This window comes from Antechinus flavipes, chromosome 5 (genome assembly GCF_016432865.1).
Source record: "Antechinus flavipes isolate AdamAnt ecotype Samford, QLD, Australia chromosome 5, AdamAnt_v2, whole genome shotgun sequence".
Taxonomy (NCBI): domain Eukaryota; kingdom Metazoa; phylum Chordata; class Mammalia; order Dasyuromorphia; family Dasyuridae; genus Antechinus; species Antechinus flavipes.
Genome location: NC_067402.1, coordinates 195,796,222 through 196,053,979, shown reverse-complemented (window position 1 = coordinate 196,053,979; position 257,758 = coordinate 195,796,222). Strand labels below are relative to the sequence as shown.

At 37.7% G+C, this 257,758-nt stretch overlaps 2 protein-coding genes across 5 annotated transcripts; one reads left to right on the top strand and one right to left on the bottom strand.

The window, feature by feature from the left end:
* Positions 1-411: 411 nt before the first annotated feature.
* Positions 412-40,120, top strand: SLC6A12 (solute carrier family 6 member 12). Its single transcript, XM_052001040.1, has 15 exons — positions 412-1,257; positions 2,163-2,420; positions 6,085-6,219; positions 10,510-10,650; positions 11,748-11,835; positions 12,299-12,431; positions 19,546-19,680; positions 25,974-26,077; positions 26,721-26,845; positions 27,197-27,309; positions 30,309-30,446; positions 30,810-30,912; positions 34,287-34,387; positions 38,707-38,877; positions 39,373-40,120. The coding sequence occupies exons 2-15, from the start codon at positions 2,213-2,215 to the stop codon at positions 39,508-39,510; spliced, it is 1,833 nt and encodes a 610-aa protein (XP_051857000.1). The 5' UTR covers positions 412-1,257; positions 2,163-2,212; the 3' UTR covers positions 39,511-40,120.
* Positions 40,121-64,768: 24,648 nt separating this feature from the next.
* IQSEC3 (IQ motif and Sec7 domain ArfGEF 3) lies at positions 64,769-224,467 on the bottom strand. Of its 4 annotated transcripts, none has more exons than XM_052000637.1 (15): positions 223,793-224,467; positions 169,875-169,958; positions 144,610-144,850; positions 118,024-119,132; positions 113,159-113,320; positions 88,739-88,861; positions 86,668-86,834; positions 85,468-85,607; positions 84,043-84,168; positions 83,022-83,121; positions 82,645-82,806; positions 78,958-79,050; positions 75,147-75,193; positions 74,977-75,056; positions 70,615-70,703 (listed from the first exon to the last, which is right to left on the bottom strand). In XM_052000637.1, exons 1-14 carry the CDS (start codon positions 224,371-224,373, stop codon positions 74,982-74,984), a joined length of 3,210 nt encoding a protein of 1,069 aa, XP_051856597.1. In that variant the 5' UTR covers positions 224,374-224,467; the 3' UTR covers positions 70,615-70,703; positions 74,977-74,981. The 4 variants fall into 4 exon arrangements, with proteins under 4 accessions (XP_051856594.1, XP_051856595.1, XP_051856597.1 ...); XM_052000636.1 differs by having other exon boundaries at positions 70,625-70,720; XM_052000634.1 differs by lacking the exon at positions 74,977-75,056 and having other exon boundaries at positions 64,769-70,720.
* Between the last annotated feature and the right edge of the window lie 33,291 nt (positions 224,468-257,758).

The window sequence follows — 257,758 nt, the reverse complement described above, 5'->3', positions numbered from 1 at the left end:
ACTTGGGCTGTTGCCTGGGCTAAAGAGACCGACAAACAAGCAGATTCTTCCCTAATAAAAAGAATCCCTTGTATTTACTAGTCCAGAGCCTTAGAGAAGCACAGACCATTTTATAGACATGCTCTCTTTGATTTTTCTACCACCCCCAGATGGTTGTGGAGGGGAGGGTGCAACAAAAAGAAAAAGTAGGAATTGTTCTCCCTTCTCTTTGGTTGGAAGGAGGATAGCAGGAATAACTGAAGGATAGAAGTTTATGTATGTGTGTGTGTATATATATATGTATGTATATATATATATATACACACATACATATACATATATACATACATATATGTATGTATGTATTAATAGATACAGATAGATCTAAATATAGATGTAAGTATACATCTATATTAATATCTATCTGTATCTCTATATATGTATATATTTATATTTATATCTATGTGTATCTATCTCTACTTGGTAAAGATTTCCTTTTGCTTAGACTGAGAAATTGAATTTTAGGCACAAAATTATGACACTTTAACAAAAGCCTCTCACCCCACTTTAAGTGCTCCATGATCTGATGGAGCAATGTCAATGATAACAATTATAACTTCACCTTTCTTTGGTGGTTTTGGATTTATGAAATGTTTTTCTTGCAAGAACCTTGTGAAATTATAGAGCAAGTATAATTATTTCCATTTTACAGACAAGACACTAAGGCTTAGATAGATTCAGTAATTTGCCCATATCACTCTGAAGACCAGGACCTGAATTCAGGAATTCTGGTTGCAGAAGCAGGGTATTTTTCACCATGATGCAGCAGAATGATATGACTCTAGAGATTTGTGGGCAATTATTCTTGAGGCTCAGGCAGATAACATGCTTACTCTAAGAAGAAAGGGAAAGGGAGCAGCAATGACCCCAAAGACCCCCCTGGAAAACTGCATGGTATTTGGGTGATTTGTTCTTCTTGCTGTGGGTAGGTGGTCCTGTCCTGCGGGCCAGTCACATCATAGTAGGATGCCCTTCTGGGTGAAGACTTCCACTCTGCCCCCCAACTTTCTTCCCCTTCTCCAACACAGTGGGGGGACCGGGGAAGGCACAGGGATGGGTGAAACAGAACGTGACATTTCTTCGAAAGCCATCTTTCTCCCTCCTGAGATTCATCAGGACAAAACAAGTTTAACCCCTCTTCCACAAGACTGTGGGGTTCTTCAAGTGGAGGCTGGCGGACCATTTGTCTGGCATGCTGTAGAGGGGACTCTCGCTCAGGTAGGGTTGGACTGGAGGACTTCTCAGATCCCTTTTACCCCTTATGTTCCCTGATTCTTTGATGGCTTCATCCTAATTCTTCACCTCTCCCCTTCCCCCAACCTTCTCTTCTGGCTTTGTCTATGGGCTCCACCTTCTTCTCTCCTCCCAATCAGATGCCCAGACTAAGATGGCTCCCCTGTTTACCCTGTGAAAAATCGTTAACCTTGGCATGAGAATGAGCACACGGCTGGTGGGGGTGGAGGGGTGTAGTCACCTCTGCCCTTCCTGCTCTTTGACCTCTCATCACCCACGGAATCATTTGATCCTTTTTCCAGCCAGGGAGCTAAGCAAGGGAAAGCTAGTGTTGGTGAAAGGTGTTGGCAGAAATCAGAGTCCATGGTTGAGAATGGAGAGCCTTACTTCCTAATCCTTATCTGTCCTTGATATGCTGTGTGACATGAGCAAGCTGCTCTCTGGACCTCAACTTCTCCTTCCGGAAAGTGGGAACAGTGCTGGCCCCTTACTGATCCCCCTCGGATAGTAAGAGTCAACTATGGCAGTAATTACTAGATGCTTTGGATGCTTGAGGATAAAAGTTCTGTAGAACCTCCCAAGATAGGAACAGAGCAAATGCTGTTGAGGGGGAGAGTTGAAGCTAGTTACTTAAATTCAACAGATAGTTATTATAGAATCCCAGAACATATGTGCTGGAAGGGACATTAGAGATGACTTAATCCAACCCCCTCATCTTACAGATGAGAAAACTGAGGTCCCCAGAGAAGGGAAAAGTCACATTCAAGGTCACACAGTGAGTTATAACCTCTATATGGAAATCACAATCCTAGATGCTGGGGATACAGACAAAATGGCATAGATTCTATCCTCAAAAAAAATTTAAAATTGTCTTTTCTTTCTCCTCTCAGGCTTTGTAGCTTCTTCCTCTCTCCTATTTCCTCGGCATTGTTCTAGTGCAATGGATGGTAAAGTGGTGATCCAGGAGGATGGTCCCCCAGTGGTTTCTTGGGGCCCTGAAGGAGAAGAGAAAGAGGAGGAGGAGGAGAATATCGGAGATCGTGGCCAATGGACTAATAAGATGGAATTTGTGTTGTCGGTGGCTGGAGAGATCATTGGCTTAGGCAATGTTTGGAGGTTCCCATATCTTTGCTATAAGAATGGAGGTGGTGAGTTCACTGTGAGGTAGGCGAGGTGAGGGTGGGAAATCCATGAGAAATGTTGTTTTGAAAACCTGATGTGACTTCCCTGATGTCCTCCTCTCACAGCTAAGTGACCCTCTGTACCTACTTGACTCTTGATGCCTCTAAAAAAGTAAAAATGGAAATACAAAGTAGGGTCAGAGATTTGGAGGTAGAGATAGTGGTAGGAGGTGACAGAATTTGAATCACCAAACCATTCCCAAAAGAAATCCCAGAAGGAAAGTCTATTTTCTCTTGAAGAACTACAAGGAGGAGTAACTTTTGTTGGACATCAGCTATTATGTTATATATCAGGCTAAGCTTAAAGACCCACCTATGAGAGACATTGTATCCGCCCGAGAAGGGGAAGTTGAGAACACCATGAGGAGAGAAAGATCAGTGGAGTAACAAGATGTAAATTGCCTTAGCTTCATGTTTCCTTGTGCCCATTCTTCCCACTGATGCTGTATTTGTGAAAACATGCACTCTTACTTTATGAGTTTTGTAACACTGTTGTTCCTACTTCATTTTAGTAAATACTTTTGCTTTGAAAAACATATATATCCCCATCAAGACCACATGAGAGGGGAGACAGAGATTAAGAAAATGGGATCAGAGGTCAAAAAGAATGGAGACTTTCTTGAATTAATAGATTCATAAATTGATTTAACACGGAAAAGAACCATAGGAATAATCTGGATTCAGAATTAGAGGTCTTAAATTCAAATCCTCTCTATTATTTATTTCTTGTTCAGTCATTTCAATTGAATCTGACTCTCTGTAACCCCATTTAAATTTTACTTGCAAAGATACTGAAGTTGTTTGCCATTTCCTTTTCTAGCTCATTTTACAGATAAGGAAACTGAGGCAAACTGGGTTAAATGGCTTGCCCTGATGCTAGTAAGTATCTGAGGCCAGACATTTAAAAAAATAACATTTTATTCCCCCCCCTCAATTACATGTAAAAATAATTTTCAACCTTTGCTTTTTAAACTAAAGTCAGATTTGAACTCAGAAAGTTTTCCTGACTTCAGATTTTGCATTCTATCCACTATGCTAGTCAGGTGCTCCTGATCCTTACTATCCATGTTATACTAGGCAAATTACTGAATAGCCTTTGGTTTGCTCATCTGAAAAGAGAGGACTATACCAAATAATGTCTGAAGTCCCTTCCAGTTCTAAGCCTTATGAGTTCACCTAGGACCCTAATTTATAGAAAAGATAAGGAAACAGACCCAGATAAGTGAAACTACTTGCTCAATGTTATGAAGAAGTCAAGGTTTCTTAGCCTTTTTAGAGCATTTTCACTAAACTATAATTACTCCTATCTTTCACTTTTCTTATATTTCCTATTTTTTTTGGGGGGGAGGGGAGTAGAAAAGGAAGAAGAATGTGGAAGAGGGGGAGGTAAAGGAAGAGAAAGCTTCTGATTGCCCAGGGTGTTACTGTTGCAGTGAAGAGTGCATGGTAGAGGGAATCAACCAGTGAACCAATCAATGATTTATTAAGTGTCTGCCCTCTGCTAGGAACTGTGTTGGGTATTGGGGATACAAGTATAAAATATGAAACAATCTCTTCCCATATGGAACTTATATTCAATTGAGGGAGATTAGTTCACATATATTAAATCTGTGCACTAAAAATATGAAGTAATAAATACAAGCCTACTTAAAGTAGTTAGCTATAATATGGTTTAGAAGAGAGAACACTAGCTATTGGGAGAGAAGGAAATACTTGATGGATAAGTCGATGCCTGAGGAATAAGAGGGATCCTGTGATAAAAGCAAGGAAGGAGGTCATTCCAGGCATGTGTGATGGCCATTACAAAGATACAGAAGCTGAGAGGTGGGGTGCTTGAGGAATAAAGAGGTTAATCCATGGTATCACAGAGTGCAGGAGAAACTAGCATCCACTGAGGCTGGAAAGATAGATTGTAGCCCAGATTGCAAAGAGTTCCAGAAGCTCAACAGAGAAATTTCTGTTTTATCCTAGAAGTAATGAGAAGCTCCTGGAGTTGGTTCAGTAGAATCAAATGGCTATATTTTCATATTTGTGCTTAAGGGGAGAGAGAGAGAGAGAGAGAGAGAGAGAGAGAGAGAGAGAGAGAGAGAGAGAGAGAGAGAGAGACAGACAGACACAGAGAGAGAGAGACAGAGAAGGAGGGAGAGAGAGATAGAGACAGAGACAGAGAGACAGAGAAAGAGAATGAGAGAGAGAGAAAGAGAATGAATAGTGTCCTTGTGCCAACCTTAGTACTCCCACCTAATCTATACACATCTTTCCCCTATACACATCTGCCTATCCAAAACCCTCTCCCAACTTTCGACTTTTCGTCCTGCTCATTGCCTCTGTACATGAAAGGAGAGGTTTATTGAACGTCCACAATGCTCTTAGGTACAGTTCCTGCTCCCCTTCTTCTCATACTCAGCCTAAATGTCTCCCTGGAGCTTTGATGGGCTAGTTAATGGAGTCTGCAAGAAATCTGGCCATATTCTCTTCCTTAAACTCTCTGCTTGAAGAGCAGATGAGTTTTATTTAAAAAAAAATCCAAAAAACAACTCTCAACTTATGTTCCACAGTCTGTCAGAGGTAGTTATAGCTGTCTCACCTACCTCTAAATATCTATCTAGGCAAATGTCTAAATGCCTGTCTTCGGGGGATCCGGTCTTTGCTGTATTTAAAAGTATAAAACTTATAAGTTATTTTGCAGGGCACCCATCCTTTGGGGTGGGTGAGTGGTGGAGAGGAGATGGACACTGTCTTCTACCCTCCTGGGTCTTACAAACTCTCTTACCTTAAAGCTATTTAAATTTCCTTAACCTGATGGTTTTATTAGCATTATGTTTACTTTAAAATAATTCATCTTATCTTTGTGGAAAACAAAAACAGTGGTCTAAAGAAAGTCTTAGTCTTGTTTAGATCAATTCTGGTGCCTAGAATGCTCAGAAATCTCATTAATAGATGTGGGTCCTGTTCATTCAGTGCTTAAGATTGATCTAAAATCTCAGTTCTTAATCCATCTCCTGAAATGGTGATTTATCCCACCCCTGAAATGTACTCTTTCCTTATGCTTGCCTCTTAGAATCCCTAAGACTCAGCTCAAGGACTATCTCCACAGGAAGCCTCTCCTCCAGCTGCAAGGCAGTAACCTTTTCCCTAAATTGTCTTGTATCAATTTTGTAGATACTTTTCTATAATTACACCGGTAGATTATAAACTCCTTCGGGGAGGGATTAGTTCACTTTTGTCTTTGTGTCTCTGTTACCTAATGTAGTGCCTTGAACATAGAAAATGATTAATAAGTTCTTGTTAATAGACTAATTAATATTTGCCCGATGTTTCTTTGGTCTAGCTTTATGATGATTGATTTGATGGTTTGGATTTACAAGCCTATACCAAATTCATGCCTACTTGAAGTCCATGGTACTCCAGGATTTCTTCCCATGAGCAGAAAATCCTTTCTAAGGGGACCTCTGTCTCAATGATTAATACAGACGAGGGCTGGTGGCTTATGTGTATGGGGGAGGAGGAAGAGCAAGAGCAAGATGGGAAGGTATTGATATGGAAAAAAGACATGAGGGAAGGAGAGGGGTGAAAAAAAGCTATAGAAGGCAATATTGCCCGAACTTTTGGCTCTTTTTTCCTTCCACAGGTGCCTTTTTTATCCCTTATTTCATCTTCTTCTTCACTTGTGGTATCCCAGTTTTCTTCCTGGAGACAGCATTGGGTCAATATACCAGCCAGGGCAGCATAACAGCCTGGAAAAAGATCTGTCCTCTATTTGAGGGTGAGTACCAGCTTCTCCTGCTACTTTACCACCTTTCTTCTCATCTCTTCTTTAGTTCTTCTGTCCTCTCTTTTTACAGTTTCCCCCATTCTCTTTCGACCTTTCGTCCTGCTCACTGCTCAATATACATGAAAGGATAGGTTTACTGAATGTCCACCACGCTTTAAGATGTGGTCCCTGCTCCCCTTCTTCTCATACTCTGCCTAAATGTCTCCCTGGGATCATGATGGGTCAATTAATGGAGTCTGAAAGAAATCTGGCCATATTCTCTTTCTTAAACAATCTGCCTGAAGAGCAGGTGGATTTTATTTTTAAAAAATATTGTTATCACTTGTTTTTATACCAGCCATATTTCCAAATATATCTCTTCTTTCTTGAACAAAGATAAAGAGAAAGTAGGAAAACAAATAATTCTGCAAAACAAACCAGTGCATCCAAGAAATCTGATAATACATATGTACATACATACTTATACACATGCTTGCATAGATGTATGTATATATGTATATACACATATCCTTTGAAAAGAAAGGAGAGAGATGTATTATTTTCTTTGGGGCTTTTGTTCTTTCAAAGTGGAGAAGGGTTTCTCCAAGTGGCAGTGCTTGGGATACAAATTTGACCGTGGCTGAGTGACCCTGACTAAGCCTTTTCCTCTTATTTGCCTCAGTTTCCTCATCTGTAAAGTAAGCTGGAGAAGGAAATGGCAAATGTCTTGTGGGGCATTCCAACCCTGCTTTTCTAGCCTTAATGTGCCCACCATAGAGACAATGAGAGTTTCAATTAAGGATATGTAAGATAAGCAGATGTCCAGGGTGCAATAAAATCCCCAAGAGGATTTAGAGTGAGAAAGTGCAAAACCAGGCTTGGAATCCAAATCTTCTTTCTACTATAACATGCTGTCTCCATAACATACAAAATGGAACAAAGGGGTATTTTTTTCTCAGTAGTATTTTATTTTTCCAATTATATGTAAAGTAATTGTCAACATTCATTTTTTGTAAGATTTTGAATTTCAAAATTCCTTCCTCTTTCTTTTATCTTTCTTCTTCCCAAGGCAGTAAGCAATCTGATATGGATTATAGGTGTACAATCATTTTAAACATATTTCCATATTTGCCATGTTATGAAAGAAAAATCAGATCAAAAAGGGAAAAAACCAAGAGAAAGAAAAATCAAAGAAACAAACAAAAAGGTGAAAATAGTGTGCTTTAATCTGCATTCACTTCCATAATTTTCCATCCAAATGCTGATGGCAGTTTCCACCCATATTGGTATTGTTTTAGACCACCACATTGCTGAGAAGAGCTAAGCTGATCCTCACATAATCTTGCTGTTGCTAGATACAGTGGTCTCCTGTTTCTGTTCATTTCACTTAGCATCAGTTCATGATAGTCTTTCCAGGCTTTTCTGAAATCAGCCTGCTCATCAGGTCACATAATTAGAACAATAGTATCCCATCATATTCATATACCATAACTTATTCAGCCATTCCCCAATTGATGGGCATCCACTCATTTTCCTGTTCTTTGCTGCTTCAAACATTTTTGCACATATGGATCCTTTCCCATCTTTTATGATCTCTTTGGGATACAGATCCAGTAGTGACACTGATGGATCAAAGGGTATGCACAATTTTATAGCCCACAAAGGAACATTTTAATGACTTATCATAAATGCAACTATCTCTAGTGCCAGAAAATTATGTTCTCCATTGAATGAATAAAAAAGCATTTATTAAATTTCCACTGTGTGTAAAAAGCACTATGTAAGCACTAGAAATAGAGATGAAAAAAACCCCAACAGTTTCTGCTTTTAAGGAGCTCACATTCTAATGGAGAAGAAGACCATACATACAAGGTGTTCCAAAAGTCTTAATTCAGTTTTAAATGACAGATCTCCCTGCCTTAGCACCTATAGAAGGTAGGTACTATTGCTATCCTCAGTTAATAAATAAAGCAACTGAGGCAGATAGGTGTCAAGGGGCTTGCTCAAGGTCATACATCTAGGTCAGATTTGAGCTTAGATCTTGACTCCACGTCCAATACGCCTAGATGCCTCTAAAATTTCTACAATGTTGTAGAAATTATAGAAGTGAGAATAAATAAATAGGAATCACCTAGTATAGGAGACTTTTTTTTTCTTCAAAAGGTATACCTGATAAAAAGACTAGAGATAAAGGACAAAAACCAGGGATGGTAGGATCAAATAAAGACTTCTTAAGTAAGGGGGAAGGGTGCCATGAATAGAATACCAGTCTGGAAGTGAGGAGGGCCTGAGTTCAAATGTGACCTCAGACCTTTAGGAGCTGTGTGACCCTGAGCAAATCTTTTAACCCTACGTGCTTCAATTTCCTCATCTGTAAAATGAACTGCAGAAGGAAATGGCAAATTGTCCCAATATCTTTGCCAAGAAAGCCCCAAATGGCGTCATGGAGAGTTGGACATGAATGAAATGACTCAACAACCACACAGATTAGGTGGCTTAGGCTTGTTTGCAGGCAGCCAGGAAGGAAAGCACTAGTCAACAGGGAAAGATTGAAGATAGAAAGAGAAGTGATGACATACTTTTGCTTCTCAAGTGTCTCAAAGATACAGATGCACCTCTCATCCTCATCCCTTCACACAAACATCTTCAGCGTCCCTTCAAATACTCAGTCCAGCCCTTTCCTCCCTCCCTTCTAAGCAGGCAGGGAAAAAACCCAGGTGAATACTTCCCTCTCATGTTCTGTTTACAGGGTTGATATCCTGCCAAGGGCACTAATGTCCATAGTGAGGGTTCAGAAGTACACAACCATGGACGGACACACACAGAAGCTCATAGCTTTGCTCACACTCACTTCCCCCCCCACCCCCTTTTACTCCCTTTGTTTGATCAAATTCTGAATGCCTCAGAACAGGATGTTCCTAAGGGTGAGCATGTATCCAAGAGGATAAAAAGATTTTTGTCCATAGGTGTACATGTATGCATGTGCATTGAAAATCTTTTTAGCCTGGGATACCTTCACTTTCCCCATGGACCACCCAGACTTCAGCCATCCATTCTCTCTTTTTCCATGATTCCAATTTTCTTCAAGTCTCTTTTCTCCCACTTCATATGTGGTCAATCTTGGGTCAAAACTCACCTGGTCCCTCTGATGTAAATGGTATTTGCATCTTATTTGTATTAATAGGCCCCAGTTTCACCAGAGGACCAGAAGTCCAATTTAAAGCAGAATTCAAGAAAAGTCTTTCTTCTTGAAGGGAGGGAATCCAGGTCAATCAGAAAAGATAGTCAGGGAGTTGAAAATGGAATAACCTCTCAAGTACATGTTTACTTTTACTTTTGTGTAAGAACAAACATTAAACAATCCCTTGAGTTAATATTCACTCCTGATGCCATAATTAAAGTTTCCAGGAAACCTATGCTGATTGCTCTAAAAGTACTGGATTGTCCACATGAGTTATGGTCATGGTAAGGGAGTACACTTTATAGTCTCACCTACAAACTGAGTTTCACTCAAGTCTTCTTCACCTTCCTCTATGGGAACAATGTTCTTTGTTTTATGCTTTGATACTGTTGTGAAACCAAGGAAGCACTTTATATCCTAGAATTAAACATTGGTTGAAATAAATAAAATGTGAATACTTACATGATCTATTTGCATATTTGTTAATGTCATTTGCAAATGGTTACCATGTAACAATGGACTTGGATTCAGGAGATCTGATTTTGAATTCTACCTCCAATCTTAATTTCCTTATCTATAAAATGGGTATAATATTAGTAATATTTACTTTCACAGAATTGTGAGATTCAAGGAGTTAATTTGGTAAAGCACTTTGTATGGAGTTAATTTTTGCAAAATTCAATATACATGTCAATGATTATTGTTAATTTTTTTTTGTTTCAACCTCATCTGTGGTCATATATTGTTTATTTGGGATTGTAAGTTCATAACTTATTTAAAGGCAGGGGCTATGGCAAGCCATGTGTTATAATGGAAAGAATATTGGTTTTAAATTCAAGGAACCTGGATTTGACTCTATGGCTTCCTTTTCCTAGGTTAATTCCCCTATCTGAGCCTCAGTTTTCTCCTTTTTTTTTTTTAATACAGATGATATTTTTGCATAAAGTACGGAGTAAAACTTAAATAGAAATGCGATTTGCCAATATTGTATCTGTCTTTTTTTTTTTTTTTTTGATTCCTACTAGTATTCTGCTATACAGAGAAGGGAGATATGTTTATATATTTCCTGACAATGATGGGTATCTCTCTACTCTTCCTCCCCAATTCCCTGATTGTGGCAGGTATTGGTGTTGCTTCTGTAGTCATTGAAGCCTATCTAAATGTCTACTACATCATTATCCTTGCCTGGGCTCTCTTCTACCTGTTCAGCTCTTTCACCTCACAGCTGCCTTGGACAACTTGTACCAATTTCTGGAATACAGGTATGTATTAGGCCATCTTGGAGAAGGCTGTATTCTTTGTATTGAGCCTCTGGATCCCAAACGTAGGACAGTCTTGGGAAATCTAGGGTACAGGAGTTGGGTATCTCTTAGTCCTTTAAGATGCTAGTGGAATGACATGGCATGATGGAGAGGTTATTAGGAGTGGAGCCAGAAGAACTTTGTTATGGTCCTGGTTCTATTGACTGGTTCATTATTATTTGGTGTTTCTGAGCCTCAATCTTATCACTTGTAAAATAGGACTAGTGACCCTTCCCTTCTTCACCCAGTGTAGAATGATCAAGTTTGCTGAAGTTCAGAAGTTGGGAGAATGGGGAGACAACATTTTAGAAGACTAGACTATAATTATGTATTGTATCGATGAGTTGAAAAAATAAGTGGTCACAAAAATAACAGTACTGGAAAGGGAAACACAGGTCATTCAGTCCAAATTCTAACTGAAAAAGAATGCCTTCTATAACATCCCCAACAAGGGGTAATCCAATTTCTGCCTGTGGATCTTTGCCTTCTAAGACAACCCATTCCATTTTAGGGAAGCTCTAATAATTAATTAAGAAGTTTGCTTATTCCCCCTTCTTGTCTCCCTCCTCCACCTAACTAAGTCTAAATGGCCTTTTTGCAACCTGTACCCATTGCTTCTATCTCTGCCTTCTAGAGTCAAGCAAAACAAGCCTAAAACCTCTTCCACATGAAAGATCTTTCAAATATTTAAAGAAAATAATAAGCCAAGAGGTTCCCCAAGGACAGGCCTGAAGCAGATCACAGGAGAGGTCAAACAGACTCCATTGACATAATCTAGGAAGCCAAGATTAGGTGCTTTAAGAAATAGTAGGCTTGGATGTTATTCCTGGGCTGATTTCTGTTGGAGGACTTGAGAGTGGGGACTCAAAGGTACTAGAGCAATAATGAGAGGCAGGAGGAAATATTTGCCCCATCTCATCCTTAGCTAAGAGATCTCTACAAAGATAAGTTTTCCCTTCTATAAAATGGGGTTGGACTAGCTAATCTCTAAAATCTTTTTTTCAGGTTCAATTTAATGATTATGTAACTATATCATTTACATTTTTTGTCTTTTGCAGAACACTGTGTGGATTTTCTGAATTGTTCAGGCTCAAGTAATCCAGAGTTATCTGACAATAGCACCTCTCCAGTCATCGAGTTCTGGGAGTAGGTAGTTTGGGACCTTCTCTCCATATGTCACTCAAAGAATCCAGATGTTTGTTCTGGGAGGTAGAAAAGGGGAAGAGGGGGAAGTTAAAGAATTCTTGTGCCTTTTTCTTGACACGTGTTCACACCTCTTCTCCCCCATTCACACACTCCACCCCATTCCCTCCACTCCAGACTGAACAGGCAGTATATGGTGTGATTGAAAGTACCAGACAAGAACTTAGGACCTGGGTCTCTGATATTATGTATTGTATGACTTTAGGTTAGTCACTCACTAGGCTTTGGTGTTCTCATCCATCCAATAAGGTGGCAGGAATGAAAGATCTCTTAGGTCCCTTAATGCCCAGAATGACTGTGGGAGGGTGGGAGGGTACCAGAGCTGGGGGGGTCTGCCATAAAAGTCAGAGGTCAGGTAGACAGAATCACTTTCACCTTTCCCAATTTTTTTTCTGATGGCTGTTAGGAAGAGAGTTCTGGGCATCACCACGGGCATCCATGACCTAGGGGCCCTGCGATGGGAGCTGGCCCTGTGCCTCCTGCTTGCATGGATTGTGTGCTATTTCTGCATCTGGAAGGGAATTAAGACCACAGGAAAGGTAAGAAACCATGATCTTTACTCCTTTCTCCCTGCCACCATTCACTCTTCTCTTATTGGCAGGATGTTAAAAAAAACAAGTATTGAAAAGAAGGGACACCTACACAGAAAATGGGGTCATTCTCAGAGGCTTTTAAAATTTAGAACTAAACAAGGAATAGAATGAAGAAATAGCATCACATTAATGTTTTTGTGAGGAGTGCATATGCAAAATGTAATATATATATATATATATATATATAACAATAAGAAATTAGGATTTTCTATGGCATCCTTCCCCATATCTTTATCTTCCTCCCACAACAAAAGACAAAGAATTGAGGGAGGAGTAAAAACTGTTTTAAGTCAGGATCTCCTTCCTCCCATAGATAGAACACTGAATCTGGAGTTAGGAAATCCTGAGTTCAAATCCATCCTCAGATATTTACTAGCTGTGTAACTAAAACAAGTCAATTAACCATTTGCCTCAGTTTCTTCAACTTTAAGTGGAGCTAATAATAGGACTTACTCTAAACATTATTGTGAGGATGCAATGAAATAGGAAAAACAGCTGCTCCCCATCCCCAGCCCTTCTGTGTTTTCAGAACTGAATCAGGAGCAGTATGCACCCACATGGGCAAAGCCTTAGGATGACAGACCACTAGACAGCTTCCAGAGGCTCAGGCCACCAATGTTGCCTCCCTGCCAGCCCTGGAAAAGTACAGAAAGTGAAAATACCCTCACAGCTCACTGGGCAAATGCCTGATCTGTTTCTGGGAAAGTCCCAGCCTAATCAGGGGCATCTTGGGAACAGCTGAGCTAGAAAGAGTGGTGATATTAGAGTGTTAAAAGCAGGCATTGAAGCGTTTGATGATGGAGATTCTCTTTACCTACCAACTGCCAGAGCCTTACCTTGGCAGCTATGATCCAGAGAATGAGATTCCCTGAAATGGATGAGAAAAAATCCCATATGTCTAGTGCTGCTCACATGTCTTTAAGATATATCAGAATGGGTTTCACCTGCAAAGAATGGGTGGGACCAGGTCTGCCTGAGAATCAGAATAGTAGGGGAGTCAGAATGTTTTGGTAATGCTACAATAATGAAATTAAATTAAATCAGAAGATCTAGATTCAAATTTTGGGCTGGTTTCTTGGAGTTAAATGAGCCTGAACAAGCTTTTCAGGAGTTAAAGCCTCAAGTTCACAAAACTTAGAGCTGGAAGAGACTTAGAGAATCTGTAGTCTAGGATTCTTAACATTTTTTTGGTAGCAGCAAAGTGAAAGGCTGGACTATGTAATTTCTCAGGTCTCATTCAGCTCTTACATTGTGATTACTTTTTCAATATTCCATTGAGTATGAGATCTATGAATTAATGTGAACATCACCTCTATTTGTTCAGTTGTGTCCAATTCTTTGTGACTCAATATTAGGTTTTTTTTGGCAAAGATGCTGAAATAGTTTGTCATTTCCTTCTCTACTTCATTTTGTAGATGAGGAAACTGAGGCAAGAAACATTAAGTGACTTGCCCAGATTTACACAGCTAATAAGTGCCCAAGACCACATTTGAACTCACAAAGATAAGTCTTCCTGACTCTAGGCACAATACTCTAACCACAGTACCACTTAGCTTTCCATTCACTTCACTGGTCTAGCTCAAAACTCATCCATAATTTTTTATTCCTTGTGATCTTTGCCTATATTCTCCCATAGATATCACGCAGAAGATGTACTGAGAGTAATAAAGGTCTTCCTCAAAAAAATGCAATAATATGAACATACCCACATATATATGCACACATATAATATATTATATATCTGCGTTTATAGATATATAATATGTGTGTGTCTCTCTTTCTTTCTTTCTTTCTTTCTTTCTTTCTTTCTTTCTTTCTTTCTTTCTTCTTTCTTTCTTTCTTTTTCTTTCTTTCTTTCTTTCTTTTCTTTCTTTCTTTCTTTCTTTCTTTCTTTCTTTCTTTCTTCTTTCTTTCTTTCTTTCTTTCTTTCTTTCTTTCTTTTCTTTATCATGACTACCAGTGAAACAATCTTCTGTTCATCTGTCCCTTACTTTTGCTAAGTGGCTATCCCAATGGTTTTTCTAATCATTCATTTCTCCAGTGATAGCCATTCTAGCTCTTCTTGAATGTAGATCATCATTGAAATGTGCTAAAATCTATTTGTGTCCACCATGTCTCTGGGTAACCTATAGGTCTGATTCTTGGGAGGATGTGGTATTGCAAGATCTGTCCAAGATTATGGAGAAAACATTTGCACTAAAGAACATTGCAAAAAAAAATCATTTTAATGGACAGGAAATAGTTACTAAAGTGAGAATCATATCAGCTATCTGGACATTGTTAGATCATCAATTAAGGAAGCGTGGTACAGCAGAAAGAACTTTGGCTTTAGAGCCATAGGATATGGATTCAAGTCTTGCCTCTGATGCTACTACCAATAATAGCTATCATTTCTGTAGTATTTACGTAGCATCTACTATGTCAGCCATTATGCTAAGAATTTTACAAATATTATCTCATTTGATTCTTATTAAAATCCTATGAGATTGGTGCTATTATTATCCTCATTTGAAGTTGAAGAAACTGAGGTAAACAAGTTAATTGTCTCACCCAAGCATTTGATGATGAAGATTCTCTTTACCTACCAACTGCCAGAGCCTTACCTTGGCAGCTGTGATCCATAGAATGAGATTCACTGAAATGGGTGAGAAAAAATCCCATATGTCTAGTGCTGCTCACATGTCTTTAAGATATATCAATCAGAATGGGTTTCACCTGCAAAGAATGGGTGGGACCAGGTCTTCCTGAGAATCAGAATAGTAGGGGAGTCAGAATGTTTTGGTAATGCTACAATAATGGAATTAAATTAAATCAGAAGATCTAGATTCAAATTTTGGGCTGGTTTCTTGGAGTTAAATGAGCCTGAACAAGCTTTTCAAGAGTTAAAGCCTCAAGTGCTAAGGCTGGATTTGAACTGGAGACTTTCTTATTCTAAACCCAGTGCTCTACCCACGATGCTTTCTAACTGTGAGACTGGGCAAGTCACTTAAGTTCCTGGTCTTCAGTTTTCTTATCTGTAAAATAAAGGGGTTGAACTAGATAGCATCTAAGAATCCTTCTGGCTTTCTACCTCTGACTCTGTGATTACATTAAACATAAATTAATATGTAAAAATCATCATGAAATTAGAATAAAAGATGAGAAAATGAATACAACTCCGGAAGTTTCAGCCTGACCTATTCAAAGAAGCTATCAATGCCCAAAGTACAAAATTAAAAAAAAAAAGACAAATATATTGACCTTGATTAGCATCACTTCCAGCAAAAGATTAATCAGGATAAAGAGATGACTTATAATAAGGAGACAGAAAGAGTCTGGAAACTTCATGTTCCCCCCACCTTAAGCAAAGGGAGTGATGGCAGCCAAAGCCAATAAGTGCCCAAGACCACATTTGAACTCACAAAGATAAGTCTTCCTGACTCTAGGCACAATACTCTAACCACAGTACCACTTAGCTTTCCATTCACTTCACTGGTCTAGCTCAAAACTCATCCATAATTTTTTATTCCTTGTGATCTTTGCCTATATTCTCCCATAGATATCACGCAGAAGATGTACTGAGAGTAATAAAGGTCTTCCTCAAAAAAATGCAATAATATGAACATACCCACATATATATGCACACATATAATATATTATATATCTGCGTTTATAGATATATAATATGTGTGTGTCTCTCTTTCTTTCTTTCTTTCTTTCTTTCTTTCTTTCTTTCTTTCTTTCTTTCTTCTTTCTTTCTTTCTTTTTCTTTCTTTCTTTCTTTCTTTTCTTTCTTTCTTTCTTTCTTTCTTTCTTTCTTTCTTTCTTCTTTCTTTCTTTCTTTCTTTCTTTCTTTCTTTCTTTTCTTTATCATGACTACCAGTGAAACAATCTTCTGTTCATCTGTCCCTTACTTTTGCTAAGTGGCTATCCCAATGGTTTTTCTAATCATTCATTTCTCCAGTGATAGCCATTCTAGCTCTTCTTGAATGTAGATCATCATTGAAATGTGCTAAAATCTATTTGTGTCCACCATGTCTCTGGGTAACCTATAGGTCTGATTCTTGGGAGGATGTGGTATTGCAAGATCTGTCCAAGATTATGGAGAAAACATTTGCACTAAAGAACATTGCAAAAAAAAATCATTTTAATGGACAGGAAATAGTTACTAAAGTGAGAATCATATCAGCTATCTGGACATTGTTAGATCATCAATTAAGGAAGCGTGGTACAGCAGAAAGAACTTTGGCTTTAGAGCCATAGGATATGGATTCAAGTCTTGCCTCTGATGCTACTACCAATAATAGCTATCATTTCTGTAGTATTTACGTAGCATCTACTATGTCAGCCATTATGCTAAGAATTTTACAAATATTATCTCATTTGATTCTTATTAAAATCCTATGAGATTGGTGCTATTATTATCCTCATTTGAAGTTGAAGAAACTGAGGTAAACAAGTTAATTGTCTCACCCAAGCATTTGATGATGAAGATTCTCTTTACCTACCAACTGCCAGAGCCTTACCTTGGCAGCTGTGATCCATAGAATGAGATTCACTGAAATGGGTGAGAAAAAATCCCATATGTCTAGTGCTGCTCACATGTCTTTAAGATATATCAATCAGAATGGGTTTCACCTGCAAAGAATGGGTGGGACCAGGTCTTCCTGAGAATCAGAATAGTAGGGGAGTCAGAATGTTTTGGTAATGCTACAATAATGGAATTAAATTAAATCAGAAGATCTAGATTCAAATTTTGGGCTGGTTTCTTGGAGTTAAATGAGCCTGAACAAGCTTTTCAAGAGTTAAAGCCTCAAGTGCTAAGGCTGGATTTGAACTGGAGACTTTCTTATTCTAAACCCAGTGCTCTACCCACGATGCTTTCTAACTGTGAGACTGGGCAAGTCACTTAAGTTCCTGGTCTTCAGTTTTCTTATCTGTAAAATAAAGGGGTTGAACTAGATAGCATCTAAGAATCCTTCTGGCTTTCTACCTCTGACTCTGTGATTACATTAAACATAAATTAATATGTAAAAATCATCATGAAATTAGAATAAAAGATGAGAAAATGAATACAACTCCGGAAGTTTCAGCCTGACCTATTCAAAGAAGCTATCAATGCCCAAAGTACAAAATTAAAAAAAAAGACAAATATATTGACCTTGATTAGCATCACTTCCAGCAAAAGATTAATCAGGATAAAGAGATGACTTATAATAAGGAGACAGAAAGAGTCTGGAAACTTCATGTTCCCCCCACCTTAAGCAAAGGGAGTGATGGCAGCCAAAGCCAATACCAACTTAGAATCCAAATTCATTTGTAAAAACCTACAGAGGATGACAGTGGAAGATTACAAGCATGATTGCCTTGTAAAATATTTAAAAAGCACCAGGGGTGAAATGAGCTCATAGAAACCTTGACATGAGACCTAAATAAGCCACATCCTTCTAAGAGCATTCACAGATGAAGCTGGCAGGAGGTCAACAAAGAGACAGAAGATAGACCAGATTTATCCATGTTTCTATGATGATCTATTTTAAGCTCTCATAGGACTGTAACTAGCAATTTTGGCACCCAAACCAGACTTCACAGAATTCCCTTTTTCCATATAAGCCACATAAAATACACCTTTAAAAAGATAAATTTATCATTTATTTTTAACATTCACTTAACTTTTTTTTGAGTTGCAATGAAATAGGCCTTTAAATTCACTTTTCAAGGCAAATTCAGTTGTAACTGGAGAGTCCTGGGATACTATGAGGACATTTCTAGGGAGATCTCAGCCAGGTTTAGGAAGGTAGGAACTGGGTTGTACTAAATTGCAGGATGAGGCTAGATGAAAGAGATCCACAGGGAAGCTTCTCATTTTGCAGAATTTTTGCTCTATTTGCTGAATTATTCTTGCTAACTATGCTAAGATCCATTGTTTCTATGAATCACCAGTGCCCAATTCTCTAAATGGGACAAAGCTCCAGTTTCCCCAACTTAGTTATTATGGATTACCAATGGTGTTGGATATTAGTTATAGTATACAGTAATAGCAACTCATGCTACTATAGCATTTTATGTTTTGCAAAGGATATAACCTGTTGTGAAATAGGGCAAGTATTATTTTTTCAAATATATGGATATGGAAATTGAGGCTCAGTGAAAAATGATATATTTAAACACCAAGTGATAGAGCTAAAACTTAAATCTAGCTCTCCTGATTCCAAGTTGGCATTCTTTCTAGCACATTTCTAGCAGTTAGGCAAGGGTGTACTTGCTTAATATTTAATAAATGGCTTTCCAGCAAGGGGGGGGGGAAGTGCACATTTTATATTTTAAAGTTTCATTTACATTAATATTTTCTCTATTATTTTTAAATCTAGACAATCAGCAAAATGATAAACCAAGCCCTGATTTGAAGTGTTTCACAATTTCTTCCCCCAATATATTTTTGTTTCATTAAAATTTCTCTGTTATATCTAAACACAATTTTTAAAAACATTCTTTTAAAAAAGTTTTGAGTTTCAAATTCTCTTCCTCTCTCCTCTCTTAAGAATGCAAGTAATTTGATATAGGTTATGCATGTGCAGTTATGCAAAACATATTTTCATATTAGCCATGTTGAAAAAGAAAACACAAAAACCCTAAGAAAAATCTGCATTCAGACTCCAATCAGTTCTTTTTTCAGGAGGTAGAAAGCATTTTTCATTATATCCTTCAGAATCATCTTGTATCATTTTATTGATCATAATAGCTAAAGCATTCACAGATGACTATCATACAATGTTGCTCTTACTAGGTATAATATTCTGATTCTGCTCACTTCAATTTGCACCAGTTCATTCTTATAGCACAAGAATATTCCATCACAATTATATATCACAATTCGGTCAGGTATTACCAAATTGATGGCCATCCCCTTGATTTCCAATTTTTTTTCCACCACAAAAAAAACCCTCTACAAGTATTTTTGTGTTTGTCAATTTTTGACTTTGAGTAAACAAAATGGCCTCAGAAAAGATACTACCAGTTCTAGAATTCTGTGAACCTGTGACCCAGATCAAGGAATGATCATTTCCTCCTTCCTCTCCAGGTGGTTTATTTCACAGCCACATTCCCCTATTTGATGTTGATCATTTTGCTAATTCGAGGGGTCACCCTTCCTGGGGCCTATGAAGGGATCATTTATTACCTGAAACCAGACTTGTTTCGCCTCAAGGATCCCCAGGTAGGTATCATAAAAAGGACAACTTTCTAGCATCCTTCACTATATCTTTCCTTTGTGTCAGAGCTTGTGGCAGAAATTCTAAAATCCTCTATAATCTCAATTAGTCTAAGGCAGCTGGGACATTTCAATGACCAGGAAAGTAAAAAGCATCAACCAAAGTATAGCTTGAAATTACAATAGGAGAAATTTAGGCTTAAAATTACACTTGGAAGAATTTAGGCAACATTAATGGAAAAAAGCGAAGACATAACAGACTGGATCATTACCTTCATATATTTGAAGGGTGATCACTGGAAGAAGGAATTAGAATTCTTCTGCTTTGTCCCAAAGGGCAGTACTAGAAATGATAAATGGGAGATAGAGGAGAGCAGGTTTCAATGTAACTAAAGAAAAACTTTGTAACAATAAATTGTGTTTTAAAACAAAACAGGCTGTTCTATATCCATCATGGAGGCATGTAGGTGGCATAGCATTGAGTATTGGACTTGTAGTCAAGGAAACCTGAGTTCAAATCCAGCATGGTCAAGTCATTCTGTCTCTGTTTGCCTCCGTTTCCTCAATTATAAAATGGGAATAATAGCAGCACCTACTTTGTAAAGTTGTGAGGATTAAATGAGATTAATATTTGTAAAGAGTTGGTGGAGGATTCTGAGAAAATGGCTGTAAATTTCAAGCTTTCCAGATTTCCCTCACAAACAGAACAAATTTGCACTTCAGAGTGAAGATGAACTGGTGAAAAATCAAAAAGATTTAGGATAGGACAGGGATCCTCTTGGTACAACCCAAGGAGATCTGAAGAAAGCCCCCAGGACAGGGGGCTTGTGAAGTGCAAACTAATCTGGCCTGTAAAGTCCAGATTAGCTTCCCAGAAACACCAAATGGGGACTCTTGGGGCTAATGGGGTTTGGCTGGAGCCTCAGCAGGAACCACAGAAATTTTCACTCCCGGACAATGTGTGGAGTCTGAGATGTGAGTCTGGGAAAACTGAGGAACCTGAGTTGATTAGGAATGCCAGGTCCAGTTGTGGTGCTGGGACATGAACCTGAGTGAGAAGGAACTAGTAAACCCAGTGAGTCCAGAAGCAGTGGGTTAGGTATGCTGCTTTCTGTGGACTCTTGTAGGAGGACAGAGCTCTTGGTTTGGGGTTCCAGGTCAGAGGGGAAAAGCTAGAAGCACCATCTAATTCCAAAATTAGAGGAACTTACACTAATACTTCTCATAAAAAAATAAACTGACAAAGAAGAAAGAACCCAACCATAGAAACTTACTATGGAAACAGGGAAGACTGGAGTTCATCTTCAGTGGAAAACACTGAAGTAAAAAAAAGCTTCTTCTACCCCAAAGAGTGATGTTAAATGACTTCTTGCCCAGAGAGAATTTATAGAACTCAAAAAAGATTTTAAGAATCAAACGAGAGACACTGAGGGAAAACTAAAAACTAAATTAAAATAAATAAAAACCATTCGAGAAAAACAAGAGATTATGGAGGGAAAAGTTAACCAATTAGAAAAGGAGATATAGTTTTAAAGATGAAAATAACTCTTTGAAAATTTCAACTGGACAAGGGACAACCAGTGAAGCTATAAGGGACCAAGAAATAATGAAACGGAATATAAAGAGTGAAAAAAAAAAAAGAACAGAATGTCAAACATCTTATAAGAAAAACAACAGATTTGGAAAACATTTCCAGAAGAGAAAATAAAAAAATAATTAGATATCTGAAAGCTTTAATTTTAAAAAAGAACTCTGACACAGCAATGCAAGAAATGATCCAGAAGAAAATTGTCCCAGAATGATAAAACAGGAGAGGAAAATAGAAACAGAAAAAAATCCACCGATCACCACCACCTCTGAGAGATCCTTTGTGGGAAACACATAGGAATATTATTGTCAAATTTCACAACCTCCAGATTGAACAGAAAATTCTGCAAGAAACAAGGAAAAAAAGCTTTTAAAATATATTAGAGCTACAATTAGAATTGTACAGGACTTAGCAGCAGCCACAATAAAAGAGTGGCAATCAAAAGAATTACCAGGCTGTGGCCAAAAATATCATATTCAGCAAAATTGTCCATAATGTGGAATAAAAAATAATGGACATTCAATGAACTTGCAGATTTTCAGAACTTTCTTTCAACTCAATTCAAACTCAAAAGAAGATTTAAGATATAAGAGCCAATATCAAAGATCAATTTCAAGAAATTTAACATGGACAAATTGTTTGTTTTTTACATGGAAATGTATACTATATGTTTAAGATTGACACCAGCAATTGGGAAACTCAAAAGAAAGATCGGGGTAGAGTTGAGTATGATCTGAATCTAAAAAGCAAAACCATCTAGAAAAAAAGTAAAAATTGTAATTATGTTATACAAATGAGGTGCAGAGGGAGAATGCAGAGGCATTGTGGGGGAGAGGGCTTGTACTCACATCGAGAATATGTTAAATAGGCAACACAATGTATACCATGAAGGACATAATACTTTCCAAAATTTATAAAGAAATAAAGGGGTAATGGGTGGAGGAGAAAGCAAAGGGTGGTAGAAAAAGATAAGGGAGCAATCCACGAATGGGAGGAAGTTAAGTAATTGTAAGATATGTTAAGGAACCGAATTAAAGCTGAAGAATTAATAGGCACAGGAAAGAAGAGATATACACAAACATTACAAAAGAAGTAGAATTTATTAGAAAAAAAATATGGCTAATAATCATTGACCTTAAACAAAGTCAAACTTAAAGATTCAATAGCAAAATCTATATTATATATCAGCCATTGCTAATATTGTTTTAGATGCATGTTTATATATAGGTATTATATATAGAGATACACATACATATATATGTATATATATATGTGTGTGTGTATGTCTGAGTATATGTAGATATGTATGCAGATTGTTATATGTATATCTATATATAGATAGATGTAAATATGAATGGCTGTGTGGGTGGATGTGAATATATATGTGTATATCTATGTTTGTGTGTGTATATACATATGTATATGCATATATCTATATATTTATATAACATATATCTGTGTTAATAGCCTGCTTGAAGGAGGTGAGGAGGCAAAAAGGGAAAAAAGAACAAAGTTTTAAAAAGTACATAGCAGAAAACAAAAGAATAACCTAAGCAAAGGTTATTATAAGAAGCAAAGAAAAAGTGGACACTCGTGAATATAATTTCTTCTACTCTTATATATATTTTCTTGAACTAGTAATTTATTGATATACATTTTGAATACTCCCTGATGATCTGGTGGGTACTTGACGATGTTCTTGTTTTGTTTTGTTTTGTTTCTCTTTTCTCTTTTTTTAAAAATTCTGTTTTTTTATAAAATAAATTAATTTTTTTTTGGTCCTAACATTCTTTTTTATATATATATAGCTTTTTATTTACAAGATATACATATGGGTAATTTTTCAGCATTGACAATTGCCAAACTTTTTGTTCCAATTTTTCCCCTCCTTCCCCTCACCCCCTCCCCCAGATGGCAGGTTGACCAATATATATGTTAAATATGTTACAGTATATGTTAAATACAATAAATGTATATATGTCCATACAGTTATTTTGCTGTACAAAAAGAATCAGACTTTGAAATAGTGTATAATTAACCTGTAAAGGAAATAAAAAATGCAAATGGACAAAAATAGATGGATTGGGAATTCTATGTAGTAGTTCATACTCATAAGAAATTAATTTAAAAAAAAAGAATTGGCACAGTATCTGGAATGTAAACTCTTATTGCTTTCATTTTCTCTTCCCATTTCTTTGGAGCTTCAATCAGTGGCTATATCCCAGCCCTGGATAGGAAATGGACTATATCTATATCTATATATGTGTGTGTGTGTGTAGTTATGTATGCAAATTTCTCTATGTATGTCTATATATAGATATATGTATATATGAATGGCTCTGTGGGTGAGTGTAAATGTATGTGTGTATATGTGTGTATGTGTGTGTGTGATCTCTGGACATGATCTCTGGAGCCCCTTCAAATACTAAGATTCTATGATTCTAAATTTCTGTGAAATGCTTAGAATGAGGCTATTGCATTTCCTTCTCTGCAGACCTTTAAGAGAAAAATCACAGGACCTTTCTTGTTTTCAGTGTCCTGCCCTGAGAATCCTACATGCTAGCAAATAGCTGGAATGACCTCAGACCTTTCTAGCCCCATGTTTCTCCTTGATAGTTTTTCTCAGTGAGCCATTGTATTAAAGCAGATGTTCTTAACTAGTTGATCAGAATTTATAACTAAATCTCACTTAACATTCTCTTCAAGCTGGCTGGCTGCTGTAGACATGTATTCCTCTTTAACACAATCTGTTTTCTGCAGTAAGCTGGGTTGGGACTCCCAAAGTAGGGAAATGAAGGCCCATATTTTGCATAGTAGCCCCTCCCTTGCTTCAGGATTTAATGATTCTTTCTCTCAGCTCAAGGACTTGGGATCTGGGGGCTCCTTCTAGCCTTAGAGAGCATTTGATATATTAAGGATAGAAACATGAATGCTCAGTTAGTAAAGTTGTTTGCTCATCTTGCAGCAAGTTCGTGACAAAGCCAGAATTTTAACCCAGAGCTTCTGATTAGAAGTCTATTGTTCTTTCAATTATACCACGCATTCTCATTTATCTTCCTTCCTCACTCCTTCTTTACCCCACCTCACTTTTCTGAAGGTCTCAAAGCTTCAAAAAAAGAAAACATTCCTCACCAGAAAATCAGGGACATCTCTACTCAAGGAACATCTGAGTTAATGAACCATAGGTTATGAGATGGGTGGGGATCCATCTTTCTATCTTTGCTATATATGCTGTGACATGGGTCTGTTTTTGTTTGGTTTAAACCACAAAACCCAACATTATTTGTAGCATGTGATGTTGTCCCTTGGAAATGGGGAGCTGCCTGTGGCCAAGAGAGTAAAAAAATGATTGACTCTATTTGAAGGCTTGGCTATAATTATATTTCTGTCTGGGGATTGCTAAACATACATAACCTTTGATGGAGAATTAAAAGAAATGCCCTTTGAAAACTGAAGTCTGAGTATAATGGAACCATTCTCTTCACCTTGATCTTGATAACTAGTTTCAGTTTCATTACTGATAGAGTATACAAGAGTCTCTTTAGATATACTTAGTATCTTTGAGATGTCTTCATCTCTAAAGGAATTTTGATTTGAGAGGCAGTCGTGTAATGGAAAGAGCACTGAATTTGGAGGTAAAAGATGAACATTTGGATCTGTGTGACCTTGAGCAAATTATTTCTTCTCTGTAAAATAAAAGCCCATTTTCCTAAGATAATTACACAAATGTTCTGTGGTTATACAATAACCAAATTGGCTTCTTTTTTATTGCCGGTCCAAGAAAGTCCACATTTCACCTTTTTACAAGTTGTTTCCCATACCCGGAATGTTCTCTTCATTTCTATCTCTTGGAATCTCTAGCCTCCTTCAAGGTTCATCACAAGCATTGCTTCCTTCAGGAGACCTTATTCCTCCATTGTTAATGCTTCTCCCTCTCATCATGTGTTTAAAGAAGATGTAGTAATATTCTGTACTTATCTATGGACATATTATATTCCTTAGTAGAATATAAGTTTCTTGAGGACAGTCACTGTCTCATTTTTGAATTTGTATATCTAATATATATACAATAATGCTTAATACATGCTTGCTGATTAATTGGGGGAAGAGGTCAGATTAGATGCCAGTTTCTTGAACTGTGGTTTGTGATCCCATATGGGGTCTCATAACTGAATGTTGTGAAATTGTGATTTATCATCAGTAAATGTTTGATTTGTATATCTACTTTTCATATTTATATTCCTGGGGTCATGGGAAAATTTCTCTGGTGAAAAGGGATTGTAAGTTTAAAAACCCAGACTAAATGATCTCAAAGATCCCTTTGAGCTTTTAATAGCATGATCTTGTTATTCTTCTGAGCCGGGTACAGGGAAAGATGGTTGTCAACTCTTGTTGACATTGGGCAGAACTGGCATCCAGCAGACTCAAAAAGCAGAGAGAGGTCATAGCAGTAGCAACTAGCTTGATTACACCTGAAAAAATCATTTTGCATGTCATAGGCTGCCAACTTAGGAAGTCCTGGTCTCTCTTATTTCAAGTTCAAGGAAAGGAAAACTGCTCCAAAGATCATCTAGAACCTCAGCAGTCGAGCTGGGACTAGAAACTAGAATCCTGATGTCTAATCATTGATGTCTTTGGTCTTTCCCCTTGATGTAGCTCTGGACGCTTATCTCTCCCCCAACTGACTACATGCTTTTTGGACTGATTGCAGGTGTGGATGGATGCAGGCACTCAGATCTTCTTCTCCTTTGCCATCTGTCAGGGTTGCCTCACAGCCCTGGGCAGCTACAACAAATATCACAACAACTGTTACAAGTAGGAACCTGTTTATTCTTTGGCTTTCTTAGCTATTCCTCCAAGTTCTAGGATCCTCAGAACAAACAAGAGCAAAGTGCCAATGGAATTTATGACTTAAGAGTCCATTTCATCCAGGAATCATCTACCCAAGTAAAGGATGGAGAAGACATGGCTAGACAATGGTGCATGTGAATAAAATATCATGGTTTTAGTGGACCAAAGATTCAATAAGAATTAACAAAATGACTAAGCAGACAGAAAGCCTGTGAGAATTTAGATTATATTAAGACAGATATAATGAATGAATTAGTAATTCCTCTTAAATCTGTCCTGATTGAATCATATCTATAATATTGTGTTCTATTTTGAATGTCACCTTTTGGAAAGGACATTGACAAATATTTTGAGTCTAGTATAGTGCATGGACTAGTCATATGTATAACTTTAATGGTTAGCCTGAAGAAAAATTAAGGAGAACATGATGGCAAAGAAGACATAGGGAGATTTCATGATGTAATGAAAGAATCCTAAAATTAAGAGAGATTGACCTCATCTATTTCTTTTTCTTCTGTTCTCCCTTCCTATTTTTCTTCCCTTCATCTTTGTCTTTCCTTATTTCCCTTTTCCTCTTCTCTATTTTTTTGTGCTCTTCTCTTCCCAGGGATTGCATCGCCCTCTGCTTTCTGAATAGTGCAACCAGCTTTGTAGCTGGCTTTGTTGTTTTCTCCATCTTGGGCTTCATGGCTCAGGAGCAGGGGATACCCATTTCTGAGGTAGCAGAATCAGGTATGTTCTCTCTCTCTCACACACACACAAAACCCTCATCTGGAGATTGAATCAAGGAGAAATAATATAAGCATTTTAAGGAGGGGTGTGAATGAGAATATGGGCCCTGAATCATCTCCCATGAGCACTTATTCAGAGCTTCAGGTGTGATAAAAGCTGCAGAGGGGGTTCCTACAATACACATCTTGCTTGTGGGGGATGTGCTAATGAGCTAATTTCTCATTTCTTAGTTCTGTCCAAAGATCCTGTTATGGAATCCACTTATTCACAGTTGGAAAAAGGGATCTTAGGGTGTAGGGTAAAAGTGAGAAGTTCCTTGCTGCTCACTGGTTGTTGTGGCTTGTTTCACAGGTCCTGGGCTAGCTTTCATTGCATTCCCTAAGGCAGTAACCATGATGCCCTTATCTCAACTCTGGTCATGTCTCTTCTTCATTATGCTGATATTCCTGGGACTGGATAGCCAGGTAAGGGTATCAGAGACATACACTTACTTCTCCCTCCCCCTACTTTTCATCTCCTTCCTTTGACAGATGTAATATGACAAACTCCCACCATATTGGACCTTCACACTTCACTGTAGCACCTGTTTCCTATTTGCTAGGTGTTGCCATTTAAATAGATTTTGGAACTGGGAGGATTTTATAGTCCAACTTCTGCATTTTATAACTAAATTAAAGGGAGATGAAGAGTCCTAAATTCACGAAATAATAATTAGCAGAACCAAGATTGGTTCTAGATACTCTGACTCCAAATCAAAAATTCTATCTCATACATAAAGCTAGTATGATTATCTTTCTGTCTCTTGGACCTTTGGCATCAGATGTTCTACTGATTGAACTCTTCTAAATTTGTATTAAGCCTAGTTCCCCTCTTCCTCTAGATAAGTAGCATACTTTCTTTGCTCTCCTCCTGAGCTCCTTTTGACACCTGATTCTCCTTATGGGCTCTCCTATCTTGTCCCTTTAATTTGGATTTGGCAAAATAGTATTGACCTAACAAAAGAACACAGGAAGGAAGGGTAAGTAGCTGTTAAGATATATACCCCTCTATATTTCTATAAATAATATAGCCCAGAAAGAAGGTACCACCTCTCACCAAAGAACCCCGACTCTAGGAGGAGCCTCACCTCTAAAGAATAAAAATCAGGTTTTTTTCATGCTTTCTGGTTCATTACACCCTCTCCTCTGAGTCATAAGAAAAATTTCTTAAAGTTTACATATAGATTATCAAAAAGGATAATCAGGGTTATATAATAGAAAGATAATGTACAAGGTAGATTAGATATTAGATTGTTATTTATTTCTTGCACCACTAAAGAAATGCTTGAAACCCAAAAGACTCATGATAAATACTTAAAACATAATCAAATAATTCACCACCACTGTAATATTTCCTTGAGAGGTAAATACTTAAAACAGTAGAACCATGGAGTACTTTGTGGGATTGCTGATAGACATTTCAACTTTCATCTCAGCTCTATACTGTCCTAGAAATTAATTCAAGATCTCTATCTTCTGGCAAGCCAGGGAGTAGTTTGGGCTCATTCTCTTGATAGTGGTCATCTTCTCTTCTGAGAAATTGTTTCAGTGGTTACCTCTTCCTGGGCAATCAGCACCCAAACACTTTTTGAACTCATGAGATTGCTGTCAAGGCATGAAATAGCCCTCTCAATATCACCATTCAACCACGTTAGTTCAGAATAAGGAACACAGATCAGGAGAGGCAGCCAGGGGCTTGAGGTGCAATCTCACGTTTATCTAAGCCAGCATATGCTCTCACTGCCAGGTGTGAGCTACCACCATCACTTCCAAAGGCCAAAGGAAAAATATCTTCTTCCTGTTCGATCCCAATGTAAGTCTGAGGTGAATGAAACTCAGAGAGACTCCCTCATGCTTGACAGATAGGAAGAAAGAGGGGATAGTAGAAGTTGCTTCTCCATAAAGTCTTCTTTTTGAGTAAGAGAGAATGAGCAGCTCTTCTTACTCAGTGACTAATCATCCTTGATGAAAACCATCAATGACATCTTACTGCTATCATGGGAACCAGGGACCAATAAGATGACTATTTCATTATCACAGATCCAAATCCTTCAGCACTAAGCTTGAACACATCTGTCTGGAAGTGGCTCAGGATCCAACAGATCAGAGAGCTCCCATTTACTCCCATCCCATTACTCTATTACTGACCTCAGTTCTTGCCTAGGCTGGCCCACATATCCATCCATCCTTCCTTCCTTCCTTCCTTCCTTCCTTCCTTCCTTCCTTCCTTCCTTCCTTCCTTCCTTCCTTCCTTCCTTCCTTCCTTCCTTCCTTCTTTCCTTTTCCTTCCTTCCTTCCTTCCTTCCTTCCTTCCTTCCTTCCTTCCTTCCTTCCTTCCTTCCTTCCTTCCTTCCTTCCTTCCTTCCTTCCTTTCTTCCCTCCTACTTTTCTTCCTTCCTTCCATCCATCCTTCCTTCTATCCATCTTTTCTTCCTTCCATCCTTTCCTCCCTATCTTCCTTCCTTCCTTCTTCCTTCCCTCTCTTTCTTTCCTTTTTTTTTTATTAGTATAAGGGAATTAAAATTAGGTTTTTCAAAAGGACTTAGGAAATTTTAAGTTGCAGAGCACAGCAATCATATCCTAAAACATCCCTAATCTAGTTAAATAAGTTGGCACAAACTTCCTTGTGGGTTATCTAGCCAAGGCTCTCATGATGTTTTTCTCTTTCAATCACTTCCCATTTTCTTCTTGTCTTCTTTTGTCTTCCTATCTCTTTTTGGGCCAGTACTTCCAGCCATCTGAGTAGCCACTTTAGAATGGATCCATCATTCTGGGGATGCACAATTCTCCTCAGCCAGGCTTAGATTAGTATAGATTCCAAATCTGCAGTCATACTTATTTCCATATTCTAAAGATTTGTGATTTGATTTCATGCTCTTGTGCCCTTCCCTCTCCTGATACAGGTAGCAAGCTATTCACAACTTAGAGATAGATTCATGATTAACTGTGACAAAAAAAATAACAAAACCATAACAAAGCCCATACAGACCAAGCTTCTGATGATGAGCCATTATGAACTGAGCCAACTTGGGCCTGAGATAAGAGGCTATCATACCTGAAGCTTTTCCAGCTTGGGACCATGACATGACCTCTGGGCCTTTGAGACTTCAGGGCTGTCTCTGTGTCACATTAAGACCACATAGGATGATGTTAGCTCTACCTGCACATTTTTCTCCCCACTAGTACCTGAATGACCACTTTCTCATAATTTACTTTATCCCTGATGTCTCTTTCCTTACTGCTCAGCATCTCCCCATTCTGCCCCCAATTTCCTCCCATATTTCAGAATGTATATATCCTGAGGGAAAGAAGAAGCAGCAGTAGAGGGTCTTCCCTGGGGGAGAAGGACAAGGGGAGGAGGGGGAATAGCCTGCCCTCACCTTTCCCTCTCCCCTCCCAACCTCCTCCCCCTCCCCCACCCACAGTTTGTCTGTGTGGAGTGCCTGGTGACGGCCTCCATGGACATGTTCCCCAGGCAGCTACGGAAGTCAGGGAGGCGAGAGTTCCTCATCCTTTTTATTGCTGTCGTGTGCTACTTGATTGGACTGCTTCTTGTCACCGAGGTAAGTAAACAAGCATATTGGATCCCAAGCTTCAAAAGGGCACTAAAGGAGCCTCCTCCTATCTATTTGTAGTCTAGCCCATGAGGGAATGGGACCCTATGCAGTTGTACCTTCTGTTCATGGATTAACTCAGCCCCATGGGAAGGCCTGGAAGGGGAGGAAGGGTGGATCCTCAAGGGCTCACCCCAATTTAGTATGAAGAAAAACCTCACAAGAGCCAATTGAAACGTCTTCTGTCCCTAAGTTGCCTAGATATTTTTAGTTATTAAAAACTCTTTTCTATGAGTGACTCCTGGTGAATTTACCTGTCCCAGGCCCCAGATATTCTCCCCTAAGAGCTCAGCTTTTCTATTTCTTCCACAGGGTGGGATGTACATATTTCAACTATTTGATTATTATGCCTCCAGTGGAATGTGCTTACTCTTCCTTTCATTTTTCGAGGTGATCTGCATTAGCTGGGTATATGGTAAGCATAAGGAATGAAGGGAGGGAGAAGAAGATGGGGGAAAGATGGGGTATGATATGAAGAATATTTGAAACCCAGATTAGACCAGAACCATGACAGGGAAAGGATGGGGTATGACATGAAGAATATTTGAAACCCAGACTAGACCAGAGCCATGACAAGTTGGAATCTGGCTCCTCTGGTCTAAAGGATTATCATCTAGCAATTTGTAACTGTTATGATGACATTTCTCTCATATTTCAAAAGCTTCATGATTTCACTGACGTTGGTACCTCTTCCACTCAAACAATTTCTCCTTTCCTTGGTAGAAACTAATAAATAAGCTTCTTTGGGAAAAAAGAAAATTATCATCTAGTGGTTAACCCTCTATTGATGCTTCTTTTTGAAAGTAGCCAGGATGATACTTGAATACCTGGCATCCAGTCTCTTATACAACCCTTGCAAAATCCTGCTAGATATTTTGTTCTGCTAGCACAACCTTGTGTGGCTCAAAGTCACAAACATAGTGCTAAAGTCATTATTTACTTTGCCAGGAAAGTTGGAAGGAAATTTGGAGATTACCTATTTTAGCTTCCTCCAGTGAAGGACCATCCCTTTCAACAGTGATGTCAGCCTCAAATAAAAATGGGGACAGGGGGCAGGTGTGTGCTACCCTCCAGGTAGCAGACTGACTTACCAAAACACATTAGCATTATTTATGTTAGTATATACCGTGCTAGAATATTCTGTCTCTCTTAGTACTTCCTCAGTTTCTTTTAAATTTGATTATTTTCTTTAAAAGGAAGACTTATTAGATGTTAGATAAGAATGCAGGAAAAAAAGAATTTCACTGTGTGAAATTATCTCCATATGATTTTAATTATGTACATATAAGGTTTGGGGTGGGACACTTAGGGAGCACAGTGGATAGAGTGCCAAAACTGGAATCAGGGACACTAATCTTACCTGTAGGATCCTGGGCAAGTTACTTCACCCTCTTTTTCCTCAATTTCCTCATCAGTAAAATGAGCTACAGAAGGAAATGACAAAGTACTCCAGTATCTTTGTCAAGAAAATCCCAAATAGGGTCATGAAGAGTTGGATACAACTGAAAAATGATTGAATGACAAGGTTTGGGAACCAAGGACTTTAGCTAAGGAAAAGGAATTAATATTATATAGTAATACCTAGGGCAATACATGTAAGTATTCAATCTTAATAGCTCATAATTTTTATAGCACTCTAAAATGCTTATTTTTCTTCCCTTCCTATTGAAATGTAAGCTGGATATGGATAAGCACTATTGCTTTTGTCTTTGGATCTCTAGCATACTACCTGACAGATATTAATAGCTTAATAAATTTGCAATTTATTGATTGATATAGCTAGAATGACTGAAGCCATTAGAATATTCTGTGGTAAAATTAATCAGTTTAAATGCGAAAATTCACATGGCCAAATTTAGTTGGCTACTTGCCACTTAAGTTACATTTTAATTAAAATAAATAGTAAAATAGAAATTAGCTTGCTCTAAATTTTCATTGCATAGCAGAATCTATCCAGTTTCCTCTACTTCCTTGCTATAACTTTTAAGATTGAAGCATCATTTTCTTAGAAATTACTCATCATTTACTCCCTCAGCATTCAATTATATATAATGAAATAAATGTAGATTAGCAGTTGCATATTCTCCCTTTTGAACTATATTATAAAATATATGAAGTTGTGCATATGGAAGTATATTTTTATACATATTTTAAATAAACACAGTATTGGTACTTTTTTCTCCTTTTGTAAGCTGTAGATTTATGATATTGTCTAAAGTAGTCTAATTAGACCATAAACTGAAATACTTCATATTTTTAATTACTTATTTCTAAAATAGCCTAAAGTACTTTAAATTCTTATTTTACTGCTGAACATTCAAAACAGGATGAAAAAAAAAACTTAATTCAAAGCTTACTTTGAATTCATTTTAACCTTCTCTGAACTACATTTATCTTTTTTTCCTACGAGCTTCTTGAAGGCCAACACAAGTAGAGTAAATACTGGGACTAAAAGAAATGTCATCTTGTCTAATGTTAAAAAAAAAAGTAGAAAATGTTTATTATGCAACAAAATTGACCTTTCTAACATACCTACTTTTGTTTGTCCTGTTTAACAGGACAAAAGAAAATATGATTATCATGAAAAATATTTTTATTCATTTTGGTAAATATTCTCCAATTACATTTTAATCTAGTTCAAGCCATACTCTAAGTGCCCATCTGACATCTTTGCCCTACACTATTCCTGAGAAATGGACATCAAGCCTCTCCTTGGACATAACCATGAGAACTTACTGTGTCTCTAGGCAGATCGCATATCACATTATTGTTATTCCTGCTCATTCCTAATGCTACTAGCAGCTGACTTTATATAGCATGTTGCAGTTTGCAAAGCTCCTTATGTGAGCTATTTCATATAAGTCTAATGACGACCTTGTTAGGTAAGGACTACAGATGTTATTCTCATTTTATGGATGAAGAAAATGAAATTCAGGGAGATTAAATTACTCAGGATCACATAGTTCCCAAAGCCTAGAAGAGTGTCTGGAATATAGTAAGTTTTTTCAAAGGCTTGTTAAAATGAATTGAGAAGTGAGATTTGAATTTTTTGTCTTCTTAACTCCAAGTGTAGTACTTTCTGCTTTCTTCTAATTTTTTTTATTGAATGTATACTTGACTTTCACACTATTATAATGACTTAAGATGAGATTCAACTGAGAATATAAGAATCCCAAGCACTTTTAAAGAACTTCTATAACAATTATCATCTTGGTTCTTTTGGAACCAACCCCATAAAGCTAAATTAGTAAAGGCTTCTTCCTGCTATACCCATATGTGGTAACTAATACCCAAAAATAGTCACTTGGTCATGCCCTTACTTGATATCAGAGCTGTGAATACACTTCCAATTCTTTTGATTTTCATTCTATGACAAACCTACAGATCTCTAAAAATAATAGTGATATTTATTCAGGGCTTTAAAGTTTGCAAGGTACTTTTTAAATACACATTGTATCTCTTTGACTTTCACCTTTTTATGAATGAGGAAGCCAAGACTATGGGGTTACAGGACTTTTCCCTGGTTTCATAGATAGTTAGTATCAGAGGTAAAATTTAAACTCACATCCTCCCTGATTCCAGATTTTTATGCATACTGATTTGCTCTCACTTTGATAGACCTCCATACCCTCTCCATCTCTTTATCTCTCAATGATAATTTTGAGAAGCGTCTTCCCATCTCCAAATGGGGGGAACAGTAAATCACCATGACAATTCCTTTCTAGCATGGGATAACATCATTCTCTCGTTCCTATTCCATCTCTACTCCTGCTATTTCCCTTGTTCCAGGAGCTGACCGTTTCTATGATAATATTGAAGATATGATTGGCTACCGGCCATGGCCACTGGTGAAGATCTGCTGGCTCTTCCTAACTCCAGGACTTTGCCTGGTATGTTATGCTTCAATCCAGCTACTTTTCTCTCAAACTAGAACTCTTAGGGAAGCAGGGAAAAGGAAATCTAAGTTATATATTTTATTTTTTGTCTAGTATGTATTGCTTTTGTCTTTATGTCATTTTTGGTTTTGCCTTTGTATCATTTGTGCTCGCACAGGACTATGTATATGATAGGTGCTTAATTCATGTTTATTTAAGTTAATTGATGATTCTCTTCAGTAATTGTTCTAACAGTCCTGTATATCTTCTTAGTATCTCTTCTTAGATATATTCTAGCCCAATTTTACTATCTTTTCTCTACTTATCAATGTAGCTAATTGTGTGTATTTTTCTTTTCTTTTATCTATATGCTTCGAGGTCTGTTCTTCTGTGTCCATCTTTCCCATCATTTTTAAGGTTTTTTTTCTTTCTTCTTCCTTTGTATTCTGTGTGGAAGGGAAAATTTAGATATTCTGTGTTTCTTGATTTCAAATCTGTCAGAGATTCTCTCAGTGTCTCTCTGTCTCTATTTCTTTCTCTCTCCCCCTACCCTTCCATATACATACACATATATACAGATATACATATATACATATATTATATACAGTCTTAACATGCATACATTGCAATATGTGCATATTAACACACATGTATGATATATGTAAATATTACCTGCACAAATGAACATATGTGTATAACCTAACATACTTGTATTAAAAAGCATATTTTATACAAAAAATTTATATATTAATAAACTTTACTGTGTAGAGGGAGGATTCATTGAGTTTCTTTTGTTTATTGAAATTCTTCTTGTCTAGGTGAAGTCTTCATATATTTTATAGTATTCAGAAACAAAATCAATATTTTGTAGAGATAAGCCTACAACAGAAAGTTCAATTTATAGTTTTTGATTCATCAAACAAAACAATAGTGAAGTTGGGAGATTCTTCCTTGGAGATGATCTCTTTTTAGAAAACCAAGATCTTGTCCAGAGTATAACCTAAATCAAGGAAACTTTGTTTGATTAATAAAAGGAACTTTCTCTCTATCTTTTCTTAGTTTCATGTATTTTTCAGTTTGTTCCTAAACCTGTTTTTTTTTTTTTTTTAAGGAAGATTAGTTAAATATTTAGTCAGAATGGAGGAAAAAGAATTTCAGCATGTGAAATTGTTTCCATGGGATTTATATTAAATATACATAAGGTTTGAGGACTTTAACTCACAACACTAAATTGATATTATATAAAACACACAATATCATATAGTTATTAATACACAATATTAATATAATAATTAATATAATGATATAATTAATATATTATATGTTAATATAATATTATATGTGATATTTAGGAATGGGGTAGGAGAGAGATTTAGTATGCTTCTATGTAGTCAATATTAATAACTCACATTTTTATAGCACTTTTAAGATTTTTAAAGCAAATTCCTCACAAATATAATTCACATTTTTAGATAAGGACAGTTGCCAAAGTCCACATAACTAGTAAACACTGGAGCTAATATGTTCCTGACTCTTAGCATAGCATTCTTTCCCATATGTCCCACTATTAGCTCTCCTTCCTATCTCCTCCATTCCATATCTCTGTCCCTAAAATAAATAAAGGACTTTCCGAGTCTTTTACTTTGCTCTCTGATCCCTACCCTGCTACAAAGGAGATTTACTCCTTCCAATCCCTGTTGGACTTGCTATCTGTTTCCAGTTATGTCCAGAAGCACCCTCCATCTGACATGTGTTGACTCTTCACATGCCTTAATAAAGGTCACTTTGGGGGATAACAACATTAATATCCTTGATGCTAGACTGTGATTAGGTGCATACCAGCTTGCAAGTAGCAGGATAGACTAAAAACCTTCATAAATAATGTTTAGAAATTCAACATTTCTGAATTTATTTATTTTTTTACATTTTGAAGACAACTCCTGACTTATTCCCATACTCAGGCTCTATCCCTCTATATTTCCAAGGTTCCTTGTATTTTAATCTTTGCCATATCTTAGTGACACAAAAAAGTAGAGGACTGGAAGAGGGGGGATTGTAAATAACCAAGAACCTTCCAAGATTTATCAAAATGGATGACAAATATTATGTTTCATGTGGACAAAAATGGCATCACCTGAAGAACCCATAATGTATTGCCACTGATTATGAAGTCTTGAGCATGAAACTAAAGGTTGTGTTTTCTTCACTCTTGCCCATTGAAACTGAGGAATGCAGAAAGAAAAAAAATTAATTTGGGAAGTGAACAGCTGATGGTATCTGAGAAAGCCATTTGGAATTCTGGACCCCAGCCTACAAGACTGAGAGATTTCTGGTTAAAGATGGAGTATACCTAACACAAGCTATTGAGAATGTATTTGTCTTATAAATCTAATCAAAAGGGCCTTAACCAAAAAAGTTAGGAAAATGAGAAGACTGACTATATATATTCCTAAAAGTTAGATATTATAGAGAAATTCACAAGGGATAAGAAATCAAGAAGAACCATTAGTAGTAGAACTCTATATTCTCAAATGCTTATACAAAAATGCCCCCATTTTTAGACAACATGTAAGAATGACTAGATGTCCCAACATAAGGTAAGAAATTTGTTCTCATAGATATCACTTCATCCTTAGTGAGATGAAACTAATGACTGATCCTTAGCTTTTGATAGATAAGCCTTATTCAAAAATAATTAGGATAAATTAAGAGAAGGAAAAAGAGAATATAAGAGGATACTTTTGTACAGAAGATGGAAAAAATATCAGGTAAAACAATAAATATGAATGTGGCCTGATCCAGTTGTTTCAGTAAGGCTAAAACTAAGGATGAATTGAGGGGAGAAAACAACAAGTATTTTAGGGTATGTGGAGGGAGGGACAAGGAATAAAAATGGGTTAGGACCCTTGATGGGAATGAAAGGGACAGCTCTAACTGACAACTGAAGGGGGAAGAAAAAACAGAGCTGCATAATTCTTGCTTTCTTCTTTCTCTGAAAAGGAGAATGACTTTGCATGGAAAATAAGAGATCAAAATGACTAATATTCAAGATAAGTAAGGAGACAGTAAGAGACCACTTAGTAGCCCTTGATGAATTCAGTATTTCCCTCTGGATTTCATTTTGGGAGGTTTTATGTATTTTTTAAAAAATGCTTTAATTTCTTTCTCTTTTTTTGGTAACCTATTTTTTAATTTTCCTCTCTCTCTTCACCAAAGAAATAAGATACAATACTTGAAACCAATAAGTATAATAAAGCAAAACAAATTTACATACTTCCATGCCCCCAGATATTTGTCTCATTTACCACCTATTTTAATATGATAGAGATAATGTACTTCATGATTGGTTCTTTGGAATTGAGATTGATTATGTTAGCACATTTTTTATTAAGTATGTAATATTCTTTTTATGTAGGAAAATAGTAGGAAAATAGAGAGATCTAGATTAGAAGCTAATACAACCAGATGGATTCAAAACTGGTTGGATGGGCTGTAGGTGTTAATATCATAGTTGTTAATGATTCAGCATCAACGTGACAGGAGGTTGCTATTGAGTATCCCAGGGATCTGTACTTGGTCCCATGTTCTTTAATATTTTTATCAATGATTTGTAGTCCTAACATACTCATTATATTTGCAGATGAAACAGAGCTGAGAAAGATAGCTAACATATGAGATGACAGAATCAGGCTCCAAAAGGATCTCAACAGACTATGTATTAGGCTGAATCTAATAAGTCAAAATTCAATAGGGATAAGTGCAAAGACTTGCACTTGGGTATGAAAAGATCAACACTGCAAATATAAGATGTGAGAGCATGGATATAGAGCAGCTGTTCTAGGTTTTTTAGTGGGCTGTAAGCTCAATATATGATTTAGCTACTAAAAAAATCCAATGTAATCTTGGGCTGCATGAAGAGGAGCATAGCTTTTAGGGAAAGGGAAGTGATCATTCCATGGTAATCTGTCTTCATCACACCACATCAAGAGCAGTACATTAAGTGCTGGCACTATGCCTCTAGAAAGACATTGATAAACTAGAGAATACACAGATAAGGGCAAGCAAGGCTACGAATGGCTTGTCCATGATATATGGGAATTGGTTGCAAGGAATAAACATGTTTAGCCTGGAGAAGAGAAAACTCAGGGGAAGACATGATAACTGATTTTAAATTTTTGAGGACCTAGCATATGAAAAGAGATATGTTATCATGAGGAGTCCTTTTGTGTATGAATTGGTCTAGATGGCCATTGAAGTCCATCTCTCAAATGAATGTGAATGGTTTATCATGGGCTGTCCTCCTACTCATCACTATCCCTTCTTCTTTTACCCAGGCCACATTTCTGTTCTCTTTGATCAAGTACACACCACTCAAATATAATAACGTCTACACGTACCCACCATGGGGATACTCAATTGGTTGGATGCTGGCACTCTCTTCCATGGTCTGTGTTCCACTCTTCTTCATTATAGCCTTACTGAAGATGCAAGGCTCTTTCAAGAAGGTAAGAGGATAGGAGAAGGCGGGAGATGGAAAGGGTGGTAGAAAAGGACTGCAGGGAACAAAATCTGAAGCCTGAGAGTTCACATGAAAGTCACACTAAAAGTATTGATTACCTGGGGAGGCTATCATGCTGTAACACTAAAGGGTATCCTCTGGCATTTTCCATGTTATGAGTGTGATTCTATTAGAATGCATTTCATAAGTAGGAGAAAAAATCCCATTGGAGCCACTGTGGTATGAATGCTTTTGTGTGCCTTTGTACTCATGTGCAAAAGAGGTTCATTGGAATGCACAATATAATAAGGATGAAGACAATTTTCTTTGGATTGTTCCATAAAATGAATGGAAATTTGGCAATGGCTTAATCTTCACTGATCCAGCAAATTATAGGAAGAGAAAGGAGGTCCTATTGATCCATTGGATTTTACACCACACTGGTTGATTTTAAGAATGGTTCTCTCTTTAGCCTCCTTCATTTTGTCTCTTCTCTCCACAGCGCTTTCAACAACTTATCTCTCCAGCCTTGGATCTGCCACAGCCCAAGCAGTGTTCTGATGGTGTTCATAGCCTGGGTTATTCACCTTCTCCAGCTAAAGAGGGACTGATGACCTTGGAGAAGGAGACTCACCTGTAGACCATGATGGGAGCCTGGGGAGATTTTTAGACCAGAAACTTGAGACTCCCCATTCCCTTCTTATCACCATCCCCTTGTCCTAATTCTGCCAAGCAAAAAATGGGAATGCAAGCGGTTTCCCTTAGAGCAAGGGTCAAATTCCTATCCTTTCCTCAAGTGATGCAGCTATATTCCTAACTGCTTCTTCTTGGATGGGTAAAAATGATTTGGATAAAGATACCACCATTGGTACATGCCATGTTATGAAGGGATGTCTTGTTGGAACATACTATCTTATGAGAGGAAAAGACTCATTTTGCAATTCAGTATATTGTGAAAATTAGAGGGAGGTCAGAGAGGGGGTTATCTGGAGTATATTATACAATGAGGGACTTTTCAATAGTCATACCCCATGAAGTGTGGGTTGTATATAGGAAAGGGATCCTTGTTGGAACATATCTCTGGTGAGAGGATTATAAATGGATCGCACCATGTGTGTAAGGGAATTTTAGGTGAAAAATACCGTGTGCTGATGTGGGGGTTCCCTTGAGACATGCAGTCATGGGAACAACATTACAAATGTGTCCGTTGTGTTTCAGAACTTCCATTAAAATTGGTTAGTGGACAATCACATCTTGAACTTTGTCCTGGAAACTCTCTTCCCCAGGAACAGGGGCAATAGCAAGGGGAGGAAGAGGAAATAATCTAGAACTTAGTGGTTTAATCCTAAAGCTTAAGGGAAATTCTTACTTCTAAGTAAAGAGAACTAACCAAATGAAGGTTTTTGCCTTGCTACTATTGACTCCCAGTTCTGGCTCTTTATAAGTAATGATTTCTCATTAGTGGTCCCATAATTTCATGTTCTCATTCGCACAAAAACAGTGGCATCAAGAGGTGGAACAGGGAGAGTATTGCCATAGAAGAAACTGGACACACAGTTTTTCCTTTTTCCTCTGCCCTTGCCCCATTCCTTCATTGTCTTTTTTTTACCCCCTGACCTGGACTTGTAATGTTCTTATTGGTTTTCTGGAGGTCTTGGGGCAGCCTTCTTTTCAGTCGGAGTAATCACTACAAGAATAGCCAAGTGTTAAAGTCCAAAAGTCTTTATTGTCTCCTTTGCCTGGTGCTCAGCTAGCTTTCTCGTGGCCTTCAGATGGGACTTGGTTTCAGTGGAGAAAATGCTGGAAACCAGACCAACGACCACAAGGCTGATGAAGATGGAAATGAATTTCTCTCTGTGTGCCGCCTGACTTATATCCTCTATTCTAAGTATAAACCAATCATTATATCACTAGGAAACCATTATTTGTTGTAAGATTAAATCAATAATACTGAACTTGGAGAGCTATTACCTGCCATGCTAAACTAGATAACCATTGCCTCATCAATTCCACTGACTTAACATCTTGTAAGAATCCTTGTTTCAGAGTTCTGGCCCATAAAATCTCCTGCTTTCTTTTGTTTTGGAACATAGGTGGTCATGCCCTCCCTGACTTCTCAAGGAGGTGAGAACCCCCAAAAGGAGATGATCATGCCTTCCCTGACTCCTCAAAAAAGGGGTGAAACACCAAAAAAGGAGGTGATTACACTCTCCCTAATGTCTCAGGAAGGGAGATGAAAACCAAAGGAAAATGGGGAATCAAACCAGATTTGCAGTTTTCTGAAGGGTCTCACTTGTTTCAAGTCCAGAATTCTGGCCCATAACATGGACTCATACAAATTATTTGACTTTAAAGAAAAGTTTAAAGCAGGACGTAGAAATAAATTTGTTAAGTTCTTAGAGCCAGCTGGAGAGAGTGGCGGGGGAGAGACATTCTTATTAACTTCATGATAGTTTCTTGAAGCTAGGGAGAGAAAAAAAAAGCCCAAAGTCAGGGAACTTAGAAAAAAGGCTCTGATAACCTAATTCAGCACTTCTCAATATCAGGAAGATATTGGTCACATTGCTGTGATCTGGCTAGGTGGCTTTTTCTTAAAATGTGACAGAGTATGTTATGTCCTTTGAAATCAGACCAACTTCAGTGAACCCCTTGGAAGTAGAATCAAGGTGCTAGGACTCCTGTTTTCTTATACTCAACCTTTGACTCCCTTTGGATGGTTTAGGACCTCACTTCCCACTCTCTTACTCTTTTGAAACTTGTTAGTGGTAGAGAAGGGAAATCTGTGTACCTGCTCATGGCCATACCTTTGGCAATATGGTTTGAGAGATTTTTCGAAGAAAGTTCAAGAAAGAAGAGCTAGAAAAAAGAATGGCTCTTTGCTTTCCGCTCATGAGGATTATCAGCATGTAAGGAAACTTTCCTTACTACCATTTACCAGAACTATAATTAGTAGAAGGATATTTGGGACTTTCTTTCTTTTCCTCAACAACTGGAGTGTGGAGCATCCTTGCTTTCCAAAATCAACTGTGGCCCCCAAGAGGACAATGAGGGAAATGCTGAAGAAAAAAAACACACCTTGCTCGATATTGGTATTCTAAAGGGACAAACCATGTGGTCTCTGGCTTTAGCTTCATCTGGGTCATCTTCCTCTTCTGCCTGCCTGCCATGACCACCACCATTCATGATGTCATTCTTATTACACGCTTCTCCAAATCTCTCTAATCGGACAATTTGCTTGCGTTCTACCAGGTTTTAGGACGCATATCATGTCCAGAATTAGTGACATTATCAGTGGGATCATGATTTCTATATCCTAGCTAGACACTGAGTTAGGAAATTACAATGAATAGTCCTTCTATTTTGCCCTAAGATTTTCCAGTTTAACAATCTGATTTCCGAAAATTGAACACTTCTTGTAATTTAGCCTCTTCTTCCATGTTTCCAAACATCCTAAAGATGTGTAGGACACCCATTTTCTCATTATTTTCCAACATTGGTGTATCTTATAAATCTTTATATTTTTATCTCCAGAGTCTTGAATATAATGGAGATTTCAAATGTAGATGTCAGAAATGCTTATGATCTAGGACAATTATTCTTAGTCTCTGTCTAAGGCCAAGGCTTGGCAGAATAAGTATAAAGGAAGAGAGAGGGAAGAAGAGAGAGAGGAGAGTGCTAACTTATCCCAATCTTATTGGAGACTAATTTTGGGGATGTAAGAGTCAAGGAACTAGAGCCTACCTATCCAGAGTTCATTCATTGGACCCAAATTGTATCCTAAGGGCAAAAAAAGTAAGTTTGCCTTAGAATCATTTAATTTCAGTATTAAAAGAAACCTTGTAGAACCAAGGATTTTAACACTGTCTATAATATCTTTAGCAAGTGCTCTTCCAGTCTTTAGTTCAAGGGACAGATAGTCTCCATTTCCTATAGTAAGTAACCCATTCTAGTTAGAAATGTTTTTCCTTATATTAAATCAAAATTTTGACATGGTGAACACTGCAAAACATAATAAAAGAAAATAAGTTGACCATATATTAACAAATAAGAAATTACTAGTTACTTATAAATCATTTCTGAATCATCTTATTTATTATGTACACCAAATTAAAGGGAAAACTAAAGATGAGATGGTCAATGTATAGTCAATAATTTCCAAACTGACGTGATATAAGCAAGCAGTTAACTCTGAAAGATAGGATTATCACCATTTCTAAGAGAAGATTAAATAATGGAAAGCAGTGGCCACAAAAGGAAGGCCATTGGAGCACAGAAAACGCCTCAACCAGCAAATGTTCATTCTATTTGCTAAGTGGATAGACATGGCAGGAAGCCAAGAGAAATCCCTACTTAAGAGTTGCAAGCTCATTTGAAAGCCACCTTATAGAGAGGTGGTTTTTGTCATCTCTTAAGTTACAGCTCTTTTTAAAAAGTCAGACTGTGACACACCCAGTCATCTCACTAGGAAAACTTTTTAGGGGCTTTTTTCTTCTCATAAGAGGAATCTGGCTACTCTTGGAGTCTATGAGATTAAAAGAAGAGGAACAGACAAAAGGAAATTCTGTGCTTTAGATTTTAAGCTCGAGATACATGAGGCTTTGTCTTGTTTCTTAACCTCCGTTTCTGCTCCTCAGGGCTCTATCTGAAGTCAGTGCCTAACTTAAGGCAGGACTTCGAAATCTCTCCTGCCTAAATTGCAAACATCCATTGTCATCTTAAAGGATGTCCTTTCAACAAATTGCCAACATTTCCCAGGGTCTGAACTGTCTCTCCTTTCCAGTTGTTTCTCTTCCCCCCTTTCCCATCCCTAAATCCAGATTCATTGATCTCCCAAATCATGGGAGATACATACAATATACATACAATACCTACAAATGAAAATGAGGGAAGAAAACAAAGAATAAAATCCAAGTAAAGTTAGCTAGGTAATGCAGTGCATAGAATGCTGGGCCTGGTCAAGAAGAGCCAAGTACCTGAGTTCAAATTTGGCCTCAGACATTTATTGGCTATGTGACCTTTGGCATGTCATTTAACCTGTTTGCCTCAGTTTCTTCATTTGTAAAATGAGCTGAAGAAGGAAATGACAGATTCCTCCAGTGTCTTTGCCAAGAAAACCCCAAATCGGGTCATGAAGAGTCAAATGAAAAATGATTGAATAGCAAAAATCTCTTAAGTGGAGATACTTTGTGAAGCCTTTGCTTGCTACCCCTCCACATTCTTGTCTTTGTTATATATAAATATTTAACCTTAAAACATTGCAGAAGCAGTTACACCCAAAGAAAGAACACTGGGAAACGAATGTGAACTATCTGCATTTTTGTTTTTCTTCCTGGGTTATTTATACCTTCTGAATCCAATTCTCCCTATGCAACAAGAGAACTGTTCGGTTCTGCAAACATATATTGTATCTAGGATATACTGCAACATATCCAACATATAAAGGACTGCTTGCCATCTAGGGGAGGGGGTGGAGGGAGGGAGGGAAAAAAAATTGGAACAGAAACGAGTGTCAATATAAAGTAATTATTAAATAAAAATTAAAAAACAAACAAACAAACAAAAAACATTGCAGATTTTGAGTTCCACCTCATACTTTCCTTCCAGCAAACATTTTGCAGTCCAAGTGTATCATGGGCAAACCTCCAAGATATTTGTGAACATATAACATAGTTGAACATATCTATTACAGAATTATAGAAATCATCGTCACAGTTTTCATAATTACTATGGTTACTCTTGTTAGCCTGACTATCAAAGTCAACATACTTAACACAATTTTGCTATCATTAGCCATACTACAGTGTACATAAAGAAACCTAATTTCCTTTACACAATAGTTATATGCAGCTTTGCCATAGAATATTCAATAAATGCAATCTGTTATACATAATCATAGTGTAAATATGTCTTATGAAATACTTGACACAGAGCATATATAACAATTGTATACTATAACCAAATATATGCAGGAACATGACATATATGCATATATCAATGGCCCAAGTTCATACATTGAAAACTGGAAGCAACTTTAGAAGTCACTTACTTCAGCCCCTTCATTTTACAGACAAGGAAATAAGATTAGAGGGAAAGTGCTCCTAGTTACTGCTTACAGATAGCAAGTAGCAGAGTGAGGATTTGAACTTAGGCTCTTTTACTACAAAGCTAAGACTTTTTCTACTATACCATATGTTGCACATTAAAATACACACTAAAGAAACATATAGCAATAGCCTATATATAGTATCGTGTAATTGCATATATCAACAAAATCAGGATTTCTTAACCTTTTTCTACTTATGATCCCTTTTCACTTGAGAAATTTTTACATAACTCTGAGTATATGGATATATAAAATAGGTATACAAATCAAACATTTACTCATAATAAGTCATAAAAGAAATTTATTTTAAAACAATTCTTTAGTATACATATGATTTTACCATTCACTAAAGATGAAAGCAAATTTGCATACTAATGAGATGGACTATTTCTTGTTTATTTTTAACTAAATCTTGGCAGAATATTTGATACCTTTTACTGTTGCTCCCACATTCAGTTATGGGAGCCCATATGGCATCATGACCCACAGTTTAAGAAATTTTGAACTAGATAGCCACAAAGCATAATACAATATTAGCACACTGTGTGGTAAAACACACTACATATTACACAGAACAACATGTAGCAATCACATAGAAATCATTTGTCATAAATATTCCAGGAATATGCTTTGTTTTGTCATGAATAAAATTCTAAGAGATCAAGTCCTGGGTATTAAAATCAATTTATTAATTAGACACATAATAATCAATAAAGTGATGATCTATGTTCACTTTCAGTGATCAAAGACAAAATCTGTTTCTTTTCTGGCAGGGAGTTCCCTTGACAAGTGAATGACAACCCTGATTGGTGGATATTTAATGAGGAGGTAGGCTAAGATAGCACTCAGCTCCTCCTACTTACTTTATCATTGGGGTTTGAGAGAAAGTCAATTGAGGAATAGCTGAAGATATTCAGCAGCCTCCAGCAGTCTGGGCAGGTAGAACTACTTTATTTTGCCTTATTTTCTCCTTTGTGAGCTGATCGCTCCAAACTCTAATAAATGGAATAAGATCATTTGAATATTCTTGGTAGTATTGACCAGCTTAGTTTAATTTCTGAGAAGGGGGTATTACAAGTTAATATCAAACATTCAAATATTTTTGTTGTTGAGTCATTTCAGTCATATCCAACTCAATGGAATTTTCTTGGCAAAGATATTGGAATGGTTTGCCATTTTCTTCTCCAATTTATTTTACAAATGAGGAAACTGAGGCAAATGGGATTATGTAACTTGACCAGGATCACACAGCTAAATAAGTATCTGAAGCCAGATTTGAATTCATGAAGATGAGTCTTCCTGATTCCAAACCCAGAGCTCTATCTACAGTACTATCTAGCTGTCCAATCAAATGATACAGCATTAAAATTAATTTTCCTCAGTTCAGCTACATGAATATTTTTCCTGAAGCATCATAATTAAGTTTGATAATTATCCTAATAGCTCATATGAGAAAAAAAAAGCCCACCACTGGAGCTAACTCCTTCAGAGACTTGTTTGTTTTCTATAACTTAACACTTCTGCCCTGGGTGTGGATCCAACCAAAATGGAGAGGACAGGATTTTTTTATTCCCATCAGTGGTTCCTCCACTAACATCCTTGGTTGTGCTATGTTGCTCCTTTCCTGGGAACACTCAGACACACTTTTCACCATCATTCTTTTTTTTAAAGGCTTGGGGGGGGATATGACAGCTATCATCAAGAATATAAAAATTTTCAGATATATGAAAAAATGTTTAAACTTGTTCTTTTTAGTTGCAGAGGACAGAAACTAGGAGATACAGATAAGTTTCAAAGTTAGATTTATACTTGACATAAGGAAATATACCCTAACAATTAAGAGTTATCTAAAAGTGGAGTGGGATATCTGGGGAAATATTGGGTTTCTTTTTAATTGAGTTCATAAAGTAAAGGCAAGATGGATTCTCTTTTGAAGGCTTATGTGGCAGGATTAAGAGAGGGGCATTTTTGATCACATTCAAAAGAGTTAGAAATGAGAAAAATGTAGAACATGCAGACACCATTACTACTTTTGTATTACCTTCTTCACTAGAAAGCAATTTTGCTAACTTTCTAAGAATCAAATAAAGATTGATTTGTCTGATTTTTTTCTGGCTAATTCATTCATCAGCAGGCACAGGTTGGGACTGGTTAGCTCAGTGGAGGGGATTCAGCCCAATCAGGAAGTGAGAATTGAGGTCAGTATTCTACAGGCAGTTAATTTTGAAAAGAGAAATAAAAGATTGAATTTCATGAAAGGGAGAAAAATAAAATAGGGAACAGAACTTGAATAAATATATACAATGACCCTGAAAAATTAACCCTATGTAATTTTTTTCTTCTCATAAAAAAATTCTAATCTCTTTATTTCAGATTCTAATTTGAATCCTCTTATTTTAAAATCTAATCTTAGTACCAATGAAAAGCTTCATTGTTTGAGATTTTTAAAATTTCACTTGGTTGTCAGCTTTTTCTCAAATATTCTTTTCTTTGGCTTTCTATTTGGTTCACAATGGGTATGTGTGTGTGTGTGTGTGTGTGTGTGTGTGTGTGTGTGTGTGTGTGTTTTATGAATTCAGGATTTTTTTTTAAGTTTGTGAGTCCAGGTTAATCAAGATTTAATTATATCTCCATTGCTGTGAAAGTTTCCATGAAGATGCTATGGAGAACTAGGTCACGTAGGGGGTCATTCTGAGAAGCTGCATGGCTTATTAGAAAGAGCACTGAATTTAGGAGATCTGCAGTTCAGTTGCAGCTCTGTCTTGTAGGATTCATAGGAATTAGAACTGAAATGGACCTCAGAAGCTATTTAGTCTAATCCCCCTCATTTTACAGATGATGAAGCTGAAGCCCCAAGAGATCCATGGATAAATGGCCACACTTAACTGTCTGAGCTTCATTTGTTCCCTTATCTATAAAATGGGAGATTTGGATGAGGTAATCTCCAAAGTCCCTGCCAGCCCTAAGACCAATGATTTCCTAGACACCCCCCCTCTGGTTCCCTAACAGTTTGTGGGTCTATATGACCTTGAAGGGGCAAGAGACATTACAAAAGGGAAATAGACCCACGAATAAGTTCAATTTATAAATATGTGCTGAGCAATAGCAGGAGGCACTGAACAGAGTTGGTCATGGTTAGGGAGAAGGTAGAACAAGTAAGGATAATTAGGTGATATAGTGGATAGAGCTTGGAATCAGAGATACTCATCTTCATGAGTTCAGATCCAGCCTCAGATACGTAACTGTGTCACTCTGAGCAAGTAACTTAGCCCTGTTTGCCTCAGTTTCCTCATCTGTAAAATAAACTAGAAAAAGAAACAGCAAACCAATCCAGAACTTTTGCCAAGAAAATCACAAATGAGGTTGCAAAGAGTTGAACAAAACAGAAAACAATTGAACAACAGAGCAGGTAGTTGTCCATGAAGCATGTTTGAGGGGATGCTTGGCATCTTTACCCTAAAATATCTCTCCATCAGCTTGCCACACTGCTCTAAGTTCTCCTACTGAATATTCGTTCCTTGTAGTTTCCCCCCCAAACTTGGAGGAATTCACCTATTAAAATCCTAATATCCCTGGAGAGAGAATTCCTTCGCCCAGGTAGTGATTTGTAATAGAAGGTAGGTAGGTTCAGAGGAAGTCAAAAAAGCTCCATATGAACTCCTGATCCCATTCTAATTTGGGCAAGAACCTTTATTTCTCTTGGCCAGTTTTCTTATTTTTATATGAAGAAGTTGGTTGAACATGACCCCTAAGCCAAAGCTTATAAAACGTGTTCTTCATCTTTACATTGAGGTCCAATCTCTCCACTGCTCAGTTCTCTACCCCTCTCCCTTCTCATCTCAACTCTTCAGTAAATCAGTTCAACTGTACACCATACCCAACACTTACATCTCTTTCCCTCTTATCCTACTGATGACTCAAGCCTCCAACTTCCTTTTCCTATTCTCTCAGCTGAGGATTTGAGCTAGCCTCTGGGCCCTGAGACATTCAAGTCTCCACTGAGTTTTGAAGCCATCTAATAATCAATGTCTCAAGTAGTAACTTTCATGATCTAGATCAGCAGAAGCTGAGATGAGTAAAAGTCACATTTAAATATGAATTTGGTGGGATGGATTTAACATAGAAACTATAATAATCTGAAGCTATTCTCCTTATAGACTTAAATAGCATAAGGGAGACTATATCCTCAAAGTATGTGGAGGAAATGTTTGTTCTTTTGTTCAAAGTAAATATGCCTCTGTAAAAGCTAATTGATGTTAATTGGCTAAATGGGAACTAGGGTGCTAGACTTTAGTGTTTACAACAGAGGTGAAATGCTCAGAATGGGAACTCAAGCATTAGAGAAGAGGCATCCCAGCCCCTCAGAGATACCCCTTGGACTCTGGAGGGAAGATAAAGCTGACTTGACTCTGGGATAATGAAATGAAGAGTACTTGCTAAATTATATTCTTAGTGCTTAGCACAGTGCAAGGCTTAGTTAACTAACTTACTGTCTTAGCCACTAGTTGATTGTTCACTGAGAGCAAAGGTGGGGAGAGTTAAAGACAAGAGGTGGGGAGAAAGCACTGAAAGGGAAGGACAGAGGGAGAGTGGCCAGAATGACTTAGGGAGGATGTTTCATTTTGCCAATTACTTGAAGTAAGGTAGGAAAGCTAGAAAAGAAGGAGTGCAGTACTTGTCCTATGTCAGTGGTAAGCCTTCTCTGATTGCCAAGGCTATGCACCTAGAAATGCCTTGTAAATGAAGATGGAGATTTGTTAGCCTCTGTTTGGATTCCCTATTAGGAGATGTGGGGTTCCCCTAAAACAAGAGCTCTTAACTTTTTTTGCAATCTAGAGAAACCTATGAACTCCTTTTTAGAAAAAAATGTTATTAAAAGCATAAAACAAAACACATAGACTTGCAAAGGAAAGCAATTGTATCAAAATATAGTTATTAAAATATTAAAAAAAACCAAATTCATGGACCTCTGTTAAGAACCCTTGCCTTAAGAGGAGAAGAGATTACCTAGGTAATTTGAAAAAAAATAGGAGGACCAGAAAAGTTATGGAAAAATTTTGAGAGCTGGGGTGCAGGGCAAGATTGGGTCTTCCTGGGATATTTCCATTTTTCTTCAGGTTAGTCGATTCCCAGAGGATTTCCAGAGCCAGGATTGAGATCATTGGGTTCACTGGGTCATGGGAACTGAGAACACTGAGATATAGTGCTAGTGGGTGGAAAGACTCAAAAGGTCAGGATATCTATTTCCCTAGAGAAAAAAAGCATCTCAGGCTTGAGAGAGACTGAGAGGAAAAGGTGGGCAGGTCATCTTTTCATATCTCTGTCACTCCTTGCTGGGATCCTGTTCTTTTAACTTCCATCCTTCATCTTACTTCCCTTTTCAACCAAATTTTCCCAGAATGGCTACTTCACACTGTGTTCTCAACTTTCCCATTCCTTGGATCCCTCTGCCCTCTCATTGCCTCCCAAAAAATAAGACTGTTCTCTCAGTGGTAGTCTCTTCCATGCTGAAGTCACCTGAGGATACTAGTCTTCTGTACCAGGTCCTGAAATCTCCTGGGCCCAAGCCAGAGATTGCTGCAATGGAACCATGTATCTCTGAAAACAGCCATAGTTGCTAGTCGTCTAAGAGTTCTTACTCTTTCATTTGGTCTTCACTCTTGAAATGTGGGAATCGCCTATTTTGCCCAATCATTTTTCCTCTCCCATTTGACCTGACCCATCCCTGAGTCATTATCCTTGGCTCCATCCTTACAGAGGGATATCTCTGACCATGAATGGCTGAAATAATGAGAAGGACCGCATGATTCAATATCTCAGCCCAGCCACCATCAAAAAGCCAAACTGCTTTCCATTGGCAATTTGCTCAAGGAGAAACTCTTGATTCATTCATTTCTTTACTCTTCTTTAGGAAGTTGACAAAATATGACAGTCAGTAAAATTTTTTCACTTAGTAGATGCCAGCAGTTTAAAAACACACAAAAAAGCCTTGAAACAAGGAGGGTCCATGTTCTTGGGCTCCTCCATCTTGCCATATGCCAGCTGCTGTTCTTTCTCATGCAACTCCTTATTCACAAATAATGAAGCATGCAAGCTGAAGCAGTTATGATTAATAGCATCTTTAAGCCAGCATTCCTACTATTAAAACAGAAATTGGGAACAAAATGTAAAGGAGTTTTTTTAAAGGTTGGGTTTAACATGTGCTCTCTTAGTGATAGGAAAGAGATAGATGTCTCTTCTCTTGAATAGGAAGTTAGCAAGCACTGGTAGCTGAGACACACTTTCCTCCGCATTTCACACTGTCCCATTGAGATTTGGGGGTAGCTCCCCCCAGGTCACATCACCCACATCAAGACTCCCAGTTTCTGGTCTCCCACAATCTCTCTACTTATTTCCTAAATCAAATCCTATGCTCACTGCCTTGCTTCAGCCTTTTATTTTTGCTCCTAAGATTTTCTTTTTCCAGGGTGAGAGAAAAAATAAAACTTGTCCTTTTAAGATTCACTCACTCCCAGAGACTTCTATAGCCAAGCCCTGAAGACTTTTCTTTTGATTCATGGCTATTCCAAAACCCATTACTTTTTGGGGGTGAAGGTAGTGGAGAAAAGGATTGGGGGATAAGCAAGAATTCAACCTGAAATGTTATTGGCTACTTGCTACTGAGTTGTGACTCTCTGTAATTCTCTTACTCTGTCATTTTCTGCCAGACCATACATATTCTAAGCCTGGGGGTGTAAGAGAAAGTCCCTCCAGAGCTCCAAACCTAGTCTTCAGAAACAGAATGACACTGAGATTTTTCCCTCTCCATTCTATGCTTTTCTGGTATGAGACAATGGATGAAATATGTCTCCAGGAGCTTTATTATTCTATATTTCTCTGAGTCCTGATTAGATATGACCAAACTTCATGTGAACCTAGTTGTCATTCTCTAGGTTCAAATGCTTACCCTTTGTGGAATAGAGAAAAAGTAGATTAGAGGGGAAATGAATAGAAAGGGAATAGAGGTGAGACTTTTTATAAAAGTAGACATATGGGAAGTATGAAGTCGGGAGAGCCATACTTTCTACCACCTCGTTCTCAGTCCTTCTGTGACCCAGAGCCATAACTAACAATTTGGTGCCCTGGGAAATCAGCACCAAGTGGTAGGGTCAAAGCATCCCTTGTTACTATATGAGACCTCAGTACCTTATCACTGTGAGGAGAGCCCTAAGATGCTGTCAGGCTTCTGTGAGAGAGTTATCACTCAAGGAGCAGCAGAGAGGGAATGACAGAGGGAAAAGGCACCCTGACAATCCCTCTTCATACCATAAACCCTCCTTGCCTCTGTTACTGCAGATTTAGGAAGAAACCCATGATAAGTCATGTGAAATTAGCAATAAAAGAGACTTTATCCAATTATTCAGTGATGAAGAGAACCATCTACACTCAGAGAGAGGACCATGGGAAATGAGTGTGGACCACAACATAGCATTCTCACTCTCTCTGTTGTTGTTTGCTTGCATTTTGTTTTCTTTTTCAGTTTTTTTTCCTTCTTGATCCAATTTTTCTTGTACAGCAAGATAACTGTATAAAAATGTACACATATATTGGATTTAACAGATATCTTAACATATTTAACATATATTGTATTACCTGCCATCTAGGGAAGGGGTGGTGGGAAGGAGGGGAAAATTTGGAACAGAAGGTTTGGCAAGGGTCAATGTTGAAAAATTACCCATGCATATGTTTTGTAAATAAAAAGCTTTAATAAAAAAAGAATTAAAAGCTTTTAAAAAGAAAAAAAAGTTTGTATTTAATGCTGGTTAAACAAATGATGACAGTGCTTATGATCTCTGGCTCTCTCTATTCTAAGATATAAAAGGAGATTTAGAAATTATCTATGCTTATACATAGGGAAAAATATGTGTTGGTGTATCTTCATGTATATGCATAAACCTGTTCATTTAAATGTATGTATATATATATATGTAATATATGTATATAGCATGTCTCTATGCTATTTAAAATTGTATTTAATGGGTGTGGCCAATTACAATGATTTTGGCGTAAGCCAATTAAATGCACAGTTTGGAACTGAGAGAATAGAAGACCCAAAGGGAATTCCAAATTCCAAAGTTCCAAACTGTGCATTCTCTCAAAGGGGAGAAGAGATTTTTCTTAACTCAGACTAATATGGCTGTTGTTCAGTCATTTCAATCACATCTGACTCCTTGTGACCCCATTTAGAGTTTTGTTGGCAAAGATACTAGAGTAACATTGCCATTTCATTTTCTAGCTCATTTTACAGATGAGAAAACTGAGGAAAACAGGGATAAGTGGCTTGCCACATTAGCCACAACTAATGTGTGAGGCCAGATTTGAACTCAGATTTGTGTTGACTCCATATTCAATACTTACACCACCTAGCTGTCTCTGAGACTAATGTGGAAATAAGCCAAATAAAGAGAATTTCTTTGATTTTAGTCATCTCTGAGATAGTCATACCCTGCTCTAGAACTCGAGAAATTTAGTAAGAAAATAAGCCAATAGTAATAAGAATTAGAAATTGATACATTTTTGGCACACAATTTATAATTAATGTCCCACCTAGCTATAGGGATTTGGCGGCTTTCTTTATATGGTTATTAATAACTTAGAATTCTTTCTTAGAAAACAGACTCTTTATATCATTTTAACTTATAATTCATATCATTTTACCATATAATTTTAACATTTTAACCCTTTATAATCTGATACCAGGCTACTTTTCTGGGCCTTTCACATATTACTCTATGTATTCATCACTGACTTTTGCAATAATCTAGTAGTGATGTGATGAAGGTCTATGCTAGAGTGATGGCTGTATAAGTGGAGAAAAGGGGAGGTATATGAGTGATGTCATGAAGGTAGACCCAACAGAACTTGGCAACATATTGGTTATGTGAAGTGAATGAAGGAAAAATGAAGGATGACATTGAGATTTCTTATTTGTATGATTAGGATGATGATGATGGTACCCTTGACTGTATCAAGAACATTTTAAAAATGGGAGTGGTCAGGGGGCAGCTAGGTGATGCAGTGGATAGAGCACCAGCCCTGAAGTCAGGAGGAACTGAGTTCAAATCTGGTCTCAGACAATTAACACTTTCTAACTGTGTAACCCTGGGCAACTCATTTAATCCCAATTGCCACAGGAAAAAAAGGGGAAAGATTAAGGACAAAACAATGAATTATCTTATGAGCATGTTGTATGAGATATGTATGGGACATACAAAACGTTTAGTAATATGAAATTGGAGCTCGGGAAATATGATCAGGCTAACTATATATTCCTAGATATGGGAATAATCTGCATAGAAATGATAAGTTTATCCCTGACAGCTGATAAGGTCCTCAAATGCAATAATATAGAAGGAGAGAAGGATCCAAGACAGAACCTTGGGGGAACCATAATTATAGGAGTTACTAGATGAAGATAGGCAGACAACAAGCAGGATACTTTGGCTGGAACGTTGAATACATAGAGTAATATGTGAAAAGCCCAAAAAAGTAGTCTGGAATCAGATTGTAAAGGGTCATTACAAGTCAAAATGATATGAAGAGTCTGTTTTCTAAGGAAGAAATCTAAGTTATTAATAACTATATAAAGAAATCCTCCAAATCTTTAATAATTAAAAAAATGCTAAGTAGAGCAACTCTGGGATTTTACTTCATATCCACCACATTAGCTAAGATGATGAAAAAAATCAGAAGTGACAAATACTGGAAGGGCTGGAGGGGAAAACAGCCACTCTAATGTACTGTTAGTGGGGTTGTGAATTGGTCTGGTCATTCTGAAAAGCAATTTAGAATTAAGTCTACCAAATTATCAAACTGAGCCTACTCTAATGCTCCAGGGAGAGTACTATTAGTGATATGTCCCAAAGAAATCAAAGAAATAGGAAAAGAACAGCAAAGACCTGGAAACTAAACGAGTGCCCATCAATTGGGGAATTGTTGAACAAATTATGTTATATGAATGTAATGGAATAATATTGTCTTAAAAGAAATAAGGGAAGAAATAGGTCCAAAGAAATTTAGGAAGACTTGTACAAATTGATGGGGTGAAATGGACAGAACCAAAAGACCATTTATACCATAACATTATAAAGATAAAGAATTTTCAGACTTAAGAATTCTGATTAATGCAATAATCAACTGTGATCCTAGATGAATGGTAATGAACCCTGGTACTCACTTCCTGATTGAGAGGGGATGAACTAAGGATGCAAAAAGAGACTTGTATTTTTTGGATATGGTAATGTGTGAGTTTGTTTTGCCTGACTATGTATATTTTTTACAAGGATTTTGTTTTTATTATCTCTCTTCCCCTTAGAGGTAAGTAGGAGGAAGGAAAAAAAAAACATTTTTGTTGGGAAAAAATTAAGTTAAAAAAAGCCCAATAAAGATTTGCAAATTCATCTAGAGATAAGAGAAAGCTACTGGATCTTTTTTTTTTTTTTTTTTTTTGATTAGGGAAGTAAATTGTGCTTTAGTAATATCAGTTTGGTTAACTGTGTACAAAATGGTTAAAAGAAAGGAAAGATTAGCAGCTAAGAGAAAGGAAAGATGATTGCAAGAGGAAGGAAATAAGTATCTATTAAGCACCTATTATTTATCAGGCACTGTGCTAAATGCTTTACAAATATTATCTCATATGATTCTTATAACAACCTTATGAGGTAAATTCTCTTATTATCCTCATTTTACTGTTGGGGAAACTGAGGCAAAGAGAGGGTAAATGTCTTACCTGGGACCACATGAATAGTAAGTGTCTGAAGCTAAATTTGAACTCAGGTCTTTGTGATACCAAGCCTAGTGCTCTATTCACGACACCACCTAACGAGCTTTGTATTACTTCCAAGATAAAATATAAATTCTTTTTGTTTCATTCTTAGGTGCTTGAAGGTCTTTGTAACCTGGCCTTTCCAATTTTCCAGTCTTCTCATACTATATTATCTTTTACTCCAGCTATACTGGTTTACTTGCTGCTCTTTACACATGACCTGCCATCTTTTTTTCCTGTAAATTTGCACTAGCTATTGCCCATGCTTGAAATACTCTTTTCTCTTACTTCCATCTCTTAGAATCCCTGTATTGATTAGAGAAAGTTATTTGAAAACAACTTTGAGATATCGTTTTACACCTACCAGATTGGCTAAAATGATAGAAGGGGAAAGTGAAAAATATTGGAGGGCATATGGAAAAATAAGAACACTAATTCATTGTTGGTGGAACTGTGAACTGATCCAACCATTTGGAGAGCAATCTGAAATCATGTCCAAATTGTTAATTAACTACCGATATTCTTTGACTCAGAAATACCACTGCTTAGTCTATTTCCAAAGGTAAATAGGGAAAAAGGAAAAATTATCTATATGTTCTAAGATGTTTATAAAAGCTCTTTGTGGTGGCAAAGAACTGGAAATTTCAGGGATATTCATCAACTGGGGAATGACTGAACAAGTTGTGGTATATGATTGTGACAAAATACTACAATGCTGTAAGAAATGATAAGTCCAATGATTTTAGAAAAATATAAAAAGACTTGCATGAAATAGTGAAGAGCAAAAATGAGCAGAAACAAGAGAACATTGTATGCAGTAATAGCAATATTGTTTCAAGAACAACTTTGAGCAAATAAGTTATTTTAACTGTTATAAATACCCAAACTAATCATAGAGGACATATGAAAAAAGATGTTATCTGCATCCGGAGGAAAAAAAACTGATAAATAGAAATATGTATAGAATAATTTTACATATATATACACTTATTTCTATCTAATGATAGCTATCTTGGAGGGGATTCGGGGAGAGAAAAGGAAAAAAAGAAATTTACATGATAATTTTGTTTATATTTGAAAGCAATAGCAAATTATGCATAGTAGATTTGCAGTTTCATTTGCATTTTTATCTTTTTTTATTGTACTATGTTATGGAAATGCTTGTTTTATTCCATAAATTAAAAATTAAATAAAAAAAGAACCCTGGCTTTCTTTAAGACTCAGCTGAAATACTACTTCTTGTAAGCTTCTCCACTGCTAAAGCCTTCCCCACTAAGGTAACCTTCTAATTACTCCTTTTGTATTTTGTATATACATATTTATAAACATATTATCTCTCCCATTAGAAGGTTAGCTCCTTGAGGGCAAGAACTTACTGATTAATTGATTATTGATTGAACTGTGGTGATGTCTTTGTGTGCAGTGTAAATGGGATGAATATAAAATGTGGACCTAGAAACTGGTCCACTGGATGGATGTAAAAGGTATGAGAGAGAAGAGTAGAAGATGTACAAACCTGAATGACTGGAAAGATGATGGTACCTTCATCAGAAATAAGGAAATTAGAAAGAGGGGTGGGTTTGAGGGTAACATGATAGATTTTTTGGTAATATGTTAAGTTTGAGGTGTCTATGGGATATCCATTTGGTGATACCCTAGTCCCATAGAACTATGGCTGTTTAGGTACATTTGGCATCATTTGCATAATTGAACTCATGGAAGTTAATAAAGACAAAGCATAGAGGGGGATAGAAAAAAGTCAGAAACCTGTATTTGCTTAAAAGACTATTTTACAGAGAACAAACACAAGTCAAGTGCTCACAAGGAGTCAGAAAAAGAGACACAAGGATACTTTCAAGGTTTCTCTGAAGAATTTTAGAATTGATAGCATGACCTGGGAGAAACTGGCAAAGGACTACCCAGCATGGTGTGCTGTGTTCTCTGAGTGAAGCAGAATTGCAGTAGCTCAAAAGAAATGTGAGACATGCAAATTTAGAGATGACTCCACTTCAAATATTCATAGGGACTATTTGTGCCCAATTTGTGGTAGAGCCTTCAGAGTTCATATTGGTCTGATCAGCCACAGCTGGACACACTGTACCTTGACTCCAGCAAAGTAATGCTCCTTTGATCCTTTTTGAGAACAAAGGACAACAAACATAGAGGGAATAGAGAAAAAGGCCCAGGGCCCAGCCCTAAAATATACTCCAATGTAGGGAGTAGGGCAAGAATGGTTATTCATTAACAGAAACAGGGGTGATCTTCTCAGATGGAGTGGATAGGTAGGAGGAGGTATAGGAGAAGGCAATGTCCCCCAAAACTCAGAGAGGATGTATAACAATGGTGTCGAATGCTGAGGAGAAGTCAGGAAAGAGAGAAGACCCAATAATTTATTAAGCATTGATTTGAAAGATGTGGTAGATTCAAAGTAATATTTCTGACATGTACTGTACATATCCATTAATCAATCCTAGCCAAATCACTTGCCAAATGATTGGATATGTGCCCTCAGCAATGCTCTCTAAGATTCCAAATTGCAAAACAGTTGCAGATCTGTGTTGGCAAATGGAATTTCTTCATCAGAATTCTCTAAACAGATGAAATTCCAAGTCTAGAACAAACAAGCAAAAAGATCATTAGGGCCTTTGATATTATGGTTTCAACTGAATAATGAAATTAAAAGACAGATAAGGTCTGAGAAGTGAATGGAGGGCAGCTAGATGGTGAAGTGGGCCTAGAGTCAGCAGGATCTGAATTCAAATCCAGTCTCAGACACTTGACACTCACTAGCTGTATGACCCTGGGCAAGTCACAACCATTTTTTGCACAGAGAGAGAGAGAGAGAGAGAGAGAGAGAGAGACAGAGAGAGACAGACAGAGAGAGAGAGAGACAGAGAGAGAGAAGGAAGGAGGGAGAGAGGGAAGAAAAGAGGGAAAGAGACAGACAGACAAACAGAGACATACATAGAGAGAGACAGAAACTATGAGAGAGAGACAGAGAGAGAGAGACAGAGACAACGAGAGACAGAAAGAGACAAAGAGACAGACACACACAGAGAAAGAGAGGGACAGAGAGGGACAAAGAGACAATGAGAGACAGATATGGGGGGGGAGAAAGTGAATGAATGTGAGGTGAGAAAGTGGAGACAATGAGTATAAAAAGCTTTTTTAATAACCAAAACTGGATATTTTCTTTTCCTTATAGATCTGCATCACTCCTGCAATATGTATTTTTACTTAATCATTATAGGAATTATTTGGAAACTTCTAATCCTCTCTCTACAAAGAGCTCTGAATTCTATAAAGCGCTCCATAACCCAATTTGTTCTGAAGACCTGGAGGATGAAACTTCCACTGGGACTAAGAAACATAGCAGGTCTTGGCAGAACTTAGGCATCCTGCAACTCAGGTCAGCAGTTTCTTCTCCAGATCTTTTTCTACCCTTCCCGTTTCAACCTCCCCAAGGGGAAAGAGATGCTTTTGTTCTAGTAAGTAAGTTTTTCTTGGTAAGACATTGGACAGAGGAATGAGGGGGAAATAAGACAGAAGGACAGGGTGGGCATAACATCCCTAAACCAAACCATAATTCACTGACTGCTCCTATAGATTCAAAGAGCAGAGCCAAGGTGGCACAATTCAGACATTTATCCATCCCTGGGGTTTTAGAAAATAGGGAGACCAAAATAGAATCTGCATCTCAGGGAGTGGTCTCTATACTTATAGTTTTGTTGACCTACTCAAACTCACTTCATATTCTTTCTCCCTGTCTTTTTCCTCCTTCAGTTGCTCCATCTCTCTATCTGTCTTCTATGACATTGTCTCTGCCTTTCTCATTCCCCATCAGGGTCATTTCTAAGAAGGGAAAAATGGGGCTGATCAAACTATCCATCGTATAGTGACTTAGAAAACTCTGCTATGGTGGAGTGGAAAGGGCTCTGGACTAGTTATCAGAAAACCCGGGTTTTAGTGGTGGCTCATTTCCTCTCCATGTGTTTCTAATTGTTTATTTCTTCTTTACGTAGAAGTAAAAACAACAGAATTTTGTTCTGTCTGACATTCATTACAATGTCAAAAAATTCTTGGCTCCTTCTAGTTCTGTCTTCATATCCTCATACCCAGGAGGATGAGATGAGGATAGCAGCCAAGTACCCTTCAATAATTTCAATAACTATTCAATAGCCTCCAGTGGAACCTTCAGGTCAAAAGGACAATTGTATATTGGGCATGGGAAGGAAAAATATTTTGCCAAATCTGTAGATTTAGAGAAAGTGTTGATATAATTGAAAGGTATGTCATTCAATGGGGAATAAAGTTCTTGATACTGTGAAATCTCTGATTCATTCTAAAGTGGGAATAGAAATCCATTTAATTCACTTGGATGCCATATATATATCACTTTGACTACCAGCAGAAATTGGAATTCTTAGGCATGTTATTGACAGGTAGGAATTGATGTGTAGCAAGGGACTGATAATGTACATGGAGCACCTCTGATTTTATTCCCCAAGTGAAGGACGTTGGGCAGCCTATTTCTAGGAGAGTTGCTCTGAGATGTAATGGAAATGCCTTGGAGAAACTTGCATGTACAAATATTCTATATCTGGCTCTGGACTGTTAATCCTGTGGTAAATGTGGCCAATGAATCTGAATCCATCTTTTGGTTCTGAAGTACCTTCAGAAGGCATGAAGTGATTGGAACCTCAGCCCTTCTTTTAATAAGCTACTTTCTCCATAAATCTTTGCTAGCATTTGACTCCATTCAAGGCATCCATTAAGAGTCAGTGATGAAAAAGTGAGCGATTTGAGGCTCTCTCCTTCTGAGACTGACATATGGGTCTTGTGAAAATAATCCTTGGTTCTTTGCCTCCTCATTGATATTTCTTGTTTTAGGTATAAAATAATAATCTAGAGACTCTGATTTTGTGAGTTTCCAGTGGTAAGAAATCTGTGAATTCAGGATTCTTGGAGTCCAAATCTGTACTGGGTTTTGCAGCCAACCCAGGATCTATGCCCATAAGGGGTGACTATGCAAGAAGTGATCTTCAGAAGTTAGTCCAACAATAGGAAGACAAGGATGCATCTGAAGCAATGTCATATTTGGGCTCAATGCTATGCAGAAATGGCTGGTTCTGAACCAAAATATTTGTATTTTTATTCTTGTTATATGGTCTAAGTAAAAGTTCTTTTGTAAAAGCTAATTGATGTTAAGTGGTTAAATGGATTTCAGTGTTAATTGCTGTTCAAAAACAGTAGGAGAACATAACCAGTGAGGCCTGGAGTTAATGGCAATAGAGAAGGATACTCTCAAACTTCAAAGTATCCTTCTATCCCAAGGGAAAGACAATATAGCCTATCTCTGGGATAGTGAGCCCAGAGCACATTCACTATATGTGGGGTCTCCTGTGGGGTAAAATTGGGCCTTTTGCATTTATGACAACTCTTGGAGAGATCCTCTATTCTATGCTTTTGTTAATTGTATATTTTAATGTGGGAGATCCTAGAGAAATTGGAAATTTTTGTTTTCAGCTCTATTTATGTAGTCTCTTCCTTTTAGAATATAAGCTCCTTAAGAGATGGGACAGTTTTTGCTTTTAATTTATATCCCCAGTACAATGCCTGACATAATAAATGCTTGTTAATTGACTGATGCCTTGATTAAGTATTTAATGTGATTCTGATTACTGAGAATGCTTTCAGAAAAGCCAGATGCTGGCAGATCTGTAATGTAAGAGAGAAATATAGAGTGGGATGTGTTTTGTTTGATACCGCATTAAGAATAAGTTTTCCTTTTTTCTTTAACTCTCTATTCCTGTCATCAACCACAAAGCAACAATTCTATTCCTTCTTACTTTTCTTCCCCTCCAACTTAGTTAACAAAGTCCTTTTAGCTATCCTTAGTATTCTTCACAAATCTCAGCTCATCCTGAGCTTAAGTAATAACACCAACAGTTAACATGTATATAGAATTTGCTATGTGTTAGGCACAAAGCTTGTGCTAAGCACTTTGCAATTATTATCTCATTAGTATTCCTAATATTATTTTATAGGACCTTGCCTACATTACTTAATTTCTTTTTTCTGTTCTCCATTCCTAATGTCTCTCAGATATTCTTATGGTTTTGGTCACTCTTATAAATGGAAGGGAAAACTTCCTTCTTCTAGAGTTTTAGCATTGTTCTAATATTTTACTATTGATGAAAATAGCTTTTCTTTGGTAAAGTTGTAATGGTAGAGTTGTGGAAAATAATTTTCTGGGAGGACCACTGAGCAATGAGTCCTCAGAAGTAGGGAGAACTGCTAACCTAAAGATAATAAGGTAAATCAATATCTCAAGCATGCTTTGGTCTTAGGACATATTGTTTATCTGACCTTCAGATGATCTGAAAGCTGGACACTTATCTTTCAGACAAGAAATGGGAAGTTAGCTAGAGGTCCAGCAGTGAACATGGACTTTGAAAAAGCCAGAGAGCTTGGTTTTCCTTGAGATGGAAGGAACTTGACACTTTGAACACAAGATCACTTATTGCTCATTTAGGACAGTAAGTGAGAAAGGGAGCTTTTGCTGGGGGATTGAACCAATTTTAACATCTGGCAAGTGAATTCAGCAAACTGATTTTCATGAGGAGAAGTCAGTTCTTTATGGGGCAAGGAGCTTCACAAACATTCAGAAGGAATGTAAAAAGAGACTGCTCAGCACACAGGACAATGTGAACTCATATCTAATAGGCATTTTCTGAACTCTGGATGATAATATTTTTTTTAGCTCCCGACTCTCCACCCAATATTTGATTCTTGACTCCCAATCTGGCTTCAACACATTGCAAAAATCTATGGTACCTGTATATGTCTTAATTTTGGACCTCATTCCAGATTCCCCAGCTGTACCATAATTACTGAAATCTAGGGGTATCTTGAGGTCTGCTTTCTCCAGTTACTCCTTTTTTTCTCCACTCCACTTCTATGAATTGTGCTGTATACTAACTCTAGCTTCTGGATTTGTAACAAATCCCTAGATTAAAAAAATTTATTATACAATTGAAGCCGAAATTGGTTCTATGTCTCCATAGAGTATCAAGGGGAGCCCCAAGCATCTGAGAGTAATACTTCTCTTGGGCTCATTAAAGATAAACCTTACTGTGATGGTTCAAGGGCAGGATATGGACCAAGCGACCTCAGATGCCCTAAGATTTGGCACCAATACAGAACAAAGGTTGATAGCATTTGTCTTCTTGTCCCCGCAGATTCACTCCAGCTCAGGATCTCTCTTTTCAGGTCATTCTCTCAGGCCTTTCAGAGAACTCCATTTCTGTTCAACCTGGGCCAAATTATGTGACCTCAGGGATAGTTCAGTGGAGACACGAACTCAATTCTTAGGTCACTTAATCCTCAAGAAGAAGCTATGCTTTCCCCAAGGCCTCTCCTGACATTTCTAATTTCCTAGGAAGGAGGTATGCTAATTCTGCCATTTCAAAGCCGATTCTGGATTGGCATAGGGATTGATGTATGAATTCATACATGATCGTGTGCACATTATATGGGTTGTCGGGTGATATGTCCTGGCTTAAAGTATCTATTGCCTTATGGCAAAATCCTGAAATGATCTTGATTGTCCCAAAGCTGCCTTCTGTCACAGTTAGGGGATCAGCACAGTTGGTCTACTGATGGTAGGAAAGTAAAATATCCTGCAAATGGGACTATCAGTCCATTTCTTTTTGAGGCTGCCAGTAAGCTTCAGATAAATGTAAAGAGTCTATACTGTTGTTCACCTGATTTTTTAATATACTGTGTAAGCAGAACTGTGTGTGGGTTGATAGGAGAAAGAAGAAAGAAAGAGAAATAGGAGGCACAGTTAATAAAGTGCCAGATCTGGAGTCAGAAAGATCTGAGTTCAAAGGAGGCCTCAGACAGTAGTTTTGTGACCCTTGGCAAGTCGCTTAAATTTGCCTGCCTCAGTTTCCTCAACTATAAAACAGGGATAATAATAATATTAGCACTTAACTTTCAGGGTTGTTATGAGGATCAACTGAGACAATATTTGTAAAGTCCTGATAGCAGGACTGGCACTCAGTAGGCAATTAAATTCTTGTTCTCCTTTCTCCCTCTTTATGAGAGAAATATATGGTTTTGAGAGTATGATATCCTTGTGTGGCTTTCTCTTTGTGTGTGTGTGTGTGTGTGTGTGTGTGTGTGTATTTCCCCTTATCCTGGAGAAGTTTTATGCATTGGACTTTGCTATAAATCTCCTCAGGTGTCAGGCATAGAATATATTAAAGAGACAATGATGTGACTGGTGACAGCTTGACAGCCCCTTCTAAGCTCTTCCTTATTCTCTCGGTAATATGATGCCCTTATTGTGAGTGGTATGAGACCCTTATAGTCAGTGGTTACAGTCTCCCAACACTTATTCCTTCCTGACCTTTTATTTATATCTTCTCACCCACCCCTACCTCCCTTCCCCCAACACCTTGGTCCCTGTGACAACTGAGCAAAAATTGACAATTTTTATATTTTCAAAGCCATGTATTCTATTTTTGATTCTACTTTATGGGAACAATGTCTATATCTGTTATATTTCTTTTTTCCCTTTGGTTGAGGGAATGGGGGGAATAGCATTAGAGAGTCAAGGATTATATGACTCAAAAATCTACTATGTTCCCAATAACTAATTGGACAAGAATGAACCTGGGATTATAAATGAATGAGTGAATTATTCAGGAGGCTGTACGATTCTTGACAAAGACTTCCGTTTTGTATGTTCAGTGCCACACGGTGGGTGCAACAATAAATAATACTTGAACTGCATTGAATTGCCATCCAGAGCATTCGGGTAGGCAAATTACAAGCTGTTAGAGGTGATCTTGAATGAGCGATACCAATTTCTCCTGGGATCAGAAAGGATCTGGATTTCATGACATGGAGCTTCCAAACTTGAGATTATGGAGTTAAATGAGAATCAAAGAATCATAGATCAACATAGAATAACTTAGAAAGTCTAGGCAGAAATGATTTTCTTTTATTTGTGTCTTATTCTGATAGCTTTTTTTCTAAAGGTATATATTGTCTTTTCTTTGTAGATAAAACAAAGAGGCATGATGTTGTAGCATAGGTGGGGGGCAGTAGGCAGCCCCACCAAGCATGTAATTTGTTTTATAGCTATTACTAGACTATAAGTTCCACAAAGGCAAAAATCTTCTATCAAAAGAATCTCCTCCATTGCTCTGTACAAAGTACTAGGTAAAAGTTGATTCATTTAAATTTAGTATTTGCTTTGGCCTTCTAGCCCCTCTAGCCTTGACCGCTGACACTTCTTCATACTCAGTTTCCATCAATCATGTGGAAAACTGGCCTTCTTTCCTTCCCACCCATTCTATCCCCGTTAAGGAGAGTTGCGTTCCCCACGGTTGAGGAGAAAGGAAGAAGACAAGAAAACATGGTTTGCGCAAGTGACATATCTCAATATAATTTCTAAAACTCTATGATTTGAACAGCTAAAATACCTCTGGGCTATTTTGTTACAAAATATTTGCCATTTGGATTCTTTAATGGTGTTGTCACCCTGCCTTTCCCCAGAGAGGCTTCTCTCTTTGGGGGTGAAGGGTGGCAAGGACATATATGTACAGCAGGACACAGAGACGGGCGGATGCCTACACCTAGGCTGCTGGGTTCTGTTGGCTATAGAGAAACATTCAGATGGGTTGTGCAAAAGCAGGGTCAAGAGTTGCTGTGGTAGGGAGGACTCTAAGGGCATGGTAAAGTTAGGAGAGAGACAAACTGATGTCCGGCTCAGACTTCACCTCCCTGCGTCTCTCTTTCCTCCTCTGTAAAATCTGGGGTGGGATGGTTTCCAGGATCCTTACAGCTCTAATTCCTACATCCCTGTGATTGTCAGAGTCCTGCCTGGTAATGGAGGAGTGAGGGTGAATGGGAAGGATAGCCTGGGCATTTCCCTGGTGGAAACTGATTTTCAGTTTTTACTCTAGCATTGGTGTTGGGCTTGACTGATTCACATGTGATTGTGAGCACATTAGGTGGGTTATGGAGCAGCAAAGCTGCTTTTCTTCTCTAGAATCAGAAACAGATAAGGACAAGTAAGGGTGATGAGAGTGGTACTATTCTTGCTTAGTATCCCATAGTTAAACAACACTTATCTCTTTTAGATGAAGCGGATCAAGAACGCTGTGTGAATCTTGGTGTTTGGTCAAGGATTCGAGGTGCATGTGACTCTGGGGGTAGGGCAGGAGGGGAGGAAGATCTACTTGGAAGGATATTTTAAGAGCCATCCCTGAATGAGTGCTCCTGGAAGTATTCTGCACTAGCCCTGCCTCAGGTACAAAGTTGGTGCTCTTGTAGAGCTTCTAGCATGGGGGAGGAACAACCCGAGTCCAATGCTGCAGGATGGATCAGATCTCAGGGAACTCAGCTATGGGCAGTTGGTGACAATGGTGTAGATGTGGTAGGATGTAGGATGTTCACTGTTGTGGGCAGAGGGGGAGGGAAATCATAGAGTTTTACATAAAGATGCTGTCTGTCTACCTTTCAAGAGTGTAAATGAAGAGGGTTACTTTGTGTAGGATGTAGACATTGCCAGCAGCTCACAGTTGGCCTGTGGTCCAGATTTCTGGTGACGTTCAGCTTTTTGCCTTTTGTGATTCTTGAATACTATTCTCACTTTGGAGATTTTCTACATGACTTGGGACTACCCATATGCCTTAAAATGGGATATCCATTCATGTAGAAAAGAACTCTGGGGACAGTGAGCTGAATGGAAACCATGCCATACAGCATCAGTTCAAGTCTAGGAATACTTAGTCTGGAAAAAAAGAGATTTGGAGTGAAAGGAGAAATGGGGACAGGATAACTGTCTTCAAGTATTTAAATCTCAGAGGGCAAGAATAGAGGTAATGGGTGAAAGTTGCCAGGAGGCAGTAAGAAACTCAACAATTAGTGCTGTCCAAAAGTGGAAGGAGCTTCCTCAAGAAGTGATGAGTTCTCTCCTCGCTGGAGGTCTTCATGTGGCTACTGAAGGAGTACTTGACAAGGAAACTATAAAAGGGAGTTTCCATCAGATATGGGACTAGAGAGCCTCTAAAGTTCCTTCCAAATTTTAGATTTTGTGATTTCTTTTTTATGTAGTGGGAAAAAAAGCAGTGAGAGGTAGTGTGCTACTTAGAAAAGGGCAGGAGTTTTGAAATTGGAAAACCAGGGTTCATATCTCACATCAGCCACTTATTGTTTGTATGATGTTTCACAAATATCTTATGTCCTCCAAGGATCTCCATTTTCCCCACTGATAAAATTAGGGCATTGGAATTGTTGAACTCTTAAAGTTTCTTCCAGTTTAAAACTTAAGAACATTATATTTTGGGGTCAGAAATCTTAGATTCTAGCTTCTCCACTTTATAGTTATGTGATGTGAGGTAAGTCAGTCCATCACTCTACACCTCAATGACAAGGGTTTCCCACCCTTACCAAGGGCCATTTGATTATTTATAATATCATTCATGGGCCATATAAAATTATCAACTTATAGAACTCAAGCCATGGGAGCTTGTTATGTTGCTAGTTTCATCTCAACATTGTCTATGGTTGCCTCGACAGGGCAAGACCAACTGATCTCACAGTTCTTATAAGGCCCAGAGGCTGGACATTTCCCATCTCTGATCTATGACATGGAGTAGGATGAGATGGCCTCTGAACTCCTTTCAGCACTCAAGATCTATGTGGCTATGATTTTTTTTTTCCTAGAGAGAGGAAATGAGGAAGAGTGGAGAAAGAAAGAACCTTTAGGAATTCAAAACTGCCAGAAAATTTAGAGGCTATTGGAGAGCTTCAGTGTCATGAATCTAGGGAGGAGGAGAAGACACTATAGATGGTCACTTTGATTCCTTAAAGTATTAGAAAAACCAGGATTTGGTCAAAGACGAAGGGGAGAGAGAATAAACACCTGTATTAATCTTCCAGTCTCTGTCCCTTAAACATGATTCCACATGATACTTTGCTGTTCTCTAGTGCATTTATAAATCTTTCTAAATTCCAGTCGGATCAAAGAATTTATTTCTCTATACTCTATCTGATCAGGGGTCATTCAGCCTTTTCTTGAAAGAGGAACCGAAACTCCTCCCAAAGAAACTTGTTTCACTTTTGGATAAGTCTATGTGTTTTCTAACAGTTCCAGATTTTCCTATTTGCAACTTCTACCTATTATTCTTAGTTTTGTCCTCTGGTGCTCAACATAGTAAATAAAATTCTTTACGCACATATAACCCTTCAATAGTTTTCATGTATCACTTATCTTTTTTTCCAGGATAAAAGTTCCCAGTTCCTTCAACTAATCCTCATATAACATATTCTTGAGGCCCTCTGCCTCAAGTTGTCTTCCTTGGGACATTCCAGACTGCTTATTCCCTTGTTAAATATGGCAGCTATAATTGAACACAGTATTTTTGCTATTATATGTCTAGGGGAGAGTACATTATCTTCTTCCCATCCCAAGATCCCAAACTTCTTTTCACAAAGCCTAAAATTATTATAGCTTTTTGGGGGGAGGTGTTCACATTAAAATTGCAATTCAGGAACCTCCTTAATTGTCGTTTTTAATATAAATGGCTATCTGGCTAAACCCACATCTTGTACTTGTGAGGTTCATTTTTTTAAAAATTTGATTCAATATGGCCCAATATTTTAGGCTATAATCTTTTTTTCATGACTCCACTCATATGTCCTAATTCTAATTGATCCCCTATTTATTACTCTTTTGCATTAGCCATTGCCCCAACTCATCTTCCCTCCACCCTTCTGGTTCTGCTTCCCATTTATAATTCTTTCACATTATCCCATTGTTCCTTGGTAAAACTATCCCCTCTCCATCCCAATGTGGACATCTAAATTTCCACCCTTTAAAAGTGATTCCTGCCTTGCTGCTCCATCAGTGGATGGAGTAATCCATACTTAAACTGAAGAATAATTTTCGAAGGATTGAGGTAGGAAGAGGGAAAGAAGAACTTCTCTTTACAGAGCCCTATACTGGGATAGGTTGGGATTCATAAGAAATGAAAGACAGGGTCAGATAAAAGAGGAAGGGAATTAGGGCAAAGGAATCAGAAACAGATTTGGCTGAATGTTATAGAAACAGGGATGATGACATCAGGGCCAGAAGCAACTAGGTAGAATCAGTGGCATCTAGGCTGTTCATAATAGAACTATGTCATCTGGATGGAAGTTATTCAGTCTTACTCTAAACCTCTGTTGCTTTGGCCCTGATCCAGTCCCAGTACAGTGGGAGCTGGGATTTTGGAAGAAACTAATGGGAGAGGGCTCCCATCTACTAGCTATAGGTAGGATCATCTTACCCCACAAGTCACTTTTCTATTGAGTCTCAAAGATGGAGGTGGGGTGAGACAGATTTTTTTATGATTTAGTAGAAAACACATTGATTTTAGATTCAAGGGACCTGGATGTATGTCCTGACACTAGCTATGTGCCTATGGCAATGCAATTAATTAAGCTCCCTGAGCCTCAAATTCTTCACCTGTAAAATGGGGACAAAGCTTACATTTCTAAATTGACAGGTTTTCAAGAGGAAAAACACTTTGTAAACCATAGAGTGCCATAGAGATGGGAGCTCTTACTATTATTCTACAAAGGACAATTTTTCTCTAAGGGAATCACAACTTGGAAGAGCGTACTGGTCTAGAGTAATGACCAAAGAAAGCTATGAAGTGTTTTCTGAAGGGTCTCATAAATTTGTATCTATTACGTGTAGTTTTGCCTGAAGGCAGAGGGGTAGACTAGCTGTGTCTTAAGAGGTCCTGTCTAGCTCTGTGGTCCTATGAGCTAATTTTGGTTAATCATGTGAAGTATAGAGGGGCTGATTCTCTAAGGGGAGGAGGGACACCCCAACAGCACAGTTATGCTTACTCCCGTAAGTGCCCTACCAAGGAAGCCTTCGGTCATGAGCCATGTCTGGGTCTCCCCCCTCACTTGCCTGCCCCAACTAAAGTCAGAGAACAATGACTCCAGTCCCACCCATCCTTCACCTTTTGCAGAGGGAGAAGGGAAGGGGAGGGTGAGAAATGGAAAAACTGACTTTTTCCTCCATTTGAATTCCTGGTTGGGAGTAAACTTGATGTCCAAATTGCGATTTGGGGGGGAGCAGAAAGAGAAAACTGGTGGAGGAAAAAGGGACCTTCCATTCATGACTAGGATATAAGGAGACAGGGAAGAGTGACACCTGAGGTGGGTTTCCCAGGTATTCTCAGCAGAGGCAGTAGGTTTGAGGGGAGAAGTGGGATTGGGAGACCGAGGTACCATTGATCTTTTTTTTCTTTAAAAAGTTACTGTGGTCATTAGTCAGGAACTAAGCATATCTGTTGGGATGGGGAGCCATCGGGGAGAGGGGCTCCCAGGAGAGGTGGGGGAGCACAGGGGGAAGTAACTTTGTGCTGTGGGGGAGAGCCAGGTTTCCAAGTGGGCGGCGGATGAGGGGAAGGGGAAGAGCAGTGGTTACACCAGGCTTCTGGAACCACTGGAATACCTCCTTTGCTGGAGCAGAGAGCCTGGAGGGCAGTACTGGTGTGGATGGTTGTAAGGGGGAGGCGGTGGGGGCAAGGGGGGCTGGTGGATGATCTTGACGGGGGTGGCAGGGCCCCGAAGGGGAGTGGAGCTGCAGGAGTCAGAGGAGGAGGCGTAACAGGTGAGCGCCTGGCTCAGGAGGGGCTCCATGCGGGCCAGGCACGGCTTGTCCAGGACAATGACTTTGACAATCTGCTGGCACTGCACCAGGGTCCCTGGGGGGGTGGGTGGCGGTGGCGGCAGCAGGTCCCTTGGGGAATTAGGAGGCAGGCCTGGCGACGATGGCGGCGGCGGTGGCGGCAGCGGCACTCCCCTCTCGGGCCCCAGCCTGGAGTTGTGCTGATACGTTTGAAGCCTGTTGTGAATTGACACCTAGTTTAGAAACAGCCAGAGAAGCATGACATGTTACATGACCAATTCCCAGCTGCTAGGACTGGCTACCCTAAGCCTCCCCCCTTGCCCACTCCCCCAGCCCCATCCCGCCGCTTCTGCCCCACCATTTCCCCGCTGCCCTTGGAGTCAGAAGATTTCAGTTTAAGGACAGGTTTTGCTTCTTACTAACTGACTGAGCTTCATCAAGTCTCTTCTCTCAAGATCTCATTTTCCCCACTGTAAAAACTGGGGGTTGGACCAGAATTCTAGAGTCTCCTCCAACTTGGAAACCCTACCTATGATCCTCCCTTCCTTGTTCCTTTACTGGTAGGCTGGCTAGAGATCAAAGTTCTAATCCTGATTTTCCCATAGAAAGTCACTGTAGTATAATTCCCCCCCCCAAAAAAAAGCCCTGTCCTGGAAGTCAGGGGGCTTAGCTGCAGTCTCAGCTCTGCCCCTTTAAAAGGCTCTAAAGCTCTGGGCAAAACTCTCCCCACTCAGAATCTCACTTCTTTATCTGTGAAATAAGAGGACTGGACTAGAGCCTTTCCAAAGTCGTTTTAAGCTGTAAATCCTAACACCTTGTCATATGGTCTTGGCCAAATGACTGAACCTCTTAAAATCAATTTCTCTCCCCATCTTTGCCTCCCCCCAAAGGGCTAGTCCTTGCAGCCTCCCATCCAGTCTCACAAAGGTGTTAGGATGAAAAAGGAGGTCAGATGGATCGACAGTGTTTGAGCCTGTCAAAGTTCCCCTGTGTTTGGGCCAAGAAGGACCTACAAATCACTGCGTGCCTGACACCCCAGATTTAATTAACTTATTTAGCACCCTCCCTACATACACACTCCTCTCACACTCATCAGGAACAAGAAAGATTAATTCCCAAAGCAGAGTCTGATTTGTGATTTTTAAAAATTCAAATAGAGCACTCTCATTTAAGGCTCAATTGATCCTGGACTGATTTGTTTAATTAGATGATGGGTTACTGAGGGAAAAAAAAAAAGCTGAGTCTCCCAGAGGTAGTGAAAAGAGTACTAATATTAGGAGATCCAAGTTTCAGCTTCAGCTCTTTTGCTGATCTTGGGCAATTCATTTAATAACTGGATTTAATATAATATTTTAAAGTTTGCAAAACCATTAATTTTTCTCATAAAAATCTCAAAATAATCCTTTGGGTTAAGTATTATAAGGATTTTTATTCCCATTTTATAGATGAGGAAACTGAGGTTTAACAAGGTTAAATAACTTACCCGTAGTCTGAACCTCAGTTGCCTTATTTGTGAAATGAGCATGTTGTATCATATTATCTACAATTTTAAGATTCTAAGCAAATTAATGAAAGGGAATTATCTACATTTTTAAGATTCTAAGCAAATTAATGAAGGGAAAATTTCCATTATCTGTAGGTTAGATGGTCCAGTTTATAGTCTTCCTCCAGATAGACAAGGTGGATTAAAAGTTGAAGAGAGAGAAAAGGGAGAAAATTGGCCAATGGGAAATTCTGAGATTTCCTGTGAACTACAGTTTCATGCTGTCTCCAAAAAGGTCAACTTGATTAAGCGCCCTTACATCTCTGACACCTGATATCTTGATTCAACTCATGTCTCAGGTACATTTCTTAGTAAGATTTCCTCTAGGTGCTTGGCTGTCCTGCATGAGCACAGCAGCTCCAAGATAGGGGTGGAAGAAGGTGTCCCTGATTTTATTGAGAAGTTAGGCTCATGATGTACCTATCCCAGGCTCTGAGCCTTAACCCATAGGTTCCCAGCCTCTGTACCTTTTGGCAGTAGATGTCTATCACCTCCCACTAGAGGTCTTCCTCTCTCCTCTATCTCCAATGAATATTTTTTGTCACTTTCTTTTCTACATAAATAACCTCTAACTTCTATCCAATCTCTCATTCTTGTTTTTTTATATCCAGTCCTTTTCCTCCAGCAGCATTTTCTGACTTTGAGACTTGCTCCAAATGGCAGGGAAGTTTACTGGAAAAATATCATGGTTAAGAAGTCAAGCCTTCTTTGTGCTGCAGAACTTTTAAGATTCTCATTGCTTAGAGAATTATTTTTAATCACTACCACTGTTGGAGGAGGATAACAAACCTTTTGTCTCTTCTTTCCCTATTGGAAACACCTTCCAGGATGAGACAACATCTATGAAGAAAAGTGGATAAATCCCTCTGATGCTGGGGTAGAGCTTCAGGAAGCTTAAGTCCTTGCTATTCCTCCCCAGATTTCTCACCTGAATGCTCACACTAAGAAAAATTTAAGAGGACTCTGGTGCAGTCCTGCCCTGCCCTCTTTCTCCATCTCCCTTTTACTCATAGATCTTCCTCATCCTTTCCTTTCCTTGCATTTCCTGAACATCTTACCTCCCCTAATATTACTCTTTCCTGATTTGTCTTCTCTTTACTCTTTCTAAACTCTTATGATCCCTCCATTGCTCCTCTTTCCATCTTTTCTTAGATTTCAAGAATGCACCCTCAAGTAAGGTTGACATGACTTCTCAGAGAAGCAATCACCATCTATTCACCAGTACCCTACCCAGTCATTTCATCCATTTTTGATAGTTGGTAAATGGAAGGCAAGATGACTCGTCCATTAAAAGCAAAACTCCTTAAGAGACCTCATTGACTCAACTACCCTCCACCCAACATTCTCCCCTCCTCACTTCCCTGATGATAAAAGAAAAAAAAAAAGAAAGAAAGTCAAGATGAAACATGGGTAGCAGGTAAGAATAGCTCAGAGAAGATGGAGAAGCGCCTGCCAGAGGGAATCGGCCAGGTAATGAGAAGGGAGGGCAGAGGAGGAGGGAGTTTGGTGGTGGTGGGGGACCAACTGACAGGCCATGGGGGTAGCAAGGGCAAGACTCTGCATAGGAAGAAAGAGGCTAGCAGGGGTCCTGGAGCTGGCTGAGGGAGATGGGCAGCCTTGCAGATAGTCACATGGCCCTTTAGGGCAGACCTAGGGGGTAAGAATGAAGTACCTGTTTGATTTTTCTCTCTGGGCAGGTCAGACTCTATGTGGGACTGACAGAACAGAGGGTGGAATTGGGAACTTGTGTTTATCTGCAAGGCTAGGGGATGGGCAGCTGCAGAGATGCAAGGGGTAGATGGAATACCCACTCTGGGAGGGGGAGAGCTTGTCAGCAGCTGGGGCTGGAAGCTCCTCTTGGATAAAGGTGCCTCCTTCAGAAAAAGGTATTGGGAGGGGTCAGAAAGAGGCATGTGGCAGGCTGGGGGTCAGGAACCAGAAAGGTAGCCATACTCTCCTGGGACATCCCAGAGATGAGGCAGGTTCAGGCAATATATCCTCCCACATATCGTGGAGAGACAGAGCATCTCCCAGTCTGTTTGGAATAGCAGGGGAGGAGCGATTGTTTGGGGACAGGAATCTTTTGATTGTTGGCTTTGGAATGAATGCAAATCTCTTCTGATAAAAAGAGATGGAGGGTGGGCAGCTTTCCATAGTAGGGGCATGGGGCTATGGACCAGCAAGTTGGGAGAAGTCTTGGATGCTAGACCCCAAGCTAGAATTTCTAGAGCCAATACTTCAGGACCGATGTACCCTGAAAGAGTATTATTGGGACAAGGCAATGGCCAGATGCTAATGCTTCCCTGTATCTCTCTACCCTCCCGCCTCCCAAGAAAATACACATTTCTCCACTAACCACTTCCTTTATCCTCCAGGAGAGTACTTCCTTGGAGAAGGGACTATCCACGGTGGGAAGAATAGCAAAACATCCAGGTGAGAAACTTCCAGATAAAAACAAGTTTTCTTTCAGTGGGAACCTCCAACTTGGTCCCTGGCCTTTGCCTTCCTCGGGGTGAATAGTTACTAACTTGGCAAAGTCCAACCCTTAAGAAACTGGCCCAGGGAGGCTAATCTACTTTCTTTCTGGAGGTGATTGCTCATGGATGAGCACAGACTCCCTTTTCTGGAGATGGGAGGAAGGAGGAGGGATCACCTAGAAGTGTCTGGAAAGTCAGGCAGGAGGAGAGTTTGAGAGAAGGACCTTTGGGGTTCTGTGGGAAGAGAAACATTCTGGGGTGGGAGGAGAGCAGCAGTGGGGATGAAGTCTGCCTGCTAGGGAGTCAGGCTTGGTGGGAAGCATCCTCATGGGAGAGCCTAGCAGCTCCATTTCCATGGGGTTAATCTGGGAGCTCAGCCCCGAGTGTCACATGTCTCGGGGGGAGGAAAAGGACAAAAACAGGTGGAAGATGCTTGTGGCTTAATTTAGCGTGGCAATAATAGCATTACCCATGCTAGCAGTAACTTTTAATTGTATCTCTCGAAATTGGTAAAATGGTCAGTCGGGCTGGGGAGGCATTGATTAATACCTGAGAAGAGAAACAACAGAGAAGGTGAGAAGAACGGGATGGGGAGGGGGCGAGAGAATTACTCACCTCAGCAACGAGGCCTCTACTTACCTCCACTGTGCTGTCCACTGCTTTCTCAGGGGCTTCCTTTCTGGGGGCTTTGAGAAGAAGGACCACAGGGCTGAGTTTTTATCTGATGCCGTAACCCCCAGACCCCCCCTTCCTTCCAAATACACTTGCCCCATGGCGTGTAAGAACCCATAAATCACCATGGCTCTAGGGAGGCTGTGCTGGGGACCCATTATCCCTCAGAGTGAGCTGCGGGACAGAGGAGGACAGCTCCTGGTTTTGACTGGGGATGGGCAGGTGGACAAATGACATCAGAAGCCTGTCATCAAAGAACTGACCTAAATGGGGTGTATCACCCAGAAAGCTGGGCTCAAGGTCTGAGGGAGAGAAGGGTTGAGATCTGCTTGTATAAATAGATGGATGAAACCCTGGTCTTCTGAAATACTGGTATAAGTACTATCACAACAAAATTAGTATATGATTCACAATCTATATAGGCAATCTATCTATCTATATATGTGTGTGTGTAGAAGAATTGAGATCTGTTTATGTAAAGAGAAGGGATTACCCACGTGGATGAAGTCCTGGGTCTTCTGAAATACTGATATAAGTAAAAGACTATCATAATAAAACTAGTACATGATATACAGTCTATATAGGCAGCCTATAGATATAGATATGTGTATGTATATAGTCCATAAAAGTGGGTTTTAAATTCCCACCTCTGAACACCAGGTTTTGTATATCTATGTATTTCTGAACATATATGTATATATAAACATCCATCTATCCATCCACGAATGCACCTGTCTATCTACTTATAAATCTATCAGGTTAAAAGCTCACTGAAGAAAGAAACTGTACTTTTTATTCTATCTCACAAGGACCCACTACTACATTTTTATGACCCTGCTGGCCCCATATGTTTTGCTTATTTTCTAATCCAATATTCCAGACATGGGACTACTGACCACCAGTGAGAGAACAGAAGACCTCCTAGGGGATAAGACAGCTGAGTCTCTTGACCTTTTAACCACTCAAATGACCAATTTCCTCTCTTTGCCTCTGTTCTTTTTTCCCCTCCAAAGAAGCATAAAGAACTATTCTGCTATGGGGTGAAGCACAAAGGAAAATTCCATTTCTAGGCAGGGGTTTGGAAAATGAATGAAAAGCCATTCTATATGCCAGAACCACTAGACTCTTATTTTTACTCTTCTATTGATAGCAACAAAACCCCATTTGGGTGAGTCAGTACTTTAGGGCTGCTAGGGCTGCTTTCCCTTCAGTAAGATGAAAATGTTCTTTTCCCCTTCCTGTGAACTTTGAGCTACTCATTAGAAAAGAAGGGTGAAGGGACTTGAGATCCTTCAAGTCCTTGAAGAACTGATGAAAAGGCATTCCGTTGCCTAGAATAAAGAAGCTAGCAAATCAAAGATGGAGGCAAGCTAGGGTGGGTTGGATGGTGTCTGTCTCTGCGAGAACACATTTCAATTTTAGTACGGAAATAGCTATGCAGACACTGAACCATGTACCTGCCACACAAAGAAATCCTACTAAAAACCATGCTGTGGGCTTAATAAGAAATTATTCTCAAGTCAAACTCAGTTACATCCAATGCATTGACATGAGAGTCTTTTTTTACCTTTTCAACCTTCAGGTTGATCCATGTATTAGCAATAGTTGAGTAAATTGTTATGACCTTATGGTGACCATCTGCCTGGGTCAATCTTCCACACCGTATTCCAGACTAGAGCCTACTGACCATTGTGGGAGAACAAAGGAAATCCAGAGGACCAGGCCACAGAATCGCCTGACCTTTTAAACTCAAGAATGGCCACTCTCTTCTTTTTGATTCTTGTCTTTTTTCTCTTCATGTCCACCCCACCATTTTTTAGCTAAATTACTCTTCAATCCAATCTAATCCAATAAGTATTTATACTTCACTTCTCTGAAGTTTGTCTGTATAATGGAACTAATAAAACTCGAACCACGTACATTACAAAATCATTGGAACAAAAAGTGCTTTGCAAATTTTAAATCTCACTATAAATGTCAGATATTATTATAGAAGAATTATTGATAATTATTATAGTTATCTCAAGAGATTTTAAGCCTGTTTCTCTTCCCTATTCTCTTTTTGTTTGAAGCAAGTGAAGAGCAGAGGAAAACTGTGTACTCTGAGGTACCACTTCATGCCTCTCAGATTGGCTAAGATGATAGGAAAGATGAGAAATATTGAAGAAAATGTGGGAAAACTGAGATGCTAACATTGTTAGTGGAGTTTGAGCTGATTTAATCATTCTGGAGAGCAATTTGGAACTATGCCCAAAGGCTATTAAACTGTGCACACTCTTTGATCCAGCAGTGCTTCTACTGGGTTTGTATCCTAAAGAGATCATAAAAGAGGGAAAGGGACACACATGCAAAAAACTGTTTGTGGCAGCCCTTTTCATAGTGGCCAGAAACTGGAAATTAAGTGGATGACCATCAGTTGGATAATGGCTAAATAAATTATGGTATATGAATACTATGGAATATTATTGTTCTGTAAGAAATGATGAGCAGGATGATTTCAGAGAAACCTGGAGAGACTTACACGAACTGATGCTGAGTGAAATGAGCAGAACCAGAAAAACATTGTACATGCAACAACAAGATTATGTTATGTCATGATCAACTCTGAAGGACTTGACTTTTTCCAACAATGAGGTGATTCAGGCCAATTTCAATAGATTTGTGATGATGAGAGCCATTTACATCCAGAAAGAGGACCATGGGGACTGAATATAGATCACAACACAGTAATTTCACCTTTTTTGTTGTTATTTGCTTCCCTTTTCACTTTTTTCCTTTTTGATCTCATTTTTCTTGTGCAGCATGATAAATGTGGAAATATGTATAGAAGAATTGCATATGTTTAATATATATTGTATTACTTGTTGTCTAGGAGAGGGAGTGGGAGGAAGGGAGGGGAAAATTTGGAACACAAGGTATGAAAGATGAAAGTTGAAAACTATCTTTGCATGTATTTTGAAAAATAAAAAGCCATTATCATTTAAAGAAAAAGAAAGAAAAACTATGTTGGCTGCTGGCTTTTGATGGGTAGTCTGAGGGCAAAAGGGACATATGTACAAAAACAATACAAAATCTGCACTGACTTGAATTTGTGGGACTGAATAATTTGAGAAAACATTTTTGAAAATGCATTAAAGGATAATCTAGAAAGAATGGTGCAAATGTACTAAAATGTAGAAGTGGCAAATCTGCCTGAACTCTTTTTTTCTTTTGCCTCTCTACAGAAGAGTGACTTATACTATGGTATTTTAGCTTATGAGAGAATGTATAGCTGGGACACTTAAAAATAATGGAAGATTAGGACATTTCTCTCATTCTTGTTTCCTTTCCTTAAGCCACCAAAATATATATTCTCCTGAGGTTTCTAAAAGAAGGTTTTATGAATAACTGAATAACATTATCAATCCTCTATGGCACTGCTGTTTTTCAGAAAGTTCTAAAAATCTCACCTTTGGTGACGACAATTGGGCCTTTTTTTGGCCTCCATGGACTGGTAATAAAACCTCATTGAAATGAATAGCATTTGGGGGTCTTATTTTTCCCTTTAATGGGAATTTCCTCCCTCCTCTTTCTGTGAACTTGGAGCTCTTAATTAGAAAAGGGAAAGGAGAATCTGGAAACTGCTTTTTTCAAAATAATGTCCCAGAAAACCAAAGCTATTGCTCTTGATGAGGTTCCTCATAGAGTTTAAAATTCTGACATTTTTCTGTAGTTGGGTAGGAGACAAGTGTTCGGAGGGTCTGGCCTTGGATGGCCAAGACATGGAGCAGCTGCTTACCTATAGGAGATCCTTGCTTTGATTGTGGGTCAGGTTGAGTTCCACTGGACTTAAATGAAAGCGTCTTGGTTCCCTGCTGCTTCTCCAGCTCCCCTGAGTGATGAGAACAAAGTGAAAAGAAAGCAAGCACGAGATGGAAGTTGGAAAGAGATGCAAAGAGAAAATATAATGGGAAGAAGGAGGAGGAAGAGGAAGAGTGCCCAATAGAGCTAGAAGAAGCAAAAACTGAGCCCAGGGCTGGTGTTCAGACTTTCTAAACCTGAATCTGCAGCCGGAGCTGAACCAAACACATCTCAACTTGTTGAGAATTTGATCCCCAGGACTAGCATTGCCAAAAGCAAACAAATTACCTCTAATCCACAGGGAATTAAAAGCTACTAAGATCAATTATGGTACTTTTGAATTTCTCCCTGACTCCAAATAAATGCATTTTTAAATGAAGTTGTTTTTTTTTCCCCAAAGAGTCAGTTTAGTCACTTTTCTGTTGTCTAACTCTTTGTCACACTGTTTAGGATTTTCTTGGCACTGGGTACTGGAATGGTTTGCCATTTCCTTCTTCAGATTCTTTTTCAGATGAGGAAACTGAGGCAGATTAGCTTGCCTGCATCACACAGCTAATCAGTGTCAGAGTCTGAATTTGAACTTAGGAAAATGAGACTTCTTGACTCCAGATCTGGTGCTCTATCCACTGGTACCACATAGCTGCCCCCTTTTCAAAGAATTGTTCTTTTTGAATCCAAGACATTTTTTCCTAATTATCTCCTTTTTCATCTCTCTTTCCTTCCTTCTTTCTTATCTTTTTCTTTTAACTTTTCTTGTCTTTTTTTTTTTTACTCTTCTCTTATCTTCCCTGTTACTGCTAAACACTTTCTTGACTCATTTGCTCTTTGCACTATCTGAATAAGATGATCAGCACCTTACAAACAGATTCTAACAATATTTGTGCATTCATATTTTCTAAAGAAATTTTGCTACTGATTAGGAAAGGGAAGGGGAGCTAGAGCTCCACCAAAGACTACTTTAATGCATCATCATGATGGGTGTCATTATAATATAAGCTTTTAGATGCTACACAGCAAAAAAAGCCCAGTGCAAGACTGTGTGTCGGTTATCCAAGGCCCAGCCGAATTAAGTAGAGTTTTAGGATGAGGAGATGAGCCACTGGGCAACAAATAAATGTTTGTGGTCTGAGATAGACAGACATACACACACAAATGTGTGTACAAAAGTATTTTGTGTGTGTATGAACATACTTTTTTTTTGGCAGAAACTTATGCAACTACACACAAATTTATACACAATTGTACACCTACACAAGGATACAACTCATGAGAATTGCTTATTAAGTTTGTTAGAAGAGAGATTGTGATGTCTATTAGTCAAGGGAGAATACATTCTGATTAAATCATTGACTTTTGAAGTGCTGAAATAAATATTTGCTTCTCAGTACTTTCCTAAATAATATTGGTTGCTTTTAGCACTATCAGGTCTAGAAAATTTTGGGCAGGGGACATTTAAATAGTTTATTAGATCAGAACAGAACCTGAGAAGAGGTAGTATTCCTGCCCATCTATTCTTCTCAGGGGAAGAATATCTGAAAAGAACATATTATTGTTTTTCTGGGTAAAATTGTAGAAAAGAATACTAGAAAGGAAATTCTAAAGAATACATTTCAGAAACAAAAATCAAAGAAAATGATAAATTTTATTTTCATGTATTTTAGTTTTCTCTTAATTTTTTTTACTTTACTATTATTTGACAGATTTTCTAGAATAAAAAAATGTATCCATCTATAGTGAATGTCAGATAAACTATGCAGGAGAAAACCAGACCACAGAGTCAGAGAAGCAGGGCAATAGGTATTACCCCTAAAGAAGTAACATAGTTAAAGGGGAACAAGGTTTTTCACTTTTCAAAAATGTTGTCTTTATTAATTTAGAAAATTTTCCATTCAGTTGTCTATATCACTGAAAAGAAGTATTTTTTATCTGTAGCAGTCATTCATGTTTCTTTTACTTAATTAATTTATCTTTAGTTATCTTTTTTCCCTTAAGAGACATATGTAATATATTATGATACTATAAAATTTAACAAATGGACATTCATGCCTCGCTGGTTGTGTTTATGTTTCTTAAATAAAAAATAATTAGTGAATCACTTTCAACTAGGAACTAAACATAACTTTCACATCAAACTGGAATTTAAAAATATCATGCCAGCTGCACCAGAATCAAATGAATACTTTATTTGGTTGGGGTTCCTTGCTTAAAATTGGGTTAAAGTCCTTGCTCTGTTTCTTATTTGTTGTGTGATCTTGAGTAATTTATTTAAGCTCTCTGAAGTTCATTTTTCTCACAGGGACTACCTTAAAGGGTTGTGGTCATATAATGTATATGAAAGCTTTTAATGACAAGGTATATAAATATCATTATTCATTAAGTATGTATATACATGTACACACTTGAGAAAGGAAGAAATAAATAGTATAATTTTTTTGTCCACCACTTCCTACTTTCTAGACTTCTTTTTTGATGTGGGAAGCAAAGCGGGATGCAAAGAAAAAGGGAAGCATATGGGGTCATGTGTGCGTGTGTGTGTGTGTGCGCACGCGTGTGCAAAATTAAAGGTGCCAAAAGAACAAACGTTCCCGCTCTCCTAGAATATCTTTCTGTCTGTCTCCCCCTCTGTCTCTGTCTCTGTCTCTGAATTCTGTTTGTCTGTCTCTTCCTTCTTTGTTTTTGTCTCTTTGTGTCTATCTATCTCTTCCCCTTTTATTTTCGTCTCTCTGTGTCTGTCTGTCTCTCCCCCTCTGTCTCTCTCTGTGAATTCTCTCTTTCTCTTTCCCCCTGCTTCTGTATGCCTGTCTCTTCCCCTTTGTCTCTGTCTCTTTCTGAATTCTGTTTGTCTATCTCTCTCCTCTTTTGTTTTTGTCTCTCTGTGTCTGTCTGTCTGTCTCTTCTCCCCTCTCTCTCCCTCTGTTTTTGTCTCTCTGCATCTGTCTGTTTCTCTCCCTCAGTCTCTGTCTCTCCCTGAATTCTCTCTCTTTCTCTTTCTCCGTATTTCTGTATGTCTGTCTCTTCCCCTTTGTCTCTGTCTCTTTCTGAATTCTGTTTGTCTGTCTCTCTCCCCTTTTGCTTTTGTCTCTCTGTGTCTGTCTGTCTGTCTCTTCTCCCCTCTCTCTCCCTCTGTTTTTGTCTCTCTGCATCTGTCTGTCTGTCTGTCTTTTCCCCTCTCTTTCCCCCTGTTTTTGTGTTTCTGTCTATCTGTTTCTCTCCCTCTGTTTCTGTCTCTCTCTGAATTCTCTCTCTTTTTCTTTCTCTGTGTTTCTATATGTCTGTCTCTCCCCCTTTGTCTCTGTCTTTCTCTGAATTCTGTTTGTCTCTCTCCCTCTGTTTTAGTCTTTCTGCATCTGTCTGTCTGTCTATCTCTTCCCCCCTCTCTCTCTCCCTCTGTTTTTGTCTTTCTGCATCTGTCTGTCTGTCTATCTCTTCCCCTCTCTCTCTCCCTCTGTTTTTGTCTCTCTGCATCTGTCTGTCTGTCTGTCTCTTCCCCTCTCTTTCCCTCTCTGTTTTTGTGTTTCTGTCTATCTATTTCTCTCCCTCTGTCTCTCTCTCTCTCTGAATTATTTCTCTCTTTCTCTCTCTCCCCCTCCACCTGTGCAGTCAGGGAATACATTGGCAGCCTTACATTCAATTCGGATCTGCTCCAGCTCTGTGACCTCAGCGATGGATTCTTTCAAGTCTTCCACAAACTTCTGCATCTCCTCTGAACCCAGGGCACAGAAATGCAATACCTGCTTCTTTTCTGAACCTGACACTGGAGTCACCAGTGTGATGCCATGGGAATGATCTGGAAAATGAATACAGGGACACGCACATGCAGTGAGAAAGGAAAACAGGTAGCGTTAGCCTGGGGTGGAGAGTAAGAATAGGCTTTTTTGCAGGACTCATCCTCTGACCCTTTAAAGTAGTCTCATAAACCACCTTCCCTTCCTCATCCCCTATACATCCCCTGAAATGAATGACTACCCATTGTCATCATTTCTGGCTCTGAGACAGACTTACACTCGTTTTCAAAAAGGTGGAACTGCATCCCTAGCAGGCCCACTGACTTGCAGAAAGTATACGTGGAGGAAGTCTTCTTCTTTGGGCAAAGCTTGAGGATCTGCCCGAGAAAGAGAGTCAGATAGACACACACACACACACACACACACACACACACATACACACACACAGAGACATCCACAACAAAGCATATAAATATGCATGCAGATGTTTATATACATATATAAAACAAGTAGACACAGACAGACATATAGAGAGATATCAAAGTTAGGCAGTCAGCCTTTCCCTAAGACCTGAACCATCTTTCCAGCTCCTCTGTTTATTATGATGGGAGACCTTTAGCATGCTTCTTTCCCCTTCCATGTTTAAATTTTTTTTTAATTCTTTATTGATAATAATGGTTGGGACACTTTCACCAACTGAAAAGAAGAACAGGGCTGGCAAATCAGCATGAGAGCAAATTCCTCCTTTTAACCGGAGAAACGGATCTCCATTGGCCCCTTGGAGGCCTCCTTTTCCCAACTATGATATGACCTCTTATCCCAGATTTCCCAAATTTCAGAGTTGGAAGAGATCTTATAGTTCGTTTAATCTAATGTCTGGCATGGGGGTCTCAGAAGAATTATCTGTTACTTTGGGTCTTCAATTGGCATGTGGATGACCATGTGGATGGAGAGGCAGAGGGGAAGTGGGAAGGAAAGAGGGAAAGGAGAAGAGGAAGAGAAAGACAGAAGGGGAAAGAAGAAGGGGAGGAAAGAAGAAAAAGATAGAGGGAAAAGAAGAGAAGAAAAGAAAAAAAGAGGAAAGGAGAGAGCAGAGAAAGAGGGGGAAAGGGAGAGAGAAAGAGAAGGGAAGAAGGAAGGAGGGATAAAGACAGAGAGAGAGAGAGAGACAGAAAAGGAGAAGAAGAAGAATGGAGGAGAGAGAAAGAAAGGGAGAGAAAGAGAGATAGAGCGAGAACACTTGCTCTATAGCCCACTGAGTGATGGCCTAGCCCTCCCAGGCGCCCAGGCCTTCTCACCACCAGCAGGTCATTGAAGAGGAACACCTCCCTTTGGTGGGCTGCTTGCTTCTGTAACTTGTTCACATCAGTCACTTCAAAGAGACGGCTGCAGCAGACCAGGCGTCGGTGTGGGACTGACAGCACCTGGGCAAACAGAGGGATAGCAGATGATGGAAGAGAAGAGGGGGAAGAAACGAGCCCTGACCACAGACCAGACTCACAGAATATTAGAGCTAAAAGGGACCTTTAGATCTTTTTGTCCAACTCTCATTTTAAAGATGGGGAAATTGAGTCCAGAAAGGTGGAATGATGTGTCCTTATAGAGAGCCCTAACTCTTTTGACTCCAAGACAGGATTCTTCCTGCTGTGCCATATTCAATCCTTTGGAAGCTCCACTGTGGAGCTTGGGGTGAAGAATTTCCTGAGGGAAGTCAGCCTCGGTGAAAGAGGAACTTTACAATGGAGAGAATAGAGCAGAGAAGGAAAGCAAAGCTTTTTCCTTGATCTCCACACCACAGAAGATGGACTCACAGAATATTAGAGGTAAAAAGATCTTGCAGATCACGTGTTTTGATCTCTTCATTTGATAGATGAAGACACTGAGACAAAGTGACTTGCTCAAGCGCACATTAGTGGTAAAGCTGGGATTAAAATTCACACCAGTGACCTCCCCACTACAGTAAATGGAGAATCACAGGATTATAGGATTTTAGAACTAGAGAGAACCCAATAGATCTTCTAATATAACTCATTTAATAGCCTCTTAATCCCTGAGTGCCATGATTTCTGCAACTGGAAAATGGGGATTTTAACAGCACCCACTTCCCAGGTTTGTGGTGAAGAATAAATGAGTTAATGTCTGTAATGTTACTTAGCATAGTGCCTGGCAATAGCAGGCACTTAACAAATCCTTGTTCCTTCCTCTAGTTGAAAAAACTGAGATCCAGACAAATTAGATGACTTTCCCCCATGTCATACAAGTAGTAATGATAGTATTAGGGTTTGAACACAAGCCCAGTGATGGCAAAGACAGAACTCCAGTAAAGCATTTTTTTATTCTACCACAGAGCTTCCAATCTCAAGGAAACTCAGAGCTATTAGGATTTGCTGCCCAGGATGAAGGTTTTCTTCCTAGTCCCCCAGATACACAAAACCATCTGAGAACATCAACAATTCATCCTGTCCTGAGGAAGACGATTCCAAGAGCTCTCAGTGATGCAACCCCGTGGACCACCCAGAACCATTTCATCTCAACTTTAGGGTCCAGCAAAAGGGTGAGAGAGAATGACAGCAGAGAATGGACAAGAGAAGGAAAGACAAAGCAAAAGGAAGAGATTAGGAGTCAATCAGGAGAGAAGAATTGAGACCCGAGGGAAGAAGAGAACAGTCCCTTGTGCAAAGCAGATACTTCCTATGTGGTCTAGTCTGATGCTTCTGACTTACTGTTTTCATGCCCACGATGGACTTCTCCACCTTGGTGACATAGGTGACATGGTCCTCATTGGATTTCAGTTCCTTCTGTTGAATCCTTTCATAGATGCCCACCACCAGCTCTCGGGGTATGTCGGCTCCATCATCCACACCTAGGAGAACAAGATGTATATATAATATACATTATATACACACATACACAATATACATACATGATACACACATATATACATATGACATAGGTATATATACATATGTGTGTGTATGTGTATGTATATATATGTTGACAAACTAAGCAAAAGAGGAAACTTTTGATAAAATTATTTTCTCTTCAAAGGGGGCAAGGGACTTTGATGTGATGGAAAGCAGAGAAGGTCACTGAATTCCCAGAAAGTATGAAAGACAATAGCATCATTTCTCCTATAAGACAGCTCTGCGCCTTTTGAGACAGCACACCTTTGGTACCCCTTCCTCCCACAAAATCTTCTTCCATGTTTCCTTCAACTCAAATATGATGTTTCTAAAGTTAGCCGAATAAACAGGCTTTGTCCTTGTCCTTGACCTGAAAAAAAGGCTTTGAGCAGGGAAGAAAGAAGGAAAGTGAATGAATACACACCCCAATTCTAGGATTCTTTTGGTAGGCTTCCTTTGTTCCCCATCATTGGTTCTGTGGTTCGAGGGCAGCTGAGAAAAGTTAGAGCTGGTAGAGCTCATAAAATGATCTTTTAGATGGCTTAAATGAGATGGGACTGGGATTTGATGGCAGAATATTGGAAGGAGAAGGGAACTTCAGAGATTCTAATTCAATTCCTTTATTCTAAAGATGAGGAAAGAGGAACCGAGTAAGGTAGAATGATTTATCCCAAATCACAAATACAGGGGAGAATTGGGCATTCTTGGTCTGTGCTGACAAAGGTGAGCTGGAATGCAGGGAATGGAAAGGGTGGGGGACATTTGTCTAAGGTCTATAGGGGGAAGCACTATATGGTCAGGAAGATGATCATGGAAGTTCTGACTAAGGATCTGGCAGCTTCATGGATGTAGACTCAGTATTTCTGAGTGGAAGGGGAAGAAGCAAGGAGACACAATACCTGTACCACTAAGGGGAGGTCACACTCAAGACATTCCGCCTGTACTTCCCCATTCCCTTGGAGTTAACAGTTCTAGCACTTATAGAACAGGATTAAAAAAAAATAACTACTATCTTTGTACCTCTTAGGTTCCGGATGAAATCCTCCAGCATCATCTTTCGGTCAGGCTTGATATTGGGACTATACATGTCCGTGTTGAGGAGGATGATGGCAAAGGCGAGGATGAAGATGGTGTCAGGGTTGTGAAACTGCTGGACTACTTCGGGATTGCACATGCAGTAGCGCTGGCTTGGGGAAACATATAGAACATGTCACTGAGACCTCCTGTCCTTTCTCCTTAAGCTACAGTAGTACATGTATAAGAACTTCCCAAAAGGGAGATAGCAGCATGGACGGCACAGGAGCCTGGGATCTTTAGATATATGGCCAATTTTTGTATAAGAACTTCCCAAAAGGGAGATAGCAGCATGGACGGCACAGGAGCCTGGGATCTTTAGATATATGGCCGATTTTTGTATAAGAACTTCCCAAAAGAGAGATAGCAGCATGGACGGCACAGGAGCCTGGGATCTTTAGATATATGGCCAATTTTTGTATAAAACTTCCCAAAAGGGAGATAGCAGCATGGACGGCACAGGAGCCTGGGATCTTTAGATATATGGCCAATTTTTGTATAAAACTTCCCAAAAGGGAGATAGCAGCATGGACGGCACAGGAGCCTGGGATCTTTAGATATATGGCCGATTTTTGTATAAGAACTTCCCAAAAGTGAGATAGCAGCATGGACGGCACAGGAGCCTGGGATCTTTAGATATATGGCCGATTTTTGTATAAGAACTTCCCAAAAGGGAGATAGCAGCATGGACGGCACAGGAGCCTGGGATCTTTAGATATATGGCCGATTTTCATTTTGTTCTAGCATACTTACTCTTTGTAACATTCACAGACACTTATGTGCATGTTTATACACACATGTGTATAGTACATGATATATTATGACATATATGTATACATAGTGCATTTGTGTATTATCTGTTGTGTGGTGTGTATGACTGTTTATATTATATTATATGTAATATATAATAATATATTATATGTATTGCATGCATATGCATGTGTACATGTGTCAGTATCCATATGTATATGTGTGTGATATAAATATGCGTCTGTAGATAGATTATTTGCTTGACTGTTCATAGCTTATCATCCTTTCTTATGTTACTTTTGTTTCCCTAACTAGACTATATTCTCCAGGATGGAGGGACCATTTCTTATATTCCTTCACATACCCCACAGTGCTCTCAAGCCTTTGTGACTTGGCTCCTCCAGTTCTCTAGGTGTGGAATGACATTCTTGCTCTTCTCCCGCTGAATCCCTAACCATTTATTAAAGCCCAATTTAAATAAATGGCACTTCCTCCAGAAACATTCCCTGGATTATTCTAGTTGATAGAAATGGTGGATCTATGTTTGTATCTCTGTAATGCACTTCCTAGTGTCATATTTATGCCGATGTAGGGGTTTGTGTTGGTACTTTATCTCCCTACTAGGCTTTTTGTTGTTTCCAGTCATTTCAGTCCTGTCTGACTTTTTATGACCCTATTTGGGATTTTCTTGGCAAGACACTAGAGTGGTTTGCCATTTCCCTCTCCACCTCACTTTACAGATGAGGAAACTGAGGCAAACACCGACTTCCCCAGGGTCACACAGCTACTATGTAGCCAGATTTGAACTCAGGTTTTCTTGACTCCAGGTCTGACATTCTGTCCACTGTGCTCCCGAGCTGAACTATACTAGATTATAAACTCCATGAGGTCAGAAATCTCATTCTATCCAAACTTTTTCTTACCCTCAGACCCCAACACAATACTCTGCATGGAGTTAATGTTTTGATAAACAATTGCTGTTTCAGCCTTGCTCCAATAGGCAAAGACTTGATGACTGACTGATTAGTTGACATGGTTGCCTGAGGGACGGGGAGTAGAGAAAGTCTTCATGATGCTCCCCTCTTCCCCCATTCCCAAATGTTATGGATATTGATCTTTTCCCACTTCCTTCCTACTGTCACCAAATGCTGGCTATTTTCCCACAATCTGAGGCGCTTCCTTTTCTTCCCCCTCCCCCAGAATTTTCTTTCCCAAAGATTCTGGGATTTAGACGGGATTTGGGGTCAGATCCCAAGGACACTCCTACCTGAAAGCTTCGATGAGCCGCTCCACCTTCTGGGCCTCCCCTTGGACCCGGATGTGGGCCTGGAATTTCCTCAAGGCCTCGTCTAGTTCCATGTTGGAAAAGTCCATTTCATCCACCACACAGCTTGGGGGAATGGGTAGGGGGCAGAGACAGGATAGGAAAGGGAGATGGTCAGAACAGGTTCCATCATGTAAAACTTCTCCACATCAAAGGGAAGTTCCAGCCATATGGAATACAGATCAACCTCTCCTTCACTCTGTGGAAACCCCATTCCATTTCATAGGCGGTAGCTTTTATAGCCTATGGATAGTGGGTGGGAGAATGAAAAAGAAGGAAGAAGATGACCCCATCATTCTTTCCAGTTGTTATTCCAAAGCCAAACAGAAATTAGGCAATAAGTGTGAAGACATTGTACTAAGCCTTCAAAAAATTAAACAAGAAACAAGCACTTATTAAGTGCCTATATTCAATATATATATATTGACAATGAGCATATAGAGAGAAACCAGTCCTAGAATCACTAACTGCCTTAGCCAGAAATGCCATAATTTAAACTCAAAGTTGAATGACCAGGATTTAAATTTCAGCTGTTCCATTTATTGGGATATGATTATAGCCAAGTTACTCAATTGCTCTGTCTTGAAGTCTTTCACTTCTGAAAATGTCTCCCACAATGCCTTCATGTTTTTGAGAGGATTGAGTCTGATAATGTATAATGCATATTTTTTATACTTTGTTAATAGCTATGACATTTAACCTCTCTGCCTCACTTTCTATATCCCTAAAATGGGGGTAATACTAGCATCTCTTTCCCAGGATTGTTATGAGGATCAAATGAGTTAATATTTGTAAAGTACTTTGCAAACCTTAAACAGCATTTATGTAAATGCTAGCTATTATTATTATTATTAATTCCCCATCACACTTTGTGTTATTTTGATCTGCTATAATTTTCCTCTGGTTTGGATTTGGATTTCCCTTTTAAGCCTTTACTCACATACATTGCACACATTAGGTACATCTGAGAACCAAAATCAGATCTTCACCCACACATTCATTCCTCAGGCTTCTTGATAATACAGAAGGAATTCTTTCCCCTTACCCAGAGGGATTCTGGCAGGGCAGCCCTGGGCAGAGTTGTAAAAATAAGTATGTCTTCAGGAATTTTCTTATATATTCCATTTTCCTGGCATGATGTTTTCTTTTTAATCCCTTTAAATTACCTTTTTTTTTCTCCCCTTTCCACCAAACACATACACATATATGTACATATACATATACATGAAAAAAGATAGAATTCTCAGTTTTTTTCTCAGATTTCTCTTCCAGTTTTAAATCCTTTCATCCTGTGATCTCTAACCCTTCTTGCAATTGCTTCAGAGTTCAAGTTCTTCCAGGGCAGGTTCTTTCTACCAGCTCACAGTTTATTCACCAAGAATGAAAAAGCTAAGTCCCAAGAAGCAAGATGAGCTATCCATGGAGAATTGTTTGTTTGCCTGCCTGATTTCCCTTTTCCTTCAACCTGAAGTTTATCACAGGAGCCATTAAAGGTAGTTTATGGAGCTGAAGAAGCTTTCAGAGCTGTGTGGTTTTCTCCCCACCCTTAGCTTTCCCTCTCTCACCCCAGCCTGCTTTCCCCTTCAATCTTCTTTCCTTTGGTTATTTTTATAGTCCCACATGATTGCCAGAGGCTCTGTCAAGCTACACTGAGCTCACTGGTTTGACAAGAAGATATGGCTCTATGCCAGTCTCACCTGTCCTCCATTCCCTGGAATTCACAGGATAACAAAATTGAGTGCTAGAAGGTGCCCTAGAATGCATCCTAACCCTTTCATTTTACAGATGTGTAAACTAAATCCTTAAAAGGTCAAGAGACTTGGCCAGCATCATAGGCAGTGTCAGAGCTGTTTTCTGTTTGAGTCCCTGTTTCTGACTCAAAAATCCATTGTTCTTTTCACAAGACTTTTCCCCCTCTTTTTCCATGTCTAGCACACACAGCCCTTCCTTTTTAACCTTGGTCTTTGTCTTTTTCCAGGAGAGAATGAAAGAATATATCAGAGGCTTGTCAAGTAGACTAGAATTTTGCAGGATTCATAGATTTAGAATTTTAAGGGACCTTAGTGATTATCCAGTCCAATTCCTTCATTTATGAATCAAGAAATAGAGAAGTTCAGTAAGGCTGAGACTGACATTTATCTCTTCATTTTGTCTGTAACTTCTCCTAAATAAATATATTTTTGACAAAAACAAACAAACAAATGAGTGAATGAATAAATAAATAGATTAGCAAGGGAATGAATGGCTAAATGAAGAAAGAAAGAAAGAAAGAAAGAAAGAAAGAAAGAAAGAAAGAGAAAGAAAGAAAGAAAGAAAGAAGAAAGAAAGAAAGAAAGAAAGAAGGAAGGAAGAAGAAGAAAGAAGAAAGAAAGGAAGGAAGGAAGAAAGAAAGAAAGAAAGGAAGGAAGGAAGGAAGGAAGGAAGGAAGGAAGGAAGAAAGAAAGAAAGAAAGAAAGAAGAAAGGAAGGAAGAAAGAAAGAAAGAAAGAAAGAAAGAAGAAAGGAAGGAAGGAAGGAAGGAAGGAAGAAAGGAAGAAAGAAAGAAAGAAAGAAAGAAAGAAAGAAAAAAGAAGGAAAGAAAGAAAGAAAGAAAAAGAAAAAGCCTAGTCAGAAGCAGAGATCCTCCATTCTCAGGCTCTACTTCTCCAAGCTCTCCTTATCCCAGATCAAATCTTGAATAATTTGCTTCCTTTACTTTCATGAACCTCGGTTATAGATGTGTGTTGAAGAAAGGGTCAGAATAGAGATCAGATAATGACAAAGGTCTGCAAAATACAGATAGCATTATTTTCTTTAAAATGTTTCCTATTGTGTAATTTGTATTTCTATTGTAATATTAACATCATTATCATCATCAATAGTATTTATATAATACTTGAGGTCTGCAAAGGATTTACAGATATTATCCTGTTTGATCCTCACAACAAGTCTAGGAGGTAGATGCTATTATTATCTTCATGTTACAGTTCAGGAAACTGAGGCAGACAAAAGTTTAGTGACTGGTCCAGCATCACACAACTAGTAAGAGACTGAGGTTGGGATTAGAGCTCAGAGCTTTGTGATTCCAGCCCTAGCACTTTTTTCCATTTTGCCCCCTACCTACCTCTACATGAGAAGAGGAGGGATGATCAATTTCCTATGTTGGAATCACTAGTAATTGCTCTGTTTTTCTCTATCTTTTTATGGTCCTCATCCTCTCCACAAAGAGATAAAGACTATGAGTCAGTTTAGTCCAGAGAGAATCTTACAGAAGGGGTTTGTGTGAGGTGAGAGGGAATGATTGGTGGCAAGCAGCCAAAGAGTTAGATTTGACCCAGAGCTCCCCTCCTTTCTGAGGTCTGCCCAGTCAAGAGTTAAGACCTTGATGGCTCTCTTGGACAGAGTGTTAGTGTCTTGGAATCACTGCCTGTAAAGGGCTGTAGCTAAAACAAAGACATTTTCTATTCTCCCTCAGAGTGGTGGGGACCAGAATTTTGTTCAGTTATAAAAACTGATGACTTATCTAGGCATTTGATCTGGAAAAATGGACAGTAAAAGATTCTGATTACAACCAAGAAAAGAAGTAGAAACAGTTGAGGTTTACTCAGGATATTGATAGAGATGGAATTATGATGACAGGAAAGAAATTAAAGGAAATGATGATAGGGAGAGGACTTGATCTACAAATGGTAGGCAGAGGAGCAGAGCTGAAGCACCATGAAGTAAAACTCTAAAATCCCCACATAGGTAGATAATTTTTTTTTCATGACAAGATTGCTGACTGGAAGGGAACCTAAACGAAGAGAGAATGAATCAGAGAGGGGAATGTGTAGTTGTCTCATCCTCAAGTCCATAGTGAACAGCAAAGCAATGCTAATTCTATAGTCTTTCAGCGAGAAGAAGGGGGCATCCATCTGGGGGAGGGGGTGAGGAGGAGGAAGGAGGAGAAAAGTTGGAATAGAAAGTTTTGCAAAGGTCAATGCTGAAAAATCACCCATGCTTATGTCTTGTAAATAAAAAGCTATAATAAAAAAAAAGAAGAAGAAGGGGGCATCTTCTTTCATGACGAGAGTTATATCTTCATGGATAATATCCTGCCTCAAGAGAAGGGACATTTGAAAATTTGAACTCCTATTGGTAAATGGTACCCAGAAGGCTTGTAAGAGGTACACAGGGACCCAGAGATAGAAGGGCACAGTGAATAGAAGGAGATTGAATGAGAGAGAGAAGGGGCAGAATGGAAATCATATGATTTATGTAATTTTTACCTTGGAAGACATTTTGAATCTATTAAAATGATGTTCAATAGGCATAATTTAGGTTCAAAAATCAGACTGTCTGAAAAAGATCTGGAGGCTTCAGTGGGCTTCATTAACTTTTGTGGCTGCCATATCACTCCATTGATTCATACTAAGCTGGCAGCTCACTGAGTGCCATTTGCCAACTGGCATTCAAATTTCTCTTTTCTTGAGGCAGGATATTGTCTATGGAGATATCTAACACCCATGATGAGACAAGTTGGTCTTTTGCCCTCTTTCTTCTTGCTTAAAGACTATAGAATTAACATTGCTTTGTTGTTCACCTGTTACCTCCATAATGGAGTCACCACACATTCTTCTCATTTATGAACCCTTCATTGAATTGTAAAAACAAAAGAAAATGAAAACAAAAAACTTATGTTTAACCACGCTTTTCCTATCTTGCACTGGAAAAGCTGATTTTTAAAATTCAAATTATGCCAAATTATTTTTCGATTTAGCCCTATGTACTAAACTCTTTGGACCCCAATTCTGCCATTTAGTATGTTAGAGATTTCCTCCAACTGAGAAAAAAGATCCACTTCCTTGGTCTCTTGGGGACAGAACCTAAGACCTACATACACTAACATTAGAAGGGACTTGAGAGAAAACCTAATTTTTACATATGAGAAAACTGGTACTTAGAAACAAGAAGCAGTGGATAGAGTCAGAAAGACCTGAGTTCAAATGTAGCCTCAGAAACTATAACTTTGTGACCCTGGATATCACTTAACTTCTATTTGCCTCAGTTTCCCCATCTGTAAACTAGACATAGTAATAGCCCCTACATCCCAGAGATGGTGTGAGGATCCCATAGGATGCCTGGCATATAGTGGGTGCTATATAAATGCTAGCTATTACTATTATAATTAAGAAATAACTTGTCTAAGGTCACACGAGATAGTAGTGTCAAGATCCAAACTGGGTCCCCTTGCACTAAATTTAAAGCCTTTTTCACTAACTATCTCATGATCCTATCAGCAGAGTTCAAACACAGGTCCCCGGGCCATGATCTCCTCCGGATGCACTCTCCTTCTCTCTCAGCCTTTTTGTTCACGGATACATTAAATATCTTCCCTTTCCTTGTGCAGGACGGCATCCATCCCTAGTTCATGGTAGCAATGGTGGCGAGGGTACTGGGGCAGATTGCAGTGAAGGAGGAGGCAGGAAGCAGCTGCACAATTTAGGATCTGCAGGGTGGGGGGAGAGGAAAGGGGGGGCACGGTGGATGGAAGTGCAGAGGTGGAGAGAAGTGAGGAAGATGTACTCACTGGAGCACAATGGCCTATTTCCCAGCTCCTCCGCTCAGGTGACAATGCAGCAAGCCTGGGGCTGCAGCTAAAAGCTTCAGTAATGAGGCAAGAGGCCACGTGTGGAAGGGCCTTGGGATCTGGGAAGCACAGTCAGGTGGAAATTCTCCCCAATCCACTAGACACATTGCATACCAGACCTCTAGGAAAGGACTTTAGGCAAGAGCCAAGGAGAGGGAACTGGACTGGATGGAGCTGTTCTGGGAGGACAAAGTTGGTGCCGGGGGCAGGATCCTGGACCCAGGTGGGAAGATAAGATTTGGGGAGTGTGGGAAGAAGTGAATCCAGATGTTTTCAGGGACCTTGCATGCTTAGCTGTAAGCTGCAAGAGCTTTAGATCTGGAGATATTATCTCAAATCCCAGGCCTGCCACTTTCTAACTGTGTGACTGTGGACAACTCCCCTCCCCTCTCTGGAAATTTTGGTATAATTGATTTCTTCTGCAATCTTCTGTTTTATGTATTTAAAAACATTTTTTTCCTAAAAAAGGGTCTATAAATTCCCAGAGGCCCACAATACAAAAGTTTAAGAACCTCTCTCCTAGCTGAAAGTTAACTTTCTCTCCTCACATTTTCTCATAGCATTTTATTTCTGGATTACTTCCTGTCTCCCTCAGACAGTATCTTCCTTGAGAGCAGGGAATATGATTTTTTTTATCCTTATGTCCAGCTAACACAGTGCCTTGCACATAATATGTGCTTAACAAAACTGAATTGACTTGAAAAGGTCTAACCCTAAGAAGGATTTTCAGACCAAATGGTTCTCCTCAAGAAAAAAAAAAATTATATATTTTTTATATTATAAACATATATTTTATACATATTTCTATAAAGAAAACCCACTGGCTCCCAGGCAGACCCACAGAAACATGCCCCCATTTCTCTGCTCTGGCTAAGACCCTGACCCTGACATGAGAGCATATAGGAGAGCTTGCCCTCCTGCAAGTGGATTGCACATTTACCAGTGCATTATCAACCAATTCTCCTGCCATTTTGTTCTCTGTTTCTCGGTGACTGCCATTAGAGCATTAATGGAAGCTGTTCTTTCCCAAGACTTTGCAATAGGGACTTAGAAGAGGGCATCTGTGATATAGCCAGAAAGGTGCTTCATATTGTGCTTGTGAAAGGAAAGGTTCTCAGCTAAGACAGTCTTATATGATCACTCCTGTGACCCATGGCCTGGTCTGGAAATTTCTTGGTCTCTGACTAAATGGTCTCTTCCTCCTCCTCCTCCTCCTCCTTCTCCTTCTCCTTCTCCTTCTCCTCCTCTTCCTTTTCCTCCTCCTCCTCCTGTTTCTCTTCCTCCTTTTTTTTTTTTTTTTTGGCTGAGGCAGTTGGGGTTAAGTGATTTGCCCAGGGTCACACAGCCAGGACATGCTAAGTGTCTGAGGCCAGATTTGAGCTCAGGTCCTCCTGACTTCAGGGCTGGTGCTCTATCCACTGCACCATCTAACTGCCCCCTAAATGGGAGATTCCTCTGACTCTGTGGTCCAGATCTAATCACCACTCAGCCCTGACCGATGCTTCATCCCAGCCCTTGGGTTCTCTGGCAGGTGGGCCATAGAGCATTTGCTCTTCGGTCTGTGGGAGAATCTTCTCCCTCAGCATTTTTCAAGAAGGAGGCAGCTGCCTCTGCCTCTTGAATGCCCAGTAATCTCCAGCCCTGCCATCATTCCAAGTTTGGCCCACCCCGAGCCGTTCCTGACATCAGGACCCAGGTACCACCAAGATGGCACAAGAAATCCTGTAGTTTAAGAGAATGCAAGAAACAGGAGGAAGAGTACCAGAAGTCCTGAGTTCAAGACCTGGTCTTCTGACATCTGGTTGTGTGACAATGGGCAAATCACTCTCCTCTCTGGACTGATTTCCTCATTTCATAAAACAAGGCGCTTAGAAGAAATGTTCTCGGAGGTCTCTTCCAGATCAAATAGTCTCTGTTTTATGTGACACAGCTTGTATATATACCACATTTGCCTTCAGATGGATATGCAAATGAGACAATTGAGGAGAACTAATTAGACTGCTTCAGACAGAGCATGTCAGAGACTGTCTCCTGAGTTTGATTTGATTTGTGTATGAATTATTAGTAGCTCAGGTTAGGGTGAGGACTCCCCTTTAGGTGTTTCTTTCCTATGTGCTTATGCAAGGGGGTTTATGCAAAAATCCCACAAGGGCTTGGGAAACATAAGCACAGATGTTTCCCGTATTAATACAAACAGGTATAGTCTTGCATAAAATTGCTTGTTAACAGTGATCTGTGTGCAGAGTCAGTCTGTGCTGCAGGTAAATGAAGCATCACTCCTGACTTTGTTCGATAATAATTCTATCATCTCATTTTTTTTTCTTTTATGGGGGCAAGCCAGGATCTAGCTCACAGAGGAAGGATCACAGATTTGAAAGGGATTTTAAAGGCCCCATAACAGTCTAATGATGAAGCTGATGTTCAGAAGTTAAGGGAATTCTATGGTCACAAAGGTGGTAGGTAACAGAGTCTATTGGAATCTTAGTAGTCATACTAAGGACTGGTACCTAAGACTGAAAAAGATCAAGAGAGAAAAGATGTACAACTTGCATCCATGTTGAAGCTGGGGAAGAGGAGTTAGCCAGAAATATCTTATCATTTGCATAAGACTATTAAAATATTAAATTTTAGAAATGCCAGCATTAGAATGAAAGCCTCATTTATTTACTGCCCCAAGAGGCAGAAGCCACAATCTTGTTCTTGGTTCACACAATTCAGTATAAAATATGCTATTCTGTTGTTGTTCAGTTGTTTTTTGGTCATGTCTGATTCTTCATGACCCCATTTGGGATTTTCTTGGCAAAGATGCTGGAGTGATTTGCCATTTTTTTTCTTCAGCTCATTTTACAGACGAGGAAACTGAGGCAGATAGAGTAAAGTGACTTAGCCAGAGTCACACAGTTAAGTGCCTGAGATCATATTTGAACTCAGGGAGATGAATGAGTCTTTCTGACTCCAAGACCATCCTACCTTGTGGCCCCCAAATGCTCTAAAGTTTCCAAAAAGTGAAATGTGGCCAAAGAATCAGGGCCAGTAGAAAACCACTCTGGAGAGGCTGCCTGCTTGTATGCAGAATGATAAGAGCAGAGGGAAGATCTCTCAGGAGAAAATTTTATTTGAGGAAAAGGAGTTTTTGAGGGTTTGCTTGTTTTTTGGAGGGGGAAGACAAGGCAAAATTCATTCTTCCTTCACTGGTAAAAATCTTGCTGAAAATTTCCAGAATTACCTACAAAATTTAGGATCCAAAAGAAAATACCAAATAATGATCAGAAGTTATCCGGCTTTTCCTTTATGTGGCAGGGTCATGAGAATTCAATTGTTGCAGATGTGACTAGAATGCAGGACTTGCCTTACACACAGGTATAATAAATAATTACCCAGGGGGCTGCAATTGGTGGAGGGATAGTATTAGCTAAATGTCCCCTCCTCAATCTGCCCTTTTGCCTCATACAATCACTAAAGATGGACAGATTCTAGCTCTATTCCAGTTTTCTTTTAAAATGCAAATTGCCTTGGATGTGAAACATCTGCTCTGAGTAACACAGGTAAAGGAATTAGCGGTAGAGAAAGGCTTTCTGACCAGTTGGGCATTTTGTAAATCTTAAAACACTACATAAATGTGATTTATTCTTGTTATTATTACACTATACTGCCAAGGATGCTAAAAATGGCAACTATCCATAATGTTCAAGGATATACTGAGATGAGAGAAGCAATTTGGTATGATAGAAAAAAGGCCAGGATTTGGGTCTGATTCTCTCTACGCCACTGACTAGCTGTGAATTTCACCTGCTCATCTCACTAGGTTTTGTCTGTGAAATGGGGATAATCATTCTTACACTGAGTTACCTTACAATAGCTGTAAGGAAAATGCTTTGTCACTCATGAAATGCTATAGAGATGTGAGCTAATATTATAGCGGAGAGAATGAATCAAGGGAAAGGTCTCATATTTGATCTTATCCTCTTTGAGGCTCTGGGCAAAGAGTAAGAAGGCTACCCCGGAGGCATATGGTCCACAGGCTATATCCCAGCCCATCATTGCTGGAACACAGGTCAACCTATCTCCACCCACCTTTCCTTAGCCTCTCCCCTCCCCAGCCCAATCACATACACACATCCTGTGCTCCCCACCTGGAAGTTCTCATTTCTCAAGGGATTCTATCTAACAGCTTATTCTAGCAAAACCTGAAACATCATAAGAGTAGCTTCTGTAAATCAGGACTGAGACCTGAGTAATAGAAATGTAATTGGGTTGTAGGTATGCTAATGTTTATGCTAATTTTTGTAATGAGAAGATAATGAGATTTGAAAACGTGGAGGTAACTTCCTGAGGGGGATGTTCAGACTATACAAAAGTGAAGCAATTTAGTAGTTGTTTTAGAAAAAGGAAAGATAAATTATACAAAGGATGAGGAGGAGGAATGGGAGGTACTGAATAGAGGAAAGAAGTCTCTCTTGGAGATATGTTCTGAGTGTTGAGGGAGGAAGAAGAAAAGCTAATCAGTGAAATTCAGGGAAGCTACTGAGATGAGGTTCTGGTTGCTGTGGAGAGAACAATTCTGACTTGAAGTGGAGGTGGGTGTACAGCCCAGGAGAAAGCACTTTGCTTCCTTGGGGTTCAATGTTCTTGGGATTAGAGAGAAATAATAATGAATAAAGTAAAGGTTATATCTCATTATTATTTATTGCTACTCTAGTAAATCTGTATTCTTTTTCCTATTGAAATATTGTAAATACTGATTTGTGGCTTTGTTTTCTTATTTGTTACACAATTAAGAATTTTCATAGCCAGCTTCTGTCTGCACAATGAATGGGAGCAGAAGAGTCCAGCTTCTGTGGGGGTACTCCATCAAGGATCAAAAAGACAGTGCCATATGGGGGGGGGGGGAACTACTGAAGGTGCTTTTACCAGCCCAGGTTCACACAAAACAAATAACCAGAAGCATAAGTCACCTTGGAAGGAATACAATTAGAAAAGAGTAAGTCAGGCAGTGAAATAGGCAGAAGACTTATAGTACGTGGACTGAGAGGAAGCTGAGGGATATTTGGAACTATGGCCTCAAACAAACAGGTTAGTTACAAGGTCTACTCAAATTCCTTGAAGAAATGATGCAAGAGTTTAAAAATGATACTGTAAATGAAATAAAAAGCTGTAAAAGAAAGAAGAAGGAGGAAAATGAACAACATAACATAAGATAGGATTAACTTTAGCTAAGTAATTTTCAGAATTGCTTGAAAATTAGAATGGATCATATAGAAACCAGTGACTCCACAAGCAGACAAAAATAATGGGAATAGGAAAATGGAAGTATAGATGAGAGTGAGCCAGAAATATTTGGGAGTTGGCAACTGTATTTTAGTCAGAACAGAAGCTCCCTCAAAAATCATTATTATATTTCCCTAGAAACTATCCTCCTTCAGGATCAGTCTGACCCTGTTCTAGGATTGGGAATTAGTCGACTTTAGAAACACTAGGTCAGTGATTAGATTGGACCCTGGAGCTCTGAAAATTTATAACTAGCTAAACTAAACTAACTCCTTGGAACATAGGATCAGTACCTGATCATTGTAGAAAAACCAATGATCAGGAGGGCAGCTATATGGAATCGTAAATAGAGTGCCGACCTGGAATTAAAGACTCATCTTTCTGATTTAAATATGATCTCAAACACCAACTATCTGTGTAACCCTAAACAAGTCACTTTACCCTGTTTTTCTTAGTTTCCTCATCTGTAAAATAAGCTGAAGAAGAAAATCCTTTGCCAAGAAAACTCCAGCATCTTTACCAAGAAAACCCCAAATGGGATCACAAAGCATTAGACATAACTGAAAATGACTGGCTGACAAAATTGATCAGGATGAAGCAAGGCCTTACTATTATTTCTAGAAGTGTTCAGAGCCTGGACTTGACATAAAATTTCAATTCAAGAAGGTTGGAAATATGAGTGAAAAGAAGAAAATATTGACAATGAAGAACTTTTATGAACTCGGGGAAATCCAAGATCAAAACCCAGGCAAAGATAATTCCACAACAATAAGCAGAATTTCAAACAGGTTAGCTACAAAATCAACTCAGATTCTGGGAAGAAATAATGCAAGAGTTAAGATATGATGTTGTAAATGAAATAAAAGCCACAAAAGAAAGCATAAGAAGAAAAATGAACAACATAGTATGAGATATGGCAAACTTTAGCTAGGTAATTTCCAAGATTGCTTGAAAATTAGAATGGACCATACAGAAAATAGTGACTTAATGAGAAAATGGAAATAAAGGAACAACATTTTTTTAAACTGAAAAAAGAAGAAAATGTTAGGTATCTACTATTTTTAAAAAACTGATCCATAGAGAACATGTAAAGGAAAAATAATTTAAGGATCATTGGACTACATTTTTTTTAGAAATACTATATTTCAAGAGTTAAAGAAAAATTGTCAAGATATATTAGAATCTGCGAATACATAACAGATATAAGAAATCCACTGGTTACCATCTAAAATAAACTGAAAAATTCTAGGAATGTTATAACCAAAATCCAGACCTTCTAAAAAGAAAAAAAATACTGAAATTACCAAAAAGAAAGAGGTCAAGAAACAAGGAACCAAAATCAGGATCACATAAGACCAAGCAGTTATCATTATAAAGGAGAGAAAAGATTGAAACATATTATTTTCACAGATAAAAGATAAAGGTCTACAATCAATAATAATACCTTGCAAAGCTGAATACAATATTATATCAAAGAAAGAAGGAAAGGACCCATATGTACAAAAAATATTTTAGCAGCTCTTTTCATAGAGGCAAATCATTGGAACCTTAGGATATATTTATCAATTGGGGGAAAGGTTGAACAAATTATGGTAAAGAATATGTTATTGGAGCACTATTAGAGCACAGGAAATGATGAAGGGGACAGTTTTAAAGAAACCTGAGAAAATTAAAGTGAGCTAAATCAGGAGGCAAATTTATATTAAAACATTGTAGAGGTGAATGAATTAAAGGCAAGAAAACGATGCATTAAAACAGCAACATTATAAAGATGAACAACCTTGAAAGGCTTAAGAATTGTGATCAATGCTTTGACTAATCAGGATTTCAGAGCACTGATGATGAAGAATGCTACTTATCTCCTGACAGGAAAAAAATGGACAAAACATACACAATAAAACATACATTTATGGATATGACAAGCCTGAGATCTTTTCCCTCTTGACTATGCATATTTTCTACAAAAGTGATTTGCTTCTTTTTTCTCCTTAATGAGGGAAGAAGATGGGAGGAAGATAAACTATATAGCAAATATCCTTAATGAATATTAGTGCAAAAATATTATCAAAGATGCTACAACCATATATTAAAAGAACAGTTAACACTATGAAGAATTTGTATCAAGAATTACAGTTGGTCTAAGATAAGAAAAGCTATAAAAATAACAAGCCATATTAAAAATAACAAAAAGCAAAAAAATCACATGATCATATCAATAGATAAAGAAAAAGTCTTTGGCAAGCTGCAACAACCATTTTAAAAATATTAAAACAAAAAAGAATAAATATACATTCCTTTAGTATGGTAAATAGTGGCTTTTTTAAACCTAGAGACAACATTATATGTACTAAAGAAATGCTAAAGGCCTTTCCAATAGGATGAGGCAAAAAATAAAAAATGTCTATTTTCACTATTATTTGATGTTATACTAGGAATGATAACTATAACAATAATATAAGAAAAAAAAAAGAAGAATAAGCATAGGCAAAAAGGAAACAAAAGTATTGATTTTTGCAGTCAATGTGAAGGTCTAGTTAAATAACCCTAAAGATTTAACTACAAATTCTTTGAAGTAATCAATAATTTCAGCAAAGTGGTAGAATATAAAATAAGTGCACAAACACCATCAGTTTTTCTGTATACTACCAAAAAACTCTAGCAGAAAGAGACAAAAAGAGAAATTCTATTCAGTAATTACAGAATATTTAAAATATATGAGAGTCTATATATCAAGATCCTGATAGGAATTATATAGCTATGATTATAAAACACTCTTTTCAGAAATACATATTTAAATAATTGAAGAACTATCAAAGCTTATGGCTACTCTACCTCAAAAGTACAAAAAATATAATAAATTCAAACTTCTTCAATGCCAAAAGCAATCAAACAACAAAGGATTATTTTAGAATACTAGGAAAAATAACATTAAAATTCATTTGGAGAAAAATAAATGTCAAGAAACTCAAGGGAAACATTTTTTTAAGTGGGAAGGAAGGGTTTCTGGTAGTACCAGATCTCTATACTTCAAAGAAGTAGTCATTAAAACTATGAAAGGTCAATCGATGGAATAGATTAGATATGCAAGACACAAAAATGAATGAACATAGTACTTGCAGTGTTCACTTAAACCAAGAACTTTGTTAATAGGGTAAAAAAATTGTTGGGAAACCAGGAAAGCACCCTAGCAGAATTAGATTTAGACCAGTATCTCACATTATATACCAGAAAGTACTCCAATTGGAGTGTGTGTGTGTGTGTGTGTGTGTGTGTGTGTGTGTGTAGGGGAAAAATTCTTCACTAAAAAAGGAATAGAAAGGGTTTTAGAAGAAAAAGTATTTCATTTTGATCATACAAAATGTGGGTAAATATAACCAATAAAGTTAAAATTAGAAGAGAAATAACTATAAGAAAATATTTGCAATAAATTTCTTTGATAAAGGTTTAATAGTCAAAATATGTGGGGAACTAATCCAAACACCTAAGACTAAGAGCATTCCTCAATAAATAAATAGTCAAAAAATATTTACAGAGAATTCTCAAGGAAGAAACCAAGGTGTTAATCATGATACAAAAAATATTTGAAACTATAAATAACAGATAAATGACAAAACAACTCTAAAGTTCTACCACACACTCATCAGATTGATAAAGTGACAAAAAAAATTAGTTTTTGAAGAGAACTTAAATGAAGAGGGCCCAATAATACAATGCTGATTGAAATCTGAAAATGGACAAACCCAATTTGGAATTACATAACCAAAGTCACTAAAGTGTGAATTTGATCCAGCAATAGCACTATTGGGCTTATAGCCCCATTAGATTACATTGTGAGCTTCTCAAGAGCAGTGTTTTTTTTTTTTTTTTTTTTTTTGTATCCTAGTGCTTAGCAAGTGCCTGGTACAAAAGAGGTGCTTAATAAATGTTTATTGACCAACTGATTGACTAAGAGATCAAAGACAAAGGAAAAAGATACATGCAAAACCAAAATATTTACAGTAGCACTTTTGTGATAGCAAAGAATTATAAAATAAAGGTTGAACCCTCAATGGGGAAGGATTGAACAATTTATGATACATGAATATAATGCTATTGTGTCGCAAGATATTATAAAAAGAATGAATTCAGAGAAATATGGGAAGATTTGTATAAATTGATGCAGAGTGGGATGAGAAAAATTTATAGCTTGATTCCTTCAGGACCATACTCCAATAGTTATGCTTCCTCCATACTGGTTCCTTTTCACCTCACTATTAATATGTCCAAATCTTTTCAATAACCTTCCATTGGCACTTCTGCCACATCCAGTAATCCCCTTAGCCTCTCCTCATCACATCTTGCAAAAGATGACTGCATTTAATGACTATTTCCTTACCACAATCCTGTCCCCAACACTTGTAATATGCTTTCTGACTCTATCACTCTATTGAAATTCTCTCAGAGGTCATTGAATTGCCAAATCCAATTATTTTTATTAGTCCACATCCTTTCTGCAATATCTGATTGCCCATTCTAATTCTACTTCTCCTATTTACTATCTATGTGGTTTTAGACAAGCTTTAGCTTTCTCACCTACATGATGAGGGGGGTGGACTAGATGATCTCTGCCATCTCTTCTTGCTCTACATCTATGAACCTTCAAATTTTCCTGTCCAGAAATTGTTCAACCCATCCTTTCCCTTTGGTACATAAAATAAACCATGACTATCCATATGGCAAATAAAGCAGGATATGCACAAAATATTTTTTCCTTCAATAAAAAGACTAGCATTTTCCATCATCTTAGGTTTGACAGATAGCCTGTCTTTAACCATAAAAGAAAAAAAAGTCCCCAAAGAAGAACAAATCTGTTACACTCTGATCAACACATTTCCATGGAAATGAAATAGTGAAATGTGATGGAAACTTCACACTTGAAATAATGTCACTGTATTTTACAAAAGAGGCATTGGGCATCTTTGAAAATGGGGGTAGGGAATGAAATCATCAGGGTCTATTCCTGTGTCAGTTCATCAAGACAAGAAACTGTTCTTGACGCATTTTCATGAAAATGATAGTTACCCTCCATGCGTATATAATTTGGACATGAAAAAATAACACAGATTGGAGAGAGAATGTTCAAAGAGGCCTAGAAGCTACCTTCAACGGCTGGCCTTCAAATGTACTGAACCGAAAATTTCAGAAGGGAAATAGAGCAGAGCCAAATCTATGTTTCTAAGTAAGAGCTTCTAAGTATTACATATACAACAACAGGAAGAAGTAGCCCATTCACCTCCACCCTAGCTGTGACTGATTCCATTTTTTTCTCTCTAGGATTAAGATAGATCAGAATGGCCCAAGAGCTTTTATGGGGAAGCACGTTCTGAACCCTTCCTTAAGCTGTTGCTTCTAGAGCAGAAATAATTCACTGAACGAGACCAGAGAAGCACAAAGATTCATTTCCCAGAACTGGTAAAGGGGGAGGAATGATGAGATCATAGGATCAAAAATTTAAACCTGAAAGGATTTTAGGAGTCTATTAGCAGATGAAGAAATTAAGGCTCACAAAAGTTACTCAGTAACAGAAATGAAATTTGAGTCCAGGTCCTCTAACATCAAATTCAGTGCTTCCTCTCCTAGGGAAATTTTCCATGACCAGTATTGTAGACGACAATGTGGTCAGTGTATACTTTCAGAAGAATTTGGAACATTGGTTTTTCTTTGGTAAAAATCCTTCCAGATATTAATGCAGGGAATCAGAAGAAATTCATGTGGGCTTCTGACTAAAGTCATGGTTGAATGTACTCTCCATTTTTCCTTTTGAATAGAGATGAGAGATGATAATGAAGAATATATGTGATATAGGGAAAAGATGTCCAGATTTAAAGCCACAAGTTCTGGGTTCAAATTTCAGATCTTTGAATCAGCTTGGATTTAATTTGACAAATTCCTTTGTCTCTGTAGGCTGTTTCATCATCTGTAAAATCCAAATTTAAATTCTATGATACTGACAATAATTTGTCAGGAGGGTTGCTGACAAACCCAAGGGCTGTGCCCTCTATAGTTTTAGAGATTAATGTCCCCTTTTGGGAGAGAGTGCACTAAAAAAAGGTTTTGGGAGAGGGGGAGGTTGCCATTTACACATTCTATTCCACAAAAAAACCCAGAAGCCTCTCTGCTAGTTTATCTCATATCAGTCCTATTCTGGGATGGTTTTTAAAAGATTATGTTGGTGGCCTGGTGGCTGTCTCCTGGGATGAGATGATTTATTTCCTTTTATTTGGGAAAAGGCTTTGCAGAAAGTGAATACGACTCACTGAATGTCATCAAGCAGGGGAGGGGAAGCCGAGTGGAATCCCAATGAATCCCTCTGGAGAGAGGAAAACAGGACATGGGAGGAGCAGCTGTTGTCATGGGGAAGGACTGTGGGGAGGGGGAAGGAAGTCAGATTTGGAAGATTCTATCTATGGCAGCCAAGAGAAGCAGGTGTGGGGCAGAGAACCCAGGTGTCCTGATTCTCAGCTCAGTATGCTTCCCACCACCTCTTTATCCCTTTGTTGGGTACCTTCATCATCATCAACAAGTATTCATTAAGTAGCTATTTGTATATGAAAAGACTTCCACAGACTTGATTCCTGCCTTTTCACTGCTTCTAGCTTGTAGCACATCCACATTTATCAAACTATAGGGACACCTGACACTCAGTAAGTGGTCACCTGGCTGATATTGCCACTCTCCAAATGTTGAGGAGGGGGTTCTCACATAAAAATTATTTAGGACTGCCTGGAAGTGCTTAGGAGTTTTTCCCCTTTTCACTTTGATTGAGTGAAATTTTTTATTAAATAATTTATGAAATAACTACCTTATGCAGGGTACCATAAGTGATGGAGATAGAAGGTTGCTATAGGACAAAGCTTGACTTCTACTGGTACAATGAATAGAGCACTGGGCTTAGAATCAGGAAGATTCATCTCCACAAGTTCAAATCTAGTATCAGACTCTTTCTAGCTGTGTGTAAGTCCCTTAACCCTGTTTGTCTCAGTTCCTCATATATAAAATGGGCTGGAGAAGGAAACCATTTTAGTATCCTTCCAAGAAAGTCTCAAAAATAGTTGAAATGACTGAATAAAATCAACATGTGAATGGTCCTTGCTCTCTGTCTGAGTGGTAACAATGTAGTTTGGGGAGAAGACACATACCAAGAATACTATTGTATATAATTCACAATAAAAGCATCAAAGATCTAGGATTAGAAGGGACCTTGGGGTCATTAAGTACAACCTCCTTATTACAAAGTTGAGGAAACTGAGGCAGGCAGAGATTAAATGACCTACTCACAGAGCTGGTAAGTGTTTGAGGTGGGATTTAAATTGAGGTCTTCTAGACTATAATCCCAGGGATCTATCCACCACACCATGTACATTAGAGAGTCTAGAGAAAGCATTGTAGGAGATCTAAGAAGCATAGGGTCATTACCCATTGAAAAGGCTTTCATCATTATCCTCCCCATTGAGACCTTCTCCCTCTTTGCTTAATTCCAATATGAGAGTCACTTTAGCCTTAAAATCCAACAGGTTTAAAAATGTGATCACTAGCCATAGAAAGGTTTCATGGCAGGATAACAGGGTGTGAACATACTTGATATCCCTGACTTAGTTCAAATATAGATGTATAAGGCTTCCTAAATATCTGGGGGAAACTTTTGATGATAGAGGAAAAGTGTAGCAGTACATTTAAGTGAATGAAAGATTTATACATTCTCAGACTCAGAAAGAAATTTAGAAATCATTTTTTTTGCAACCCTCTCATTTTACAGATGAGGAAATTAGGATCTAGAAATGTGAAGTGACTTGTTTATGATCACTGGAAGATAGGATTGCTTTGCTACTGTCAGTGATCTTTGAAAGAACTCTAGGACTGGAGGCTATCAAGTGTCACAATTTTCAAAAATCTGCAGATTATAAACTAAAAACTTTGATTCCAATTCCTGGTGAAATTTTTAGATGTGTATTTTTAAAATGGCTAGTGGACATCCAGAAACAGATGTAGTGCTGTCATGGCTTCATTAAAAACGGGTCATGTTGAACAAATCCTACTTCTTATTTGGACAGTGTTTCTAGACTAGTAGATGAAGGATACAGTTGAAAATATAAATGAGATAGTTTAACTATCCATGTATTTTAGAAGAATATAGTTGAAGATATACTTTATATATATATATATATGTATATATTTGCAAAGCATTTGACAGATTATCTTGAGTTAACTTTGTACACAAGATGAAGAGCTATGATCTAGATCAGTGGAATAAAATTCAAACAGAAATAGGGGGCCATCATCTATACATAAAAATCCCTTTGAGTAGCATATTGACTTGGTTTTTAAAATGTGGTACTGAACATGTTTTATTATATTTTTATTTATTTGTCAAAATTTCCCAATTATATTTTAATCAGGTTCCAGATTATGAGCACTCAAAGTCTTGTGGATCACATGTGGTCTTGGGGTGGGGATGGGGGAATTTTGTACCTCTGGTCTAGAGGGTTGTAGATTTAGATGGTTTTGACAGTATCTGACTGACAAGGCTGAAAATTTAGCCATTAAACATTTTATGTCAACTTGGAATCGCTAGGGGATTATCTCATGGATGTGTTGTTCAACAATTTGGTCAGCAATGTAAATGAAGACATAAAGGACATTTTATATCAAATCTATCTACATATGACCCATAATGGGAAAGGATAGGGAACACACTAAATGAAAATCAGAATTCAAAAAATCTGAATAGAATAGAATATGGCATAAGGTGTGATTTATAGCAAGAGACAAAAAATCCAATACTGGGAATAAAAACCAAACAAATAACTGCACCAGTACAGACCGGGAGAGGTACAGCTATATAGTATATAAAAAAGATCTCAGGATTTTAATAAACTGCAAGCTTAGAGTGTATCCACAATACAATATGGCAGTTACCAAAACTAATGCTTTTAAAGAAAAATTGAGTCCAGAATGAAGTATCATAGAATTATTACACTATGTGCTACTTTGGGCTTATCAGAGATATTTTATTCACTTCTGGGTTCTACCCTTATTGACAAACTGGAGAGTATCTAGAAAAGAGTAACAAAGATGGTGGAGATACTCCAAATTATTGTCATATGAAGACAAATTGAAGCAACTGAGGAGATTTAGTTTAAAGAAAAGACATGTTGATTATCTTAAATATATCAAGAACTGTTGGATGTAGAGGAATAAGACTCACTCTGCTTGGCTCTGGAGGACAAAATAAGGAATAAGAAGTGGGAGCTGTAGAAAGGAAGACTTAATCTTCACATGAAGAGAGTCTCAATAATCAAAGGTATCATAATTGGAATGGACTGCTTTGGGAAGAAGTGAGTTTACCATCATTGGAGACCATAGGATCATAGATTTAAAGCTAGAAGAAACAGTTCTTATTGTTGGGTTATTTCAATTGCATCTGAGGATAGATTTGAACTGAGAAAGATGAGCCTTGGGAACAAGAAACATTACAGCCCCTGTAGTCAAAACCTTTTATTTTAAAGATTAGGGAAATTGAGACTCAGAGTGACTTGCCCAGAGTTACATAGGTGACAAGGGAACAATGCCCGTATTTGAATCCAGATCTTCTGGATCCAAATATAATATTTCATCCAGCGTGACTAGATTACAGAGGCTAAGAGGAGAAAATAACTTGGAAAAAAAAGGTTAAAAAGGTAGATGGCAGTCAAAATTGAGGAGAGCTTTAAACTCCAAGTATCTTAAAGGCACTTAAGATTTTTGAAGAAGGAAGAAACATGTTCATACTTGTATTTTAGAAAGATAATTTTGACAGTCATGTGGAAGATAGAATGGAGAAACTGAGAGTGAGGAAGCTGCTTGTAAAGTAGTGTGAAACCTGGAGTCATCTTCCTGAGGCCATCAAATCTGGTCTCAGACACCGGTTGTATGACCCTGCACAAATCATTTAACCTTCAGTTTCCCCATTTGTAAAATGAGCTGGAGAAAGACATGGGAAACCACTCTGGTATCTTTGTCAAAAAAACATTAAATGGGTTTGTACACAACCGAACAACAGTCATCAAAGTCTAGTACCAGAACAAAACTTAAGGTTTGGTTAACTTAAGATTAAGGGACTAGCAATAGCCCACAACTTGATATCAGGAGATGAAGATATAAACTAAGGTGCTGGCTTTGTGGATAGAGAATAGGAGGTTAATGAAAAATACCATAGAGGTATAATTAACACATCTTGGCAACTCATGTTATATGAAGGGTGAAGGATAAAAAAGAGTCCCTGGGAGAATGATGCTGTCCTCAAAAGAAACAGGGAGATTTGAAGGTAGGGCAGGTTATGGGGAAAAGATAATGAGTCTATTTTGTAAATGTTGAGTTTGAGATGCTTACAAGCTATCTAGGGAGAGATATGCAGAAGGCTATGGAGCATGACAGAAATAATGGAGTTAAGAACTCGCTAGATTTCTTCCATCAAGGCTATTTCCAGGGGATTCCTGCTCAGGCCTGGATTGGGAGAGATAACCTTCCAACTCTGAGATTCTGAGATTTTGTGAAGTAGTAATGCTCTTCTAAGAATTTGGGGTTTTCCCAAAACTCAGTACTCTTCCCATCACACTGTGCAGCCTCTTTAAGAATTCTAAAAGAGGGGTTCCAATTCAGGAATTTGACTACCCAGACCAATCTTTGCTGGTTCTCTGCCTGGCCCCTTGCCATGGCTGCTATAACAGCCTACCTTCCTTAGCAGAAGGCTTCACTTGAGATGAAGTGAACTTTTTGCCTGAGTGTTCAGCCCCTACAAACAGCCTCAAAGGGAGGCAATTTGTTTTCATTATGTTGCTCAGTAGGATTATGGTTGTAGGAATAAACATTAAAAACCAAAACATGTGTTCCCCCAAACACCAAATCAGTAAGAAGGAAGGAAGGAAGAAAGGAAGAAAGAGGGAAGGAAGGAAGGAAGGAAAAAAGGAAGGAAGGAAGGAAGGAAGAAAAGAAGGAAGGAAGGAAGGAAGGAAAGAAGGAAGAAAGAAAGGAGGGAAGGAGAGAGGAAGGAAAGAAAGAAAGAAAGAAAGGGAGAGAGGAAGGAAAAAGGGAGGGAGAGCGGGAGGGAGAGAAGGAGGAAAAGAGAGAAAGAGGGAAGGAAAAAGGGAGGGAGAGAGGGAGGGAAGAAGGAGGAAAAAAGGAAGGGAGAGAGGAAGGGAGGGAAGAAGGAAGAAAGGAAGTAAGGAAGGAAACAAGGAAGGAAGAAAAAAGCAAGGAAGGAAGGAAGGAAGGAAAGTAGGTAGGAAAGAAGGAATGAAAGAAAAAAGAAAGAAAAAGAAAGAGAGAGAGAGGGACAGAGGGAAAGAAGGAAACAAAACAAAACCAAAACCCAAGAGAGGCAGATGGTCTGAAAAACACAATGGGGCATGTAGGGTAGAAGTGGACACATATTAAATAGACAGGAAATGAGAAGAGAGGCATAAGTGTCAAAGGCAAGGACAGATGGGACAGAAAGAGATTGAGACCATAGAGATATCATATTAGGGGAAAGAAAGAAGGCAAAAAAAATTGAAGAGATAGATTTTATTACCTATTCCTTCTGGATTTTCCTCCCAGAAAATGAAAAAAGAGAAAAATAAAGGAAAGGAAGAAGAGGGAAATAGAAGGTTAGAGAATAAGGGGGGGGGGAGAAGAAGTTTGTAATATTAAATGCCTTTTTTAATAGCACTTTCTATAGAACTCCACACAGTGAAAGCTTTCAATAAATGCAATGGACTGAAGAAAAAGAGAATTAATGGAAGGAGAAGAAAGGAATAAGAAAAAGAAATACAAAGTACTCTCTGTCTGGTTTTCCCCAAGACACTCACTGCTTTATGGATAAAACATAATAGAGCATTTCAATAGAGATGGATGCCAAGTAGAGAAATGGAAACTAAAAAGATGTAGCAGGCAAGGCATGATGAGAATATAATAGGTGTGAATTCTTCCAAAGAATATTAGGAAAATGGTCCTGTTCACTGGTGACTGGACCTAGTGTGACCTAGAAAAGAAAGAGTCTGACAGAATGGCAAAGAGGTGGCTCGTGGGAAAAAAAAACTAAGAAACTGAAGACTAGACATAATTTGGGAAAACTGAGGAGAGTTTCCATGGACAGACTTCAACCTATTCTCCTTGCCTTAATCCTTTCCCTTCCCTGAGGTTGCTCCTGCTATCTCAGCTCTCCCCAGCTTATGGGAAATGGCTCCTCTAATGATCAGATTCTCTTCAGTTAATGTGGACTTTCAGTCCAGCTGTTTAAGATTAGATTCTAAGACAAATATTTATCACATTTCCATTCTTCCTACCTTTTCTTCACTGTATAACACTAGAAAGGGAGAGTGTGTGTTTGATTAACACCACAGCATTCTAAATAAACCCCATTGTTCACACCACTGGTCACCAGTGAACCTTCCATTATTACTATTATTTTTAAATATTGGCTTTGGAATGATTTGTTGCTGTTGTTTTTGGAAGATTTCACACCATTGGATTGGAGGTCATTCTGGTCCTCATTTTTCTCCATTATCCTTTGCTTTGGCTGACATAAAAATAAGTTCATATGTTCCGACTCAAAATTGACTGATGGTGAGCCAAAGGATAGCTTGAAGGCAAGAAATCAAGAATCTACTCATGAAGAATTGAAAACTGTTTAAAAGATACCTTGTCTGCAAAAGTCCCTATTCCCTTCCAAAGTCCTTTGCTGAATGTCCCTAAGATCAGGTGTTAGAAGGGAGCTTGGACATCTTTTGGTTTTATCCCACTTGCTTTTTATAGATAAAAAAATAGAGATCATGAAAGGTAGAAATGGCTTGCCTTTGGCACATGAAATGAAGTCAGCCCTCCTAACTCTTTCCAATGTATTATTCAGTTTCCTTTTTTTTGGTAACATGTCAGAGGTGAAAACCCTGATGCTCTATAACTTGAAGTCTATGATCCCATCATTTTATCCTTAGGGGATGGTTGAACAGGGTATTTATTATTCTCTCCATTTTATACAAAAAGAAATTGAATGACAGTTGCCCAAGGCTATTTAAGTATCCCAGGGATTAGGCTTTTGGGAGGTTAAAAAATAATTTAAAAAATGCTCTAAGATCCCCTTCTTGATTGTCAAAGTCTTCTTTCTACTATTGAGGTACTCCCATGCTTGACCTCAGTTTTATGAAGATCATAGGACAATATACTGATTCTAGTCCAACTCCCTCATATCACAGATGAGTAAACTGAGGCTCAGGGAGTTTGTGTGACTCAAGGTCACACAAGTCTTAAATAGTAGAACCAGAATTATAGATCAGGTACTTTGACTCCAAATTCCCCACTGTTTCTACTGTTTCAATCCATGGAAAAGGAGAAAGGGAGAGAGGAAGAGAACAAGGAGAAAGAGGTGACCAAGGAGAGCAGAGGAGAGTAGCTACCGAGATAACGGGTTGTCCAAGGAGGGTTAGAATCACTTACTCCAATACATCCCGGTTGAACTGCTTCTTGCTGTTTCCCAGGAATTCTCCAATCATTTGTCGACTAAGTCCCTTTCGCTGCAGGAGGAAATGGGCCACACCAATGGGAGTATCGGGGATGAAGCCACGAGAGATCAGGAACTGGATACCTTTATCTGGGTTTCTGGAAATAGAGAAAGGGGATCAGGGGAACAGTAAGTGAATGTTACCACTACTCAGGTTACATTCACTCTTTTCCAAATCTAATAAGTTCTCTTCTATCTCAGAAACACAGAATCTCAGAAGACAGAAAAAGTCTCAAAGGACATTTTGTCCAACTCCTATCTAAACAAGAATCTCCTCTGCTTCCAATGTCTCTGAATGTGGCCCATAATTACATTAGCTTTTGTGATTGCTGAATCACACTATTGTTGTGTGTATATTGAAATTATTGTACAAATGACTCTCCACATATCTCTTCAGACCAATTGCTGTCTAACTATGTCTCTCTCAACTTGTATTTGTAAAATTTACATTTTGGATCCAAGTATCAGATATTATATTTATCCCCATTAAACTTAACACATTAGATTTGATTCAGTGTTCTATTCTGTAAAGTTATGTTTGGAACCTGATGAATATTTGATCTTAGCTATCCATTTTAGCTTCATTTCACCCGTAAATCTGATAAACTTGCCATTACCATACTGACTTGGTCAAGTTTTTGACAGTACATTAAACAGCATGATGTCAAAGACAGGTCCCTAAGATAACATATCAGAAACCTTCTTCCAAATTGACAAAGAACCTATCCTATTATCTAGTCTTTATCTAGGGGTATGCTAATAAATGTTTAAGAAACAGCTCATCAGAAAAATGTGTTCCTGGCATCCTTTTAAGTTTAATCTATTTTTGTCAGCATTTTTTCTATTACTTTTAAAAATCTAGACAACCAATAAAACAATAAACCAAGCCCTAATATGTAGTAGCATTTGCCAATTTCAAATATATAAATGGTCTAGTTGAAATTCTAACCATCAATCTTTGAAAACTGATTCCAGCACACTCCTGCCCTCATTTCTCCATTTTGTGTAGAATGGCATCAGAGATTACTTCAAAAGTTTTGCTAAAATCAAGCTAAGTGATAATCTGCAGTATTTCCCTAATCTACCCACACATATTTTAACAGCTGAAAAGGAACAAGTCTAGTAATCCTGTCTGAAAAAAAGGAAATGAGGTTAGTATGGTAGGATTTAGCATGCCAGTAATTAATACAGTATCTTATATAGAGTCAGAGCTTAATAAATGCATGGTGATTGATGACTTGTTTTTGATGAAGTTATACTGGTTTGTGATCATCCTCTCCTTTTATAGATGCTACCTAACATCCATTAAAGAATAAATTCAAGAATTCTGTAGGGAATTTAAGTTAAGTTCATTAGTGTATAGTTTGAAGATTCCATTCGCTTACCATGACCCTTTTTAAAATTAGGCAATATTCACCCTTCTCCAATGGCACCTTTCCTCTTGTCTAGTCCAAAGATCACAGTGATTCCAGCTCAGCAATTCCATCTGCCACTTCTTTCGGTACTCTAGAATAAAATTCTTCTGGCCCTGGTGACCCCCCCCCCCCCCACCAATCCTTTGCAATTCACAGTCAGGATCCCCTTCTGGTTTCTATAAACCCTCCTGGAATATTCGGAGTCTAATCCCTATTACCCCAACCATTTCTGAATACTATCAATTTTTTCTTCTTGTTTTACTTACTATCTCTGGAAAAACTTGTTTTCCCATATCTTTCTTCTCTCTCCCACCCAATTTCTGAATCATCACCCCTCCTACCAAGAAATCCTTTCCTTTGAGATACATTTCCTTTCAGTCAAACTGTAAGAAACATGAACGGGGAAACCTATTCATTTCCTGTCTCTCTTACCACAAAGTGATGGGAAACCCTGTGTAATATTTCAGAAATTTGATAGGTTTCTAGAAGGATAATCTTCTCCCTCAGCATTTGTGATCAAAGTCCCTCCTTTCCTCTATTAGCTCCAATCTCTCTTCAACAGGCAGTTATCACTTCAGCTACTCTGAGGCCTTGTATTAATAAGAAGAAACAGAAGGGAGAGAAGGTGGGCCAGCAGGGAAAATAAGGAATAAGGAGGAAAAGTGTCATCTCCCTTGGCTTCTACCATCTATCCCTTTAAGACCTACTTTAATCCTTTCATCTAGAAGATGGGGAAACTGAGGTTCCATCAGAAGAGTTCAAAATAAGGCTTTTATCATTCTGTGCATGACAGCAGAGAGAAGAGAAATGAAGCTGTGCCCAGGATTATTTCAAGTATCTGATTTCATGCATAAGAGAAGGAGATATCTGATTACAGTTTTATATTTATATGAAAAGGGATAAGGTTTTTTGGTTTTGTTTTGTTTTGTTTTAAAGAGAACCACAAGCAAAATATTTTTTCAGATAGGAGGTCTGGCCTCCTCGATAAATTCCAGGGACTCACTACTACTTCCAGGATAAAATATAAAATCTTCTCTTTAGCATTTAAAGCCCTTTATAACCTGGTCTTTTCCTATTTACCTCTATGATACACCCAAATTATTCTGTTTGTTATTCTTCCCTGGTATTCTACCTCTCTTCTGTCCTTAGGCACAGATTGTCCTAGAAGGCCCTTTTTTTACCTTTGTCTCAAGATTTTCTTCAAGACTCATTTTTATTTTACTCTATTAGAAAGTAAGCTCCTTGAGAGCAGTCTTCATTTTTGCTTTTGTTATATCCCCGGTGGTTGGTGTGGTATTTGCACATAGTACTGTTTTTAATAAATCTTTTCTGATAGATTCAATTTTCCTCTGAGTTCCAATTCCATTTTAAAAATATACATGCAAATGTTTTATTTATGCTTAAAAATACACAAAAATTGCTATCACTTCATAAATCCCATTCTCTCTTCCTGTTCACTCCCCTTATCATCATATCTCCAATAATTCTCCTTTATATAAAAAAGTAATTAAAACAAATCAACACATTTGTCATGCCTGGCATTGGACAGCCAATTGATTGACTACCTCTTTGAAGGTGAAGCTTTCTGACTGGCTGAATATATGCATATGGCAGCTTTGTACTTCACAAGTCCCATTCTCTCTCCCTGCTCACTCCACCACCCTCCCTCCCCACAAAAAACTCTTCTTTATATAAAAAAGTAATCAAAACAAATCAACACATTTGTCTTGCTTGGCAATGGACAGCCAACTGATTTACTACTTCTTTGAAGGTAAAGCTTTCTGACTGGCTAAACATATGCATATGGCAGCACTGTATTCTAGCATGCAGTTGGATATATAATAGATTTATGCACATTTGACCTCTACCTCCCCATTCTCTTTCTCTTCCCCCTCAGGTTCTTCTTGTTCCCCTGGCCCCCTCTCCCCTTAGTCCATTTCTTTCTTCCCTACCCTTTCATTCCTTCTCACCAAATGTCCCCTACATGTCATTTCACTCATCCAGTCTTTCTCTGTTCTCTCTACCAAATCTCTTCCCTCCCCTCTCTTCTCCCCACCTCCCCAATTTTAAAAATTAAGAACTTACAACTACCAGATAAGAGCACTTCCATATACATGCTAGGACAGAAAGAGTTGTACATGAGTTGTACAGGTGGTTTTTCTTTAAACTATGTATTAAAATTCAACATGTCACTTTTGAAACTATCCTACATGTCTGTGATTTCTTGGTTTTTCTTCTTTTCTCTTCTATTCAGTTAAAATATGTTTCTGTGACCCTCCTTTCTTTCTTTTTGGTTTTGGTAAACCTAACCCCAAACTCTTTCCCAATTGCCCTCTCCTACATTGAGAAAAAAAGAAAACCAAAACCTTTGCACCAAATCTGAAGAGTTAAGCAAAGCAAATTCTGTAAAATGTACACATTCAGAAAATATTTTTCTTGCATCTTGAGTATGTCAGATCTCTATCTAAAGGGACTTATCATGTTTCATCATTAGTCCCCTCTGATCACCTTTCTCTCTCTCTCTCTCTCTCTCTCTCTCTCTCTCTCTCTCTCTCTCTCTGTCTCTATCTCTCTTTCTCTCTCTTTGTCTCTCTGTCTCTGTCTCTCTATGTCTGTCTCTCTGTCTGTCTCTCTGTCTCTCTCCTCTCTTTGTCTCTCTGTCTCTCTCACTCTGTCTCTCTGTCTCTGTGTGTCTCTCTCTGTCTCTCTGTCTCGGTGTCTCTCTCTCTCTCTTTGTCTCTCTGTGTCTCTCTGTCTCTGTCTCTCTCCTCTCTCTGACTTTCTATCTCTCTCTGTCTCTCTTTGTCTCCTCTGTCTCTCTGTCTCTGTCTCTCTCCTCTCTCTGTCTCTCTATCTCTCTCTCTGTCTTCTCTGTCTCTCTGTCTCTCTCTGTCTCTCTGTCTCTGTTTCTCTCTGTCTCTCCTCTCTCTGTCTCTGTCTCTCTCTCATTCCTCTCTCTCTCTCTCTCTCTCCTCTCTCTCTCTCTCTCTCTCTCTCTCTCTCTCTCTCTCTCCCCTAGCACTTCTACCTCTCTACCTCTCTTTCTTTACTATCTCCTCTTCCTATTTATCCCTCTCATATAATTATCAACTTCTAAAGCTAGAAGGAGCTATAGCATCATGAAGAAACATAAAGGTGAAGGGGCTGATCCATAGTTACTCAGTTTGACTGTATTCGAATTTGAACTTGGGTCTTTTGGCTTCTAGTCTAGCATTCTTTCCACTATGGCTTGCTTTCTTTCCCCTATCTCCTTTCTTCCTGTTTGTATTCTATGTTCCTAGCCCTCACTCCTTCCTACTTCTCTTGCCCCCATCTAAGGAGAAGTCCAGGGGATGGGTAGGGCCTGGAAATAGGACTTGGAAGAGTGGGGTGGGCCTGAGACTCACATGTTGAAGAGGTTGAGACCAATGCGGTAGAGCCTCTTTCGAAGGGTGTCAGTAGAGAGTGTGGGGGACTTGCAGCTGGCCGGGTTCTCGCAGTGGTAACGGGGCAGGCTCAGTATCATAGCCTGGAGGGCTTCCTTTGAGGCTGACACCTCTGAGCTTGACTTGGCAGATTTTGTGGAGGTGCTGCTGCTGCTCAGTTGCTCTGAGTTATCACCAGTCTCCATCTCACCCCCTTTGATTGACTCTCCTGCCTCCTCTTCTTCCTCTTCTTCCTCACCCATCGCCCCCTCAGCCGCCTGCCCATTAGTATTCACGTCCCCGACAGCCCCAACGTCGGTCCATGTGTGCCCAGTGGTTGAAGCAGATGAAGTCACAACCGGAGAGGTCAAAGCTGCAGCCCCCCCTGCCTCTTCTGTCTCCCCTTTGCCTGCCGCTGGGACTAATCCAACCTGAGTCTCTTGCCCTCCCAGGCAGTTGGCCACAGAAACAGCTGTGGAGGAGGAGACAGAGATGTTCTTACTGGCGATCTGCACTGTGACATCCCGGAAAGCCATCATGAGGGTGCTCCTGCTTTTGGGCAGCCCACCCCCTGACCCACTGCCCTCTTCCTCCTCCTCCAGGCTCAGTTCTCCAGCTTCCTCCTGCTCCTTCAGTTCTGTCTCCAGACCTGGGGGCCCCATCCCTCCAGCATGGAAGGTCTCATGGAACTCATAGGAGCCCCCTTCCTGGAGGGAGCACATAGTCTTCAGGCTCCAGGTGCTGAGAGCATCATCTATGGACTTGGCCAGGGATTGGACTTGCTCCGTGAAGGAATCCTCCAGCTCCGTGAGCGTTCCTGTGATGGTGGCTGGCAGGGATGGAGAGCGGACCAGGGGCAGTCCCATTAGCCCATAGCCCTCCATCAAAGCCTTCTCTGCTGCAAAAGTCTCTGGATTGGGGACCCGCACCTTGCGCAGGGAAATACGCCGAGGGAATCGGCTTTCAAGCAGCGAGTTGCGTATCTTCTCGAAGTTCTTGCTAAGCTGATATTGGCGGAAGGCTGTCTGAATGGTGCAAGCTGCTCGCCGGGACACCAAATGGCCTCCGTATTTGTGTTCTAGCATTTCAATCTGCAACACAACACAAAAGAGAAGAAAGGGATTGGCATGGCATGGGAGGATGGGGGCATCCCCAGAAGCATCTACCCCCTGAGGCTAGCTAGCTATGTAGAGTCCCAGGAGCAATTATCCCTGAGGTGAAACGTCTCGCCTGAACTTTGACCAAGTCCGGGCAATGCCAACTGGGATTTTCAGGGAGAAAATCTGCAACCTCCGCACAGTAGGAAAAACAAAGGCCCATAATGCAATGGGGTAGGCAGAGTTCTTGAGATGGTAGAACCAATAGCAGTAAAGATTTTAAGGGCTGATAATGTGTGCTCTTAGACGGGGGTGGGAATCTATAGATAGCAGATGGGAAGGAAAGGGACCTTATTAGGCTTTGAGCAATTGCTGCTGTCCATGTTTATTGGCCCCATCCTGGAAATTGCTGGTTCCCTCATTGGCCACCTAGCAAGTGACTGATTGCCCTCTGGAGCAGCATAATCCAGGCTAAATCTTGTTTCTCCGAGAAAGCTAAGATTTATTCAGAGGGACAACTAAGAGTTATTGCTGGGAAGAGGTCCTTTGGGGTGCCGAGGAAACAAGGTTAAGGAGAAAGGTTTGGGCTGGGGGAGGGAGATAGCAACATCCCTGAGATGTATTAACCTCCGTCAAAATTACGCTGTAAGTGAGTTTGTCTTCAATGCCTTTCTGACCTCCATTTTTGTCCACTTTACAACCGCAGAAGCTCAGTTTCTATGGAATATCTGTGTTAGAAAAGGATCACTCATTCACATTAAAAAGTTAATAGCAGATAAGTTTTAAATATGTTTTTGGAATCACAGAATTGTATAGCTGGAGGTGACCTGAGAGGTCATCTGGTTAAGGAATGCTTAAGCATAGGTCCATGGACCACAGAGATTTCAGAGGGTCTTGAACTTGGATAGAAAAAAAAATGACATCTTTATTTTCACTAACCTCTAACTAAAATTCAGGAGTTCCTTTAATTATGAATGGAAGCATTAAAACATTCTTCTGAGAAGGAGTTGATAGATTTCGCCAGACTGCCAAAGGTAGTAAATGATAGAAAAGAAACTAGTTCCATTTTATCAATAAGAAAATTGGACCCAGAGAGGGAAAGGGCAATAATAATGCAGCTAATAAATGGCTAGGCAGGAATGCTAACCCAGGCCTCCTGGCTCTAAATTCAGTCCTCTTTCTAATTTACTACAATGTCACTCCTCTCAGGGGTAATTACCTTTAAATTGGAGGACAATTCTTAAGTCAAATGCCTGAATTTCACATTTTAGGCTACAGCCATAGGCCTTGGAGGAGATTGGGAGGGATTATAAGGATAGAGGAAAGGGGGAGGGGAAAAACTAATCAATTTGATGAGATCACAGGGCACAGGCCTTTGTTAGAAGGGCAACCTTCTCATGTAGAACAATCAATCAACAAATGTTTATTAAGCATCTGTTGTGGCAATGGATTGTGACAGCATATGCCCTGGCACCTTGCTAGGGAATTCCTCTATTTGACTCCCAGTAATTGGGACTGCCTCTAAGATGATTGGCAACAGAGAGTTCAGGGGACCTCCCCCATTACCCTCCATACATAAGTGAGCTGGAAAATAGCTCAGTCCTCTCTTTTTTGGAGGCTCAGTGACTCTCCTCCTTGAACTTCCAGACCAAAATGCAGCTAAAGGGGATGGGAAATGTCTTCCTTTGCAACTTCTACCAGCGCTATTGGTGACTCATAGGTGACACATGGCAGTGCTACTTCTATACAGTCAGAAAAAAAGAGTTGAAAGATATTGTAACCAAACCTTAGTCTCTCATGTAGAGAATGAAAGTGGAATGCTCTTGGCTTTCTTTGTTGTTCAGTTGTTATTATCTGTGACTTTTGGGGGGATTTTCTTGGCCAAGATATTAGAGAGGTTTGCTATTTCCTTCTGCAGGTCATTTCCAGACAAGACAAACAGGATTAAGTGATGTGGCCCTCCGCTAGTAAGTGTCTGAAGCCAGATTTCAACTCAGGAAGATGAGCCTTCCTGACTCCAGTTCCAGCACTCTATCCACTATACCACCTACCTATCTTTTCTAGATTCCCAGAATCTAGCTTCATGGTAAGGGGAGTAAGAACATTTTTTCTTGCAGCATCATTTTTTAGAGTTGCTTCAAAATGGGTAAACTCAATTTAAGAGCTTCTGAATACAAGAATTTAGTCTGGATCATTATATATTAGTCTGAATTGTCTAGGAGAGAAGATTTCTTCAGTGACGAGAAATAAGAGGGTTCGCATAGTTCCTCCAAAGTGATCTAATTGAAGAACAAAGCCAAGGAGATATTAGGGCAACGAAGAAAGGAGATTCCTTGTTCAGCAGCTGCCAAAATGGCTTTTGCTCCTGGGGCAAAAGTCTAAACCATGGAGTGGTATCAGGAATCTTTGGAGAGGTCCTGTGGGACCCTGGAAAAGAGGGCTTTTTTAGAATGACAAAGTTGCCTGATAACTCCCAATCAGTGCTCAGCAAATCCCCTGTCTCTGTCTAGGTTGTATTCTAAGATCATGCTTCCTGAAAGAATTCAGTTATATCAGGCAATCAGTATCCTGCACATGGATGTGAATGGCTAACCCTGACATGAAGAAAACTATTGGATGTATTAGTATTAAAATAAGATTCTGAATTCTAGAGCTGAAAAGGACAGTAAGAAGTTCCCAAAAGAAAGAGTGCATGGAGAAGAGTAAGTTGATAGAACACAGGAACTCCAGTTAGTCCTGAGTTCAAATCCCCATATATTAGCTGTTTACTTAAGTTTTCTCATCTATACAATGGGGATAATAATAGCACTTATCTCTCAGAGTTGTTGTATAGATCAAATGAAATAATATTTGTAAAGACTATAGTATAGTGCCTAGTATGTAGCAGTCACTATACAAATATTAGCTATTATTGTTATGCATCTTTCATCCCGATAGCTCTTGAGGACTCTCTTAACTTTTAAATCCCTTGGTACTCTACAATATATTGTATTTTTTTTAGTGCATACACTCAATTGGTAGCAGTGGCAGAAATGTCCATGTATTGAAGGGAGGTTTCCACAATACTCAATATCCTCAATACCCAGTTGCTACCAGCCCGTTTTCCAAGGGCAGGTCTGGAATGGATGTTTGCATACCTCATTCTCCAAGAGAAACCCTCTTCTTGCTTTATCTCCTTCCTAATATTAAAAACTTATTTTTTAAGAAAAGAATTGATAAAATACCTACCAACTTTAATAGTTTGTAACATAATCACAAAATGTCATGTTTAGAGGAGGTGGTGCAAGACAGGTGTTAGAGATTACTTAGTCCTTCCTCATCCTTACAGATGAGGAAATTGTGGCCCCTGGCCTTACTTAGCTAAGATTATATAGCTAGTTCATGAAAATTAAAAATCCAGATTTTCTGATTCTACTCTAGCAACTGAAAATACTTAATATGTGGTTCCCTTTTCTTATTATCTGCCTATCAAATATTATTCTTTAAAAAGAAAAAATTTTAACACAAAGAAATAAAGTTCTAATGGTAAAATTTTAGATTTTAAGAAATTGAGTAAGAAGTTATTTTGAAGGGTTTGGAACATTATAATCACATTCCATCTATAGCCATACTCTGCCTATTAGGCCAATTTGAATAGCCAACTCTAAATACCAAGGAGATCCACGGATACACGAATATTCCTTTTAATGGCAACCTTGCCATCTCCCCTCATCCACCTTTGCAGAAACCATGTACCCAAATGAAGAAAACCTTGGAAAGTAGGGTCAATCCTCTCAACTATGCACTGAGATTTTTCCAGGGATCAGTAAAAGGTTTTGACTTTTGTCCATGCATTGGTTAGGAAAGCAAGGGCAACTGAAAAATACACCTACTTTCTCTACATCTCTCCATCCAAACTCTCCCAGCCTAACTTCTCTACTGTCTTTCTATTATTACTACCTTGCTTTTCCAGTCCCTTAAGAAACTCTGCAGCCAAAAGATATCCTTACTAGGTTTTAAATAATGAGGAAGGCTGTGAAATATCCCTTGTTGTTTGGGTTTTAATTAGAAGAGAGATGCCCATCCAGGGAATATTTGGGATTCCCTATCTGGAATTAAGGAGATGAAGAAATTAAGCCTTCATTTGGGATTTAATGGATGTAAGATCTGTTTCTCCCAGGCTCTTGACCCTCTGGCCAATTCCAAATCAGGGACAATGGGCAACTTTTGCCATCCATAGATAGAATTGGATCTTGTAAATTGTTTGATCCACTTCCATTAAGAGAAGAGGGTAAAAAGAATAAAGTAAAAAAAAAAATACACAGCAGATAACAAAAGAATAATCTACAAGGAAGCAAAGAAAAGATAGACACTCATGAATATAGTTTTTTTTCTATTCTTATATATTCTTTCTTGAACTGGAAATTGTTACATATTTTTAATTCTCCCTGATGTTCTGCTGGGCACATTACAATATTCTGTTCTATTCTGTTTTGTTTTCCTTTTTTGTCTTTCTTTTTTTATGCTGTTTTTTTTAAATAAACAGAAAATTTTAAAAAGACAGAGAAAAAAGTATCTGGGATGAGCCAAGATCTGGAACCTAAATATATTGCTTTGACTTTGACCTTTCCTACTTATTGCCTCTGTGATTTAGGGCAAGTCGGCTCATACCTTTCAGGGGCTCAGGCTTCCTCTCTGTAAAATGAGGGCATGATATTGGCTGATTTTTAAGGTCCGTTTCATCTTTAAATCATACTGTTCTAAATCCAGATCCCTCAATTTGAACCTCACCACTGAGATGTTCCATAAACATATCAAGCTCAAAATGTCCAAAATGGAACTCATGAAAGCTCTCCCCAAGCCCATTTCTTCTCAATATGTTCTCATTTCAGCTAAAGTTATATATATTCCCAATCACACAGCTCAGAAACCTCAGAGTTATACTTAATTCTTCTCTCTAATTCCTCTTCTCCCTTCTACCCCACCAGTACCATCCCATATCTCTCACAGTTGCTGATTGAATCATGTGGATTATACCTTTACAATATTTCTTGCTCATGCCCATCAGTTGGAGAATGGCTGAATAAGTTATGGTATATAGGAAATAATCAACGAGATGATTTCAGAGAGGCCTAGAAAGACTTACATGAACTGATGCTAAGTGAAATGAGCAGAACCAAGAGAACATTGTACACAGCAACAACAAGATGATACAATGATCAATTCTGATGGACATGGCTCTTCTCAAAATGACATGATTCAGGCCAGTTCCAATGATCTTAAGATGAAGAGAGCCATTTGCTCTCTGTAGAACTGTAGGAACTGAGTGTGGACCAGAACATAGTATTTTCACATTTTTGTTGTTGTTTGCTTGCATTTTGTTTTCTTTCTCATTTTTTCTTTTTGACATGATATTTTTTGTGCAGCATGATAATTGTGGAAATATGTATAAAAGAATTGCACGTTTGACATATATTGAATTACTTGCCATGTAGGGGAGGGGTGGAGGAAGGGAGGGAAAAATTTAAAACATAAGGTTTTGCAAGGGTGAATGTTGAAAATTATCCATGCACATGTTTTGAAAATAAAAAGCTTTAATAAAAAAACACTATTTCCTGCTCTCACCTTCTCTCCATTCATAGAAGCAAAGAAGGAAGAAAGAAACCAAGCATTTATTAAGCACCTACTATATGCCAGGGAGCGTGCTGTGTTTTACAAATCTTATTTCATTTGGTCTTCATATTAACCTCAGATGGAAGTACTATTACTATCTCCATTTTGAGTTGAGGAAACTGAGAAAAATAGACCCATTAAGTGACTTGCCCAGGTGATACAGCTGGTTAAGTATCTGAGGTTGGATTTGAAATGGATTTTGGGATTTGGTTCTTAAGTTGTCAAGTTTTCCTGACTCCAGGTTCAGCATTTTATTCCCTTCATCACCTAGCTGCCTCTAATAGTATATAACTATTACCCTAAATCAGATCATTATCACTTCTTGCTTCTTGCTATTACGATACCACCACCACTTATTTATTCTCCCTAATTCCATTCTTTTCCCTTTCTTGTCCATCTTCATATAGCTGCTAGATTGGTATCTCTATAAACCACATCTGCCCTTATTGCCCCACTTTTTCCCTTACTTCCTTTCTTCCCTCAACTCAAAAATCTTCTGCGGATCTCTCTTTTTGCTGAGGTAAAATACAAACTCCTCAACTGGACACTTAAATCCCTCCCTGAGGCTTTGACTTCTTTTCCAGATTTCTCCTCCCTTATTCCCCCCCCCTTCATGTATCCTTCCTTATGGATAAATTGGTCTGTTAGCTATTTCCCAAACTTGACATTCTATTTCTTATTTCCATGACTTTGTGCAGGCTGGCCCTCAGGCCTGGAATGCATTCCCTCCTGATCTCTACTTATTTTTTGCCAATCTACAATTGTTTGTTAAGTGATAACTATTTAATAAATACTGGAGTAGGCAGCGGGGATATAAAGAAAGGTTAAAAAATATGGTCCCTGCCTTCAAAGGTGACATACCAACAGTATGTGTACAAGAGTATATAGGGTCAATAGAAGGTGATCTCAGAGGAAAGGCATGAAAATTGGTTGGCTGAGAAGGTGAAGTGGAAAGAGAGACTAGGAAAAGTTTCTGAAGAAGGTGGGATTTAAACTGAGTCTTGAAGGAAACCAAGGAATCCAAGGAAGACAGGAATAAAAAGCAAGAATATTCTGGTCATGGAGGACATCAGTGAAAAGGCAGCTAGAGGACATTAGGTACAAAGAATAAAAAGAAGGCAAGTGTTACTGGATTGTAGAGTACAATGGTGGGAGTAAATTGTAGGAAGACTGGAAAAGTAGTAAGGGATAAGTCTGTGAATGGCTTTAAATGCTAAGCAGAGTTTTTTATATTTGATCCTGAAGATAATAGGAAGCCACAGGATTTGGAGAGGACGTGGTAGGTGATATGGTCAGATCTGTATTTTATGAAAATTATTTGGCAGCTGAATGTAGAATGAATTGACATGAAGTCAGACTAGTGACTAGGAGACCAACCAGAAAGCTATTGAAGAAATCCATGAGGAAATGAGTACTCATACTAGCATGACAGTTGTAAGAGAGAAGAGAAGGGGACGTATAGGAAAGAAGTGATGATAGAAACAATAAGATTTAACAACAGATTAGATATGTGGACTAAATCAAAACTAGAAATAAAAAAAATAATCCTAAACTGCAAGCCTCGGTGACTGAGAAGATGATGATGCCCTCAAAAATAAGAGGAAAGTTGAAGAGAAGGAAGGGTTGGTTGGGAAGAGGTGAGTTAATGAGTTTATGTTGAGTTTAAGATGTCTGTGTGACATCTAGTTTGAGATGGTCAAAATATGGTTGGTCATGTAAGACTGGAGCTCAGGGAAGAGATTAGCTGCATAAATAGATTTACAAATCTATAATTTGAAAAAGTAGAAATCACCTTGCAGCATTCATGGTAACTGATATGATCACCAAGTGAGATAGTAAAGAGGGAAAAGAGATGAAGGCTGAGGAAAGAATATTGGATTACACCCACAGTAAGTGGGATTGAACTGGAGGAAGATCCATTTAAGGAATTAGTCAGATGTGTAGGAGGAAGCGATGTCATGAAAAGCTAGAGGACAGAGGATCCAGAAGACAGTTATCTATAGTAATTATTAAAGACTGCAGAGAGGTCAAGGAAAATGAAGACTGAAAAAAAAGCCATTAAAACTTGAAATTAAGAGATCACTGGCAAAAAAGGGGAGGCAACAAGTGGGGATTGTTTTCTTAAGGAGTTTAGCAACAAAAGGGAGGACACATATAAGAATTGCAAAGTTTATGAACAGGTAAGTGGAACATATGGATGATATCAAGGAGATCAAGGGGATGACTAAGTCTGTAAAGCTAAGATGTAGTGGAGTTCATAGGAAATAAGTAAGTAGAGAAACTGGGAAGTAAGGTTGTTTGAGGGAGTGTCAATAATACTCTAATAATACTGCTTCTAAAAATGAGAGGGATGGAGAGAAGGATTTTAAACAAGTCATTGAACTCATTGAGAAAGGAAGAAGAGTATCTTTGGAGTCAATAGATAGCAACTACCAGAATTTTGATTGGATGATAAATCAAGATTGAATGAATCTCAAAGGAAAAGTTACTTTGTAAATTGTAATAGAAGGAGAATCTGAAAATAGCAATGGGGAAGGAGGAGTATTCTAACCTCCCTACCGTGATCAGAGATGATAAGGGATATGACTGAAAGTATAATGAGTAGTAGAAAGTGGTGGCTAAAGGCACAATGTCATCAGGACAGGGTCAGGTCTCAGTGAGAGTTAGAAGATGGAGAGATTGAAAGGAAAAGTTTTAAAATGAAAGCAAGGTTGCAAATTGTAAAGCAGTCATAAAAGGAGTGGGTAGTCCTGGAGTGGAACGTTTTGGGATAGGATTAAAAGTATGGAAGTAAGGAAGCAGGTAGTCTAGAATAGAAAATGGGCATTGTGTAGCAACTGCTAGATGAAAAACAGGATCTAACAGGTCAAAATGGATCCAGAGAAAGCCACTATAGCAAAGATGGAGACCCTAATATGGGGCTGGTACAAATGCTTCCTTCAAGTTTTAGCTCAGGGACCACTTCCTGTTTAAACTCTTTCCTTATCCTCCCCATTGTTGTGAATTGTTTCTCCTCAAATTATCTTAAATTTGCTTTTCTGCAAAAAGAAATTTTGTTCTAAGAAGAATGTAAATTTCTTTCTTTCTTTCTTTCTTTTCTTTTTTGTTTTTGCTAAGGCAATTGGGGTTAAGTGACTTGCCCAAGGTCATACAGCTAGGCAGTGGATCTGAACTCAGGTCCTCCGGAGTTCAGGGCTGGTGCTCTAGCCACTATGCCATCTAGCTGCCCCTCAGAATGTAAATTTCTTGAGACATAAAACATTTCTTATCCACATAAGTTCCAGGGATAACAAATATAAGCAAACAAGATGATCCCTATCCTTAAAAAACTTATATTATAAACAGAAATACACACAATACGAAGAAGAGTTGGAAAGGGAATAGAGAGGATTACTATGCTCTGCTGATAAGGTGGTGAAATGAGGAAAGTGAATTAGGTCGGGAACATGGAGAGCAGGGATTGTTTGACTTTTGTTTTCACCATTTCAGCATTTAGCATGGTGCCTGGTATGTGAGTGCCATTGCACTTGATAATTGCTGGGGCATTGTCAATCATCTTGACTTTTGTTTTGCCATTGGACTCCCAGGACTCTGGAGGAGAGAATGGAGCTGATGACTTTGCATAGCTCTGCAACATCACCCTCATGATGTCATTGATCATCTTCAAGCACAAAGGAAGAACAACAATTTAATAATTGCTTGTTGGATTAAATAGAGTGACATTTCAAGGCACTCTTTGGAATCTGGAGCATGGAGATGGACATAGAAGTAATGTCCCTTTTGTTTATTAGTTCCACTTTAAATATATATATATACACACACACACACACACACACACACACACACACACACACACATATACATATATATAGACAAAAGCAAAATGTTATTTATTAATTTGTATATTTATTTGATTGTTTTTGATTAAATGAGAAAATGTGTGAAATGCTTTGTCAGCCTTAAAGGTCTTTACAAATACTTGTTAATAAGTGGTAGCTGTTATTCTTCATAGTTATTAAGCTTGCCTGTCCATCTTTCTGCTTTTTTCCAACTCAATCCCTCTTTGCAAGGTAATCTAGGTAGCCCATTGCTAGATATAGAGTAAAAAAAGTCATCTTCCTGAGTTCAAATCTATCCTCAGACACTTATTAGCTGTGTGACCTCAGGTAAATCACTTAATCCTAATTGCCTCAGTTTCCTCATCTGTCAAAAGAGCTGAAGGAGAGAGTGTCTTTGCCAAGAAAACTCAAAATGAGTCACTAAGAATTGGACATGATTGAAACAATTGAACAACCACAATAACAACATATTCCTATGCTTCCTCATCACCCAACCTTCTTCAATCTATCTCATTCCCACCATGTCACTGAGATTTTTCTCCTAACAAGATTCCTTAAAGGAAAGAAATGTTATTTTTCATCTTCGTATTCCCAGGCTCTTAGCAATTTGCTTTGAACATAATGGGTGCTTAAAGTTTGTTATTGACATTGTTATTGACTACCAATAATTTCCTAAATGCCAAATCCAAAGATTTTTTGTTGGTGCTCCTCCTCAAGCTTTTTGTAGTTTCTAATATTATTAAATACGTTCTAGTCTCTTTGTCTCTGTGAAACAAAACTCTTTTTCTTTCTTTCTCTATAATAAATCCTGTCTTTTTTAGTGGATTTTTTCATCTCCGCAGCCCCTTAAAGATATTGTTTCTAAAAACTTTGCTCTTTATCTTCTCTCTGTTCCTTTCTCTCTCTATGTCTGTCTCTGTATCTGCCTCTCTCTCTCTGTGTCTCTGTCTCCTTCCCCCTCTTTCCCTTTCCCCTCCTTCCCTTTCTTTTTCTCCCTCCCTCCCTCTTTCTCTCTCATTCTCTCCCTCCTTTTCTTCCCCTCCCTCCTTTCCTTCCTTTCTCTTCCTTCCTCCCCCTCTCCCCTTCCCTCCCTCCTTCTCTCTCCTCTCTCTCTCCCTTTCCCTCTCCCTCTCCCTCCTTCTCTTTCATTCCCTCTTTCACTCCCTCTTTCTCTCTCCCTCCCTTCATCTTTCTCCCTCCCTCCTTCTCTCTCCTCTCTCTCTCCCTTTCCCTCTCCCTCTCCCTCCTTCTCTTTCATTCCCTCTTTCACTCCCTCTTTCTCCTCCCTTCTCTATTCTACTTCCCTCGCTCCATTTTCCTCCTTCTCTCTCTCCCTCCCTTCTGTCTCTCTCTGTCTCTATCTCTGCCTCTCTGTCTCTGTCTGTCTCTGTCTCTCTCTCTCTCTCTCTCTCTCTCTCTCTCTCTCTCTCTCTCTCTCTCTTCTCTCTCTCTCTCTCTCTCTCTCTCTCTCTCTCTCTCTCTCTCTCTCTCTCTCTCTCTCTCTGTCTCTCTCTCTCTCTCTTTTCCCTCTACTACTGATCATCTACTGATGATCTTATTCAAATGACTTTCAAAACTATCTCCTGTCTATCCTTCTTTAAAACTTTAGACCAACATTCTACATTTCAAGTTTCCAATAGAACATCTATCTCTGGATGTCCTACAACCCACAAATCTGCTCTCTCTATTTCAATCAGATGCATCATCATCCTGTTACTTCTGTCTAAAATTTTACTTAAAATTCTTTTCTGTCTTCATGACCACTTATATCCAATTTGTTAATAATTATAAAGAATTCACATTTATACTCAAGCATAGCAATTGGAGATTTAGCCTCAAAGTAAGGAAGTCTTGGGTTTTCAAGTGCTGTCTACTTTAACATATATTGGCTATGTGACCTTGGGCAAGTGATTTAAACTCTTCCTAAGTGACCAAGTAGCTCTCTAAAGCTGAATACTACAAAAAAGTGACTAATCTGAATTTGCAGTGGGAGTATGCACACTAGGGTTTCTCTACACCAGTAAAATTGCCGGTCTGAATATATACAGTAGTTCTCTACATGTGTCCAAATGTAACTGCTAGATATAATTAATCAATAAGCATTTACTGAGTAACTACAATGTATCAGGTACTGTGCTAGATGCTAAGGATACAAATATGAAAAAAGTGAAACAATTCGTACTCTCAAAAAGCATAAACAAAGATGTTTCCATATAAAGAGATAGATGTCTAAATAGTGTTACTATTGAAATTAAGGTAAACCGAAGCAACAAAGTTCCAAGCACATTCAATTTATTTTTAAGACCAGTAAAGGTTAGTAAAAGTTACCAATATTTACTAGATACAGGGTCTTTAGCTTCTCAGCAAGTCAAAAGACCTTAAAATGAAGGCTAATGGATAATTTTTATAGACAAAAAAAGGGCAGCCAAAAACAATAAATGACAGCATCATAGATGAGGAAACCAATATGATTGGTTACAAAACCTGAAACATCATAGGCACAGGGACAATAAAATTGGATGTAAATTAGAAATGAGGGCAAGCAACTTCTCCTTCCATCCTGTCACTAGAAAATTCTGATTGATTTAGTCCATCTTCAAGAATAACTGATGGCATATAAAAAAACAGATGTCTTCTAATTGGTCAAAGACATTTAGTGGTAAATATATAATAGGTTAGTTTTAATTAATTTTATTAATGGGAAAACTCAACTTTTAAACTTAATTCAGAGAAAAAGATTGAATTTCCAAACTTCGAGACAAAGAAATGTGAAGTAGGCAGTTATACAAAGTGTCAATGGTAATACAGAATGGGATCAATTATAAAAATGAATACAATGTCAATTTGATTTTCTCAATAACTAGATAGATCTTCCAGGTTTGTAAAGCATGTTTGAGTCATGAAAAGTCAGATATGAGTAAAATGACTGAACAATACCACCATCCAAATATCCTCACAATAGTCATGTGACATGAATAGGACAAATATTATTATTCTCCAAATGAAGTTTTGTTATTCCTATGTTATAGGAATAGAGCAAGAAACTGAGTTAAAATTCGCCAAGTCTATAATTTTGTCCAATATTCAAGTCCTCTAGTTTCTTCCTATACAACATCTCTTACATGTATCACCTCTTCTATTGTTATTGTTGCTACTTTATTCCAAGTCCTCATTATTACTTGCCAACAATATTGCAAAAAACTCCTTACTGGTCTTCTTGCCCTCTCATTTTGCCTCTTCTTCATCCTTCATATCAGATAATTCTGCTAAACATTTTTGATTGGTCTGTTATTGACTATTACATAAAATTAAAAATCCTTTGCCTGGCATTCAAAGCCTATTTTTACAATCAGGTACAGAGATTCAAAGTAAGGAAGCCCTTCTATATGTGCTAAACTACAAAAAACAAAACAAAAAAAAAACCAGTTTATTTGTCTTTTGCTAGATACATCCTATTGTATCCGACTTTCTTTTTTGTTGTTGTTGTTCATCCTTTCTACTTGGAATTCCATGCTAGCTCTGCAAAAACAACCAGCAGGAGCCCTGAGGCTAGCTGGGTTCAGAGAAATCCTCATTCCCAACTACAGGAACTTTCACCTCCCAGATAAATCTGGAGAGTGAGGATCTGAGTCCCAAAAGGTTGAGTGCACTTTGACTTATAAAGAACACCAAGCCTAGCTGTTCCTGCTGAGACACTGGCCTGAGAGAGAAGGAGGAGATACAGGGAGCTCTTAGTTGGGATTCCAGGTCAGAGAGGAGAGTTGAAGTAAAGCAAAGGCACCATTTCTTCACTCCATGATCATATTACAGTTATCATTAAAATAAAATTTAAAATGATCTAACAAAGAAGAAAGAACCCAAACCATAGAAACTTATTAGGGGAATAGAGAAGACTAGAGTTCATCTGCAGAGGAGGACACTGAAGTAAAAAAAAAAAAAAAAAAAAAAAAACCTTCTTCTATCTCAAAGCATAACATTAAATGGTTACCTGCCCAAAAAAGAATTTATAAAATTCAAAAAAAGAAATTAAAAGTCAAAAGAGAGAGAGTGAGGATGGGGGAGATATGAACCATCCCAGAAAGATTGTGAGAAAAATGCTAATCAACTAGAAAAGGAGATATAGAGTTTTAAAGGAGAAAAAAAATTCTTAAAAAATTAGAATTGGGCAAGGGGAAGCCAGTGAAGTGATACAATATAAAGAAATAAGGGGAAAGAGAACAAGATAAGGTTGGGTATAGAAGGATATATAATTTGGAGTGGGGCAAGCCATGTATATTAATGGGAAAGGGATAAAGAGGGACAGAAAGGGTGGGGGGAGATTAGGGAAGAATCTATGAGTGGGGAGAGGGTAAATAATAGCAAGGCAAGTTAAGTAGAGCTAAAATAAAAGAGTTAGCATGAATAGGAAATAAGATATGTATACAAACATAATAAGAAGGATTCATAGGTAGAACTTCCTAGAAAAAAAGTAGGTATATAAATATTTGTACATATATTGGATTGAATATATATTTTAACATATTTAACCTGCCACCTAGGAGGGGATGGGGGGAAAGAGGGGATAATTTGGAACAGAAGGCTTTGCAAAGTCAATGTTGAAAAATTACCCATGCATATGTTTGTAAATGAAAAGCTTTAATTAAAAAAAAAATTAGGGCTAGTGATCTCAAAGTCAAACTTAAAGATTTAATCAAGAGAGACGTCTATATTATATCTGTCCATATTAATATTGTTTTAGATCCATGTCTAGGTATGTATATATGTATGCATGCGTATGTATATATGTATGTTTGTATGTATGCATAGAACTATATACTATGAGCATATAAATATATGTATGTGAGAGGATGGTGGTATGAATATATATGTATAAATATATGTATGTATATATAAATAACTATATAATCTATTTGAGAGATGTGTGGGAGATAAAAAGGGGGGGAAATAAAGTAAAAAGTGTACAAGCAGAGAATAAAATAATAACCTACAAGGAAGCAAAAAAAGATGGATAGTAATGAATATAATCTCTTCTATTGTTACATACATTACATTAAAACATACATGTTTTGTTTTGTTTTTGTTTTTCCTTTTTCTGTCTTTTTTCCCCCATTTTTTCTTATTTTGTATTTAGCTTTAAACAAATAAATTTTTAAACAATAAAATAAAATTCAGTTCAAATGCCATCTCCTCTGTGAAACTTTTCCGGATCCTCCCAAATCTTAACATCTATTTGCCTCTTAGGCAATACTTAGTTTTTATCCACCTCTTCTATTTTCCTCTTAGACAATATCTAGTTTTTATCCACCTCTCCCTCTCGTACCCTCCCCATACATGGTGAACTGCATAAGGACAGCGACCAGATCTTATCTATGTTTGGTATTTCCCCTAACATCTATTCAGCACCCTGCAAGTAGGGAATACTTAATAAAGATCTCTGAATGAATTTTTCCGTCATTCTTTCAAACAAAACATCACAAATTTTTCTATCTCTCATTTCTTTAACTGTATTGCTGTCTCAAAGTAAATACTACATATGTGTCTGGGCTCTGTGCCAGAAGCAGTTAGTCAACATCATTTATTTAGTACCTACTATATACCAAGCACTGTACTAAGTTGGAAAGCATTAATTTGGAAGCATAATATTAGAACTGGAATGAATTTAGAAAAATCATATATCATTTGAACTAGAAGCTGCCTTTGAGATCATCTAGATTACATTTAAGTATGTCCTATGGAATCCTTGTATTCTGTGCAAAGGAAATAGGGGTTCCCATGAATGTAGGAATTAGAACTGGAAGGGACCTTAGAGATCATCTTGTTTGCATTTTATGGATTAGGAGTGCCCAATGCCCAGGATTTGAGAGCATCAGTATTAGCAGAATCAGTGCAAACCCTCTATCTCTATTCAAGTGTTAGTCTTAGTTCTTTTTCCATTACAATAAGTTACCTTTACTCAACAAAATCATTTCTTGGATAAATTGTATATATCTCAAATATTTGTTACATGTAATATTTGAGATGGTATGAAGGTAGGTTTACTTTTCTGTATTTTACTTCAAAACTCACCCTTCTCACTTTGTCCTGGAGTTATTTTCTTTCCTCAAATCCTCCAGACTGGCCTTTATATGTCACTCTTAAAAGTATTCAGTCAGCAGATTTATTTTTTTCAGAAAGGTAAAGTGATTTGCACAGCTGCTCACAATTAGTGGCAGAGCTAAGATTAGGACCCTGATCATCTTATTCCTGGTCTGGTGCTTTTCACTCTACTACCCTAGTCTCTGCTATCATGCTCAGTCCATTAGCTGCTACTAGTGACTTGGATACCTCCATAACTATTTCTTTTTTTCCCTTTTCTTTATTAATTGTTTTATTTTTTCTGGCTATACATGTATGTTAATGTTTTAATACACATTTCTTTAGGAAGCATGTTGGGAGAGAAAAAATCAGAACAAAAAGGGAAAAACCATGAGTGAGGGGGAAAAAAACAGAAAAAAAGTGAATATAGCATGTGTTGATTTATATTCATTCTCTATAGTACTTTTTCTGGATGCAGATGGCATTTTTTATCCAAAGTTTATTTGGATTGCCTTGGACCTCCGTAGATATTTCAACTGAAATATCAGAAAATCTTCCTATACTCTGTCTTCACCTCCATTTTGGGGAAATTGCAGGCCTGTGTCTTATAAAAACAATGAGGCAGGGAACATAACTGGAAGATACCAAGGAGAGAGCAAGGAGTGTGACAATATCTGAGATGAGTAGATAAATTCATTATGCCACAAGGATCATCCCAGGAAAAGCAGACAATTTTACATAGTAGGGGGTGGAGGAATTATAAAAGGCATGAGTCCTAGCAGGGAGTCTTTGGAAGAGTAGCAAGAGCATAGATGATGTTTGTTTGTCTGAGAGTCATTTGCTTTTAGAGCCTGCCCATGCAGGGTCCATAGACCTCAGTTGTCAATAATGTCTAATGACTCCTACAGAGTTCTTTATGGCTCTCTTTGGCTCAGCAGTTTCACGGATTTTCACCTAACTCTGGTTTTATTCCCCTTCTCTAATTAGCATCTAAGAAACAGGATACAGGGACAGGGTTGAAGATAAAGAGTCTCCAGAGATGAGGAAAGGCCAATTGGAGACGGAAGGATGCGGGGAGCATCTCTCTTCACTTATTCCAAGTCCTGTGCATCATCGGTAATTACTGCTTAGTCACTCCTCCCTAAACAGCTGTCTTCAGCTAACACCAGAGGTGAGAGGGGCTTTAGAACAGGGTTCCATTTCTCTAATGTGCCTCTTAAAGTTAATTAGTAGGCTTCATTTTGATGACTTGGGGCCTTGGGGCCTACACCAATTGGAATGGATAAGAGATTGATGCTAAGTTGAGCTGAGGGTGGAAGGAGGGTGGCTGTCAGAACCTTACCAAATATATGATTACCATGGACATGGAACAGATGTGAGGTATATTAGGTCCTGGAGAGGATGTCAGAATTCATGTTAAAAGGTGTTTTTTTCTGAAACCTAGATCAGTGTTTCCAAAACAAAATCATACTTGGACATAAAATATCTAAATTCTCTACTGAAGATTGCTCCATCCTCCACAGCCTCAATAAAGTGAATAACTCTCAGTGACTCAGAGAGCAGAAAGAAGAAACAGGAGAGGAAAAGCAGCCAGATGTAGGTGGACCAAGATAAAGTCACAAGAAGGAGAAGGAGAAAGGGAAGCCAAGATTTAAAAAAATGTATAGATTCTAAAAAAGTAATTTTTTTTGTAATTAAAGATTTGAAGACCAGTAGCAATTTGTTCCAGAATGATATCTAGAAAACAAGAATTTTTTTTTAATTCATATGGATATAGATCAACCAAAATTTTGGCCACAGCAAATCAAACCTAAATTTTTATTTTTAAGATCACAGTCCATGTGTCCTGGGGTGAGAAAACTAATTAGGTAGCAGAGGAGAGCAACAAGTAGTAGGCATGAGGGAGGGTTACAAAAGTACTCAACTAGAACAGAGGTCACAGGGGATTTGGGATATTCAGATATACCTGTATAACTGGAGAAGTATACAAAAGCGACATCTGTCTAAATCTTAGGCTTGACATAAAGAGGAAGGCAAGGGTTCTTTCTGGACCTTTCACAGAATAGGCAATTGAGCAAGGCTGTAAAATTCCCCTTGTTGAAAAGCTCCTATTTAAAGAATGGGGTACCCAATTTCCTACACAGGAAAAAACTATATAATACATGTCATCAGAGAAATGTATGATTAGAGAAGAAGATAGACCCCAGCATGGTAATAATGAGGGATAGCCACTGAACATATCATGTACTTCATCGATATCTATTCAGTGTGAAGTTCCCAACACAATGGTGGATATCCTTTGCCAAATTTATGAGAGGACACAGATGAGTCATCCAAGATGGACAGCCACAAATAGATTGCTATTTGCATTACTGAACAAAGTGATTACAGATCTAATGGAGTTGGAGTACCCATCTTTTTGGAAGAATTTAGATTTCTTCAAGGTCTGGAGGCAAGGGAATGAATGAGATGAGTCAAAGAAAGTTTTTCCATCTTTTCCAGGATCCCAAGTGCCTATAGTCAGATTTCTGCTACTCTTACTCATGTGTGTATAAAATTCCTTCTATTCTCTACAGACTGATTCTTTCACCCACTCCCTTTCCCTTGTCCTAATTACTCCATTGCAATAACCACCATTTTACCTTTAAGTGAATATAACCCTTGGTAACACAAGGATCCTTACTCTGATCTCCTCAACACCTTGGTCAGGGTAGAGGGAATCATATGAGGTGGTATCATCTCTCCGATTTGGAATATTAATTCTTTCTAGCAGACTATGATTAGCCACATTCTGCACATTCCATATAATCAGAGCTGAATTGGATGAGGAAAATGGGGAGAAGAGGGATTATTTGACTTGCCTAAGATTTAAAAGAGTATTAGATCACTGATTTCAAACCCAGAACTTTTTTCACTAAATCATGCTATCTCTCTGAATGCCTTGATGGAAGGCAACATTTTGTTGTTGTTGAGTCATGTCCAATTCTTCATGAGCCCATAGTTAATAAAGTGGAACAAGGATTGAATTTGAACTCAGACAACTGGATTCTAATCCTGGCCTCTTACCAGTTGTTTGACTTTGGGAAAATAAAATAATTTGTTTTCTTCATATGGTAAAATGGGGATAATCATAGCTGCCTTGTCTGTCTCACAGAATTGTTTTAAAGATCTATACTAGAACGATTATTATTATTGGGCAGGTTTAGAAGAGCAGAACAGAGAAGAGTTCCATGGGGGAAATTTGCATATGAGCAATGAAAACTGAGGGAAAGGGCAAATTAGGTGATAGATCTGTCTAGAAGCTGAGAGAACTCTTCCAACCTGAAAATGGAGAATTCTATGGGACCCGAAAGGAGTTCTAGCTGCTAGCTGGGAAAAAACCTCAGATCATCTGTTAGCATTTCAGACCCTGAAGAGGTAACTTGGCTAAAGTGGAGGGGAAACAAGAACTCAGGTCCAATGCCTCCTAATGTGTCATTCTTGTCACCATGCCATATTGCCTCCCTCAAATCTCAGACATCATCTCTGCATGTCTCTAAATGTGATACCACTGACTTTCATTTTTCTCTTTCTTCTCCATTAATGAGTAACCAGGTTAAGTGAGGGGAACAGGGGAATCCAAGATTAAAATGAGGAATTATAAAGTTTTATGTGTGGCAGATAGGCATTGTAATGGATGACATATTCTATTTGGAGTTATGAAGACCTGAATTTGAATCCTGCCTCAGACATTTACTAACTAGATACTTGACTTTTGAAATACCCAATTTCCTCAACTGTACATTGGGGATAATAATAGCACTTACCTATCAAAGTTGTTGTGAAGATCAAATAAAAATATTTGTAAAGTACTTTGTAAACCTTAAACTGTTATATAAATGCTAGCTATTATTATTGTTGCTATTATTGTTGTCTGTGCCCATTGCATGAGGAAGGAGGTGGATAAAACAGGTGAGGAAGCAGCGAGTGATACCTGGGGAATATGTGGGTAGAAGCTGGCTATAGAGGTGCTACAGAGCTCCATACATTTGAGTGGGATAAGCTCAGGACACCTGAATCTGATCAGCCCCCAAACCAGGAGAGCATTCTGGAAAAAAGGAACTGGCCAGTTTGGAAGAAGAAATAAAAAAAAGAGGTCATGCATTTCTTTCTTTATCCCAAATGGTACTATATCTCATGATATACTAGCTAACCCCCTCATGAGAATCAGCAGAAAACCATAAGCAAATTTAAAGCTGGCCAGCAGGTTCACTGATAAAATATTTTTTATAGAATGATTCTTTGTATCTTTTGTATTATTTATGGATTAATTTTTTCCTTGGGCATACATTCTTAGCAAGCTCACTTGGATCCTAGAATGTGCAGTAGGGAAATACAAAAGAAAGGTTAGTACTGAGCAAGAAGCATTGAATTATGATAGCAATGTAAGAATGATTAGCAAAGTATGAGTTGGACTTCATTGGACTTCAGACAAATAAAAGTTTGAGGTATTAATTAAGAGATTCATCTACTATTTCAGGATGGTCAACATGGCCCTATCATCAGTGTTTTCACAGAAGAAACAACATATTATAATCACAGAATTATAGAATTTAGAGTTGCAAGGGACTTTAGCAGCCATGCAATCCTACTGATAACCAAAAGGAAATTCCACTATGACTTTCTCTACAAATATATATCCAGTCCTACTTGGAGAGTTTCAGCCTGGGAGAATCCACCATCTCTCAGCTCAGTCCATTTCGCTGTAGGAGCACTGCCATTGTTGGGGGGTGTTTCTGGATATCTAGTCTAAATTTATCTCTTCTCAACTTTCACCCATTTCTTTTGGTTCTGCCCTCTGGGTCTAAACAGAACAAATCTAATACTTCCTCTATGTGACAGTTCTTACAACGTTGGAATATACCTGTCACATATCCTTGAGTTTTCTCTAGGCTAAACATCCCTGATTCTTTCCATCAATTCTCCAATGACATAGATTGATTCTCTTTACTATCATAGTTGTCCTTTCCTCTATGCTTGCCAGCTTATCAATATCCTTAAGCTAGGTGCCCAGAAATGAACACAATATTCCAGATGAGATCTGATCAGGGCAGAGTACAGAGGAACTACCCTCTCCCTTTTCCTGGAAGCTATGCTTCTTTTTAATGAAGTCCAAGATCACATTAGCATTTTTGGCTGCCACATCTCATTGCTGACTCATATTGAGCTTGCAGCCCACAGATACCTCCTGATCCATTGCCTAATCATGTCTCCCTCATTCTGTACTTTTGAAGCTGATTTTCAAATCCTATATAAGACTTTACATTGGTCCTATTTATCTTCTTGTGCATAGTAGTATAGCGTAGTAGAGGGCCAGCCACAAAACCAAAAAGACGTGGGTCCAAAGTTCCAGTTCTGACACATATTGGCAATGAATCCCAGATAATTCAATTAACCTCTCAGTGCCTGAGAAAAACTAAATTTCAGAGAAGGCATCAACCTGAATCATTAAGAGTTACTTTACTCATACATGAAATCACAAATCTAATCTTTATCCCCACCACTCTAGGGATCATAGGAGGATCATAGGAATTATTTAGTCCAGTGCTCTCACTTTACAAAAAAGAGAATTGAACTTTGGAGAAGTCAAGATTATTGTTTAACTCACCAGCATCTACAAAATCTAATATAGTTTTCAAAGCCTGCAATCTTTCATTCTCAGTTTTTAGAATAGGGAAGAATAACAGATAGAATTTGAATCCATACTCCCAAACCAGTGCTCTTTCCATCAAACTCTCATCTAATCTCCCCTTCCCTCCCCTTGATTTTGTAGATAAAGATACAGAAGTTCAGAATAAGGAGAGTGACTTTCCCAAGATTACACAGTTTGTGATAGAAAAAGGACTGGGTCTAAAGTCTTCTAAACCACAATCCAATACTTCTTCTTCACAGTATTTCTTCGCTAACTTGAACAAAAATTTTAAACTCTTCATTTAAACATACCAAGAACACTTGCATACACATAGCAGAACAAAAAAAAAAAAGGATTCTTTGTGAAACTGTGAATCTCCATTTCATTCCATTTGTTTTATTTAAAAATAGTATATTATACATGCTTTATATTACTTTCGAAACTGCCCTTTTCTGTGCTTCCTTCTGAAATTCTTTCTGTTCTCTTCTGTGCATTTAAAAGTGTTAAAATGGCCCTTCTGGAGGCATCCCTAAGCTAATTTCTATTTCTCCCTCACCTTAAAAATCAAGAGAAAGAAAGGAAATTTTTAAACAAATAAGTATGTATAGTCAAGCAAAATGAATTCACACATTGGCCATGTCCCAAAAATATATGTTTTTGCACTTTATGTCTGTTACTTGTCAAGAAGTCACATGCTACATCATAGAAACATTGTTAATCATAGTTCTTAAGTTATTCAAAATTATTTTTCCTTGCAATGTTGTTTTTATATAATTCATTCTCATGCTTCTGCTTATTTTATTCTGTCAGTTCATAATATCCAAGATTCTCTGAAATCATGTTTTCCATTATTTCTTATGACTCAGTGTTATTCTGTCACTCATATACCACAATTTGTTCAGCCATTCCATAATTGCCTAAGAGGAAATCAAAGACATACCCTAAGACTGTAGTTCTCCCTTCCCTTATCTTCTCTCTGTCCTTTCTTCTCCTCTTTTTTCCCTCTCTTCTCCCTTCTCCTTTCTCCTTTCCTCTTCTCTTGTTTCCTCTTCTTCCTTTTACTCCTTTCCAGGATCTGAAAATTTACTTTATTTGTGACTACTCTCTCTTATTATTATTATTCTTTTTAATTGTTTCTCTATTCCCATTGGTTTACCTGTTGAATTTGATGTATTTCTATACTAAACTGTATTCAATTCTCTTTTGTCAATATCAGATGACCAACCCAAGGTTCAGTTGATGCCCGGTCCTCCCACCCTTTTCTCTCTCTCTCTCTCTCTCTCTCTCTCTCTCTCCTCTCTGTATATATATATATATATATATATAGTATGTATACCCAATCATAAGAAATAACACCCCCTTATTCCTCCTTTTCCTACCAGTGTATTCCCTTACTATCCCTTCTTTCCTTCTTTAAACCTTCAGAGCAGAACCAAATCTGCTTATGGCCTCTTATTAAATTCCTCAATACATTATGAAGACATTAAGATTCTGAAAAGGATATTTGTTACTTATCTTTCCATTAGAATGTTATCAGTACATATCATATGGCTCCTTCCAGTTGCCCTACTAGTTTTCTTTGGATTTTTCTGTTTATATTTCAAAATTTCTTCTCAGAAATATTTTTATCAGAAATATTTGAAAATCTTCTTTTCCATTAAAGGTCCACCCCCACCATTCAGTTCCCATAGGATTATATGCCTTTGCAGCTTTGCAGGGTAATATTCTAAGTTGTAAGCCTATGTCTTTTGCCTTTTGGAATATGATATTCCAAGATGTCCTCTCATTTATTGCAAAAGCCACCAAGTCTTGTAATTTAAAGCTGTAGTTCCTAGACATTTGAATTGTGTTTTTTTAAATACTAGTAGTGTTTTTTGTTTGTTTTCTTTGATATGGGATCTCTATATTTTTGCTTTGACATTATTGGAACCTTTCTGTTTGCAGTTCCTTTCAGGAAGTGATCAACGGATTCCTTCTATCTTTAACTTCCTAGTTCTAGTTCTAATAGATCTGAGCAATTTTCCTTTATGAGCCAGGCTTTTTTAAAATGTTGGTGTTTAGGTAATCAGATGATTCTTATATTATGTCTCCTTGACCTATTTTCCAAGTCTGTTACTTTTTATATTAGTTATCTCAATTTTTTCCCTATTTTTCAACCTTTTTATTTTTGTTCTAATATTTCTTGTTATCTTATGGAGTTACTAATATCTATAGTATTATTGGGTTCATTCTAGTTTTCAGAGATTTGATTTTTTGAGTAAAAATTATCAGTTTCATGTTTAAACTACTTGTTCTACTTCCTTTCTTCCAGAGATTTTATTTCATTTTTGTCTTTTTCCTTCATTTCTTCTAAGTGTTCAGGTCATCCTTGTAGAAAATATTTTTTTCCCCTTCTGTTTGCAGTTGTCCTGGAGTTTCTCATTCCTAGTGGGGAGTCTCTAGATTTAATTTTTTAAATTTTAAGTTTCTTTGGTTTTCTAATCTCTCCAATTTTACTTCCTGAACTAAGGCTTTGAGCTAAAGCCAGATTCTATATCCTGCTCTTTTAGGTGGGGTTTCAGAACTGCTTGATCTCATCATGAATTCTCTGGGTTCTTATGCTTCCCTTTATGTCCCATGATTAGGATTCCTGGATCTTCAGGTTCAGAGAGCCGGATCTTCAATGCTCTCTTTACTGTCTCAGTGTTAGGAATCCTAGTCCTTGGCTGCCCTGGTCTGAATGCTATAGTCACACTGTACTATGCTGGTCACTGTTCTCTACCACTCTCCCAGATCTTCTGAGGTCCTTAACTCTGGGGGATTTCTGACCAATATGGATTTCTGTCAGAGAAGTCCTCCATTCTGCTTGTCTCTAGACACAGAGCCTTTCAGGTTATATGTGTTCCATTTCTTGTCACACAAATATACACTTTGCTGGAGGGGCTTCCATTTCTATTGCTGTTCTGCTTCTGGCTGACTTTGTGTGTAGTTCTGATATGAAAGAAGTGATTTAGAATCGTTTCTCATTGGATTTTTGGATTGTTATTTAGTCTGGTGCAAACTTCTGGACTTTACTTGAGTAGATATATGAGAATTGGGCAATTTGTCTTTCCTTTAGGCAATTATCTTGGCAAGAAGACTTCCCCTCTAACTTCTGCTAAAAATTTAACCCCTCTTATATCCCATATTAGCTGGCTTCTTGACACGCACAGTGAGTCAAAATCTAGCATTATCTTATTTTTATGCCAAGTAAAGAGCTTTTCCTATATCTACTCCTCCCCAACCCCCCAACACACACACACACACACACACACACACACACACACACACACACACACACCCCTCTTATAATCAGGGAAATGGGAGCTAAGGATAAAAGTCTGGGAGCATTTCTTCATGTCTGGGCCCTTCCTTTGGAATTTTATATTTCAGTGAGTAGATGTGTATCTAACTCAATCTCCTTATTTTTAAATGAGGAAATTGAGCCCCAAATAGATTAAGCAACAGAACTAAGACTTCACATTCTAAATCTATCGCTCTGGACATTATGTCACATTGTCCAACCCAATATAAGAAATAGCCAGCACCAAACTCCCCTCTCAGTTCTTTCAAGAGATGATCTGGATCCTTCCCAGTATAGGGACTTAGTTGCACAATGGAAAAGAACACAGAATTTGGAGTCAGAAGGATCTGTGCTAAAATTCTGCTACCACCTATTAGAATTGTGACTTTGGGCAAAACACCCATCTGTGCCTCAGTTTCCTGAACTTTAAAATGAGGAGGTTGGATGAGATGGTCTCTAAGGTCTCTTCCAGCTCTACGTCTATGATCTTTTTTACTCCACTAGAAAGCAATGATGCATTTATCTAGTTTCCAGATAACCTGAATTTTTCATGCTTTTACTATAAGAGCAAAGGGCAACAGTGGCCAAAGCCCCTGGGCATTGCTCAGATGCCTGGTATTAGGGAGATCTGCTCATCTTCCTGTGTGGAGGTCCTGGATCACAATGAATTAATGAACAGAAGACATTGGCTGGACTCTGCCCTAGGTTGCCAAGAGGGATACAGGGAAAGATGGGCATATTGGTTGACTCAACTGGGGAACAGTTAAATAAAAATTTCTTTGGAGGGATTGACTTTGAGGTGGTGGGTGGGAAGGGCAGGGCACCTGGAACCACAGTGACAATCCCCAGAGGCAGGGCCCCTTCTTGCCTCCCCTCCCCACCCTCCTCCCTCCCCATGGAGGCCCTGGGTACCTGTTTATTCTTTAAGTCAAGGGACAGCTCGTAATCAGAGGCAGCAGGGGCATGGGAGCAGAGCACCTTGGCATGCTGCTGCCGGCCAGGGGAGGCTGTGTGGTGGAGGCTGGCCTTGGTTGCCAGCACGGAGGTCCCCCCTGCCCCTAGCAGCTCCTCCTCCTCCTGCAGCTCCTGGGCGCTGGGTCTGCTGGCCGAAGGGTCCTCTGTGCCACCCCCGGCATGGATGTAGGAGTCGTCACTGTAAACAAAATGCAATGGTGCTCGGTTGGGGGAGTGGGTTAGGGATGGGTGTGTACAGATGGAGTGCTTGGGCCCTTGTCCCCCACCCGGCTGGACTCTTTGTCTGAGATCCAGAGAGGGAAAGTGATTTTTCCCAAATTCACACATCTCTGAAGACTGGAGGTGTCTCAGAGAAGGTTGCCTTGGTCACACAAATTCTAGGGTCGTCAGGCTCTTGCCCAATGGCCATGGATCTACACTTTGGTCATTTTCCCCAATGAGGTAGCAGAGTTTCTGAGCCCTGGACAATCTAATAATCTGATATCCAAAAGGTGTTCTACCCAGAATGGTCCAAGCTCTCCAAGACACTGAGATTGGGAATGGAGGGAGGAGGAGGAGAAAGTCAGAGGGATGAAATTGACTTTCAGTGACCCTAGGAGAATGAGTGTGGGACTCAGGAAAGGAAGGGCCTGAAAGTCAGACTTCACATGAAGAGGGCATGAGCCAGACTGTACAGAGAGGCTAGATGAACTTATCTTAACATTAAAGAAATTGGCACAATATGCTGGGCATTTTTCCATTGGCTTTAAACTCTAAAAGCTCTGACTGGTCTCAAAGGAATTTGCCCAGATTATTATGTGGTTCTCTCTTAGACAAGAACTTTCTGTCTCCCTAGATTGGGTTTATTCAAGTCATACTTAAATGATGGGATTTAGAGCTGGAAGGAAATTTAAAGGTCATCTAAATTTAAAAACTGAAACCCACAGAGGTTAAGTTATATCACTGATAGTAAGTTGCAAAGATGGGATGCAATCCCATACCTACAAATCCATTGTCATTATAACACATTGCCTGGGGAAGAAATACTCAGGTCCATATTACCTTCCTAGTTCTTTCCATTTCTTCTGCGATCAGGTAGCTGGGCCAGTGGTATATAAAGTAGCCTGTGAGAAGTGGGCAGGTTCCATGTGAAGTTGGACTATATGGTCTCTTTGGGTGCTATAATAGAACTAAAATCTACCAGTATTTCCTCACAACAGGTCAGACCCACTCCTCATTCTCTTTTCCAATCCAATAACAAGGATTATTAATTTCCCCTAAAAAGAGACAAAGTTCCAAGACTTGATTGGTCCCTGATATCCTGATGAATTATTAGTTGTCTAAATGCATTAAAAAGTCCCACCTACAGTCAGTTAAGATTTCTCTCACTTGGTGGGCTTCTGCCAACCATGCATGGCCTCCCCTACAACCTGCCTGCCTTCCATTTGGAGATGATTAGTGAAGGAGGAGCAGTCTTATCCTAAGCACCATTGTATCTTTGTATATCCTTTGCTGTAAGGCAAAGTAAATTTCATTTTATTGTTGAGTGACTTTTTCAAAATTACCTTATATTATCCCAACCTCAAATCTAAACTAAGATAGTATTATCATTAGAGAAGTCTCTGATAGGCACAATAAATGCTTGGGAAAGTGGGGCTTGGATGGAGAATTGTAGGGTATAATTAGACTCACATTTAAGTCTATAAGTCTGTCAAGAGCACTTAAGCACTTAATACTGGTGATTCCTCTGCATGGGAGTCTTCTAGTATGAACCTAAAGTCATCAGATCAAAATACATCTGTTCCTTATCTGCTTAGCTTCTTCCCCACTTTCCCTGAAGCCATCACTTGGCTGGGCCAATGACTTCCTCTTTTTGATCTGAGGCATCACCATGAAATATGGAATTGCCATGAAACTTTCCCTGATGCAAACACGCCACTGAACTTTGCATCCTTCCTTTTGAATGAATCACATACTATTTTTACAGTTTCTCTGTTTTCTCTTTTTCTCTGTCTTATTTCCCTACCATGTCTTGGGGACAAGAACTGTGTCTTATTTCATCTTTGTGTTTAATCTGCACAGAGTGGGTACTCCAGATATTATATGACCAGGGCAAAAACAGTGATATCTGTTAACTATTACCTCTCTCCTTTTTTTTTTTTTGACAATCTGCCTTCTTTTCTCTCCCTCTCTAATCTTGACCCTATAGTTAGCCAATTCAACACTATGTTGTCCTCTTCTCTCGGATCTTTTTACTCCTGTTAGCAATTATTTCTCATTAAATCTCAGCTCTGGCTTACTGTTATCATGTGCTTCTTCCATTCTCACTCTGTGCTGATGAATGGAGTTAGAAGTCACACAACTGATGCATTCATGCTATCTTACTTCAGCAATAAAGCAAAGCCTTCTCTAATTGTTTTCTGATTTCATTTCCAAAAAATCTTTTCCAAATTTTCTACTCTTAAACTTGGAGATCTTCCCTTCCCTACCTCTTCTAAGCTTAGGACTTTGCCTCTTGATTTATTGAGAAAATTGAAACCATTTGACGTGAGCTCTCTATTTCTTCATATTAAAGTCCTTAATCTTTTCCCTCAGTCTTTTATATTGATGTGGTCTCTTTGCCAAGGCCAACCCTTCTCTCCATGTGCCCTTGATCTGATGATCTGATTTCCTCCTTTCTTCTCCAAAAAACTGAAATCTCTCTCTCTCTTTCTCTCTCTCTTCTCCTCCTCCTCTTCCTCCTCCTCCTCCTCTTCCTCCTCCTCCTCTTCCTCCTTCTTCTCCTCATCCTCTTCCTCCTCCTCCTCCTCCTTCCTTCTCTATCTCCTCTCTCTTTCTTTCTCTATCTTTCTCTGTCTCTCTGTCTGCCTCTCTGTCTCTTCTTCTTCTTCTCTCTCTTTTTCTTTGTCTGTCTGTCTCTCTGTCACTCTATCTCCATCTATCTCTGTCTCTCTCTCTCTCTCCCCCCTCCCACTTTTTCTTCTGTTTCCTTCCCTGCTTCCTTCAAACATACCCAAGTATTTCCCATTCTTAAAGAACTTTGAGTATACGCTACCATTTCTTGACTTATCATTCTATATATCTCTTCCCTTTCTCAAACTCCTGGCAAGAGCTATTTATACCAAAGTTTCTTAAACTGTAGGTTACAACCCCATATGGGATTCCATAACTGAATGTGGGGGTCATGAAATTATGATTTATTAACAGTAAACATTTGATTTGTATACCCATTTTATATACCTATATACTCAGGGTCACATAAAAATTTCTTGGGTGAAATGGAGTCACGAGTGGGGAAAATTTAAGAAACCCTGATCTATTCTATCTGCCTCCACTTTCTGTCTTCTCACTTACTCCTGAAGCCTTTGCACTCTGACTTCTCACTTTATTATTTGCCTGAAATTGCTCTGTCCAGAGTTGCCTCTGATCTTGTTTGCCAAATCTGATTATCTTTTTCAGTTCTCTTCTTTCTCAATCTATTTGCTGCATTTGATGTAGTTGACTGATTTCTTGTTCTCTTCATGGATGCTTCCTTCTCTTTCAACTTTCCTGATACTTCTCTCTCTCTTTTATGCTCTCCCACCTGATTCTTCTCAATTTCAATTTGCTGGGTCATCACCTAGATTATACCCCCTTCACTGTGAATGTTCCTAGAGGCTCTGTCCTAGGTTCTAGGTTCTCTCTTCACTCTCTGTCAGCTCTAATGGATTTAAATATCAACTTTATTCAATTGATTCTAATATCCTCATATCCAGTCTCAGCCTTTCCCCTGAGCTTCAATCCTACATGACCAATTGCTTACTTGAAATTGCAAACTATACAGAACCAGGAGAACGTTGTACACAGTAACAGCAACATTGTGTGGATAATCAACTTTGCTAGACTTTGCTCTTCTCAGCAATACAATGACCTAAGACAATTAAAAAAGACTCATGATGGAAAATGCTATCCACATGCAGAGAAAGAATTATGGAGTCTGAATGCAGATTGAAGCATGCTATCTTCACATGTTATTTTTGTTATTTTTTTCTTTCTCACGGTTTTTCCCCTTTGTTCTGATTCTTCCTTTACAACATGACTAATGTGGAAATATGTTTAATATGATTGTACATGTATAATCTATATCAAATTGCTTGCTGTCTTGAGGAAAGGGGATGGAATAAAGGGAGAAAAATGGAAATCAAAATATTATAAAAGGAAATATCTAAAACTAATAAAGAAATTAAAAAAGAAATTGCAAACAATATATTTCAAACTATCAGGAATAGAAGACACACATGATAAAAGTTAGGTCGCAACTAAGATTTATCAAGGGATAATTGACAATAGGACAAGGGGCAGGTTAGATGTCTCAATACCTCAAAATATGATTAATATGATCAAAATAGGGCTCATTTTCTTTTTTTCCAAAAGCATCCATTTTTAAACTTCCTTGTTTCTGTGAAGGGCACCCATATTTTTCCAGTCTCCCAGTTTTATCACCCTGACATTATTCTAATCTCCTTGCTTTCTCTCACTCCACATACACAATCAGTTGACAGATCTTGCCATTTTGTAACATGTCTTGCATCCAACCTCTTTACTTACACAGCTACTCTCTTAGCTCAGGTTTCCATCAACTTTCAGTCTCCTTGATTCTATTTTCCAAAGTTTACTGATGATTACATCATTTTCCTTAAATGTTGGTCTACCCATATCACTCATCTTTTCAATCAACTTAATGAGCTACTTTTTAAAATATAAAATATATATATATAATATATATTTAGTTTAGTTTAGTTTTTTAAATCCTTCACAATCTTGCCCCAACCTCATATTTTATGTAAGTCTTCTCCTATATCCTATAATACGCCAAACTGATCTCTATTTTCTTATACATTCAACTTTAACCCCCATCTTTGTGTATTGCATTGGCCATCCCCCTTCCCCCATACCTGGAAGGCACTTCTTCCTCACCATGCTTCATAAGACTATCCCTTAAGCAGCCTTCTTCGTGAAATCCTCCTTGATGCTTCTAACAGTAGTCTACCCCCAAAACTACCTTATATTCAGCTACTTTGTATTTATTCTAAAAATTTCTATTTCTATGTATTTTGCAATAACTTACAAATGTATTTATGGTCTCCCCTGTTTGAATATAAAATCCTTGAAAGTATGGATTGTTTCTTGCTTTGTGCTTATATCCCCCAAACTCAGCATAGTGCCTGGCACATAATAGATGCTTAATAAATAGTTGTTGATTGATTAATCTTGGCTACTGTGTTTTACTGTTCATGCATATTGATCAGACTTTATTACATCAAGCTGTTTAATAGCCTTGGGGATCCTGAGGCTGGGGAGAGTAAGCAGAGCACATTTAATCTAGGTCACTACCTCCAGTCAGGACTAAGCTTTAATCATCTCAGAAGGAAAAGACTCCTGCTGCTTTCAGTTCAGACAAAAGTTAAGTGACTTGTTCAAGTTCACATAGCTTGTAAGTGTTCAGTCAGTCAGTGCATTTTAGCACTATTGTACAAGGGACTGTGATAGGTGTTAAGTATGCTTTCATGGATCTATGATCTCATCTATGAAGATATTCTCTTTAGTAATGAAATGGGGAAGGGAAAAGGAAGGAAATAAGCATTTATTTAATACCTATCATGTGCCCTGGCACTGTGCTAAATGCAAAAATACAAATATTAAAGTATTTGATCCTAATAATAACTTCTCAAAGTAGGTGCTATTAGTTTCTCTATTTGATGGATAACCCAGTGAGATAAGTACTATTATTATCTCCATTTTATAGTTGAGGACACTGAACCAAACAGGGTTAAGTGATTTGCCCAGGATCACATAGCTAGTAAGTAACAAATAATTAAGGCTGGATTTGAATTTGGATTTTCCTGAGTCCAGGCCCAGTGCACTATACCACCAACATCCTCCCAACCTATTCATGTGCTGTCCATGTCCTCTACTATATCTTTTAGAGGGATCATCTACTGTGCAATGGATCTTCCCCTAGATCTCTTGATATTTTGTGGATATCAGTGGAGGACCCAGGTTGCACATTAGAGATGATTGGTCCATGTCGTCTTCTGGTGGTATTTTTTGTTTGGCATTATACTTTAATGACATTTTTTTGCACAATCCTCATTGGTATTTAGCTTCAGGCTACTTATAACTCATAACTTTAATTCTTTAGAGACTGTGACTGGATTAATCACTTGATTAATAATGGTGGTAAATAAGTAGTTTCAGGGGTAAATTTGAAGTCCTTAAAAATACTGCTGGCCATCCAAAAAATTTCCAAATGGCCCAGTTTCTCTCCTTAAGAAGTTTATACCCTTTAAGTTCTTTACACCAAAACCCTGACACAAGGAAGTTCTTCTGAAGTGCTCATTTGAAATATTTCTTGGTTCAATATAAGACCAATACTTGGGAACTCCAAGGAAGACCATTCATTATCACTAGCAGAATAGTTCTTCATGGACTTGAAACTTGTTATTCAATCTCCTTCCTCCCACTCCTGGTCTTCTCTTCTCCAAATAGAACACGCTTCCAATTTTTAGGGCATCTTTCACCCTAAGGGCTTTTCAAGGCTTTATAATGAGTTTCTGACCAATATGGAAAGCAAAAGTACTTTTAATAAAAGTCATGGGATTATCAGAACATAGAACTTAGAGCTGAAGGGACATTAGGACAATTTTTTCCTCTTAAAGACAATGACAACGAAGCCCAGAAAGATGATATGACTTTTGCAAAGTTATGCAGATGTTAACAGAAAAAGGAAATTCAAGTCCATTTGATCTCATTACTCCTTGCTACAACCTTGGCAAATCAGGACAACACAGATTCTAGTTCTGATCCTTGCCCTGAACATCTGTATGATCTTGCACAAGTCACTTTCCATGAGTATATTCATTTGGAAAATAGACCAGATGATCGCTAGGGTCATTTCTGACTTTGACATTCTGTCTATGAATTTCCTTCCCACTCTAGTGATCTTTCCCTGCTTTATAATACTCAAGTATCCAAACTCAGTGGCCCTGGGGAAATGAGTGCATGGAGACACAACATCCAATTACGGGAAATGAAAGGCATTGTGGGGAAGAGGGGAAGAGACATATGAACAGAGGCATGTCCGTGCATGGGAATCCAGTGTATCCTGAGAAGGAAATCTCAAGTGAGGAAACTCAGTATGGGAGCAGACAGATGTTGGGTTCCTGTTTAACTGTAGTGACTCTTCCTTCTTCGCACATGTGAGTGACTAGAGGTATGGCAAACTGAATTTTCTATCAGACGGGATTGATAGATTGTTAATTCTGCTGACCTTATTTTTTTCTCTTCTTTTTCTTCTTCTTTGTTATAAGGTCTGGGTCACTGGGTGAAAGGAGATATATACTCAGAAATATAGGTGATGTGAAAACCTAAGGCAATAATAATTTTTTTTTAAAAGAAGGATTTGCCAGTTCATATCTTATATGAATTGCACATAGCTGTAGCAAATACTTGACTCTCCAGGGTGTCCCTGACCAAGACTATTTTGGGGCAGATCTTCCAATTCTCTTTGACTTCCCCTCCTAACCTAGGGTCAGAATATTTATCCTTCTTTTTCCATTTTCACAGTGGCTTTAATCCTTGGTCTCAGAGCTGGCTTAGGGAGGGGAGAGGAAAGAGGGGGTACTACTAGTCACAGATAGGACCTGGCTTGATGAAACTTCTTATAGTTTTCTCTTCTCTGAGGTAGCCTTCTAAAGCCAGACTCCACGTTCTCCACACAGAAGGAAAAGAACATGACCTTTCCAGAGAGAGAATGAATAGGGAGAAAAAAAGAGAGCAGATGGCAGCTTGCATGAGCATCACTACTCACCCAGCCACCCTTAGGCAGAGAGAGGGGCTGCTGGATCCTTGTGGGGGTGGGGCAGGGGGAAGTTGGACACACATTAATTCTGGCTCTGGCTCTTCCTGCCATTTCCACTCTTGTCTCCCGGGCTCCCTAGGCACCAACACATTCACTGACTACAGCCAGACAAGAAGCATCGAGCTGAGAGCTTAAGGAGGTCATTCTGTCTCCTTTGAGACAGGGAAGGTGGAGAGGAGTTAGGGGCTAGGGTAATGAGAGTTTCAAGAGGGGATTGGGTAACAGCTATTGGTACAGAGCTGGGGACAAGGGAAGAAAGTATGGCAAATAAGAACCCCTGATTAAGAATATTGGAGTTGGAAAGTGGTGAGTAGGGGAACAGATTGACTTGTGGAGGGGAGTGGGGTTTAAATACAGAGATCAGGTAACTGGTTGGGGGAAATTATTGGAGGCAGTTTAGAAAGAAAGTGTCTTATATGAATGAATAAATCATATTTATTAAGTGCCTACTGTGTGCTAGGTGATAGAATATAAAAGTGGAAAAGATCCCTGCCCCCAAGGAACTTACATTCTAATAGGGGGACACAACATAAGGAGGTGTCCAGGAAAGGGAACTTTTGTTAGGAAGATCAGAGGAATTTTGTGTAGATCCATATGGTAGTTAATAGGTCTTTTCTGGAAAGAAAGATATTACTGGATTTGATGGCTATTCTCAAGCAAAAGTGGGGGCAAGATGGAGGGGCAGAGAGGGGCAGGACAGAATGTTGGGAATAAAAGAGTGTGTCTCGTTTAGGTTTCAGCAAACTTGAAGGTTGGAAGGAGCAAAGACAGACTCAAAGAGGAAGTCTTTTAAGAGGGAAACTATCCTACACCTTGGAAAGTATCTGAGACTTCAATGACAGGATTGTTAAAGGCGCAGCAAAAACAATGAACTTTCCTCTATTACAGATTGCCTCTCTACCTTTCCCCCCAAAGCAGTCATCTACATGGAACTCCAACAGGAGTCTGGTATATGTAATTGGTGAGATATCATAAATTAGGATGTTGCTTGGTAGAGTCCTCCCTCCTCTTCATCCTGAGAAACTGTCAAACTGGAGTGACTATATCTCTCTCCTGGTGACAGACCTCAGAATCAAGGTCTTGAGTCAAAGAAGAGAGAGGCTTCTGTTAAACCTAGGCTAAGGCTTGCTGCTGTTGCTTAATAATAATAATAATAATAATAATAATAGTAATAATAATAATAACCCAACAGTACTCCTGATAAAAAGAGAAAAAATTAACCCTAAAGAGGCTGAAGGGGATGGAGGCTGTACCTACCTAAAAAACTTAGGTTATCCATTGGATCAAATAGAAATGCAACGGAACCCTATGAAAAACCATACAGCTGACTTGGTGGGCTTAGAGAGAGCCACTCCATCACAGTGGAATGATTCATCCACCACTGGAACAATGTCCTTCTCTACTGAGAAATTGGTAAAGACTACTTAAGAGATCAAAGCCTGGATATTTCAGAACTGCCTTAAACATATGTGTTTGCTTATACATGTGTCTAGATACCATTATTCTTTAAAGCACATACCTGTTCTTCCCCTGCTACTACTGTAAATTCTGGTGTTTTTATAGGAAAGTATTCCCCAAGTTTCTGAAGGAAATGCTTTGTAACGATTGTTTTTACTATGCTATTTAAACAAATAAATACCAAAGTTCAGCTCTGAGAGGTCAGCTTCAGGCCCAACTTTTTGGGAACTAGAATTCTAATTTTTTCTGATCAACTCTACACCATGCTCCTACATGACTTTGTATTATATTCCTGCTCCCCTTGAACTGTTATTCTTTCCTATTAGAATATAAATTCCTTGAGTGCAAGGACTGTTTTGGCTGTTTGTTTTTATTTTCTCAGAGATCAGTGCAGAGTTCCTGATAGAGATAAAATGCTTAATAAATGTTTTCTTTTCTGTCTCTGTCTCTGTGTCTGTCTCTCTGTCTGTCTGCGTGTATCTCTCTCTCTTTCTCTGTCTCTCTCTCTGTCATTTTTTCTATCTGTCTTTCTTTCAATGCCTTTTCTAGAACCCAATTAAATTTATTGGCTGAATGTTAAAAGGAAGCACACCAGTGTGGACTCATGAGCCTGAGTGTTAGGAGAATAGCCATTGTCATGGTTATACCCAAAAACCAACGTAGCAAATGCTAATCTAGGTCCTAAACTGTCTATGCAGTATACATTGGGGGAGTGATAACAAAGTGGGTACTGTTACCTCAGGTATTATGAGTGTCTTACTGCTTAGTTCCTAAATGTGCTTCACCTTAATAATTAGCTGCATTTGCTTCCTCAGATTTTTATTGCTCCTCTATCAGTCATTGCAATTGGCTGTCCATTTAAGTTACAATCATGAAGGGCCATTCTCCTTTTTTGCTAATAGTAGAATAAATGAACTTGGCATATGCTTGGCATATAAAATACAAGAAAAACCTCTTATATTTTTAAGCATCCTTACCACATAATTTCAGATTTTGAAATCTTCAGACTCTGTGAAATTCCAAAACTTTGACTTTCTAGTGATCTACCTTTTTGTTCACCCACTTCAGATGCCTCCCAGGGCTCTAGTGTTTAAGACACATTTCTGACCCATATATACCACCTTTTTTTCTCTAGGGTAACATAGATCCTTTCCTGAGGAGTCTTAACCTAGGCTTGCATTTTTACTGTAATATAGCACTTAAGACTATGACATGTGAAGGTTTGTTGGCACTTGTAGCTGCCCCTAGTGCTTCAGAATAATCTATCTCCAGAAACTCTTTCACTGATAAATGGAAACTTCATCTCATGCAATAACCTTTCATCTTCTGTGAGAGGATTGATAATGTTTCCAATTACTTTTATTAAATTACAGTTATCAATTACTTCTATCCAATCAGGAATTTTGAAAAGGTCCACATTCTTAGATAATGTACAAAAAAGAGACCATATTCTATTATATTGATTAGTGAACACTTATCTTCTCAAAGTTTCAATAACATTTTGTAAAACACTCTCAATATCCTTGCCTCTCAAATTCTGTAACACTCCTTCAACTAAAAATCTTCTGTGTGGCTCTAGTCTTAATTCTAGACACTTCAGTGCTCTAAGAATACAACATCTATATTGTTCACATCAGCCTCCATACTTTAATATATGTCCTACTAGGTTTATAAATGAAACAAATGGAGAAACAGTATCTTGTTATAATCTAAACCAATAATAGGAAAAAACATGTTCCCGCAAAAAATAGGGCACCCAAGAAAAAGTGGCTAAATAAAATATCTCACCAGTGTGACCTTGAAAATGAAAAAGGGACTCAAATATCCTGGATCATTCAGTATCATCCCCTCTGGACTCAGTCTCCTAAAGGGAGGTTGGAAGAAGTGAGATACATATGTAGAAATCACTTAGCATCAGGGCAACTATAGAACAACAAATCTCCATGTCTTTTATTTTTCTGGAGATGTCTTAAGATAACATGGAAGAAGTCAAGTCTCTTTTATTTCACAGTTCCCCTATGTTTTCCCCAGTTAGGAACTATCTCACTACATGTAAAACCAGCCAGTTTCATTTCCTGGACTCCTATTGGGGTCCCCTTGTAGATGAGTGACTTGGGAAAATCATACTAAGACTGTTTTTATCATGGGGAAGTTCACTTTCCTCAGTGACCATTTCATATTTAGTTTAGCTATTCAACTTCTTCCTAGGTGTGAGATCTTCCTTTATACCCCAAAAGACTTCTCTTTTATATTTCAATGTGTTTGTTTTTGCTCTTTCTAACCTTCAATTTTGCTGAAATTTAAATGGGGATACATCTTTACTGCAAGGTGTCCCAAGATATCTGGGGTGGATGAATGTGTTTTCCTATTTTTGCAGTTTATGTAATATTGGAATTAACTGTTCTTTGGATGTTTGATATAATTCACTTGCAAATCCATCTGGTCTTGTTTTTACCCCCTTTGGGAGCTCATTTATGACTTCTTAAATTTCCCCCCTGAAGTTGGATTATTTAAACAATCTATTTCTCATTTTATTTATTTAGACATTTTATATTTCTGATAAATATCTGTTTGCCTCATATGAAGTACCAGTCTTTGTATATAAATAGGAAAAATAATTTCTGGTATTTTATTTCATTTTCAATTGTTATGAATCTTTTTTCATTCTTGACACCAAAACTTTGGTTTTCTTTTTAAGAAATCAAACTGTTTCTGTCTTTAGTAATTTTTTTTCCAAAGTCCAGCTCCTATTTTTTATTTATTACTTCCATGTTTTCTTATTAGATTTGGTTTTTGCTTTCACTTTGCTTTTTTGAATTTCAGAATTTCTAATTTGGTATTTATTGGGGGGGGGGGTTGCTTGCCCAATTTGGTGAATTGTTTTTCTCTCTCTCATTGATTAAATAATTTTCTCCTAATGACTGCTTTAGTTGTATCCCAAAAATTTTGGTATGCTCTCACTGTTGTTATTCTTATTATTTATATTCTTTGTTGTTTCACCCAAGTTCTTTAGGATTAAATTACTCTTCAAATTAACTTGTAATCCATTTCTCAAAGTCTTTTATTGAATATTATTGAATTATGGTCAGTTAAGTATGGGTCTGATATTTATGCTTATTTTATGACGTTTTTATTCTCTAATCCACTATTAATTTTTATATAAATGACATGGCAAATGTAAATATATGTAATCCTTTCTGTTTCCATTCAGTAATCACCAGAGATTTATTACATCTAACTTTTCCAAATTCTATTCAGGTTCTCTCATTTTAGTTTTTTTAAGTGTAAAATTGAGGTTTCACAATATTATTATTTTACTTGCAGATCAATTAACTTTTCCTTTAAGTATTTAGATCTTATATCTTTTAGTACACATATAATGAGTATTTTTATTTATTCATTATACATGATGTTTGTGAGTTGTATGGTTTCCCTGTTTATCTTTTTAAATCATTTCTAATTTTACTGTCACCAAGCTTAAGATTATGACTACTTTTTGTGTTTATTTAAACTGACATATCAAGCTCCTTATTTTAACTTTATGTGAATCTTTCTTCAGAAGCATTTCTTATGAACATTTTACCCAGAATATTGCTGGATTCTGCTTTCCAATCCATTCTGCTATTCTTTTCCACATTATAGGTGAATCTATCCCATTTATATTCAGGATTATGATTCTTATTTGTGTGTTTCCCTCCATTGTATTCTTGTCCTACTTATCCTCCACCTATTTCTTTGCAACAAAAATGGTTATTAAATAGAAATGAGTTTAAAATTAGTGATGCATGATCAAAGTAATCTGTTTTTATTCTTTTGACTCACTTTTTCCTCCCTATTACTTGCTATGTCCCTGATCATAATGTTTTTATTCTATTCTTTTCCTTTTAATTTACCCTAACAGGTACTCCACTCTCCAATATTGGAATTTGCTTCACTTATGAATTTCTTACTGCTCCTACCTTCTTCTCTTAAAGCCCTTCTTTCCTGTAATCTTTGCCCCTAGCTATGGCCCTTCTAGTATATTTCTACAATAAATTCTGTGTACATGTACTACATTTATTTCTTACCTTTTTATCATTTGGTTTCTAACTACATAAACTTGATTTCTCTACAGTCTCCAACAACTTCTTAATTGCTAAATCTAGTGACCTTATCTTAAACTTTATCTTTCTTGACTGCAGTATCTTTTTATATTATTGGTTATTCCCTCCTTTTATATACTCTCTAATAATTTGGCTTCTGGGATATTGCTTTCTCTTCTGGTCCTTCTTCTATCTCATTGTTCTTTATCAGTCTCCTTTGCAAGATTATTATTCATCAACTGCCTCCCCCTAAGCATTAGAGTCTCTCAAGAATCTCTCTTTATATCTTCTCCCTTGATGTCCTCATCAGTTTCTAAGATCTCAATGATCATCTACATCTACTCATTTCTTTTTGAATTCTAATTCTGCATTATTATTAACTTCCTTCTAGACATATTCACCTAAATATCCTTTTAAAAATTCAAACTTCAAACTATCCAAGAACTTATCTGCTACTTTAAACCTATTTGTCCTCTAAATTTCCCTGTTTTTGTTGAAAGTATCTCCATCATTACAGTCACTCAGCTTTAAAATTTGAGTCATTTTTAACTCTTCCTTCTTCCAAACGTCCTCCTTCTTGAATCAGTTGCCACACCTTCACAATTCTATCTTCACAGTGTTTCCCAAGTACATGCTCTCTTCATATGGTCTCTATTGATTCTCATAGGAATTCTAGTAATAGCATTCAAATTGCTATTCTGCTTTCCCTCCCTGCATTTTTAAATGCATCTTATACAAATCCAAAATGATCTTTTTTAGGGCATGGGCCCAGCCTGTTATTCCTACAATCAAAAATATTCAGCGTTTCACATTGTTTCTAAGACACTCTATAACCATCTCCCTAGCATTCAATATCTCATTTAAAGCCTTTTGTAACCTGACTACAACTACTTGTACTAAGAAAACATTGGATTGCCCTTACTGTCTGTGTCTCCATGTTTTTTTTTTATTTTTTGTTTTCAGTATACTTGGTGTCTACAGAACTGCAACTTCATGAGATGTGTGCTTGGAACCAGACCTATAGTTATGGTGTTAGGAGATTAAGAGGAAGAAAGAGGGTCATGGAATATTGCATGTGTTAGTTTTGGCAAACTGCCTTTTTCTCCTTTCTTTTTAAAAAATATTCTTTCTGGTGTAATCTGAGCCCTTAAGCATATTGGTATGGGATTCTCTCTCCTCACTGATGGAGACCATTGCCATCAATTTGTTTAAGACATGAAGCCAAAGTTGGCAAGTATAGGTTAGGTTAATAATATTTAAAGAAACAGATGCCATTGTAGTCTGGTACCCTCTCTCTTTGAGGAGCCAGAGTAGCCAGACACTAGGCCCCAATCTCATGCTTCCCCTCCTGACAAACAATAAAAGTTTCTCCTAGAGAAGGGTAGAGGGGAGAAGATGCTAGAGATGTCTATTATTGACTGTTATAAGTGATACATGAGCCTCTCCATTGTACAGGTGAAGGTTTTATCCATAGTAATATAATTCTAGATAACTTGTTTGTGTACATGCTTCTTGCTAATTTATCCTAAAAGTCTTGGATATTCTTCAGCATTCATTCAGCATTCTTCAGTCTCACACTAAGACATTTCACTATATATGAAATGGCTTTCTGGGAAAGGAAGAAATGAGGGATTTGAGAGAAGTAAGTGATTTGAACAAAAAATGCCAATAAAATTTGTTAAAGGAATAACAGTAGAAACATGCAAGCCAGCCAAATTTATAGAATGAGACTAATGATAAAAAAATAAGGTTTAGACCAAAAAAAGAGGTGAAAATACTTTTTAGTGGCTATTGTACTGGTGTCTTTTCTACTACTAAGTCTTCAGCTACCTTACCCATTTGCTGTGGCCCAAGAATAAAAACAAATACTTCCTTCCAAGTTTCTGGAGGAACATTTCCCAAGGAAGATTCTTTATGGGTTAATAGGGCAGTCAGTATTTAGGAGTTTTTAAAGTATCTCCCCACTGAGAGGATGGCAAACCCTGTGGCATCTTGTTTCAACTACTAAAGACATCTAATTAAGCCTCATTCACTGGAGCTGTCCTTAAGATGAACTGACTGACTCTCCCTATTATAAGATAGATTGTTTTTGGAGGATCCATCCTTTTTTCTGACCTACAGAAGGAAGCATATAGACTCTTTCCCTTCTTTCCTTCTGCTTTTCTTCTATAGAGATTCTGAGAGTACAGCAGATGGGAAATGTGGAAAGTCAGTCCCCAGGAGTCATTAATGACTGGGGCAAAAACATATGGCAGACACAGGCATTGTCTTACCCACAGAGTCTGTTAAAAAAGCTTTTGGACAAAGTTGAGTTCCTGACATCAGCCTTGGAGAGCCAATGGTATACAATATGGGCAGCCATGAAGTGAGAAATTATGTGGCCAAGTCATAAGTTCCAAAGGGTTTTCTTTAATAAAACTAAAACTGAGCATTCTTTAATCTAGGATTTTAACTTCAGAAATGAGACTTCCCTGAGTATCTCCAATCTTTGGAATTACTTCATAACAAACTTTCACTTTAAGAATTCAAAGATCCAGACATCCATCAAGACTGCTAATTATTACAAGATATTGGACATGAGAAAATGTCTTTTGCACTCCAACTCAGGACACCTTTCTAGAAAAAGGACAGAGATAGTCTCTATTCCCCAAACTTCCTAAGTCTGGACTAAGCTGGACTAAACCCCACTTTCTCTCCCTACTTTTCTCATCTCCCACTGGCAAGAAGATTTCACCCATAAAACCGCCCTGCTCTTAATCCAAACCAGTCCTTCTCAGTGAAGCCCAATGACAGGTGAAATCATTTCTCTCTAGCTGAAATGCCTGGAAAATCTTTTCTTCTAATCTATCACACCCCCATATGTTAGCATTCTTCCAGATGCATAGCTCTTTTGATGTCTTCCCTAAATTAGTCCCTCTGTTCCTAAACTTTCTCTTTTGAATACTGAGCTTTTAAAACCAACAACAATTTGTGATATGAATGGAGTTCTTTTGAGCAGCTGAAAACTGTCTTTTCTTTGAACCCAGCCCACCAAGAGAGGCTGGTGCTTCCTTAGAGCCATGGGGAACCTTAAGCTAGGTATAAACAACTGGATTCTTTCCTGTTGTCAGGAACTCTGAGACCCCATTGGGCTTCATGCAGTCACATCTTCGTCCTAGTCCAGCCCTAGACCTAGGTACCTTCTTCCCCAGAATTTAAACTTACCTCACAGGCCTTAGTGCAGGATTCTAGTAATGCTGACTTTACAAAACCTTTTTCCATATTGCTAAAAACCCTTTAGTTCCAGGGTTTAGAACTCATGCTTAGCCCCCACATATAACCATGTCATAGCTGCTACTTCTGTGATGTAGGGATCATCTCCCTCAGAAACTTAATTCACATAGACTTTGTTACACTTGAGGATGACCCTTTCCCCAGGAAACCCTCCTTGGCTGTCTCTCACATCTTCATCGACCTTAGAATACATTGAGCAAAACCTCTAAGTTTCTCAAATGTGGATCTTCAATTCCCTGACAGGCACTCAAATATACAGTATGAGTCATAGATATGAGAAAATCTTTATTTCACATATCATAGAAAAGATATAAGACTGAAACACCTGACTGTAGCCCATGACCACTAATCATTGTCACTAAATTCTGTTCCTGTACGGGGGTGGGAAAGGGAGAGTGAAAAAGGTCATCCTACCCACTCCTCCAAAGTCCCTGAGGCTGATGGAATTCATACCTGCCCAATTCTATTAACTTCATTTTGATCTGCTCTGGTTTAGACTATTCCAGTCCACTTTTAATCTTTTGTCTTGGGTCTGGCCAAGTGCTTTCTTAGCTTCTGTGTTTCACTGGGAAGTCTGCTCCCCTCCAGATGCTTGGATAGTAGAAAACAGAATGGCATCTAGATGTCTTTTTTCTGAGAACAGCTAAAGGACAGGGTCACAGCTGAAATCTTGACCTCCTGTCAAAATTTCCACTGGCCTCATACTTTCTTGAACCCATGTGGGAAAAAAAAAGAATGATAGATACATCTATTTCAGCATTATCTTGTAAAGAATCAGTCCTTTCTTTGCTAATGGTGGGTGAAGTATATGGATAAGACTTATTTCTCTACAAAAATCCTCTTCCAAAGTTTCATGCGGCAAAGAGGTAATTCTAGACCTTTGGTTCTTCTTATCTCTGTGCGTGGGAAGCATATTCTGGTAAGTCCAATCAAATTGTAAAGGCCTAAATTAGGAAATCAGTAACCTACTGTATAATGAAGCTAATTACCAAAATGTTGGCCATAGCTGAAGTATATTTGAATGTAACAACTCATTAAACTAAGTAATAAATCATGAAAGTCTTAAAAACTGTCCCATTTTGAGTTAATTTAAAGGCAGATTGTGCATTTTCTATTCATCTATGAACCCTACTAGTTAGTTTTGAGCATCTTGGGTACTGACTCCTATTCTCTGAAAATCAGCAATTCTGTATTCCATACTTTTTTTATTACAAAGGAGAGTTGTTCTCACTTATATGCAGAATAGTTTTTACAAATATGATAATAATAACTTGATAATAATAGTATACAGATAATAATAATTGTTATATAGCACTTTACCTACACAAAGTAACCATTTGTCAGTTAAGCTCTGTCAGCCTCAATTTCCTCAACTGTAATATTCCTCATAATAACATCTACTTTCCAGGATTGTTAGGGGGATTTAATAAGATAATATGTGTAAAGAGTTTATCACAATGTCTGGCATATAGTAGATGTCTAATAAATGCTTATTTTCTTTCCTTTTCATCATTAATCCAATAGTAACAAATGAGAAGACTTTGCTGAAGAATCTTCATTCCAACATATGGGTCTATAGCGGTAACACACATACTTGTGTGGCCTTTGGAACATAAAGAGAACCCAGATGGCCAGATCCAGATTATAGTATATACAGAAAGTGGCCATTTCCCATAAAACACAAGTTGCCCAAGAACACAGATGAAGGAGAGAGAAGCATGAACTCCTTGATTCTCCTTCCTTTGGATATGACTGCCATTCTCCTGTCTCTTCCATTCCCACAATGTCCAATCGCCCAAATCCATTCTAATGTTCTAATGCCATTGCCTCTCATTACCTCTAACTTCCCCAATTCCCTGTTTGCATGAATGCCTCCCAGAGAGAGCCTTCCTCTTCCAGCTGAGATCATTTGACACAAGAGACAAGGGTACAAATGTAGGAAAAAAGGCAAACAAGGCAAAACTCATAGCAACACAGGACTTTTGAGAAAATTTAGTCCATTTACCCCATCTCAGAGATGAACTATACCCCCACTTGTCAATCTTATTTTTAAAAATCACTACAAAAGGAGGCTAATGAACCTCGGTGGTTTACATTAAAAATCTTCTCAATCCAGAAAGACAGATTTTCTTGTGTCCAAATCCTTCTTACTGACATGTAAAACTATATTTTCTAATTGCACTAAAATGAGTTAAAGCTTCTTTTTTCTGTTGTTATTACTGGTCTATCTATATGCAGTATTTTTTTCAGTCCATACTTCTCAGCAAATAAACAAAAACTTGTCAAATAAAATACATTTGCCAATACCTTACTTCTAGACAAAAACCAAGGGTGAAATGAGGAAGAATTCATGTCTCAACAAATCCAAACATGCATTTTCCTTCCATTGACCTTGTTACCCAATGTCTATCGCCTCCAAATTTCTTTCAGCACTAAGGAGGCGCAGATCAGTATTCACTTAGACTCAGTGATACACCATAAATTGTACCCTGGAAGTGTTAACCAGAATTTTGTAGGTAACAATTACAAGCTGTAAAATAACATGTCTTTCTCATCTTCTTTGCCTCCTGAAATAATTTAAATTAAATAATGTCAAAGTCATCAAAACTACCTTGTTGACTTTTTTGTCTTTAAAGTGCCAGAAAACTCTTTGGTTTAAAGTATTGTATGTATGTTGAAATAGTAAACAGCATAACAGCTTTGTTAAAAGCTAAAGGCACCTCCATCACTGCTTGTGGGGTGAGGATGAGGAAATTCTTAAGTAAGGACTGGTAGAGGAAAGAAGCCCCCTAAAATTGAGGTAAAAGACTTAGAGAATGGCCAGAAACTACAGTGGAATTGCATACTTGTGGCAAAAAGACTCTGAGATAAAAGAGAAAAATTCTAAGAAGATATATATATATATGCATATATACATTTATGTTATGTATTTCCAAACTATGAAGGTGTCATGTGGTCTAGATCTGTATAGATCACTGGGCCTTGCAGATAAGACGTACATTTGAATATTGCCTTAAACACTAGCTATAAGGTGACTGGAGGCAAATCACACATCCAGTCCCATTTTCCTCATCTGTAAAGTGAAGAAACTTGTATCTCAGATTTGTTGTGAAGTTCAAATGAAATAACATACATAAGGTTTTACAAACTTTAGAGAGCTCTCTAAAAGTCAGCTAGTATGAGTCCCTGCTTCATTAATAGCTGTTTGTCCTGGATTTCAAGATATGATATCCCGGAAACTTCGTCCCATGGGAATAAGAATATTTTCCCTTTGACCTCATCCCTTCATACCCTGGTCTTTTGGTTTGAGGAATCTCTCAGGGACAATGGCAAGAGAGGCTGGGAAACAGAAAGGGGTGGATTGGGAAAAAGGGAACATGGACTATCAGGAAACCTTAGCTTCCATGGCCTGAATCCCTCAGATTTGTCCAATAGCATCTTGGCAATTCATCCAACTTGCTTAATAGCAGGCCCTTTCCCTGCTAAACATTGAACAGCAGGGACGGATGAGAAGAGAAAGAAGTGACATACATCCAGCTCGCAGCCAGAAGCTCCCGGCAGCTGCTAAGCCAGGGCTGTGACTAATGGAGCAGGCACAGGAGGCCTGGAGAACTCAAATGCTTGAAGTTTAAACTGTATTGATTGAGAATTTAATTGCTCCATAATCGCTGAGTAAACACTGGCCAAGTTATATTGATCATACCTCAGCCCCGATATCAGCAACCCCACTCAGAGACAAGCAGGAAAAGGGGGAAATGTTTGCTCTCTCCAAGCTTATTCCCAGTTTCCTCCACGCCAAACTAATACCATTACCTAGGAGTCCTAGTCCAGCCGCCTCTATTGGAAAGCAGTCTCTGACACAAATACTCATAGGACAAAAGGGCTGGTCAGTATTGAGGTAGTTAGAGATAAAGTGACTCTGGACCCCAAATGAATCATCAGTGGCTCCCTATTGCCTCTAAGAGAGAACATAAACTCCCAGCTTGGCATTTAAGCCTTCCATGATATAGTTATGAAGTTCAGTCTTGTTTTAAGTCACTTCCATATGTTTTGAGGCAACTTCAAAAACCAGGAAGCCCTGAGATGAAGTTCCAAGCCTGACACAAATTGGGATGTGACTCTAAGCAGCTCATTTCTCCATGCTCTAGACCACCAAGACTTAGAAGAGGTGCTGACCATTATTGGTAAAGAGATTCCTCATCTAGGAATTCCCCATACCAACAAAATCACAAATTGAGTCTATCCATTTAGGGCCAACGGCCCTGCTTGCAGTTCTCTGACGTCTGTATTCTGTTTCCTACCTCCAGGTCTTTGCACAAGCTTTCCCCAATACCTGACATATACCCTACAAAACCTAGTCTCTTAGAATCCTAAATTTCACCCACAAATTTTGTTGAGCTCCCTGATTGTGGTAGTGATTGTTATTTAGCATCCTTTCCCCTCTCAAATCATTTTATATTTACTTATCTGTTTCCATGTTGTATCTTCAATAGAATATGAGTTCTCTCAGGGTAAAGGACTTATTAATGTGGATTTATAATCCACATTATCTTTGGATCTCCTATATCTGGCATAGCACTTTGCTAGCATAAGGCCCTGAATGATAATTTTTTTAATTTAAATGATTGAAACTTAAACATGTTGCCAGTTTTGGGGATAGAAAGATTGGCTAAGGTTGGAAAAATTATAAGTGGATACAAAAATTTATCTTAACTCCCCCAGCGAATATTTATTTTTCTAGCTTCTAGGATATAGATGTGAGGAATTGATGGGAAGGAAGTATTCTCAAGAATGAAGGTGAAGGGAGCATCATGGGCATTTGAGTACTTTTGTTGGATCTGAGGTTTAAGTACTGCAGAAGTCTCCCAAATCTTGTTCCAATTTCCCCAGGGTGCTTCTCTCTGCAGTACCTTTTTTCTCCTGACTCGGAAGCCCCTTCTCAGGAAGCTGGAGAGACCCACAGGGGGCTGGAGCCTCCCCTTCCAGAAAAGCAGCTGCTGCTTCTGGCTTCATCCCAGCAGCAGCCTCCTCTCATTACTCTAATAAAAACCAATCTCCCTCATCGGGGCCCCCGTTGCCACCCACAGAGACAAATGGACTGCAATTCTGCTCACTGCTGAGAGGCGCCTGGCCAGCTCCTGGGTCATTGTTTGGCGTGTCACAGAGAGATGGGGAGAGAGGGATGGGGAGCCGAGCCAAAGGGATGGAAAGTAGGGCTGCAATTACTGGCCTATTCAGCTCCCCAGAATAAAGTCCTACCATTAGCTGGGGGGAAGAAGATGGGGAGGGGCAAGCCAGGCTTGGGTCAGACTATACTCTTCAAACCGTATTGAGGCAGAGTTCTTCCTGCTGCTTCCCAGGTCCAAATAATAGGACAGTGAATATCGCCTCATTAACCCTGCTCCAGTCCCATTCAACCCCACCATGAAGTGCTAACGTAACTAAATTACCCAGGGAGAGCCTGGCCAAGGGGCCTACCTTTCTGAACTTAACCAGGGGCCAGAGGGAGCAGTGCTGGTTCAAAGCCCTACAGATTCTCCCCAGTGCTCTGGCACAGGAGGGTTTGCTCCACAGACTCTGAGGATGCTGAATTATCTCTGCAAACTGTTTCCCACTGCTCTGGTCCCTGATGCTCTCCCTATGTGACTTCCTTCCCTTCTCACTGGCTTAACATGAGTTCTTTTTCTGCCTCTTGTTCTCTACCAGAAAAGAATCAATGTTATTCCCTCCTAGTTCCTCATTCTCTGTCCTATGAAGAAAAATATTTCCTTTTTTGCAGACTCTCCTTCACAAGCATCAAGCTTTTCTCCTTCTATCAGCCGCTCTGTGAGGGGTTCTCTGGGGCCACACTAGAGAATGGAAACTGGACCACCAGGACGAGTGCTCAGCTGACCGAAGCATGAGTCGGTCCTCCCTTTGCCCATTTGATTAATCCCAGGACCAAGTAATCCTCTTAGAGTGACAAGCCACACTAGTAGCACCCAGATAGCTTAATTAAAGATACTCTGTTTAGCTCCACATTTGGAAGGTGGGATGGAGGAGATAATACAAACCGGCTCTGACAGTCCAGTTGGCTAAAACCAGCCACACAGGATAAAGTCAGAGTATTCATGAGGGCTGCCCTCATTAAAAGAGAGTCAAGGACAGGAGGGCAAATAGCTAGAAGTGGGGTGGACAAACCTCTCCTGATTGGATCTATTCCTATTCTCCCAGAGCCTTTTGTCCTCCCTTCTTGCCCGGAACATAAGCTGGGGAGAAATGTTATTATCCTTTCCTATAATCTGATCAAGCCAACAGGCAAATTTGACTGGCTGAAAGCTGAGACCCAATTACCTTATCCTACCTACAACCATCCAGGAAACCATGCTGAGCTCTGATTAACTTTTGCTGGGCTCCTCTCTGAGTCCCTGGGATACCCAAATGGCTTATCCTAGGGATGGCATTGGGAAGCTGTACTGTGTGTGGAGCATGGCTAAATTGGAGGGACCTAGATGGATCTACAAAGAGACTTTACTCTGAGAGGCCATTAGGAGTTTTGTGTGCAACCCATCTGAATTTAGCAATTCTGCTTAATTCCTAGTCCTAGCCCCTCTCCTTATGCCCAAAACAAGGTATAGAGGAGATGGTTAAGAGTTAATAGTCACTAGACTTGCAGTTTCCCCAAAGATGACCTCCTCTCGTTAAAGAGAACAATAAGGGCATCCCATGCCCCATCCCAGGGCTTGGGATTTAAGGGGCAGAGAAGGAGGAAGGTCTTATGGAAGATAAACAAAAGTAGAATTCCCCCTTGAGACATCCAGAAGCAAACAGACTAATACATGTTCTATAAAGCAGCAAGACAAGATAACAAAGAGGCAGGATCCTCCCAGAGAATCAGAGGCCCTGATAACACAGACAGACAGACACACACAGTGGAAAGCCACAAGCCAGACAAACAGACAAATAGGACAACAGGATCTAGGAGAAGCCAGGAAACAGAGATGGAGAGAGAACCAGAGTCCTGGACCAACCTGGGGATGTCACAATCCCGCCCCCCCCATTGAATTAGGGGGAGGGGAGAGGAAAGGGAGGGCTTTCAGGCCGCTGACAAATCCAACACCAAACCAAAGAAAAACATTTCCCTCTAGAGTCCCCAAACCTAGCTGATAGCCCCTCAAGATGAAAGGCAAATGGCAGTCTTCTTGGAAACTTTTAAGATGGTAGATTTCCCATTAACATATCTCAAATCATGGGACAAGGTCCCCTAATATGTTGGAGGTCCCAGACCCCATGAAAAAAATCCCACTTCAAGAAAAAGCTTCATTCTATAACCTCCCCAACCCAAATCAGTTACCTGTCTGTTCTGGAGTTTGAAGTCAATCACATTCTCACCTCTTGCCAAAAGTACCAGCGGCTTGGCCCATCCCTTACCCATCATGTTTAGGCTAAAGAGGAGCAGGAAGGGGCTTTCAGGGATGGGGTGGGAGGGACAGCATGAGACTGGAAGGGTGTTAAAATGTTATGTGATGTAAGAGGGGCAGAAAGGGGAGAAATACAAAAAAAGCAAAGGAGAGGAGTGGGAAGAGCCCAGAGTTTTGTATCAGAGGGTATAAGTTAAAACTTGACCTCTTTTCCTTGCTAACTGGGTAATCTTGGACAAATCACTTTATTTTCCGCCTCAACTCCTCATCTGTAAAATGTGGGGTTTGAATTTGATGTTTTCTTTGTCTTAAATACTATGATTCAAGTCGGAAACACCAAAATTGTTATAGGATGAGAACTTGGATGAGAACTCCTCATCAGTTTTTTGGTCTTTGTTCAGGGAATGAAAAAATAAGGGAAGATGACTCAGAATAGAGCGATTAGGGACATGGGCACTTATATTGAGAGGACATAAAGGGAAGATGTCGGCACCTTTTGAAACATAGGTATGCATGACACATAGAAGTATATCTTCTTCCTTGGGGAAGAAAACCTAATTTATACTTTATATATTTACCTCCCAGAAAGCCAAAACCTAGCACCAAAATTCCTCATGCTTGGTTTTTCAACATTTCCCTTCCCCTCCCCCCCGCTATTTCCAATTCTCTGAATAGGTATAAAATACGTTAAAACTAAATTAGTTTTAATTCAATTTGCATTTTAAAAATTATTGCACTTTATATGGCATTTTTATAATGAAGAGGGGCAAGGTACTCCAGACCCCAAAGAGGCTAAGGAGGGAGGGGGAGAACAAGCATTTATTAAGCACTGTGCTAAAAGTTTTAGAAATACTATCTCATTTGATCCTCACAACAATCACAAAAGGTAGGTGCTATTAATATCTCATTTGAGGAAACTGAGGCAGATAGAAACTAAGTGACTTGAAAACAAAATGAAGAGGGAAAAATAAGAAATTTCATGAAAACTGACCAGAAGAAAAGAATATAAGCATGAAATGAAAGGTTGGATCAGGTAGGAAAGAAGATAGGAAAGATCTAAAGGAATACCCAAACATGATAAAAGAAAGAGACAGACATCCAAATTCCCACCTTTGGGAGGCCAGATCTGAAGATGCAGGCTTCTGTTCGGCATCAGCAGCTGGACAGCAGAATTGGTGCAGCACAGTCTCATTCCTGGAGACAGGAGACAGAGGCCAGTCAGAGCTCTAGCTAGTGCTGGAGGACCCCACAAATCCCACCAGCACAACCCTTACACATGAGCATATTTTATACACAATTGAGTCCCTGATCCAGGGCAGGGAGAACTAAGCATCCCTACTGATCTCAGCCTCTGGTAGCCTTTCTCTCCATTTGTTCTTTCCTATAAGACATACAATAATATGCACACAATAGAGAGAATATTGATCTTAAACTCAGTAGACTTGAATTTGAACCTGCTTCTTCTACTTCCTAATTATGAAACTCTAGAAAAGTCATTAACACTTTGGTTCCTCGGTTCTCTCATCTGTAAAAGAGGGATGGGAATGCTTGTACCACCTACTTCACAGGTAGGTTGTGAGAAAAGTACTTTGTAAGCCTTAGATTGATCATGAAATGTGAAATATCATTATCACCCTGACACTCTTTCTCCAACGCACTGTCTGTAATGCTCTAGAAACCTTAGTGTATTCTCAATTGTTCTGTCATTTCAGTCCTGTTCAACTCTTTATGAACTTGTGTGGGGGGATCTTGGCAAAGATACTGGAGTGGTTTACTTTATCCTTCTCCAGATCATTTTACAGATAAGGAAACTAAGGCAAACAGGATTAAGTGACTTGCCTAGAGTCATACAGCTACTAAATGTCTGATTCCAAATTTGAATTCAAGTCTTCTTAACTCCAGGTCTGGCACTCTATCACTTAGCTGCCCCATCATCACATATACACATAATCATATATACACATGCATTTCTGAATGTAATCTTGCATTACAAATTGAAAACTCAAGTTATGGATAACGATGGGACATGACATGGTAGTCACAAGTAGAATGAATTCTCTACATGAAGAAAGATGATATCATGCTCAGTTGAGAGAAAGGAGATCTGAGTAAGTGATTTGGACAAGTCAGTGGCAAAGCTGAGATAAGAAGACAACTGTCCTTTCTTGCTCTAGAATCTTGCTCTTTCCCAGAAAAAAAAATGGTCCCTCCTACAGCCCTGAGTCACAGCTTTTCCTTTTTTCACTGATCACAAGGAGAAACTAAAAAATGCAGTGAAAACCCCATCATGATCACTCATAGTCATTTAATGTTCTTAGATTTCCAAAGTATTTTCCTCACAACAACGTGGGATAGAAGATTGCTTGCTGGCTTGGGGGTGGAGAAGAGGGAGAAAAATTTGGAATACACGATTTTGCAAAGGTTAATGTTGAAAACTATCTTTTTCTTATCTAGTAGGTGCTTAACAAATATTTGGTACATTGTGACATCTTCTGAAATATCTATCTCTACATATTGTTATAATCACTTAAAACCGATTTTTTTGCCTATTAATATGATGAAATTTTTCATAATAATGAGTGATGATTTCATTCATAATCTTATCACAATTTGGTAGCAATGAATACTTTTTGGTCATATTTGTTTCTGTTGTTCACTATATTTTGTTGGAGATTTTGTGTCAATATTAATAAGACTAGACTGAATTTTTTTCTTTTTTTGCTTTTATCTTTTTTCTGATTTAGAGATCAAAACCATATTTGCTTCATGAAAATAATTCTGGGGTAATAACTTTCTTTAGATTTACAATAAATGTTATAGAGTATTCATTAAAGCGTTGAAAAATTCAAAAGGAGAGCTATCTTTGCATATATTTGGAAAAATAAAATACTATTTTAAAAGGGGTAAAATAAATAAATTTTGGAGGCTTAAAAAAAACCAATGTGGGACAGAAAGTAAATCCCTTTTACTGATGAAGAAAAAGGATCATGCAGGTGAAGTGATTTACCCAGGGACTCACAGCTAGCAAGAGCTGGAGCTTAGATTCAAAATCAAATCTCTTCATTAAAATTCTGGGCCTCCTGCCTTTCTGGGAGGGATTTTAGAATTGTTCTAGATTGACACTCCTGTTTTAAAATAAGAAAACAGGGACCAGCGGTAAATGCCTTGCCCAAGGTTTCTTTCAGAGCAGAAACTAGAACCAATGTTTCCTGACTCTACCATAATAACCTTAACTGTCCAGATTCACTTTGTGAATCCCCATCTACTTTGTCACTGCCTGGGGAAAGTTGAAGAGGGAGGGAGGTTTCAGAGGCCAGAACAAGAAAGAGAGAGAGGCAGGAAAAACATGAGTAGCTGAATATGCTAAACTGCCACTGGAAGTAATAGATCTGTCCCTACAGAGCCTAGACGGCTAGATCGCAGTCTCCTAGCAGCTGAGGTAGCAATGCATCGCCACTTAAAATTGGGCAAAGGAAGAACAGGCTATGAATTTCTTACAAACACCATAAGTGATTTGTAATCAAACCAACAGAAACTTCTTCACATCCCTAGTCCTTAGAGTTCTGGAAAGAGGAATGCCCACTCGGATAAAATCCCTCTCTCTTAGGATTCATTCTGAATGCTACAACCTATTGCCAGGAATCATCTTCCTTGTAAAGCACTTACTGTTTTTCTCTGTTTTTCATTCAGGGTGAGGTACAATTTTAGCCCTTTTCAGGGACTGTAAATTTTACATAATCCATAATTGTAGTTTTCCAACTCCTTTCTTTATCAGGCACATAGAATTCTCATATTCCCTTCCAATCTCTCTCTGGTTCAGGGAGTCTGAGCAGTGCATGCTAGTATTTGTAGTCTTGGGAAGGGACTTAATCCTATAAGGATTGCCCACCAGATTTGTTCTACAGTTTCTCACTTGGTGATCTTTTCCACTCCTGTGGCTTCAGTTATTGCCTCTGTGCAGATGATCCCCAAATTTACATTTCTACCTCCAACTGCTCCTCAGAACTAAAGTCCCCTATCATCAACTGCCTACTGGATATCTCCATCCAAATGTTCCAGCAACACCTCAAACTCAGCATGTCTAAACCTGAACTCAGCATCTTTTCCTCCAACTCCCATAGGTTTATTTCTATTGATGGCACCACTATTCTCCCGTTCCAACAGACTTGTATCCTCAAAATCATTTTTTTCCCTTTCATCTTCTTCTCATAACAAATTAAATCAGTTGTCACAGCTGGTCCATTCCCCCTCCATAATATTGCTCACATCCATTCCCTCCTCCCAATTCCCACTGCAATTTCTCTTGTTCCTGCCCTCACTTCTCCTTTCTCCTTTCACAATGTATGGTGAGATAATCTTTCCAATATGCTCCTGCGATCATGTCACTCCTCCATTTTAACTAGGCAGACAGTGAATAGAGCATTAGTCCTGGAGCTGGAAGTACAAAACCAGATTCAGACACACAAGCTGTGTGACCCTGGTCAAGTCATTTAATCTCTATCTGCCTTAGTTTTTTGAATTGGAAAATGTTGCTAAGTGCTTAAAGGCACAGTAATGTTTATTCTCTTCCCTTTCCCTTCCTTGCCCTCATTCAAAAGTTTCAATACTTTCTCATTTCCTAAAAAATATAGTAGTGATCCAGGCTTTCCATAAATTTGGCTTTAACCTGTCTCAGCAATTCTTACAATTACCCCTCAAGTACTTTTATATACCAGTCAAATTGGCCTCTTCTCAAGGAGCCATTCTCTTTCCGTTCTCTTTCTTTTATTCTTCTCCAGAGATTCCCACAAATGGAATAAACTTCCCTCTCCTTTTTTGGTTTAAATTTTTCCTTTCTTTGAAAGTTTAACTCAGGTGTTACCTCCTCCATGAAGCCTTCCTCAAATTCCCTATATCACTTTGCCTGGACCTTTTTTTTTTTTCCATCAATCTTAATCCCTTTGTTTCATAGGTATTTGTATGTTTCTTCCATTAGCATGTCACTTTATATGTGCCTTCGGTATGTTGTTGTTTAGTCATTTCCAACTCGTCAATGACCCTATTTGAAATTTTCTTGGCAAAGACAATAGACTGGTTCATCATTTTCTTCTCTTTATACACAGTAAATATTTTGTGAAAAGTTTGTTGAATGACTGACTGACAGTGGAGGAGGGTTGGCTGAGTAATGTCCTACACAACTTTAATGCAATCTCATTCCTTCATTTAGACCTGAGTTACTATGCCTACAGTTCTGCCATTAATGGCATCCTACTTCTATGACTCAATCCTCCAGTCTCTGCAAAGATGCAGATTGGACTTCTGGGGAGATGGGACCCCACCTCTGCATCCATTGAAAGACCATTCTTTAGGCTATTGGTATGCCCAACATACCATCTACCTATCTCTGAATGCTTAACTATTTTCATTATAAATAAAATAATCCTAGGTGATACTTTGCTTATGCTAAATTAATTCTTCTCCTTCCATCTCATTCTCTCTCATTACTTCCCCCATATACATTTTGAGCCATGTCCCTTGGGTAAGAGATGCCTCAGGGAAAACTGTAATGTAGGGGAAGTTCAGTTCTAGCCCTCAAGTCATCTGCTCCCTTAGTCAAGAAATCTTGATATGGAGGAAATGACATGTAGTAGAAAAATAGCTAACCAATGAGTCAGAAGTCAAGGTTTCTAGTGTTGGTTTTGCCACTTGTTGTATGAGTTACTTCAAATATATCAATTGTCTTTTCTAGAACTGAGTTTTTTCTCTGAAAAATGACTAGATAATCTCTGAAGCACCCTCCCAATTCTACATTGTAATAAAATTTATTCATATAAATAAATAAGTAACTGCTAATGGAGGTAATAACCTGGGGTCTATAGACTTGAAAGTAGCAAGATAGTTTCAGGGAACTTATAAACCTGAATGGAAAAAAAAATTACACCTTTTTGTCAAGTTAATCTTTTTACTTTGCATTTTTTTAAAATTTAGAAACATTATTCTGAGAAGGATTCCATAGGCTTCACTAAATGACCAAAGGGGATCATGGAATTAATAAAATCTTAAGGATTCTTGCCTTACATATTATTTTCCCAAGGGATGTTTGTATTTTGAGAAAGTGACAAAGAATTTTTTTAGCGTAAGCCAAAGGATTGTAGAATTTTTGGTGTGGTACATAGGTGGAAGGTACAAGACCTTGTCATCCACATAGAAAATCATGCCACACAGAAAAAGGCTATACCACCAGGTAGAAGCCAAAGGCAGCTTAATCTATTTATTCCTAAAGTCAACTATGCTTTTGAATATGCTATGAGCCAGAAAGTCAGGCCATTTTTTAATGATTCCTCAGCTTTCCATTGGACCCTGCATTTCCTGTGGGCTTTTAAAACAGCACAGCCCCTTCTTCTCTGCTCTTTCCTCTCCCCAGAAGAGTCAATAAGTCCATTGGAAGCCACATTCCAGGAAGAGAAACAGACTGACCATCACCAATTCAGGTTGAAATTACCAGCTTCAAGTGTGTCTTTCAAGAGAGGCAATCTTGAATCTTCAAGTTGAAAAACAAAGCTGCTTCATTTTTATTTTGCTTCTTATTTCTGTGCCCAGTTAAAATGAACTTTGGATTGGAAACAATAGAACAGAATTGGTGAATAGGAAGTGATATGCAAGATAATTAAGAGAAGACAAGAAATCACCGGTGTTGGCTAAGTTCAAGTTTCTAGACCCAGAAGAGCTGCATTTCCAGTACAGAAAGACCTAATTCCTGTGCCTCCTGAGCTACTGTAAGGAAGTTTTGAAAAATTAAAAAGAATTAGAGAGGTGCCAAAGAACTGCAAAGGGACAAATCTTGATCTAGTTTTCAAAGAAAAGAGAGAGAATGTAGTCAACTAAAGGTTAATGATCATGACTTAAATTCCTGGCAAAATTCTAAAAACTGTTATTAGGGATAATTGGTGAACATCCAGAAAGGGAAACAGTGATCAGCCAACAAAGCTACATCAAGAACAGATAATGCCAAACTATCTTCATTTTTTTTTATTGGAGTGTTAAAGTGTTAGTGGCAGGGAATATTATAGATTTAATTTGCCTAGATCTCAGCAAAGTACCTGGCAGAGACAAAGTGTCACATGATACCTATTCTTATAGAAAAGATGGAGAGATGTGGGGATCTATATAATAATATGATTAATTGAGGACAGGTTGATTGGCAAGACCCAAAGTGTGGTCACTTATAGGTTAATGGGACATCTTGGGGCATCTGTTCTTGTGCCTTTGTTGTTTAATATTTTTTTAATCAGTGAATTGGAATAAGGTCAGATGTTATGCTTTAAAAATTTGTAGATAATAGAGGTGAGGAGGATAGCTAATCATGTTAAGTGTCAATAAGAATCATCAAAAAAATCTAGATAGGACAGAACATTGGGCTGAATTTAACCAATATAAGATTTAATAAAAATCATTATGAAGCTGTAAAGTTGAGCTCAAGAAATTAATTTTGTTTTTATCAGACAGAAAACCCATTTGTCTAAAAAATATCTGGGGGGGTTCAGTGGACTACAAACTCAGCATGAGCCAACTGTATGATATGACACCCAAAAATACTTATGCAGTCCTTTTTTCCTAGGACTAGAGAGGTCCCATTGTACTCTCCCCTGATCAGATAATATTGGGAGTATTATCTTCAGTTCTGATTGATAATCCAAAGAGTACTGGTAAACTGAAGAATTTTTAGGAAAGGATGATTGGGATGGTGAAAGACTTCAAGATTCTGCCATATGAAGATCAGCTAAAGAAAGTGAAGCTGTGAGATCTAGAGAAGAAAAGGAACAAAGAGGAGACTGATCTGCAAATGCTTGTGGTGACATTGTGGGGAGTGTTGGACTTGTTCTTTTTGACTGTAGAGGGTAGGATAAGGAGATATAGGGGAGTGTGGAGTGACTGAGGAAAAATTTTTGTTTTGATGCAAGAAAAAACTCACTCTTAGGGCTATCCAAAAGTGAAATTTGGAAGTTAATTGATGTTCTATTATTGATGATCTTCAAGTGAAAACTAGAGAACTATTTAGTGGATATATAATAAAGGAAATTCTCCTTCCTATATGGGACTAAATAGTCTAAAATGGTCTTCCTAAATGGTCCCCTTTTCAACTCTCTGATTCTCTGATATTATGAGTTGGAAGTAATTAGAGATATGGCCAACAGGTGAGTTCCCATCCCCACACAAATGGCATGTGGTCATCCGGCTTCTCCTCGTACTCTTCCATTGACAGGGAGCTCATGATGTCATGAGGCAGCCTGTTCTAATTAGCACCAATCACTTAACCTCCCTGGGCCCCTGTGATTTCCTTTCACATATGACCTAGAACTGAGGAAGTAATTTTCTGAATCTCTTACTGCATGAGTCCATTCATGTTGGATGCTCACAAAGTGCTTCCAGGTTGATTACATTTCTCAGGATTTTAGACCAAAATTCTTGGTCTGTAAAATTCTGAGCAAGTAGATGAAGCTATTCTTTCTGATCAGCCAATGACAACCAATTCAAATGCCAAAAAAGGAAGGAAGAGTTCTGTAATCAACCAATGAATAAATTATTTTAGGCCTCCAAAAGGATTTCCTTGGCCCTACAGCTAAAGTTCTTGTTTTTCCCCTCAAGTGCTCACAAATTACTCCCAGTAGTAATGTCCTTGTTGGGCAGTAATAATAACCTTAGCTGACTTTATATTGTATTTACTACTGTGCCAGGTCTCACGCTAAGTGCTTTACAATAATTATTTCATTTGATCCTTACAACAACCCTGGGAGGCAGGTGTGATTATTACTCCCATATTACAGAATAGGAAATGGAAGCAATTAGCTATTAAGAGACTTGCCTGGAGTCACACATGGTAAGAAGTATGTGAAGCCAGATTTGAACTCAGATCTTTATACCACCCAGCTGTCTGATAAGAATCAGAAGATCTGATCCTGCTCTTCACTTGTGGCACTCATTAAGAAAATCATTTCTCTGAGTTTCTGTTTCCTCATCCATAAATGGATAGAACTACCAGGAAACAAGTCCTTTATTAAATCCATCTAAATATGATTTACATACAAGATAATTATATAAATATGTATGCCTATATTCAGTTTACATATTTTTTTTTACCATGTTTAACATATATTGGAATACTTGCCACCTATTGGAGGGGGGAAATTGGGACACAAGGTTTTGCAAGGGTCAATGGTGAAAAATTATCCTTGCATATATTTTGAAAATAAAAAGCTTCAATAAAAATAAATAAATATGAACTTCTTCTTCTTCTTCTTCTCAAAGGTTTTGTATTCAAATTCTTTGTATTCTCAGCTCACCTTGTGATGGAAGGCAGAAGATATATGGCTGACACTATTGTTTTCCTATTCCATTAAAATGGAAAGTGAGATTGAGAGTAGCCATGAAAAACATAGATGCTTCACCAAGCAAGTGAAGAGAATTTCCATAAAGCTTAGCCATGTGGCAATGCCTTGAGGGCTCTTACCCCCCAAAAGAAAGTACAGATCATGCTGGAATCCCCATCCAGAGCAAGGTTCAATTGCACAATACATTCTGAGATCTTTATAAATTTGTAGAACTTTGAGTGAGTACTAATTTTCCTTTAAATGAACAAAATTGATTAAATTCTCCTTCTTAATGAATGTGGTAAATCAGTGTCCATACTGGGAAGGAAAAGGAAGAGAGGACCCTCACACAAAACTTACATATTCAAATTTAGCTCCCAAATCATAATTCATAAGTAAAGAAGTAAAAGCTTAGAGAGGTTATACAAAAATGGGATCCAATCCAGTGCTTTTTTCACTAAATTGAAGAACCAAGATCAGACCCCAAGGCCTCTGATTATCCAGTGGTCTTATTACCATATACAGTGTCCCTCACTTCCAAGACTATGTATCCCCTTTCTGCCAAAATCCTTCCAAAATAAAACCCTCTGTCAAAATAGAGACAGTTATAAAGAATACCTTTCGAAGGAAAGGGGCCCACATGTGCAAAATGTTTGTGGCAGTCCTTTTTGTAGTGGCAAGTAACTGGAAACTGAGTGGCTGCCCATCAGTTGGGGAATGCTGAATGAATTGTGATATATGAATGCTATGGAATATTATTGTTCTGTAAGAAATGACCAGCAGGATGATCTCAGAGAGGTCTAGAGAGACTTACATGAACTGATGCTGAGTGAAATGAGCAGAACCAGGAGATCATTGTACACGGTAACAAGAAGACTATACGATGATCAATTCTGATGGACATGACTATTTCCAACAATGAGATGACTGATGCCAGTTTCAATGATCTTGTGATAAAGAGAGCCATTTACACGCAGAGAGAGAAATGTGGGAACTGAATGTGGATCACAACATAACATTCTCACTCTTTTTGTTGTTGTTCACTTGCATTTTATTTTCTTACTCATTTACTTTCTTTTTAAATCTGATTTCTCTTGTGCAACCAGATAATTGTATAAATATGTTTATACATATTGGATTTAACATATATTTTAACATGTTTAACATATTGGATTGCTTGCCATTTAGGGAGGAGATAGGGGAAGGAGGAGAAAATCTGAAACACAAGGCTATGAAAGGATCAATGTCAAATCATCCATGCATATGTTTTGAAAGCTTTAGTTAAAAAAGAAATCCTAGCTGATAAAAATTTGCTACGTATACATTATATCCATTACATCTAGTATGACAATATTTTGTCCCAAATTGGCAGACATTCCATGTAGATTATTTATAAAATTAATTGTATAATTCAATTTGTAACAATAAACATTAGCTTAATGTTTTATTATAGGTAGTCATAAAGATGTTTATGGGTATTTCACTGAAAGGTTCAAAAATTAAATAAAAGTTGAATTTTAGCCTCTACTTATTGAATATAATATGGCAATAGTAAAATGTTTGTTTGAAATAAAAAAGAATATCTTTCAATAAATCTTATTTGAATATGTAAGTTTTGTGTGAAGGTCCTCTCTTCCTTTTCCTTCCCAGTATGGACACTGATTTACCACATTCATTAAGAAGGAGAATTTAATCAATTTTGTTCATTTAAAGGAAAATTAGTACTCACTCAAAATTCTACAAATTTATAAAGATCTCAGAATGTATTGTGCAGCCTAGATATGGTTAAAAAACAAAAGTAAGGGTGGGTGAACAAGTACATTAATGTTATAAAAGAAAAATAATGATGTGACACCTAGGGCAGACTTTGAGGTTTGAATGAATGTACAGAGAGCACCTTAGCATCTATAGGAATGCAGGAGAAAGGCCTTCAGTCCTATTCCTCAGGTGCCTCAGGTCTTGCTATGAGTTAAACACAAAAAAAGAATGGTGACCTTGCTATAGGGAAAAAGCTGCACAATGAATAGACTATAAGAAGCAACAGATGGAATTAACTCAGCTACAAGATAATTTACATGACTCTCCTATTAGTTACCAGGAATGTAATGGAGTTGAAAGGAAAAAGCTTCTCATTCCAACTCAAATAACAGTCATGACTGAGGAAACAAAGCAGACAGACAACATGTGGGCTTTGGGGTTGATTTGCAAGATATCTTAAGGCCTACTTTAGTCTTTAGAGCCTGCCAGCCTATTTAATAGATCCAAGACATCCTAATACATGAAAGATCAAACAAAAGGCCCTGAGTGAAAGTTAAACTGTTCTCAGTCTGCCTACAGATTTTTTATTATGCTATATTTTAGCATCTATACTTCAGAGGAATGAAGAGTTAAATCATAACTTTGGCTCATGAATAAATTTTGGTTATTTGGTTCCTCTGGGACCTATTAGAAAGCCTTGAAAGCCAAGACTCCCATTTCTAGAAAAGTAAGAATACTAAGTGATGCAGTGGATAGAGTGCCAGACCTGTTCAAATCTGGCCTCAGACACTTACAAGCTGTGTGACCCTGGACAAATCACTTCATCCAGTTTGCCTCAGATTCTGAGCCGGAGAAGCAAATGGCAAAGTCACTCCAGTACCTTTGCCAAGAAAATCCCAAATGAGGAACTGAAGTGACTGAGAAACAAGTACAAAGTTAGTGATGAGTTAGTCAGAAGCTCTCCCTGCATCCCTTTCTTTCTCCTTTCCTTGAACTCAAAGCCTAAAATATAAGTCTGAGAGCAACATTAACTGATAACATTTTACTTTTCCCTTTAAATGCTGTCCTGAATTCTTGGGAAGTGAGAAAAACTGATTAGTGAAGGGCAGAGACAGAACTTTTCCTGTAATAAAAGGAGGAAGTTATAGGATGTTTGTAGTGGCTATTCTCTCTCCTGGATATAGACTTAAAGATATGAAGCATCACTCTCAGTACCCCCATCTTTGGCCCTCTGGAGGCCTCTATCAATTGTAAAGAATACCTTTCAATAAATCTTATTTGAATATGTAAGTTTTGTGTGAGGGTTCTCTCTCCCTTTTCCTTCCCAGTATGGACACTGATTTACCACATTCATTAAGGAGGAGAATTTAATCAATTTTGTTCATTTAAAGGAAAAATCTTAGTACTCATTTAATAAAGCTGTGGGCCTGATTCACAAAAGTACTGAAATAGCCTTAAGGCTAGGAATGAGGCACATCAAAAAAGCAATGCTGATTAGAGTGGGGGATACTGCATAATCATTGCAGTTTTAGCAGAAAACCAGCAAACTGCATTGCCTCAGTGGAGAATCATGTATAAAGAGCCAACAGTTGGCAGCATATCAAAGAAAAAAGCCCAGGAAGTGAACAAATAGCTTGAACTAAGCACGGGGAATGACCCAAGAAGGTGATACCTGGATCAGCAAATTCCATCAGCGGCTCTGCAAGGAAGCATCATTGGCAGAATCAGACATATAGGAGCAGCAGCAAAAGCAGCTGGGATGTATTCTCATCAATAGCATCCCAGCACACAGGAGGCTTTTAATTTTGTTTTGTTTTTCTCCTGTGCTGATAATTTCTTTCTTCTTCTTCTTTTTTTTTTTATGACACTCTACTTACTTTATTTGCGTAATTCCAAACAACTTTCCAAAGTGTTCTAACAATTTTACAACAATATATTGGTATGCCTTTGATCCCACACCTCATTCTGTATTGACTATTACCATTTCTTTAGTCATTTTGCCAATGAAGTAAATTTTAGGGTTACACTTCTTTTATTATTAATGATTTGGAACATTCTTTCATCTGGCTGTGAATACTTAGAATTTCTGTTTGATCATATTCTTTGATGACTTACTTATTTGTTAGGCAGCAATATTTGCTTATTATTTATAAATCTCGGAAATGAACTCTCTTTTTTACTTTCTAAATAATATTTTTTATTTTCAAAATATATGCAGAAATAGTTTTCAACATTCACTCTTGCAAAACTTTGTGTTCCAGATTTTTCTCCCTCCCTTCCCCCTACTCCTTCCCTTAGGCAGCAAATAATCCAATATTTTTTGGGTAATTCTTCTATACATATTTCTACAATTATCATATTCTGTGATGGCAATTTCTAAACATTCCTTGAATAGTTGTCAGAGACTCACATTAGAATGAGAGGTGGGTTATAGAAACTTTTAATGTGTTATGAGCCTGGAGCCAAGAGATCTTGGAGACAAAGTCATAAAGAAGTTTAAAAGCATTTCCAAAGATAATGAATCAGGGATGTACCAGTAAATGTTTAACAACAGGATCTCATCCTACCCCCCCCAAAATTATATACAACACATACTTTTAAGTTTAAGCTTCAGTATTAACATTTTTTCCTATTATTTTCCTTATGTTTAGACACTCAACAAAACAATAAATGCAGCCTAACCGGTAGCATTTACTGATTTCTAAGGTATAAAAGCTTCCATTGAGAATGTAGCAATTGCCTTAAGAGCCTATTTCAACTTGGTTCCAGTGTACCCCTGATTAATAACTCATAGTTATACAGCATTTACAAGTTTACAAAATGCAAGTATTGTTTTGTTTTATGATGGTACCAGTGATTTCATCCTTGTAGGGAGCTTCTAGTAAGGAGACCTTCATCTGCTCTATATCTTGAAGAATTTCCCAGGACACTGAGAAGTTAAGTGACTTGCCCAGAATTACATAGCCAGTATGTCAGAGACAACCTTTGAACTGAGATCTTGTTGACTCAGAGACCAACTTTTTATGCACTAAGCCACATGGCCTCTCATATTCCCATTTTACATATAAAAAATGTTTGAGAGGTTTTTGCTCAAAGTCCTCTAGTGATAATAGGTTATCACTGAGGGTTAGAGCTAAAACAGGAGTCTTCTACCTCATCAAGGCTGAAACAGGAAGTACCCAAAAGAGAATGATTAATGCTTTCAACCTGTGTCAAGCTAATTGAGTCAAGAGAGACTGTATCACACCTGTAATTTAATTGATCTATATTTAGTTTCTGCCCCCAACCATCTCTCTGCACTGTGGTAAAAATAGTTACACACTTTATAAAAGGTGACCATCTATGCTACACTGCACTGCAGTGGATGGGATGAAGGAAGATCACCATGGAAAAAATTAAAATAGGAAAGATCAGGAAGAAGAAAATCATTCTGTACCTTCAAGTGGAAGGAAGCACTAGACAGTTCACTAACTGTCAAAGTTAGGAGGAACCTTAGAGATCATTATCCAAGACAATCCCTTCACTTTATAGATAAAAAACTGGGGTCCAAAGAAGAAATTTATTCCAGATCACACAGCACTTGAACTATAATAATGAATCCTCACATTTATATAGTCTTTTAAGGTTGTAAACATTTTATATTATCTTTTCATTATCTTATTTGATCCTCACTACAACCCAATGAGTTAGGTGCTATTATTCTAATTATTTTTCAGATGAGGAAACTGAGGTAGACAGAGGGTAAATGACTTGTTAATTATCACATGGTTACTAAGCATCTAAGGCTAGATTTGAATTTGGGTTTTCCTGATTCCAGGAATCTATCCATTGTACTGGCTGCACCATTACCAATATGGAACCTATGGTTCAGAGATTAAATGACTTGACCAAAATTTTGAAGCTAATAAGTAGCAAACCCAGAATATAAAAGAAAGTCTTTTGGGCCAGTGTGCTCTTAGACTGCCTACAAGACCATGAGAAGGGGAATCATTTCTTTTCAGCTTCCTCCTTGTTTTTGTTTGCCTGTTTGCTCTTTTCCTTTGTTGCTTTTTTTCCAAATCACACACATACACATGCATACACACACACTATTTTTTTATTTATATAAGTAGATATATTTATATAGATTTATAGAGTAGATGGAGACAGTTATTCAAATATTTAATTTTTTAAACCTCCTCCAAGAAACCTTTTTCAATTAATCCTCAGGTTATGAGGGTTATGATCACTCAGGATCAGAGATTTCCAGTTGGGAGGAACTTTAAAGACCATCCTTTTATTTTATGAATGGGAAATCTGAAGGCCACAGAGGTTAAGTGACTATTCACTTCTTACTTCATCTTACTAAGTTCCCTGTTGTCCTGGGTATTCACTATTCCTTTATACTTATTACCATTAACATAATAACTGAATAGTAACATTCTCTCTGAAAAAGGCATGTAATTAACTGCCCTTTGGATCAACTCACCATTCTTTCAACTCCTCTGACCAAATTGCACCTTGGTCACCATCCTTTTAGTATTTTTTCCTCTCCATTCAAATGCAAGGCTTCTTAACATTAAGAGACCAAAGCATGTCAATTCACACAAAAATCTTATTATAGTTTTACTTTGAAATTAAAATCTTCATCCTTTTTCTATTTTCTTTATTTGCAAATGACATTATGTTGACTATATCAATCAAAAAAAATATTACAGAACTTCCTGGAAGAGATCTGTAATTTAAAAAATGAGCCACATTAATTGGTCCTTTGAGGTATTCTTAACTTCTAGTCCTATTCTTGTAGGGAGTCTCTCACTTCTTATATCTGTTCTCCTAAGGTTTAACACAGTGATTCTAGCACATAGTAATAGTCAAATACTCAAATAGTGCTGTGATCTTATCGATATGGAGTTCCCTTCAATGATTCAGATCACATCCATCCATTTCTATCCATCTTTTATGACTCCTATCTGTGTTCCTCCAAAAGTTGCCATTGGGTATATCCAATGTTCCCAAGGCCTTCTTTGCTTTCTTTCAACATCTAAAAGTTCCCTGATCTTGTAGTCTCTCTTTTCTTTCTGTCATAAAATACCTAGATAAAATTTTTGTCTTTCTCTTCTTTGAAGTTCCTTTTGGTTATATGTTGTAGTCTACTCACATTCACCATGGATCTTTTCTTTACTCTCTGTGTGCTCATATTTAATTTTTTGGAGGCAGTGATATTCTATCTTTTATTGCCATGTGATGTTTAACATTGAAAAAAATGAGCCTTTGCTTTCATAAGAAGCTTAGAGTCAATAAAAGAGCACTAAAATTTCCTTAAAGCAATCTTGTCTACTCTTCTCTTTTTCAATTCTGGACCTACTTCATTGTCCATCTGTTATTATTTGTCCCAGATATGCATATTACTGGATATACTCAATAGGGTATCCATACAAATGCATGCTGAAATCTGGGCACATTGATACTCTGCATATTTGTTCTTTTCTATGAGTACAAATAAGTCAAACTCCTTTAAGATCTCTTCCAGGAAGTTCTGTAATATTTTTTTGATTGATATATGTCATTCTCAAATAGGAATGTCTAGAAGACTTCCCCATTGACAGGAAATTCTTCCTTGACCTGGAGTCTATGCTAGTACTTCTCAATCATCATGGTGAATATATTTGGCAAGTGTATATCTTTTTTATGCCTCACCTAATATTTATTATAAGAAGGTTATTCAAGAAGATTATTTCTGTTGTTACAGACTCCAAGGAATTTATTGTATGGACTGGAGACATCTATGATAACATTTTGTTCTATTGAATCCTATACTTTTTTTATAACCAACAAACAAGAAGCAAAATTAATACATTGTAAATAATAATAGAAATAATCAGATGGAATAAAAATCTTTGCATCTAATTTATCAGATTAGGATTTGGTATCCAATACATAGAGACAGCAAACAGAAAAAAATAAGGCCAAAAGACATTTGCCAGTGGTAACAAACAATTCTCAAAAGAATTTCAAACTATTAGAAACCATATGAAAGAATGCTCCAGATTATTAATAAGAAAGATGTAATTCAAGACAGCCTCAAGGAAAAAAATTGTTAAAGATGACAAAATGTGGAATGGTTCAGTGTTGAAGGGAGTATAGAAAAACAGATGTACTTATACATTGTTGGTCAAATTGTGATTGGCTATGATCATTCTGAAAAGGAATTTGAAATTGTCTAAATAAACTATCTATGCCCTTTGACCCAAAAATTCTACAAGCAGACCTTTACCATAAAGATTTTAACCATCATTAAAAAGAAATGCTCCATATTTAAAAAAAAAGTCTATAGTAACACTTTTGTGGTAGAAAAGAATTGTAAGCAAAGTAGGTATTTCAACTAGGATGATAGTGCATGAATGTAACAAATATTATTTTGCTATAAGAAATAACAAGTATGATGAATACAGAGAGGTATAGAAAGACTTAAATGAACAGAAGCAGTTTGAAGTAAACAAGAAACAATAAATATAATGATTATAACAGTGTAAATGGATGGAAAACGTCCAAATAATTGAAAATGATTTTGCAAAACTACCAAAAAAAAAACTCAAAGAAGATCTGTAAGAAGATCCTTTCCCAACTCCTTTGATGGTCTATAGATGTATATTAAATGACATAATATGGATAATATATATAAAAGTTCCTTGGGAAAAACTCTGAAGTACTAAAGGTTTTAATATCATATTTATTTTCTCTCTCATAGGAAAGCAAATGACTATCACGAGAAATCTTAATTGCATTGTTCACAGTTATATTAACATTTCCAATATGGGGTAGAGATTGGAGTGAGAGGATGGCCCTCTAAAAAATGAAACCTTCCTATTCCTTGATAGAATATGATACAGCACAGAAGTGATAGAATTATGGAGTAATAAATTCTTAACAATGGGAAGGATCTTAGAGATAATTTAGTTTACCATCATCCCTGATTTTTACTGATGAGGAAACTGAAGAAATGAAGTGATTTGCCCAACTGACAGAGCCCAAAAAATGAATTCAGGTTTCTTGACTATAAATCCAATTTTTTTCCAATATAAAATACGTTTCCTACTATTGCATGAAAAGAAGAATTTTAATGGAGCTATCCTTGGTGGGAAGAGTGCAACTTAATTTTTTTTCAATTTTAATTTCTTATAGTATTTATTTTTTCCAATTAAATGATTTCAACGTTTGCCTTATAAGATTTCTAGTTCCATATTTTCCTTTTCTTTCTTCCCCTTTCTCTTCTCAAGATGTTAAACAATCTGATATAGATTATACATGCACAATCATATTATATATAGTTCCACATTCGTCATGTTGCAAAAGAATCAGAACAAAAGAGAAAAAGCATGAGAAAGAAGAAAAAGTTAAAATCGCATTTTCTGATCTGCATTCAGACTGTATAGTTCTGTCTCTTGATTTAGATAGTATTTTCCATAATTGATCTTTTGGAATTAGCTTCTATCATTCCATTCCTGAGGAGAACCAAATTTATCAAAGTTGATCATGTTGTTGTGTACAATGTTCTCCTGATTCTGATCACTATGAATGAAACTCTTTTTTAGCTGAGACAATTGGGGTTAAGTGACTTGCCCAAAGTCCCACAGCCAGGAAGTGTTAAGTGTCTGAGGTCAAATTTGAACTCAGGTCCTCCTGACTTCAGGGCTGGTGCTCTATCCACTGTTCCATCTAGGTGCCCCTAAGAATGAAACTCTTAAGAGAACAAGACTGAAACAGACACAGAATCTCAGAATGGAAAGGTATCTCAGAGATCATCTAATAGAATCTTCTCTTATCTGAGAATCGCTTCCACTGCATCCCTGCCAAATATTCATCGAGCCTCTTTCTGAAAACCTGAAGTGAGGAGGAACCGGCTCCACTTTTTAACAACTCTAATTGTTAGAAAACTTTTCTTACTAAAACTCTAAATCTACTTCTCTGAAATTTTCATGTTATTCTTTTTTTCACCTTCTAGAGACAAGCAGATCAAGACTTATCCCTCTTCCACATAACAATCTTTCCAATGCTTGAAGACCATAATTCCTTCGCTCTGCCAGACCAGAAAAAACAGTTCCTTTAACTAATCTTTACATTGTCAGATTTTTTAATGTTGCCTGTTCTTAATAATCTCTGGCTTCTCAATGTCTTTCTTAAAATGTAGAACCAATAACTGAACACAATATCACAGATGTAGTCTGACCAAGGAAGAATAAGGTGGTGCCATTAAGAAGGAAATAAGTATTTACTGAGTGCCACTGTGTATCAGGCAATGTGCTAGATCAGGGCTTCTTGGCTACAGGCTTGGTACTCTATCTACTGTACCACTCTGATGTCTTCCTTCTTGTTCTAAACATTTATGACTTTCTTAATACAACCCAAGATCACATTAACTTTTTTTGGTTATCATATTCTACTTTTGACTCCTGTTGCATTTGAAATGTACTAAAAATCACTAATTTTTTTAAAAAATAAATTCCTGTCTAGCCATTCTATTTCTATATTATCCTTTTAACATTTATCTTATTAACTCAAGCAAAGGATCTTGTATTTATCACTATCAAACCTATTCTTAATATATTTGTATAATATTCTAACATGCTGAGATATTTTTATATCCTTTTCATTTCATGTAATCTACAAAGCTGTTAAGTATAACATTTATATCACCATACAAATCATTAAAACTAATACTGAATAGCAAAGAATAAAGAATAGATCCTCAGGGTTCTTTATCAGAGACTTCCTTCCAAATTGACTTGTCACTAACGAATATCCTTTGATTCTAATCTTTCAACTAGTTCCAAATCTAACTGTATTATTATCTAGTTTATATCTTTCCATCTTATTCACACAAATAAAAGCTTTGTCAAATAGTTTACTAAAATAAATGTCTGTAGCATTCTCTGATCCACTTGCCTAATGAGCCTATCAAAAAAAAAAGAAATGGGTCTCATTTAAGAGTTTCTGGACTTGGTGTAATGAGCACAATGTAACTCTCAAACAGAAATATTTAGATGACTTCATCAATTTAATAAGCAATCATACTTCTATTTCTCCTTTATACAGGAATATCCCTCATGATAGTGGCAAACACCTTTGGCGGTCAATTGTCTCTATATCTTATGCCTTGTTTAATATTAATAATAAGGGGATCATCAAGCAAAGTTATGGAATAAATAATTTGTTATAGAAACCTTGACAGATCTTTTCCACTTTTATTTCACTTAAAGTCTTCTCTTCCATTTTCATCCTCAAATATTCTCAGCATGTGCTGACATAATTGAACTTCTTAACAAGCTTTATGTAAACTTGTGTTTCCCCTTCACTGCTTCTCAGTGTTTTCATAAAGTGATAATATGCATAATCTTCAGTCATAAGATTTTACAAACAAATTTAACTTCTAAATTGGTGTTGCACTTGGCTGCTGTATCTCTCCACTTGACAAGTGTTTTATGGGTAAGGTGTTTTCTAGAATCTTTCAACCTCATCATTGTGCTGATTGATTTAAATCAGTGAAACTTCCTCAGGAAATGGTTATAGTCTGCGTCAATGTCTGTTATTTCATTCAATTATCATTTTTAAATAGGTTAGGTTCAACCTGTCCCACATACATATATTTGTAAAGGATTTTTAAAAGTTTGATATTGACTTTGTTCTTTGCTCTAACAAGCTGGTGGTCTAACTCTACATGGACAAATAGATTCATAAATGATTTTCAGTTTTTGTAATGTTTTATATTTACCACATTCAGTGCCTTGATTGTCAATTTTCATAAAAAGTGTAATTATTACCCTTTGCATTACAATCATTTCTCAATATAAACTTCCACCATAATGAAAAATATTATGTAAAGATGTCACAAAAATTATGTCTAACAGTGTCTGTGACATCACACACTTCTAGACCTTCATTTCTCCACTGTTTACCCACAGGGTATAAGGAACTTGCCTTAGGCCACACAGGTAAAATGTTAGTAGAATTAAGTTTCAAATCTATATCCTCTATAACCATGGGACTCATTCTAATTGTCATCTGGTTCATCACCCTGACTCCAAGGAAAAGAAGAGTAAAAATACCACAGAAAAAGAGGTGTTTGTCATTTTCCTTAATGCTCCCCCAAAAGCCCCATTCCTAAAAACACATTCTCTCCCCATAAACTCTCACTGTCTTAAAAAGGCATTATTCCTAATTGTCAAGCGAGGTTACAGCATGTTAAAATGAAAAGAACAAAGGTTTAGGACACAAGAAACCTGGATTCAATTCATAACTTCCAGGATTAAAGGTTGTCTAGTCCAAGTCACTTTTATTCATTCCCTGCTGTCACTGGCTCATAATCATCATATGACTTAAGCAATTCAGTTAAATTCATTAGACTTTAACTTCAAGGAATTACAGAATTTAGAACCAGAAGAAACCTAAGAGATAATTCAATCTAGTTTCCTAATTCTATAGATGATTAGACTTAAGCTCAAAGAGTATAGGGATTTGTCCAAGATCACCTAGATAAAAGGCATTAACACTAGATTTCAAATCTAGGTCCTATCACTCCAAATCTTGTTTTCTGTCTTGTATGTTTGTTTTTGTATCATTAGCATCAATCATAGTACCCAGAACACTCTAGGAGCTTAACAAATATGTAAGGAATCTAATTACTGATCAACTACATAAATAGTAAACATTAAATGCCTACTGTGTGCAAGGAACGATGATAAATTCTAATCATATTTAAAAAATTAAATAACTCCTGCCCTCAAGAAGTTTACATTCTACTGAGGGATTTGTATATAGATCAGGAAGTGGAAAGTAATTTGAGAAAAAGAAGGAGCAATAATAACCAAAGCGGGGGGGGGGGGGGTGGATCAAGGAAGACTTGAAAAGAAGATACTGCCTAAGCTAAGAAGAAGGAGGGGGAGGAAGAAAAAAAGAGGAAGAAGAGGGAAAGGGAAAGGGAGGAAGAGAGCAAGAAGGAGAAGGAGAAGGAGAAAGGAGGAGGTAAGGAAAAGGATAAGAAGAAGAAGAAGACCAGAAAGAATAAGAAGAGCAACATTTTGAAAAATAGGGTAACATGCAAAAATGTTTGTGGCTGTTCTTTTTGTAGTAGCAAAAAACTGGAAATGAATGGAGTGAATGCCCATCAATTGGAGAATGGCTGAATAAATTATGGTGTATGAATTTTATGGAATATTATTGTTCTGTAAGAAACGATCAGCAGGATGGTTTCAGAGAGTGTTGGAGAGAATTACATGAACTGATGCTAAGTGAAATGAGCAGAACCAGAAGATCATTGCACATAGCAACAAGACTATACAATGAACAATTCTGATGGACATGGCTCTCTTCTACAATAAAATGATTCAAACCAGTTCCTTTTTCAGTGATGAAGAGAGCCATCTGCATCCAGAGAGAGGACTGTGGGAACTGAGTGTGGACGACAACATAGCATTCTCACTCTCTTTGCTGTTGCTTGCCTGCATTTTGTTTTCTTTCACATTTTTTCTTCCTTGATATGATTTTTCTTGTGCAGAAAGATAATTATATAAATATATATATATATATACATATATATATATATATATATATACATATATTAGATTTAACATATACTTTAACATATTAAACATTTATTGGGCTACCTGCCATCTAGGGGAGGAGATGGGGGGAAGGAAGGGAAAATTTGGAACTTTACAAGGGTCAATGTTGAAAAATTACCCATGCATATGTTTTGTAAATAAAAGCTTTAATAAAAAAAAGAAAAAGAAAAATAGAGGGTAAGGAGGGTATATATTTTGGACATGGTGAGTGACCTTTGCAAATACACATGGGTAGGAAATGGGACACTGCGTTCAGGGAGTAACTTTTAGACCATTTTGGTTGAAATAGATTACATAAAGAACAATTTTTTAAAAGCTAGAAAAGGAAATTGGAGCCTCATAATAGAAAACTTTTAAGTGTTAAATTGAGAAGTTTATGTTTTATCCCAAGGCAAATAGGGAGCCACTAGAGATTTGGTGGCAAGGAACTGAGATGGTCAGTTTTGTGGCAAGTATGGAAGATGAATTACAAGGGGGAAACTGAAAACAAGAAGACAAATTAGGAAATTATTACAATAGTCCTAGTGAAAGATTATGAGGACCAGAACTAGGATTGTCATTTTGTGAGTAGAGAGAAATGGATGAATGGGAGTAATGTTTTAGTTCTAGAATTGGCAGGATTTTGGTAACTGAAAGGGTCTGGAAAGAGGAGAGAGAAGAGTCAAGAATAATTAAAATGTTATAAGAAGGATAGTCAACAGATAGAGGGAAGTTTGCTCAATCTTAAGGGTCATTCCATTAAAAAAATTAGATAAGAATAAGATCAGGTATTGTCCATACTAAAACTATAAGTTGAGTCACTAACCATATATGGAATAGAGGTAATCACAAAATATAATCTAGATTTGATGTTACCTGTGGATCTTAGACAACGTGATTAAAGGATGAGGAAACTGGACTACATGGTCTTCATGTTTCACCAGATCTAAATTTATGATCCTAAGAGCTATGAAAATAACCAAGTTGGGTAATGAGGAAAGATAGGAACTACTGATAGATCTATGAATTGGTCTAATTATTTTGTAAAGTGATTTGAAATAATGTAAAGAAAATTACTAAAGTGTCCATACTCTTTGACCTATATATCCCACTGCTAAGCCATAGCAGTTAAAAACTATATATATTTTTATAATTAGAGTGTATTTTTTATAACTAGAGTATTTTGTGAAGTGATGGTTACATAAGAACAAAATATAGAAATAAAAATTAAAAAAAATAAAAATAAATAGTTTGGAGGAGGGAAAGATGATAAGTTCCATTTGGAATATATTGAACTTAACATTTTATCAGATAATCTTTAGAGAAATCTAGCATTTAGTTAGCAATGCAGGACTAGAATTCAGGAGAGTAATTAGTGATAGTTATATACATTTATGGGACATCTACATACAGATGATAATTACTTTAATGGGAGCTGATGAGACCACCAAGGGAGAAAATATAGAAAAAGGAGAGAATATATTCCTGGGAAGATACTTGTGGGAACTCCTTCTTTAGAGGACAGAAGATAATTAATGAATTAGTAAAGAAGATTAGAAAGGTGGGAGATTCAGGAGAGGGCAATCAATCAGCTAAAACAATAATGATTCTATGTACCAGGAACTCTGCTAGTCACTGGAGATATAAAGACAAAAATAAATACCTCAAGGAACTTACAATCTATTGGAGGAGGCAGATATACACAGAAGTATAAGCAAGGTAATTTCAGGTTTAGGGAAAGATACTGAGAGCTAAGTGGCAGTGGGGATGTAGAGAATATGTAGAGAATATAGATGAAGAATAAGGAAAGGGCAGAGTTACTGTCACAGAATCAAAAAAGAAGAGAACATTTGGAAGAAACTAATGGCCATCTGTTTCAAAAACTACAGCGAGATTAAGTAAGATGAGGACTAAGGAAAGGACTGAGATTCTCAGAGATTATTGGTAACTTTCAAGAAAGCAATTTTAGTAGTGTTGGGTGAGGTTCTGAAATATGATTTAAAGGAATTAAGAAGTAACTAAATGATAAGGAAGAATAGGAAGCATAAAACAAAATTTTCTTTGAGTTTGCAATGAAAGGGAGCAGAAATATAGGATGATAGTTCAAGGGCATGGCAGGATCAAGAGAAGATTGACTAATGATGGAAGAGACTTCATGTCATTTGTAGGAAGTGAGTAAGGAGTCACTAGAAAGGAAGAGATTAAATAGCAGAAGAGAGCGTGGATGATTGATGTCTTAAGGGTAAATATCACAAAGCAGAAATAGGCTCTAGTCACTTCTACTCTTGGAAGATTATAAGAAAAAGTTAACTCTATAGGATATATAAATAAATAGTCCATGAAGCAGATTATAATGAAATTATAAAGTCTAGAGTTGATGGTTCTATTTAAGAACCTTAGTGAAAAATGACTAGTTGCTAATCTAAACTGCGCTTTCCCTCCTTTTCTCATTCTGAAGTTTGCCTCAGTTCCATTAAATTAGCTGCCATCTTTGATCATAAGAAGTGGAGAAGCTTTCCCCTTCTTCTAAAGCCTATCACTACTTTCTGACATCTTCTTTGAAAGATTCTCTTTTCAGACTCTGGTTATGCTATACATTCATCCTCATGTAATTGCATTATTGATGCTAATCATCAATACCATGTCTTCCCTACAGATCTCTTTATCTAGAGCTCTAATACAGATGGTACCAACCAGAAAAGATTGTAACTACTCACATTTTAATAAAGCTTTACAAAGTGCTCTCCTCACAAAAACCTTTAAGTAAATATTGATATTATTGATATTATTGTTATCCCCATTTTATAGACAAGAAAACTGACACTCAAAGGTAAAGTGATTTCTTCAAATCCACATTGTTAGTGACCAGAAATTGGATCCAAGTTTTCTGGCTCTCTGTCCAATGATCTTTTGGTTTCATTGAATTGCTTCTAGAAGTGCCTCAGAAGTTTTTTTTAATCCACATTTCAGCAACAATATGAAAAACTCTTCACAACAAATTTCTCTGATAAAGTCTCATTTCTCAAGTATTCAGGGAATTGAGTCAAATTTATAAAAATAAGAACTATTTCCCGATTTGATAAATGGTCAAAGGATATGAAGTCAGTTTTCAGAGGAAGATATCAAAGTTATCAATAGTCGTATCAAATGCTCTATCATTTATAATTAAAGAAATGCAAATTAAAACAACTCTGAGATTCCATCTCACATCCATTAGAATGGCTAAGATGACAAATGACAAATGCTAGAAGAAATGTAGGAAAATTGGTGCACTAATATACTGTTGGTGGAATTGTAATTTAATTCACCCATTCTAGAAGTTAATTTAGATCTATTTCTTAAAAAGCTGCTAAACTGTGCTTGTCCCAACAATGCCTCTACTAGACCTCTGCCCTAAAGAAATTAAAAAAGGAAAGAGGATCCCCAAAATTTTACAGCAGCTCTTTTTTGTGTTTGCAAAGAAAAGGACACTGAGGAGATATTCATTGCTACTCATTCTCTTGAGGGATGCCTAAACAGGTTATGGTAAATGAATGTGATGGAATTCTATTATCATGAAAGAAGTGATGAAATGCCTGGTTTCAGAAAAACTTAGGAAGACTTGTATGAACTGATGCAGAATGAAGTGAACACACACAATAATCTCAATATTTTGAAGACAATCAACTATGAAAGACTTAGTAACTCTGATCAATACAATGACCTACTACAGTTCCAAAGAAACTATTAAGAAAAATGATTTTTTCTCTAGATATAGAATTGATGAACTTAGACTACAGATTGAAGTATATTTTTTCTCTTTTTTCTGGAACATAGCTAATACAGAAATATATTATTCATGACTTCATATTTGTAATGAGCTTTGTATTTCACTCCATCTCAATAGGTGGGAAAATAGTGAAAAGATGGAGAGAATATGGAACTGAAACAAAATAAAAGTGAATTTAAAAAATACCTTTCTTTATACACACACACACACACACACACACACACACACACACACAATCATGTACTTCAGAAACCTTAGGGAACAGGAAACTCAGTGTCTTTGGAAAATCTAACATCTCCCTAAATTGGCTCTGAGAAGCTTCCATTTCTATAGAATTCCTGTTCTGTTCTCTTCCTTTGCCCTCTTTCATCTTGATGGCTCTACCTCCATTCAGAAATTCCTTTATTGTAGGAGTATAGCTTGCCCACAGACAGCTGCTGCCCGTCTAGCTTCCGAGAACCAGGGAGAGAGGCTGCTCACTAAGCCCTTTAGGTAGCATCTCTGTCAGAAGCCTGCATCCATGAATTTGCAAAAACGCCAAATCAAAAGCTCTCTTCTTTCCATAAAATTCTGGACTCACTGATCCACCATATACATAGGCTAAGAAGTTTTGTTGTGGTTGTTTTTTCAGGAGAGGTAGTGATGACTGCTGACTGCCTAGTCATTCACAATCTCTTGTGATCATCCATTTGTATCCATCCATTTGTAATCAAAAGAACAGATTTGCAAAATGGTCCCCTGGAGTTGAGATGCTAGCCTGGTTCAGAAACAAAAAAATCCAGATCTTGCTAGAATAAATACTTCTCTAAAAAGCAGATGACCTAAGTAAATACTGACTATAGCTATCAGTGTTTATATAAAACATATATGGACTCTAATATACATTTTCATGGCCAAATATGCACACACTGTTGACACATATTTATCATAAGGCTCAGAGCTGGAAAGGACCTTAAAATTGAAGTCCAAAAATAAGTAGAACCAGTAAAGCAATGTATCCAATGACTACACAATCATAAATGGAAAGAATAATGGCAACAAAAATCAATTCTGAATGCTGGGTAACTATAAAGAATAGGCTAAATAAGAAATATGAGAAAGAACCTTCCTCCCTTCTTAGTTTAAGTAGAAGACTGTGGGTGTGGAACATTCTATATATTGTTAGAATCAATCAATATGTTAGTTGTACTTAACTGCTTTTTCTCCTTTTTTCCCTTTTTTAATGTTCTGTTATAAGGAATAGCTCTCTGAGTGGGAAGGAGGGACAGATTGAAAAATGAAGATGATATAAAAGCAAAATATATCAATAAAATTATTTATTTAAAAATCATAATCTAAGTCTTTCATTTTATAGATAATTACAAAGGCCTCATAGCTTCCCAAGATCATATGAAAAAACACTCCAAATTACAAATAATTATAGAAATGCAAATTAAAACAACTCTGAGATATCTCTTCACAATCATTAGACTGTCTAAGATAATAGAAAGGAAACAAATGACAAATGAAAGTAAGAGAATTACTTAAACTAATGATACACATCTGTGTATACACATACAAAGTTAATATCCATATAGCATACAAATATACCACTATAACTATGGATTAATTCTTATATTCCCCCATTTATACTTATACATTCCCTCATATACATACACAAACACCTTCAAAAACAATGTCCCTAAACATATGCATATATATACATTTATTTCTAAGATAAAAGAACATTCTTCATCAGAATACCCAACATTCCCCCTAAACACAGTCCTTACTACTTTTCTATTTATGCTTCCATGCAATTCTCATGGCAAAGAAACCAGAAAGGACAAATACCATGACAAATTTATTGGACTAATGATCTTCACAAGACCCACATGTCACTTGTGGATTTTACTGTGATAACTAGATATATTACTCATACATCACACCACTGGGTCCATAGCCATGGACTATCATATCTAGTATGTCAGATGCCAAACTCTTTTTATTGGAAAATACCAGCCACTTTTAGGTTGGCCAGTTTTCCCAGCCCCTTGAGAATAGATCATATAGTCCAGCATAATTTACTGGGTTTGGCTCTTCTAGACAAGTTGAGATGAATAGGACAATTACACCAAGAAGTTTTCTGACAGGTATCCTTATCACCAAGCAACATCTGGTCAGCACTTAAATTTGATATCATGCTAGAAACTGTAAAGAGACGCTCAAACACATTCCCTGACCTGGAAAAACTTGAGACACCGAAAATTTGAGATATCCTATTCAAAATTATTTTTATTCAAAAAGCCTCCTCAGATTAATGCATCAAGCTTGGATGACTCCATTCACATTTCCCTCAACAGTATGTACATTATGTTAGTTACTTAACCTCTTTTGGCCTTAGTTTATTTAACTTTAAAATGAGGAAGCTAGACTAGAAACTTCTGAGGTTCTTTCCAACTCAAGCTTCCTAAGCCTATGATAATATGCTAATAACTTCCTCATAGATTTCAGTCCTTAAACTATAGGGATTATATCTTTATCTGTCTCCTCAGAGTGTCTGGTCCAGTGTTCTGCTTATAGTGAGTATGGTTATCTGTCTTACTGAATAGATGGCAAGCTAAAGGGAAGGAGTTATGTTTTATCTAAACATTGTGTAAGATGGAACCACTTTCTGATTGGATAATTTTATTAATAGAGAGAGGGCAAAAAAAATTTGAGAAAGCCCACAGAGAAAAGATACTTGGTAAAGATAGATAAAATGAAAGATAAAACAAAATAACAGTGTCCAATTTGTATACAAATAACATGAAGAATTTGACAATGATAATTGGGGATCCCTGATACCTAGAATTGCTTGGTGATTATGAAAAATATTTATATATTCCCTAGTGGCGGCTTTCATAACAGAAATGCAGATTTGGGTTCTTTACTTTGAGGGAAAGGCTTCTCATTTCCAACAAGAGATTCTGCCATGGATCAGTAGGATTGATTAAAACCAGATCTCTTAGATCAAAATAGACCTAAGCTGAGACCAGCTGTTGAGATCTGGCAATAGAATTCTGAACTTTTAGTGGTCACCTGGTGCCTAAGATGTGGAAACCTGACACTATTCAGCCAAGTAAATGGACCTAGAAAAGCTCTACAAATAGTAGACTTAGGATTATAGCTTTCGCAGGAGGAGAATAGCACTGTTTTAGTAGCCCAAAAGAAGAAAATCCAATAAAGAAGCAGCTCTATATAGAATATTAGAAAGACCCAGAAGAAGACTGGGCTGGCCCACAAGTGAACTGTTGTTTAGATTATCCCTGAATTAGATAAAAGACACCAAGGCCCACATTACAAAGTTGAGTTTCCCCAAGCATGTATGTGACCTATTCATGTCCTTGATATGGTTTGGTAATTTTGTAGGTATGTTCCCCCTTAGACTAGGGAAAAAAAAACCTTTTTCCTAGTGTTTCCCAGGTTTGTGGATGGAATGTTATGTTTTAATTAGTCTTGTTTTGCCTTCTGTTTAATAAATGCTTTTGATTAAGGATCATTGGGTTGATTTACATTCAATCTCCGCAGTTCTTTTTCTGGATGTGGATGGCATTTTCTATCTAAGTCTATTAGAATTACTTTGAATTACTGAACCACTGAGAAAAACCAAGTCTTTCATAGTTGATCATCACAATTCTTGCTGTTATTGTGCACAATGTATTCCTGATTCTGCTTGTTTTGTCAGCATCAATTCATGTAAATCTTTCCAGGTCTTTCTGAAATCAGTGTGTTCATTGTTTCTTATAGAGCAATAACATTTTATTAACTTGTTCAATCATTCCCCAACTGATAGCCATCTACTCATTTTACAATTCTTTGCTACCACAAAAAGAGCTGCTACAAACATTTTTGAACATGCGAGTCCTGTTCCCTCCTTTTATGATTTCCTTGGGATACAGATCCAGGAATGGCTCTGCTGGATCAAAAAGGATATGCACAGTTTTATAGCTCTTTGGGCATAGTTCCAAATTGCTCTCTAGAATGGTTGGATCATTTCACAATTCCATCAACAATGCATTAGCATCCCAGTTTTCCCATAACCCCTCCAACATTTATCATTAACTTTTTCTGTGATCTTAGCCAATCTGGGAGGTGTGTGTTGGTACTTGAGGGTTGTTTTAATTTGCATTTCTCTAATTAATCGTGATTTAGAGTATTTTTTTCATATGACTATACATGGTTTTAATTTCATCATCTGAAAATTGTCTGTTTATATTCTTTGACCATTTATCAATTGGGGAATGACTTGTATTCTTATAAATTTGACACAGTTCTTTATATATTTTAGAAATGAAAACTTTATCAGAAACACTAGCTGTAAAAATTTTCCCAACTTTGTACTTTCCTTTTAATCTTGTTTCTGTTGGTTTTATTTGTGCAAAACCTTTCTAATAAATTGTCCATTTTGCCTTTCATAATGTTCTCTAGTTCTTCTTTGATCATAAATTCCTTCCTTCTCCAAAGGACCCAATAGGTAAATTATCCCTTGCTCTCCTAATTTGCTTATGGTATCATACTTTATGCTAAATCATGTACCCATTTGACCTTATTTTGGCATAGGGTGTGAGATGTAGGTCTATGCTGAGTTTCTGACATATTATTTTCTAGTTTTACCAGCAATTTTTGTCAAATAGTGAGTTCTTATACTAGAAACTGGAGTTTGGGGTTTATCAAATATTAGATTATCCTAGGCTTTGATTATTGTGTCGTGTGTATCTAATCTATTCCACTGATCCGCCACTCTATTTCTTAGCCAGTACCAAATGATTTTAATGACTGCTGTTTTATAATATAGTTTTAGGTCTGGTACTGCTAAGCCACCATCCTTTGTATTTTTTTCATTAATTCTCTTGATGTTCTTGATCTTTTGATCTTCCAGATGAATTTTGTTATTATTTTTTCTAGTTCTATAAAATAATGTCTTGTCAATTTGATTGGCATGGCACTGAACGAGTAGACCAATTTAGTCAGAATTATCATTTTTATTATATTAGCTCAGCCTACCCAGGAGCAATTGACATTTTCCCAATTATTTAGATCTGACTTTATTTGTGTGAGAAGTGTTTTGTAATTGTGTTCCTATAGTTCTTGGGTTTGTCTTGGCAGGAAGAGTCTCAAATATTTTATTTTGTCTATAGTTATTTTAAATGGAATTACTCTTTCTATCTCTTGCTTCTGGGCTTTGTCAGTAATATATAGAAACGCTGATGATTTGTGTGGGTTTATTTTATATCCTGCAACTTTGCTAAAACTGTTAATTGTTTCAAGTAGGTTTTGGATGATTTTCTAGGATTCTCTAAGTATATCATCATATCATCTGGAAAGAGTGATAATTTTATTCCCTCATTGCCTATTCTAATTCTTTAATTTCATTTTCTTTTCTTATTGCTAAAGCCTGACTGTTTTTTTTTTAATGGAAAGCATGGAAACTATAGTTGTTAGTAATAGGAGTATATTCTCCCTACTAGAGTTACCTCTAAAGCCATAAAAGTGAGTGACTAGATGCCCATGCCTGTACTTGTTTCTGGCAGTGCCCCCAAACAGCTGAAAGATCATCTAATCAACCCTATCCAATTCCCCCTTTTTCTATAAAGGGGAAAACCCAGAGGTATGGATTGAATAGCCCAAAGTCACATAGTAACTGGCAGAATCAGAACTAGAAACCCAATCTTCTGGATCCCCATTTCCAGAGTCTTTCCCATTATAAAATGACTTAGACTACCTTCTTGCTTCACTGCAAACTTGTACCTAAAGCCAATCTAGCTGTCTTCAAAATGTAAAGGACTATAATGCAGAAGTATTTTATTTTTTATGCAAATTCAGAGGTCACAAATAGAAAAAAGAGTCAAAGATATTAGGGGGACAGATTTCATTTCAGCATAAGAGAAAATGTTTTTTTTTACAAATAAAGAGTTATGAGAAAATTAAATGGGCTGCCTAATGACCTGGTAGTTCTCCTTCACTGAAGATATTCAAGCAGATACTGGATTATAGCAAGATGTAATGGACTGAGAACTGGATTTGCAATTCAAGGACTTAGGTTCAAATTCTAGCTCTGAGACTTTAATTTCTGTGATCACGAGTGGGTCATTTGATCAATTTGATCTCAGTATCAGTGAAGGGGATCTAAAATCCCGTGTATTATTTAATTTGGACTGTTACCTCTGAAGTCCCTTAAAATTCTGTGGAAAATAGAAGGCAAAAGAAGCTGGTGTTATTTAACCGAGGAAAGAGAAAGCCAAGATGACTTAATAACTGACTCCCATACATACTAATGTGTGCTTATTATGAAGAAGATGCTGGAGAAGGCAGGGAAGTTATGGCTGCCTCCTTGGCTTCCAGTTCATTTTCCCCCTTTGATCTTTCATTACTCTGCTTTTCCCTATGGAAAGAGCAACCTCAATCCGAAACCAGAAAAACAGAGTTACAAGTCTTAGGTATTAATAGCTGCGTGCATTTGATCTCTGTGAGCTTAATTTCCTCATCTGTAAAATGGGAACTATATCCCTTGCACTACTTATCCCTACAGAGTTTCTGTGAGAAGTAAATGAGGTAGCATTCTATACAGCATCTGCTATTATTATCTCCCTGCAAAGACTGGGGAGTGGGAATGTTCATTCACAACTCTCATTGCTGCATGCCGGGAGTATGGGAAGTCCTGGGGAAGGGGAGCAGGAGGAAACAATGGGGTGGTAGGAGACTAGCTTCATCTAAAGCTGGAAGTCGTCCACGAGGTGGGCTTCCTGTCTGGCTGCTGAGCGGCAGCAACATTGAGGTCGTGAGTCTGGGTGGAAGCCCCCGCAGAATCCCTCTAAGCAGAGCGTGGGAGGCGGCGGCAGAGCAGAGCGGATCTCCCAGAAGCTTTGCTCAAAAAAACAGAGGGGGGCGGGGGATGGGGGAAGCAGAATGAGACAGAGACAGACCCAGAGAGAACAAGAGAATCAGACAGACAGACAGACAGACAAAGACACCAAGAATGAACATGGAAGAGGTGAAGTGAGTGACAGAGCCAGGCTGCTTTGGGGAAAACGTGAGACGCAGGCAGGAGGCGACTAGAAGCCGGAGAGAGTTGTGGGATGAATAACAGAATGGCTTTTATTCAATTAGTACTGGGACGGTGATGGGCTTTTTATGTCGGTAAGCGCCAGTATGCACACATGTGCATATCTGTGCACAGGACCACGGTGTGTGTGTGTGTCTAAGAGTGAGGAGAAAAGACTTAATTTTGTGCGGCGCTAAATGTGACTCAGCACCTTGATAGTGTGTGTGTGTGTGTGTGTGTGTGTGTGTGTGTGTGTGTGTGTGTCCGCGCGCGCGTGTGTGCGTGCGTGGTGGTGATGGTGCATGAGCAGCGGGCAGAGAGGATTGCAGTGTGCGTTCCTTCGGCATCCCTGCCCCTGCCCACGCAAATCGGGGAGCTTGGGGAGAGAGCCGAGAGGGGAGGAGAAAGGAGGGGAGCGAGTGGGCTGGGGAGAATCCATGCAGTCTGTCAGCAGCTTTGCCCAGAACAGTTTTCCTTCCCCTCCTTCTTGTAAATCCCCCAGGGCTAGGATGAAGTCCAGAGGAGAGAGAGGTTTTTCCTCAAACAGAAATGAAATTTTTCTTAGTCATAAGCTAGGTCATCAAAAGAGGAGAGGAGGGAGGTGGGGGTGGGGAGCGGGGATTGGATAGGTGTGTAGGTAGCCCTTTCAGGGACCAGGAAAAGAAATCAAATAGTCCTTCCCTTTTTCCACTCGAAAGCTTAATCTCTTAATGATTAGATTGCAGGTTGTTCCTTCGTAATTGATACACAATCCATAAAATCAGAAATATCTATGATTGAAAGGGTACTGAAGTGTCCATCTGATCTATCCATTCTCCCAACCCTTTTTCTAAGGCAGAGTTAGTTGCTGGTTCATTCATCCAAGACAAATGGTATCATTCTCCACAATTCAATAAATTCAGTTCACTCAATAAACATGTCTTTGATGACTCTCCTATATGCAAAGAAAGTCATTATGCTGGGAACTGGGTATTCAAAAACGAAATAAGACACAGGTTCCGTCTTCAGGGAACTCACAACTTAATGGAATAATTATGAAGGGAAGGAAGAACAGGGTTGAAGGGTCACTTAAACCCATATTGGCTATGTGATTCTGGGTTTCAGCATCCCTAAGCAACACACTATATGTTGAAGACTATATATTGCAGAAAAGTTGTCGATATGCGTTTGTATAGAAGGTTTCCTCACAGGAAGTTTCCAAAAATCAATGAAATCTCATGTCTGGACAAAATATTAAGTATGATAGAAGACATGATTCATAAGTACCAAGAAATTCAAGCATTGTGCTATGAGAAATTTTAGGAGATAGAAATCACTTTCACCTGGAAGGGATCAGGGAAGGCTTCCCATAGGAGGCTCCCCCTGAATTGGGCTTTAAAGGAAGTGATGGATTTAAATAGAAAGGGAGAATAAAGTTTATCCTTGAAGGGTAATTTTGGGAAAGCACAAAAGAATGAAGAGGGCAGGGAAAAAATCAGAGAAAGAGTGTTTGTTTGTAGCAATGTAGAAGGTATAGAGGGGAAGGGAAGTGTACGATAATACTAGAAGAGTTGGAGAAAACCAGATTATGAAGGATTTAAATGTCAACATAAGAAATGTAAAGGAGGTAATTCGGGCAGCAATAGAAAATGGATTGAAGAAAGAAAAGACCAAAGTCAGAGGGACCAGTTAAAAACCAATCTCAACAATCCAGTTAATAGTCTGTAATGGTCTGAACTAGAGAAAAGAAAAGAAGGATGAGATGTCAGAGATACCTCAGAGATAGAATTAACTACATTTGGCAACTGATTGGAAATGCGGAGGAAAAAGAAATGAGTCAAAGTTTACTCCAAGGTTCCTAGGCTAAATTACTAGGAGAATAGTAGTGCTATCAACAGAAATAGAAAAGTTAGAGGGAGGTATGAGTTAGAGGGAGGTACAAGTTTTAATAGAAGATGATGATTTCAATTTTAGATTTACTGTAGAAGCACAGAATCTCAGAGTTGGAAAGGACTTCAAAAGCCATCTTATTTAACCCCTATATGAATAAAAACCTTCTTTACCATAATATACATCAATTTGTCCAATAGCCTTTGCTTCTAGGCCTCCAGTGAAGGGAAGCCCACTTGAAGGAGCTCACAACTCCTCTAACTAGCTCTAGGTGTTAGGAAATGTTTATTTTACCATATGCCTCTGGGCAATTTCTACCTAATGCTCCTCTTTCTGCCCCCTTGAGCCAAAGCAATTATAATCTTCCCGCAGCCTGACAAAGTTTCATTTCTCACTTTCTTCAAGTCTGGCTTTCTTCAGGCTAAGCATCCACCATTTCCTTTAATGAATCTTCATAAACTTGTAGCCCTTTATTATCATGGGTTTTTCTGGGCATTTTTCATCTTGTGAACGTCCTTCATAACTGAAAAAAGTACTCCAGATGTTGTCTGACCAGGGCAGATTAGGACAGGATTATCCCCTCTTCAAAATACATTTATCTTGAAGCTGGGACATCCAAGCAGAAAATCCCAGCAAACAAATGGCAATTCAATTCAATTCAGTGAATGTTAACAACCTACTAATTAAAAGGCACTTTTGCAAGGTACTGGAGAGACAGAGACAACATAACAAGATTGTTGCCCTCGAAGAATTTATAATCAACTGATGAGGATGCTACAGCATGTGCAAAGATATGTATTGATACAAGATAGATAATGATGGGGCACCTTGGTGGTGCAGTGGATAGAGTTCCAGTCCTGAAGTCAGGAAGACTAGAGTTCAAATTTGACCTCAGACACTTAACACTTTCTAGCTGTGTGACCCTGGGCAAGTCACTTAACCCCGATTGCCTCAATAAAAAAAAAAAAAACAAAAACAAAAACAAAAGCAGATAGATAATGATGGAAGATGGCAAAGAGGAATCCAGCAAAGCACTCTGCAAAAATTAGGGGAGAGGAAGAGTACTCTACAATAAAGGGAATCAAGGAAGGTTACATGGAAGAGGTGTCATCTCAGCTGATCCTTAAAGAAAGATCCAGATTCTGAGAAGTGGAGATAATTAAGAAGCACATTCCAGAAATTTGGGTAGGCTAAAGACAGTGTACCTAAAGAAAACCAAACTTCAAAGTTAGGGGAACAGCTAGTTATTCCCCAGATAGAATAGATAAAACATGAAACAAAACTGAAAAGGCAGTTTGAAAATAGATAGTAGAGGGCTTCAAATATTGGGTCAAGTGCCTCTGTGTCCTAGAACAGGGCTTATTAATTTTTGGGGGGGTCATAAGTTTTTTGGGCAATCTGATGAGGCCTATGGACCCTTCCTCAAAACAATGTTTTAAATGCTTAAAATAAAAGACACAAAATTACAAAAACAATTATAATGAAATTAAGGTTTTTTAAAAATGTTTAAGTTCACAGATCCCAGGTTAAGAACTCCTGTTCTAAAGGAAATAGAGAAGCACTGAAAATTTTTCAGCAGGAATGAAGGAAAGAGAATTTATTAAGCACCTACTACATGCTAGGTATTATGCTAAGCACTTTACAAATTATTATTTTGTTTCATCCTCAGAACAACCCTGGAAGATAGATACTTTTATCATTCTCATTTTACAGTTAAGGAAACTGAGGCACATTGAAGTTAGAAGATTTACCCAAGCTAGTAAATGTCTGGGGCACATTTGGAAAGCATACCTAGTTGCCTTACAAGTAATATAGTCAGACCTAGTCCCTTAGGAAGATTATTTTTGAGGCAGTGTAAAGATTAGATTGAAACAGAGAAAATAAAGAGCTATTACAATGGAGGAAGGAGAGAGGAAGGAAAGGGAATTCACATTTATACAACATTGTGTACTAGGCACTTCATTAAGTACATTATTATCTCATGTGATCTTCAAAGCAATCCTGTGTGGTAGGGGTTCTCATTATCCCCATTTATAGTTGAAGAAACTGAGACAAGCAGAGGTGACTTATTCAGGGTCTCACAGATAATAAATGACACTGCATTTGATCTAAGCCCTTTCTGACTCCAGGAATCAGTAGAAGAGAAAAAGGCCTGAATAAAGATAGATTCAGTCTAAGTGGAAGATAATGGATACAAAAGAGTGGTGAAAGTAAAATGGACAGATCTTGGCAAATGATAGGATGCAGTGGGCAGAGTAAAGGCGAGGGATGAGTCAAAGATGACTGTGAATTTTTAAGCCCAAGTAACTGGAAAAATGGTGGTGTCCTCAATAGAAATAGGGCAGTTGGAAAGAGAGATGGACTAAGGGAAAAAATGATGAGTTCAGCTTGGGAAATCTCAAGTATGCAGTTCTGAGGAGATTTCTTGGTGTTTGGGATATCCATCCATTGTTTGGAAATGTGAGCCTGGAGCTCAGGAGGATGAAATTAGAAATAGAACAAAGGGGGACTGGATCTGTGATTTCACAAGGGGAAGAAACTTCCAGGTGAAGAAGCTCCTCTAAATGCAAGTCCAAACTTCTTCTGCCCCTTGTAGCTTGAGAGAGCTGCTTAGAGCCCAAGTTCACATAGCCAGTATGATGTATCAGAGTGAAAACTAGAGCCCGGGTTTTCCTGATTTTGATTCTCTAGCCATTATACCATGATGCCTCTGATCATATATAGCTGGTGAATTAAGCAAAAGAGTATATAGTAAGAAAAATCACTATTGATCAGTGAAATGCAAATGAAGACAACTCTGAGGTACCACTACACACCTGTCAGATTAGCTAAAATGACAGGAAAAGATAATGATGAATGTTGGAGGGGATGTGGGAAAACTGGGACACTAATGCATTGTGTTGGTGGAACTGTGAATGAATCTAACCATTCTGGGAGCAATTTGGAACTATGCTCAAAAAGTTATCAAATTGTGCATACCCTTTGACACAGCAGTGCTACAACTGGGCTTATTATATCCCAAAGAGATCTTAAAGGAGGGAAAGGGACCCATATGTGCAAAAATGTTTTTAGCAGCCCTTTTCATAGTGGCTAGAAACTGGAAACTAAATGGATGCTTATCAATTGGAGAATGGTTGGGTAAATTGTGGTATATGAATGTTATGGAATATTATTGTTCTGTAAGAAATGACCAGCAGGATGATTTCAGAGATGCCTGGAGAACTGATGTTGAATGAAATGAGCAGAACCAGGAGATTATTGTACAAGGCAACAGCAAGATTATAAGAAAATCAATTCTGATGGACATGGCTCTTTGCACCAATGAAATGATTCAGGCTAGTTTCAATGATCTTGTGATAAAGAGAGCCATCTATACCCAGAAAAAGAACTGTGGGAACTGAGTGTGGATCACAATATAACATTCTCACTCTTTTTGTTGTTGTTCACTTGCATTTTGTTTTCTTACTCATTTTCTTTCCTTTTTGATCTGATTTTTCTTGTGCAGCAAGGTAATTGTATAAATATGTTTACATATATAAATATGTTTACATATATTGGATTTAACATATATTTTAGCATGTATAACATATATTGGATTGCTTGCCATTTGGGGGAAGGAGGGAAAAATTTGGACACAAGTCTGTGTTGAAAGTCAATGTTGAAAAATTATCTGTGCATGTTTTGAAAATAAAACGCTTTAATTAAAAAAGAGTATATGGTAAGAGAAGAAAGAGAGTCCAGAACAGAGCCATTCTTGCTTATCAGATGAAAGGAAGAAGAGAAAAAGCAAAAAAGACTTTAAGAACCAGAGGAACAGAAAGGAGAAGATTCTGGAAGGAGCAATGTCACGGAAGCCAGGAAGAGAGATAGTATCCATGTTGATAGTAATTGCCAGCAGTGTCTAAAAGTAGAAAAAGGTCAAGGAGGATGAGACCTGAGAAAAGGCTATGAAATTTAGTAATTAAATCTTTGGCGATCTTTGAAAGAGATTTTTTGGTAGAATAGTAAGGTCAGGAGCCAATAGACAATAAATATAAACATAATGTTGTAGCATAGACATTTTAGTAATAAGGTAATAGGTAAAGAATCAGCAAAGACTAAAAAGAAGTTAGACAAGGAGGACCAGGAAAGCATAGTATCATGGTAGGCAAGGGAAGGGAAAGAATTAAGAAGGAAGCCAATAGTGCTGAGTATTACAGAAAAGTCAAAGAATATAAATACTAAAATGAGGCGATATTTGTTAATTTGGTTTATTATTTGGTGATAAGGTTAAATGACCTTGGAAAAAGACAATGATGAGAGTAGGAAACAGTGTACAAAAGGGATGAGGTATGAATGGTAAAGAAGTAGATGGATCAAGTGTAAACTCTTCTTTCTGTGATTTTGGCCTTGAAGGAAAAGAGAGAGATAGGATGACATATATAGAAAGTAACTTGGCCAAGGGAAAGTACTTTTTTAGAATAAAAGAGACTCAAACATGTTTGGTGGGCAAAGATTACAGATGAAAAACTGATGATGCAAGAGAGATATGACTCTTATAGAAAGCTTGCAGAGAAGGCAAGAGGTGATATAAGCAAAGGTACAAGTGTTTCAATTAACCATGGTAAGGAAGTGGTCACTTCTAAGAATGAAGGGAATAAGATGAGATTTTACAGGAGTGAAAGAAGTAAGCTAAAGTTCAATCTAGATGGTTTCAATCTTCTCAATAGAGAAAATAATTCAGAGCCTTCCTTATCAACAATTCTGGGAATCTCATAGTGCTGGCTGTTTTTTGGAATTCTTCTGGATTTTTTTCCTGCTGCAAACTAAGCCTAATTTCTCTCTGAAAAATATAATATAAACTTGAACCTTATAATATCTCTTCTCTTATTTTTATTTTTCAATTATTTTCCATTATTAAGTGCTTATTTTTTCTCTCCCTACAATTTAAAATAAAAACAATACTCATAACATATATACCTAGTCAATCAAAAACAAAATTTTACATTGTCCATGTCTTATTCTACATCTTGAATTATCACCTTTCTGTCAGTATATGATAATATAGATCAACACCTATTTTCTAGTATCACAGTTGTGTCATTGTATTGATCAAAGATTCCAAGTTTTTCAAAGTTGTCTTTACAATGCTAATACTTTTTTTGTTAGTTGCAGATTCTAGATTTAAAATGTACTTGCTTAGAATTAGTAAGTTAGGGACAAAGAGCAAATGAGAACTAAAGAATGTGGAACCCCAGACAAGAATTGGAAAGTCAGTAGATTTTAATAAAATAAAAAGAGAGATTACTATTGGTCTACAGATTCTTTCTTATATTATCATCTTACATTATATTTCAAACAGTTAATAAAGAATAGCAGCACCCTCCCAGAACAGCAGTACTACTTCCCAACTGATCCTATAAATCTAGAGGGATCCCATTCTCATCACCAGCAACCACTCCATAACAACTATTACCAATGGGCAGGCAAGCCAGCCTAGACGAAAGAAACTAAACACCTGATGGGGAGATGCATGTGCCAAATACATCAAACAATCACCACCTCAACTAGTACATCCTCTTGAATCCTGATGAGGCAATTCATGAGTCATAATTCCCTACTTTGCCATCTCTCCCCAAGGCCTCTAATCTGATTTTCTCCAGCTCTGGAATGACAGCCTCTCTAAAACTTTTTCCCGACAATTAATGGACTCAGGACCCCATACCCAGGGCTTTACTTTTTTTTTTTTAACCTTCAACAAGTTTTCCCTTTAGCTGAGTACTTAGAGACAAGAATCCAGGCACTAGAATAACATGAAGCTGAGGGGTCCATCAGCTTCCCTTCCTTGACATGCTGGAATTCTTTTATTGCTCTTCCTCATCTCTTGTGTCAGAGAACACCAACTTGCGTGCATTAGTAGTAAGCATATAGTCTATCTCGAGTTTTAACAAAGTCTCATGAAAAATCCCAAGAAGAAAAAAAGAAGCATTATAAAGATAAATGCTATGAAAAATCTAGAAAGGAGACCATATTCATTTCATTCCTTAGACCCTTTGCTTAATTTCTTCCATTTCCTGGAATTATGGAAGAACATGTCATTTGCATAGATACCTTGAAGAATAGCCTTTACAAGTTTATACCCATTTTTTCCTACATCCCAACTCTATACATCTGTCTCTGAAAGAAATTTTAGTGGTGAAATTTGGAATAATATATAGATGCACATATATGTATGTATGACAATGGTAACTACTAACTATATGGCTAATCCTGCTTATGTATTTATGCTGTTTACATTTGATATAAAGTGGTAAAAAGAACACTAGACTAAGAATCATTAGCTAATTGTGGGAATTTAGGCAAGTTAATACCTATTCTAGGCCTTAATATTGCCAATCTGTTGAATATAGAGACAGAAAGAAAGCAAAGAGAGATGAAAAGGTCCTTTATGTATAAAAGATTTGTGATATGACAGAGGTGGAAACTAAGGAGTACCCTTCATTTGGGAAATGGCTAAAGAAAGCATGGTGTATGAATGTAACAGATTACTCTTAGGCTATAAGAAATAATTAAAGGGATAATTTCAGAGAAACCTGGTGAAATTGGTATGAATGGGTGCAGAGTGAAATGAACTTAACCTAGAGAACAATTTATATTATGAAAACAATGTAAAAATTCTTAAGAAATCTAATCAACAAAATAATCAACTGTGATTCCAGAGACAAAAAATGCTCCCCACTTCTTGAACAAGAGGTGATGGACTAATATGTAGAATAAGACACATTTTTATACATCACCAATCTGATAATAAGGTGGTAGAGGCAGGACTAGCTAGAATCAATTCAACTCTGCACTGTCCTCTATTTTTAAATCTGTTGTCTTCTTGTCCTATCGCTGTTCATACTTTACAAAACCCTAATGCTGGATTATTTTTACCATCTGCCTCCTCACATATTGTTGAATGGAGCTAAGAGGAGTCACCTGATGCAGTTGACTGGACTCATTAAAAATTCATATTGTCTAATCTTAACTGGGTATTCACTGAAGCAATGCAATCATTTTACTAGTTCTTACATGATTCTCTATAATTCTCCTCACAGAGATTCTTCCAAACTTTTCAAACTTCTCCCTCTCCTCTCATCCAAGGATCTCATCTCATACTTTACTGAGAAAATGCAAGAAAAATTCACCATGGGCTCTTCTTTCTTTCCAATATTCATCTCATCTCAAAATCCCTTGTCATCATTACTTATTCTTTTCTCCTTTGCTACAATGTGTAAAAACAAGTGACTCTTTCTCCTAGTCCAGGCTAACCCTTCAACAAATACTTTGCAGCATTTGACATTTGTGATACTCCCCTCTATACCCACTACTCTTTCTTCTCTGAGTTTTTGTGAAATCCTCTCCTCTTGCTTGTCTAACTCCTTCCTTCTCAATCTCCTTAGCTAGTTTTATAGTTATATCCTACTCTCTAACTAGAGGTATGTCACAAGTCTCTCTCTAGGCTTTCTCTATTTTTTTTTCATTTGATGACCTCATCAGCTCCCAGAGATTTAAATATCATCTTTATACAAATGATTTCCAGACCTATATATCTAGTTCCAATCTCTCTCCTGAGCTCTCGTCCCTCATTGTCTATTGGATAGACTATCTATTGGATATTTCAAACTGAATATCCCACAGACATTTCAAACACATGTACAAAACAGAAAAGATTTCTTTCTTTAAAAATCCACCCTACTTTTTTTGTGGAGGCTAACAGGATTATATCAATTGCCTAGGGAAATGCAACTGGTGTCTGAGTCAGATTTGAACTTCTGTTCTCCTAGTTCCAGAGCCAGTGCTGTATCACTGCACCACCCAGTTGCCCCTCCACTTTTAAACTCTGTTTTTTCAAGAGTATTGCAATTCTTCTAATCTCCCAGATTTATAAACTCAGTATTATTCTTGACATTTTACTCTCCTAAATCCTTCATATTTGATCAGTTGTCAAATCTTGCCATTTTTCTTTCTAAAATATTTCTCAAATCCAAGGTGACAGTGAGTAGAGCACTAGGTCTGGAGTCAGGAAGACCTGAGTTCAAATTTCATCTCAGACACTTAATTGTTGTGTGACCCTGAACAAGTCATTAAATTTCTATTTGCCTCAATTATAAAATGAGGATAATAATAGCACCTACATCATAGGGTTATAAGAATCAAATAAAATATTTATAAACCCCTTAGCCCAGTGCCTGGTATATAGTAGACACTATAGACTATATAAATGCCTATTCCCTCCCTCCACCCCCTCAGTCCCTTCTTTCTTCTCATAAAGCCATGGTCTTATTTTAGGTTCTCATTACTTCTCTCCTGGAATATTTCAATAACCTCCAAATTTCTTTCTCTGCCTCAAGTCTCTGACTACCTCAATCTACCAACCACAAACTGCCAAAGTGATCTTTCATTTCTTTTCTTTCTTTCTTTTTTGCTGAGGCAGCTGGCATCAAGTGACTTGCCCAGGGTCACACAGCTAGGAAGTAAAAGTGATTTTTCTTAACCACAAACCTTGTGTTAGGCTCCCCTATTCCTCTAGGATAAAACAAAAACTTTTCTGACTTTTAAAGTTCTTCACAACCTGGTTTCATAAAGATAGTTTCAAACTATCTTTATAGCTTCATTACATATCATTCTTCTTATTTAGTCAAACTGGCTCTTTTTACTGTTCCTCAACTACAACATTCCATCTTCCCTCTCTGAACTGTCCAGTCATCCCCCATGCCTGGAATACTCTTTCTCCTCATATTTGTTCATGCTAATCAATCAACAAGCATTTATGGAATATTTACTAAATCCTAGAGATTGGAGTTACAAATACAAAGAATGAAGCAATGCTTACTCTCAAGGAGCTAACATTCTAAGAATACAAATATGTATTATATATGTATGCACATCTATGCAAACATATTTTTAAACATATGTATGAATTAAATATGAATACGAGAGGGCATTAGTAGTTGTAAGAGATTAGGAAAGTCTTCTTGTAGAAAGTGGTACTTGAAGGGAAAAAGATTTTATGAGGCAGAAGTAATGAGACAGTGAATTTCTAGTATAGAGATGGACATTGAAAAGACAAAGAGAGGGGATACCTAAAGTATAGTGGATGAGTAACAGAATGAAGGCCAATTTGGCTGGATCACAGAATGATGAAAGGAGAATGATGTATAATGAGGCTGGAAAGATATGTTGGAACCAGGTTTTGAAGGATTATAGCATTCCCTAAATCCTCTAAGACACAGTTCAAGTGCCAACTGTTACATGAAACCTTTTTTTGATCCCCATAATTGCTTGTACTCTCTCTCAAATATACTATATATATATCATGTGTGTGTGTGTGTGCTCCTCTGATAGAGCATAAACTTCTTGAGGGTAGGGACAGCTTAATTTTTATCTTTATATTCCAAATTCCTGACACAATATCTGGCACAGAGTAGAGCTGGTAAATACTTGATGATTGACTGATTGATCAAGAGGTGATGTAGCTATCTATAAGGGCCAAATTTGTAAGCATATCCTATGTTATTTGGCAGTACTGTCTCTAAAGTCAATGCAACTAGAGTAGAGTAGTGTGCTTTGTCTCCTACTTCACTACCTTTAACTCTCATTCTTATTGTCTGATCAGATCAGATACTCTCTGAATCAGATATGTATCAGATAAGGAGATCTTAGCAGCTGCACATGATATTTACTGCACTACTTCAAAATTGTGGCAAGTAAGCATGCTGTAGAGCAATCTGTGTCTGATGAAGTCATACTGGTTTATATGTTTCTGGAGGGCATATGCCATTTCTTCTATATGCTTATATGTGTGCCTCTTCTGTTTTCTCCATTAAACATGAATTCTCTGGAACCAGAGACTCTGTTATTTCCATATACTGCAAAATCAAATTCAGATTTTTACACATAATGGGCACTCAAAATATAGGATTGATCGATAAAAATGGCCTCCATATATCCAATAGCTGTCTTGATGTAAACTGCCCCCCCCAGATAAATCAGTCTGAATATATGTGAAAGTCTTTTTGTGAGACAATATCAATCAATAACAATTCACAGGGATAGGAACATTTATTGTCCTGAGAATCTTGAACTCCTTAGGCTCAAAAGGGTTAGACCCCTTGGACTCTAGCTATTATCTAATTTATTTAATCCAATGAGACAATATTTGAAAAAAGCACTTAGCACAGTGACTGGCACATAAGCACCAAATACATGCTTGTTCTTTCCCTCCTTTATTATCCCTTTTCTATCCCATTTTTCTCTTTTTTGAAGAAGGAGTTCAAATAACTATCTAAAGTTTATTTTTAAAGGATTGGAGAATCAAAAGAAGGAGAACAATCTTACCTTTGTAGAATGAATAGAAGGAGGAAGAGAGTGAAAGTAAAGGAAGAGAGGAGGGAAGGAAGAGAGTAAGAAAGAAAAAGAAAGAGTAGGGCAAGATAAGAAGAAGAAGGGGGAGAAAAGAAAAAAACAGAAAAAGAGGGGGGAAAGGTAGAAAAAAGAAGAATGAACAAGGAGATAAAAGGAGAAAGGGAAATAAGAAAGGGAGGTAAAGAAGAGAGAAACAGGAGAAGTGGAAAGAGAAGGAGAAATGAGAAGAATTAGGAACAATAGTAATAAAAAAAATAAAGAGGGAAGACAAGAGAGTGAAAGGGATAAGGGAATAGAAAGAGAAAGAATGAAAAAGGAGATGGAAAGAGTGGAAAAAGAGATTAAAATTTTAAAAAGTGACCCTTTCAGATTTTTAATATTTGTCAATGTATAATTTGAGAAAAGAACCCCCAGAGATCCAAGGTAAAGATGGCCACAATATTTTATTACTTAGCATCTAATTTAAATAAAAATGGCTTGAGGACTTTAGTCCATAGTTGGAAAATTAAAAAAGTCAGAACTGTTTTGTCCTTATTAGACAAATTTACATTGCCTCATTATGACTTAGCAAAAATGAGAATTTGATAGATCCCTACAAGTTAGAAGTTTCTCATTGAAAGATCCAGCTTTGGATCAGTATAGTAGGTCTAAGAAAAGCCCCCTGAGCCTGATGAGTACACTGAGTCCAACGAGAGAGCAGAACTAGAAAAGGTCAACAAATTACAGCCTAAAGGTCTTTGTCCTTTCTGAAAGAGCACTTCAGCTGGAAGAACTATAAGTGTATAGTAATATTTCAACTGAAAGGAGCATTGTAACATTGTAACTGAAAATGGCACTGTAACACTCAGCCAAGGCAGAGCATTCTACGACTTCAGCAGTGAAGAATTTTCCTACCCAACAGAGAGGCAGCCAGTTTAGTGGTAAGTAATCCAACGATGAAGCAGCCATCTAGCTTTGAAGCTGCCCAATTTAGAAACAGAGCCATCTATCTATCCAACACCAAAGCTACACCCATCAATAAACTTACATGTGAGTTCTTTCTGAGGCAAAGAAATAACATAATTGCCCACAGTTCCAAAGATATGAATTGTTCTGGGCAAATGTGCTTTCTATCTTTGCGTCTCATTTTCATGATACTTTTAAGCTTAGGAACATTATCCCGAATTGATACTTTGTGTATTAGATTGAAGTTTTATGGGTGTTAGGTGGCACAGTGGATATAGTAGCAGGTGTGGATCCAGGAAGATTCATCTTCCTGAGTTCAAATCTGACCTCAGACACTTAGTAGCTGTGTGAGCCTGGGCAAGTCAGCTCTTCATCTGCAAAATGAGCTGGAGAAGGAAATAGCATTAGCTTCTAGTAACATTGTCCCCCAAAACCTCAAAACCCAACAAACCCAAATGAGGTCACAAAGAGTTGGACCTGACTGAACAACTAAACAACAGCATGTTATGCTATAATTATTTTTGCTTTGCCTTCTATTTAGTAAATATTTAGATGAGTTGATGGCATCCGCTGATTTGTTCAATGGGCAACATACCACAGTGTAGCTCAAGAAACACAGTATACAGTAGTAAGAAGATAGTCACCCACAAATGTTACCCCTAGAACTTTGAGAAGACTGGTTACAGCTATCATCACTTCTTTTTGGAAACCCCAACTTGCCAATATTGGTGCAGAGAGATAAAAAGAATAGGTGGGCCTTCACTTCACTTCACTTCACACAGAGGGAGATGGAGAAAGGGAAAAGAGAGTAAATAGAGAAAAGGGGGAGAGAAAATGAGAGAGTGAAAAAGAGAAAAGAAGATAATAAAGAAGAAAAGAAAAACAGATAGAGGGGGAAAAAGAGGGAAAGGCTAAGAACCATTAGCCAATAGTTAAATAATGAAGTATATGAACAATTTTCAAAAAAATTCAATTGAATATATAGCATCATCTTTGAGTTCACTCTCCCAACTCATACTATCACTGACAGATTCATTCTCTAGAGAAGGACTTCTTATTGGGCTGTCTAGACTCACTACAGTCTTCATTCCCTCCAGCTTCTAGTTTGACTGAGTGTTATAGTTCTATTTTCAACTGGAGTGTTACAGTTCTTTTTTCAACTTGAGTATTGTTGTACTCTTTTAGAAATGGCAATAGCACTTACCCTAGGTTTGGCATGTGCCACTCTTCTTTTACTCCTTCAAGTTCTGTGCTCTAAGGTTTATTGCCTCCAGATACAAAGTAGAAACACATCTAGTCTTTCCTATTCAATAGACCACCTGTGTCAGATTAGGGTTCTCTCAGCAAGAGACACTCTCTGTTTTTATGGTGAATATTTTACTTGCTTACACTTAACTAGTTTTTGATGCATCTTATGCAGATGACTGCCCAGAGAGAGGAATTTTGTTGTTCAATATGTTTGATTCTTCTTTAGAGTTTCTTGGAAAAGATACTAGAGTGATTTCCCATTTCCTTCTCCAGCTCATTTTACAGATGAGAAATTGAGGTAAACAGGGTTAAGTGAATTTCCCTGGGTCACACAACTAATAAGTGTCTGAAGCAAGATTTGAATTCAGGAAGATGAGTCTTCCTGATTTCAGACCCTGCATTGTAGCCACCTACCTGCTCCCAAAAGAAGAATAAAGCCAGCCAATATTCTGAGAAACAAGTTCATTGTCTCTGCTTGCCTTTCCTTAGGTAATTCAACTATCTTAAGCTCATACCTCTTCTAAATAAGAAGTGCTTCTTTTACATCTGAAAGTGAATTCCTTTTATATTTCATTACTTCTTCTTTTGCCACTTCTAATCTTCAGTTTTGCTGAAGTCCAAACAGGTTTGCATTAGAAGAAGCTACTGTTATAGTATCTATCATGACCTCCCCGGTGTGAATTAAAAATTGGGATGGAGGCATCATGACTGCTCCAGATGTCTGGAGATAATTTTCTTGTTGGCTTTTAACCCAATCCTTCCCTCATTTGGATATTTTGAGATATTTGCTCGGAAGAGAAATTGCTAGTCCACCATTCCATTCCATGCTATTTTTTTTTTCATGTGGCTAGAAGCAGAGAGGTTCATTATTGTTTGGTGCAGGTCCAGTGTCACTCTAGCCCCATCTGGGTGCAGAGTGAGCTGAGCCAAAGCCTGGATGGCTGCAATGGCAAATATATGGAAATCTGCAATGGAAATGAGATTAGGACACTATTGTTTCAGAGGAGTAATGCAAAACCAACAGGATGATACTAGGAGATATAACAGTGCTACTGTGAAACCTCAGTAACTAATGAAATTGGTCCGACAAAGGAATTCCAGCTACTGGAGATTCCCCCATATTGTCCCCAATTGTTGTAGGGCTAATTTGGATGAGTTTCCATCACATAATTTTTTCTCTACTCCTTCTCCATGTTTCCCAGGAAAAATGAAAGTTGTAAGAAAGATTGTCAGGAAGGCGAAACAATTTCTTTACAATTTAGTTATGTACAATACTTCTACAGTTATTCACTTTATTATGCTTTCATAAATCACTTGTCAATCTTGTCTACTGGAAACAGAAGATTTCCCAAATGTAGAAAAGGGGTTCAGAGCCAAATAAAGAATTTTCACATTTCAGAATGTGAAATGATTTTCCACTTTCTCGTTTTCTCACCCTTAGATCACTTGTGGATGTGACCAATACTGTGCCACAAGCCTAGTAAACTTAATCATATAGGAGGGGGAGTCAAAAAGTTTACAAATTGAGAACTCTAGTGAACAATGGGAATACTATGGCCTTTTTTGTGATTTAAGATTTGCAAAAGGCTTCACATGTAGATCATTTAATCCTCACAACAACCCTGTACCACTATGCTATTATTACTGTACTGATAAAGACACAGATTGGTAAAAATGACTTAAGCAAATTCAGAAATATCCTTTCTTAGCCTGTGAGTCAAAGAGAGTACCCCCTATACCTTTCATTAGCATGATATACAACTAATAAATATGCTTTTCCCATGTTGCTTCTTCTTTTAGAATGTGAATTCCTTGAAAGAAGGGACAGTGTTTTTGCCTTTCCTTGTATCCCCAGTGCTTGAAACAGAGTAAATACTTCTTGACTGATGCACTTGTTATTCTGAGGTCTTTCTCTGTCTCTTTCCTATGAAGGGGAAAAAATTTATACAGAAAAGCTATTTTCTGTCCCTATGGTCAAAAATGCTTGGCACTAGGTATTTTATATCCAATAAATGATACCCCTTTAAATATTTTGCTCTCTCCTTCATTATTGTATAATCTATTCATAGGTATAATATTAATGTGTATATATGTGTTTATATCATATATGTGTGTATCATATACAGTAGACATATGTTTATGTATTTATGTGTGTATGTATGCATTAGTGGTCACTAACCCCTGTTGCATAAACAACTCTAACATTTTAGATAGAAGTTGGGTAAGCTAGTCAGGCTGAGAAAAGTAGGAGAAACATCTAGCTTCTAGTGAGAAGACTGAAAGGATGCTGATATATTTTCCCTGGAGATCCCCATTTTGTTCATTCCATCACTATATTCGTTATCTAGCTTGAAACTCATTTCAAGAAAAGATTGTAAATGAAGAAAGATTAATAACTTGATGTGAATCAAAAATTCCCAAGACAAAAGAAGAAAAATCCATTGAGGCAGAAGTTAGCCTATAATAAAAAAAATAAAAGCAGTTGCTTTCTGTAGGAACCATATTTTACACTCCTTTGTTGATGGACATACTGTTATTCCCATATACTACATAAACATATGTTTATGAGTGAGGATATTTACAAAATAAGGAATCCCTCTCTCCTCTTCATTCATCATCAACCTTCCCATATCTATCATTTACATTATTTTCATATATTAGTATATATTAAATGTAGAAACTACCTCCCATGGAGTTGTGTTATTGTCATAAGAGGAGCACATATACTATACTCACAGGAAATTTTATTTATTTTTCTTTGTTATTCAGGAGGATTCATTGTGAGGCTGGAGTTTCGGAAGATGTAGTCTTTTTCCAGAAATAACTATATTGTAGAGGCAAAAGGCATCAATAAAGATATTTTTAAAGAAAAAGAGAAAGTAGAATGGGAAAGGAGGGAAAGACTAAAAGAAAAAGAGTAGGAAAAAGAAAATAAAGAGAAAATGAAAAAAGGTAAGGGAGTAAAGAAAGGAGAGAAGAGGAGAAAAGGCAAGGGAAGAAAAAGGAAGCAAGATAGAAAAAAGAGGGGTAAAGAGAAAGGGAGGGAGAGATAGGAGCTGGGGGAGAAAAATGAAAGCAAAAGAAAAAAATAACTATAAAGAGTAGAAGAGAGAAGGGAAAGGAGAGGCAAACTAAGAAAAAGGGAGAATAGGATGAGTATATCTTCCTCATTTCTCCAAATTGCATGGCTATTTTATTATCCTCTACTCTATATGATTAGTCCCCTGCCTATAAGACTTCATAATGTAGATCTGCCCTGGTGTTAATGGATTCAAAGTATTAATGGACCTAGGAATAATGGTGCCCAAGGCAGATAAAGCAGAAGAATTTGCAACTTCTATAGACCATGGTGGGCAAGAAAAGAACTTTGCCATGTCAGGCTGTGATTCTGATTCCAGACCCCCCCAAAAATAATCAATTCTATGTGTTAGGAATCTTGATTGAAAAAAAATAAAATTGATCAAACTGTATTTCATGCTTTAGTTAAGAGGCCTGTAATACTGGAAGCCAAAGTCAGAAGGTATAAGGAAAAGAAATCTATGCCCTCTAGATTTCCCTCTTGCCAGCTTCTATCCTTCTGTGACATCTTTACTCTGCTTTCTCCTATCATTCCACTCCCTTACTCCTTAAACTGTTTTGTGCCTGACCCCCTAAGATATATTCTTTTGTTTCTCCAATAGCCTAAGGAAGGAAAGAAAGAGAAAGCTCAAGATGCATGTTAATACAGATCAGGAGGTGATTAATTAGTTGGAAAGAGAGAAGCCCTTTATCTTTCCCAGTCACAGGCTTCCCTAAGCTCTTGCCTATATAGCAAGTGGGGGAACCTGGGGAGGAGAGAGATAAGTTGCATTTTGAGTTCTGTTTCCCAGACTCTCACCTTCCTAACCAACATTCTCCCCCACAAAGGCCAATGGCACTGCAGCAGGGATAAAGAGAAGATAGCAAAAATGTCAGGAAAAAAAGAAAAATATGACTAAACTTCTTTCTGCTTCCTTTCACCATCCTGATAGCAGAGAGTTCCATAGGGAAGAACCACATAAAGAAGCAACACACACACACACACACACACACACACACACACACACACACACACACACACATTGTTCCTCTTGCTAAATTATATCCTGCACCATTGGTTATGAGTATTTGGGCAAAATAAGATGCAAAATGCTAAAACCTTGAGGAAGGAGTCTAGAGATTAGGATGGGCACCTTGAGAGATTTGGGGAATAGTAAAAAAAAAATGGTGATTGCTATGATTCTATGTGAAGATAGGCTGATTTGGGACAGAAATGACAAGCTGGGAAAGTACCCTCTCTCCTAAAGAAAACTATAGCAGCTTTCTAAGTGGAAGTGATTTACAATGAGCCCAATCACATCTTGTTTCAAAACTGGAAGGGAAAAGTAAATTCAGTGAAACTTATGTATTCTTTTTCTTTCCTTGGTGAGTGACACGAAGATAAAATAGGAAGCTTCTTGAACAGCACTGGGTTTCTAGCAGCAGTGTTTGGGTGGAAGAATTTGGGCTTCCTGTATCATCTAGGTTAACTAGCTGCTAGAAATAAACCATAGGGCACCTTAATCCAGGGAAGCCATTGATTCTGGGCTATTGCTGACAATGCAACTCCCAGAAATAGAGTGGGAGAAATAGGGTATAGATTGGGGCTGACAACAGAGCAAAGGTAAGAAGAAAAGGTAAAATCACCAAAAAATATATAATAACCTTTAGGGACAAGGAATCAATCAATCAGTAAAGCATGTTAGGTCTATGTTAATTCACCTCCCTCACCCTGCCTCAGGACTGGCTCATAGAACTCCCTCTAAAAAGAATATTCCATCAAGCCATGAATGTGAAGGAGAAATCATTCCACTAAACTTTTCATTGCTTATGAAAAAGGAAAGACACAGGAGAAACTGGAAGGCCCAGGGTCAGGGTGGGGAATGGGAAGGGAAAGAAAGGGAAATAGGAGGCAAAACTTTGAATCTAGTAGGGATCTGAGCAAAATTCTTCAGATTGCTCAGTTTTCCATATTGCTGAGATTTCCTAATCTTGTCTGCTTCCAACAGGCAAGAATGGACTCACTCAAAGGTGAATTGTCTTAGGCCAGAGGGCTAGGAGAAATGGTCAGATGTTAGAGAGAATAGATCTTAACTCAAGGTAAAGGAAAACTTCCTAAAAATTAGAGTTTTCCCAGAGTGGAGTGGGCTGCCTTAGAAAATGGTGTCCCCTATAGCTATAAACTTCCTTTCCACAGCATGTTCTTCTCCCTCTCTCCCTTTCTTACTTCACCTTTCTCCTTTATTTCCCATCATTTGGGGGCCTTTGGATAACTTACATTGATCCTTCACCTGCTTTTACCCCCATTGTTCCTTAATACTCACAGCTTCCAAAAAGGCCTTTCACTTATTATTTCTAACCTTTGAATCTAAAGTGAATCCCTGGATTTAAAATAGAAAAATCTGAATTGGAATTCTGATGCCATTACTTATTACCTATGTAATTGGCAACTTTTTTAGCCTCTCAAATCCTGAATCTCTTCATTTATAAAACAGAGTGGGACTAGATCATTTCTGATTTCCTTTTCAACTCTGATGTAATGTGTTGTAATGATTCTGTGATCTTATGTGAAATTCCAACTTAGAGCCTTAGAGCAAGAATGAGAAGAAAATACACATCAAGTTCCCCAAATTCTCCCCCAGTTACCAAGTGTTTGAATGTAACCAGAACACAAATGGAATTACTGTCTCCCTTTCCTGACCTTCCCTAAGACACACATGTACACAAACTCCCTCAGCATCACTGCCAAGAAAAACCAAATGCTTTACCCCTGTGCATGTGCCTTCCATAAAGTCCTCCCATTGCCTAACTCAGGGGAGGGAACATGGTACTATGGTACCTTCCTCATAACAAAGAAAGAATAAATAGCTCCTTTCGTCTCATCTTTCCTAAGGGGAATAGTAGAAAAGCTCTCAGATATCTTGAATGGGATAGAGAAAGAGCTTGTAGCCTTCATTACTTTCATCTTTGAAACCATCTCTGACTTGAAAACTCAAGTTGAAGAAGCCTGGATTTGCAGCTGCCAATTACAAAGATATGTATAACCAGCAAAAGTCAACCTTATTTGTCAAATATTTCCTTCAACATCTATCCTTCATCAGCAAAGGGAAGCTCCCTGGATTGGCAATAATGAGCTATAACCAGAACATAGCTTTACAAATGGCTCGGTGGACTGATTTTCTTTAGCCTCTTGGTGGCTATTGGTTTTTTCAGGGGCAGGGTGACAACACAGTGAGAGGAAAGAATTTGACTACTGCTGGAGTAACTCCCTGCTCTTATTCTCCCTGCCTCAATCTGAAAGCTGATTTATTTATTTTTCCTTTTGGGAGAAGTCCTGCTTGTTTTCTTCATTTTCCACTGTTCCCAACTCCTTTACCTTAGCACATTCTTCTTGCTTGCCTATGTGTTCTCTCTCTTTTTCCTCTCCTCATATCTTTCCCTGTCTTCTTCACTCCATACCCCATCATATCCCAATTCTACTTCCCTTAGTCCCCTATTAATGTCCTCCACCTTATCTCTTCACCAAAAACCCTTCGCACAATTGTATCCTTTATGGCCCCAACCTTTCTAAATCCTTCTGCCTAAGTTCTAAGTCCCTAAACATAGATCCTCTTTTCCCAAGATTATGCCTCCCCCAACTAGCCCCTATCCTTTGCCAACTACAGAATCAACCTTGCCCCTTCCACTTAACCATCTCCTTAAATCACTGATGACTACGATTTCGCCTTTTATTCTCCTCACCTCAACTTAATCTAACACTAACCTCTACATTTCTTTCAAACACTAACATCTTTCTTCTTCATCCCAAATCCCCTTGAGACACTCCTACTTACTTTAACCACCAAATACCCATCTTTCCCCCTTCACTTCAGATTCTTTTTGGGTCTCCGGCTTCCCCTTGCTAAGCTCCCCATTTTCTTCACTGTCCCCCCGTTTTTTCCCTTGGCTCTCCTTTCTCATACTGTCCCCCTCCCCAGTGACCCTGGTCCCCTCTATCCACTCACTCAGGTCTCCTGCCTAGGACGCCCTTGCCTAGGGCGGCAGGGGGTTTGTGGGGGAGGAGGGTTCCAGCAGCAGCGCAACAAGGGGGGCGCTCCTTCTCCTTATCGGCAGCGGCTCCGGAGACCGCGGTATGCTGGTGGGGTGTTTGGGGTGTTAAAGCTCTGCTGGGGCCCGGCTGGGGCTGTGTTGCGAGCTGTCCGTGGTGCTGAGCTGGCTGCTGCAGCTGCGGCGGCGGCGGTTGCTGCGGCGGCGGCGCAGCCACTGCCAGCGGTGGCAGTGGGGCGATGGTAGAGAGCTGTCCCTGGTTCTGGGGAGGCTCGGGGGAACTGACCGCAGCAGAAGCCTGGGAAGCCTGGAGCGGGGCTTGCGACTGGGGGACTAAGCCAGGGGGAGGATGGTTTTGCAGAAGCTGCTGCTGTTCCCACAGGCTGCGGTTCTCAGCGCTCAACTCGTCCAGCCGCTTTTCCAGTTCGTCTATGCGCTGGCGCTGGGTGTGGATGAGGCTTTGCTGGTTCTGCACGATGGCCGTGAGCTCTTTCAGATAGAGGACAGCACGCACCGGGTTCTCCAACAGGCTCTCCATGCCGGCCCGCCACCGCCTGCGCCCAGCCTGCGCCTTAGTGGCGGTGGAGAGCGAAGGAGTGCGGGGAGCGGAGGAGCCCGGGTAGAATGCGCCCCTCCCCTCCCTGTCCTTCCTCCCTCCCCATCACTGCCGCGTCATGGACACACACACACACACACACACACACACCACACACACACACACACACGCATCCAAAGGGGCGGGACTCCGGCTCCAAACCCACCCATCTCTCTGAGGAGGATAGGCTTTCTGGAGGGCAAAGCTGGAAAGGGAAAGGAAGGAAGAAGCAGGAGAGGAAATCCAGAGAATTTATAGAGGAATAAATGATCTAAAGATAAGAAACAGGGCTCAGAGAGATCTAAGGAGAGAAAAAAAGAGGAAAATGAAGTAAAATAAAGAAAAAGGTTTGGAGAAAGTAATGGGGGGGTGGGGGCTAAAAGAGGAAAAAGAGAAGGTGGATGGGGAGGAAAGAGTGCAAAAGGAGAAAGGACTGAAGAGGAAGGATAATTTTAAAAGGATAGAATGGAAAAGAAAAGATGGAGTAAATGAAAGAAGGAGATTGTGGATCATATTGTTACCCCATCTGCTCCCTAGTTTTAAGGCTGGGTTTTTGTAAACCATTATAGACATCTTAAGTACCTCCAGAAAAGGAGATCCAATTCATTGCCTTGGTTAGCTATTCCAGTACTTATCAATTCATATTCGTCGGGACTTCTTGCTGTTATCTATCTTAATTTGTCACCTTTCTCCTCCCCTTACCCCAACACACACACACACACACACACACACACACACACACACACACTTCCCTCCGTGATTTGAATGAATTTTCTCTTGCAGTGCTACTGCTAATGAAAATAAACTTCCTCTGTGCCCTTGCTAAGAGCTAAAGAAGGTTATATTAAACTTCCTTTCAGATTTTTCTTCTTTTTGATCATGTTCTTTTCAGCACCCAAAACTTCTTTCCTCAAGATTTTGGGGACATTTTATAACTCGTGAGAAAGAACAAATAATAGGATGAAGGAAAATCTTGAAGCCAATATCCTACAGCTACATATGCCTGTCACATAAGGAGAAGTGATACCTCTGTCCCATTTTGCATGACAAAAGATAAACTCTAACGTTCTTATAATGTTAGAACTAGAAAGGATCTTATTATTATTATTAAAGCTTTTTATTTACAAAGCATTTGCATGGGTAATTTTCCAACATTGACCCTTGCATAACCTTTTGTTCCATATTTTCCCCTTCTTCCCCTCACCTCCTCCCGTAGCTGGCAGGTAGTCCAATACATGTTAAATATGTTGAAATACATGTTAGATCCAATATATGTATGCATATTTATACAGTTATTTTGTTGGACAAGAAAAATCAGATCAAGAAGGAAGAAAAAGAAAAACTGAGAAAGAAAACAAAATTCAAGCAAATACAGAGAGAGTGAGAATGCTATCTTGTGTTCCACACTCTGTTCCCATGGGTCTCTCTCTGGGTTCTCTCTGTCTCTTCATCACTGAACAAATGAAACTGGTTTGAATCACCTCATTGTTGAAGAGAGCCACATCCATCAGAATTGGTCATCATATAGTCTTGTTGTTGCAGTGTATAATGATCTCCTGGTTCTGCTCATTTCATTTAGCAACAGTTCATGAAGGTGTCTCTAAGCCTCTCTGACATCATCCTGCTGGTCATTTGTTACAGAACAATAGTATTCCATAGCATTCATATGTCATAATTTATTCAGCCATTCTCCAATTGATGGGCATCCACTAAGTTTCCAGTTTCTTGCCACAACAAAGAGGGCTGCCACAAACATTTCTGCACATGTGGATCCCTTTCCCTCCTTTAGAATCTCTTTGGGATATAATCTCAGTAGAAACACTGCCAGATCAAAGGTTATGCATAGTTTGATAACTTTTTGAGCGTAATTCCAATTTGCTCTCCAGAATGGTTGGATTTGTTCACAGTTCCACCAATAATGTATCAGTGTCCCAGTTTTCCCACATCCCCTCCAATATTCATCTTTATCTTTTCCTGTCATCTTAGCCAATCTGACAGGTGTGTAGTGATATCTCAGGGTTGTCTTAATTTGCATTTCTCTGATAAATAGGAATTTGGAGCACCTTTTCATGTGGCTACAAATAATTTCAATTTCTTCATCTGAAAATTGTCTGTTCATATCTTTGACCATATATCAATTGGAAAATGGCTTGAACTATTATAAATTTGAGTCAATTCTCTTTATATTTTAGAAAAGAGACCTTTATCAGATCCTTTGGAGGTAAAAAATGTTTTCCCAGTTTATTGCTTCCCTTCTAATCTTGTCTGCATTAGTTTTGTTTGTACAAAACCTTTTTAACTTAATACAATCAAAATTATCTATTTTATGATCAATAAGAAGAAAATCTCTAGTTCTTCTTTGGTCACAAATTCCTTCCTCCTCCACAAATCTGGAGGTAAACTATCCTATCTTCATCTAGTTAGTTTATAGTATCATTCTTTATGTCTAGAGCATGAACCCATTTCGATCTTATCTTGGTGTACAGTGTTAGGTGTGGGTCCATGCCTACTTTCTGCCATACTAGTTTCCATTTTTTTCAGCAGTTTTTGTCAAATAGTGAATTCTTATCCCAAAAGGTGGGGCCTTTGGATTTGTAAAATACTAGATTGTTATAGTCATTGGCTACTTTGTTCTGTGAACCTAACCTATTCCATTGATCAACTTCTCTATTTCTTAGCCAGTACCAAATGGTTTTGATGATTGCTGCTTTGTAATATAATTTTAGATCTAGTACAGCTAGGCTACCTTCATTTGCTTTTCTCTTCATTAATTCCTTTGAAATTCTTGACCTTTTATTCTTCCAGATGAATTTTGTTGTTATTTTTTCTAGGTCAATAAAATAGTTTCTTGGGAGTTTGAGTGGTATAACACTAAATAAACAGATTAGTTTAGGGAGTATTGTTGTGTTTATTATATTCACTCGACCTGTCCACAAGCACTTGATATTTTTCCAATTGTTTAGATCTGACTTTATTTGTATGAAAAGTGTTTTGTAGTTTTGCTTATATAGTTCCTAATGTTCCCTTGGCAGATAAATTCCCAATATTTTATATTATCAACAGTTATTTTAAATGGAATTTCTCTTTGTATCTCTTGCTGTTGGATTTTGTTAGTGATGTCCGAGAATGCTATTAATTTATGTGGATTTATTTTATATCCTGCAACTTTGCTAAAGTTTTGGATTATTTCTAATAGCTTTTTAGTTGATTCTCTGGGGTTCTCTAAGTATACCATCATATCATCTGCAAAGAGTGATAATTTGGTTTCCTCATTACCTACTCTAATTCCTTTAATCTCTTTTTTTCCTTTCTTATTGCCAAGGCTAGCGTTTCTAATACAATATTGAATAGTAATGGTGATAGTGGGCAACCTTGTTTCACTCCTGATCTTATTGGGAAGAAAGGATCTTTAAAAGATCACCTATTTCACCTTTTAAAATTTTTTGAATACATAAACAGAGATGGATGAAGCATATTGTCCAAAGCCACATAATCGATTAGTGCTAAGCCAAGACTACGATATTCTGTTTTTCAATTTAGTCCTCTTTTTACTCCTTGATTAAGAGTTCTTTGAGGAAGGAGATCATGTCTTTTACTTAGAATAATAGAATATTTTAGCTTAAAGGGAAGACAGAGAAATCTAGTTCAAGTTTCTCTTTTCATTGAAGAAAAATGAAATTTCTTTCTGGAAGTAAAAACATCGTACCACATTGGGCTTATACTGCATGAATTTGTGATTTCATAATCCTGAGGAAAACCCAGCATGTGAAGTCGCTCTACTAGATGTGACCTAACTATAGTTAGAAGATAAATTCCAGGGAGTTGCCTGAGGGTAACTCAGGTAAGTTTTTTTTTTTTTTTTTTAAGGGTAAGTGGATTGTCCAGAATGTCAGAAGTAAAATTTGAACCTAGGTTTTCTATGGCTTCCAGTACTGCACTTTATTTATTAACAAATGTCTTCCATTCACATTTTAAAATTCAACAAGTATTTAAATATTTATTGATTAAGCACATGTCTAGAACATGCTAGAACATATCCAGGAGGCCATTGAAGTGCTTTTTTTTTTTAACCTACTGGATACTTTATATTCATTCATTCATTCAACTTCTAATAAAATCTTCTCCAAGCTTTATTGTGGTAGGAGTTGAACTCTTACCATAGTCCCAGAGACAGTTAATGTTATCAGTTTGGGAGCACCTGCCCTGAGGCTGGGATACTTTATTAGGTGTAGATATGTCAACTCCCCTAGTCCACCACATCTAGCTTGTCTTAGAAGATCATGCTTCACATCCCTTCCACCTGTCCACGGAGATCATCTTGCAATCTGCCCTACTACCCGACATTTCACTTCTTATTCTGGGAAAAAGTAATCAAATTGATAATGACATTGCTTCAAAAAAGGAAATGTCAATGTCAAGTACCTCCTTGCATCAACTCCTAGAACAAGAACTACTTTCTCTGGTATGAGAAATCTTTATTAGTTATTATATTGTTCAAAGCTAGTTTTGTGTGTCTAAATATTGCATTGCAGAATGTATAAATAATACTAATCCCAAAAACTTCTGGGGATCTGGAGATTGCTTCAAAGAATACTTTGGATGCCACCCAGGTCTAATGTTGGGACCTAACCATAAAGCTTGTGTTTTGCTTTTGCCCAAATTTTATTGAATGTTTAAACTTGCCTCTTGATATACACCTCAAGAAACCAAAGTGCTTATCTGTAAACTATCCCCTTTTGGAAACTGCCTAGGGTAAGCCACTTATCTGCTTGCCATTTCACCCTTGTTTGAATTCTACTTAATGTAAGAGTCATAAAGACTGAGAGGGGAATTGGTCACAAATTTCTCTGCTTTCTATTCTGCCAAATGATGATAAAATTTTTTTCTTTAAAAAAAGCCTTAAAGGTCTTGGATTTTTTTTTGACACTGGCCACCGCTCTCCTATATGTATTGTTTATCTCTATAAGAATGAATAAATGAATGAAAGAAAAAGCATTTGCTATACATTATTTGCTGTGTTCAAGGCATTGGGCTTAATACTCAGGATACAAATTTTTAAAAAGACAGTTTTTTTCCCATTAAGAATGTAATTTCCACTGAGACACTAATATATTGTTGGTAGAGTTGTGAACTGATCCAAGCATTGTGGAAAGCAATTTGGAACTATGCCCATAGGGCTATCAAACTGTGCATACCCCTTGATCCAGCAGTGTCTCTAATGGGTCTGTATCCCAAAGAGATCATAAAAAAGGGAAAAGGTTCCACATATATTAAAAATATTTGTAACAGTCCTTTTTGTACTGGCAAGGAAATTGAGTGGATGGCCATCAATTGGGGAATGGCTGAATAAGTTATGTTATATGAATGTAATGGAATATTGTTATTCTATAAGAAATGATGAACAATCTGATTTCAGAAAAGACTGGAAAAACTTACATGAACTGATGCTAAGTGAAGTGAATAGAACCAAGAGAACATTGTACATAACAACAACACAATTATGTGATGATTAAGTGTGATGGATGTCGCTCTTTTCAACAGGGTAATTCTGAATTGCCCTGAATCACCTCATTGTTGAAAAGAGCCATGTCCATCACACTTGAATTTTGTAGATAGTGTGTAGATTGAGAACTAGGCTTAGATATTGAAAACTAGGTTTAGCTAAATTCAGAGAGGCATATCACCTGTTTTGGGAAAGAATGATTAATTTTTTGGCCATAGCAACTCTTAAAGAGAATCTGCTAAGTTATAGACAAACTGTGACATATTTGAAAAACCAGTTGTAAACTCCCTCCAGGAAGATTATGGGAAGGAACTGGTAAAGGAAAACTGAGATCAAGGCTTAGTGTCAGTAATAAGGAGTAAAAGGCCATACTTCTGTTATCCCACCAATTCTGCCAAGGATCTCTTTGAATTTTGTAGACACTTCAGCATAATTTACAAGGACTTGGTTTTAGTTGAATTGAAAGGAACTTATTTATTACAACATGAATATTAGGAAGACTAGGAAACTGCCCCTTGAGGGGAGGAAGATTAACAGAAAAGTAGCAAAACACCAACTTCAGGGGGCCCTTTGTGCTTTGTAACTATATCCCTTCCTTGCAAAAAAAAAGGGAAAATGTGTTGATTAGCCTCAGGCAAGTTGATTGGGGGGTCTCACATAAGAGCAACAATACTCTCTTTGAAAAAGAAGTCAACCACCAGAAGACAATTGTAGCATCTCAATGGAGAAGAAACAACAGAGTAGCATATAACAGCAGCAGCTTAATAGGAGAGCAATAAGTGATAATTTCAGAGACAGAGAGGAACAGGAGCTTTGGAGGTGGAATAAAGCATCTGTGAGCCTCTGGTTGCTGAGAGACAGAGATCTATGAGAGAGTTTCTTGACAGTTTCTCCAGACTATATTTCCTCTTCCATCAGTCACGATGGAGTCCATGAAAAATTGTACTTCTCTGTATTTTTTAAAGGGATAGGGATTGGAAGGTAGGATGAAGGTGAAGAGAATTGTTTCTTTAGTATTAATTTTGCTGTTTTGTCTCAGTTATGCAATTTTATATTTGATTTATGATTCCTGGTTTTATCTTTCAGTAGAGATCACAATGATGAAGGGAAGATAATAAACATTTATATAGCACCTACTAAGTGCCAAATATTGTGTTAGGCATTTAACAAATATTACCTCATTTGATCCTTACAGTTATTCTTCAAGGTGCTATTATTATCCCTATTTTATGGTAGAGAAAACTGAGGGAAGCTGATTAAGTGACTCGCCTAGAATTATGCAAGTGCCTGAGAATGAATTTGAACTTCATGACTTAAAGCCCAGCACTTAAGGCCTAGTCACCTACATGTCTGAAGAAGTCTCGAATTACATGTATAATTATGATTTCTCCTCTCCCTCAATCTAAGCTAGCAAAGAGTTCCAAAGTCATGTGGAATTCATGCTATAACTAGTGATTCTTGTTTCAGTTGTTAGTGTCTTTGCTTTTTCCTCTACTTTTGCTTCAAATTACCTTACATTTACTTTGTATATATTTTGTATTTATGTACATATTCTGATGCAATGTAGGTTTCTTGACAGAAGGAGACATTTTTGTGTCCCCAGCAGATTGCGCTGTGCCTTGTGTTTAATAGGTACTTAATAAATGCTTATGAAATAAATGAGAAGAAAGAGAAACCCTAAGGAAGATGTGATAACTCTCTTACTGTCATATGACAGAAATACCAGAGGACAGAAATCTCTGGGTAGAAGTTGTAGAAGTTGCCATGATACAGATTCCAGCTTAACATAAGAAAAAAATAACTTTTTCCAGGAGTGAAATGTTTTCCTCAAAAGTTTGGGAGTTCTCCAAAGTCAGAAATCTTCAGATGAAAGCTATATAACTAATCAAGGGAGCTGTCCAAGTTCTTGTTTTATCTGCTTTGACTAGAGAACACCTGAAACCTCATTGTAAGATTTCTGTAACTTTGTGCCCCATGCAACACCTATGATAATTATTCAGAAGGATAACTGATATAGAACTTTATGCTTTGCAAAACAGAAACATCACATCAACAGTGTAAGTGAGATAATGTATGTACTATTTTACAACTAAGGAATTTAAATCAGAGTAATTTACAGTGGAGGGAACTGAAGTTCTAAGTAGTGAAATGTAACTCAGGCTTCTCTGGGTATATCCAATTCTCCTTAGATGGAGATACCCTCAAGGGACCTGTTGAGCATGTCCAGTTTGCCTATCATGTCCAACTCTCTGTGTCTTCATGGAATGAAGGCAGCCTCTTTTGATTTACTATCTGCATCTTTAAAACTGCAAGACTGAGCTATTCACTCTTTCTCTGTTGGGTTCTTTTTGACAACTCTGGTCTGTTGCATTTAGAGTGAAGATACCAGTTCCATGAGTATTCCAAGAACTGAACCTGTGAGAGAAGGAGTTTCCTTTCCTGGCTCCTTCTCTTTTATCCCCAGCTTTCAGAAATGAGTGGGGGGTGGGGGAGCAGGGGGATGGGGGGGGTGGTTTGTTTCAGTTTCAGAAGCCAAGGCAATCCCCACAGGACTTGAAGAGTATGAGTCATGGCATATCTTGGAGTCAGGACTGCAGCAAGGTGGTTCGGTTAGCCAACCTGATATGGAAGTGTGATAAGTTAGGGAACCTGGCATTTAAATGAGTGGGGGAAGAAGGGAAAGTTGGACTTGGAACTGAGATCTTTCTTTTTAAGAACTGAGCTAAAGTATTGTAGTGTCCCAGAGTCACAGTTTGTAGTTGGTTTGAAAGAATTCAAAAAGATTTCCTTGTACTCACAAAAGATTTCATTATGTCAAATTGATGGACTGATTTCTAAGAGTCTAGTAGAATAGAGAATTCATGTATTGGCATTTAGGGTTTTTGGTCAGCAGAATAATAACCTATGAGGATAAGAAGTAGATAAATCAGAATATAGTCTTTTTTCTGGTGGAGGCCAGTTAAAGAAATCAGGATGTAACTAATGAGAATAATTAGGTTTACACACACACACACATTTGGATTCTTATACTCAATTCCAGAACTTCAAAGAAAATTACTTAATGCTTAGTTTTGATTAGTGGCTAGGATTTCTCCAAAATAAGAATCAAATATTTCCTCTATTCAAAAGAAAAAAAGTTTTTGCACATAATCTTTAATAAAGACTTACAACCAAATAGTAACTTTAAATTGTTTAAATCCTTCCTGAGCAGATAAAACTTAACACCATTAATACATAAAACATTTTGAGGGACTAGTCAATTGTCACTTTCTATTTCACTTTGGTTCTGTACTATCCAAACAACTCTCTCCAGGTCCTAAATCTTCTGGGAAACCAGACCAAGTGTCAGTACTGTCCATTGTGGAAACTCCCCCTGACATCAGTAAACTCCTACTGGGGAAACCAGTATCTCTTGAACTCTTAAACTCATAAAAGTTGACTACAAAGGTGGATTTATCTTTCCCAGGATTGCTGTTTGCTACTTATGATTGAGTAGAGAAACATCAAGAATAAGAGGCATTTCAGGACCAAAGGCTCAGATTTAACTTGCCTAAACCCACACATGCTTTGATTGAAGTTTGTTTTTTTTTTTTCAACATTGGGAGAAAGAACATTATCTCCACCCCCTCATGGGAAGTCTAAAGAAAGGGAGCTATTTGCCACATGGGAGAATAGAAAGAAGAGTGAATCAGAAGCTGATTCTTTTAAAATTAATGAATCCCCTACCTCAGCACCATCACAAGAGGATTGCTTCACTATTCCAAAGTGCCTGATTCCTTCAATGCTGAAACAGCAATATATAGTCAGTTGGAAACAGGCAGGGTACTTCTACCCATGCTTTGAGGGATATAATCCCCATTATGTAATGATCAGTTGAAGAAATGATACTTTTCAGGGAATAGAAATTGAAAGAGACCTTTGAAGCATTGTCATTCGAAGAAGATATCTGGCTAATTTTGTTCATTTCCATAGGGCAGAACTGGCAGTAATGGATGAAAATTAAATACAGAAAGTTTTCATCTCAAAGTAAAATCAAAAACAAAGCTTCCTAACAAATTAGATCTGTCCCCAAACTGGAACAGGCTATTTTTAGGAAATAATGGGTTCCCTAGTATTTTATGTCTTCAAGCAGATGCTGATATCTATCATTTATGCTTTATAGGTAATTCCTATTCAGATATGTTTAGGTTCCTTCCAAGTGAGTTCCAGTTAAATAATTCTAAACCCTTGTTCTTTTGGTGATAGTTTACTTTGTATTATCTGTCAGTGGAATGAAAGCTCTTTCAGGGCAGAGACTATTTTCCCTTTTCTTTTCTTTTCTATTCTTTATTAATTTTTGCTTTTTCCAGTGCCAAGCATAATAGTACATCATAGGTACTTAATAAATGTTTGTCGATTGAAGATTGATTAGTCCTATCCCTCCTCCCTACTCCATTCCCTGAGAAAGTTAATTCTCTAGTTGTGGAATTCCACCCCTGAAGCTGATTGGTCCTAATGACTGAGAGTCACCTTCTGGTATGTCTAGCTTCACCAGACAATGCTTCATATCCATCTGTCTACTCTGGCAGCTAAAATTCCCATGCCTGCCACAATGTTTGTATATGTTTTGTAACCCCCTACTAGAATGTAGGCTCCTTGAGGACAAGGAATATGTCTCTTTTGTGTTTGTGTCTCTAGCAACTAACATAGTGTCTATCACATAGCTGATTCATTTTCCACTGACTACATATGGAAAGGATACAGCTTGATTTCAACTTCACCATCATCCTGTTTCTCCACCCCTTCTGCCCTAATTATAATTTCATCACTAGGAAACTCATCATCACAGAGACAGCTTCAACTTTGGTACCACGTCAGTACCTTCAGTTGCCTCTGGAGGACTGGAAGATGGAGTATAAAATTCCCACCAACTCCATATAAATACGGTTCAGAAACTCTCTTTAAAACCATCTCTTGTGGGCAGCTAGGTAGCACAGTGCTTAGAAATCTGAAGTCAGGAGGACCTGAGTTCAAATGCGACCTCAAGACATTTAACATGCCCTAGCTGTGTGATCCTGGGCAAGTCACTTAACCCCAATTGCCTTAGCAAAATAAATAAATAAAAATAAAACCATTTCTTCATTTCCCACCAGAGGCACTGCTTAGTTTTGACTCTTTTGCTCCATCCAATTCCCTCTTTTTAGCTTACTTTTTCTTTCTCCCTTAGATTGTAAATCCCAGGAAGGCAAAGACTGTCTTAATTTTTTTTATTTTGTGTCTCCACCATTTAGCACACTGTGTCTTGGCACATAGATCCTTCCTAAATATTTTATCTGTTGTATTGTACAACTTATCTGGTACAAGGTAAGCACTAATTAAATTTTCTTTTGTTGATTCATTCATCATAAAAATCATGGGATTTAGAGCATAAAGGAATCATCTAATTCAAGCCCATCCTTCCTTAATGAGTAAGGGGAGGCTTAGAGAGGTGAAATCATTTTCCCATAATTTCACACATTAATAGTTTTCTGATTCAAAACTAGGGTTCTTGTTCACTACAACATACTTCTTTGTCCAGATTGGACATTGTATTTTTTATCAACTATAGACTGCCTAATCCTGAAGTTTCTTTTGTTGCCTGCTTCATTTCTACAAAGCACTAGACCAGAAGTAAATATTTTATGATTTATTATTTTTATTGACATTTTGTTATTTACATTTAAGTCTCAGTTACCCTTTCTATAAAATTGGGGTGATAATATACTGTCTATGTCCCATGGTTGTTACAATTCAATGAAATATTAAATTGTAAGATTTATATTTATAAACATATATATGTAAATATATATAATTATAACTTATTTTTTAAAGTTTACTAATTTAACTAATTAAGTTTATTTATCAATTTCATTTTAATTAGGAAGTATCCTACTTGTTTTCCCAATCATACTGAAAACATCAGATCTTAGATCTATACATTCTAACTTGTCCTATAACCTTTCTGACCATTTTCAGGTATTTTTTTCAAATAATATTTTATTTTTTTCCAATTACATATGAAGATAATTTAAACATTCATTTAAAAATGTTTTGAGTTCCAAATTTTCTCCCTCCCTTCTTTTCCTTTTTTCTTCTTCCCTCCCTAAGTGGCAATTTGATATAGGTTATATATGTGCATTCATGTAAAACATTTTCATATTAGCCATGTTGTGAAAGAAGAAATAGATTAAAAGGGGAAAAAGGAAACATAAAAAAGTGAAAATAGTACTCTTCAGTTCTTTACATGGATATGGATAGCATTTTTCTCATAAATCTTTTAGACATGGGTTGAAAAGCGTTAAATCATTCATAGTTGATCATCACTGTTCAATGTTTTCCTGGTTTTGCTCACTTCACTTGGCATCAGTTCATGTAAGCCTTTGCAAGTTTTCCTGAAATCCACCTGCTCATCATTTCTTATAATAATATTCTATTACAGTCACATACCACAACTTGTTCAACCATTTCTCAAATGATGAGCTTTCCTTCAATTTCCAATTCTTTGCCATCACAAAAGAGATGCTGTAAATATTTTTGTACATATAGGTCCTATTTTCTTTTTTATGATCTCTTTGGAATACAGATCGAATAATGGTTTTGCTGGATCAAAGGGTATGCACAATTTTATAGCCTTTTGAGCATAATTCCAAATTGCTCTCCAAAATGGTTGGATCAGTTCACAACTCCACCAAGAGTGCATTAGTGCCCCAATTTCCCCATATACCTTCTCCAACATTTGCCATTTTCAATTCAATTCAATACATTAGCCAATTTGATGAGTATGAGGTGGTTCCTCAGAGTTGTTTTAATTTATATTTCTCTAACCAAAAGTGATTGAAAGCATTTGTTCATATGTTTATATATAACTTTGATGTCTTCATCTGAAAACTACCTGTTCATATTCTTTGACTCTTTATTAAATTGGGGAATGACCTGCATTGTCATAAATTTGACTCAATTCTTTATATATTTCAGAAATGAAGTCTATAGCAGAGACACTTGCTTTAAAAATTGTTTCTCATCTTTCTGCTTTTCTTTTTATTTTGATTGCATTGGTTTTGTTTATAGAATAAAATCTTTTAAATTTGATATATTTGAAATTATCCATTTTATATCTTAAAATGTTTTCTATTTCTTATTTGGTCAAAAATTCTTTGATTCTCCATAGATCTGATAGCTAGACTATTTCTTACCCTCCTAATTTGCCTTTAGTATCATCCTTTATGTCTTAGTCATGTAACCATATTGAATTTATCATGATATACAGTGTAAGATGTGGTTATACCTAGTTTCTGACAAACTGTTTTCTAGTTTTCCCAGCAGTTTTTGTCAAATAGTGAGTCCTTATCCCAGAAGCTAGGATCTTTGGGTTTAACAAAAACTAAATTACTATGGCCATTTACTACTATATCTTGTGTACTTCATCTATTTCACTGAACTTCCACTCTATTTTTTAGCCAGTACCAGATGGTTTTGATTTTTGCCACTTTATATTTATGCCACTTCCTTTGTATTATTTCCTATTAATTCCCTTGATATTCTTGACCTTTTATTCTTCCAGATGAATTTTATTATTTTTTTTCTAGCTCTATAAAAGAGGGGGGGGGGGTTTGGTAGTGTGACATGTATGGCACTGAGTAAGTAAATTAATTTAGGTAGGATTGTCATTTTTATTATGTTGGCTTAGCCTACCCCTGAGTAATTTATATTTTTTCTAGTTGTTTAGATTTCATTTTATTTATGTGAAAAGCTTTTTGTAATTGGGTTTGTCTTGGCAGATAGACTCCCAAGTACTTCATATTGCCTATGGTTATTTTATAAATGAAATTTTTCATTCTACTTCTTGCTGCTGGGCTTTGTTGGCAATATATAGAAAGGCTGATGATTTATGCGGGCTTATTTTATATCCTGCAACTTTGCTAAAATTGTTAATTATTTCAAATAGTAGTTTTAGTTGATTCTCTAGGATTCTCTAAGTATACCATTATATCATCTGCACATTTTCAGTTTTTATTACCCTTATAGAGACATCTTCTCTACCAAGAACCATGTCTTTTCCTCTTAATTATTCCTCTTATTTATTCATGTCTTTAATCAATCTTCACCCATTATTTAAGAAGCGCCTAATGTGTGCAATGGATAATCTAAAGTGCTGGGGAACACAAAGATAAATAAATCATGTTCTTATTTTCAAGATGTTTACAATTCAATAGAAGTGATCAAATGGATCCATAAATATATATATTCAAATAAAATGTGTTCAAAATTCTATAATATCATACCTTTCAACTAGGAGAATCAAAAGATTCACAGGAAAAAAGCTTGAAGGATGGGTAGAATGTGGATGGGCAGAGACAGGGAAGAGAAAAGGCATTGCTGGTATTGAAAATGTCCTTAAACTCTTTCCATGATTCCATTAATTCCATGATTAATTATAACTGTCCTAGTGCTACTGTATCCCACAGTATCTTTTAAGCATACATATGCCACACTGGTCTATATAATTAGTTAGCTTGTGTTGGCTATATTTTGGGGAGATGTGGTCTTAAGTCTGTTTCATTTATACATGAGTTGCATTCTACTTTTAATTTAAGCTTTCTGAGATCAGTAACTATGTCTCCCTATTCTTTATTTGCTCTTTTCCTTACTCTCAGGAATAGTTGGTTTGGGGCTTTTGTTTACACTGAGCATTTAATCCATTTATTTGAGCAATTGAATAAACCAAAGGCCTCTCTTCCAAGTACTTCCTTCCCCTGGGGATTCCATTTGAACCATAAATGGCTGAATTACTTCCCTTGAAACCTATCTCAGAGAAAGACTACTATATCTTCCTCTGAAAAAGAATAAGTTGTCTTTATTTTTTCCCCCTTTTTTCTGTTTATTAAAAAAAACAGAATAGAAAAAAGAAATACAGAAAAGGAAAACAGAACAGAACAGAACAGAACATTGTCATGTACCCAGCAAACATCAGTGAGGATTCAAAATATATGTAGATTTTTTTTTTGCTCTCTGATACGCACTTCTACTTTATTTTTTTTCCTTTCCTCTTTCATCCCCTCCACATCTCCCAAACAGGCTATAATTAAACACAATTATATTTAATAGATACATACACATACACATACACACACATATACATTCACAGACTCATAAACTATACATATATCTATATTCACTCCTTATTGTAATGTTTATATATCTCTTCTTTCCTATCCCTGCTCTTCTGCTTTAATTCTGCCTCTTAACTTGCCTTGCTTCTATTTCATCCATAGATCCTTCCCTTGTCTTCTTCCTGCATCCTTTGCTTCCCCCTTTGCCCATTCCTCCTCCCTTTTTTTCTTTATAAATTTTGATATAACTACCCTTGATTGTACACACACACACACACACACACACACACACACACACACACACATATATATATATATATATATATATGTAGTGGTGACTATTTAACTCATTCCTGATGTGAGTAGATTTTCAGAATTATGAGAGCTCCTCTCCCCTCTAATGCCTCTGTGTCTATTCTTCCTCTCATCTCATTTGTATAAATATTTCTTTTGAGTTGCCCAATTACTGATGTCAATCTTAAATATACGGTATACATTTCCATGTATATCATGTCTATACCATACCATACCAATTTGTCCATGTTAAGTTCCTTGAAATTAATCTTAGATATTGGCTCTTATATGATGAAATTAAGTTTGGGCTTGGTTGAAAGAAAGTTCATTGAATATCCATTTTCTTCATTCAATATTAGGGATAATTTTGCTGGATATAACAGTTTGGGCTAGTTCTTTTGATTGCCTGGATATATGATTACAGGACCTGTGATCTTTTACTGTGACTGCTGAAAAGTCCTGTATAATCCTAATTGTAGCTCCAGCATATTTGAATGGTTTCTTTTCTTTTCTTTTTTTTTTGGCAAAATTTTCTCTTTGATCTGGGAATTTCAAAATTTGGCAAAAAATTTCTATGTGTTTTCCACAAAAGATCTTTATGAAGTAGTGATTGATAGACTGTTTCTATTTCTACTTTCCTCTCAGATTCCATCAGTCAGGACAATTTTCTTCGTTTATTTCTTGCATTATTGTGACAAAATCCTTTTTTTTTTTTGGTCACAGCTTTCAAGTAGTACAATTTTTCTTATATTTTCTTTTCTTGATCTGTACTCTGTATCTTTTTTTATAAGATGTCTGTCTCACATTCTGTTCTATTTTTTCATTCTTTATATTCTGTCTTGTTATTTCTTGATCTCTTGTAGCTTCACTGGTTTTCCCTTGCCTAATTCTAATTTTCAAAGAGTTATTTTCATCTTTAAGTCTCTATATCTCCTTTTCTAATTGGGTAACTTTTTTCATAATCTCATTTTTCTTGGATGGTTTTCTATTTTTTATTTTTTCCTCCATGTCTCTCATTTGATTTTTAAATTCTTTCTTGAATTCTTCTATAAATTCTCTCTGGGTAGAGAGCCAATTAATGCTATTCTTTGGGGTAGAAGAAGTTTTATTTTACTTTAGTGTCCTCCTCTGAAGATGAACACTGGTCTTCTCTATTCCCATAATAAGTTTCTATGGTTGGGTTCTTTCTTCTTTGCCAATTCATTTTTAAAAATGAGAAGTATGGTGTCTCTAGCTTCACTTCAGCTCTCCCCTCTGACCTGGAAGCCCAAACCAAGAACTCCACCCTCCTGCAAGTGCCAGCAGCACCCCCATCTCCAACTTCCGTACTCCCAGTTTGTTGGTTCCTTCTCACCCAGAGCTGAGTCTCAGCAGCACTGCTAGGCCTGGTGTTCCTAATCAGCTGAGGTTCTCTCTGTCTTTCTCTATTCAACCCCTGAACGCCATATACAGTCTGGAGATAAAAGTTCCTATGGTTCCTGCTGAGGCTCCAGCCAAGCCCAAGTTGCCCTAGTTGTCCCTACTTGATGTTCTGTGGAGCTAGACCAGAGATGTTTGCACTTTACATTGATTAATCCCAACTTGGCTCTTTCTTCAGATATTATTGGTGGTCCCAGGTAGATTCCTATTCTGCCCCAAATCTTCTTGATTTTTCACCAGACTATATATACTCTGAGGTATAAGTTTGTTCTGTTTGTGGAGAAATCTGGAGAGCTTGAAATTTACCGACCTTCTCTGTCATCTTCCCAGAATCCTCCCATAAATTGTGTCTTTCTTGACAATTATTTTGCATCCACGTCATGTAACACCTTCCACCCACATTCTGAAGACATGTCCTAAGTGTGAATTAAACTCCAACATTCTCTGCCTTATTGTTTGTATCTCCCCAGCACTCCCACTACATCCCCAGATTCCTGTTCCAAGAGAGAGCTTGAGGTAACACTGAATTATCAGAGTTATGAGTGAATATGAACAAAAGAGTATAAGCAGGGCAGTTTAGCCAAAATCGGACTTGTAGTCATCCAGGAAAAGCAGTAATCTTGGTTCCCTGGTGTTAACCACCAGCCAGAATTCCCATAATCTAAGAAGGCTCCCTTGAAAAAAAGATTCCAACTCTTGAAGGGTGCATCACCTATTTCCCAAGGCTGCTTAGTGATTGAATGTGATGATGACAAGAGTGCCCTTATACACTATTCTTAGAGCAGTATCTGTGTCCAAAAAGGAGTTACTATTCTAATCATTTTTCAGAGAAGACTGACCATAACTCATCTCTAGAGAAGATTTTGCTCTAGGCCCATAAGTTAGTCCTAGATACTAAATTACAATTCAACAAAAAAGTAGTTGATTACTAAATATTAATGCATGCTAAATGTCTCTCTTTGATCAATATGCTAACACAAAAATATAGTTCATTGTACTTCTTTTAGGCACACTGCCTGGTTTAAAAAAAAACAGATTGCAGAACTCTACATCCAAAATTATGAAGAAGTATGTGTGGGCTAAAATAAATTGCCTCCATCTGGAACAAAGTGGCTGTCATCCTATTCAGAGTGGTGAGAGATCAAATGACCTATGGAGATTCCTTCTAGTACAGAGGCTTTCATGACATCCTGTGGTTTTTTCTACTAAAGGCTTTCTCCTTGCTCCAACACTGATATAGTAAGGTATGCTAGAAGAAGCACTGGATATATACTCAGAGAGTCTGGACTTGAAGGCTCTCGTTTTGTCATTTACTATTTATGAAACTTAAAGCAAGTTATTGAACCTCTCTGAGACTTAGTTTCTTCATCTATAATAATACCTAAATGGAATTTTATAAGGAAAACATTTTGTAAGTTGCTAAGTTTTATATATGCTATTATATATTGGTATGCATATGTATGTATATATGTATATTATTCTTCTTGTGGAAGGTGTTGTTACCCAGAATCCTGGGTTACACTTTCATTTACACAGTACATCAAATCAATCCATTTTTGCAAGACCCTCTGCCCCCCAAAGCATATGAACCAAGTGAATACATATGCATGAGCACAATATGCCAAAATGCAATGATTTGGTCATATTGGGTTTAAATGCTAAAATGAGATAATTTCCTTTATCTAGGGTGACACAGCACATGGGGATGTGAGGTATCACCTCTGATTCTCTTAGAGGATGTGAGAAAGGTGGATCTATTAATAATACCTGAACCTTCAAGCAAAATAATCTGCCACCAAGTCTTTATTTTTGGATCCTCCAAGAACTCCAGATCAGGACCCACAATTCATAGTAAAAATACCCAATAATAGCTTCTATTCACCTCAGTTCTTCATCATAGTTGGCAGGATCCTTCATCAAAGCTTCTCTTCCTTTATCTGATCCTCTTACCTACTATTGCTCCTAGGATCAATCCCTCTTTTCCAATCAAGCAAATCTATTATTGTCTTCTATATAATGTCTTCCAGATTTATTCAACTTGATTTATTCCTTCACTGGTTTCTTCCTTTATCCAAATAGAAAATGAATCCTATAATGTATGTAGCCCTGTGTAAGGCACGATGGGAGGATATAAAGGCAAATAAGACTCAAGGTAATATAGTAATGATGGTATGAGACAGATATAGGAAAATGCAATTAATGCTAGAGGATATAATAACAATAATGAATAAATAGCTAACATTTGAAGTATCACACGGCTTAGCTAAGCAACAAAGAAATATCAACTATAGAGTAAGTTTTTGAATCTCAGTCCTACTGCTTATTACCAGTCTTGGATAAGTAAGTCACTTAATATCAGTAACCTGAGATGTTGAACAGGAGAGTGTATAAAACACTGGGCTTAGAGGCAAGATAGCTGAATTTAAATCCTGCCTTTGCCACTAACTTTCTTTGTGTAACTTTGGGGAAATCACAACCTCTCAATTTCTTCATCTGTAAAAGGGGGCTAAAATAAACACCTACCTTACAGTCTGATCTTGAATTTGTATGTAACCTGGATTTTGAGCATCTCACATGGAACTCATCTCATCCCCTACAACCCCTTAATTGACTATCTATCTGAATCTTTAAAAGTAGTGCCCTCGAGCTGTTCACGCCTTATTTTCACAATCATTTCAGCTATGTTCCTAGTTGTTGAGCCCAACATGGACATCATGAACTGAATATGTAAGAAGGGGTAAGGACTTGTCCTTTCCCTAATCTTCTTCTTTAACTTTGAGAAAGGGGCCTGGGGAGGGGAGATGTTTATTTCTGTTCTGTGTTGTCCTCCATAGTTTTAGATGTCAAAGGGGATCTTCATGGACCAGGAGCTCAAGACATGATGATTTGGAGACAGAATTGCAGGCAGGAGTGGTACAGTCAACGTGGTATGGAAGCTTTGAGAAGCCAGGTGTCTGGGACTCAGGTCCCTCTGGATTTAGACTTTGAGGAGAGATTGTATTCTATGGGAACTAAGCTCAGCTATGAACCTAATCCTTCCCTTCCCCAGAAACTGAAGTGGTGCAGGGGGGGAAAAGATCATATCCTCCACATATTGGCATATAGGGAGAATATTTTTATATCTGTGTTATATTTTATTCTTCTTTGTAAATACTCCACTGTGTTACATGTGTGTGTGTGTGTGTGTGTGTGTGTGTGTGTATCCTAGCCTTTATTATAATTTCCTCATCTGTGAAATGGAAATATTGAATCAAATGATTTCTAAGTTTCCTGCCAGTTCTACATCTCATGTGATTCTAAATGTTATAAATCTAAAGGAGAGAAATCTCTCTGAGGGGTAAAGTGATCAGCAGTCAAGGAAAGTTTCTTGAAGAAGAGAAGTAGACCTTGAAGAAAAGAGGGATGGTAGGGAGATAGTAGAGAGAGAGAATTATAGGAGGTTGAAAAGGGGAAAGGAAAGAAAAAAAGGAAAAAAAATTACATGATCACTTTGTTATATATTTATAATTTGTAAGGTATAGCAAGTTGTACACAATTGATTTGTAGTTTCATGTGCAATCATCCTTTTTATTATCCTATGTTATGGAAATTATTGCTTTATCCCATAAATTCAGAATAAAATAAATGAAAAATGTTAAAAGGCATAAGCACAATCATGAATATGTAAAAGTACTTAATATATTTCAGAAACTATAAGTTAATCAGCTTGGCTCAGATAAGAGATCTTTTGTGAAACAGTAGTGAGGTGACAAGATTAAAAAAATTGCTCATCAACATCTCTCAATTGATAACCAGTCAAAAGATTCAGAAGGCAGTTTTAGAAGGATGAAATTCAAGCTATCATAGTCATAAAGGAAAATTATCTAAATTACTAATAATCAGAAAAGTACTAAATTGAAGTGACTCTGAGTTTCTATTTCACATCTTTCAGGTTGGCAAAGTTGACTGAAATATAGAAAATGATCAATATTAGAGGTCCTGAGGAAAACATATATAGATGTATATAACTTCATTGTTGACAAAGCTGTGAACTGATCCAGCCATTCTAGAAAAGTAATTTTGTTTGGAAACAGCTAAAGGATATTTCCCCATGGGATGTAAACGTGCCCACTGGCACCATTCTGATTAGGCTTCAAAGACTAGATCCTAATGATTGATCCCCCTAGGAATTATCTTTCTCTCTTAAGTGATCTATAAAATCAAGTCATGTGCCCTTTTTTTAAGACTTTCTTTTAAATTTCATGAGGTATGCAGGGAAAAGGGGGAGGGAGGGAGTGGAGCACTTCTACTCACATAAAATTTCCTCCCCAAATGGAGAAATAGCAGAATCACATGGTAATGTGAATGTGCTTGTCCAGGTAGCATGAGAGGATAGAGGTAGTTGATTTTTTTAGCAAGTTCTTTATCAGGAGACAAACCCCAGTCCCTGAAACTCAATCAGTATAGATACATCCATATTCCAGAGAGATGCCCTTTATATGTCTTTAAACAAATGGTCATTCTTTGTAACTGCATAAAATTGATTTGGGGGAACTTATCAAATTGGTCAGAACTTCCAAGATCAACCCTATTCTTTTCACTTACCCTACCTTACAGTTATTTTTGTCTTATCTTATCTAGCAAAAAGTTGCCATGCTCTAGGGCAGTAACCACGTCTTATTTTTCTTTTGTGTTCCTAAAGATAGTAGGTGCTTGGGACATAAAATATGAAAGCTTTAAGGCATGGACTTTACTTTTTAGAGAGTCCTTTTCACTGATTGATTAGAAAGGGACTGGCCCATGAGGAGTCAGTTTATGTAGTATAAGTTGATTTTCCCTGACTGATGCAAGTACAAATACATGAAAGCTTGGGATGAGTCTACTTCTGGTCAAAAACTCAATGCTTGGTTTGTGTCATGTGATAATGAAGAATCCTCTATTTAGATGCTAAAGCTTGAAGAATTGATAATTCAGGGATTGCTGAGCCAAAACTCAGTGGACATAAAAAGTAGTGAACTGCTCCTTCATGATTTTTTTTCTTTTGGTAATAAGAATATAGAACTATTCTGATCTGCTTACCAGACTAGAGAGTAAGGGAAAGGCATTTCTCTTTCTTCCGCCTAGCCTTGGTGACTATAAGCACATGGTTGCCTTTCCCTCTTTGTGTTTGTTCTTTTCTGATCTGTTACATGAGTATCTTGAGATGGAATTGTACAGGCCACACTTCTTTCCTCTTCCTCCTCCTTTTCCTCTTCATCATCACCATCTTCTTTTTCTTCTTTCCCTTTTTTCATCTTCTTCATCCTTCTCTTCCTCTTCCTCCTTTTATTCCTTCTCTGACTCTTTTAACTTCTTCATCCTCCTTTTTCTTCCTTCTCCATCTTCTTCCTCTACTATTATTATTGTTATCATCATAATTTCTGCTAATGTTATTGGCTAGAATTTATGTAGTACTTCAAAGTTTAAGAGTTTATATACATTGTCTCCTTTGAGTGTCACATTACCTTATGATAATGGATATTATCTTCATTTTATAGCTTATTTATAAATATCTAGCTATGTAAGATGAATATGAACTTATGAAATTGGACCACATAAACTTCGAGATTTCTTCTAGCTCCAGCTTCTAGGATACCTACCCACTGGGCTCTTAGTGAAAACACTTTGACTCTAGTCATTCAATCAATCCCAAATCTCCATAAACATACTATTATCTAAAATGTTACAGAGCTTTTAATTATTACCATTATTTAAGACACATCTCTCATCTTTGTCCACAAAGATAGCATGAAAGATTGATAAATGCTTTGCTGAAATATAAGCACAATGCCTACAGCCTTTCTCCATCCATAAAAGGAAAGTGACCACCTTGTATGACTTCTTCTTGATGTGCCTCTGCTAACTTTTAGTGACTACCATTTTCCTTTATAAATTACCACAAACTACCCATTTAACAATGCATTTCTAGAATTTTGAAGCAATCTAAATTCAAACTCACTGGTTTATAGTTTGAAGATTACTGTTTTCTCTCTTTTTGAAAATTAGAATAACATATACCTATCTTCAATACTTTCCTATTGACTATGATTGTTGCAATATAACTGACAGTGGTTTAGTAATCATATCTACTAATTTTTTCTGGAATATAGTTCATTTAGACCACAAGAACTAATTTAGCTAACTCTTAGTTTTCTTCATTGTCTGTTATCATCATTCTTTCTGCTCCATGTATCTATCAATCCTTTCCTAATATTCTCGTCTGATTGTTGCTTCCCAAGCAATCTGAATTGGTGAATGAGCCTTCTGTACATCTGCAACAATATACTAAAAAGCCACTCCCTTTTTCTTCCTTATTATAATCATTTGTGTGTATTTGTTTCCAGAATTTCATTCTGAGCACTTTGATTTCCTTGGGGACTCATTCTATCTTATTCTTTCCTGTGGCAATATTGGGATTGCATTAAATTATCCAAATTTTTGCCAAATCTCCATTATTATCTATGACACCAAACTTCAAGATGGCAAAAGAGAGAGAAATTTAATCTTTGTAAACTGAGAACCTAGTAAACAGGCTTTGCACATAGATTTGTTGGCTCAAATGATATGAGTGTATCTGAGACCTAGTTTACATTAGAAATAGTCCTGTCCCAGATAGATATGGCTATTTTTGCAACTTATGTGTTATTTGGCCTGGAGTCAGAACATGACAGGAATCATAGGATCAATTTTCAGAATTATAGTTTAGAATTAAAGGGGACTGACAATAGTCAAAACCAAAAAGAAATATCCACTACAATATATTCAATAAAAGGTCATTCAGCTCCTACTCAAATATGTCCTGTAATGATGGAAAACCCATGACTTCCTTAGACAGACCACTTTATTAGACAACACTAATTGTTAGATTTTTTTTGTTTAAATTAAAACAATTATTTTCCTTCCAATTTCCATCTATTAGTCCTGGTTCTGCTTTCTGGGGTCAAAGTGAATAAGTTTAATCCCTCTTCCACATGATAACTCTTCAGATACTTGAACCCAGGTATCTTGTTTCCCTTGAGTCTTTTTATCACTCCTGGTTAAACACCCCTAGTTCCTTCAGTTCAGCCACATATAATCTGGAATCAAGTCTCTTGCACTCCCTGTAACTCACAGTTGAGTAGAATGTGTCAGAAATATAGAGTGAATCAGATATATAGAGTATGTTAGATATAGTCTGATCAGGGAAGGGTATAAAAGGACTATCACCTCCTTATTTCTGGAAGCTGTGTTTCTCTTGATGGAGTCCCAGACTGCATTTACTTTTTTGGCTACCATATCACCCTGATGATTCATTGAATCTGAAGTCCAATAAAACCTCCAGATTTTATTTCAGACAAACTGCTCTCTAACTATGTCTACCCATCTTGTACTTGTGAAGCTGATTTTTTTAAACAAGTGTAAATCTTATTTTAAAAAGTAAGGTTTTATAATTAATCCTTCTGAATTTCATGTTAGATACAATCCAAATTCATTAGTCCAGTGGTATATGAATTTTTGTAGTCATGTTGTTGTTTTTCAATTGTTTGTCCAACTCTAAACCATTGGCAAAGATATTGGAGTGGTTTGCCATCTTCTTCTCCAGCTCATTTTACAAATGAAGAAAGTGAGGCAGAATTAAGTGACTTGCCCAAGGTCCCATCATAGCTACTAAATGACTGAAATCAGACTTAAACTCAGGACTTCCTGACTCCACACCTGACTCTATATTCAATGCACCACTTAGGTGTCCTTTATGGTCATGACCCCTGTTTACAAAATAATTTAAGCATACACCCCCAATATATGGGTATATACTTATTCATAAGTCACATAAGTATATTATTATACTAGTAATTGTGTATATTATAAAATTTCCATTAAAAATAGAAAAGAATGAGATAAAAAGAAAGGATATTTGATCTGAATTGTTATAAATCCCCTAGAATTTATTGAGTAGGGAAGCAATATGGGCAGGTTCGAACTTTTGGAATAAAGCTATGTGAAGGATACATTGGAGTGGAGAGCCATGAGGAAGGGAGAATAATTAGGAGGTTACTGCAATAGTTTAGGCACAATGGATGACCACTAAAGTGGAGAGAAGATGAAGGCAAGAGTTGTTGTGGAAATAGGACAGAAAAAGCATGTAATTGATGGAATATTTGGGTTATGGAGAAGGTCTTCAGGAAGACAGAAGTTGTGGATTTTTTGGTGATGGTAAGAAAGGTACCATTCTCAACAGAAATAAGAAAGTTAGGAAAAGGATCAGGTTTGAAAAGAAAGATAAAATAATGGGATCTTCAATGCATTTCAATATCCACAAATACCTATTTATCCAGATTCATAGACAAAAATAAAGAGAGGAGTATAGTGTTCTTTATCAACCACTGTCAAATAGGCAGACCTATCTAAGCGCATGTGCCATAGTCATGAGGAGATCTGAGCACTGCAGGATTTAGATGGCTGGGGAGAGGGGAAATCTTGCCTCTGCAATTTCTGGATGTGAGAGAGTTGCATCTTCAAACAAAGAATTGGTGTTGAGAAAGCCACCAAGACTCAATTGATCTAGTATAGTAATTTGAGGGATACTGCAACATGTACCAAGTCTGAAAGGCCCTGATTTTTTAATGAGCCTTTTTTATGTTCTCAGGTGGCTAGGATCAATACATTAATACGATCTAGAGGCTACCAAGCTATGCAGAAATTGAATCAAGGTAGGTACAAACTGAGCTTTGGCCTCTAGGCCGATTAAGACTTGGGAATAGATGGGTTGCCTTGCACAGAAGGGTGGGGGCAGAAATTAACCTAAGCTCAGTTGCAAAGCAAGAAAGAAACCTTGTCTTATCATATAAAATGCTAAAAGGTTTTTTTTAAGAGCTAAAAGTGACCTGGTAAAAATTGAGGTAACTAATTCCATTTTATCCTTTATTTGTCATTTTTCTCCTGTTAAATCTCAATAAAATAAATCTCTCTCTCTCTCTTTCAATACCTTTCTTCCCTTTAATTGCTTTATGACTATAAAAGAAAACTCAGGAAATTTTAATAGCTCCAGGAAGTTGACCCTAAGTCTTTACCCTATCTGAATAAAGTTCATAGTGTACCGTTAACAAATACTGACTGACGGACTGATAAAAAAGGTACCATTTTCTTTGGTTTAGTGCAAATGTCTATCCAGGGGTCCTCAAACTTTTTAAATGGGGGTCAGTTCACTGTCCCTTACTCTGTTGGAGGGCTTACTATAGTAAAAACAAAAACTTTGTTTTGTGGGCCTTTAAATAAAGAAACTTCATAACCCTGGGTGAGGGGGGATAAACGTCCTCAGCTGCTGCATCTAGCCCGCAGGCCATAGTTTGAGAACCCCTTTCTTTCCTTTGAAACAATTTAAGTATGTTTTGTTTTACTGCTTACTATGCTTACCTGCTCTTACCAAAATTGCTTTGTATCTTCTCTTTTGTTATTTTCTCTGAATTACTAGGTCTGGAGTAGTAAATAATTGAGAAGGCAGAAGCTCTTCTAAGAGATAAGAGAGAAGTTATTCTGTCTTCTCATTCCCTGATGATATGACACAGGACTTCTTAAACTTTTTCTTATTCCTAATTTCTTTTCATTAAAAAAAATTATAGGCAACCCTGGGTATTTAAGTATATAAGGTACATATACAAACCAAACATTTATTGATCATAATTCCATGACCTCTACATTCAGTTACGAGATCCCATATGGGGTCACAACGCACAGTTTAAGAAAGTTTCACTATATAACCTATTTTGAGTTGTTGGGTTGTTGAAAGGGCTACTGTTATATAAAGAAATCAGATTAAATAAATTTGTAAAAGATGGAAAGTATTCTCCCTTTCACATGTGAACAGTTTGGTAACAAAGGAATAGGGAAAAAAAACTTTGTGTGTGGAAAATTAATAAAAATTCATGTGTAAAGAAACAAAGTTTTTCTTGACACACTTTGTGAGGAGGACTATATAGAGAACTGAGAGAATCTGTCTGAGGTAAGAGAATGATTATGGATACAGAGCATTTTGATCCCTTGACTAATTTACATGACATTCTTTTTAGAGCTTGACAGGTTAAAATTCACAAAGTTGATAAGTCAAATAATATTTTGGAGATTATGAAAGATTAAATAAAGTCTGTCAGATAAAGATATGCTGATAGATAAGCTTTAGCAACTGAACTTGGCAGCCTAATGATTGAAATAGAAGCATGTGTATATTGGCTGAAGAAAAGAATGGGATTCTAATAATTGGAAGAGATCTGCTCTGCTCAAGTCTCAGCTATTGCCCTTTAGCACCATCTACAGTATGAGAAAGAGCAAACTTATCAGAAGTATTTTAGTACTCCTCTCTGGTTTAAAAGGGGAAAGCAGATGGGGAAGAGAAGTGTTGCAGACTCTATTTTGCTATAACAAATTGCCAAGAGCTGATTGGATGATGCAGAATCCTGTTGAAGAAAGAGCTGGCTAGGCTTGTCTGCATTGCCCTTAGAACCTATTTAATGAACTTGGCATTTCACAGCTTGTCACTACAATAGTCTAACACTATCTTAGCCCTCTTTTAAGGGAGTTTGTGAATTTAAAAAGCTGTCATTGTTTCATCATTTTGAAAGTAGTAGAAAAGTAGATTTGGCAAGCAAGAGAGTGGAAGAACAGAAGGGGAACAATTAGCAAAGTAGTGGTTTTATGTAGTGCAGATTATTCTTGAAGGAACCAAACAAGGTAAATCCAGTAGTCCAGAGTTCTGAGTTGCCCCAAGGATACAGATTTTACTCACTCGTGTTTCTTTGCTATTTTTTCTATGTATGTTCATTCTTCCAATGTACACTAATAATGGGAAACCATGAATTCTAAAGTATTCATGAGTACTTTATTTACAGCATAATTAGTAACTATGATATTGGTTATTGTTGCTTTTGTCTTTTCATCAAGTAATGTTTTATGTTTAAGACTTAATAGTTTCAGTGACTGATTTTTACAAAAATGAAAAGCACACCTGTAGGGGCTCAAGATTTATAGTAGTGAGAGTAGTAGAAAATTATCCCACTACAGTAGAGTTACCCCTAGAACCTTAAGAGTTTCAGTTCCAGCTATATGGTGTTGGTCCATCTATGAGATCCCATATACACCCTGGAAAGTGTGATTGAGTCAGGAAGCTTTGACTGAGTAAGAGGAAGTGACTGTACCATATGCCTGGGACTATACTATGGAGAGAGACTCAGCAGAATGAGCATTTAGTGAATTGACAACTTTAAGAAAGTCTCTAGTCAATTTAATATCTTCAGTAGTCTACCTGCTATCTTTCAGCATCTTTCTTAATCCCATGAGTATGCAATCCCATGAGTATCATCACGCAGGTAAAGCATAACTAAAGAACTTTAATAATCCTATTGATTGACAAATTTTTCATGACTCTTGAGGTTCTTCTTCTCTAAAGATTTTTTTTTTTTGGCTGAAGCAATTGAGATTAAGTGATTTACCAAGGGTCCCACAACTAGGAGGTATTAAGTGTCTGAGGTGAGATTTGAACTCAGGTCCTCCTGACTTCAGGGCAGGTGCTCTATCCATTGCGCCCCTAGCTGCTCCAAGAGTAATTTTTTTTTTTTTTAAACAACTTTAAGAGTACTGGAAGTTGTGGAAATAGATTGTACCCATATCCTGTGTCCCACTCACGTGGTGAAAACACTTCAACCTTCATAATAAGTTTTTTCCACCAGAAGATATCCAAAGTAGAACTCCTTCATCCTAACCCCATTCCTATGGAAATGAAGGTTCAGCTCCATGCAACCGTGACCCCTTGTCCTCTCCTCTAATATTCTTTCTTTTTTTGTGCAGTAAATTTCTGCACAAAACATACTGATGGTCAAGATGTTCAGTTATTGCTCTCTTATTGTAGCACTCCACTAATTCTCTGAATGGGCTGGATTTAGTCATAATGCAGAAATTTTAAAAGATTGACTGGAATTAGAGATTCCAAGGACTGGGGCCAGCGTGTTCACATTTTTGCCCATGCCTTTTCCAAGAAATTTTAAGAATGTTATTTTATATATAATATATATGTAGGTATGTTCTCATGATTCAATTAATTCTGTTCTATAAAGTTACTGTGAATAATGAATTAGCTAATTCTGAACCATTGGTCCTAAAAGAAATGCATGGTTAGGTTACTTTGAGCCTCTGGTCATAAAATTTATTTTAGTATTTTTCAGAGTGGCTTTACATACAGATGTATGAATTTCCTTTTTCTTTTTCTGGATACACAATATTGATGACTCTTATCAATGAACTCACAGCCAACAGCACTATTAATTCATGCCTGACTAAAGCTTATTTAACACATGTATATTCTTCATAATATATGTTATAACTTTCTTATGCCCTGATCATATGTGTTTCCTGTATTGTTCATTCTTATCATTAATGATATGTATGGAAGGATGTTTATTGATTTATAGGGGGATTGCTTTACTACTATTTTATGCCATTTTATTAAATGCTTTTGCTTTGAAATAATTGGAACCACTTCCTTCTAAAGGTGAATACATCAGTAGGGATCATGAACTATTAGTAGATTTTGGACCCACAGAATACCTTAAATCTGAAGTATCTTTGTGAGTTAGGAGATGTTTCTAAGTGCCATATTTCCTAGAACATTAAAAGGCTCTGAAATGTTTATACTTTGCCATTCAATAAACATTTTTGTGATTCAATAAAAACTTATGGTTTAATGACAGTTTGCTTGGCACTGGGGGCTTAAAAAATTTAAATAGTACCTAACTTCAGTGAATTTGCATTCCACTGGGGGAAGGGACTATTACAAATAGAGATGAATACAAAGTCATTTGAGAATAATAATAGCTTGCATGATTTTGTAGTTTGCAAAGTGCTTTATAAACTTTAACTCATTTAAGCTTCACAACAACCCTTTGAAGTGAGAATTATGGTATACTTTTACTTCCATTTTACAAATGAGGGCACTGAGTTTTGGTGAAGTTTAGGGATTAACCCAGGACTACATAAACTAAGAAATGATGGGAAAATTTGAACCCAGGACTCCAAGTCAAGCATATTATCTGCCATTTCATGATACCTCTCAGAAAAAGAAGAGAGTATCAACAATTGTGAAATTAAGGAAAGCTTCATGGAGAAGGTAATGCCTGAGCTGAGCTTTGAAAGGAGATAATGATTTTGAGACGTGGAGGTGAGGAGGGAGTATATTACAGATATAGGGGATGAGTCATATAAAAACACAGGCATAGAAGGTGGAATATCAATGTAAGAAAGGAGGAGGTTGATTCCTGCAACCCAACTTAGCCGATGTAATCAAAGAATGTAGTCACACATAATGAGGTTTTAATTGTAAACAAGATGAGTCTCTTCCTTATGATCTTTTTATGAATTTTAACCTCTTTGATTGGGGTAAGGAGGAAATAGAGAGATTGGTTAAATAAGTTAGCCCTGCCTCTGAGAGCTTTAAATAGCTGGATGAATTTTAATAGTTTTAGTTCAAGAGTTCAGAGAAGTCCAGATTCAGAAGGCTGTTAGCCCTATATAAAGGGGATTTTCTCTTCACCCTACTCCTACCTCCTCCCTCCATCTTCCATGTCATCAGAGCTATTGGACTAGTTGGAGATAATGCATTTATCAGAGAACAGAAACCCATTCTAAGACAGACATAAACTCAGGGGAGGAGGAGGCAACTTCAGAAAGAGTGATCCATTGTAGTAGAGAAGAGTGAAAGATATCGACTTGGAAAAGGAGCAAACCCTGGGAGACTAGCTAAGCATTCTTCTTAGTTGACGTAACTATACCTAAGAGGAGCTACATAAGGACTCTACAGATTGAAAGAACTTCTGAGTCAGGAGCAATGAGTTATCCTTTGCTACATGTGAGTCCTTATATATGTGTTTTACTGATTATATTCTCTTAACTAATTATATGCTCTAAGCCCATTTTTTCTATGGAAGAAAGAATGAACACTAAGTTTATGAAGAGAAGTCTTCCTATGAAGTAATAATATATCGTTACTTTACAAAGTCAATTCTTTAGTAAATAGTAAATTTAATAAATAACTATACTTTTGTTAAAATTAATTTATAGATTATTAATATGAAGCAAATTAATAGGGGCTTCTGTGATATATTGGAAGGAGTAATTACCTTAGGGTAAAAGTACTTTAAAGGTAGGTAATCATCCTGTTGAAGATCCAGAATGTAAGAAAGTGCAAATTGGTAGAGAACTGGAAAGGGTATTACATCAAGCTTGATAAAAATAACTAACTAAATAAATAAAAGTAAAGCTAGTAATGGACTAAAATGTAGAGATTAAAAAACAATAAATGTGAACTATGATTGGAAAAGTAGGTTGAAGTCAGATTGTGGAGATACTTACACACTAAGCTAAAGAATTTATATTTTATGAGTATGAAGCCACTGAAAGTTTTGAGCAAAATAGCTTGACATAGAACTGTGCTTTAGAAAGATTGTTTTGGCAACATCATAGATTATGAGTGGAGAGGTAATATTCAGAAGTATGGAGATCAATTAGGAGGATATAACAGTAATCCCAAATGAGAAGTGTTGAGATCCTGATGGTGGCTGAATAAATGGAGAGAAAGTGATAGATGCAAGATATATTTTGGAGGCAGAATCCACAGTATGTGGCAACTGGTTAAATGAGTCAAAGATTACTCAAGAAACCAGATGGCTAAGAAATCTTTTTAACAGAAATGTTTGGAGGAGGTTAAGATTTAGGGAGAAAGATGAATTATTTTGGACATAAATTTGAAATGCCAATAGGACATCCAACTAGACATGTTGACAATGAGAGGCCAGAAGTTGAGAGAATAAGAGTGAATAAGAAAATATGAGAATCATCTGAATAGTCATATGTATAGAGACAATAATTAAACCCACAAGAACAGAAAAAAAATGAGAAAGCACGGAATGAAAAGAATGCCTAGAATACAGATATGATGGGTGTCCCAATTTACAGAGTTATAGATGGATTTTAGATATTAAATCTAGCAATTTTTCCACTGTAACACAGTAGGGAACAAAGGAGCAGGAGAGAAGCCTATTTCTTTATGCTCTTGTATGTGTTCCTCTACTGATTAGAAACAAATATCTAATGAAAAATTAGAAATAAAAAAATCTGAAGAAGGCATTGTGTTCTGATTTTAGCATTAGAGAAATGGAAAATTTCTATATCCGCATGGTAAAGTAGTGAGAGTAAAATTGTATTTGGGCATAGAATTAGTAAATTCTTGATTTCAAATTTACTAGCTAAGTGACATTGTCATATTCTCTCTGGCCTAGTTTCCCCATTGGTAAAATGAGGTTAAAAACACTTGTAATATCTCTTATTGAGTTGTTGTGAAGAAAGCACTTTATAAATTGTAAAGTACTACATGGATTTGAACTATTACTCTTCTGTGTCCCCTTCTGTGAGCAACAGCAATCCTCTAAAATCCCCTGGTTCACCATGTCATCCTCACAGCCACCTTTCCTTTATCCTATGCTTTAATGTTTTCCCTATGTTTTGCAACTGGGATGTCCTCGTTTATCACCCTGATGTTGTCTGTTCCTATAGTTTTCCTTCTTCCTAGGACATTGTTGTTTCAGAGCAAACAGAGCCTGAGTTAATCCATCCTAGAGATTAATCTCCCTGCCTTGCTTTCCTGGCTTCCACACAAATGGGATTTAGGTATTCTAGAGGCCATTGTGGGAGAAGAGTGTATTGAAAGGAAAAATAGAGAAGAAGGTACTGAAGGTCAATGCAATTAATCCACATGCATGCAATAATAATACATAATTTCATACTCACTATCACCTATAACAGTAATGGCATTTTTTAGAGAAAATTATGTCAGGTTCAAGGAAGGTTTTTAATCTATTTGTAAATTAATTGTAAATTAATGCTTTGAAAAGTGGGTTTTGATAATAATGATATAGACTTTAATAAGCTTGGAAAGAAGCCCACAGGCCCAAGAATGTGTGTGTGTGTGTGTGTGTGTGTGTGTGTGTGTGTGTGTGTGTGTATATATATATATTCAGCACTGGAAAAACTGGGAACAGTGTATTGATTTATTGATTGTCTTAATTTAGGACATTGTAATTTTATAATTTCCACATAATCAGTTTCCTTTGTAAACTTAGTTTATTCAATGCATTAAAGATGTCAGTGAATAGAGCACTTGGCCAGGAGTTACAAGATTTAAACATAGAATCTCTTGCTTCAAATCCCTAGATCAAACCTGAACTGCTGAGACTGATGCTCTGTGACAGTGGACACGCCACCTGTCCCACCACTCCTCAGCTATAAAATTAAAATAATCCTGAAACCTGCCTCATAGGATTGTTGGGATAAGATGAGATATTTGTAAAGCTCCTGGTAATTTCCATATAAATGCTATTATTATTTTAAAACATATGGGCTTCACAAGGATCTAAGACACAAAAAAGGTTAAGACATTTAATAAACACCCATTAATTGATCTTTAGCGGTGGGTCGAGGAATTTATCAGATCGATCAGGGATTCCCCTTATCAACCATTCTCAGTTAAAAAAAAAAAAAAAAACAAACAAACAAACAAAAAAAAACACCTAAAACGAGATGCCTCAGGTTTCCCTTTCCCAGATGGAGGCTGGATGACCGCTTGACTAGCATATTATCCCAGTGGCGGGAAGCTTCCTTTCAAGTACAAGTTAGACCAAATGGTTCCAAGGATCCCCAGGCTTCCACCTCTCAAATTGTGTAGTTTAAGAACGAGGCCTTTGGGTTGTTATGGTTTCCTGTAGCCGCCCTGATTCCCGTAGGCTCCACAAGAAAAGATAGTTTAGGCCTGCGGGTCAAAGTTAGGCCCGTGAGCGGGGGGTCGAGCCACGGGAGTTACCGCCACCAGGGCGGATTTCGGGTAAGGAAGATGGGCAGACCCGGGAGCGATGAGGGAAAGCAGGGAGAGGATTCTAGGGAAGGAAGGAGC

Excerpts from the sequence above, each read along its gene's own strand:
- SLC6A12 (XM_052001040.1), top strand. The coding sequence starts at position 2,213 with ATGGATGGTAAAGTGGTGATCCAGGAGGATGGTCCCCCAGTGGTTTCT. Across the intron at positions 12,432-19,545 it reads GAATTAAGACCACAGGAAAG|GTGGTTTATTTCACAGCCAC; the intron begins GTAAGAAACCAT and ends CTTCCTCTCCAG. Across the intron at positions 19,681-25,973 it reads TTCGCCTCAAGGATCCCCAG|GTGTGGATGGATGCAGGCAC; the intron begins GTAGGTATCATA and ends GACTGATTGCAG.
- IQSEC3 (XM_052000634.1), bottom strand. The coding sequence starts at position 224,373 with ATGGAGAGCCTGTTGGAGAACCCGGTGCGTGCTGTCCTCTATCTGAAA. Across the intron at positions 84,169-85,467 it reads CCATCGTGGGCATGAAAACA|GTGCTGTCAGTCCCACACCG; the intron begins GTAAGTCAGAAG and ends CTGTTTGCCCAG. Across the intron at positions 83,122-84,042 it reads TCTTCAATGACCTGCTGGTG|ATCCTCAAGCTTTGCCCAAA; the intron begins GTGAGAAGGCCT and ends TTTCTCGGGCAG.